The sequence below is a fragment of the Oryctolagus cuniculus genome, chromosome 7 (assembly GCF_964237555.1).
Source record: "Oryctolagus cuniculus chromosome 7, mOryCun1.1, whole genome shotgun sequence".
Lineage (NCBI taxonomy): Eukaryota > Metazoa > Chordata > Mammalia > Lagomorpha > Leporidae > Oryctolagus > Oryctolagus cuniculus.
In genome coordinates, this window is record NC_091438.1 from 33,258,390 (window position 1) to 33,546,747 (window position 288,358).

General features: G+C 46.4%; 1 protein-coding gene across 2 annotated transcripts; it reads left to right on the forward strand.

The window, feature by feature from the left end:
• The first annotated feature begins 26,977 nt into the window (after positions 1-26,977).
• LMX1A (LIM homeobox transcription factor 1 alpha) lies at positions 26,978-192,710 on the forward strand. 2 transcript variants are annotated; one of them, XM_017345718.3, is made up of 9 exons: positions 26,978-27,236; positions 28,003-28,100; positions 30,255-30,441; positions 142,393-142,625; positions 179,599-179,771; positions 183,472-183,549; positions 184,895-184,964; positions 187,873-188,043; positions 190,653-192,710. In XM_017345718.3, the coding sequence occupies exons 2-9, from the start codon at positions 28,025-28,027 to the stop codon at positions 190,811-190,813; spliced, it is 1,149 nt and encodes a 382-aa protein (XP_017201207.1). In that variant the 5' UTR covers positions 26,978-27,236; positions 28,003-28,024; the 3' UTR covers positions 190,814-192,710. The 2 variants fall into 2 exon arrangements, with proteins under 2 accessions (XP_017201207.1, XP_051714385.1); XM_051858425.2 differs by lacking the exon at positions 26,978-27,236 and adding an exon at positions 27,370-27,520.
• Positions 192,711-288,358: the final 95,648 nt, after the last annotated feature.

A 288,358-nucleotide genomic window follows, 5' to 3' on the forward strand; every position in this document is an offset into this window, starting at 1 on the left:
TCCTGCACTGGAATGCCCAAGTTTGATGCCTGGCTCCTGCTCCTGACTCCAGCTTCCTGCTAATGTAGACTCTAAAAATGGTAGTGATGGCTCAAGTAATTGGGCCCCTGCACCTACATGGGAGACCTGGATTGTGTTCTTGGCTGTTGTGTGAACTACAACAGATGGGAGCTCTCTCTATCTCTTTGTCTTTCTGCCTCTCAAATAAGTAAATAAAATTTAAAAATAAAATAACAGGATCTCTGAGAGTGGGTGGATGTTTGCCTTTTTAAAGCTCCCTAGGTGGTGCTAATGTGCATGCAGGGTTGAAATCCAAAATGCTTATTCCACATCTGGGAGCTGGGCCCAGAAAGGTGACTCACCAAGCCCAGTTGAGCCAGGCCTGGAACCCAAGTCTTCCAGGACCCAGTCCAATCTTACATTACCCCGATGAGTGTCAAGCTTCCCGGATGAGACGTGCATCACCTACCCCACAGCTCCCTTGGCTGGGCCTGACCTCCCTTCGGTCACCCAGGCCCTACCAGTCCACAACTTCAGGGTGTGCCTGCTCTCTAACCTGCTTTTTAGGAGAAAAAAAAAGTGTTTATTTATCTCTCTGATTTGCTCATTAAATCATAAGGCCATTTACTGCAGACCACAACAAATCGAATTCCAGAACAAGGGCTGTTGAGTCCCAGAGGGCCTGGAGAAACACAGAAAGTGGGATATCTTCCAGAGCAGAAGACAACACAGAGCAGTGGCAAGGGAATCAGTCTTGGAATCAATCAGTGTTTGAGCTTTGGAGCCTGGCCTTGTTACACTGCAGTCTCCTAGTCTGTAAAACGAGGCTCATGCAGTTACGGTAATCACGTGAGTTCACTGATAGAAAAGCACCTGCTTTGCTGGAGGTGTGATGTTGCCAGGATAGGCTAGGTTTGCTGCTATAAGACACAGCCCCCAAACTCAGTGCACAAAGCAAGCTTCGTTTCTCTCATATACTAAGAGGGGACTCTGTTGATAGTACACACTTTGAGACCCATGAGTCATTCCCCACTACCATCCTGGCATCAGGCTTTGGAGTCACAATGACAGGGAAGGAGAACATGGAGACTCCCACTCCAGCTGTAACAAACATCACTCCATTCACGTCTCAGCAATCAAAGTCAGTCCCAAGGACATGTCTAAATGGGAGGGACATGGGCTTAAGAGAAGAGAATCAGAAAACGTTGTGAGCACTAGTAATGTCCACTCTGTTGGGAAAGACTTACTGCCCAGGTGACAGACAGACATTTCCATGCCAGCAGAGCCCAGCTTCTCATTTCCACACCAGGTGGCCACAAAAGAGCGGCTTTCTCCGATAGGGACCCTCTCCCTTCTGAGTCACTTGCCTCTCTTCTAGTGAAATACTGAAAAGAAGCATTTCTGATGGGTAGCAGAAACAGTTGAGCAAATAGCATGAAATTCCATCATCCAGACTTCCAGTTCAAGGATGGTTCCTTCTTTTAGGGTTCATAACTCCTGTCATATATCTAAGTGGCTTACGCTTGTCAGCAGTAGTACTTCCTCGTAAACAATGGAATGTGAGCTATGACTTCCCAAAGATAGATCACTCTTCAATCCTTGTTTTTGACTTGGGGGTGTAAGTGTCCATCCTGAGAACTCAGGTACCAAGAGCTCCTCTGTCAGCCAGCCTCCTGCAGAAGCATCTGCACCATTCTCACTGGGGGAGCCTGGCCTTAGGGGATGTCTCAGTACTGGAGAAGATGCTCCGATCCACCGAAACTGTGACGCACAAAACCAGAATCAGAGAGACCAGTGGGGTAAAGCAAGATTCAGCCACCGAAGCTTTCCCAGCATAGATAGAATTCTGCATTATCAATCAAAAACAGACTTGGAAGCTCCTTCAGTGACTGATTATTCATACATGTTAGATTTTGTCCCAACTACAAGTTAGGGTCTGCTCTAGTCTTTGGGGTTCAGCAATGAATCTTGCTCTCTTGAAGTTTATAGTCAGAAGGAGGAACAGAAAAACACACAAAGAATTCTCCTTTAGATAGAATGTTTGATGAAGAAAATGGTGTAAGGTAAGGCCTTGGGCTGGGAGGTGGGGAAGACTGCTATTTTAGACAGGGTAGCCAGAAAAGACTTTTCCAAGGAACAGTCAGAGATATGAATGAAGAGAAGGAGACAGTGATGCTAAGAGTTATAGCAGACCCAATTACAAGAAGATGTGTGTGTATGTGTGTGTGTGAATGCCCACAGGTGGGGCAGGTTGTAGCCCCATTGTGCTTTGTGCAGTTTGGTTGGACCATAGCCAGGACGCTAAGTTCAGCATGTGGTAGAGACAGGGCCATGGCACATGTAGAGGCACTGAGGCAGGAGTAGCTCTGTTTGTGAAGTAGCCCAGAAGGCAACAGTGAGCAAGACTGGTCTTGTTGGAGATGGCAGGCAGGCTTAACCTTCAGATGCACCACACTCTAGCCCTTCTCAAAGCCCATGTTGGCTGTCATCACTCATAGCAGCACTGTGCTGTACACAGGAACATGGTGCCTGTAATCACCACAGCTGAAGAAATGCTGTCACCATAGGCCCTGGGGTGGGTGGCGGGAAGGGGTGGGGGGTGGGTGGCGCTGAGGCACTTTAGAGTCCCCTGGAGCTGGCCTGGGAGGAGAAATGATCCTCCTTCCCTCTGCACTCACTTCCACCACCACCCCCACTCCACCACCCATGCCCATAGGTCCAAGTGTTTTTAAACTCATGTCAACTCCTAGGAAGCTTCTGGGACTCCTAAGGAGCCCTGCTAGGACCCTGAAGGATCTGAGGGAAAGACAGGATTGCAGGACACCAAGTTTCCACAAGTGGGCAGCTCTGAGCAGACTCCAGCAGAAGGACCTGTTGGTCCACCCAGAGGTAGACTAGAAGTTCAGAAGCAAACGTTTTGCCCAGCTTGTCTGCGCCCACCATCTGTTCACCGCACTCCTTCACCCTGGTAATTGTTTTTCTTGGCATTCCAGGGTACCAGGTCACGTTAGAGCCTTTTCCTTCAAATAGTCTACTGACATCAAAGTGGAAGGGATGCAAGGTAAAAAGAAATAAATCGGGGAGGATTCCGCATGCTTCGCAACTGCTTTCATGTGCGGGATGTGCAGGAATGCCGAGTGGGTGCTGCTTCTGTTATCTCCCCGGTTCAAGGAAGGGCGGTGGGTGGGAGTGCGGAGTCTGGATGCAGGAATGATCTCCGCTGATAGCAGGGCAGTGGGCTGCTGGAAGGCAAGAGTCAGGGCAAGATTTTTCAAGTTGAGATAGTGTGGAGGATAACACAGGGCTTAGACGGAGCAATAAAACATGCAAACCGGGGGCAGGAGGCCCGATGAGATAGGAGGAACATGGAGAAACAGAAACAAGGCCCCCGAATTTGATGTATGGCCTTGGGGAGAACACTTTCCCTCCCCAAGTCCAGATTTTCTCAACTATATAGTGGCATCTCTCAGTAGGGAAGCTTTTCCATGTCCCGGGTCTTCCTGGATATGTTTGATTAGGGGACAAATTTATTCTATTCTCAAACAGTCAAAACAGAGTCACTAAAGGATCTAAAGCAATTTCATTCTCATGACTTAAGCTCGAACTTCACACTTCTGCCGTCTGGTGAGGGTGCTGCAGTGAGCACCCGCTGCAGAACGTAGAAGTCTCGGCCAGCTCACTAGGCTAATCCTCCGCCTTGCGGCGCCGGCACACCGGGTTCTAGTCCCAGTCGGGGCGCCAGATTCTGTCCCGGTTGCCCCTCTTCCAGGCCAGCTCTCTGCTGTGGCCAGGGAGTGCAGTGGAGGATGGCCCAAGTGCTTGGGCCCTGCACCCCATGGGAGACCAGGAGAAGTACCTGGCCCCTGCCATCGGATCAGCACGGTGCACCGGCCGCAGCACACTGGCTGCGGCAACCATTGGAGGGTGAACCAATGGCAAAGGAAGACCTTTCTCTCTCTCTCTCTCTCTCACTGTCTACTCTGCCTGTCAAAACAAAACAAAACAAAACAAAAAAAACGTGGAAGTCTCAAGTGATGTAACGTGAAGAAGCACCTGATGTGCTCATTAGAAAAAGGTCTTAAAGACAGGTGCCCTGGAGAGGGAGGCACCGGCCCTGGTGGAAAGAGAGCTGGGAAACTGTCACAGGACACAATTAGAGAGTAGGCAAATGTTGTCCATGCCTACCTTACTGACACAGCCATTATAGCACTGGGCACACCAGACTCAACACAAGTTGGATTTTTAATGACTTCTCTCTGTCTCTTCCTTTTAAATAAAATTTATACACTCTTTTTCTAGTACAAGTTGGCAGTACACTTCAGAAACACTTCAAAAGGGTCAAACCCTTGCCCTCCAAAGTTCTATGTCTAGGAATGAATCCTCAGGAAATAACAGGGTTAATGATTGCTGTTAGTTTAACCCCAAGCGCCAGGCATGGCCAAAGCAATTGATGGATATTATTTCATTTTGTTCTCAAAATATTCCTATAAGGAAAATGCTGATATCACTTTATTTATACTTGAGAGAAATGAGACCTAGAAATATTTAGTAAATTTGCCTGAAGTTCTTGCCAGTAAGTGGTAATGCCACGATTTGAAACCAGGTCTCAGGGATTTGAAAATTTCATCTCCAAGCTCTACAGCTTTCTTCCTTTTTATGAATATGTAAAATGATTTATGCATAGGGACTGAGTAAACCAGTGAAGGCTCATGTGTACTGAATATTATGAAGATATGAAAAATGATATTTAGAACACTCTGTGCTATGGAAAATTATTTACAATGTAATTGTTGTGGGAAGATAGGTTATGATTGAATATACAGAAACATGAACCTGATTTTATGAAAAAAAATATGATAGTGGTTAGGTACTAGGGAAGTGCTCATAGGTGTATGTATTAATGTTGGGATTGTGGATTTTTAAAATTTCTTATGAATGCATTGTGTAGATTTTAAATTTTCTTAGAAGAAATGCTATTGTTTGTTTAAGCAGGAAAAAAAAAGATAAGAGATACCATAAAAGAGCTTGCTTGATTTTATAAAAATTAATCCCTGGTCATGAATTTTGGAAATGACCTAAAAAGTAAAAATAAGGAAACAGCTGGGCTGATTTTTCCATCTTTCATCTGTACATGGGCTGTTTACCAGTTTGTTTTAGGTAATTGTGCTTGGGCTTAAATATCAGCTACGTTTTCAGTGGCACATAGAAGAAGCAAGACATTGCCCTCTAATCTTGCGTAGCACTTTCCAGCCTGGCTGTGGAGTCTGCAAGGGAAGGGTCGCTGTTTCTCCTTAGTTGTTGTGTTCGTCGTAGCCCATGGCTCAGGGCCTGGCACGTTATAGAAGCTCAATAAATATTTGTCGAATGACTACGCGGTGGGGACGGAGAGGGAGAGGCGAGAAGTTTGGCACCGTCTGAGCAGAAGTGTTGTCTTGGAAGGGTTTGGAGAGCAGGTCATCGAGGCTGGGCAGGCAAGATGGGGGGCCGTGGGGACGCCCTTCGCGCTCACCGTCAGAAATCCGGATTTGACGGATGGGGCCACTGGGACGCACTCGGGTCTTCCAAGAGGGGATGTTCCATGATCAAAACCACGGAACGGAAACCCGATTCTGGCAGCCGGGCCGTGGGATGGTTGGGTCAGGGAGCGCGGGGGGCGGGGAAGGGGCCGAAGGCAGGAAGCGGGGAGGCTGCCCTAGCTATCTGCCTGCGCTCACGCCCGCCCCGGGGAGGCTGCGAGTGCGCGCATGCAGGGGAAGGGGCCGCGCGCGCCCCAGGGAGCTGGGAGTAAATCCCCCCAAGACAATGGGGCCGGGGGTGGCGCAGGCGCCCGGGACGGCGGGCGAGGAGAGCTGGAGTCGCAGCAGCGCCCCCACCTCCTTCGGCTGCTCGGTTGCCTGGGTGTGCAGAGGAACAAATTTGCGGCGTGGAAGGCGTCCAGGCCGGTCATCTATCATCCGCCGTGAATACGCACCGAGCTCTCATCGCGCGCTCGGCAGCCCTGCCCCTTCCAAGAGAGGGCTGGCCGGGGCCCAGGGGTCTGCCCAGGGCCGCTCGCCAGATTCCCCCTTGAACTTTGCTCTCTTCCATGCTCTACTCCCCGGTTTTCTTTTAATTCAGAAAAAAAGCAACAACAAACAGTGCCCAGCCCCCTCCCTGCTCGGGCCCCGTCCCTCCCTGCGGTTTGGCAAGGGAGAGCGCCTTGGCGGCCCGGAGCAGACCGTCCAACGCCGCGCAGCGAGGCGGGGCACTGGGCGCGCTCGGAGGAGGAGCGCCCGGGGCCCCGCCGCGCCTGCTCTCCGCGGGCGGGGGCTCCTCTCGGCCGCGCCCCCGGCACCCTGCCCGCTGCACGCCGGCCACTGGGGGCTGACCGGAGGCAGCTGCGGCTCAGCCCGCCAGGCTAGATCGCCCATTTAGCCAAGCCTCAGTCTCCTCATCCGTAATACAGTGAGCGATACAACCCATTCTACTTACTGCTTTGCTGTCGACCTCAAAAACAGGAGCATTGGTTGTCAGGGTCTTAAGTGTTGTGTTTGCCGGCACTGAAGGCAGAGGGTTTTCCTGCTATACCACAGCGCTGGCCCCATCTTGGGTCTTAAAATGTTTGATGAGGGTATTTTCCATCAATTATTTGTACAGTATTATGGGCCTACAAAAAATAAAATGCTTAAGCATCAATAACATAGAAAGCATGTGCCCCCCCCACCAAAGCATCACAACAAACAAAAACTCTGAAAATTAGAAACCCTTGCCTAGAAGGCTTATAAAACTTAGTTCAGTTTAGACATAGAGAACACAAGGAAAATCACTGGTGTAATCAGAAAGCGCACCTGGTGAGGCGCTGTGGCTTAGCCATGTTGCCCTGTTGCCACATCATCTGTGTCTACCTGGAGGTACCCATGTGTCTATCCTGAAATGCAGCTTCCTTGACCTGCTTCAGAGCCAGGCTGGAGCTAAGCAACTTTAAGCCCATTTGGAAGCACCATGAGGGACCACAGAAAGAGCAGGGGGACCATTGGATTACTGGATGGGCTGGTGATCCCGGTTGCAGTGGGCACAGTGTGGTGGTCCTCATGGTCCCAGGTGGATGGGCTGGGAGGATGCTTCACCCCTGAGGTCGGCTCTCTTTCCTTCGCTCCCTTCTGCACACAGGTGGGCTTCTACATGAACTGCAACCTCACTTCAGTCCTGCCAACCTGAGGATGCTGCCAGTGCAGCCATCCCAAAAGGAAACAAAGTCGTGATGGTTGTGGGCTTAGTCTTGTGATCCATGGGGGCAGCTTCATTTTGGTAGGTACTTAACCTGTGAGAATCTATAAAACATGTTTTCAGTTTGTCTCCAGTATGGCTGATGGAAGTCCCCCACAGGGGCTCTAGGGAGAGTTTGGGAAAGCTATCAGGTGACTACAACCCAGGGGACCAGTCGTGAAAGACAGAACAGGAAACCTGCTGTCAGTATTTCATGGTAACTGGGAAATCCACTGGGAGTTCACTCCTAGTAGCTGGGTTTTCTCACCTGCAAAAGCAAAGCTACTGTTTCTGGCCTTTGGGCCTCTCTCAGAGGGCGGGGAAGCGGCAAGTGTAACATTCCCCGAAGGGAGCTTTGGCCCTGCTGGGGACTGGTGGCCAGCAAAGAGGGGAGGTGGTGCTGTCCCTCCTGTTCAGGTGAATGAGTGTGAGGTCAGATAGACATGCCATAGACGGGGCCGGCACTGTGGTATAGCAGGTAAAACCGTTTTCTGTGGTGCTGGCATCCCACATGGGCACCAGTTCTAGTCCTGGTCGCTCCACTTCTGATCCTGCTCCCTGGGAATGCATCTGGGATAAGCAGCTTCAGAAGATGTTCCAAGTGCTTGGGCTTCTGCACCCACATGGGAGACCTGGAAGACGCTCCTGGCTGCTGCCTGACCTGGCCCAGCCCTGGCCATTGTGGCCATTTGGAGAATGAAACAGTGAATGGAAGATCTCTTTTTGTGTCTCCCCCCTTCTCTCTTTCTGTAACTCTGCCTTTCAAATAAATAAAATAAATCTTAAAAAAATTAAAAATGCAGAACTCTATATCTTAACTGCAGACCCTGTGTGCCAGAATTATCACCAAACACACACACACACACAAACACACACACACAAAACAAAAAACAAAACAAAAAAACAAAATGCACCGAGCTGACCATGACTCTTCAGAGTAAGTCCAGCAGTTTGCTAAATAGAAGTATCACCTTTTAAATAGCACATACTTGGAATGAACCCTTAAGATGTGTCTAAGCTTTAAAATGCACAGGGAATCAGTTCTTATCAAACCTAAAAATCTGTATTTTTCTTTTTAATGCTAACGCCCGTCCATGAAAACGTTGTGTTCATGGAGAAGCAAATAGTTGGGAAAAGAATTCTGGCCTTTGAGCCTCTCTCAGAGGGAGGGGAAGCGGCGACGTGTAACCGTAAGTTGTACCACGGAAAGTAACCACTGGTAACTTTGTCCGATCTCTGTAATATGCAAAAGTGCAGGAATGAAGGGAAAGTGCGTGACCGCCATTGCCAAACACAGGCTGAGCACGACACTTCATCTGGAGGTGGGGATAATTTGGGCATCCACTGCAGAGGCAGCAGCTCTCCAGAGAGTGAGGTTTTCCTGCCTCTCCTTAGGCCATGGGCCAAGGAAAATCAGGAAAGGGCAGGGACACCTGGATTCTGTCCCTTATGGGAAATGGCACTGCAGCAGGGCACACAAACCTGGGGAGAACCTCAGCTCCCACACGTAGGGGCTTGACCATGACTTTGAACATCCACAGCTGGGATTGAGCTCCCCAGGGGACCAAAACAGTGGGCAGGCGAATGGGGAATCCTGGCCTGTGATTGGCAGGGTTGGGTGGGGTGGGTGGGACTGGTCCTGCACCCTTGGAGACCAGTTCTTGCCACAGAAATGTGTCCTCTGGGACTACATGGATAGGTTTTAGGTGCGGTCTGGTCCAGGGTTGAAGCTCTGCCGAGACTTGTGGGTGTGAGTGAGAGGCTTGGCTTATGTGTGTTGCTGGGGGCCACACTATTAATCAGAGGAAGAACTGAGACCGATTTGTCGATGGAAATAATGACTTGGAGCAGCCTTACAAGTTACTCTGTGAGACCTGGCAGAACAAAAATCAGCCTCAGGCAAGAATGTTCACCATTCCAGGGCCAGATGCAAGAGCTGAGAAGGTTCTTTTAGGGGGTGTTTGGGACATTTCCCTGAAATTGTTGCCAGTACATCCCATCCTGCTCCGTGTGTGCAACTTGGAAAGAACCAGGGCTACCCAGGAGCACTGTTGGGCTTCCATTGCCTGGCCGAGTGCAGGCAGGTTTTCAGCGTCCATGCTCATGGAACAGTAAATGGATGGGAAAAACCCACCCTATGTTATAGCTCTGATGGTTTAGCCAGTGCCAACTTCCTGTGAGGACCTCTTTGAGTAGAGGTGGAAAAGGTCCCCTTGGCTTGTCCAGAACTTTCCAAAAGACCAGCCCTGCCCTGCCACTCCTGAGCCCAGAGCAGTGAAGAAAGTCAGGTTTGCACATGGCTCCTGCTTGCACATGGCCCAGATCTGATGGGTCAGTGCAGAAGCAAGTGTGCACAGGGCCTGCTGCATTCACAACTGCTGATCACAGGAAATGCTCCAACTTTCTTAAGTAGATGAAATATATATTTATATGTACACTTCCTATGGATGGCCTAGGATTTTTTTTTAAGATTTTATTTATTTATTTGAAATGCAGAGTTACACAGAGAGAGAGGTCTTCCATCTGCTGGTTCACTCCTCAACTGGCCGTTCCAGCTGGAGCTGGGCCAAACCGAAGCCAGGAGCCAGGAGCTTCTTCCGGGTCTCCCACACAGGTGCAGGGGCCCAAGCACTTGGGCCATCTGCCACTGCTTTCCCAGGCCTCAAGCAGAGAGCTGGATCAAAGAGAAGCAGCCAGGACATGAATTCAGGCCCATCTGGGTTGCTGGTTCTGCAGGTGGAGGCTTAGCCTACGAAGCCATAGTGCCGGTCCAGAAATCTTTGGATTTGAAATCCACCTTCATAAAAAAAAAAAAAAAAGGAAAGAAAGAAAGAAAGAAAATGCAGGTGAATAGTGAGAACAAAATTTTGAGGTGGGGTGGGGGTGTTGCTAAAAGCACCTGATAAAGGCATTTAGGGCATTTAAAAGTATCCTTTGCATGAAATAAAGGTGCTACTTCTAACAACTGAAAATTTAAAGCCGAGCCTGGTGTTGTGGTGCAGAGAGTTAAGCTGCAGCTCGTGACACCAGTTTGAGTCCTGGCTGCTCTGCTTCTTATCCAGCTTCCTGTCAATACACTTGGGAAAGCAGCTGAAAATGGTCTAAGTTCTTGGGCCTCTGTTGCCCACATGAGAGACTTGGATGGAGTTCCAGGCTCCTGGCTTTGGCCTGGCCCACTTGGGGAATGAACCAGTAGTTGGAAGTTTTTTTTTTTTTTTCACTGTCTCTCTCCTTCTGTCTAACACTCTGCCTTTCAAATCAATAAAATAAATCTCTTAAAAAAAAAAGTTGATTTTGGTGCAGAAAGATTGGAAAGCCATGAATGGATTTTTCATAATATGCATTTTCATGAACTTTTTGGAGATCCCCAAGTGTGCATAAATTTTGCATTTTTTGCATGAAAATAAATTTCTTTTAATTGCATTTTCTGTGAACTTTTGAAGTACCCTCATATAAGGAATACATGTAAAGCAATGGGAGTAGGGCTTACCATGTAGTACGTGTTCAATAAATATCCATTGTTCATGCTGTGGTTACTGTTAGTCATTGTTGTTGTTATATTTATTTCCTGTTGTTGACTTGGATGCTGCAGTTTGATTTTTATAGGCATCGACAGTCGATGAGAAGCGCAGATTTTTTTTTCTGGTTAGCGAAATAACTGGATCTCAGCAAATTTCCTGCTTTTTGCTATTTTCATTGCTGCTGATGGCTGAAGGATTCTTTGATTACTTCTGGGTTTGTGGCTTTTCTTGGCAGAAGAATTGAATTAAATTGCATTTCGATACTGAGTGTCTAAGTGCTGAACAAGGAGGGTGTCCCTGAATTTGAAAGTAATAAAAGCGTATTCCATTAACAAATTTAACAGTCTGTCTCCCTCATCATCCGCCGTGGCCTCATTTCCCATTCATGTGAGAGAGTGTGGAATTGTTATGCGTGTTGAGGGTGCCTGTTTTGTAGGTTTGTAAATGCTGTCTGTCTTTGTTTACATCAGTAAGAAGAATGGGAATGTTTGTATTTGCAGCTGAGTTATTACAATGAGCCCAGTGAGAACTGTGCAGTCACCGGCCATGCCATGTGGGCAGACCTCATTTGGAAGTTGTCCACTTTGCTTCTCGTGTTTGTTGCAGTCACTCCACGCAGAGAGCGGAGTGAGGCAAACGTTTCCCTTTGGTTCATCTGTCCATTCACAGATGTGTTTGTTGGTTGATTGTGTTCATTGTTACTTACAGAGCGTGTCTATCGACAGCCTATGATGAGTACCATGGCAACAGCAACCAGCTATCTTGGACGCTGTCTTCAAGCAGGGCAAACAGACAGTCAGCTCTTCAACGGCTGAATACAGACTTTTTTTTTTTTTTTTTTTTTTTTTTTTTTTTTTTGACAGGCAGAGTGGACAGTGAGAGAGAGACAGAGAGAGAAAGGTCTTCCTTTTTGCCGCTGGTTCACCCTCCAATGGCCGCCGCTGCAGCCGGCGCACCGCGCTGATCCTGGCAGGAGCCAGGAGCCAGGTGCTTTTCCTGGTCTCCCATGGGGTGCAGGGCCCAAGCACCTGGGCCATCCTCCACTGCACTCCCTGGCCATAGCAGAGAGCTGGCCTGGAAGAGGGGCAACCGGGACAGAATCCGGCGCCCCAACCGGGACTAGAACCCGGTGTGCCGGCGCCGCAAGGTGGAGGATTAGCCTAGTGAGCCACGGCGCCGGCTTAAATACAGACTTTTTAAATCATTGTTGTAAAGATGTATTTTTATTTTATTTGAAAGGCAGAGCTACAGAGAGGGAGGGAGAAACTCCCCAATGGCTGGAGCTGGGCCCATCTGAGGCTGGGAGACAGGAGCTTCTTCCAGGTCTCAAATGTGGGTGCAGGGGCCCAAGCACTTGGGCCATCTTCTACTGCTTTCCCAGGCACATTAGCAGGGAGCTGGATTGGAAATGGAGCAGCCGGGACTCCAACTGGTGCCCTTATGGAATGCCAGCCAGTGCTGTGGGCAGAGGCTTAACCTGCAGAGGCTTAACCACAGCACTGGCTCCTGAATATGGAAATGGATGATGATGAATGCCGTGAAGGAAACACTGGGTGAGAAATCACAGAATAAAGATGGAGTTGAGTGTGCATGCGGGTTGATCTACAGAAGTCCAGGAATACCTCCTCTGATGGGACAATAATGGAACAAGACCTAAAGAATTGAGAGCACAAGGCCAGGGGAGGAGTGGGACAGATTGGAAGGGGAAGCCAATGAAAAAGACCCTGGGGGTGGGATCACATACAAGAGAATATTGGAGGGGCTGGCGCTGTGGTGTAGTGGGTAGAGCTGCCGCCTGCAGTGCCAGCATCCCATATGGGCGCCGGTTTGAGTCCCAGCTGCTCCACTTCCAATCCAGCTCTCTGCTATGACCTGGGAAAGCAGTAGAAGATGGCCCATGTCCTTGGGTCTCTGCACCCACATTTGAGACCTGGAAGAAGCTCCGGGCTCCTGGCTTCAGATTGGCGCACTCCAGCCATTGCAGCGAATTGGGGAGTGAACCAGTGATGGAAGACCTCTCTCTCTCTCTTTGTGTGTGTAACTGCTTTTCAAATAAATAAATAAATCTTTTTAAAGAAAGAGCATATTTGGAGAAATGATGAGTGCCACATCTTAAGGGGAGAGGGAAAGGGATTTGAAAGGTTTACCAGACATCAAAGAGCAGATGTGGGGCTCAGATCTGGAATACTGGATGTTCTGGTGGCAATACATCGCATATTTAGGTTTTGAAGATCCTGGTTTCAAACACAGGCCAAGCCCCGTGAGAAGGTGTCGTCTTGTTTGTCTGGTGCAATGGATTTAGAGAGGGTGTTGGATGTGTACTACGGAGCAGGGGTCTGATGTGCATCTCAGCTCACAGCTGCCAGCAGTTAGCTCTGTCTTCCGTGGGAAAGCAGGGCTGGGTTGGCAGGAAGGCCTCGTATTTGCCATCCCGGAAATAGGACAGTCTCAGGGGGAGGCGTTTGTGTGACAGCCAGAGTTCCACGACAACTCCTTGTTCATCGACACCAGAACAAGATCAACACCCACTGTAGGTCCTGCTCTTGAAGCCCAGACAGTCTCCCCTAGACCTTGATCTGGCTTCCCCAGAACCTGTGCCCTGTGCGGGGACAGCCAGAGTGAAGAGGACTGCTTGGGAACTATTACTACTTCATCCTTTCTTGCGAAACAGACAGAAGCAAGGAATTATAACTCTTGCTATTCCTTTGGAAATCAGTGAAAAAGGGGATCAATTCCTGAGTCGGCTAGGGATGGGCTGTGACAACCCATGCACACGCCTGTTCAGAGCCCTGGCCCACAGCTCCCAGAAGAGGGCAGAGTGGCTGAGCAGCCAGCTGTTCTGGCCCAGGGTTTTCACAGTCTGAGGGTGGCTGGAGTGGTTTGCTCAGCGTAGTTTCTGTGCTGGATTCCGGATGCTGTGTTCTCTTCTTCCAGGCCTCTAAAACCAGCGTGTGTGAGTTGAGAGAGAATCCCTTCCCCATCCCCGCCCCTCTACTCCTCCAAGAAATGCAATCAGTCCCCTTAGCGACCCAAGAGCTGTGCCCAGGGCGGCTCAAGGAGCCCAGTTTTGGCAGCCTAAACACCGAAAGGAGACCTACATGGCATCAAGCAAGGTAGAGGCCAACTGGAGAAATAACTGTAGAGGAGAACCAGAAAGAAGAGGGACAGAGAGGTTTGGGAAGGGGAACTTTCGCCTCCCAAGCTGTGGTGCCCACCGAGGCCAGGGAAGATGGCCCTCGTGCCCTTGCAGCCATCTGCCACCAGGGGGCGCTCAAGTTCACAGCAATGTCTCCGGGTTGCTGTTACCCTGGTGGGCAGCATTCTGGGAAAGGAGGGGCAGCGAGTTCAAGAAAAGGAATCCAAAGAATAATTTGTGCTTCCCAGAGATGACAGCTGAGAAGATTCTGCTTTCTGCGTGCTGAACCTGGATGACACCATTTTCAATGGCCCCTGAAGATGGGGTGCTGGCTGCACTGGAGTTGCCCTCTGCAGGGTCCACCTTGGCTTTTAGCAGAGCCCTGCCCTCTCCCCTACCCTCCTTGGTCCCTGCCAGCCTTCTCTTCCAGCTCTTGATCCATGCTGGCCCAGACCTGCCACCAGGTGAAGCTGGGAAGAAGAGAAGTTGCGTGCCCATTTCCCTTGTGCACAACAGGGATGGGGCTGCCTAGAAGGAGCCATGCTTGAGAGGTAGAGACAATTTCAAAAAGATATGTGGGAGTTTGACTCTCTTCTCTCTCTCATCAGGCACTGGGGGGGGCACTGGGTGCTTGTGTCTTCCTGAGTTCTGCTGTGTGGATGATGGGGTTGGGTGGGCTGGGTGAGAACGGGCAAGAGGAACAAGGAAGAACCAGTCTTGGAGAGGAGACACCTGCTGATCTGGGTTCTTCACCACCCCCAGTGAGGCAGCCTGCTGGACTGGGCAGAGGGAGCCAGGGTCAGAGGTCAGAGGGGGAGGGTCCCCAAAGCACAAGACTGGAGAGGATCAGTCATGCCTGCTTCTCAGCTTCCAGCCCAGAGTCTTTCGTGTGCAGATGCCCAGTGGGCGTCTGTGGAGTTCACGGTTCTGGTGGGCTCCAGGGGGATGCGTCCCCCGGTCGCAGTGGAATTTGCACCTCAGAAACGTAGGAAGCAGAAGCTACCCCAGTTACTTGAACAGAGGGAATTTGGTAGGAAGACGAGCTCACGAGGTATTACACAGCTAAACAGGCAGGGAAAAGGCAGGAGGAGAACGCTAGGTTATCACAAATGCAGCAAGTGTGGGAGATCTTATAACCCTGTACCTGAGGGTTGGGGACACAGGGAGAAGGCTGGAATTGCACAGGCTAGCACCTTGGAGGAGAGGCCTGCTGGACCTGAGGCCCAGACTCTCAGGGTGGCACAAGCACAAGTGTGTCTGTGTGGTGGGCACGACAAAGTGAGTGCTGGGGAAGCCGCAGCCTGGACTCGGGGCGGACGGGAGGAATTGCTGCTGCTGGGTGTCACTCAGAGCAGCAGGTGGAAGGAAGGAGGGCGGCTCAGAGAAGCCAGCACCTAGGAAGAGGCCATTCTCTTCTTCCTCCTCCCTCTTGGCACAGCCAGCCAGCGAGTCACCACCAGCCCAGCAGAGTCCCATCCCAGAACTGCGGGGAAGGGTGGGTTTGAGGCTTAAAATCTGGGACACTGTGCTTGCCTGCAATAGTAGGAGGCTCAGGAATGAGTGAGAAATGAGAAAGATTCCATCAGTATATTTTTTCTTTTCCTTTTTTTATTACTGACATTTCAAGAATAACAGATTTGATGATAAGCCATCAAGATGTCAGGCTGGCTGCCTGGAGCCAAAAGGCCTATGTGGGTTCCTGCAGAGAAACATGGCCCCATTCTTGGCCATCAAGCTAGAGAAACCTCTGTGGAAGATAGCAAAGCGGAGACGTCGGCTGGGCCAGCCTCCAAAGCTGGAAAGGCCGCCAGAGCACTGCAAACCGGGGGAGCTTCTGCCCTCTGGTGGACACCTGTGGTTCTGCAGGAGGGCGATGTGACCCACAGCATGCAGGCTGGGTGGACGGCCTGGCCCAATTTCACCTGCGTATCTTGAACATCTTGAACTCCAGAGCTGACCAGCTGAAAAAGGCCAGCTGGACCCTCGATGCCTTTCTTCTAAAGGCATAAAAGTCTCAACACTGAGATCCTAGCTGGAAGGGTATAGATACCTAAAGCTGAAAGAATAATCCATTTCATTTCTTTCTTTTTTATTTATTTTTTTTGACAGGCAGAGTGGACAGTGAGAGAGAGAGAAAGGTCATCCTTTGCCGTTGGCTCACCCTCCAATGGCCGCCATGGCTGGCACGCTGTGGCTGGCGCACCGCGCTGATCCGATGGCAGGAGCCAGCTGCTTCTCCTGGTCTCCCGTGGGGTGCAGGGCCCAAGCACTTGGGCCATCCTCCACTGCACTCCCTGGCCACAGCAGAGAGCTGGCCTGGAAGAGGGGCAACCGGGACAGAATCTGGCACCCCGACTGGGACTAGAACCCAGTGTGCCGGCGCTGCAAGGCGGAGGATTAGCCTATTGAGCCGTGGCGCCGCCCCATTTCATTTCAACATCTGGCTTGGGTCTAGAACACTGATTGGCAAATTTCTTCTGTAAAGGGCCAGATAATAAATATCTTAGACTCGCGGTCATGCAGTTCCAGCGATTCCACAGTGCCCTGATATGAGAGCAGCCATGGGCAGGAACTTACACGGGTAACTGTGTTCCAATAAAGCTTATCACAGACGCTGATGTTGAAGCTTCCTATCAGCTCCATGTGTCATGAAGTATGCTCCTTTTACTTTTTGAAAACCATCTGAGCACCGCATGGGAGACCAGGATAAGCACCTGGCTCCTGCCTTCGGATCAGCGCAGTGCGCCGGCCGCAGTGCACCAGCCGCGGCGGCCATTGGAGGGTGAACCAACGGCAAAAGGAAGACCTTTCTCTCTGTCTCTCTCTCTCTCACTGTCCACTCTGCCTGTAAAAAGAGACAGAGAGAGAGAGAGAGAGAGAGAGAGAGAGAGAGAGAACCATCTACAGCTGTGAAATCCATGGGTTTAGTTTACAGGATGTGCAACAGCAGGCAGTGGGCTGGGCTGCACCCAGGGCTGTACCTGATTAAGTCCTGCTTTCCAGGGTGGCTGGGCTGAAATCACTGATGCTGCTTCTACACTGCATTGCCAGTTCCCAGGTAGATGCATGGGTGCCACAGGATCTGCTTCCAAAGATCCCAAAGGGTGGTATCAGTCAAGGCTATCAGCTCTCTGGTTTTGAGGTTTAAGGAGCTATCTGTGGGAGAAACTCCAGCTCCAGATTTTACCCTCTCTTTACAGAGAGCTTTGTTTCCATTTAACTTTATATCATTGTGATGAGTGTTTGGCCTAGCGGTTAGGTACCCAGTTAGGATGCTTGCATCCATGTCAGAGTGCCTGGGTTCAGGTCCTGGATCTGTTTCTGATTCCAGCTTCTTGCTAATGTGCACGTGATGCCTCATGTGGTTGGGTCCCTGTCACCTACACAGGAGACCTGGATTGAGTTTCTGGCTCTGGGCTTTGGCCCAGCCCAGCCTTGGTTACTGTTCCACTGTGGGCATTTGGGGAGTGAACTAGCTGGTGCGAGCTCTTTGTCTCTGTCTGTCTGTCTGTTTAGGGTATTGTGGATTACACAGTGGGAGGCAAATGGTTTACATTGTGTGTTTTCTTGGATGTGCACACAGGAATTCTGCAAGGCTGCCTGTGGCCCAATACCTGGTTATTATATATGAGGGGAGAGCTGGGCAGGAAGGGGCAGGCAGGAGACTTTGCTGTACCCCTTGGTGCGTTCTGGCTTTTGAAATCTGTCAACATCTGCCTTGTCTCTTCCTCCCCCCCTTCCCTCCTCTGTCACCTGGGCCTGACCCTGTGAGGTGCTGAAGACACAGAACTCCCAAGTCTCTGGTGAAGGGGGCAGGCACTGGAGGAAAGCTGGTGATGCCTCCAGACAAAGGTGGCGCAGCCCTCAAAGGGAGCTTGGGGAAGTGCTCATGCCTGCCTGCGGGCTTCAGGGGTCAGTGAGAGCAGAGGAAAAGGGGAGGGGGAACCTGGCTGGGGACATGACCTGTACACCAGCCAGAGATGATTCTAGAATGTTGGCTGGTGGCATCTCTGTCACCAATGGAGCCCGGAGTTGCGTGTGAGAGGGGAGAATAGAGAAAAGGTGTGGGTGGCGGAGATGAGGTTAGAAAGGTTGCTTGGGGGCAGTTTGTGCAGAGAAACGTAGACTTTCCCTGGGATACAGGGCTCAATCCTGACGCCTCAGAAGGTACTTGTGGAGGATGCGCAAGCTAGCAAAGCAGAGTGTGGGGCAGTGGCAGCTCCAGGCGGGGGCCCTTGCATCTGCGAAGGGAGAGGCTGGGCTGGTGGAGTGCTGGGTCCCATCCAGGAACTGACTTTTCTGACCAGGGCCAGTGTCTCCTCTCTTTATGCAATCGCTGGTAGCATCCAAGAAGGCTCACGCTGAGCTCTCTCACCAAGGCCCTGCTGCACGAGGAGGTGAGAAACGCATCTGCCCAGGGCTCAGGGGAGAAGCTGCAGCCTGGGACGAAACTACTGGCCTGTGCCTGGGAGTGAGTCAGGGGTGAAACCAGAGCCCGCTGCCCAGCGGGAGGAAAGATGAGATGCGGCAGAAGACTCCTCCCCACCCTGCCCAGATGTTCTGGGAGACTCTGGCTGAACTCTGGGGCACACCCAGCCCCGTTCCTGGCAAGCATGGCAGACCGGAGTGTTCTCACTCCCCGGTTTCTAGCTGCTGTTGCTGCAGAAACGGCATGGGGTGGCTGAGCCCCCTTGGAGAGGGCTCAGAGTTGTCTGCAACAGGCCGGGCACCTGCAAGTGGGTGCCCTGGTGCCGGGGTGCAAGATTCCAGGCAGAAGTTTGGCATTGAAACTTGGCGGCTCTGACGGGGCCAGAGCAGCTACAGTTGACGCTGAGGGCGGATCTCAGTCCACTTGCATATGAAATCAGTGAGATAATGAATGTGCAAACATTGGGAAAGTCGCCAAACTTTGCATTGCACCCCGTCCCACTGCTCTTCCACCAGCGTTTCCCACTTCACTTCCTGTCCTACTGTTGCCCCAGCATCCTCTATGCCTTTCCCCCTTGCTCGGTCCTCCGCTCACAGCTCATCAGCCGCTGGACGCTGGACGTGGCTGACAGCATTTCTGAGCTGGTTCCTGAGGCCCTCCCCTTCCACTTCTGCTGCTCTGCTGTAGACCAGGCCCCGCCTCTCTTGCTTACACTTGAGTAAGAGAAATGCATCCACTCCACCTCCCTTTTCTTTTTTCCTTTGAGTTCATCAGTCACATGGGTCATCTAAGACTTAGTCATCTTAGAATATACTCTTGAAGATTTCACTCCTCCAATCCAAAACTTTTACAAACTTTCTACTGCCTGCAGGGTCATAAACTCTAAAGCCTCCTGATGCGAGCTTCCTGGATTACCCCACTTCCTCGTGTTCACCAAGATCCCCCGAGACCTGCCATGGTTTTCTGCCCACTGTGGCTTTGCTCAGGCCATGCCATCTGCCTAGAATGTCTTCCCTGACAAATTGTCCCCCCTTGAATTTCAAAGTTCTTAAAGAGTTGCGGATACGTTATCGATGGCATGGAATCATATTTTAGATGCATCAAAAAGCTTTCCTTTTAGTAATCTCAGATTTGTGCAGCAAATATTTATTTTGTGGGTTGGAAAAGAGTTCACTGTTTACTTACTTGGGTACAGGATCTAGAGGTACCAGGATTAGGGGTAAAAAAAATCCACAATCATAATCCTAATACTGGTGCAAAAGAATATGTCTAGACAGGCTTTTCTCTTTTTGCCCTTTGTACCAGGAAGCTCAGAGGAGATCAGACTCTCAATTGCAGTGTTCATTTGCTCACTCCAGAATTCACTATACCAGGTGCCAAGTATACACTAAGAACTATATTAGGGGCTGGTGGTGTGGTGCAGTGGGTTAAGCTGCTGCCTTCAATGCCAGTATCCCATATGGGCATCAGTTTGGGTCCTGGCTGCTCCACTTCTGATCCAGCTCCTTTCTAATGAGCCTGAGAAAGCAGCAGAAGATAGCCCTAGTGCTTGAACCCCTGGACCTACTTGGAAGACCTGGATGGAGTTCCAGGCTCCTGGCTTTAGCTGTTGAGGCCATTCAGGGAGTGAACCAGCAGATGGAAGATCTCTCTTTCTCTCTGTCCCTCCCTCTTTCTCTGCAACTATGCCTTTCAAATAAAAAATCTTGTTTTTTATAAAAATAATTATGTTAGATCAAACAATGTCACCATAGTTCCTGCCCCAAAGACATAACTATTAACTATTACATTTAGCACTTTTGCATTATCATTTTCTCTGCTCCCAATGTTATAATTTTATTTTAGTAATTAATTTCATGTTCACTAAAATTAAAAAGAGATAAGATGCAGTCAATATATAAAGGTAAAAATATTCAAATACTGCTAATGGGGCCACACATTTGATCTCCACTGTCAAAAATTCTGTATTTGGGGCTGGTGCTGTGGCGTAGTAGGTTAAGCCTCCCTCTGTGGTGCTGGCATCCCATGTGGACATTAATTCCGATACAGCTCCCTGCTGATAGCCTGGGAGGGCAGTGGAGGATGCCCCAAGTGCTAGGGCCCTTGCACCCATGTGGGAGACCCACAGTAGGCTCATGGCTCCTAGCTTCAGATCCACCTAGCTCCAGCTATGGGGAGTGAACCAGCGAAGGGAAGACATCTCTCTGTGTCTCTCCCTCTCTTTCTGTAACTCTGCCTTTCAAATAAATAAATATTAAAAAAAAATAAATTCTAGGGGCCAGCGCTGTGGCGTAGCGAGTAAAGTCACCGCCTGCAGTGCTGGCATCCCATATGGGCACTGGTTCGAGACCCGGCTGCTCCACTTCTGATCCAGCTCTCTGCTATGGCCTGGGAAAGCAGTAGAAGATGGCCCAAGTCCTTGGACCCCTGAACCCGCAAGGGAAGACCCTGAGGAAGCTCATGGCTCCTGGCTTTGGATCAGCGCAGCTCTGGCTGTTGAGGCCAACTGGGGAGTGAACCAGCAGATGGAAGACCTCTCTCTCTCTGCCTCTTCTTCTGTCTCTGTGTAACTCTTTCAAGTAAATAAATAAATATTTTTTAAAAATAAATTCTATATTTTTGTTCTTTCATTATAGGTGCTTTCCTAAAGTCAATGAAATCTATAAATATAACTGATATACAGTTTGATCCAATCAGTGATTTTGTAGGGCTTTTCTTTTTCTGTTTTACCTTGTAAACACAGAATAAGCTTGATATTCTCTCACAACTCAAATATGAGCTACAAGTTACGTTTTGTAAGATGATTTGCTTTCTGTTTCCAGAAAAGAATTATAATTTTTTAAAAGTTCATTTCAATATTGATAGTATTTCTATGTCACTCAAATCCTGCATGGAAACTGGATACGACATGGTAGTGGTTAAATAAGTTAGCACTTGAGTAAGCAAGGCATATCAAGGCATATCAGGGTAGACGTATGTGTGACCAGGGTCCGTTTGAGCATCCCTGTGCATTAATGTCCTCAGTGTGTGGAGTTGCAGGTGGAGGTCCCTTCCTTCCAGGATTACCTATGGGAAGCTGGCGTCCTGCTAGGGAGAGAGTGGAAGTGGTCTTCGCACCTGTTTCAACCTAGAGTTTGTCTTGACCTTTTGCCTCTGCCGAAACACTGCCTGCCTGTGGGGCTTGGACACCCCAGCACTGCAAAAGGTTTCTGTCAGGTTCCCAACCTGCTTCCCTTGGCCTTCAGTCCAGGGGCCTTTGAGTAATCCACCCACATGTTTACTGCATAACAACTGAATTGTCCTGGCATGGAAATTAGGCCCAGGAGCCAACAGACCTCACCTCTTCATAGATCTCTCGTTTGGATTCCTAAAGTGTTCTATCCTTGTGTCTCATCTTCTAATCTCCAAGCCCCCACCCCTAGGGTACCCTGGATAGGTGTCAAAGAGGGCCTGACAGGAGTGCGGGGCTCATGCAGGGGGCCTACAATCTGCAGCCTTGCCAGGAGCTGGTGGGGTTGCACCAAAAGCATTGGCATGTCAGTGGTGGCCAGAACCAAGAGCCAGATGCCCCATGAACTTCACTGACCGCCAAGGACTGTTTTCAATCCACTTTAGTTTAATTTGAATCACATTCTTTGGACACCTATGTCCAATTGCTAGGTAGTAGGGCTGTGGACTTAAATAAAATGCTGCCCTGGAGGAGCTTATTGTTCAATGACGATGAAATTGATAATGATAGCAGCTATGTCATTGATCCCTTGCTACATGCCTATGACTGTGCTTGGTATTTTGTATACACTGTTTTATTTAGCACACAAACACCTCAATAATTCCCTCTATATATCATATTGGGAAACTGAAGCTTGGGGAGCAAGGGCAACATAAGTGGCAGAGTTAAGGATGGATTTTAACTCTGACATCAGGACCCACCATTCTAACTGCAAGGCTCCCCTCCCAGCCATTAGAGCACTGCCTATTCCAGGCATAGAAACACCTCAGTCACACAGTGACAGCTGCTGTCATTCGGCACACAGACATGGTCTGAATGCTGGCATGGATTCTGTTTGCTCATGAAAATGGGGCAAAGTCAAGGTGATTTTCCTTCAACAAGCAATATACACTTGTTCGTGGGGAATTTAGGAAGTGACCTAAAGGATATTGGAATGATAAGTTGATCTGACTGTTGGGTGTTTCACACTCACCCTCTCTAGTAACTGTCACAAAAACTCTGGAGCATTCTCTTATCCTTTCCATATACAGATAAGGAAACAGAAGCATAGGTTGAACAATTTAGGGTCAAGTAGCTTGCAAATGTCAGAGCTGGAGTTTGAATGCAAGTCTTTTGAAAGCCTACACCTGCTCTCTCTAGCACACTGAGTCACGGCATGGAGAAGTCCAGCAGAAGCACTGTGCTGTGCATAGGAGAATCACAGAGGTGTCTGACTTAGATCCTGAGAGAGCTCACAGTCGAGCATGGAGACCAGGATAGTAGGTATGTGGCTATTTCCACTGTAAGGTCCAAAGGCTGCACTGTATGGCTGGGAGTGTGGCACTGTAGAATGGTTGAGAGGATGGCTCCTGGAGTCAGACAGACCTGGGATTCATCCTTGGGTTTAAATGGTATCTGTGCAGGTCTGGCTGAGCTCCATCTTTGCCCAAGGCTGTTCTTACTGTGTTGGTAGGAGCATCTGTCTTACACTTAGGGAGAGATCCACATTTGCACCATGTGACTTCCTTCCTTTTCCAGTAGCTGGCTGGGATGTCCCCTTTCACCCTAGAAAGTGCTGAGGTGCCTGTCCTCCAGCTTTGTTGAGAGATCTGAACGTTAACACAGGACCAGGGGCTCACGGGAAAAGAAATCAGAGCTCAGGGTAGCATGGAGTTCAAGTGTATCCCTTCTCTAGCCAGCCTCTGGATGCCTCTGTTACAGTATTGCTGTCTCTGTCTGGGCAGTACTGTATCTGCTTCTTCTCCTCTTGCTAGAAATGCACTTTGACACTTTGTAACAAATAACACAATTTTCCCTTTGTGTTTCCCTTAATAAAACACAGAAACGAGAGCAAGAAGAGGAAAGTAAAAAAACATGTTCCTGTCATCTCCACTCTACAGCAGGAAGTCTGTCCCCTCCCTCTCCTCTTCCCTCCCACCAAGCATCAGTCTCTGACGCCCTCATCCCCAAGTCTCTCCCCAAATCTCAGCCCAGAGACTTGTGAGTCTAGTGTGTTTCATTTGTCTGTTTTCTTCCACAAAAGGGACAGGTCCACAGCAGGTCTACAGCCCATCTACAAATTGCATTTTGACCTCAGACAGAAGATAAGGCAGAGTGGGATCTGGGGGCCTCCTATGTGAAGAGCTGCCCCTAGGTTCACAATGGGCCCCAAAGATATTCCCCATTCACTGACCCTTGTAACTTCTGCCAATGATGGCAGCTTCCAGACCAACCTGACAAGGCCTCACAATTCCCCCCTCAAAGTAAAGTACTAGGTTTAAGACATGGTTCCCAGATCTCTTGGGATCTGCTTGAAGATGCAAGATTCCCAATGTTCACAACAGAGCCCTATCTCTTGGCAGCAAACAGTGCACGCTGCCACACTCGGCCCATATGCTAACTGTACAAGTGCAATGTGGCAGATATGTGTCTTTATCAGCCCATGTAGAAAAGGACTGAGAAGGTTTTGCTCCTAAGGCATACAGTGTGGGTCAACAGCAGTCACTGGAAATGCTGACCTGAAATCTGGTCGCCTTGATGGGTATTTCATTCCCCCAAGAAAGGAAATGAGACTCTGAACACATCATCACCAGAAAGTTGTAATGGGTCTGGGAGCCATAACTTGGAGACACAGAAAAGCTGTATCAGGTTTAGAGAAGAGTGGACAGAATAGACAGCTATCCCCTCATCTGAAGGTTTTGAAAGCAGAATCTGACTTTGTGAATGGGTGACCTTGAGGAATCAATGAATCAGAGGGTGGGAACTTTCAGAAAATCTATTTTGACCCATTGCAAACTAAATAGTTGGACCAGAGGTGCTTGAAATCACTTCCACCTCTAAAAGCACAATTTGGGGAAGGATCTCTTCTGAATGCCATTCACCTCATTTTCACAAATGCATCTTTCCATTAAAAGAAGGACTCCAGATTATCTGTCATAAAAGACTTCAGGATAGTGACTCTGTGGACACTTCTTTCGTTAGAAGGCAAAATGACAGCATCTGAGATCAAAATGGAGCACAAGGCATGATCAGGACGTTCCATTTGTCTGTCCACCCATCATGTCACTGAAATGGCTAGGACTGAAGCAAATCTGTCCTGGGCAGGAGTGGGATTCATGATCTCCACCTGGCAGAGGTGAAATAAATTGTAAAAAATTAAATTTTTTAAAAAAGAAAGAAACCTCAAATAAATTGTAACAAAGAAAACTCCATCTTTATTGGTTTAGGCACATCAGCCAAGTCCACACCTAGGCACCACTAGGCAGTTGGAGTTGGAGTTAGCACACTCTAAGCTGTCAGGGCTGCTGCCCAGCCTGCTGGCTTTTCAGATCATGTTGCACAGGGTCTTCAAGCCAGATGTCAGGTCCTGATGTCCAGAGAGTCAAACCAATGGCCCAAACTCAGTGGCAGACCTGGGAATGGAAATTGAGGTCCTCACAATCCTGCCCCTCCCCTTCTCTGCAGGGCTTCCTACCTACAGCGAGAGTGCCACTCGTCCCTCAGCCAAGGAAATGGTATTTGCTCAACCCATCTGTGTGCCTGGCTCTACACGAACAACAGCAGCTTCTAATGTGGTCATGAGACCCGGTCCCCATCCCGAAGTGCCCAATGGCCAGCTGGGGAAAGACATTCCTACCCAAAACTTGTGTAATCGACACTAATCAGGCTGTCTTCCAGATGCAAGAACTGTTGGAAAAAGCTGGGTCTCAGAACAAACAAGAATCTATCCACTTTCCAGATAGTTGCTACCACAGGAACATTCTTACTGCTAGATCAATGTATTACATAGATTCAAGACCTTCAGTGGAACCAAAATTCTGTTGGCCATTTGCAAATTTCCCTTATGGTTGTATTTTCTCTACTTCACTTTGTTTTTCTTGGCAAATTTCCCCCTATATTATCCTCAGGATACTTGTGTGTGTATATACATACATACATATACATATACATATATATAAATACACACACACACACACACACACACACACACATATCACACCCTGCCCAGGCTGGGGTGGTTGTAAGGACAAGGTCAGGTGTTAAGAAGCATGCCACAAACCATCTGAGCCATGTCAGAGAAATCTCCCAGCCATGCCAAGCCCCAAAGACTCATCTGAAACAATGGATAAAACTATTTGTTCTACCTTCCTCATAGCTTTGTTGGAGAGATCAAGCAAAATTATGTACCTGAACCTACCCTGAAAAGTACAAAGTCGTCTTCAGCTGTAGGGTATTACAGTCTTCAATCTTTCCCCCTTGTCTCTCTGAAGTCAGCGTTAGCTGGTGCCTGCTGGTGGCACACACGATGGCAAGTGGGGTCACTGCTCCCCTGGGACAAGCTGCTGACTTCACTTTCTCCTTAGAACTGAGGAAGGGCCCAGGCCTTGGAGACAGCCATGGAGAACCCTTGCCACCTGCCATGTCTTCTGGTTCACTTCGTCAAGGTGCCTCCAATTCTAAGTGAGCTCTGTCCAGTTTAGGAACTGTATGGCCCCTGGAGAATCCCACTGAACTTGGGACATGGCTTCCAGGGGGCTCCGTGTTGTTCCCCTCACCTGTACTGTTGGAATAACAATTGCCTCCACTTCACAGTGTTGTAAAGACTGAACGAGTTGACTATGGGACCACGCCTGGCAGGAAACTAAGTGTTCCACTAACATCAGCCAGTGCTACGGTGGATTTGTTGAGAGTGAGAGTCTGCTGCCTCCCCTGGGAGGGGCTGCAGGTCTGACATTGTGAGCTCAGGTAGATGGTTCAGGGAACTGAACGCTTTCTCCCCCCCAGGTACTGAGTTTCCCTAAGGGCGTCCCCTTAGCTGACTCTGCTCAGTGCCTTGGCGAGTTCATCCTCAGAGGGTCAGAGCCCATCTCTCCACAGACCTGGTTCAAGCGTCAGCTGTGGGTCCCATAGCTTCCCAGTGGAAGTTGGGAACTTGCCGGAGCTCCTGGGCGACGGAGAAGGGGTTGCCGGCGCCTGCAAGTCACACGCGGCCAATAGCTCGGGGCACTCCCCGCCGCCGGTGTGGGCCGCCGCGCTGTTACCGCTAGCGGTAAGTGGCTGAAGAGCGGCCGCGGGCCAGGTGGCGCGCAGAGCTCGGCGGAGGCCCTGCCGGGGCGCCCCGAGGTAACAGTTCCACGTGGAGGGGAGGAAACTTTGCGCGCCCGGGAGGTTGTGGCGGCGCAGGGACGCAGTGGGCTGCGGCCGCGAGATCGGCGGCTCAGCCAGGCAGGGAAAGAGAGCCCCGCAGCCCGGCCGCGGGACGCGCTCCCAGCCCCCCGCCCTGCGCACCCCACCCCCTTTCCTCGGCCGCGCACGCAGCGCAGCGGCCCCTGTCAGAAACGGCGGGATCCGCCCGGCGAAGCAGGGCCGACTTGCACCCAGGACCCTGGGCCTCCGCCTTCTCCGCTAAGCCTCGGAGAAGCATCCGGCCCTCCCCTCCCCCTGAAGAGCGACGCGGGCGGGCAGGACGTCCCGGGAAGGCCGGCCGCTCGTGGCCACGTCCTGGCCCGGCCCGGGCGCGCCGAGGAGCAGAGCCAGGGGCCGGCGTTCGCTCCGGCTCCCTCTCCGGCGCGCCGGAGCCGGGGGGTGGCTGCTCGGGCTGCATCGGCGGGGGCAACGCCTTCTCAGACCGGAGCTTCCCGCGGCGCTCCGCAACTCCACTCCGCTCTGGCAGCGGCGAGCTCGCCCGCCCATCAGGTAAGGAAGGCTGCCCGTCCTGGGCTCTGGCTCTGGCGGGCGTGTTTCTGAAAGTGGAATTGAAATGCATCCAAGAGTGAGCCGGGCCAGTCCCGGCTCCTCCCCGAGGCGACTCCTCTGCTCCTCCAGACATTCCCGGCACTGGCCGACCGGCGGGAGGACCTCCCCACGCGCCCCGCAAGCCAGCTCCCGCGCGCCCCCCAGCAGCGCGCCGCGCCAGGAGTCCGGAAGCAAGAGGGACGCTCCGCAAGTCCCTTACCCTGCCCCTTCCCGAGCCCAGGCAGGTGAGGGCCCACCCAGGCGACCGCGGCAAAGGGTTGCACATTCCGTCGTCCCGCGTGCTTGGGCCCGGCCGCGCGAGGGAGGACACCCAATGCTGTGATGCCCATCACACCGCAGCAGCTGGTTTCCCGCAGACATCTCCCTAGGGCCCGCGTTCGTACAGGTTGGGGCGGAGCCGGACTCGGGATGGGAAACCTGAGGCTGGGGACAGGGGAGGAGGGTTGGAGTAGGAGAAACGCAGTTGGGGGGCGGAGGCCTAAATACAAAACGCGTTGACTTCAAGTGAAATCAGATCAGTCTGAGCAGTTCGCTGCGCCTCGTCTCTCTCCTCCCATCCCTCACTGCTCTTGGCTGGACTCTATCCCCCCGGCTCATTCTGGTGGCCCTGGACACTCCCTCGGTCTTTTCCCAGGGGTGTGGCAGCTGCGGGCGCCGAGTCCCGGGGGCACGGACGCCAGACGCCTGGTTTCCTCTCCACTTACAGGTTCTCCCGGCGCGGCCCGAACATGCTGGACGGCCTGAAGATGGAGGAGAACTTCCAGAGCGCCATTGAGACCTCGGCCTCTTTCTCCTCACTGCTGGGTGAGTGTTCAGGCCACGCGCCCCGGGCGCACCTTATTTCCGCCAGGTCCGGAGCTTGGAGCCCAGCTCTCTGGGACCCGCTAGGCGACCGAGGAGCTACAGTCCCTCTTCCCGCACTCAGCTGAGCCCACTCCCTGGCTCCGTCAGTCCTCTGGAGTCGTCCCTCCCCAAATAAAACCCACAAGCCGCCCCAGGTCTCAGGCGCGGGGCACTGAATTCCCTCTAGTCGAGAGGAGCGGAGAGCTAGTTCATAGGCGTCTGAGTGGCAAGTGATTAAAAGTACCCAGGGCTGGGTTTTTTTAATCACGGAGCTGATGGACGTCTCTTAAATGCCATCCTTCCTCGGAGGCCTGTGTCAAGCATCTCAAAGCCGAGGCCGGGAGCGCCCAAGTTCGAAGCAGCTTCTCGCCCCCACCAACCCCAACCCCAATTTCAGTCTTGGGCACGGCCGAGGGGCTTTTCCGGGCCGGTGGGCAGCGCAGCGCGGGGATTAGCCCGCGCGGCGGGGCCCTCGCTTCGGCTTTAATTAACTGGAGCTAGATCTCAGGTCCAGCGGGTCCCTCCACCCCCGCCCCAACCCCTCGGTGACCGCGGAGGAGCAGCGAGTCAATGGCCCCCGAAGGGCGTCAGGCTCGGGGCTCCCAGAGTTGAGGCCAAGGGTTCTCATTACCGGGTTTTACCCCGCCCATGGCGCTTTTCAGGTTTGGGGAGCAGGTGTTTTATGTTTAGGGATTTTTTTTTTAAGCGGGAAGGAGTTTTTCGTTTTGTCGTTTCAATCTCTTGGCTCTTTCCCTCCCTCGGGACCGCCATGGCCATGGTTAAAACGTTTCGGCTGGAGACACTTCATACAGAGAGGCATCCCCAGGCTCCCCACACTCCAGACGAATCAAAATCACGCACCTACACCTAGAGCTCCCTTCTTCCAACGCGCCTTTCCGCAACCTCCGAACCTAGGGGCCCCGGCTCGGCGGGAGCTCCTGGGGATGTCCTCCACAGGCGTCACATTTAGCCCGGAGCCTCCCGCCTGGCCCACGTCGGCTCCCAACGTCCCAGTCGTGGCCGGGGACGCCGAGACCCGGCTGAAAGAAAACAGAAGGTTCGCCTTGAGAACCAGCTCGCTGCTTCTCCTGGCCCTCCTTGCCAACTCCCCAAAGCCACCCGCTCCGCTTCCAACTCCGAAGGAGAAAGCGAGAAGTGTATTGCAGGGAAATGGGCCGGGGTCTGCCTTTTGGCACAGCATGCGCAAGGGCATTGTTACCGTGGGACAGGGCCACCTTGAAATAGCTGTGAAATGTGCCACCCAAGGCGGCCAAGTAGCACCCCGAAGAAGGCACCTCTGCTTCCTCAAGCTCAAGGAACCAAACAAATACTCCAGGGAGCAGGACAGAACGGTTCAAGCCACGCACCGCTACTGCGCGTGCCCGACTGACATAGGGAGTCCGGGCCGGAGGTCTCCAGGCGCGGCTTTTTAACCGTTTGTTTTTTCTTCCCTGTATTTTGACGCTTCTTAATTACGAACAACCCATCTGCAATTTGCACGGCCGCCAAGAGGCAGCAGTTGGGTGTTCGTTGGTTTGAAGAACACTGTGCCTGCCTGGGGGCGACGTGGTATTTTTTTTCCCGTGTACCCACGGGACATTTTAAGAAGATAAAAGAAATTTTAAAGTCTGTTCCAACCCCCCCCCCAAATAAAATTGCGTTTTAACGAAAGAAAAAAGCGGATGGTTCTTACTCATTCTTTGTTTAAAAAAAGTCAAGACAGACAAGCATAGTGAGTGATTTAGATTAATTAAGATGCGATAAACCTGGGAGCGCACATTTATTTTTAACCTAATTTTCCAGGATGCGCTCACGCTCGCGCGCATACCTGGGTACGTTTGACAATTAAGAGCTGCTTATTAATTTCTATCGCCTCCCTAACTAGGAACGAACTTCCCACGAAGTCCTGGTTTGTTAGAAACGCCGCCACTTAGATTGGCTAGATTTTTCCAAGTCCCAGCTTGGTTGATGAGTTGAGCACTCTCCCGGGGATGGGGGCATGCTGGAGCCCGGGGTGGGGGTGGGGGATCCGTGGGCCTGAAGGAATGGAGAGCGGGTCTCCACTGGGTTTTGCGGGGTTGACCGGCTCACCCGCGATCTCTGTTGCGGCTGCAGGCAGAGCGGTAAGCCCCAAGTCTGTCTGCGAGGGCTGTCAGCGGGTCATCTCGGACAGGTTTCTCCTGCGGCTTAACGACAGCTTCTGGCATGAGCAGTGCGTGCAGTGCGCCTCCTGCAAAGAGCCCCTGGAGACCACCTGCTTCTACCGGGACAAGAAGCTCTACTGCAAGTATGACTACGAGAAGTAAGTGGCCGCGCCACCGAAGCGCGCCCTCCGCTTCGCCGTCGGTTGCGTCGCGACTTCGACCTTTCTTTACCCTCTCCTCTTCCGAGAGGGACCCACACTCCAGAGACAACTCCCCTGCACCCGCGCCCTGTGTACAGCCCTGGACAGCGGGGATCAGCACCAGTGAGCGCAGCCTTGGTCCCCGCACCGCAGAAGCGCGCGCTGTGGTCGCTGTCCCGGATCTGCTCACTTAGCTTTCAGTTCTCTTTAGGCCTTATTTCCTTGATTCGACCGTTCCCAGCCGCCACTGCTTTGGGGTCTCTGACCCTTGTGGGCTTGGTCTCCCTGTTTACCTGGTGCCCCTGGGGGTGGGCTGGGGTGGAATGTGGGAATTATCAGTGACGCTTGCCTCTTTGCTGGTTCCCGCTCCATCTAACTCAGGTGTCTGGGTCACCCTCGTGCTGGTGCGGGGCGAGGAGGCTGTCAGGAGCCCCTGGCTTCTGTCCCCTGTGTGCTGTGTCCTGTTCGGTTTTGTCCACTAGAGTCGGGACGCTGCTGCAGCTCCGAGCTAAGCGCATGACCGGTTGCTTTGCCTCTCCCTGTCCCCCTTCGTCCCCTTTTCCCCCTCGGGCGCAGGGGCGGTTAGGACAGAAATTGGGGACCGACAGAAATTGGGGACCGACCTGACGCCCCCTCCTCGATCCTGCGCCTCCACCCTAGCTGCGGTCAGGGTGTGTTTTGCTGCCTGCCAACGCGGCGGGCTCCTGCCAGTGGACCTGCACGTTCTGGTGTGTTCGAGGAGGATTCCGAGCCAGGTGTTTAAGAAAGTGGATTATTTCGAATCTACGTTTCTGTAATGCCTCAAACCTGAAGGAGAACAGGCAGTGGGAGCTAGACAGATTTTCTTGTTCTCGCCGGGCAAGGAACTCAGAGGATAAGAGGAGAGGGAACTAATTTTTCCTTGTGACAATAGCTAATGAGTAGGAGCATTGGCTTTGCAGGGCCGTGGAGGGGTTTGAAGGAGAGAGAAGTGGCTGAAAGGGAGGCCACTGTTTTGATACATTAGGGCTGGGAGCTGTAGGCGCGCGTGTGCACGCGCAGAATTTTGAATAAAAGGATCTGCACTTTATGATGGCAGCCCAGGGAGGGTTGGCGTGCATAGAAAAGCAGTTCCAGGGAAAACACAGTGAAAGCGGGTGTGCGACAGCACCCAGAAAGAGCAGAAAAATGTTCGTTTCTATGTTGTCAGGACTATGAGACTTACCACACAGGATCAGAGGTATTAGACTTACGGACAACACTAAAATTATTTGCACTATGCAGAGTTCTTTTGCCACAAAGCGCTTGAATTTTACCCCTACGTGGAGAGTACCCTAGGCATTTTTTAGTATTGTCTGGGGAAAATAATACGTCTGCATTTTTCAGAACGAAAAAGAATATGTGCCCAATCTTGGATGAGTTGGGATAGTACAGAAAAATGTAAAGAAGTGAGCACTCCACGAAGTAGTTATTATGGTTAGCATTTTTTGAAAGCAGATGTACCCGTGTCTGTTCTTGCTAGTCTGTCTATTGCCACAGCGACTTGAGTGTAAAAGCACACAACCTTTAGGTAATGAAGTGGATTTCACCCACACAGCTCCATGTATCATCTTCGGATAAAGCTGTGGGCTGGATTGCTCGCTTTTCTCTCGCGTTTCTCATCTGAGGGTTTTGTTATTGTGTGGACCCAATCTTTATCTTTCTGCTTACCAATCACTGAAGTGTCCACATCCTTCAGGCACAACAGGAGCAAACTCAGAAGTATCGGAGCTTAGGAAAGGATTTGAGTTGTGAATTTCTATTCTGTTTGTTAAAAAAAAAAAAATCACGAATCAAAGAAGGCTTAAGGGTCAACACAGCTGTCTGGCCGTCAGATCTTCTTTAAGGAAGTCAGGCTGTGTCAAGAGGAGAAGAAACAGTTGTTGGAAAGTACTTAACACAACAATGTCCCTTCCAGCTCAGCCCTTCAGGTTTGGTGGGGTTTGGGCTTATTAGCCCACGAGGGTCAGTTCTCCCCGCACAAAGCTATTTCTGCAAAGGGAAAATTGCAGGGATCAACTTGCCAGCTGTTGGCCAGAACTAAGAAGATTTCATAGAGGGGTGTGACCTACATTGTTCAGAAAGGTGTTGATGTTACAATGGAGGCTTATAATTTTCATGTAAAAATCTAGTTTGAAGCAATCTTGTTGCTGGTACTCTTTTGCTCATGGCACCGTCATTACTGGTCTGTGCCCAGCCTTTCCATTGCTTCTTAGATTCACTTAGATGAATTTGTTCCTTTTTAAAAATTCCCCTTTTCTCCTCTGTTCCACATCCCAATTTCTACTCTTCTTCTAATAAAATAGCATTTTAACTTATTTGATAATCTGAATGGTATTAACCTCTATGATAGTGGCTGAATGAGAGAAAGAAAATTGCTTTTTGTTGTTATTTAGGCAGAGGGCACATTCCTTTATTCAACAAGCTTTTTATTGGGCTTCTATATGCAAAACTTTGGACTAGGTGAGGAGAGAATATTCAGAAGTCAAAAGCCTGCCTTCAGGAGACTTCTAGCCTAGCACTTTTTTCCATCTGTGTTGTTTTAACTGGCACCTATTTCTTGAAAGTCTCCTCTGTAAGAGTGCAGGACTCAGTATTGCCCAGAGGCCATGTGGGATGACCAGGCTTTTATCCCCAAGGGGGACACAACCCAACTCTACACAATAGCCAGGACAGAATCACACCTTTCCTCCCTACTGCATTTATGAAAGTAACTTTGCCTTTTTTGGGGGGTGGAGAGGGGAGGTGGATCTTTTAAAAACTAGAAGCCCAGATAAGATAAATGGAGAGGAAAATGAGATGGAAGTTAAGTGGTAGGGCAATGATGAGATCTTAAATTATGGGGCACTTGAGAAAGAGTGTATGTTCAGGCAGCATCTTCCTCTCCAAAATTAATAACGTCCAAATGTTATTTCTACACATTGAAATGAAAGGCTAATAAATGGTTCGTTTGAAGTCTTCAATGGGCTTATATATTAACAGAGTGGGCTTGTAATTGTCTTAGCCGTTTGTATGTGCATTTCTGGGTGTTGGGCAGTTCTGCATTTGGATTATTGACTGTGTATTCATGGTATCAGGCAGCCAGTTAAAAAGGTGAAAACTGTATTTTAACACTTAGTTGTTATATATTCATAATGTCAAACATCAAGCTTTTCTAATAAAAAAAAACCAACAAGGGCATCTTGGGCACAGGACAGCTCATTGGAAAATTTCAGAATGTCATATTCATGCATTATGACACCCTTTAGAATACATGTATCTTCTGATTATCCAAAGCAAGCATTTAAGGCAAGAGTGGCCAACACTGAGTTGTGAACCCTCAGAGAGTAAAACTGCAGTCCACATCTGCTGTTCAATAAGTCGTGAAAGAAATCTAGCTTGGTTAGGTGGGATGATGGCATTTACAAAGCTGATGAAGATGTGCCATATCGCATCAAGCATCGGGGTGCTATAGGTGTGGATGTTGAGGGGCTGGAGTCAGCTGTCTCCCCGTTCCTGAAAGCTACCAGACAACCCAAATATTTTCCAGCCTGCGGGACTTCTATTTATATGGCTGTTGTTCCCCATTTAACTGAGTCCTCTGCGATCTAGTTAGTTTTGAGTTTTCCCTGAATTTGTTCCAAAGAAATGCTGTAGCTGGACTTAAGTCTGAGACAGAAGAGACTGCTGAATAACAGGAGTGTGGTAATACAATGGATAATTAAGCCTTCTGGAAAGGATCCCACATTTAAATCAAGTTTATATTGTTTCTTTCATGTGCCTGGCAGCTTGGTGGGTCAGGCGGGGCCCTCTCCCCTCACATATGAAGTTTATCATTATCCTCTGGATTGTTCTGGACATCTAAGGAGCAGTGTGGGATAGTATTGCTGTCATCAGGGCTGTTCTCACAGCATCATAACTCCCCACATGTCAGCAAATCACAGGCCTTGGGAAACCTTTCCTCAGAGGGCTGGTCCATGTTTTCTTTTCTTTCTCCTGGAGCAGCCCAATTTTCCAAAGAAAGTGGCTGAAATGGGGGAAAGTGGATATCACATGTAGATCTTTCTCTTTATCCTTTTTTTTTTTTGACCTACTGATTGATTGACAGCCTTGGGGAGAAAACAATTTTAGTAATGATCTCTATTAGGGTCAGTAATGAGTGAATTCTGCATTTTATCAATGTGGTGTAGGCGGAATGTGTGTGAAAGGAGGAGTTAGTTTGATTTTATTACTGTGACATTACTTGGAGATCAGAATTGGGCATGCAGTTACTCATAAAAGAAACCCAAGATAAAATTACAGAGGCAATTGTTAGAGTTTTGCTCTACTTTATCTTTTGTTGGCCCCACTCCTGGCACAATAAAATTTAAGGAACATGAAAATCAAACACAGCTAGGTAATAAATTGATGTCTGCATTGAATTGTAGGAGGCTTACCTCAGAATAAGTGCGGTGCATGGATTGTGGCTGTGTTCGAGCAGGCAGACTTAGCTCTTTTTGTTTTTGGTTTTAATTTTAGAGGGTGATTGGAAGCATTTTCTGCTTGTAGGTGCTTTCTCTTTCTATATGTGTTCGTTCCTGGTTGATACTTTCTCGGAATGTCAGACATAAAATTCTGAAATAAAATTAGATAGCAGGAGTTAATAGTGTTATGGAAATTAGAATTCTAAATATGAACATTGCTTTTGATTGTAGACTTATGCAGTGTTTTGATCCTTAGATAAATGCAACACTTTAAAAAAACAGTTATTTTCCTCTTTGGTGTTACATTCAGATTTCTGACAATTCATTGTCTTGCCTTTTAGTTTCATTTTTCTTATTTACAACTTCTGTATTAACTAAAAGACTGTTACCAACTTAAGGGAAGTGTCTTTGTTGTAGCTTTTCTGGTTTTCAGAAGGTTTTTGGAGCTAATGATTGGGTCCTGTTTTTCTGATGAGAACAATTCATTTATTAATTCATCAGCTAATTTTTTAAGGTCAAAGAAATTATTTGGGTTATGGTGTTTAGAAGTGAGCAAAGAGCCAAGGGTTTAAAATACTCATTACACAACCAGAAGTTTATTTAAAGTTCTTAGACTAAATGCATCTTACAAAATGTTATTGTTGAGTTTTATCAAGTTCATGTTGATTTGATTATCAAGTACACAATTGTGCCACACTGGGAATGAGTGATGGGAAACAAAGTGCCGTCATGTCCATAGTAGACAGATTTAGAAGAAATTTCTGCCTTACCTACAGTGTTAGCTCTACTGGTTTTTCATTTTTTAAAACATGTTGTGGAAGTGATTTTTAAAATGCTCTTTCACATCTCCAGAGAGAGTTTCTTAGGTAAGTTACTTGCAGGGTGAGATAAAGCAGGTTGGGGGCTGGATGGAGTGGGGCTTTCCTTGGGAGAGCCTTGATCTGTTCCCAACAGGCCGGAGACTTCTCCTTAGGAATACCCTGAATGCTTTTCTGGAATTCTCTTAGGGATGTCAGAACAGTGTTGTTGCCAGCAGCTCTTTTAGACTTGGTTTGGGGAGGTAGCGATTTTAGGAACAATTTTTAGAAAAGGTTCCTGAGTGACCGTCAGAGAGAACAGAGGAAAAAAAGACCCTTGTCTATCTCATGTCCCTGGGAGTGGCCTGTTTGCTGGAAAGAGCATCCGACTTCATGTTCCTTAGGATTTGCATTTTCTCCTTAGCCTCTTTGCCTAGCATGATATGGGACATTTTAGTCAACTTATCACAATTAGAATTAGTTATGTTATCATTGACCAGTGTCGACTGCCGCTTTGTGTCTCTTTGTCGTATATTAAACGAAAGCTAGCCAACTGTCTAGCTGAAATGGAGCAAACACCTTCCAAATGTCAAATTGTTATTTTTGTACAGCACAATGATCTGTCTCTATATTTTTAACTAAGATGAAATTAATAAAACTGCCATGGCCCTGGCATTAATTAGCAGGAGGATTAGAGCTATATCGGCTAGAAAGGAGGTGTAAACACCATAATCTGGCTACATGTTTGTTTTCACACTACTGAAAATAAATAAAATGAGACTTAGGATAGGGATTAGGTTTCTTTTGGCATTAGACAGCAGATGCAATTGGAATGCAGTAGAAACAGTGAGGTACTAGGGGAGACATTGTGTAAGGAATGCAACTGTGGCCCTGCATCGGTTTCCTACCCTGTGGGTCCCATCACAAACACCACCCCCCCAATCTGAAGTTTTAAAGAGGATTTTGGGAACCCACCTCTGTGCTGTTCCTTTCAGTGGGGGACGAGGCAACCAAGTCATCTGTAGAGCTTATCACCTGGCTGTCATGCCTGGATTGGCCAGAATTGAATGAAACCATGGCCAGATTCCCTATGATTGCACCATTATGTCATAACAAGTTCAAATATGAAGTAGACTGTGCTTTTCCTGGTCCTGTAACCGAAGCCACATGACCGGAGTTGATCTCTTTCAACCTTTCAAGCTACCAGTTGGGGATCCTATTTTGGGATAATAGCAAATATGTCTGGCTCTTCTGGCACTAGGCTGCAGTGCCTCTCTACCCCATTAGACTTGTGTTTGATCGCTCTCGTCATGTAACGAATGAGCCCTGGTAGGTATCTGGCCACTGTGCATTGGATCACCTTGACTGACTTGTCTATATTAAAAAAAAAATTGAAAGCATCCAGCCTTGCTGGGAATGTAGCACATGCTAAATCTAGACTTCACATCTGGCCCTGCCCCATTCTGCTTGCCCACTCCTATGCTTGCTCTGTGGACCTCTGTTAACTTGACTCTTGCAAGCACCAGAGACTACTTAAATTCCATCTCATCAATAGCCTTATTTCCTTTGTCCCAGGCCATCTTTGTGGACTGTTAGTGCCCCTTTGAATATCTTACTTGCAGGAACTGAAGTAGCCTTTCAGATGCACAAAATAGTGGTTCTGCTATGTGATCACCCAGTTAAGGAATAGTTACTGGATGGAGCTCAGATAAATAGTTGGTGAAGGGTGTTACTCTCATTTTACATGTTCCTCCTTGGTCAACCAAAACCTTCCTGAATGTTCCTGGCACCTAAGTGGATGCTGAGTTGTATTTGGCCACAGGGTGTGTCCTGGGGGCAGGGGAGGGTCCGAGAGGCTGCATCTGGTGCTGTCACCAGTAAGACAGGAGGAGGACTCACTGGGTGAGAATGCTGGTTAGCCTTCTGCCAGGCTTTGTGTCACTCGCTCTCAACTCTGCAGTTTCTTTGAAGATCTCACTTCTCCATCCTGGAAGGAACCCCCGTTGTCTCTGGACCACCTGGTTCTGCTGCTGCAAGAAGTGCTCCAACTGCCTTCCTAATTCCATCCCGCCCCTTCAGTTACACCTCCACCACTCCTGGACTCAGTGCAGTTGCTCCTTCCTTGTGGAGCCTCAGGAGCCTTTAAAAGGATTTTTCCAAACAAAACAAAACAAAACACCCCCTCCCGAACTCCAGATTAGCCTCTTAAGCTCATTAAAGTTCCTTTAAATACCAAAATGTTGGGCTCCTGGGGACTATACCCCCAAACCATATTTTCATTCTTAACATTGTTGTCATTCAGTGTGCAGCAGATTAAGGCCAGCTCCCTCTGGGACCAGCAACAGTGCTCCTTCTCTCCACGGGAGGGTCCGAATATGTCTTTGTTTGAGCACCAGCACAGCCCAGCCTAAGTAGGGACTCATGCCAGTGTGACCTGGGCTCCCTGCTCTGGGCTGGAAGAAGAGTTTGATGTCTCTCCCCAGGATGGGGCACAGGCGAGGGTGTGGACAGACAAGTGGTCTCTGCAGTGGTAGGAGCCTGGCTCTCACTGGGCCCTAACCCAATCGCTGGGGAGAACCAGGAATGGGCAAGTGCTTTGCTGGCTGGGATTGAAGAGCTGTCCGTGTCCTAGAGAAATGGGGGCTCTGGGAGCCCTTTGGCCCAGGCCTCAGCAGCACAGAAACCCAGTTCCCCTGCATTCCGGGTCCATAACCCTCCAGAGGTGGGTTTTCTGGCCACACCTGCCTTTCATCTGCTTCCCCTCCTCTCCTTTCAGCCTCCTCTCCAGAGAGTCCTCCTTAACAGCACCCCACCCCCTCTCTGTCACTTCAGACTTCCTTCCCTAAAGCTGGCTCTTGGGGAGGCTTTCTGGTTTTGACAGTGGAACAAATCCTTTTTAACATAACCATCTAGAGTTCTCCCCCCTGCTGCTGGCTCCCCCCCACCCTTTCTCTCCTTGTCCCTCCTCACATTGTGTCAGGGATTCCTTTTATGCATGTGTTCCCCTGAAATGACAGCCACCATCTTCACAGCAATACAGGCACAGCTCTGCAGAGGCAAACCAGCAGCAGTGCCAGGAGGTGGACTTGTGGAATCCACAGGGGAAGGGCAAACCAGAAAACCCTCCCCTGCCTTCCTTGGTCCTTGTGCCTCTCTTTCCTCTGGAGCTCTGTGCTCCTTAAATCCTTGGGCTCACCCTCCAGTGCAGGTTTTCTGACCCCATTTTCAGGATCGCAAATCGGCTTTGTCTTACGCTCTGAACTCATCTTTGTGACCTTTGAAATTTCGAATGACTCCATGTGCAACTTGGAGCCTGCTGTCACATTGGAGAAGATGACAGGAAGTGATTCACAATGGGATGTATGTGACAACATGGTATTCTTCTGAAGACGCTTTCTAACTGCGAAGATGTTCAGTCAGAGGAGCTGCTATCACAGGGCAGACTTTCAGACTGTAGGATGGGGCCAGTAGTGGAGATGATTTTGGGCAGAATGCAAATTATGGTTTTTAGGAGGCTTCCCTGTTTGTCCATGTGAAAGCCTGGCCATGATTTGGTACCACCCCCTTTCTTGTGGGTTTCATTTTCTTTGTGCTCTGTTGTTGGCAATAGACATAAAAAGTCTTTGGGTATAGAGTAGTATATAAGATTGGGTATCAGTTTTTTTATATATATATGAGTAAAAACCTATACGTATTCTTCAGAATGTGTGCAATGGCCTTCCACAGTATGGTTAAAAACATAGTGCTAGCGGCTGGCATTATGGCTTAGCAGGTTGCGTCCTGGCTGCTCCACTTTTGATCCAGCTCCTTGCTAACGTGCCTAGGAGGACAATGGAAGATGGTACAAGTGAGTGGGTCCCTGCCACCCAGGTGAAAGATTTCTTTCTCTTTTTGTCTCTGCCCATTTTTCTGGAGTGAATCTTAAACACACACACACACACACACACACACAGTGCCATGGTCCCATGTACCTGGGATCAAGTCCTTGCTGCACTCACTGTTCATCACCTGTGTTACGTTGGGCAAAGGTCTTACTTTCTCTGTGTCTGTTTCTTTTCTCTAAGACAGGGAGAATGGTAGCACCATGCTTCTAGGGTCATTTTGGGTTAATACTTACAAAGCACAAAGTCAGTTCTTGGCTCATAGTAAATGCCCTAGAAGGACTCGTTGAGAACAAAAATGATCCTTTTCGGGTTTCAAAGAGGTTTCACGTATGTAATCACTGTTGATCCTCAGGGCAATGTTCCAAGTTAGAAAGTTTCAGTTTTTCCCTCTCACACTTTGTAGCCGAGGAAACTGAGGTTTGCAGAGTTTAGGAAGTGGCCTGAGGTCCCGCTGCTGGTAGAGAGAGAAGCTGGGATGCTCTCCCCAGCCGTGACCCCTGGTCCCATGGCCTTTCCACTAAATCACACCATCTGCTGCTTTATTCTGGTGTTCACACCCCAGTGAGATCACAATTCTCAGTTTGTCCTGTTGAACCAGCTCTTGGAAAACAAGTCCCCACCTGCTAGATACTTGAGCTTTCAGGCAGCCTTCTGTGGTCAGCTGTTTCGAGTATTCTGTGGTTTTAAAGGAAGTTTTCAAGGTTGAGGGGTTGCCCAAGTGTGTGTGTGTGTGTGTGTGTGTGTGTGTGTGTGAGTGAACACTGCTGGGGTGCGCTCATCCTTCCTGTTGGTCAAGCTCTCACACAGGGACAGCCCTACCCTGGCCCACCCTCCCAGCCCTTGCCACCTGCACTGGACTCTGCTGTCCTCTAACGTAACAGTGCTTTCCCACCGGAAGAGGAACACAGACAGCCAGCCGCACTCTTCCTCTCCAGCTCCCAGGGTTTGCTGTTGGTGACTTTTGTTCTGGGAGCCCGTCTGCACATTTGGCAGCAGAACTGTAAAATGTCAGATCCAGAGCCTTCCAGACGCAGCTTCCATTGGGACTAATCAGCAGCTGTCCATCCATTCCTGGGATAACCCCTTTCCAAGTTCTCTTCTGAACTGCATTGTGTTTTCAAACAAGTCCCAGGCTTAGCTCGGAAAGATCCCAGTGTGAGCCTGGTTTCCGGAACTGTTGACAATCCTCTTGTTTGTTACTTGGCCTGGCTGGATTGAAAAGTGATCATGGAATTTGGTTTATAAGGAGCACAGGATTCCTGTATTGCCTTGCTTCTTCCACCACTGCTGACATTTTTTTTAAATCTTCCAACTAACTCCAGTCAGTTTTAGAGAGATGAAATGAAAGTATGTCTGAATTTAATCTTTGTCAACTAATGGTTAATGAAACTGAAGATTTTAGGTAAGACATGAGCAGCCAGAATATATTTGCCCTCATTGTACATGGATTTCCAAAATTTGGAATTAAAGGAAACTCCTTTTTTTTAAGCTTTTTTAATATTTATTTGAAAGGTGGAGTTGCAGAGAGAAGGAGAGACAGATTTTCCATTAGCTGGTTCACTCCCCAGATGGCCACATGACCAAGGCTGTTGACAGGTCGAAGCCAATGTCCAGTTGCTTCCTCTGGGTCTCCCATGTGGGTACAGGGGCCCAGGGACTTGGGCCATCTTCTGCTGGTTTCCTAGGCACTTTAGCAGGGAGCTGGATTGGAAGTAGAGCTACTGAGTCTTGAACTGGCCAGCACCCATATGGGATGCTGACAGCACAGATTGTGACTTAACCCTCTGCGCCACAATGTGGCCCCAAAGAGAATCTTAAAAACAGTTAACTCATTGATTAAATCACTCATTTGTTCATTTAATCATCAGATTTATTCTAAGTTCCTGTATATGAAAACGGATAAAACAACACTGGGGACGGGCACTGTTGCGTACTAGACAAAGTTGCTGCCTGCCGTGCTGGCATTCCATATGGGTGCTGGTCTGAGTCCTGGCTGCTCCACTTCCAATTCAGCTCTCTGCTAATGTGCCTGGGAAAGCAGTGGAAAAGGCCCAAGTGCTTGGGCCCTGGTACCTACGTGGGAGACCTGGAAGAAGCTCCAGGTTCCTGGTTTTGGATGGGCCAAGCTCCAACTCTTGTGGCTATTTGGGGAGTGAACCAATGGATGAAAGACCCTTCTCTCTCTCCTTCTTCCTCTGCATCTCTGTAACTCTGCCTTTCAAGTAAATAAATAAATAAATCTTTAAAAAAAAACAAAACAAAACACTAATATGTTAACAGTCTAGCAGAGGCATAAACAGATGCTTTATAATGAGAGCAAAATTCTTTTTTTTTTTTTTTTGAAGATTTACTTATTTGGAAGGCAGAGAGTCAGAGAGAGAGGAAGGTACACACACACATGCACACACACACACACAGAGAAGTGAGCTCTTCCATTTGCTTGTTCACTCCCCAAATGGCCACAAACCAGGTCTGGGCCAGCCTGAAGCCCAGAGCGCAGAGCTCCACCCTGGTCACTCACATGGGTGGCAGGGGTTCAAGTACTTAGAACATTGTCTGCTACCTTCTTGGGCGCATTAGCAGGAAGCTGACAGAAGCTGAGCAGCTGGCATTTGAACCAGTGCTCTAATATGAGATGTTGATGTTGCAAGCAGTAGCTTAACACGCTATGTCACAGTGCCAGCTCCCCCCATCAAATAAAATTCTTTTAAGAGAGGTATGGTCAGTGAGACAGAGCAGTGAATCTAAATCTCTTTGTTCTGTGTTACTGTTGCTATTCAATATCTTTATAGTGCTTGTCACAATTAAAAAATATAATATACATATACTTTGTATATAGACATATGTATTGTATGTGTATACATTATATGTGTGTATATATAGTTTGTAAAAAATTCATGGAAAATGCACATTATGAAAAAACTATGTATGAATTTCAATTTTTTTTGCACCAAAACAAACTTATCCCTTAATTCTATTTTTCCATGCCTCTTTGAAGTTCCCTTGTTTATGTATTGGTTATTATCTATGTCACTAGATCATGAACTACATAAGGGAAAGCACCTTTCTGTATGGTTTGATTTTTTTTTTTTAATCCTGCTTCCCCAGCATCTTGCACAGTACTTGACAGATAGTAGGCATTTGACAAAGTCTTCCTGCTTGAACAGATAAATTCAACAACCAACTTCTGGGATTGTTGAAAAGGTGTAGAAGAGGTGTTATGTTAATTGTCTCTTGGAGAATGAGTGGGAATGTAGGAAAAAGGGAAAGGGTGGGGGAATTGGATGTGGAGAAAGAAGCAGGAGCAAGTTGATAGCATCCTGAAAAGGAAGCATGTTGGTTCCTGTAATCACTAATCATGGAAATGGTGGTAGTCACAGCATCAAATATATTAGAGAGTGGGCTGGATGTGGACTTCAAATAGTACAAAGCAGTGAGGAGCATTATGTTACATGCAAAGGGCTTCCAACTTCATCCTGTGGCTAGGAGGCAACCAGCAGAGATCTCTAAGCAGAGGGATGGTGTGGGCATACTTATTTTCCAGAAGGTAATTCTTATGGTATATGAGGGCACCAGTAGGAGCCTGGGTAGAGACTGGGCAGAGTGATCCATCAGACAATTGTTGCTGTAGTCTATGGGGGAATCATATGGATATGAATTAAGGTGGAGGCATTGGGGGCTGGTGCTGTGGTATAGTGGTATAGTGGGTAAAGCTGCCAACTTCAATGCCAGTATCCCATTTAGGTGCCTGTTTGTATCCACTGCTCCACTTCCAATCCAGCTTCCTGTTAGTGGCCTGGGAAAGCAGCAGAAGATGGCCCAAGTCCTTGGTCCCCTGCATGCATGTAGGAGACCAGGAAGAAGTTCTGGCTCCTGGCTCTGGCCTGGCTCAGCCCTTGCCATTGTGGCCATTTGTGGAGTGAACCAGTGGATGGAAGATTCCTTTATCTGTCTCTTCCTCTCTCTTTGTAACTGTGAGTTGCAACATAAATAAATAAATCTTTAAAAAAGATGGAGGCATTGGCAATGGAGAGAACAAACATGATAAAAAATATTCCCAACAGAGGATGAATTGAACTTAAGATTTTTAATTGTGGGAAGTAGTGACTGAGAGGGAAGTTTTGAGGATGCTCCAAAAGAGATGAGGTGGATGATCACGTCCATACTTGATACAGGGAATTAAAGAAGTAGAGTAGGCATTTGGGACAGGCAGAGGTGAATAATGAGAATATTATGGATATACAAAGTTACTGCTTAGACATTCAAGTAGAGATGTCCAGGAAGCAATTGTATAAGATTTGCAAGCTAATTTGGACACAAAGCTTTAGATGCATTTTTTTTGACAGGCAGAGTGGACAGTGAGAGAGAGAGACAGAGAGAAAGGTCTTCCTTTTGCCATTGGTTCACCCTCCAATGGCCGCCGCGGCCTGCGTGCTGTGGCTGGCGCACCGCGCTGATCCGAAGGCAGGAGCCAGGTGCTTCTCCTGGTCTCCCATGGGGTGCAGGGCCCAAGCACTTGGGCCATCCTCCACTGCCTTCCCAGGCCACAGCAGAGAGCTGGCCTGGAAGAGGGGCAACCGGGACAGAACCTGGTGCCCCGACCGGGACTAGAACCTGGTGTGCCAGCGCCACTAGGTGGAGGATTAGCCTATTGAGCCGCGGCGCCGACCTAGATGCATTATTATTATTAATAAGAGAAGAGGAGAATACCCAAGGGGATACTTGTGTATAGAATGAGAGGAGGGCCAAGGGTGGAGCTCTGGGGAGCACAGTATTTCAGGGAGACCTCGGAGAGCCTACTGCAGGGAGAACAGTAGGGCAAATGGGGTTCTGGAAGACAAGGCAGTGATGGGGAACTTCAAGAAGTGAGGCCACCTATTTGCCCTTGGAATTGGCAGTTAGTCACTGATAAACTTATAAAGCATAGTCTTGTTAGAGGCATGGGGTACAGGAAGTTTAGCATTTAGTAGGCTGTACAGTAAAAGAAGTTGAAGAAGTAGAGGGTAGACGTGGCCAAGGCTTTGCAGAAGACGGATAGTAAAAGAACAATTGGAGGAAAAAAGATAGTACTTGGGTTGGAGATAGATTGATGGTGACAGAGTATTTTTGAACCTACATGATGGCTCAGGTAAGCTTAGTCAGGAAAGGGAGACTAAAGATTCAGGAGAGGGAGAGGCATCCATTTGGTGTAGGAGAAGCTCAGGGAAGGTCAGAGAGCATCCAGGGCATGGGTCATGCCACTGATTTGCTCTTTCCTAACCATTCTCTTTGCTGTTTTATGCATTTCCCTGTGGATTAGCTAGAACTGATAACCACAGGACAGAGGCTGGCAGTGAAGGGTGTGCTTCCCTTTGCTCCTTTGAGCCTCTCCGGGGGCAGCCACTGTAACTAGCTTCTTTCCCGAGGCCAACCTGGTTCCAGGACCTGGGAAGTGAAGCTCCAGACTATTTCCTTCTTTTTCAGATACCAGCCATCTTTGTGTAAACCTCACTTGTCTGTCTTCTTCCTGTTTCTGTTCTTGATCCATGCAGAGCTCTGTCTGGTGACAGCAGGATCTAAGGTATACCACTTTGGGCCAACTCCCTGGAACAGGTCTACAGGCCTCCCAGGGCTAGCAACCAGTCAGCTGTGCATGGCAAATAGACCTGCTATATGCCTGGCATTTGAAGACCTTTTGCTTTCTGTGACACTTGGGAGGACTCTCAAGAGAAGGGAGTTCAGGATGTGGGCACCGTCCTCCTTGCTGACCACACCTCTGAGCCCCTATCTCCTTACCCAGTCTTGTGCACTTGGGTGACTCAAAGGCTTAGTTCCCTTGCCTGGAGGCCAGCATGATCTAGTGGATAACTGGGTCTTTCAGGATCCTTGAGCCTTAATCTTGTCTTTTCCTCTGCTTTGCTTAGATGGGCCTGAGCAAAACATTTAACCTCTTTGAGACGATCCCATTTACTGCAATTCCTTTACCTGTAACACTCTCAGGTGTGGAGGCTGACAAACAAACTGATATGTGCAGTGGTAGAGGGTTAATTGTCCTGACGGGGAGTGGGTGAGCAGCGGTATGGTTAGATGGGTATTCTTCCTTAGGTCTGTGGCTGTCCTATCCATATGACCCTAGGAAAGAAAAGATGATAGGTTATAAGGAACCAGACCTCTTGCTTCAAGAGGGAATTAAACTGAACTGGTACTGCCAAAGAAGCTAAGTATTTTCCATTGGCTTTGCCTTGGTGGCCAGTAAATTCAGTGGAAAATATATTAGTGATGGGTTATTTGATATCATAGACATCCAACTGATTCATGGAATGAATTTTTCTACTTGTCAACTGGTTGTTAGGGCTTAATTTAGACTGAGCTCAGTAGTGCTAGAAGGGAGACTTGGGTGGAGAACTATAATACAAATGGCAATACTTACTAATATGTGATTTTCTACTTTCCCTGTTGACAGTTAAAGAGCAAGGGCCAAATGGAATGCACTCTTTTAAATGGCAACATGGACACAGTGGGATTGTTGGAAAGCCATTAGTAGCCAAACCTAGTTAATATCAGCTCAGGTAAAGGCTCTCCATCACTGGCCCCTTTCCCTCAACTTAATTATTAAAGGATTAAAGGACTTCCCCAATGAACTCCCTTAAAAATTTAATGATGTGCAGTATTGCAGAGGTCGAACTGTTACGATGAAGTGATTTCAGCTTGCTTTGACATTGCTGGTTAATCAGAGAGGGAAGAAGGTTCCAAGGCTCGTGTTACCTGTAATATGGCGAGACTCACCGTCACAGGCAGTGGGATCAGGGAGCTCACATTCTGAGGTGTGCCAGGTTTTGCTAACTTCTGGGGACAAGACAGAGGGAGAAGATATCCTGCCTGTGGCCCTCCAGTCCATATGGCATCTGTGTAGATGCTACTGGCTCTCTCTTAGAATTGAACAGTACTTTTAGGAGAAGCTCCTGAAAAGAGATGTGTGTAGGGCCTTGATGTGATGTTGTAGTTGTGCATAAGGGGGTCAGTCAGTCCTCAGTAGTCACTTGCAGCCTCATTAAACATGAAGTGTGGGCTTTGAGTTGGCCTTTTCTGATTGTTACAGACACGGACACCAACACCCACACACCCACATGCCACATCCCCCAGTGTACCTGGGGATATACACCTGTGGGATCAGTTGGCAAAGGCAGAGGTGTAACCTGTGGCTGGTGAACTAATTCAAGTCCTCTTGGTTTTTGTGGTAACCCAACCCATTATCCTTAGATTCACCAGCACCAAGGGCTAAGTAACTGGGCTTTATGAGCCACAAGCAAGCTTAACATTCAAGGCCATGGGTATGCCCTGAGTGCTCTGCAAATGCAGGTCTATAATGGAGCATACAGTGAGGAGTGAGGGTATCACAGCACAGCAGTACTGTCCAGCTTGGTGGCTACTGTCTTACTTACCAAGTCTCCATGGCAAGAGGCATTGAGCCTTGCTGACTGTTTTATTGATGAATCGCTCAGCACTTAGGAGTTCTAGACTTCAAGGGTCATTTCTAATTTTAAAACTCTATCTGAGGGCAAGTGTTTAGGTTTATTTTAAAAAAAGATTTATTTTATTTATTTGAATGGCAGTGTTAGAGAGAGAGAGAGAGAGCGAGAGATCTTCTATCTGCTGGTTTACTCCCCAAATGACCACAATGATTGGAGCTGAGCCAGTGCAAAGTCAGGAGCCAGGAGCTTCTTCCAGGTCTCTCACCTGGGTGGCAGGGGCCCAACCACTTGGGCCATCTTTTGCTGCTTTCCCCAGGCTATTAGCAGGAAACTGGATTGGGAATGGAGTAGCTGGGACTTGAACCAGCTTCTATATGGGATGCCAGCATCATAGGCTAGCTTTACCTGCTGTGCCACAATGCTGACCCTAACTTAGCTGTTAAGATGCCTGACTTGCACATTGGAGTAATTGGGCTCAGTATCTGGCTCTAGATCATGACTCCAGCTTCCTACTAATACAGACTTTGGGAGGCAGTGGTGATGGCCCAAGTAATTGGGTTCCTCCCACTCACATGGAGATGTGGATTATGTTCCTGGCTCCTGGCTCGGACCTGACCCTGCCTTGGCTGTTGCCAGCATTTGGGGAGTGAACCAGCAGCTAGCAACAGTCTTTCTCTGTCTCTCTCCTCTCAAATGAATATATTTTTAAATATCTTAAAAAAACTTCAACTCTGGTTGGTACAGCATCTACTGTTTGTTTTGTGAAGCCTATTTCTTGTTTGGTTAAAGTTGGAGTTCATATTATTATAATTTTTCATGTGCCATTACCTTGTAATATTCTATCTTTTTTTTTTAAGATTTATTTTTTATTTATTTGAAAGAGAGGGAGAGAGAGGGAGAGACGGAGAAAGAGATCTTCCATCCACTAGTTCACTCTCCAAATGGCCTCAATGGCAAGGACTGGGCCAGGCCACAACCAGGAGTCTGGAACCCCATCCTGGACTCCCACATGGGTGTAGGGACCCAAGTACTTGGGCAGTCTTCTGCTGCTTTCCCAGGTGTGTTGGTAGGGAGCTGAATCAGAAGTGCAGCAGCCAGGACGTGAACTGGAACTCCAATACGAGGTGCTGGTGTCGCAGGTAGTGGTTTAACTTGCTGTGCCGCAATGCCAGCCCCTCAATCTACCCTTCTGAAGAGTGAACTCGTAGTAACTCAGTTTCTTTCCTCTGTGCTCTGAAATTGCCATTTAATGAAAGATACCATTATTTTTAGGGTAAGATTTAGAATTGTGGTTCTGGCCCTCAGTTTTGATCAGCCTCAAAGATGTGTTTTAACTTATTTATTATTGATTCAATTAATATAGTTTGAGCACCTACTGTATGCTACACATCATTCTAGGTACTCAGGAAGCAGCAGAGAATAACACAAAGAGAATCTCTGACTACACAGAGCTTACATTCTAGAGGGGAAGAAAAGACACAAATAAGTAGAAGACACCTTCCTGAGGCCTGCGTGGTGGCATAGTGGGTTAAGCCATCACCTGTGACTCTGGCATCCTATATGGGTGCTGGGCCGTGTCCTGGCCGCTGTGCTTCCTAACCAACTCCCTGCTAATGGCCTGGGAAAGCAGCGGAAGATGGCCCAAGTGCTTGGGCCCCTGCACTCACATGGGAGACCTGGAAGAAGCTCCTGGTTCCTGGCTTCAGCCTGGCTCAGAACTGGCTGTTGAGGCTGTTTGGGGAGTGAATCAGCAGATGAAAGATTCTCTCTCTCTCTCTCTCTCTCTCTCTCTCTCTCTCTCACACACACACACACACACACACACACACAGCCTCTCAAATAAATAAAAAAAAAATCTTTAAAAAAAGACACCTTCCTGCAGATATCCTCAAGTCTGACTCCCCTGACTCCCCCTCCTCTCCCAGAGCAGTGATCCTCTTTGAGCCTGGGCTGTAATTTCCCTCTTCAGTGGCCAGTGTCTAGCTTGTCCTGCCCATTAGACTGTGAGCTCTGTTGAACACTGGAATGGTTCTTTGTTCACCTGTTTGAGGCCTAGAACATGATTGGCACCTGGTGATTGTTGTGGAAGGCTTGGAGTGATGGAATGAGGTGGTGGAAGAAAGTGCAGGGAGGTGATTCCAAAGTGCTCCACTGGGGCTGAGATGGTGAGGGCACTGGAGGAAGGCTATGGGACAACATGGCTTTTGTTGAATGTGGGTGAGATCATATTCTGCTTTGGAGATGCAGGTTTTTATTACTTAAAGACTTCCCCAGAAGCCAAAAAGGACGGGGAAGTGGAAAGGAGGCAAGTGAGTGAAAAATCCAGCGGCACTGGTATTTAGGAAGTCTGTTTGAATTGGAGGTGTTAAATCTGGATTTCTTTGTAGGATATCTATGAATCCTTCAAATTATTTTTCCAGAAGATAGTGTGTGTGTGTGTGTGTGTGTGTGTGTGCTTCTGGGGAAGAGGGTACATAGATCTGATCAGATCTAGAAGTCGCCTGTGATCACAAATGATTAAGAGTTAGTGATCTGGAAGAAAGGGAAAGTGTTAAGTATTAGGCACCATCCCTCCTGGAGAAAATAACACAGTAAGAATGGAGGGCATGGAATATGTTTCTGGCCTAGAGGTTGGGATGCACACGTTCAATGTTAGAGTGCTCTGGGTTCGAGTCCTAGATCCATTCCTGTGTCCCGCTTCCTCTGGGAGGCAGCAGATGATGGCTCAAGGACTTGGGATTCCTACTACTCATGAGGGAGACCCCAAAAGGAGCTCCTGGCTTCAGCCTGCAGAGTCCCAGCAGTTGCAGGCCTTTGGGAAGTGAACCACCAGATGGAAAGATCCATGTGTGTCTGTGTGACTCTCCATCTCTCTCTTTTGGTGTCCCTGTCTCTCTGCCTCTCAAATTAAAGGAAAAATACTGGAGTGAGAAAGCCTCAGACTACCACCCCTCTGCCACATACACACAGATGGCGACATGCATTCAAATCCTAGCTCTGAAAGGCTCCAAGGAATCTGCCTTCTTATTTCTAAAAGGAAGGAACTATCTATGTTGTAGGGTTGAAAATTATGTGTATTTATAAAGCATATAGTAAATACTCTCAGTAAACAGTAGCTAATTATACTAATAATTTGTATGCTAACGTTTAGCAACACCAGCCAATGGTAGATTATGCCCATATGGGCAATTTTATTCTCATACCAGTGGTTTGTTTCTTTCACTACCTTAAAACCTCAGCATTAGTTTTCTAAGAATTCTCAGTGGAAATACCTAATATTTTAAAAGGATATAAAAGCAGACAGATTGCCTTGTAAAGTAAAAACACACATCAGATTTAAAAAAGAAAAATCAAGAGCAAGAAATACTTGGTCTTGGAACCAGAGCATTGAAACGGATGGAATCTACTTACCATTGTTGATTTATATGAACTGTGATGAACTTCAACTGTGACCATCCAGTATTTATTTGTTACATTCATCCTACACTGAGAGATAGTGAGCAACTTTATTAAGTTTACCCTTCTTTGCTAATTGCAATCATGTGTTGGTAACTGGAGACTGAACCGAGTTCTGACTCGATACGGCTGTCAGGAGGAGCTGATGCACTTGGATTTCACAAACATGTGTGAACTGTCCAAATCTCTTCTTATGTTTAACAGGGCTCCAGTCTTTCTCAGAAGGTGCACATAATGATGAAACTTATCAAGTTATTGTCTATTCTTCATAAACAAGATCCTAAAATGGACCATGGTTAATCAACTTGCTAATACTAATTCAATGAATGAACGCACACTCCAATGTTTAAATACCAAGGATCTTCAAAAAGTTAATGGAAAATATGTATTATGAAAAAATAGTGCATGGATTTTAAAAACATTTTTAAAGAATTACTTTTATTTATTTGAGAGAATTACAGAGAGAGAGAGAGGTCTTCCATCCAATGGTTCACTTCTTAAATGGCCTCCATGACCAGAGCTGGGCTGATTCGAAGCCAGGAGCCAGGAGGTTCTTCTGGGTCTTCCATGTGCATGCAGGGGCCCATGCACTTGCCTATCTTCCACTGCTTTGCCAGGCCATAGCAGAGAGCTGGATCAGAAGGGCGGCTGGGACACGAACCGGTGCCCATGTGGGATGCCAGCACCACAGGTGGAGGCTTAACCCTCTCTATCACAACACCAGCCCTGGATTTCAAAACTTTTGTGCACCAAAATAAACTTTTTTTTTATTTCCATTTTCCATGAATGTTTTAAAGCCCCTTTGTATGAGTATGACATCCATTAATTTATGCATCCACTGTGCATTTTCATAAGGGTGTATTTTCTGTAAGAGTTCAAAGTTTTTGAATTTGTATTTTTTAAAATCACCTACAGTTTCTCTCAACCTTTCTACTAGTCACTTTGAAAGTACTATGCAATGTAAAACTACTAACAGACACAGAGAGCCTAAATGAGTAGAAGGTCATATTTTAAGTAAATGATACAAATCAGTCCCAACTTATAACCATGTCTTCTGTCTTTCTATTTCAGACCCCAAACTAATTTACAAAAAAGATTGCCCTCTAAATTTGAGTAATCCATAAAACCTCTTTGTACAGGGCTGTCATTGTGACTTAGCAGGTTAGGCCACCACCTGCAATGCCTTCACCCCATAAGGATGCTAGTTTGAGGCCTGGCTGCCCCACTTCTGACCCAGATCTCTACTAATGCATCTGAGAAAGTCGTGGAGGATGGCCCAGATGCTTGGGCCCTTGCACCCACATGGGAGACCCAGATGAAGCTCCTGGCTTCAGCTTTTGTCCCAGCCCTGGCAGTTGCCGCCACCTGGAGAGTAAACCAGTGGATAGAAGATGTCACTCGGCCGGCGCCATGGCTCAACAGGCTAATCCTCCGCCTAGCAGCGCCATTACACCGGGTTCTAGTCCCGGGCGGGGCGCCAGATTCTGTCCCGGTTGCCCCTCTTCCAGGCCAGCTCTCTGCTATGGCCCGGGAGTGCAGTGAAGGATGGCCCAAGTGCTTGGGCCCTGCACCCCATGGGAGACCAGGAGAAGCACCTGGCTCCTGCCTCCAGCCGCAGCGGCCATTGGAAGGTAAACCAAAGGCAAAGGAAGACCTTTCTCTCTGTCTCTCTCTCACTGTCCACTCTGCCTGTCAAAAAAAAAAAAAAAAAAAAGATGTCACTCTCTCTTCTCTCCCTCCCTCTGTCTCTAATTCTTCCTTTCAAATAAATAAAATAAATCTAAAGAAAAAAAGGTTAAAAATCATTTTTTCCCAAAGGGGTAGTGTTTCAGTGGCACAATTCAAGGTCAAAATGCTCATTCCCTATGGGAATTCTTACTGCATCAGGGAGGGCTCCAGGATGGGAGCCTCTGGACCACCAGGGACTACTTGAGGTGGACTGTAGCTCTCAGGATGGTGATTTGAGAGTGGCCAGTCCTGGAGGGCTTCCTCCTCTCTTAGTCAGTCAAGAAGTTGACTCTGAGACCCCGAGACCTTATCCCCCAGCTTGTACCACTATCTTTCCAGCTGCTACTTGCTGGGTACAAAGAAGAGGGCACCTACTCTCAACTCCTTTCATAGCCAGGACAACTTCAGCTTAAGAAGAACTTAATGTAAGCACCATTGCACAGTACTTAACATTCCCCATAATGAGTCATATGATTTTGCATGGTAAGTATCAAAAAAATGGCAGAGTGCTTGAGAATCAAACCTGGACTTGAATCCTGGACTTGTTACTTATTAGATGGGTGACCTTAGATGGACTATTTGATGTTTTTGTGTCTTAGTATCTTCACATGTAACATTAGGATAATATATTACCAACCATGTAGGAATGTTATGAGTTTTAAATGAGACATGAATGCTCATAACTTTAAACAGTAAATGTTAACTCTAATCATCATCATTAACATCATTATCATGGAATTGAAGGCAATCGTGACTGAAGTTGCTGGAATTTTCTGCATCTGTCTGTTTTTGCTTATGCCTTTTGAACTGAACTGTGACATGGACAGTTGCTCTATGCAGCAGTGCACTAATTGCTTTGTTTATATGAGTTGTGGGTCAGTCGGCAGTTTTCTGTAAATAATGCATATTAACTCATTCTGGATTTTGTGCATCTTTTCCCAGCTTTGTCTACATGTCGTTTGACTCTTAGTCTGCTTTTCACTTAGCATCCATGGTGGCCACTGTGTTTTACTTTACCTTTCTTGAATGCATGCACCTCTCTGAAGGAGGCAACAATCAATTTATGTCATATATGGCTGCCAAATGAGAATTTTAAGTAAACATGCATCGAAAACTGTAAAAACACACACAGCTGTGAGATCTTGAGTACTGAAAAATCATATGCCTACAAGAAAACCTCTGGGGTATATTAGTAGAAATGAAGTTTGCTTCGTGTCTTTCTGTGTATGCATCTGAGTTTAGACAACAGTCCTTGCCCTCAAGAACTATGAAATGTTGGAGGATGAAGTTGTATAAAAGTGAAATGCATAGAACAAGTGACTATATCGTTTAGAGAAGACTACACAGAAGAGACAGTGAACACAATGGGAGCTTTTTAAAAATTTAGCTTTAAAATGACAATTCATTCAAAAGAGTGAATTTGTTGCTTGGAATTTGAAGGCATGCTGCCATGAGAAAGATGGACCTGAGTGGGGCTTTGAAGAATCAGAAGCAAGTGTAAGGAAGAAGAGCGGGGGCAGTCTGGAAGAGGGGTGAGAACAAAGGCTTTGGGATCTGTGGAAACAGATGCTGTGTCATGTGCTCCTCACCACACTCTCACTTGCTATGAGAAGATTGAGTCTTAAAGAGACTAAGTGATGGCCCCAGTGTCCCATGATTTCTAAGTGGTGAATATGGGAATCCAGCCAGGATTTCAAATGGCGGGTCCAGTGCTCTTTGCTCTGTTCACAGCTGTTTTGTCTGTAAGCAAAGCCCTGGAGATGCCGTCTGCTCTAATCACCAGGCTATGTGGAAAGGTCATGCCAGTCCCTTCTGTAAAAATTTAAATTCAGTTCTGGGACAGTCCTGCTGCTGTGCCAATAGGTTTAAGTCAACTCTCCAAGAATAAGGGAGGCGATGTTTCTGGACATAATTACCCTAAAACTCCATTTGATTACTTGACAGAATAACTATTGATTGGGAACAAAATAAGCAATGATGGATGATTGTACTCAGTAAATTGTCCCTTCCATTATTGCTGCTGGGTTTGGGCATACATAAATTTGGCCATTAATTACTATAACTGCATCCTGCTATATATTAATATACATGTAAATTGTTGGATTTTAGAGATGTAAGATATTTCATAGATCATGTATAGTGTAATAGTTAAAAATAGGAAAAATAGTTCCTGGTTTCTAATCTTTATTTTTCAAGATGAATCTCCTATAGACAGTGTTTAGCTGAGTCTTGCTTTTTAAAATCCATTCTGACCCCTTCCTTTTAATTTGTGTGTCTAATCCATTAACATTTAATATAATCACTCATCTACCTGGATTTAGGCCTATCATTTTGCTATTTGCTTTCTATTTATGCACTCTGAGTTGTTTTTCCTCCCTTCTTCCTTGCAAGCCTTCTTTTGGTTAACATTTTTTAAAGAATTCCATTTTAATTTGCATGTGGACTTTTTAACTGTATGTCTTTACATTTTTAATCAGTTGTTGTAGTGGTTACTCCAGCATTACTATATATATTGTAATTGCTTTGTGTATATATAAATATATACACTATTCCTAATATACTTAGTGTAAATATTGTATCTCTGCACATGGCACATAGGAAACTTGGAAGTATTTATGTCCATTTTCTCTCTTCTGCTGTTCCTTTGGCTCTACTTGTCAGATTTTTCCTTCTCTGTCCTTCTGACTGGATTATTTCTATCACTCTACCTTTACTCCAATCTGATGTTAAGTCTATCTGGTGAATTTTTTATTGTACATTAAAAAATTATTTTAAAAATTAGAGAGGGGAGCACACACATGCACAAGTACACATACAGATAGACACTCAGGGTGATCTCATTTACTGGTTCACTCTCATGCAAGGGCTGGGCCAGGACCAGAACCAGGAGCCACAATGCAGGTCTCCTACAGGAGTGGCAGGAACCCAACTACCTGGTATATCACTGCTGCCTCCCTGGGGTGCACATTAGCAGGAAGCTGGAATCAGAAGTGGAGCCAAAACTTAAATCACTCTTAGAGATAGTCATCTGTCCATCAATAATGGTCATGTTATAATACTATAAATTATTTTATATTTCCATGATTTTTGATTGTTGGGGAAGTGGGTGAGAAGGCAGTCTGACGGGTTTCACTAATTACAGCTTTTGCTGTTCAATGTCACCAGAACTCTTTGTTTCTTCTGTTCTTTATCCTTTATTCACCTGTATCCATGTAAGGCATTTTTGAGGGAAGAATTTTTTGTTTATTTATTTACTTTTTGAGATTTATTTGAAAGGCAGAACCAGAGAGAGAGAGAGAGGGAGGGAGGAATGGAGGGAGGGAGGGAGAGAGAGAGATCTTACATCCACTGGTTGACTCCTCAAATGGAAGCAATGGCCAGAGTTGGGCCAGACTGAAGCCAGGAGCCAGGAGCTCCCTTTGGGTCCCTGATGTGGGTGCAGGACCCAGGTACCTGGACTATCCTTTGCTGCCCTCCCAGGCACACCAGCAGGTTACCATATTGGAAGTAGAGCAGCCAGGACGTGAACAAGTGCCCATATGGGATGCTGGTGCCATAGGCGGCGGCTCAACTGGCTATACCACAGAGTCCAGCTCTATTTATTTATTTATTTTTTGCATATGACCTCTCACTACCTTCACCATAGTGTTCTATTCTCCTTTCCTATTTAGTGGGCATGTTTGGTTTCACTCTCTTTTCTCCATGCATGAGGTGGCCGGCCCAGGTCTTTGTCATGCCTTCACTGAATGGCCTTTGGGGTTGCTGACATGTTTTGGAGACAGAGAGTCCCAGTCTGGCATAGAGACTAAGCCAGCTATTTCAGCTCTTTGCACATCTTCTCTGGAGGGGAGGTGCCTACAGCTTCAGCTCTGGGCTCTTTCCCACCCTGGGGCAGAGTGGCTGCCTTCGTGCCCAGTGACAGCATCAGAAATGTGCCCGTCTTTCTGCGATCTCTCCCATCACACAAGGACTGACCAAAATCTAGATGAGTGAACACTCCAGTTCCAATCACAGAGCAGATGCTTGGCCCTGGGTAACTGACCAGAATACCAGGGTTTCTGTAGGAAATAGCGGGAAACAGCTAAACAACGGCACAGCTTGGTGTTTCTGCTAATGAGTTTTTCTTTATCTCGGTTTGCGGTACACGTGCTCTCCCTTCTCTCTCCTTCCTCTCTGCTTGCTCTTGCCTCCTCCCCCAGTCTCAACCCTAGAGACAGAAAGAAGTCGTGCAGTTTCCCAGTTCTGTGTTGATGGAAGCATTTTTCCATTAAAGTTCTTTGCTGGATTTTTAAAGTAGAGGTAGGTGGTGGCTGTGCAGGCAGCTCTGGTCTCTCCCTACCTTTGAAAATCCCCCAGTAAAGGCCTCTTGGTGAGAAGGATTTACAATTGAGACAATGCTGCTTTCACAGCTTTTAATTACACTTGACTCTTTCTGAGGCCTCCTGCTGGCAGTCACTACCTCTGAAAAGGGGACTGGACTTGGGCTGAGAGCAGTGTGGGAGTCTTTCTCTACCCACCAGCGGCCTGCAAGTGAACAGACCCTGCCTGCGTGGTTGCTCTGGTCCAGTAGGACAGAAGCCAGAGACTGTCCTGGGGAGGTGGTTCCTGAGTGTTCAGAGCAATGAAAGAGCAGGCACCCTTGGTCTAATTTCTGTTTTCATGGGCTTTAGAGCTCAGGTCTCAGTCTCAGGACTCAGCGGTAGTTCTGTCCTTACCTCCTGGTGGTTTTGCCACCAGAGGCTCTCTCTCTCTCTCTGAAGTCGGGTTTGGGATTTTTCTGAGTGTCTGTATCTGTCAGGGTGGCTCCTTGAAGCCTGTAGCTGGTTCTGGGTGTTGTCAGAGGTAGAGTTAGCCCATGGTTCAGGTTGGACTGGGATTCTTCCCCTCCTTGGAATGCTTCTTCCTCCTCCTTTCGGCCCCTCTCCTTATCTCTCTTTTGCCCACTTTCTCCCAACCAGTGGGCTTGCCCACTCCCCTAATGCAGCTGTCATCACTAGGTCATTGACTTTGATCCCGAACCTTCTAAGCCCACCTCCATCCCCATCTACAGAGCCCCATTTTCAGCAGCCCATCAAGGAGATTTGAAGGTGACTTAGTTGCCCAGCCAGTTTAGATGTGGTTGCGTTTCTCATGGTGTCGCCATTTTGGGCCAGGCTGCCCAAAAGGTTAGCAGCATCCTTGACCTCTAACCTTTAGATGCTGGCAGCCACCTCAGTTGTGACAGTCACGAATGCCTGTGGCAATTGCCACATCTCCCCTGGCAGGTAGTCTCCCTGAGTTGGCGTGTACTAGAGACTGTTAATACTAATCACTGGAATAGGAACCACGTGGAGCTGAGCATGCTTTGGGGAAACAGATTTGGTACCCAGAGGTATTAATAGAAGACAGGATGATGGGGGCTTGGGAAGAGCTGGGAAGAAAAGGGTTTGTTCACTTGCAGAAAGAAGTTGTGCTGGGGATCAAAAGGCCAGGGCTTCAGCCCAGGGGCTCCCCTTAACCAGCTGGCCCACGCACTTGGCTATGCTGGGCCTCTGTTTCTTTAACCACATCCAGTTGACTTAGATGAAACCCAAGGCCCTGCCACCCTGTGGGTCCTTTTCCACTTCTTTCTTGTTGTCGCCAGTTCTCCAAGGATGAATGGATGGCTTCATAGGCAAAGAGCAGATAAAGAAGGCACACATTTGCCTGGACTCTGTAATGCAGTTTTGAATAATAGTGCCCTGATTCACAGCTGTTTCTAGCTGGTCCTGAGAAAACCATGCCTCTCCAAGAAGACTCAGAGAAACACTGAGTCCCAAAAGCCATCACATGGAAATTGGACTCTTTGACAGCCCAGGCATGTCCAAACCCAAATATCTTCCCTCCTATCTCATCCGCTTCCCCTCCTCCCTCTCTCCAGCTCCTTTAATCATCGTTTCCATCCAGCCTCCTCCAGCCTATTGGAAAGATCTGGGAGGCCCGTGATGGATTTGACTGAACAGTGTGTAATATAAAAGGGCAGAGCTGAGCCTGAAGGGACTGGGGGCTGCACGAGCTCCAATATTGCTTCCTCCAACAGGGCAGTGCTGGGGAGCCCCTCTGGGATTACTCACACAATATTACTGCCACCGGTGAGGGGGGAGAGGGAGGGGAGGCAGCAGGCGCGGGGGAGGGTCTTAGGCTAGCTGCAGATGAGGCGGAGAATCACAACAACAAGGATAATGGCAATCTTTTAAGAATAGTAAAAGTAGTAATAATTGTGTTTTCTAGGTTTATTAACTTTGGGAAGTCTGTTTTATTAACTCTCCTGGCTTATTAACTTCGAGAAGTCTTTGCTCGTCACGGCATATGCCTGAGGCTTGCTGGTGTGTTTGAGTTCATCAGTCTCAGGCTCTCAAAGAGAAAGAGGGGCACAGGAGAGAGGGGAGGAGGGAGGCGCAGTGATATTTGAAGTAATTAGAGAGACTTTATTGAAATCAAATGCACAGGCAAGAAATGGTAATTAACTGCGAGAAGAGGATGCTCTGTTCTCTCTCATCCAAGGACTGTGGGGCTGTCACGAATAATCCTCATCCTGGGGGCACTGCAGTGTCTGAAGAAATATGTATGTTTTATAAATAGAGATCTAAATTGAACAGTGCAGGAAAGGCAACACACCTATCCACATCTTAGGTACCACTGGTACAAAATACAAAAAAGGGAAAAATTAAAAAGATACACTGGTTGAATTAGAAATTCCATCTCTGTCCCTGATCTTATTTACTAGTACAGACTAAGGAGGATGAAACCTGATTCTACAAGTCTGGGAGGTCAGATAGAGAAATTTTGATGAGAATTATGGTTTGGAGGAGGACGTTGGCATAGATTTTTGTTATTTCTGAAACTGACCTCATAGTATTGGGATTTCAAACATAGAAGGCTGAATTTCCTTGGTTCCAATTTGGGGACTGTGCTTTAAAGATGAAGATGTGGTGGTTATCTGGAGCTAAGGGGTGAGAAGGGGCCCTGTGGAGGAATGCTTAGTTCACTTAAGAAAGACTTTGTGATGCTGCTTTTAAACTCAGAGGGAGCAAGTCTTTTGTTATGAAGTTGATACAGAAGGCATTCAAGAGTCCTTCTTATATTAAGCATTTGTTTACTGTCTACTGTATTTCAATACAAAGAAGAAAACTGGTTCAACAAAGTGACAGTGAGATAAAAATGGCACTGGATTTTGAGGAAAATACGTCTGTTTTTCAGACTTCATCGAGTCTCAGTTTCTTTTGTAAAAATCTCTGACAGGGCTAGTGTAGGATGGCATGGGATAATGGATTTTGTAGACCATAAAGCACAGTCTACCTTTAGGATTAAAAGCAGCGATTGTCTATTAATATTTGCAGTTGTTGTATGATGCCCAGACTCTACAGTTGCATCGTTGCAAACATTTTCTCCCTGTACCTCCTGTGGCTTCGCCATACATCCACTCTCATGGAGCTGGATGATAAAGAGCTGCTCTGTCAACATTGACACAGGGATTGCTCTGTGTCTGGATGTATTCAATCAGTAATTTCACTTGCAGCTTCTTTTGTCGGTGCTTTGAGACTCATGGTCAAAATGCACTGTGGACATGCAAAGGCTCTCCAGTATTAGAGGGATTTACTTTTCATTAGGAGAGTATCAAGTTGAAGACTGGGCCCCTCATCTGAGCAGGGACACTCTTGGGCTTGTGCATGAAGGCTTTGACAACAGCCCTGGTTTGAGCTGTGTGGGCCAGGCCTTGATAAAGCTCAGACATTCATCTTAGTCTTCTCATGCAGCTAGACTGCTCATCACCTTCTGCATGTGGTCTGTCTGAGAAGGCAGGGCCTGCTCTCATCATCCCTTTTATTCAACATCCATTGCACAAAATCTACTGAATTCCTGCTGTGTGCAAGCACTGGTATTATCTTAATCACATCATCTTTCTCACTGATTGGATCTGTATTAGGATATTGAAGTTGCTACATTTAGACTAGGCAATCATGTGGGTGAATTTTGCTGTAACTTTAGAGAAGTAAGATGATAACAAGTTACCAATGACCATTTTGTAGGGACTTTTTTCATTCAGGAGGTGATGTGAAAAAAAAAAAAAGACATTTTATGACCTGGTGCAGGAGTTGAAAGCACAGCTGTGAAAGTGTTGAGAACAGTGAAACCAACATGTGCAAAAGTGATGGACTGTAAATCAAATACATTTCCTTATCATGAGCAAGCAAAGAAGTCTACAAAGGGGGTTGACAAGTAGAACAGGAGAGATTTTCTAGGGGAGATAAGTTTGTATTCAGGTTATTAAGAAGAAAGCTTACAGAGAGCAGTGTTTTCCCGGGTGTATTCCCAGTGGTGGTACAGGAGGGAACTTTAATGGCATCTGGGTGCATATTTCATGTTATGGTATATATATATATATATTAAATATTTGGTAAATATTATGGTATATATTTTATATATATAAAATAGTATCTTTGTAACATGTATAGAAAAATTGTCAAATTTTATTTAATTTATGTGAAAGACAGAGATACAGAGAAATCTACCATCTGCTGGTTCACTTCCCAAATACCCCAAACAGCTCAGGCTGGATCAGGCCAACGTTGAGAATTGGGAACTCAGTCTAGGTCTTCCATGTGAGTGGCAAGGGATCCAGTCATGTGAGCCATCACCTGCTGCCTTCCAAGGTGTGCATTAACAAGAAGTTGGGTTGGAAGAGGAGCTGGGACTCAAGCTCAGATATGTAGGAGTGGTAGCTTAACTGCTACACTAAACAACCATCTGCCCTTTGTATAGAAAAATTATAACATTAAACCAGTGATATCAGGGTAAGGAGATAAAATCTATATTGAAAATAAATCTGTGCAAGTAAAATAGTAGGTTACTGTTGCACAGGTGGTGAGATACGTGGCATATGCCATGTCCATAGCATAGAAATTCCTGAAGCTTAGGAACACTGGCATGGATGATGTTATCTCCTAGACTTAGAGCAATTTATAGTTTACAAAACATTTTGGCATATTTAGTGTATTTTATCTTCGTAATTACTTTGTAGGGTGGAATTTCAGGTGCTAATTCTAGCACAAACTAGAATTTCAGTAGGCATGTTTTTGCTAATTGTATTTTGAGTGCTCATCTTATTATATGGAAATGAGGCCTGGAGAAGTCTACCTACTCAAGGTGAGATATATGGTAAGCAGTGACCTGGCCTAAGATTGCTGTTGCCCCTCTTGATTCTGAGGCAGTTATTCTGTGGTGGACAAGTAAGGGAGTAGGTAAAGGGAATGGCATTTGAAGAAATGGAGTTTGGAATTAACAGATTGTGTTTGGATCTAAGGGGTACACCAGAGACTGGCATCCTGATTTAACCCATAATTGCACTTGAACTGAAAAATTAGGAAAGACAGAAGTGGGGATAATGGAAAAAGTGTTTCAAAGCCTAGGTGTATGGCACCAAGGTGGGTTCCTTTTACTTTTAAATTATTGAGGTCAGTGTCATATAACAGGAAATGAAATTCACCATTCTATCCATTTAAATTCAGTTCAGTGGCTTTTTTTTTTTTTTTTGCATTCACAATGTAGTTCTAGAACATGTCTTTTGACCATTAAACAACACTCACTTTTCTCCTCTTAGCTCAGCCCCTGGCAAACCCTGCACTATACTCCATTTCTATGAATTTAGCTATTCTGAGTTTTACATGTAAATTGACTGATGGAATGTATAACCTTTTAAGTCTGGCATCTTTCACTTAGCATAGTGTTTTCAAGGTTCATACACCCTGTAGTTTGTGTCAGAGTTTCATTAATTTTTATGAAAGAATAATTCTACTCTATGTATAGACCATATTTTGCTTATCACTCACCAGCTGATGGATATATGGATTATTTTGGCAATTATAAATAATGCTACTAAGAAAATTGAAGTACAAGGTTTGTTTCAATATCTATTTTTCAGTTCTCTAAGATCTATACCCTGGAGTGGGATTTCATAGTAAGATGGTAATTCAGTGTTTAAATTTTTGAATAACCATCAAACTACTTTCTACAGCAGATGCACAATTTTTTATTACCACTATTAGTGTTTAAGGGCTGAAAGTTTTCCACCTCCTTACCAATACTTATTATTTTAAATTTTTTGAATTATTGGCATTCTAGTATGAGTGAAGTAATGTCTCATTGTTTTTGATTTGTATCTTTGTAATGACTAATGATGTTAAGTAGCTTTTTTTTTTTTAAGATTTATTTATTTCTTTGAAAGGCAGAGAAACAGAGATGGTAGAGACAGAGAAAGAGAGAGAGAGTGAGAGAGAGAGAGAGAGACAGAGAGAAAGAGAGATATCTTCCGTTTTGGGTTCATTCCCCAAATGCTTGCAACAGCAAAGGCTGGGCCACGCCAAAGCCAGGAGCCAGGAACTCCATCCAGGCCTCCCATTAGGTGGTAGTGGCTCAGGTACGTGGACCATCATTTGCTACCTTCCCAAGAGCATTATGGGGAGTTGGATTGGAAGTGGAATGACTGGGGCTCAAACCAACACTCCAATATGATGTCCCATGGGGTAGCTTAATAAGCTGGACCATAACATCCACCCCTGACACTGAGCATATTTTCATATTCATATAAGCCATTTGTATGTCATCATTGGAGACGTTGCTAGTCAAATACTTTCGTGTTTTTAATTTTTTTTTGTTTCTGTTGAATTGTAAAACCTTGTATTAGAAATTTTGCATACTAGACCATTATCAGTTGTATGACTTGTAAATATTTTCTCCCATTCTGTGGGTTGTCATCTCACTTTTTTAAATTTTATTTTTATTTTTATTTATTTGACAGATAGAGTTAGAGAGAAAGACAGAGAGAAAGGTTTTCCTTCCATTGGTTCACCCCCCAAATGGCCGCTATGGCTGGAGCTACGCCAATCCGAAGCCAGAAGCCAGATGCCTCCTCCTGGTCTCCCATGGGGTGCAGGGCCCAAGCACTTGGGCCATCCTCCACTGCCTCCTGGGCCACAGCAGAGAGCTGGAGTGGAAGAGGAGCAGCTGGGACTGGAACCGGCGCCCATATGGGATGCTGGTGCCGCAGGTGGAGGATTAACCAAATGAGCCACGATGCCGGCCCCCCACGTCTCACTTTTTTAATTATGTTTTTTGATGCACAAAAGTTTTTAGTTCCAGTGAGTTCCAGTCACATATTTTTGTTTTGTTTATTATATTTTTGGTGTCATATCCAAGAATCCATTGCCCTAAGATATAAGGAGTTACTCTCATATTTTCTGAATAAGAATTTTACAATTTTTCTATAATTTTGTCCCTACACTTCAATCTTTGTCTATTTTGAGTTAATATTTTTTATAATATGTGCGGTAAATCTGTAGTGGGCTCTCTCTTTTTGTAGACTTTTTTTTTATTTGAAAGAGTTACAGAGAGAGAGAGAGAGAGAGAGGGAGGGAGGCAGAGAGGGAGAATGAGATCTTCCATCCACTGGTTCACTCTTCTAATGGGTGCAATGGCCAGGGCTGGGGCAGTCCAAAGCTAGGAGCCAAGAACTCCATCCTGATCTCCTATATGGGTAGCTAGGGCCCAAGCACTTGGGCCATCTTCTGCTGCTTTTCCAGGTGCATTAGCAGGGAGCTGGATGGGAAGTGGAGCAGTTGGGACTTGAACAGGTGCTCATATGGGATTCCGGCATTGTAGGTGGCAGCTTAACCCACTGTGCCACAACACCGACCTCTATAGTGGGTTCTTGACTACAGAAATCACATAATGGCAATTTTAGTAGGATTATTCCAGCTGTAATCTTTAGAATGAAATAGAAGTACTGGGAGAAAAACAAGATGCTGTTGAATAGAGAGGAGTCAAAGCATGTGGTTTATTTTATTTTAATTTTTTGACAGGCAGAGTGGACAGTGAGAGAGAGAGACAGAGAGAAAGGTCTTCCTTTGCCATTGGTTCACCCTCCAATGGCCGTGGCGGCCAGCGCGCTGCGGCTGGTGCACCGTGCTGATCCAAAACCCGGAGCCAGGTGCTTCTCCTGGTCTCCCATGGGGTGCAGAGCCCAAGGACTTGGGCCATCCTCCACTGCACTCCCTGGCCACAGCAGAGAGCTGGCCTGGAAGAGGGACAACTGGGACAGAATCCGGCGCCCCAACCGGGACTAGAACCCGTGTGCCGGCGCCGCAAGGCAGAGGATTAGCCTAGTGAGCCACGGCGCCAGCCAACATGTGGTTTATTTTAAAAACTGTTTTATTGAGATACAATTACCATACCATAAAATTCACTCTTTATAAGAATGTAATGATACTTTCCTCCCTCCCTCCACTTTTCTTTCTTTTTTAATTTTTGAGATAAAATATTTTAACTTATTTTATAGCAAAAAGCTTAATGTTCCACTAAATTAAAAGTTCAACATATAAACATATAAAAAGTAAAGACTGTAGTTCAATGGAAACACAGGCAAAGACTACAAACAGTAATCACATGAAAAAATGTCAATTTCACTCACATTCAGTAAATTTAAAAATAATCACAGATTTGAATTGCATCTATGAACTATATTAAATCTGTATTCTTTGTATTAATACAACATTAATGTGAGAATTGATGAGAATTGTGTTGTAGTAATTATCATGCAGTTTCTGGGACTGAGAATCTATTAGTACATTCCTTAAAAATAAAAAATTAGAAAAAATTCACTCTTTTAAGGTGTACAGTTCAGTGGGTTTTTGTGTATTCAGAGTTGTGCAACTGTCACCCCCATTTTCATTTTAGAACATCATCTTTGCCCCCTAAAAGAAACCTTGTACCCATTAACAGGTACTATTCATCCACAAAAGGTCTCATGCACACATAGTCTCTTCCTTTCTCTCATTCTTCTCTTTTTCAGAATATCCTTTAAGATTCCCATCCTTTTGTTTTTATTTAAAGATTTATTTATTTATTTGAAATGCAGAGTTACAGAAAGGCAGAGGCAGAGACAGAGACAGAGAAATCCTCCATCCGCTGGTTCATCCCCAAATAGCCTCAACGGCTGGAGCTGGGCCAATCTGAAGTCAGGAGCCTGGAGCTTCGTCCAGGGCTCCCTTGTGGGTGCAGGGGCCCAAGGACTTAGGCCATCTTCTGCTGCTTTCCTAGGCCATAGCAGAGAACTGGATCAGAAGTGGAGCAGCTGGGACTTGAACCAGCACCCATATAGGATGCTGGCACTGCAGGCGGCAGCTCTACCTGCTACACCAGAGCGCTGGCCCCAAGACTACCACCCTGAACCTTGAGTTTTGGAGGAAAAAAAAAGTGACTTCAATTCCTACACTTAATTTGTTTTCAGTGTCTCAGCTTGCAATCGTGCTCAGTACATCATACCAAGGGCATCAATTTGATTTTCAGGTTATTGTTATGTAGATTATATAGAATAGGCATGTCTCACAGTACTCAATACTGTATTGAGAAGAGTGATCTCACGGTGAGAGATCTGTTGCTGTCTTTTAATTTAATGATCATATATGGAAAACAATATTTCCTTGAGCTTTTTAGTGTTTGTGAAAGAATTTTTTTTTTTTTTTGCTTTTATCCTTCTATTGGGAGAAAGCATGTGAGGGGTTTTCAAACAGTTCATGGAAAATATGTACCATGAATTTGCATGGATTTCAAATTTTTTTGCACCAAAATAAGCATTGTATATTGAATAAAACTTTTTAAAAATTACGTACTTTGGGGGCCCAGTGTTTTGACTGATCAGGTTAAGCAATAGCCTATGATGCTGGCATCTCATATGGGCACCAGTTTGGGTTCTGGCTGCTGCACTTCCAATCCAGATCCCTGCTGATGTGCATGGGAAACAGTGGTTGGCTCAACTGCTTGGGCCCCCGCACCCATGTGGGAGACCTGGAGGAGGCTCCTAGCTCCTGGCTTTGACCTGGCCTGGCCCAGCCCTGGCCTTTGCTGCCATTTGGGGAGTGAACCAGTGGATGGAAGATTTCTATCTCTTTCTGTCTCTCTCTCTCTCTCTAACTCTGACTTTCAAATAAATAAATCTTTAAAAAAAATTACTTACTTTCATTTTATTTGAAAGGCAGTTTGGGAGAAGAGAAAATGGGAGAGATCCTCCACTTGCTGGCTCACTTTGCAAACATTCACAACAGCCTGGGCTGGGCCAGGTCAAAGCCAGCAGCCTGGAACTCAATTCAGATCTCTCACATGGGAGGCAGGAACCCAAATACTTGAACCATCACTTGCTGCCTGCCGGAGTACACATTAGCAGGAAACGAATCGGATACATAGCCAGAACTAAGACCCAGACACTCTGACATAATGTAAGTGTGTCCCAAGTGGCATCTTAAGTGTTGTTCAAAATGCCTAACCAAACATCTTTTAATTTCATTTCCCATGAACTTTTTGAAGTACCCTCATGACCCGAAAAATAAAAAAAGGTGGAGGTATGAATTGTACTCTCCAGTAGCTGTTACACAGAAAACTATAACCTGGCTAAAGTTGGTCCATGTGGTTGTACTGGTTAGGTACACTGAATTCTAAGGTAACCAAGTGTTCACTGGGAAACATTTGGAAAATATCAAAATTAAAAAGAAAATTAAAACCATCTGTGCCCCCACTATTCACAGTTTTTCTCAGTGTTTAGGTGTCTTTCTTTCCAGTCTTTCCTCCCCCTCTATTCATGTGTGTTTCTGTGTGTCTACCTTTTGCCTGTCTGTTCACATTGTGTGCATGTTCTCATAGCCCTCAATTTGCATTTCACACTGGATTGTGAATGTTTTCCTGCATCATTAGTTTCGAAAGTATAGTCTTGCTGGTTATGAAACAGCGTGATTTAGGCATTTGCTATTGTAACTAACACTTAGGTGGTCTGAAAGGTGTTTTGTAAACAGTTTGTTTTGTGTGGGCAAGTTCTTTTGGATAAATACCAAGCAGCAAGCACAATTCCTGGGTTGCATGGTAATGGTATGTTTAATTTTGGAAGAAACTTACAAATTATCCCTCAAGGTACTTCTATTATTTTGCACACCCATCACCAATAACATGCTTTGTATGTAGTTAAAGATACTGATCTTATTATATCTTGGATGATTTCCTTGGATGATTACTAGCAGGAAGATTAAGACATGAAAGATACTAACATTTTCTAAGGTTCGTGGTATCTTTATGTAAGGTATTTTGCAGAAAGTTTCTATTCATCAGTGCATGATGTCAGGCCTTTTTCTTCTTTTCCTTGTTGACTATTAGTGTTTGGAGTGGTATAAATTAATATCAATATTGAGTTGAAGGTATAGAGATTTCCAAAATAGTGCCTTTCCCCACGCATGCATGGATTCCACGATTATCAACATCCCTTACCAAAGTGGTCCATTTATTACAATTAATGAGCCTACACTGGCACTTCCTGATCACCCCAAGTCCATAGTTTATGTCATGGTTCACTCTGGGTATTGTACAGTCTGCAGGTTTGGACAAATGTGTGATGGCTGTAGCCATAGTTGTTTTGCTGCTCTGAAAATTCTCTGTGCTCTGCCTAGTCATTTATCCTTAACAAATGCTGGTCTTTCCACTGTCTCCATAGTTCTGCCTAAAGGCTGTGGCCATTCAAAAGAAATCATTTAGTTTTTTTTTTTTTTTGAAAAGCAGAAAAACAGAAAGAGAATGAGAGAGACCTTTCATCTACCACTTCACTCTCCAAATGCCTACAACTGCAAGGGCTGGACCAGGCTGAAGCTGGGAGCCTGGAACTTAATCCTGGACTTCCTTGATGGTGGCAGGGACTCAAATGCTCAAGCCATAATCTGCTGCCTCCCAAGATGTACATTAACAGAAATGCTTGATTGGAAGTGGAGCTTGGACTTGAACACTGGTGCTCCAATAGGGAATACAGGCACCCTACGTGGCATCTTAATAATTGCACCAAATGCTTGGCCCCAGTATATAGACTTCTCAGTATTTACATATCCTGTGTGCTTTTCCGTGACTTGACAGCCATTCTTTTTATTGTTAGATAATATTCCGTTGTTGAGATGTACCACATTTTATCTATCTATTCACTTACCGAAGGGCATCATGGTTACTTCCAAAGTTAGTGATTATGAATAAAGCTGTTATCAATGGTTTTACCGCCTTACTTAATATGAGTACACAGTCATATCATTTAGAGGGGTGGATAATTAAATGTAAACACATTTTCAAATGTTTATTGGCCATTTGTACTTTTTGCTTTGTGATTTTCCTTTTTTATAGCACAATTTTGTGTTGTCCTTCATTTGTATGCATGAAATAGCCTTTTATCTAGCCAATCCACATTGATTGGCTATGCTTTTTTTAGTTTTTAATTTGCTTTATAATTTTTATTGTAAACATATGTTTTATTTCATAATTCAATGTTCCCTTTCTTTTATTCCATGACATTTATGTTAATTTGCCAACAAATATGTGGGGAAGCCCTGTGTGCCAGGAACTGTGCCAACCACTGGAAAAGAAATAGTGAAAGTGAATAGCAATGAGAGGCAAATGTGTCTTGCCTTCATGGAGCTTGGACTTCTGACACCTTTAGTTTAGATTCATTTTTAAAGTTTCCTTTTTATTTATTTATATATTTGAGAGGCAGAGAGAGAGGGAGAGAATGCTGCCATTTGCTGGTTCACTTCCCAAATGCCCGTAACAGCCTAGGCTGTGCCAGGGCTGAAGCTGGGGTTCAGGTCTCCCAGGTGAATGGCAGGAACTCAATTACTTGAGCCATTACCACTGCCTTCCCAGATCTGCACTGGCAAGAAGCTGGAGTCAGGACTTGAACCCAGACACTCTTGTGTGGGACACAGGCATCAGCCCCTTAGCTCAATGCCTGTTCCCTAAGGTTTCACTTTTTACATGGAATTATTCCACTGCTCTGGAATTATATGATTGTATTCTCACATTAATTGAGGAAACAACTTTATTTTCCTTCAAGATCTGATTTTCCTGTCACCTTTTATAGACTAACATCTCTTCCCTCTCCTTCTTGCCATGTGCCAATCTCTCAGGCCCGTGAGAGGATCTGTCATGGCTACTGCCGTTGTTTCATTTATGCAGTGTCCATCATTTCTGGAGCTGCCAGGGCTAGACTATTTTAACTGTTATTGCTTTGTAATGCATATTCTAATATTGTAGTAGAGCAAGGCCTCGTCACTATAGTGCTTTTTGTTCCCCTTAATCAATGCTTTGTGCTGCACTTTTTATTCATTTTGCCAAATCAGAGAAAATAGTATGATTGGAATAATAGATTTGTCTTTGTGAAAGAAGTGTCTCAGTAAATTTTTCTTTCCTTTGGGAGCATGACCTGCCTCTGTGTTTATTTATTTATTTTAAAGATTTTAATTTATTTATTTGAAAGAGTTACATAGAGAAGGAGAGAGAGAGAGAGAGAGAGAGAGAGAGAGGACTTCCATCAGCTGGTTCACTCTGCAGTTGACCACAACGGCCAGAGCTGTGCAGATTCAAAGCCAGGTCTCCTACGCAGGTGCAGAGGCCCAAGAACTTGGGCCATCTTCTATTGCTTTCCCAGGCCATAGCAGAGAGCTCGATTGGAAGTGGAGCAGCCAGGTCATGAACCAGCACCCATATGGGATGCTGGCACTGCAGGCAGTGGCTTTACCCCAATCTGCATTTATTTAAATCTGCTTTCATGCTATTCATTGGGGTTTTCATACATTTTTTTCATACTTTTTAGGATTATTCCCAGAGGTTGCCTGTTTTATTGCCCCTGTAAATAAAATCGCCTTTTTCTGTATTATGAACAGTTTGTTTTCCCTAGCAACATAAAAGGTAATTAATTTTTACAACTGCCTCCTATCTGTATACTTTACTGTATCAATTAATTTTGAGTCTTTCCTTGGTGTTTTTGGTCCTACTTATTTGCAATGAATGATTGTTGCATATTATTCCTCCCAGCAGTTTTGTCTCTCTGAGTTTGTTTCCTGTTTTTGTTAAGCTAGAACTTCTTGGGTATTTAAATTGAAGAGATAGTGGGGAACATTTTTGTCTTTTCCATGGAATTTAAGAGGAAATGAATATTTTTTGAATTTTTAGAAAATTTATTGCGGCCGGTGCTGTGGCCTAGCAGGTAAAGCTACCACCTGCAGTGCCAGCATCCCATATGGGCACCGGTTTGAGTCCTGGCTGCTCCACTTCTGATCCAGCTCTCTGCTGTGGCCTGGGAAAGCAGTGGAAGATGGCCCTTGGGACCCTGCACCCACGTTGGAGACTTGGAAGAAGCTTCTGGTTCCTGGCTTCAGATAGGCATAGCCCCTGCTGTTGTGGCCAACTGAGGAGTGGACCAGTGGGTGGAAGATCTCTCTCTCTCTCTCTCTCTCTCTGCCTCTCCTTCTCTCTCTGTGTAAATCTTTAAAGAAAAAAGAAAATTTTATTTATTTATTACAAAAGGCAGAGTGTGTGTGTGTGTGAGAGAGAGAGAGAGAGAGAGGGAGAGAGAGAGAAATCCTCCCACCACTGGTTCACTCCTCAAATGCCTACAGTAGTCAGGGCTGAGCCAGGCTGAAACCAGGAGGCAGGAATTCCATCCAGCATAAGTTCTTGAGACATCATCCATTGCCTTCTCAGGTGCATTAGTTGGTAGGTGGAGTGGAAGTGGAGCAGCTGTGACTCAAACCAGTGCTCTGATATGAGTTGCTGGCATTGCAAGCAGTGGCTTAACCTGTTGTGCCACAACATTGGCTTCCCTTTTTAATTTTTAAGTATGATATTGGCTATAGATTTAGAGTTGACATTCTTTATTATGTTAAATGTATTTTCTAAGAGACTGGTGAGTGTTGGTGTGATGTTTGCATATGTCTGAGTGTGTTTGTGTGCGTGTGTGTGTGTGTGTGTGTGAGAGAGAGAGAGAGAGAGAGGGAGAGAGAGAGAGAGGGAGAGAGAATCTTAGCTGAAAAGCTTTCAGCTTCAGGTAACAGAAAAATCAGTTGACCATAGTTTAGCCAGAAAGTGGAGTTTGTTTTTCCCACATTACAGGAAGCCTGGAGCCTGGCAGTGCGAAGGTGGTACAGTGGCTCCTCATTGCCGTCAGCAGTCCAGGGCCTATCTATAGTTCTTTCCACCCATAGCACACATGTCTTTATTCTTATGGTTACAGAGAGATTGTTCAGCTGCAGCCTGTGATCACGTTCCAAGGAGGAAAAAGGGCATGACCAATAGGTAAAGGTTTAAAAGGCCAAGCAAAACAGTGGCTGAGTCTTCCTTTAAAATTTCATTTATTTGGGGCTGGCATTGTGGCATAGCAGGTAAAGCTGCTGCTTGCGATGCCAGCATCCCATGTGGGTTGCCAGTGCATGTCCTGGCTGCTCCACTTTCTATCCAACTCTATGCTAATGGTCTGGGAAAAGCAGCAGAGGATGGTCCACATGCTTAGGCCCTTGCAACCCATGTGAGAGACTTGAATGAAGCTCCAGGCTTTGTCCTGGCCCAGCCCTGGCAGTTGCAGCCATCTGGAAAGTGAACCAACAGATGAAAAATTCTCTCTCTCTCTCTGTAACTCTTTCTAATCAATCAATCAATCAATTAATCAATCTTTTTTGATTTAGTTATTTGAGAAGTAGAGAGACAGAGGGAAGGAGGGAGAAAGGAGAGAGATAGAGAGTTACCATCTGCTGGCTCACTCTCCAAATGCCTGGGGTAGCTTGGATTGGGCTGAGATCAAAGTTGGGAGGCAGGACTGCAATCTGGTCTCTCACATGGGTGTCGGGAACCCAATTACTAGATCCATGACAGCTACCTCCCAGGGTCTGCATTTCAGGAAACTGGAGCCAGAAAACAGAGGAAGATACTGACCCAGCCACCTGATGTGGGACATGGGCATCTTAACCACTAGGCCAAATGCCCACCACTTGTTTCCTTTTATAAAAACAAAAACCTTGTCGTTTTCCTAGATGTTAAGAAGAAATGAATGACTTTTGAATTTTTAAGCATGATGTTGACTATCAATTTAAGATCACCACTGTTTTTTTTAAGATTACTTATTTGAAAGGCAGAGTTGCAGAGAGGCAGAGAGGGGGATAAAGAGAGAGAGAGAGGCCGGAGCCGTGGCTCACTAGGCTAATCCTCTGCCTTGCGGCGCCGGCACACCGGGTTCTAGTCCCGGTTGCCCCTCTTCCAGGCCAGCTCTCTGCTGTGGCCAGGGAGTGCAGTGGAGGATGGCCCAAGTGCTTGGGCCCTGCCCCATGGGAAACCAGGATAAGTACCTGGCTCCTGCCATCAGATCAGCGCGGTGCGCCGGGCGCAGCACGCTGGCCGTGGCGGCCATTGGAGGGTGAACCAATGGCAAAGGAAGACCTTTCTCTCTGTCTCTCTCTCACTGTCCACTCTGCCTGTCAAAAATAAATAAATAAAAATTAAAAAAAAAAACACAGAGAGCGAGATCTTTCATCTATTGGTTTACTCCCCAAATGGCGACAACAGCTGGAGCTGTGCCAATCCAAAGCCAGGAGCCTGGAGCTTCTTCTGGGTCTCCCACATGGGTACAGAGGTCCAAGGATTTGGGCTATGCTCTACGCTTTCCCAGACCATTAGCAGAGAGCTGGATCAGAAGTGGAACAGCAGGGACTTGAACCAGCACCCATATTGGATGCTGGTGCTGCGGGCAGCAGCTTTACCTGCTATACCACAGTGCCAGCCCCAAGATTGCCATTCTTTATCATGTTAAGGGTATAAGACACACAGGGATTCTTCCTTAAATCTCATTGGGTGTATCAGGCAACTTCTAACAGTGGATTTTGGGAGAAAGAATCTGAGGATGCTGGTTGGTCAACAGTATCCACCACAGTTTGCAAGCAAATGGTTTAGAACTCTCACCCCCAGTGCCCTGGGAGGAGAGATACTACAATACCTTTAAAAATCCTCAGAACCTGGAGCCAGCTGACTTTTGAATTCTATTTTTTTTTTTACCTTGGATGCAGAGCCAGTCAACTCTGTGGGGGTGGAGCCTGTCTTGGCTACCTAGGAAGATGCTTGTGAATGCAGTAAAAGTCAAATCCGGAAAGTATTCCTATTTTCATTTCCTTTTTGCATTAGGATAATTTGGCTTGGGTTAATGAGTAAACTGCTCTTTATGATTTTGATAGTGTTGTTATTAAATTACTTTTGCCTGAACAAGATGTCAAAGACAAGATCATGGACAGCTGTTAACAACAGGGGTAATTCTTTGAAAAGCAATAGAATTAAGGTGCCAAGAGCAGGACACAGCGAATGCCTCTCTGCAGCCAGCAGGAGGAAGACAGAACACGTAACAAAATGATTTAGTCCTTCTGCTCCCTTCTCTGCCTTGGAGTAAGAGAAGTGCCTTGCTTCAAATTCTATTGAGAATAGCACCCTGAATCACGTTGCTTTTGTTGCAACTATTAATTGCTTCCTGAATTTATTCAGCATAAATAAAGCAGGTTGCCAGGGAGTGAATTACCCAGTGGATAAATGGTGGGTCATTAATATAGGGTTGACCCTGAACCCAGAAGATGACGTGAGAGCTTGCAAGAAATTTACCAGAACCCATTTCAGCTGGAGGTGATGTGTTTTAAATCCCTCTGTAATGCAATGAGGGGAATCAAATTAGATAATAGTTTGCAGAAATTTGCTGGGCTGAGAGGCTCACTCAGAAGAATTTCATCCGCTGGCATGATCGTGCTTCACATTTGGGGGCTGTCCCTGTCCCCAGTGGTGCCTACAAGATGACATATATGAAATGCCCTAATGTGCAGCAGTGTTCTGTGCCTCTATAGTTTATTTTGTCTGATTAAGAAATACCCACTTGTACCTCATTTTGAAGCCCAAGATTATAACTAATACAAAGGAAAGGGTAGATTCAGAATGCAGAATTCTCTGTTGTGCTGCTTTCTTTGCAACTTTCTCCTGGAAAAATGTTCAGGTGTCATACGCCATGTATGCCATTGGAATGGGGGAGGGTGTGCTTTAATTGTATTGCAGATAGCTGCGCTTCTGTGGGCTCCAAAGAAAATCTAGACTTGAAATGATTTGGGCTTCCATCTCTCTCCACTGGCTCTGATGGTTTGCACAAACTCAGAGCACCTCTGAGAGGGACACAGTTGTTAGTGTTGGTAGAGGGTGCGCTGTGTGTCATATGAGTGTGGGGATACTGGTGGTGGCTTTCTGGAGTCATTTACAAGTATCAGTTCCATTAATAATCCTGTCAGGGCACTTGTTACTGGAATTTTTTTTTTTTGCAAACTCCTTGCTGAACCAAATTCTGATCAGTAGTATATGAATACCAAAACAGAAGGGAATCTCAACCCTGTTAAGGACAGACGCTTTCCAGAGCAGGTGCACCTGGGGACCCATGGGGGAAGGTGTTGATACAGCAGAAGGGTAGCTTCTAGGCTTCCCTTAGACTCTACCTTTTGAGTCCTTCCATTTTCCCCCCAATACTGTGAAGTACAGGTACATATGGCTCTGTGGCTAGCTTCATGTGTGACTCAGATGTCCCCAGCCTCTATGGGTGTATGAATGAGGGCTTATTAACAGAAAGATCTCTGAGGCTGGCTTTGTGCCTCAGTGGGTTAAGCCACCACCTGTGACACCGGCATCCCTTATGGTGTTGGTTCGAGTCCTGGCTGCTCCATTTTCCATCCAGCTCCTTTGTAATGCTTTTAGGAAATCCGTGGAAGATGGCCAAAGTGCTTGGGCTTCTGTACCCACATGGGAGACAAGGATGGAATTCTAGGCTCCTGGCTTTAGCCTGGCCCAGCCCTGGCCATTGTGGGCATTTGGAGGAATGAACCAGTGGGTGGAAGATCTCTTTCTCTCTCTGTCTTTCCTTCTCCTTTGTAACTCTTTCAAATAAATAAATTAATAACTCTTTATATAGCTCCTTCTTCTAGCTCCACCATCTCTTAGACTCCTCTTCCACCTCCCACCCTGTCCTCTGCGTGTGCCTCCATCCCTGCCTGGCAGCCTTAGTCCCCTAGCACATTTCCTGGCTTTTATCTCCTTCCCAGCTCTTTTCTGCAGTTGCCTCTGCTCTTGAGACCACTTGGGGGAGTCACAGGCTCTGTTCCCCAGGTTGCTACTGTAGGGCCCAGTGGGGAGTGGCCCCAGGTCTGCCAGTTCTCAAGGTGACCGTGCTGCTAGCTCCCTGTGAAGCTGAGTGTGTGCCCTGTGTCTGAGCCCTGAAGCAGCAACACAGAGTTCCCAGCCTTTTACTCATTGTCAGTTCTCTGAACACGCTCACTGGGTTCAGGAGGGGACACACACTGTGTGACCTCCTCCATTGCCCAGTGTCTACCTGTTTCTATTTTAGATCTGTGTGCACTCAATCTCTCTCTGTCTTTCTCTCTATCTTTTACACGCACATAAAATCACTGACTAAGCCTCCTCACTAAAAAAGAAAATCTTCCTGCTATCAGAAAGTGAAATGCCCCCATGCCTACCATGTCACACAGATAGACTGTGGGCAATGGGTAGATGTGCTAATGCCTGACTTTACTCTGGTGGTACCCTGCAAGAGACAGACAGTGGGTCCTTACTTGAACAGTGCTCAGCTTTCTCCAGCTTTCTCCAGTGACAGTACATGAAATACCACCACAGAGGAAGCCCATGGGGGCTGTTCAGGCTACCAATTTGCAGAACCCTTGATTTAAAATCAGTACCACTTGCAGGGGTGCTCCTTGAGATATTTCTTCAGTTCCCACCCTGGTGAGAACCAGTGCTTGGCTGCTGGCTCTGTGGGTTCCACGTGCCAGGACCAGATGGGCCTCTGAAGTCTCGTGGTGCCTCTTTGCTGGTTTTGAGCTTTCCCTGCTGTCTGGAGAGCCCTGAGTGCAAGTTTGTGAGTCCAAGTGCAGGATTGTTAAACCCTGCCCCATGCTTCAGACAAAGAAGGAGTCAGGGTGACAAGGATTTAGTTTTACAGTGTTGGATTAGGGACCAAATACAAGGTGACTTGGGTAATTTTCACTTTGCTGGCTCCTTAACTACAAGTAATTTATTCTAACCTTCTTCCATAATGCTAATTACAGCTGTTAGCACATACTTCAAAGCCAGTAACTCAAAGCACAAAGCTACACTTAGGATTTTTGGAGTTCCTGTGCTGATGTCCCTGGGGGGCTTTAAACCAAGGTTGGAGTGGATGGAGATGAAAGGGAGTAGAGTTTTCTTGAGTACTTCTGGTTAGTGTGGATGCTGGGAGAGGGGTTTGGGGAAGGAGTGTGGAGTCGGCCCAAAGAAGGGCATGGCCAGCCAGGAGATCTCCTGGGAGTTGTGGTGTGGTCTGTGCTGACATCTGCTTCATACATGTAGAAGCTGTAACTTAACCAGAATGGTAGTCACTAACTGGGGAGAGATAGAGCAGAATGAAAGGTTGTGATGAGGAAATGGAACAGATCTCATAAGAGCTAGAATTGATAGGATAAGTCTTTCTGGACACATTAAATGACACTGGTAGAGCCTCAGACTGTCCTTTCTTGTATAGGACATTTGGTCAGTCACCTAAGCCTCGTGGAAACCAGGTAGCCAATCCATCAGGAGCCCATGGGTGGTGTTGTCCATGGCTTTTTCCAGGATGAGGCAGGACTTCCTGTAATCACTGTGCTCCTGCCTGTTGTAGCATAGATGCCACCATCCATTACCTGCCAGGTGTGCCCTTAGGCTGTTGGGTCTAATTACTACCAAGGGCTTACTAGGTGTGAAGGTAATGTGCCAAGCTGTGCTAAGAAGGGAAGTGGCTCTGCATAAAGAGCTGGACCCAAGAAGTCTTGCAGGTCTGAAAACAATGGGCATTTCTGTTCTCTGTCTGCTCAGGTATGGAAGAAACAAGAGAAAAGGGTGTGGATCCACAGAATGAGAGATAGAAATGAAAAGTAACGACACTGGAAGAAAAAAAATAAAGGGAGGAAGAAAAGCTAGAAATAGAAGCCAAGACTGAAGGGAAGAAGCAAGTCAATGCAGTGGAGGACCAGTGAGAAAGGGGCCAGTCTAACAGGGGGGCTCCTGCATCCTATTTGCTGTCACAGCTTAAAATCAGGAAAGGGTGACTCAGATTGGAGGCATCCTAGGCTTAGAAGGCAGGCACAGAGGCAAAGTTGCTCAAGTGTGTTTTGAAGCATCTTGGGAATTTGAGTCAAGTTGGGTCTGACAGTACACTCCTATGTCCCTTTGCCACTCTCTCTGCCTTGTTTCGGAGCTCAGAAATCTCACATGTGTTGACTGTCACCCCTCCCTGCACCGGAGGTATCTCCCACCCAAATGGCTGAGACAGCAGCTATTTCTCAAGGAGGTGTCATCTTGGGAGGTATTTGCTGTCTTGCTCAGGGAGTCATGTGGTGGCCTCTCTGTTTGCTGCAAACATGCCTTCTTGTGGCTGTGGGTGAGGTGGGGCCCTGGCATCTCTGGCATGACCATCACAGCCTGCTTCATCTCATATGCCCAGCTCAGCCCTCATTTCTAAAGACAGCTTGGGAAATGGCAGCCAGGGGTTCTTCCTGTGATGCAAGAGGGCTTTACCAGTTTCCTTAGAAATAGGCCTAGCTTTAGAGTGTGCTCCTATGAAATTTGTTTGCAAATGCTGCCCTTGTGTAGGTAGCTTTCCTCTGGTTTTTCTCCCTTTGGCCAATGAGAAGTGCTGATAGCAGTGCCAAGACAGAAAGACTGTAAGATTGAGTGTTTATTCCTGGCTTCTTCTTTTTGAGATTCCCATGTGTTGACTTTGTCCTTTTCACCAGAATCCTTAGCTGCTGTCCTATGTCTCCATCCAGCTCTCTCTCTGGGTTCTGGTAACTCTTCCCTATCCTTGCCTTATCCAGCCTAGGGGTGATCACAGCTCTCTGTGAACCTTCTAAACCTGTTGTTTTCCTTAAACTTTGCCCATGTCTCAAAAAAAAAAAAAAAAAAGAGTATGGTTAGCTAAATATGAAGTTGGCCATCTGTTCTAAGAATGGGTCAGAACATGAGGCAGATTTAGTGCAGCTTCCTTTCAATGAGACTATCAGAATGAATTCAGATAATGAGCAGAGGATATGGGCTCATAGGGTTCAGAATGTATGTGCCTTGGATATAATTTAGCTAAGCCATTAAGCTGGATTGCAGGGTCAGTTTTGTAGTTTAATTTTGTGCTGTCCCCTCTCAAAATTCTTTATAATTTTATATAAGTATGAATTCTAATTCTCAATTTTTTAATGAGGACCCTGCATTTTTTCTTTGCCACTGGGCCCCCTAAATTATGTTGGTCCTGCTGGGATAAATTTGCCAGTGGACTTGATATTGCTTCCAGTTGATATAAATTGAGAACGACTGAGAGCAACCTCATTCCTTCTGCTAGTGATGGTAATAAAAAGCCATTAGACTAAAATCCTAATTCTTCAGGAGACTTTCCCCTGGTGTTCAGCCTCTTTGTGTGAGATCAAGAGCTATACTTGAAAAAGACAAGTCCTCTATATTTAATTCAGTTCCCTTTCCACCTCCCAAAAATCTAAATGTAAATTCCTGCTACTGATTGCCACTTAACAAACCAAACCAAAAGTTAGTGTCCTGAAACAACAATCACCATTTACTTTGCTAATTAGTCTAATTTGGGTAGGGCTCAGCAAGGATGGTTTTTGGTTGTTTAGTGCAACTGGGATGGCTTGAAATAGCTGCCACCATTTATTTTGCTAATTAGATTCTAATTTAGGCAGGGCTCAGCAAGGATGGCTTTTTGTTGTTTACCACAACTGGGATGGCTCATCTTGGGGTGGAAGATCTATTTCCAAGATGACTATACATGCAACTGGTAAGTTGGCCCTGGGTATTACCTAGGAGCTCAGCCAGGATTGTTGGTGGTGGAGGGGATCCTTTTTCTTCATCATGTGAGCCCCTAAGCAGGTTGTTTGGACTTCTTTACAGCATAGGGTTGGATTTCAAGTGTGAATGAAACAACAGAAAGTGAAAGCTGCTAGTTTCTTCAAACCTGTTTGGGGAACTGGTATATCATGACTTTCACTGTCATTGAGCTCATCCAGATTCATGGCAAGGGATCACAGTCCCAACTCTTTATTTAAAAAAAGATTTGTTTATTTATTTGAAAGTCAGAGTTACACAAAGAGAAGGAGAGACAGAGGGAGAGAGAGAGTTCTTCCATCTGCTGGATCACTTCCCAGTTGGCTGCAACAGCAAGAGCTGAACTGATCTGAAGCCAGGAGCCAGAAGTTTCTTCTGGGTCCCCCACTCAGGTGCAGGGACCCAAGTACTTGGGCCATCTTCTACTGTTTTTCCCAGGCCATAGCAGAGAGCTGGATTGGAAGTGGAGCAGCTGGGACTTGAGCTGGCGCCCATATGGGATGCTGATGCTGCATGCCAGGGCTTTAACCCACTGTACCACAGTACCAGCCCCAGACCCAACTCTTGATGGGAAGAGAATCAAAGGACTTAAGACCAGTTATCTTTATTCTACCAAAATAAGTACACCCATTTTATATATGAGAAAATAGAAGACAGTAGTGCAATGAAAGCTTTCTCAGAGCAACAGCAAATATGGGTCAGAGTAGACTTAGTGCTCATAAACTTCTGATTTGTCAGACTTTACTCTGTCTACCAGGCTCTACTGCTGTTTTGCTAATCTAATGAAGAACAATAACTCTTCTCCATCTTTATGACCCTTATTCTCAACCTCAAAGCACACTAGAATAGTAGTAATAAGGGAGATATTCTGGAACTCTTCAAACAGCTAACATAGAATCTAGGCATTTAGAAAATAAAGGAAACATCCATATCATTAAAAACAGAGCCACTTCTCTTTCGTCTGGGCTGATTATGTGACATGAGCATGTAACAGTCCCTGGCAGCCTCTTGTTCTTGGAGAGACAAGAACCTGTTTGGCAATGATGGTACTAGGAGTTCTCTTTTGGGTGACTTGGAAGCTGTAAGTTGAGATGGAAGGCTTCTGAGGAGCTCTTGGCCATCACAAAGGGTACATCACACACCAGTACCCTCTGAGAAGTTCCACATAGAATTGAGCCTTATAGCAGTTGTTGTCCCCATTCTCTTCATTTTGTAGGGGGAGCGTGAAGAGCTCACTTTCCCAGGGACATCTGGGACAAAGCACATCCCTCTCTCTCTCAGTGCAAGATCTACAAATTTGAGTTTGCCAGACCCCAGGGCAATAACCCTTGACCTTCCATGACAATTCTGGGAAGGAGGTTGTTGAGCCTCAAAGTTTGGAGTACACAGCCCTTTGGTTGGTGCTCCTACCTTCAGGCATGTTTGTGCAGTAGCTTCTAGGGCTTGAGGCTAAGAGCCACCCAGCCATCCTCTATCTCTGACAGTGGCAGGACCTGGAGCTCCAAGGGGCACTATACTCCTGTCGTGTCGCCTCCTAGATGGAAATAGACTGGGCACAGGGGCTTCCAGCGGTTTCTGAACTCAGTCGAGTGGAAGTTTCTTGTCAGACAAGCCCATGTGGAGCTGGGAATGTGGTGTGAGAATGACTGGGAAGTCTTTACACATGGGAGATCGTTCTTCATGTCATCATGTCATCATGAATGTATTGATCACTTCAGGCCTTAATGCCCATCACTGTGAAATACACTGATGAGTAGACACAGTTTATCTGACCACTCTGATTCCAGGCAAGCATTCCTAGGGAAGAGTAAGGGGCCTTGGGGACAGAAAATATGTGAATCCTGTTGAGTGAAATGTTTACTTCTTGAGATTCTATTACATCAGTGGGTGAGATTCCAGAGATAAGTATTAAACTCTTTGGATGTTAGAACAAAAAGAAGGGGGGATGTCACAGAAGAAACAGCCTCTTGGATTTGGGAGCCCTATAACAGATGTAGTCATAATGGTAGCTTTTGTACATAAAGTTCTTTCAGTGCCCTGGGGCTGGTCACACCTACCCAGGACTATTCTAGGGGAGCATAGTTGGATGCAGTGTATTTTCCTGTGTCCTTGTCCACATAGTACCCTTTGTACTGCAAGTACTGGAGTGCATGCTGATGAAAGGGGAGCTGAGCTCTTCAAACTCTGCTTCTGGTGTTCAACTGTAATTAATTTCAACAGAGCTTAGGGCCCACACCTCACACACCCCAGGATCTTTTGACAGAAGCACCTGCATAACTCCCCAAATCATTTACTAAAATAAAACATGACCAAAACTACAGGGGCAGGGAGGAGGTAGGTGTGTGGGTGATGTCTGCATTTCTCTCCAGTTGAGGGCGGGACCCTTCTGTGGGTTGTTCATTCCATGCAGGAAGACCAACCTGCTTTGTTTCCACCTTTGTCAGGGAGGAATCATGTCCAGCCATGTATGGTAGCTCACTTCTAGCTCCTGTCCCATCTTGGATCCCTGTGGCTTTTGATTGAAATAACTCCATTTGTAATGCTCCATCCAATGACTTTCTATTAAGAACCTAAAGGTACAGACAAAAAAAAAGAATTTGCTTCATGACAGCTCACCTCACTCCTTTATTTTACAATTCAAAGCATGCAATTCTTCGTATCCATAGCTTGGAAGGAGGATACAGAAAATTAAGAAGATGGAAAGAGATCAAACATGGGTCAAGGAGGACATGTCATTGTCACTCATTACTAACAAAGAATTCGAGTTTATACTGCAAAGAGGTAGGATGAATTTTGGCGGATCGTCAAATGTCCCTATTTTCAAGGAACCACTAAAGTGGACAAGAATTGAGAGCTTGAAACACTGTGAGAGCAGAGCACAATGGCCTTTCATCACAAGACCTGGGTTCAAATTGTGACTTTCACTTATTGGTAGTGGAATTTGGATAGTGTTTTATATCCCTAGGGGTTTGTTCATTAGGTAAATGAGGGGAATATTTGTGCCACAAGATGCCATGCACATCGAATGAGGCAGCTTTGAAGAAATGACTATTCTAGGGTAGTGGGCAAACATTTTTCTCATTTCTGTTTTTCCTCATGAAGACAGTGGGGTGGGATATGTCTTCGCTCTGGGACTTTATAACACCGGGTTTTTGTCGGGATTTTGATGCTGTGGTTTGGCTTGTCCAAGTCCACCTTCCAGCAAGCATCCAATTCTAGACATAAGGAGGTGATGGCTTGCTTGGGTCACAAGGAAGGTGAAAGGATCACTGGCCTACCTGCAATGTCAGGGCCCAGGTGAGCTTTGGATTCCTGCCTGGGGAAACTGCTGGGAGCCATGTGGGGAGTGCACACGGCTCCAGGAATCTTCAGCACAAGCTGGACCTGCTACAAGGATTGGGTGCTGCTTGGCTGGAGGTGGTAGAGGCAGCTTCCTTGAGGAAAAAGGGAAGAAGCCACTCTGCAGACAGTTGCTGCTGCTGTTGGATTGGAGGCAGAAGGTGTGGGGGAAGGTCACAGGGTGCCCTTGCACTGCAGGCAGGAGGTAATAAATGAGCTGACAGTCTGCCCTGCAGCCCCCAACCAGGACTTCCTCGGTTTTGCCACTGGAGGCTCTTGCTAGGCAGAGGTGCCTTCCCTGCCAGGTTTTTGTTATTAAAGTTGATCCCATGTATCAGAAAGTGGAAAGCAGGCCTTGGAAATCGGCATCCAAGTGGGATTCCAGGCTCTCGATAGCAGTGTGTGCCAAGGACTGGGGGTGGGGAGCGTGCAGCAAGCTCTTCGCTCAGCATCCAGGAGCGAGCCCTCAGCATCATTCACTCTGTCAGGGTATCTCGGTGGTAATCACTTCCAAATGGCGGCGGGCTGGGGAGGGGGCTCCCCTCCAATCACCCAAGGAATGTCTTGACTAAGGACGGAAAGGGAGGTTTTCCATAAGCATCTCCTCTTTCCAAGGGGGACCAACAATAGAATATGAGACGCCCATGAGCCTCTCTTAGCATCATCTATAATAATATCCATGTCAACAGAATGGAGGGGGAGGCTGCAATGATGTGGGGTGGTGTCGGGTCCCCTCGGCTGACCTAGGAGAGGCGTTCAGGATGAGCAGCCTGCTCTCCAGAAATGACACATTATCTCCCGAGCGTCTTCTGGGCTAGGGACTCTACGTGTGAGTGTGCAGGCACAGGCTCTCTCTCTCTCTCTCTAATTTGATAGATAGGCACCGTCCATGTCACTTCGGAGACACACACAGGCCTAAGCTGTGGGATAGAAGTGCTAGGGAATAAAACATCACAAGTCCAGGAGGCCAGCTCCAACATTGCCTTTATTATTAGCTTTGCAGTTTTAATTGAGACGTTTCCTCTCTTTGCGCCTTAATGGTCTTACCAGCAAAATGGGGATTGTAACGTCTATTTTATAAATAGACATTGTGGGGGCTGGTGCCATGGCTCACTTGGTTAATCCTCTGCCTGAGGTGCCAGCATCCCATGTGGGCCCCAGGTTCTAGTCCCGGTTGCTCCTCTTCCAGTCCGGCTCTCTGCTGTGGCCCGGGAGGGCAGTGGAGGATGGCCAAAGTCCTTGGGCCCTGCACCCGCATGGGAGATCAGGAGGAAGCACCTGGCTCCTGGCTTTGGATCGGTGTAACTCCAGCTGTAGCAGCCATTTGGGGGGTGAACCAATGGAAGGAAGACCTTTCTCTCTGTCTCTCTCTCTCACTGTCTGTAATTCTATCTATCAAATAAATAAATCAAAAAAAAAAAAAAAAAGCCCTGTTCTGAACACTACGTGATCCAGCTTTCAGAATATGTGAATCACCAAGTGAGTGCTTGCTGTGCCTTTTATAAATTATATTGAGTAGATTCAGGATCTTTCTCATCACTCTACCTCAATGTCTTGTCCTCTTTGGTTGTTCCTAGACACTGTGCAGAATCACACGTTAACCCTGGCTCTGAAATTTGTAGAGAGCCCTGTGGAGCTCAGAACTCTCCCATCTGCTTCCTGCTTTAGCACTTCCTGCTCCCATTTGCAGCTGAGACTAGAAACTAGAGGCCCTGAAACTGGGGATGCCAATGTGCTTGCCAGCATTGCTCAGAGTAGGCTGTCCTGACTCCTAGGTCAGGTGTTCTCAGCTTCCCTCCCCAGATCTGGTTCTCAGAGGGCTGGCTCTGGATGCCTCAGCATCCAGTGAGTATTTGCCAGTGGACCATGAACTGGCCTCCTGGACTGTGGAAGTGTCGAATAAGGCAGCATCAGTGAATCTGTTTCAGGCCTGGATTAATGATTTCCTTAGGAAAATGCTGATTGGTTTTTGTTCATAATGATTTCTTCCACTGGTAATTCCTTTCCTTTCTCCTCCTTCTTCTTTTTTTTCCTCTGACATTGGCAATCAGACTCCAGAATCCATTCTCTGGACACCCGAGCCCTTGAAGTGGTTCTGTGACTCACTTTTTATGGAACCAAGGAGAAAGGAGGCAGTAGCATTTATAGCCAGGGTTAGTGGCCTTCATAGTCTTTGGTTAAAAGTTGAATTTTAAAATGTGTTGTTGCACAGGGACAATTTTCATTTAAATACTGAGTCTAAATATCAGTTCAAATGCAGGTGGTTGGATGAGGTTCATGCTAGTAACCCATTGTACAGCTTCTGGACACATCCTCCTGTGGGCCCAGCTCCAATGGATGGAGCCTGGGGGTGGGTGTAGAGTGCTTGGACCAGCTGACCTGCAGTAGGGTGGCTGCTTGCTTGCAAACCCAGATGGATCTGTTGAAAGGGTATTGGAGCTAATAACATTCTCAAGTTGTACTATGGCCTTGGACTTGCTCCAACTGGCCCTTTTTCTCCCCTGCCAATATGGCACCTTAGCTATACAGAATTCTTGTGGAATGTCAGCCAAGTTTTCTGCATAGCAGATATTTATAAGACTTAAGTCTTTGGAACTGGATGTGGTAAGGCTTGGATGGACCAAGTTATGAAGGCCAATGATGTCATATAGATTGATTTTCCCACAAAAATCAGAGTTCCGCTCTCACTTCATTGTCTCTTGCTCCCTTTTATCTTTCCTCTCGCTTTCCTCTCACTTCCAGAGCTGTGCCCTGGCAATCCTTCCTGTGCTGGTCAGCACAATGAGTTTCCTGCCATTTGTTCCACTGTCGTTTCTGGAACAAGAAGGGAAGTTTGGCCTGCTTTGCCTACACTGCCTGATTCCCTTGCACGAAGCCACAGGGAGTTCTCATTACCACTGCCCATATGCACAGGCACAGCATCTGTCTTCTGCCTGAGAGGACGTAGGGAGAGTCGCTGCCAGCAGCTCAGAGCTGAGCCCTGTCTCCTGCTGTCCACTCCACAATGTGTGCTGCCTGGGCAGTGGGAGGAGAGGGGGATGGCACACACAACTTCTAATAAGGACTGGAGTGGAAATCTTGCTGATGGAGGGAAGTCAACAGAGCCAGCTAAACCACTACCCGTCTCATTCCTGGGAGGTGTTAGGCACCGTATGCTGGAAGCGTGGTGGTGTGAGAGCCACTAACAGGCTTTTGGTGAGATTCAGAGACTGTCCTGTGCAGACTGCTTTTGGGAAAGAAGTGACATTGTGTGGTACAGATAATCAGCTAACAATCAATTTAGTGTCTTTTGAGCATATTGGTTAGCTATCATCACAGGAATGCTGTGTAACAAAGCATCATGAAACACAGGGACTTAGAAAACCAAGCATCTATTCTTCTTGCTTTTGGATCTCTGGCTTGACAACGGAACACTGTTCCAGGTTCAGGGTCACCTGGACTTGGTTCCAGGCATCAGGTTGGGTTTGTCTCTGGTCACCATTCTCTGAATCAGCAGCTCTCAAGGTTGACAGGAGACAAGCCACATGTTCACATTTAGGCACTTTGTACTGACCAAACAAATCATATGATGAAGTCCACTATCACTGGAAGAGACGTTTACTCTGTATCAGAGGGAAATGGTGGACAAGAGTTATCTATTGAGTGATAATGTAAAGTATCACACAAAGTTCTGCATCTACAAATTTCATTAACCTGGGCTCTGAAGATTAAAAGAGTAGGTGGGAGGAAGAAGGAGGAGGGTGAGAGTGGAAGAAGGATGTCTAATGGGTGTGTGTGTTTGTCTGGGGGGTAGGGTTCAGGGACCAGGCAGGAGTTGGGCAGTGAGAATGCTGACCTTTTCTGTAGGCACATCTGGGTCAGATGGCCATGGTAGTTCCTAGGTGCCAGGACTCTTGGTTTGTCAGTCCTTGGTCTGCTTCCCACACCTTACATCTTAGGCCCTAACACTGGAATCCTGGTATTTAGCCTGCTATAGTTTCCAGGGAGCTGTGTTGTGGGCTTTACGCCTGTCAGTGAGACCAATAATAAAGACAAAAGAAGCCAGGTTCAAGTTGGATGCTGCCAGCACTTGGGTCAGAGCCACTGATGGATATGCAATCTGATGTTTCCATTGTGAATGTGTGGCCAAGTTCTTTCCAGGAGCCGCATCAGGAGCAACGTAAGGACTTCTTTGCTTCTCAAAACAGCCCCTGTTTTGCCTCAGGTCTATAGGGAGAGGTTTATTTTAAAATGCAATGTTTGGCCTATGGGGTCCTTTCAAACTAAAGCTTCAAGGTTTTCCTTTTGATGTCTTTCCCCAATCCCACCCTCCACTTCTAGTTTTCTAGAACATTGCAGCCCACTTAGTGTCACAACAGTCCTCCTCTCTTCCTCCCTTCCCCTATGCTAAGAGGAGATTTCTAGTGAGGATGCCCCTTCTCCAGGGCCCTGTCACTGCTAGGTGCAATGTGTGCTGGAGTGGATCAGATCCCATTACTTGAGCAGTGTGCTATTTATCTGAGTCATCCCTACCTGTAGACCAATTCAACTTCACATTTCTCTCCTTCCTCCCTATTTTTCCTCCCAAAGACACCTACTATGTGCTGGGTATCTCAAACATGCACAAGAAAGAAAGACACATTCCTTGCTCTCGGGGCCAGCACTCTGCTGAGCCCCATAGACAAGGAATAGAGGTTATTATAATGCAAAGTGGTATGTGGGTTATATCTACAGCAGGGATAGATGCACCCCAGCCTGCTGGGAGGTATGTGGCAGATGTCTGGAAGGAGGGGATGCAGAATGGGCAGATAAAGAGCGGAGAAGGTTTCCAGCCTGCTGGGTAGTATGAGTAAGAGAAACAGGCAAGGAGGAGTATCTTGTGCAGCAGCTTAGCATTGCGGGGTTTGGAGATTCAGATAGGTATGGGCAGATAATGAGGCAGGGAGGATCAACAGGGGCGAGAACTTGGAAATGCTTGGATGTCTTGTAAGGAGCTTGGATTTAGGGATCTGTTGAAAGGCTTGAAGCAGGGGAGCGGCATGGTAAAATTTACACTGTGTTTATGTAACAGCATTAACCATGTAAATAATTCTTAATTGTCTGGGTTTAAGGAATAGAAATAAGGCACAGACCCAATAATAAATCATTTCCATCTTTCACGGCACACCCAGACCATCCCATCCCTGATGACAGAGTTTACAAGAGGCACAGGAAATGCCTTGTTTGTGCAAACAATTGAGAGAAGACTGAACTCTCATGGTTATTGAGTTCTTTTTTCTTTCTGAGACCAGACTATAATTTTAGCGGATAAGGCTTTTTTTTGGGAAGGAGAGGCTGAAGTCTATGACACTGATCCCTGAGCCTTACACATACTAAGGACTTCCTGATCCTATGAACTGGGTCCATTATTGTTCCCATTTTAGAGATGAGGACATTGAGGCCCAGAGAGTATAAATAAGTTTTCCAGGGAGACCCTTTAGTAAAGAATGGAGACTGTTCTAATCAACTCCAGAACTGACCTTTAAGATAGTTTGTGACACAGTGACCATATATGACTCCTGCACAGGGTCTGAGCACCTGGGATGGAGCATAGGATGATCTTTGTGCTTTAAGAAAACAATGGGGCCAGCACTGTGGCTCAATAGGTTAATCCTCTGCCCGTGGCGCTGGCACACCGGGTTCTAGTCCTGGTTGGGGCGCCGGATTCTGTCCTGGTTGCCCCTCTTCCAGGCCAGCTCTCTGCTGTGGCCTGGGAGTACAGTGGAGGATGGCCCAAGTGCTTGGGCCCTGCACCCGCATGGGAGACCAGGAGAAGCACCTGGCTCCTGGCTTCAGATCAGCGCGATGTGCCGGCCACAGCACGCCGGCTGCGGCGGCCATTGGAGGGTGAACCAATGGCAAAAGGAAGATCTTTCTCTCTGTCTCTCTCTCTCACTGTCCACTCTGCTTGTCAAAAAATAAAAAAAGAAAACAATGGCCTTTGGTCTAGGATATTCTACCCATGGACCAAATATAATGTCCAGTGTGGAAGATGAGGATGTATTATGCAGTCCTGCTTTATCTCAGGCTCTGCAACTAGGAGCAAGACAATGGAGGAAGATGGTGATTAGGGCAGAGGACTCCTAGAAGCCAGTAGGGCACTGAACATGGGGAAACAGCTTCCTTCTTGGTCCTACCTTGGCCTCTTACATTCCTGTCCAGTACCCGCTACTTCCCATCATGCTTTGCCTCCTGGGGACCCAAAGGGCTGGTGGTCTGAGTGAGGAATAGCTAGCTGCAGGCATGGACAGCGTCTGGAGGAACGAGTCATTGGTCTGCCGGAGCCAAGTCCGTGACCAGCGGGCTCCCAGGAGGGCCAGGAGTTTGTGGTTACTTGGCCACTCTTCCAGCTGAAGAATGTGCCTCCCCCTTCTCATCTGTCTTGCACTTTTGTAAACGTTGACGAGGATCCATGAACAACTCAAAGCACCAGTGTGGGTACAAGGTCAGCCAACCACAAAGCATTCCCATCCTCCAACACATTTGGGGTAAGTCCGATGCCTCTTGGGAACCCTAAAGGAGGTGCTCACTTTTGTGGGTCAGTGCAGTAGGGATGCCGCAGGCCACGGAGAGGTAGAGGCTCAGGGAGTGGGTCCCAGATTGACCTTCACATTCGGGAGCATCTTGGAGTTCTCGTCTGTTTTATGTCATAATCTTGGCACAAAAGGAGTGTTCTCACTAGCTCCGCATTCCTGGTTTGGGACCAAGATGCATGAAAATTATACATTATCTTTCTCCTCAAAGCTTGAAAAGTCTTGAGAGTTTCATTATAATACTATACCCTTCCAAAGAAGATTTGAGGCAATTATAATAAAGACAAAGAGGCAATAAAGTGATTGAACAAGAGTGAAAGAATGAGAGCAAAGTAATGGTGGAGGGGGTGGGGTGGGGAGAGGGGATGTGGATCCAGACATGTTCCAGAAAACATAGGCTAAGGACATCATCTCAGCTGAGTGTATGGAGCCTTGTTTGGAGCTTTCCAGGAGCTAGGGAGAAAAGCAGCCACGCTGATCACAAGGAGCTCAACTTCTAGCCATTGGTAGGCTCCCCATGCATCAGGAGAAAGGAACTTTGCCCTGAACTTCTCTCTAAGGAGGAAGACTCATAGGCATGGTTACTAGGGTCACTGGGCAACTCACTGGACAGCAATCTTGTAGAAACAATCTTACCCCAAATTCAGTAATATGAGGGCACTTCAAATGTTTGTGGAAGAGGGAATTTAAAAAAGCTTGTTTTGGCACAAAATAATTGAAGCCCATGCATAATTTTTTCATAGTAGACATTTTTCATGAACTTTTTTGAAAACTCCTCATGTGCATGAATTTCAAAAAACATTTTTGCATCCAAAATAAAATATTTAAACTTACAAACTCTTTTAAAGTATTCTTGCAGTGTTATGTCATTCATTCATCTTCATGAGCCCAAGCGAAGCAAAAAAAGGAAAAAAGAAAGACTGATTGGGTTCAGATAGTTTTGGCGGATGGAAGAGAAAATTGAGGGCAAGGAATGAGTGCCACTGTCAAGGTCAGTCAGTGAGTGAGTGAGGAGCGAGATCTGACCCATCAACACACTCTGCTTTCAAGAGCACAGAAACAGGGAGAGTGGATAACGGAGATTGGAGGACCCAGGTCTTGTATGGTCTCTGCTATCAGAGGGTCTGATATGAACTTGGGAAAATCTCCATGAACTTGGGAAAATCACTTAATTGTGGTTGAGCAAAATGCAGGCCTTTCAGTTTCCTCCCCTCTAAACAGAGAAGGCAAATGACAGCTTGAAGATCCCTTTGTACTCCAGCATTCTGTGATTTGTTATTTCCCCTCAACTGAGAGCCACAGACTTAAGTGGAACCAAGTGAGAGAAGCCCTCTCACTAAGAAATACTTCACCTTGAAAAACTAAGTGGTTTCCAGGGATAAATAACTTGGCAACAGTTGAAAACAAAGAAAGGAGAAGAGAACCAAGTTAAGCTGCCTCTCCCTACCCCCCCACTCCCTCTCCCTTCCCTCCACAAGTCCTTTCTGTATTTACCCACTATCCTATTGTTTTCACTTTGATTTCATTTTCTTTTTAAAGGACATATCGTGGAACCTGGCTATCAGTTTTTACACTGTAGGAGCGCATTTAGCAAAGTACTCTCACTTTTTTTTGAACACTGAATTCCTGCAGGTTTGAAGCTGCTTGACTGTGTAAATGGAGGAGGGCACTTCTCAGAATGAGTGCTGAGTGAGCAGGAACCAATATCTTGCAGGTGATGCAGTGTATTTCTAGCCCCCTCATGTCCTCTGTATGTGTGTATCTGTGTGTTTGAAATGAACTTTAGGTCTTGTACTGGCAGAAGAGTGTGTGTTGAATATTGTCTTGGACGCAGGCTAGTTTTGGGGTAAGCCAAACACTGTGCAGGGGCAGGGGGCTCTGGAGTTGGGCATTCAACCATGCAGGTGCCAGGTGGGATGGTAGGCAGGTGGGTATGACACTCCACAGAACCAGAGTTGTAGAAAGTTCACTTGTTAAAGGGGAAGGGATATTAAAACATACCATCAGGGGTTTCCACAGATGGCACAATGTAGGTGCCTTGCGACTTCTCACCAGGTTTGGGATTGTGTTAAGCCGGCCCCGAGAGTGGGTGGTTTGAAGTCAGCATTGTGCATATTTGCACAGTGGGCAGTGAGAAGGATTTTCCTCTGATTTCATGGAAAAGAAAAGCAGCTATCTGGGCTCTCTTTCATCATAGATTGAACCTACAGCTTGCACCTACTCCTTCCTGCACCTCAGATTCTCTAGTCCTTGGATGCCACCAAGAACTTCTCCAGTTTAGCTCTCTAGGGTGTTAAGTCTCTCTTCATTGTATCTGGGTGTACAGGCAGTCTGAGAGCCTTGGATTCAGTGAGAAGAAGGGAGGGAGAGTTTGCGCATTTCCACAATATTATATGCAAGTGCTCTGCAAATAAAATGCAAATGAAAACCCAGCGCTCTAGCACTGAGCAAAGGTGATGCAAATTTGCTTTTAATTTCTCCTCCGTGCAGTTGCAAGCTCTGCCAAGCCATCCAGGGAACTATCATGGGGAGTGGGGAAGCAGGGGGCCTAGGAGAGAAGCTGACTGCTTTGTGGTTGGTTATGGACTTGACCGATGAGTCTTCCTGCCTGACCTATGCATAAAGTGTGCTTTTCTGAGAGTTGCTGATGAGAACCACTTTCACTCAAGAGTATTCTCAGCACTTAGATACAAGTACAGGGAGAGGAGTGATTTTCTTGGGAGGAAGAAGAGTGGTTAACCTGGGTCAGCTCAAGGTTTTGAGGTGGAAGTGGGATGAGTTAGCCATTTTCTTGCAAGTTGGAGCAGCATTATTGAGGAAGGCCTTGGGAGCTACTCCAGGCCAAGTGACTATTAGTGATGAGAAAGACCTCTCCAGAAAGTGTAGAGGAGAGTTAAGTGGATGGGTCACACGTCAGGCCTTAGCACATTTCAGCTGATAGCAGGCTGTGGTCAGCTCAGAGCTTACATATGATTTGATGAGAGCTCAGGATGTCAGCTGAGAATGGCATGTGATCTGAGGATTGGACCAGTGAGAGTGTGGCCTGGGATGAGCTGCTGGAGTCATGCTCAGGCAGGCTTCTGAAAGGATCAGAATCTTCATGTGAATGACTTCCCAAAGGGGTCCTACGTAAGTCTCCCAACCAATGGCCCTTTTCCTAGGGGAAGTTTTTGGGCAGCCAGCGCTGGGGTCTGAACCAGTGATCATAGTGGTCTCCAGCCAGACCCCCAAAAAGGGCTCAAAGTGTTCCTGCCTAGAGTGGAGACAAAGGGAGAAAAGAAGGGATTTAGGAAATGAAGTCAAGTCAGAAAGACCAACTGCCACCTATGATGGCAGAGTTCTTGGAAGGATGCATTTCTTTTTCTTTTTTGAGTGTGTTTCTTGGTTGCCCTGATATCAGTCATACATGTAGGAGCTCCACGAGAGAAATATGTTTTAACATCCTGAAACTGAATTATTAAATGGGGATTAACTAGATGTTGACTTTTCTTCATGGCTGATTTGCAGTATGAACTGGGTTTAAGGCATCTTTTACTAAACCTTCTGGATTTCAGCAGATCGCATTGGGTGAGCCGTTCATTAAAGATTTCATGCTGATGTTATTTGTTTAGGCTTTGATGCCCTTTTTCTGTTTTCCCACCCCTTTTATTCAATAATGATATCTTTCAGGCAGAAAATACCTTCCGCCTTGTGGTATTAAGGGCTTTCCATGATAGAGCATAGCCTTGTGGCCAGTGTCTAGGTGGGAAATAAGAGAACTGTGGCTCCCTCCTCCCTGATCCCTAACTAGCCTACAGCTAGCACTGGCTGCAAGAATGGAATGGGTACTGGACTCCATGTTTGCCAAATAGTTCCTGAAACCTCAGGTCCATTAGCAGGGGAGCCTGCCTCTCTATTTTCCTTTTAAAAACCCTGGGAGAAGTAAAGGGTTAAATTCACACTGCTTTGTAAATGCCCCTCTCCACAGTCTTGTCAGAGAGCAGATAGTTAAGGAAGAGGGAAGAGGGGATGTCTAAGACACAGCAGGAAAACACTGGCTGTGTTAAAGTCATAGATGAGGAACATTCTACTACCTTTGGACAAAGTATTTAGCCTCCTTGAGTTTATGTGTTTCATTGACAAAATGGGAAAAATAAAAATAGGTCTTGAAGTTATAAGGAGTAAATAAAATTATTCTTGGAAAGAGCTCAGCATATAGTAGATATTCACATTTTTTCCTTCTCCATATACAAACACACTTTATATAGCTGAAATCATAGTGCCAGACTCGTTTTAATACATTAACCCTTTAAAATAAACACTTTCCTGGGCCCAGAAATTAAGATACCAGTTAAAACACCTGTGTCTAATATTGTAATACCCAAGTTTGATTCCTGGCTCTGGACTCTGACTCCAGCTTCCTGCTAATAGAGACCCTGAGAGGCAGAAGTGATGGCTCAAGTAGTTGGATCTCTGCCACTCACTTGGGAGACCTGGGTTTGGAGTTCCTAGCTCCTGGCTTCAGCCCCAGCCATTGCAGGCATCTGGGGAGTGAGCCAGTGGATGGAGCTCTGTCTTTGTCTTTTTTTTTTTTTTAATTTAGAAAAGTAATAAAATAAAGTAGGCACCTTGATTCTGCAGCCTCTCCTTCACTGTTAGTGTCAGCCCCATTATATGTATGGCAATTTGCTAAATTTATAACTGTTGGTCATTTTGATTGTTTCCAGAAGCTGCAATCCTTTCTGTGGATCTCAGAGGCTCTGTCTGAGGGGCAGTTAGACCTCGTGTGGCTTCGTAACACAAAGTGCCACCATGGTTTCTTTTGGAGCACTGTGACAGGGATGATCTTGGATGATGTGGCAGCATTTCCCACAGGCTGGCTGCCTTGGACCTGGGTGGGGGTTGGGGAGGAAGCTGCCAGGGTCCAGAATGGCACATACAATGTCACTGCCAGCATTTCTGGTCCCCCGTTCATAATGTGTTCTTGCATTTACCGTCTGCATCCTGGCCCACAGCACCATGGACATCCTGCTCTCTATTTCAAACCCTGGGCTGACTGTGCAGAATTCCCCCCACTGACTCCGCTGATGGCTGCTTCAGTTTCAGGCTGTGTTTTCTCACTGATTGGGCCACAAGCTGAAAGCTGTGTTTGAAGTCCCTGGAGTCATTTCAGTCTTCAGTTGACAGAGGTCCTCACAGGCAATAAATCAGCTCTCATCTCCCTGACTGGCTGTGTAAAAACCAGTCCTATCAGAGCACAGCACATGGTCCTGAGGCCCAGGCACAGCTGATGAATGGAAAGGAGATCAACTGTGAGCTCGAGATGCCTCTTGGGGACACTTCAGACCTCAACTCTTAGCTCAAGTTAACTCCACTTCTTCCAGGAACACTTCCATTGTCATATGCCCAGAGTTGCTTTCCCAGCTTAGGAAATAGGAGCTGATTAATTAATGAGATAGACACTTGTCATTGCATTGTCACATGGAAGCCTTCTCCCAGCTCCACGCAGTGGGCTGGGTTTTGTTATTCTCATCTTATGATGAATCTGGCTGAGGAATCTGGCTGGGAGTGGGTTGAATGATTGGCCTGAGTTCTCACAAGTAGAAAGCATGGAGGCTGGCTCTACGGCCCAATTCTGCTGACTCAAAGCTTGGAGGTGGCAGAGATGGGTGAGGCTTCTTCCTGGTCTCATCCCTCCATCTCCAGGATGCCCTGGAGACTGTTTGGGGAGGATCTTAGAGAAGGTCATTTAGGTCACAGCCCTGAAGGTCACATTAAGAGCCTGAAGTTGGAACCAGTGTTCAGCTGCTTGTCTATCCTGATCCCTGTCTCCATCCCAAACAGACACAGTGAGACCTTACCTACCTCCTTGCTTTTCGGTGTAGGATTCTGATCCTTACCTGCAAACTGGGGCCACTGGACACTTATAACTGGACACTTAATTTTAGCTAGTTTCAGTCCAGACTTTAGAAAATACTGATTTCCAAATCCTGCCCAGGCCAATGTCTAGGAATGTGGCTAAAGCCATCCCTAGGAGCTAGTGAGCCTCTCCTTTAATCTCTAAAGGGAGAACATTCTGAGCACCTGCATAGACACAGGGCAGAAGTGGGAAGGGCCCACGTGAGCAGAGGAGTTCTACTTGCTCATACCTGCAGGACCTAGTGAGTTCTGAGGTCTACGCTGGATGCCATACTTAGGAATCATTGAAGAAGGCTTCACAGCCTAGGTGTTATTATTTGGAGCTGGTTTCTAAGAGCAGATCCTTCTCCCTAGGCCATACTCCCCTCCGTGTGGCACACTGAACACTTTGCCGGGCTGGCTGGCCCCTCTCCTTTGAGACGATAAACTCTCAAGTGCCCTGTGGGCCCTTCCTAGTCTCCTCTCCTGCCAGTCCCTACTTGCCCAGGCCCTGGCATGTGTGTCTGTGCCTTGAACATACTCTTCCCTGTCTTTTTTTTTTTTTGACAGGCAGAGTGGACAGTGAGAGAGAGAGAGAGAGAGAGAGAGAGAGAAAGGTCTTCCTTCCATTGGTTCACCCCCCCAAAATGGCCACTACGGCTGGCGCTGCATTGATCCAAAGCCAGGAGCCAGGTGCTTTTCCCAGTCTCCCATGTGGGTGCAGGGGCCCAAGCACTTGGGCCATCTTCCACTGCCTTCCCGGGCCACAATAGAGAGCTGGACTGGAAGAGGAGCAACCAGGACTATAACTGGCGCCCATATGGGATGCTGGTGCCGCAGGCAGAGGATTAACCAAGTGAGCCATGGTGCCAGCCCCAAAAGATTTATTTATTTAATTATTTGAAAGGCAGAGTGTGGGGGGGAGACCTTCCATGTGCTGGTTCATTTCCCAAATGATTGTAATGGCTATAGCTGGCCCAGGCTGAAACCAAGAGCCTGGAACTCCATCCAGGTTTCCCACATGGGTGGTGGAGACCTAAAAATTTGGTCCATCTTCTGCTGCTTTCCCAGGCACATTAGCAGAGAGCTGGATTGGAAGTGGAGCAGCTGGGACTGAAACAGGTGCTCCAGTATGGGATGACGGCATCACAGATGGTGACTTAACCCACTGTGACACAATGCAGGCCCTCACTTCATATTTTGAAGAGAACAGCATGTAAGAAATTTGTCAGGGGGAGGAAGAGGAAGTTGGGAAATAACATAGCAAATTCCGTTTATCAGTTTCTGTCATGTATATGTTCTGAGTGGAGACTGCTAACTGATAAACCAGATATTTCATCAATCCTCTAAAGATTACAACTGTAACTAGCCCGTTCTGACTGAAGAGATATTTAGAGCAAGGGAACAGAAAGCGTGCAGCGTGGTTGTTAATTGTGGTGCCCCCAGACCTGATGAATACACTCCAGGTCCATCTGTTCTGTATGTTCCCAACAGTGGCAGGGACAGGGACTTCATGCTTACCCCAGTTGTCCTCCTGCCTGCCCACTTGAACTGGTTTTCCCCTGGGCCTTGGCAGACACTGACACTGGGAGGAGCATCTCCTTGAACAGCTGGGACTCCACCTTTCTGTTTATGCATTTGATATATACTGTCTCTCTCTCTTAAGAGAGAAACATGGCTGTGACTATGCAGGCTGTCCTGAGATCCAGTGACTGTGCATTTAAGGGGGCTTTGACTCAAATGCCCTTCACCTTGAGAAGGCCATGAACTCGCAAAAAAATGGAACTTCAAGCTTGTTAAGGCAATGCCATTAAGTTCTTTCTCTCTGAAAGATAATTGTATATGATTGTAAAAGGACAATGTATTTCTTACAACTAATTTGGATCATATGAAAAAATCACAAAGAAGAAGCAAAGACCATTTATCATTTCACTATCCAGAAATAATCATTATTGTGTTTTGGTGTCTTACCTTCTCTGTTTTTTTTTTTCTTTTCTCCTGCTCATATATATGTGTGGGGATTAGGATGTCATACATCTTATTTTACAAGCTGCTTCTGCCTTTCACAATTTATCATGGACACTTTAGTGTCATTAGAAGTTCTTTCACATTTCCAACATCAGCTTAAACAGCTACATGGCATTGAATTGAAGTAATGTAACTTATACAGGTGTTGGGCATCAGTGATGTTTTTTTCATTAGGGATTTTTAGCTGAAACTCAGAGGTGGCCTTCAGGTTGACATCAATGCATGCTCTGAGATTGCATGCCAAGGTTCAGGGCATTTGACTTTTATGTGAAGAAGAACTAGATACTCAAAGGTTGAACTGCTCAAGAGTCAGACACAGGTAGGAAATGGGCCACAGTTAAACCCCTCAAAGGAAACTTGCCAGGTTTAAATGAGCTGTACATGGTTGAGGCTTTGAGGATCTTGCCAGATTGTCTTCCCAAAAGACCGCTGTGGCAGTTTCCATCACTCCATGGCTACCTTAGCAGTAGTGAAGGGTGCTTGTTTTCAACCCTGGCCAGCTCTGGATGTTACCTTTTGGAATTTATCATCGAGCTGTGCAGGCTCTCAGCTTATAATTTTCTCTCTAGCATGGTAGAGTTAGCACGGCTATCGGAGTCACAGCCACCTGAAAATACTGCAGAGATTTCTGAGATTCAGCTGAAAGTGCCACTTCTTGTGCTGAGCTGACCAGACAGTGGTGGTTAGGAATGCAGTTGCTGGGTTCTGACTTTAGCCGCTTTACTTACTAGCTGTGTTACCTTGCACAAGGTATGTGAACTATGTCTCTGTTCCTTTGTGGAGTAGAGAGATAATGACAGTGCTTAGGTCTTTCATGGGGCTCCAGTGAAAGACTCTTACTTGGCACTTAGCTTAGTGTGCATACTACAAAGGGCCATGGTCTGGATGCTTGTGTCTCACCCACCCCACAGCTAATATGCTTGAATCCTGACCCTCTACATGATAGTATTAGGAGATGAGAGGACTTTGGCATGGAGCCTCATAAATGGGACCCTTTTTAAAAAAAAAAAAAAGAAATTTATTTATTTATTTGAAAGGCAGAGTTACAGAGAGGCAGAAGCTGAAAGAGAGAGAGAGAGGTCTTCCATCTACTGGTTCACTCCCCAAATGGCCACAATGGCTGGAGCTGCACTGATATGAAACCAGAAGCCAGAGCTTCTTCCAGGTCTCTCACATGGATGCAGGGGCCCAAGGACTTGGGCCATCTTCTATTGCTTTCCCAGGCCACTGCAGAGAGCTGGATGGGAAGTGGAGCAGTGGTACTGGAACTGGTGCCCGTATGGGATGCCGGCACTGCAGGCAGTGGCTGAGCCCACTACAGCACAGCACTGGCCCTGGGAACCAGTCATTCTTAACTCCCCTGGAGAGTACGCTGGAGTCTGTTGTCTGCTGTGTTCTCTTCACTTAATACAATTTCTGACTCATAGGAGGCTGCAGGATCCTTCAAATGTGGCAACAAGTAAATGTTACCATACTGAAGATGCGATTACATCAAGGATCTTGCAATGAGGACACCATCCCGGGTGAGCCTTAATGCCATCACAAGTGTCTTTGTAAGAGAGTGGAGGGAGATTACACACACACACACACACAGAGGAGAGAGAGAGAGAGCAAGCTATGCAGTGTGATGGCCATGGCAGGGATTGGAGTGATGTGGCCACAAGCCAAGGGATGTCAGCACTGGCACTGAGAAGCAGAAGCTAGCAGGGGCAGAGAGCAGATTTTCACTTTGAGCCCCCAGAGGAAGTGTGGACCTGCTGAGACTTCCATTTCAGTCTAGAGAAACTGATTCTGGACTTCCGCCCTCTGGAGCTGGGAGAGAATAAATTTTCTGCTTTAAGCCACCAAATTTATGGTCATATGTTGCATTCGGGGAGCATGAATGAAACAAACAGGGGAGCTAGGTGGAGGTGCTTCGGCATCCACTGAACTGACTCACAAACTGAGGGCTTGCTGTGCCTTCTCACCACACCTACTGTGGATGTTTGCTGACAGGGGGCCCACAGCAACCTCGGTTTCTTTGCACTTGCCCAGTGGGTGTCACCTCCAAGTGCACATGAGCACATATAAATAGGAATCCCTAAGGGGGTGGGTGCTAGGCTTTGTTCTTGCTCAAGAAGTCCCTCAGCCGTGGTTGAAAACTACCTAGATCAGGCTGCTTCAGGGAAACCGACCAAAGCTCCTGGTGGCCTCTGAGAGCCAAGTGCAAGCAGCTTCAGTGTCTGCCAGGCATGCCTACCAGATCTAACCCCAGTGCACCCTCTGAGCGAGGAGGCAGGTGAACCTCTTTTCCAGATGGATATGGTGTCCTAGGAAGAATGAGGTGCCCAGGTGACTGGTCCTCTGACTGTGCCTCCAAGTCGCTACCCTCAGCAGTTGTGTGTAATTGTGGGTACCTAATGGTGGGTCACACGGAATCATCGTCAGTCCTGGGACTTGGGACATGGGAAACATGAACTATTTAAAACTTCTGACGGGAGAAGCAGTGAGTGAGACCTGAGGCCGGGAGGCTTGGCAGATATCTCCTAAGGGAGTTTCAAGTTCACCATCAAACCAGTTCCTGGGGCTTTGCCTCTGACCCTTTGCTGGATGTGGGTGACAGTGGCCCCCAACACACACATTCTTTGCTCCTGTCAGCAGAAGGTCTGCTTTGGAGATAATTAGATCCCCAGGGCTGGGTTCCCTGTGAGGATTTCAGGGCAACTAGTTCTTATTTTTTTCTATTTTTTTTTTTTAAGAAATACTTTATTGAAAAGGCAAAGTTATAGGCAGAGAGACACACAGAGAGAGAAAGGTCTTCCATCTGCTGGTTCACTTCCCAAATGGCTGCAATGGCTGGAAGTAGGCTGATTGGAAGGCAGGAACCAGGAGCTTCTTCCAGGTCTCCCACATGAATGTAGAGGCCCAAGGACTTGGGCCATCTTCTACTACTTTCCCAGGCTATAGCAGAGAGCTGGATCAGAAGAGCAGCCAGGACTCAAACCAGCACCCATATGGAATGCCAGTGCCGCAGGTGGAGGCTTAGCTTACTATGCCACAGAACAGAATCCTCTTATTTATTTATTTATTTTTAAGTCAACAATCAGATTAAAGCAGTTGAGCTCACAACTCAGTGACTTCAGCTCAGTGGCTTTTTACAATTTTAATGAGCAATACCCTCCCCCCTCCCAATTCCAGATGGACGCATAACCATAACTTCATAAATGTGACCACAAAAGATTAGAGGAAGGCTCAGAGCAAGCAGGCAGAGTCTGTACTGTGGGTTCTTTTTCAGGACACCCCCAGTGGGGGCCGGAAGACTGTTTGCCGTGTCCGTGAGGCGCAGCTGCTAGCTCCAATGATTTACTCTGCCAATTGGATATTACCTAGTGACTTTTTATGGAGTTGACTCTAAAGGAAATTTGAGGAGGAGATCACTTCCTCTATTTTAATTAGAGTTTTGAGACTGTTGGCCTCAGACGCCAAGTGTGCCCTGCACATCTGTAGCAGGCTGGCTACAGGAACAGCAATAAGGCACTGTGGATTTTAAATATCTGCAGAAGGTTATTTGAAGAGCTGGGTCATGATAACCACTGCTGCCTGAGCGTGTGTGAGCATAGGTGTGTGAGTGTGTGTGTGTGTGTGCATGCGTGCCTCGTACAGATGTTTGAATAGTCCCTGGGGAACACACATTTTCTGTAGTAATAAAGGAAAACACAGTCCTCCGCTGTAACCTAGGAGACATGGGATCCCACCAGAATTGGAATCTTGAACCACATCTTGGCTGCTTGCAGGGCCGGCCCACGAGGCTTCCCGTTGCCTTGAAGTTCCCAGTGGCAGCCCCGGCAGAGGAGACAGCTGCCTGCTGTTCCACTCACACATCAGTCCCCGGGGAGAAATAAGAGCTAAGTGGTTGCTACAGAGGGGCGGTGGGTTTGACTCCCACGGCTGGTCACAGTGACGTTTCTGGTTCTGGCAGACCACACTTTCTCATCCTGAGACACCTTGCTACCCCTAATCTCTGCGCATGTTTTGGAATCACAGGGATGGAAGCGGACTCAGGAGACTGCCTACCCGTTTCCTCACTGCTTGTCAATTCTTCATCCAAGCCAGCCTGGCCCGGGAGAGCTGTCCATCTCCATGACCCCCTGGGATGGGTATAAATACTGTTATCTCCATTCAATAACATGGGGCTTGAGCAAGGGAGAGCAGATTTGTTCCCGGGAAAATGACAGCAGTTTTAAGCCTAGTGACTTGGAGGTGATTTAAACCCCTTCATCTGGATTTGTTTAACACACTTCAGTTTTATTATTGTGTTTTCATACAGGAAGTTAATGAATAACTCAATCTGACTACAGCTACACAACCAAACAAGGGACCCTGGCTGGGATGCTCACCCTCAGGACGGGCGTGCCTCAATTTACACAGTAACGACATTCCTGGGAAATTGTCTGTAAATCGGATTAAAAAAAAAAAAGTCTTGAGAGGAATATAGTATTCTGTAAGTTTGTTGCTGTCTGTTAGTTTTTTGTTTTTCCTTTTGTGAAGTGTTTTTCCTTTTGTGAAGTCAAATCATCTTGAAACATGAGTAATTTCTCCCTAATTGACTTTTTATATATTTGCTAGGCTAGGCTAATTTCTCATTGAGCCTCTGTTTTGAGCCTGGAGGTGGATGGGGTGGAGGCAGGTGTGACTCTTATAGGAGATGTTGCCTGGGAGTTCAATGCAGCAATACTGCTGGGTCCTGGAATGTTTGGGATGGGAGACCTGGCAGGGGGAATCCACCTTCACCCTTCCCTCTGAGTAAGCAGGGAATACTGGGGCTCTGGGACACAAAGGAACAAAGCAGTTCTCAGTTATAACCCACCCGGAGGGCCCAGCTCCAACCAAGTCTTGTTACTTCCTTTTGCTCAGTTGCTTTTGGAATCTGAACTTCTGAGAAGAGTTAGAGTCTCTGCTCCAGTTTGTCTGCTTGGAACACAGTGAGAGGGAGCTGAGTTCTTTGAGTCCCTTAGAGAAATGGACTATCTCGTGTGCAAAGATTTGTAAAGTCACTGCCCACCTTCTGTGCCCAGATCTGGGCTGGCTCAGAGGGACTGTATGGAAGGAAGCCTCCCCTGCCCTACCTGTGGCTGCCCACTAACAGGAGACTCACAGGTCATTCAGTTAGCCCTGTGCACTGTTAAAGCTCCTTTGCTTCCTGTTATTGAGACAGACACTGGAGGACTGTCTTGATTTCTTCATTCTATTAACACATTCTTAATATCAATTGCATCATATTTACCTCCTGGACTTCAACATAGTTGGGTGATGAGAAAGGGCAGAGAGGTGAGGAACTTAAGTTGGATTCACTTTTGACTCTACGGTACTTAAGAATGGTTGGTTCTCTTCTTCGCACCAAATATCCTTTATAACATGATATCATCAGGTACTTTTCTGTAATCGTTTCCAGACCTAATCTCACATATATGCAGAAGGCCTCTGGCAGGTATTCATACATTGGAGAGAGGTTTGTCTTCCAAGCTGAGTAGGCTAGGTTTGGATGCTGGTGCCAAACATGATCTGTGTGGTTTCAAGTAATGTACTGTCCTGAACCTCAGTTTTCTGTAAAATGACTCCATAGCAACAACCCTACAGGATGACTATGAGGGTTCGATGAGAGAAAGCATAGGGAATGGCAAATTGAGTACCGAGCCTGGGATGTGGTGGCCACTGTCCTCTTCACTCTGGATACTCTTGTTTCTTCTTGACTCAGAGGAAACCGAGACACAGAGAGCTAAAACAGCTATGCAAGACAAAGCTGAGTGTGCAAAGCTTGGATTCTGGATGGTGCACCTGTGGTCTTCCATTGTCCCAGTGTGCAGAGCTGGGCTAACGGAGGCCAGGTTAGGGCCCAACCTGATGTGACTCAGGGCCTCCCTGAGCCTTCCCCAGCTGCTGTCTTCCAGGCAGGATTCCTGAAGTTTGGAATTGACATTTATGGAGTGTCCCAATAATGTATGCTTGTACGTATGTTATCTCAGCAGATACAAGAAGCCTTTAAGGTTGGAATTATTGATCCCATTTAACAGATGAGGAAACTAAGGCCCAAGGGTTTTAGGTACTTGGTCTACCCTTGCACAGAGATTGTGGAAGAAGTGGAGGTTCAGTCCAGCCCCTGTACTGTAGACATAGACCTTCATGACAATTCCACTTGTCCACGTACACTGACTACCCAGGGTCTTGCTTCCCCTTGCATTTCAGCCTTGGACCAGGATAAGTCTTGGACTATGTTTCTTTACTGGACAAAGAGAGGGGTTTTCTTCTCTCTAATGAAATATTCTGTACTCTGATCAGCTGCAGGGAGCAGTGCCCTATGGCTGGCATTGATGGGATATCTTATAGCATCTGCTTTTCCCGCTCACTTCCATACCCAGACAATGGAGCCCCCTCAGATGGACCACAGGACCAACAAGGGCATTTGCAAAAGCAGCTTACATGTTTCTTTCGGTAACGGGTTGCTATGTTTAACCATCCATCCTGGCTGAGAAGGCTCCCCTACCTCCAGCCTAAGCTCCCGTCCATCAGGCTGAGCCCATTCCTTTCTGTTTGATCCTCGGTGGAGAGGGTGGACAGCTGGTCCTCACAGGCTCCATGATAATCCTCCACGAGGAAGCCCATATACACACGTTCGCCTTGGAGACGGAACCTTCCCCCATCTTCTGAGAATGTGGACTGACGCAGGTACCCCTGCAACACAGAGCAGCTCTTAGATCAGAACAGGTTCGCAGTGTCTTTGAGTGGTCTCTGATTTCTTTGCAGAAGGGGCCTTGATTGTGTGGGTGTTATGGGAAGCAATGAAAAGAATTAGAGAACCACACAGGGTGGAACTGGAGGCATTGTGCAGTCCGGTGTGATCCAATCATCTTGTTTTATAGTTGAAACTCATTCTTCAAAGTCTAGACTCACCCAGCATGTGTAAGTGGGATCTAGAATTTCTGCAGGACTCTCTTCACCTCAGGGTGCCCTTCCAGGTGTGCGATGGGCCATAACTGTGCAAGTGAGAATTCTTTTATTTCCCACATTTGCATCCAGGCTGGGAGATCCTGATGCCAGTTTCAGATTAATATTTAAATCAGGGAAACACATGTTCTCTTTTTGGGAACAGCACTGTGGGTGTATGGCTAGGGTTTAACTGCCATTCTTTCAAACATCAAGTGCTTGCCCTCTCCCAGAGCTTGCAGTTTCAACCCATTTCACAGATGGAGAGACTGAGGGACTTGGGCTTTCCTAACGGTGAGAGCCGCATATTTTTCCTCTGGCTATGGCTCCTGGGTCTGGTGGCTATTGCAGGACGATCAGAAATGTGAAAAATGCCTGCTGTTTGTTCACAGGGAGAGAGAGCAACACCCAGATGGACGCTGCCTTTCTTCCCAAGACGGTGTTCAGGCGAGTGCCAGGCAGCCACGGCTTTGTAGAGGGAAGGACTTCCGTGTTGGCAAATCTGCTCACGCTCAGCAGACGTGCCTATAAATCTTGCTGAAAACAGATGCTTTAACTAGAGGAGGAAAGTTTAAAAGGCCCTGTGGGCATATTCTAATCACTACTCACTAATATCAGCCAGCCCCGATTCAGAATGTGGCTGTTCCCAGTGGAGGGGCCTGGGTAGCACCTTGTAAAATGCCGCTGGCTGTAATTAACTCTGACCTCCGCAGCCTGCCTGCTCACTCGCTCTTAATATTAGCTCTGACTCCCACAATGAGCCTGCGCTGTTTGTTGTTAGGATATGTTCTTCAAAATTCTTCTTTAGCTGACATTTTTTTTTAGCTCCTATTCCAACCACACACACACACACACACACACACACACACACACACACACAAGCAAGCAAGATAATCACATGGCATCAAATGAAATCAATAATCAGGTAGATTTTTGCAGTCACTGCAAATTCTACTTGTCTCAATCATGCTAATAATCCTTACCATGCGGCTTATGGTTTTTACTGTGCAGAATGCAAAAGTGCTTTCCGACACTTATTTGTTCCTTATTACAACCCAGTCAGGTGGGCAGGCCTGATATTATAATCATCTCACAGATGAGAAGAAAATAGCTCAGAGAGGGGGTGTAGCCTCTTTGGCATCTCACATGTAATCAGTGTCTGAGCCCAGGATTCAGACTTCGTCCTGCTGCCTCCACACAGCTTCTTAAATACCAGTGCCTGAGTGGACGGTCGAGATCGAATTTATGATGAAGGTTAGGGAGAGGAGGAAGGGCTGTGTCTGTTCTTTACTTCCTGCCAATGGAGGTGATGACTTTGCAGCAATTGCTTTCTTCTGCCACCTGTAACAAGGGATGTCTGGTCTAGAGCAAGCAGTGGCCTGTGATCTGTGACGGATTGTGGACCATAAGGAAAATGAGGACAGTCCCGTCTAATGTGTTACAGACTAAATGTTGGTGCTGAGGAGTGTACGTGTATTGTATTAGTGCAAAGAGCCAAACATTGGAAAACTGTTCTGGGAACATGTCACATGCCAGGCTGTCTGTTCCAGCCACTCAGATGTAGGTTTTCTGCTCACGGAGTTACACCGGAATTGGGAGAGTAAAGAAGTGAATAAGAAAATCAATTTTTACTGTGTAGAGTATGTGCTAAAGGGACTGGATGGGTACCTTAGGTTGAGTGCTCAGCTAAGTGCTGGATGCTGGAGTCATCCCTGAGGAGGAGGAGGGTCTAAGAAGGAGGAGGAAGTTCAGATAAGAAGTGTGGCCAGTGAAAGGCCTATATTGGAAAAAAGCTTGACATGTTTGGGGCATGGAAAGAAGTCGGTGTGCTGATGCTGAATGAGAAGGGGGAGTGATATAAAGGGGCTGGGGGCAGTGGAACTTTATGTGAATCAGAGTAGAGATTTTGGCTTTTATTCTAAAGCTGCTGGAGAATCACTGGAGTGCTTTTCCCAAAGTGGTGACTGATACCTGGAGGACGTTTTAAAAAGCTCACTCTGACCGCCGAGAACCAGTTGAGACAGCCAAATGATGGAGGTTGCAGTGTAAACAGAGAGATGGGAAAGAACTGTGGGCATAGTCTGATGCACTCTCTGGGTCTTGAATAGGCCAGGTAGGGGGTGGAGAGGAATCCACAATGGCTGATAGGTAGATGGAGACCCCAGGAGCTGCCGTATGTGTGGGTTAAGGAGTGGATGCAGATCAGGCAGAGAGCTCTGTGTGCCATATGAGTTGAAGACGTGTGCTGGAGAGGGCAAGGAGGCAAATGGTACGTGTTTGGAGGAGTGACTAGATGTAGGGGTTTGGGATTCATCAGGCTGTAGGTGGCATTGAATACACCACGAGGCTGAATGTACTATCTGGGCAGAGTATGGAGAGGGGTAGCAGCAGGGCCATAGGCCCTTGGCTCAGTCTGTGCAGAAGGCAGAAGTGGTGAGGCTGTGTCTGGGGCTGGAATGTGCTGTGGTGCCTCCTTCTATCACTTGCCTGCAGTGTCTGCTCCCCTGACCCCAGTTGCCCACTTCACAGCCGGGGGGCCATGGATCACAGGGGGCTGAATGAAAGGTGGGTTTGCCACTTCTGGGGAAGAGCATCCCAAAGTAAGCAGAATTGTAGACCAGACAAAAACTTACTGAACTTTTACTACCGGTGAGGCAATGTGAATCTGCTAAGCTGTATTCCTTTATTTTCAAAGGACAGCACCCTGCAGTGTCACACACCACACACACACACACACACACACTCACACGCATACACACACGTATGTACATATTGCCTGTGTGTACATCTGGTGGAGGGGTGGTCCTTAGCAAACAGTGCCTGTTTACACATAAATGCCCACATTGATCTCCTGGCAAACTTGCAGCATTGTGTAAATCGTCTTTTCTCTCTCCTCCAAAGCAGGTCACCTGGTCTTCACTTCCAGGGGTCCTGGAATCTCTCCTATCTCTGGGGATGGAGCTGGACTCCCTCTCCAAGCTCTGTGCTTGCCATTCTTCCTAGGCTCTGTGTTTGCAGTGGCCACCTCGAAAACACACCAGACCTGAGTTGCTGAACATTGAGGTTGCAAGTCCAAACAGACCTCATTCCCTGTTCCTGTGGAAGCCCTGATCTGGGCTGGGCTTTGGGGCTGGGTGCACATCCTCCCGGACACTTTCCAGTGGAAGATTCTGGACAGTCACATTCAGGACACTTCAGGAACTAGAGTCCTGGGAATTTTTCAGAGAGTGTAATATGTTGTATTTCTGCAGCTTCTCTCTCAGAAGCACTCAAAGTGCCTTCTATTCCTTTTCCTATTCACCCCTGAATAGGAGTTCCATGAAGTGGGAGGAAGTTGGCATTCTTATTTTATGTAGAAGGAGGTCCCTAGCAGAGAATCCTGCCTAAGGTCCTGTAGTTAGCCAGAGCACTGGTGGGACCCTAGCCCCGAGGGCTAATTCTGCATGTTCTGGAATGGAGCAATCCCCTCTTCTGCAAGAGAAGCATCGATGTTGCAGACAGTACATGCACAAGGACCCTAAAATAGTCTCCAGACCTTATGGTCCTGTCCCTGACGACTGATCCAAAGGGCCCATCCTGTGGAATATCACAAGGGGACAAAAATGAATGAGCATTGCATTTAATAATAATGAAGTCTGGTGATGTGTGTGCTTGGTCCTACCCACATGTAGAAGTCTGCTTCCATGCCTTTTGCCGTTTCTATCTCACCCTATAAATTCTGCAATAGAAAACCAGACTCAACCACAAAACCATGCTTGCCAGTTTGTCAAGTTGGCTTTCCGTGTGGGTGCATGAGTAGTAAAAATATTAATGATAACCATCATTTTAAACCTAACAGTGACAGCAGCAAAGCCCCAAAATACATAAGCTCAAGTTGAGCTTTCAAGATTGTGGTAATAAACAGCCTACTATAGTGCTGAGTGCCTGGGGAGAGGTGTATCTGGGGGCAGAATGAGGAGATACGGAGGTGCATTCCTAAACTGGGCACCCCTTCCTTGGTCTTTAAGAAGTTGGCCCTCAACTCACTGAACAGGACTGGCCTTCCATGATGGTGTTTGGGGATGAGGGCATGCTTTGGGGTGAGGAAGCTGATTTTTAAGAGTTAGGATCACATCTAAAAAAATCACCATTTACCTTGGTTGCTAAGCCCCCTTGAGCCCGAGGTGAGGAATTCTGATTGGCAGAATCTGTAGGAATTTCAAGGAGGGGAACGGCACGGAAAAACGGGAAGCTTCGGCTGGGGACCCTGACTGAGAGCAACTCGGTGCTTCAATAAGCCCGAATCTGCTGAGAATACATTTTACGAACATGCAGCTAAGTTGGCTGCCTTTGTTTAGGGGTTTGTTAAGCATTATCTAAAGAATGCCATGGTTCAGCCTGCTCGGTGTGAAGCCTAATTCTTCCCCTTTCTGGAGCCACGGCCTGGTGTGTTCAATTTTTCTCTCTCTGTAGGGCTGCAGGCTCTCTGGTACTCCAGCCAAAAAAACACTCATATTTTAGCCAGCTTAGTCCCAGTCTGGTTGCCAGGCAGTAAAACGAGCACTTGCCCGCCCCAGGGAGAGGGGGACCGCGAGATGGAAAAGGGTCATGTAAACCCCTTGCTCGAGCCCTCCCCCCAAATCTACGCTCCAAAAGCCTCAGGGCACTTGATATGTTTATTGATGTGGAGGGACACTGCTGCTTAGGCTCAAATAGAGGCCATTGGTCCCAGCTGATGATACAAGTGACTTTTATTATTAGAGGGGTGCTTATAGTGGGATGTTTGCCCTATGCTATTTCTGCAATCTTAGATACACTCATTTGAACAATGTTGTTCTGGATAGATGGCAGGAAACCCATTTAACTGATGGGGAGACTGAGGCCTAAAGAAGCTGAGCTTCATGCATGGTGAGAACAGATGAACTAAGCTCTGGCACCACTCTTCCCCCTTTCAAGGGAGAATGGTGCTGTAGGGAGAGGTGATGCCAGCATCTCCCTCTGGTCTTTTCTCAAGCACCCTTGTGGTTGAAAAGCCTGCAAAAGAGAAAGTATACTCTGGAGTTCTGGAAATGCTGTGACCGTTAGGATGAATAGGGCACTGAGCTGGGCCTTGGGGGCTTCTTCAGAGGCTCAGCTGGAAGAGGAAGCCAAGCCAGGCCACTTGCTGGCCACAGTGGTTTCTGGGGATGAGGCCTCTCCCCACAGGCTGGAGTCCCCACCTACTTATTTCTCACAAGCCGCAGGGCCCTGGTCACAGGGTAACAGACTTCAGCATGTACTGGACATCTTTGGTGAGTTTGCAACCCACAGTCAAAAGGCTCCTCGTTCCATTCTGGAACTCATTGACAAATGAGAATGTATTGATGCCTACAGGATAATGCAGCTGGTGGTGATGGTTTAACTTATGGGCTCCTCAGGCAAAAATTCCAGAAAAGACTCTCACTGCCAGGCAGAAGCCTGTCTTCTCCCAGTCAGGGTGGCTTTCTCCTGACACCTCATGAGCTGAGCTGAGATTCCTCCAGGGTTTGTGTAACAGGGCTCAGCCTCTGGCTGCCATGGGCCCTGCCCTCAGGGACCACAGCTCTGGGTACAAAGGTTAGTGCTCCAGTGCCGCCCTTTTGGCCTCCTTGAGTGGCTGCCTGGCAGGTGAGCTTTCTCGGGGTGAAAACAAGACTTTTGCTCTTTAGTGCTCCAGGCATTGCTGTCCCTGGTAGCCCTGCAGGGAGAAGGCAGGGCCATGCTGAGTTTTATCCAGCCCTGTCCCCTCCCATCCAACTGTCACTCAAATCTGGAGGTGATCTGAATGCGGGTGTTGTGAGCTGCCCCTGGGGTTTATGGAGCAAGTGAGATTCAGAGAGAAAAGGGAGGCTGGGGAAGAGAGCAGACTGAGAGGAGAGTAGATGCAGCAGGCGGGCAGAGGGGAACAAACCTGTGACGACGAAAATCCAGTGTTTCATTAAGGACTTGGTGTCACATGGGTGCCCAGACGTGAGAGAATGGAAAGCAGAGGTTATTCATAAAGAAACAGCAAGCTGCCAAAGACAGCCTGGCTTGCAGTCACCATCCCACTCTTGCATAGGGTAGCCCTGGGTGCCTCCTGTGGGCCAGGTGGAGGTCTGGCTTCTCAGTGTTTGAAGGTGCACAAGGCAGAGCCGTGTGTGTGGTGTTGACAGCAAGATGACGTCAACACGCTTGAGGCCTGCGAGCTCACTAGAATATGGAGCTAAGAGAATACAAAGCAAACAGGGTGGGACTTCAAGGTGAGTTTAGGAGCAGGGACTGAGGAATCTGGTGGCCTAGTATGAACCCTTGCTCCACCACTTACCAACTCTGTGGCCTTGGGGAAGTTATTGGTACTTGCACTTGGAAGTCTTGGTACTTGCACTTCCTCATTTTCAAGTGGAGTCCACACAGTTTGTATCTCCTAGGTAAGGATTGGATAAGCTGGTAGGTGTTGTACCCTTAGGAAAGAGCCTAGCACATTGAAGTTGACAGATGAGCTGTTACAGTTATTCCCAGAACATCCCATAAGCAACTCCACATTGAGAAACAATTTCTGGGGCTTTGTAGAGCCCCTACTGTCCAACCACGGACCTCCTGGATAAGCATCCCATTTTACATCTGCATTTATGTCACCCAGCAAAACAGAATAAGATAGGTTACTCCCTACAGGGCACCAGATTCCCACTACCTCCTTCTCTGCTCTTCTAGCAGGAAGCATTTTAGGTGCTGCAGGGTGCCATGGAGGAGAGGAGGAGAGTGCACCCAGCAGAAGGATTGGACCGCCTATGGCCATCATGGATGGAGCACAGGGTTCCAGGAATTTGAAACCCAGAGAGGGCTGGTAGAACAAAGCAGGACTTGGATTTTCTTGGCAGCCAGGTATTCTGCGGGATTCCTGTGGAGCAGGGACAAACCTGGGATAAAAACGTCTCTGATACTAATATGCATGTGCCCGTGGTGAGAAGGAGTGTGACAGCAGTGAAGACCCAATGAGTGACGCTGTCATGGGGCAGAGTACTCTGATTGTGGCCCCCAACCGGTCTCCCAGACATCTGCATGGCCCTGGAATGCCCCTTCCTGGGGAGGAAGATTTGGCAGAGATGCCTTATTGAAGCTGGCACTCCTGGTAGTGAGCCCTGGTGGAGAGTTGGTGGGGAGGGGGAGGCAGATGCCAAGACAACTTCATTGGGTAGACATGCCACCCACGGAGCCTTTCTGGCCCTCGCCAGTGTCTTCCCCTTCTGGCTCGCCCTGCATTCACAAGTCCATGAGTCCCAGTGAACTGGCACAGCAGCTCCCCACTTGTATCTTTCAATAATGAGCCCATACAGACCCCTTCTTTGGACACTCAGTGTCCCTGTCCTAGTTGGTTAAGTATACATCTCCAAAGCTGTTGTACTGTTGCACCCTGCACACAACTTGTAATGCTCAAGTTGTCAACATTATCACGATTGTGGCATGCTGTGCATTTGGCTGACTTTAGAGCCCAAATCTTGAAACTCTGCCTTTGCTTCAGTATGTGTCTTTATTGTTCAAAGCCCCGTTTCTCTTCCTGTAGGTTGGACTTTTCAACAAGAGCAATATCAAATGATGTGTTTAGAGTTCCTATGCACTTTATAAAGTACATTCATGGGGTCGGCGCTGTGGTGTAGTGGATAAGGCTGCTGCCTGCAGTGCCGGCATCCCATATAGGTGCCTGTTTGATTCCTGGCTGCTCCACTTCCAATCCATCTCTGTGCTACGGCTGGGAAGGCAGTGGAAGATGGCCCAAGTCCTTGGGCCCCTGCACTGGCATGGGAGACCCGGAAGAAGCTCCTGGCTCCTGGCTTTGGATCAGCGAAGCTCTGGTCTTTGTGGCCATCTGGGGAGTAAACCAGCAGATGGAAGACTTTCTCTCTCTCTCTCTCTCTGTGTTTCTCTGTAACTCGGCCTTCAAATAAATAAATAAATAAATCTTTTAAAAAAGAAGTACATTCACATGGAGCATGAATTGCTTTACTAACCTTATCCTCCCTCTTGGCTTGAGGAATGTGTACCTTTTTTCCAATCACTCTCTTAAGAGCTGAGAAATTTATTTCAAGCTGAGAAGATGGCCATCAGTTACATGCAAAACCTTTTTGCATTTCTTTACAAATATTACAAGAGGTAGGTGTAGTACAACATCATCCACGGAGATTTTGGTGGCCAGGGCAATGATAACCTTAACTTCGACTACCATGTTCCTGCTGGGTGAGAGTACAATTGATCAAAGTTGTGGGGCCTCTGGATGTCTATTCTTACAAGACTGGGAAATAGGAATTGCTATCAATGATTGGGGTTGCACATGCTAATTCTTCTCAAAACTTACAGCTGTATGCTTGTGCCTGAGCTTTGCCAAAGACAGAAGGATCAAGGTGGAGGGGAGGCTGTCTCTTGGTAGGAATATGGTTGGAATCTTTTTTTTTTTAAAGATTTATTTAGTTATTTGAAAGTCAGAATTAGAGAGGGAGAGGGAGAGGGAGAGGGAGAGGGAGAGGGAGAGGGAGAGAGAGAGAGAGAGAGAGAGAGAGAGATCTTCCATCTGCTATTTCACTCCCCAGGCTGAAGCCAGGAGCCAGGAGCTTCTTCCAGATTTCCCATGTTGGTAGCAGGGGTCCAAGCAACACATGTACCATCCTCTTGCTTTTCCCAGGGCATTAGCAGGGAGCTGGATTGGAAGTGGAGCAACTGGAACATAGAAAGGATTCCCATGTGAGATGCTGGGATTGCAAACAGTGTCTTTCCTGCTCAGCCACAATGTCGGTCCCTGGAATCTTTTTATGTTAAAGAATTCTTCATCATCACTTCTTGGCCTTTTGGCCAAGATCAAGTGTAGAATTCTTCATCCTCAAGGTCTGTTTTTAAAAACCCAGCATGCTCTTTGTGTCATAAAGAGAGGAGCTTATCTCACTAAGTATCCAAGACCTCTTGATCAATCAATCGATTGATTGGAAAATATAGAGTGGGCCCTTTCCAAAGTATGCTTTTTCAGTTTGGCAAAGAAAATCAGAAAATGCATTCTTGGGGCTGGTACCACGGCTCACTAGGCTAATCCTCCGCCTGTGGCACTAGCACTACGGGTTCTAGTCCTGGTTGGGGTGCTGGTTCTGTCCTGGTTGCTCCTCTTCTAGTCCAGCTCTTTGCTGTAGCCTGGGAAGGCAGTGGAGGATGGCCCAAGTGCTTGGGCCCTGCACCTGCATGGGAGACCAGGAGGAAGTACTTGGCTCCTGGCTTCAGTTTGGCACAGTGCGCCGGCCGTAGCGGCCGTTTCGGGGGTGAACCAACGGAAGGAAGACTTTTCTCTCTGTCTCTCTCTATCTAACTCTGCCTGTCAAAAAAATGCATTCTTGGGACTGTAGTCGGTCACTACAATAAAGTGCACTTTTGATTTTTCCTCTCTCCTTATGACATCTCATAGGCCTCTGCCTCTGCCTCCCACTTCCTCCTCTAGCCTCTCTGGGGAAGACACACACACACACACACACACACACACACACATACACACACTCCACAAATATTCTACAAAGCAGAGGCATGGAGTAGTCTTCCCAGGTGTCTTCCTGGATGCTGTACTTTTCCATCCCTACACTCAGCCTTCCCTTCCTCCTAAACCCTCCCCCCCCCCCCCCACTTCCATGCCCACCTGGTTGATGTAGCTGCCAGCAGAGCAAATCTTGTCTCTCTGGAGAAGGATTCCTGGTTTTTGCTGTCTGGATTTGATATACCGTGGCAGAGAGTGGTTTGCTGGAGAGCCGGACATGCCGCCCTTCAGCATGGTGAGATGGAGGGCACCTGGTGGAGGTACGTGGAGAGGAAAGGATTGTGAGATGACTGGAAATTACCTGGAAGGGAGTGTGACATCCTTTGGTGTGTCATTGTGTTTGTTTACTTTCTCACAAATCTTGATGAGCCATTGCACTGGACTGTCTGACAAAATGTAGGCTGCTGATTATTGGAGTAATCTATTACTGGGGTAAGCTATTCACACTTGCTATGAATAATGGCCATGAGTGGATTAGCCAGCAAAGTCAAACACTTGATAGAGGGACCCAGAAGCAAATTAGTTGCCTGGTAGAGGCCCAGCCCAGCACTCGGGGCTGCTGGGTGCTGTGAAGTTGGGAAAGGGTGGATCCTATAGCTCTTCTGTGGCAATTTTAGATGTCAGTCTGGCTGTGTTTGGGCAAAGGGAAGCCTCATTTACTGCAAACCGTAAGTTTTCTTCTGCCATTCACCCCAAGAGTTCTTACAAATCCTGAATTTAAATTAAAATTCAAAACAACACCAAAAATACTCGCTCTGGAAGAGTGAAAATCGTATGGGAATAGGGATTATTTTCAACCTTTGGAGTCCTACTCTGTGCTGAGTACTATGCTTCATATGTATTCTTTTATTTAATCCTCCCAACTACGTTATGCGTGTTATCATCTCCATTTTACAGATGGGGAAACTGAGGCTCAGAACGGGCCAGGAACTCATGGCTGCCGGTGAAAGGGTTCCCACCAGCATTTCACCTCCAGGGGAATTTCATTTTTTGCCTCCATGGTGCGTTACATCCGTGACCACCATGGCAACAATGCCATAAAGTTTCAAGGGACTTAGCAGCCCTGAGGCTGTGGCTGGAGGCTGCATCCCACAGCTCTTTATGAGGGTGGTGGCCATCCATCAGTCCTGCTGCCACTTCTGAGTTCTGCCATAAATACTCACCCCTGGAGGCCAGGGCTGGGAAGGTGGATTAGCTAAGGGCAGTTTGGTCATTCTTGAGCTCTCAGAAATACACCGTGACTTCTCTGCCCCCAGTCTTAAACCTCAAATCTGTTCAGTTCAATGGAGTTTAATTCAATGTGACTAATGTTTATTAAGTACCCATTACCATACACTAGGTATGACACTATGCACTGTGGATAAAAAAATGAATGTTTTTATTTTAGAAAAACAATATAGTGAGGGTGATAAATACAAATATTGTGACTTTTAACCAAAGTAAATGTCTAAAATATTCCTAGAACATGAAAGCAAAAGTACAAGTATCTGAGTGACAGGTACTCAGGATGGGAATGGGAGGGGGCTGGGTAATGAAGGCCACATTTGGACTCAAAAGATAGATAAGAGGGAAAAATTCATTCCAGGGATCCAGGCAGGTGTATACCCTAGAACCAAGGTCAGATACATTATGGTCAATATAGGATAAGATTATGTGGTCTCTTAAGCCTCTGTGTGTCCAATTCCTTAACCTGTAAAATGAGAATAATAGTGTTTGATTCATGAGATGGCTTTGAAGAACGAATGACTTAGTCTCATTTTAGATGCATCCTTGAGGAGTATCCTGGACATGCGAGGGTTCAGTGAACATGGCTATGACTACAGACTGTATCTCCTCTTGGACCTTCCTTGTGGCAGCTTTCTTTGGTCCTGCATGCTCTCCCAGGGTTGCCTGCTTTATGCCTGGCACTCCATGGAATGTCCTCTTATCCCTTCATCTTGAACTCTTACTCAGCTCTTGCACTGTTAGCTTTTTCATGTATGTACTCTGAACTTCCAAATAGATATTAGATTTCTCTTGGCAGGGGACAGTATAAGTTTTTCTAATATGGTAGGTGCTTTATCAATACGTGTTTCTCATGAGTAAGATAGTGAATAGCTAAGTACTGCAAAGTGTCTGGTCAAAGGCACCACTCACATCACAGGAAACAAAGCAAGAGAGTTGGATCTGTCTGTGCCCAACACATAGGAGCCTAGTTGGGAAGGTGAGGGCCAACTTGGGGGAAAGGTAGCCAACCCCTGATTGTGTGACCTGACTCTCTGGACAGGTCCCCACCCTCTTCCATGTATACTTGACTCTGCTGGGTGAGAGAGCTTCAGAAGGATACAGACTGAGTGGCCGGGGACTTGTTGTTGGGAGGTGCCCATTGAGGGGTGTTGGGTTTCCCGTGAGGCTGGGCATCCAAGCTCCTCGCTGGAGACTGCCCACACTTCTCACCCTTTGGAAAGGCCTGGAGAGTGAGGCCCTAGGCTTGACTGGTCATTTGGTAACACATTCCTCTTCCAATACCTTGTTCACGGAGGGGTTCTCTGCCAGTCAGACCCACATTTGGGCTCACTTACATAGCAAGGGCAAAGAATGGCTCCTGAGACATCCTCAGGATGTCCTGGAACAAGAACACTTAGTGCTGCAGCTCCTCCCAGCTGAGTTCATGCAAATTCCAACCACAAGATGCTTCTCCTAGGATGGGTGGGAGTGTGGGTGCCATGCATAGGCTCCTCCTTCCCTTTCATGCTGCCAGGGATGTGCCTCTCCACAGCTCATAAACAAATGTTCACGGGAGATCTAGGTCCTGCCTTCTTCCCAGCTGTGCAAGCTATTGGGAGATTTCCCCAGGCTGCATCCTAAGCTGAGGCCCTTGTCAGTCCCAGGTTTATCCTCCTGGCCTCTTCATAAACCACATCATCAATAACCATCACTCACACACCCCATGCAGACCCCCAGCAAACCAGCCTGGCTGCTCTGAGACTGCCGGGTTTCTCTGTGTCTCTGATGTCAGCACTCGCTGGACAGCAGAGCACAGCCAGCTGCCTTCCCAGTCCATCTTCATCCTTTACCTTTCCTGCCATCATCTCTCCCACCCCCACGCCCCAGTTCTCCCAGCTCCCCTACAGTGGTCTCTCCCTGTAGGTGAACAGAGTGATTGCACACTCAGGGTTGCACCTGGAGCGTGCACTTGTTTGAGGCCAGTGGAAGTAGGGACAGACTGGAGGGAGGGGAAGGGAGTGTTGTAAAGGGGAGGGAGGAATGAGGAACAGTCCCTCCTATAACTAGATTGCCACCCTCACCTTGGCCCTGCTGCTTCCAATGAGTGAGTGAGGGTAGTTAACGCTTCAGCCACTGGTGTAACCAGATCTCTGTGGGCTCTTGAAGAATGGTGCTCTCTTCAGCAGCAAATGTTTGCAATTAACTTTAACATATGGTGGAATTTGTTTCTGTGTCCATAAAGCATGATTCTCAGTGAGGATCTGGCAGGGAATGCACCCTGCTCGTCATGTCCCAGGGGCTGAGCTGGGGGTGGGGAGGGATTTTTTTTCCACGTGGTTTGGAGCACTGAGATTCTTGGTGGGCTATGTGGTCATAGGTGAGTCAGCTGGGGCCCTGGGCCTTTCTCTGGCTCTGTGCATCCTCTTCCTGGCAGGTGTTTCCACCTGTCTAGCAGCAAAGGCAAAGTGTGGTTCTCTTGCTCTGAGAATGGAGTCAACATCCTCTTGCCTTTATGACTTTTGCTTCTCTGTCCCAGCCACTGCCCACTTCCTGTGTTTTTGGTGCACAGTGCCTCATACTGTAGGGATGTCCAACAGGAGCCATATGCCTCAATAGGCCACAGGATTCAGAGATCAGCCATGTGACCAAATTCTAGGTGATCAATATGTGTTTAGCAGGTATGGGGTTACAGATAATATAAAACGAAATGGACAGAGGCTTAAACCAGTAGGAAGAGCTGCTGTTCTCCCTGAGCCTGCAGTCTGGAGTATGTGTTACTGTGTTGGTTTGGCAGTTCCATACTGTCATCAGTGGTCCAAACTTTCTCCAAACTCCTACTCTCTATCCTTTATTTTGTGTTGGCTCCATTGTGTGGCTTGTCCCCAAAGCCTGCAAGATGGGTCCACAGTGAGAAGGAAAGAACAGGGACCATGATTTTCTTCACTGTTTGCTTCTTAATCATGGAAGAAAATCCTCAAAAGTCCCCAGTAGACTTTCACTTATATCTCCTGGGCCATGACTGGGCCCCACATCTATCCCAACGCCAGTCACTAGCAAAGGGGAGAGATTGGTCTGCCTGGCTCAGTCCATATGACTCATCCCTGGGTTAGAACACCTGCTGCCCAACAGACTCAGGGTCCTCTTAGCAAAGTGCAGCAGTGACTGAGAAATGGCTTTGAGGAGGTAGCCAGCAATATCTGCTCTGGTCTGTGGGGTGCTCACCAGAGAGGCCATGGTCACTGGATGCTCGGAGCTGCTGGAAGGGGAGAAGTACTTCCTGGGAATCAGAAGTAGGTAGGACATGGGATCACAGTGATCTGTACTTCCCTAGGCTCCTTCTCATCTGTCTTGTCTGCTGGCCCTAACCAAGTTTCTTTCCTTTCTCAGTCACTGCCTAGCTCCTGCATTATTGGTGCACTGTGCCTTCTAGTCCAGGGATGTCCCCTAGGAACCACATGCCTTAATAGGCAATAGGATCCATGGATCAGCCCTGTGACTGTTCCAGGTGAGCTACATGAGTTTGGCAGGTACAGGACTGCAAATGTCACAAAACTGAATGGACAGGGGCTTAAACCAGTGGCAATTATTTTTTCAGCTTACCCATCTGCTCAAAAATATGTGAAGATGCACCGTTTCCTGTGAAATAGAGGTGGAAGGCAGCTTAACATTCAAAGCCCTCCTCCTCTTACAACAGCCTCACATCTGGCAGGAAACACAAATTTCCTGTTTTATCTCTTGGTACTCCCCTGTGCAGAACAGGTATCAATCAAGCTGGTCTGTTTTCTTTGTTTATTTGAAAGGCAGAGAGACAGATATAGAGAGACAGACAGAGATCTTCCATCTGGTGATTTACTCCACAAATACCCAAACTAGCTAGGGCTCAGCCAAGCTGAGGCTGGAACTGGAACTCAGTCCAGATCTTCCAAGCAAGTGGCAGGGAGCCAAGTACTTGAGACATTACCTGCTGCCTCCCAAGGTGCACATTAACAGGAAACTGGAATTGGAAGTGGAGCCATGACTCAAACCCAGACACTCCAGTATGGAATGTGGGCATCTTGGGTGTCATCTTAACCACTACACCAAATGCTGACTCCTGTCCGCTCAACATACCTCTGGGCATTTTGTCTTTACACCCTTCGTTACTCTTAAATCTCCTCTTGATGTGTCTGACCCTACAACTCTGCCTATTCAGTTCCTTACTATTTCCGGATCTCATTTATCATTTTCTTGGATAACATTTCCTTGATTGACCCACCAGGAAGTTTCCTCGAGTTTCTTTAAAATTTCTAAAGCCCTCATTATTTTCGTACCCTTGTGAGCCACAAAGAGGTGTTGGGTAGATGATTTTATGTAGGGTACAAGGCTTGAGCTGAATCTTAAGGACTGGGGAGGATTTGGGTTGGTGTAGTGGACACAGCCATGCAGGTAACCAGGGCAGGATGAAACCATATATAGGATAGAGTTTTCACTTTCCTGCTTTCCTTTCCCTTTCATGCATCTCACTACTCTTTCTCCAACAGTGTGTGGACTTGCCTTGTGGCTACCATATTGGGTAGCACAGATAGTAGTCATTTCCATTGCTGCAGAATGTCCTGCTGGATGGTGCTCATGCAAATGTCACTAGAGGAGATATAGGGGAGATATTCATGCCCATGAAATCTGGACATTCAAGGACAGTTCCTACAGTTCCAATCATCTCATTAGGTCGCTGAACTCTCTGAACTGGGGATGCATATTACAAGGATAGAAATGCAGGCCCTCTGCAAGCAGGCGTTCAGGGAGCTGATTCTTGCAGGATGCTCTGGGTAGTGCTGTTGTAGGCACTGGGATGGGCCACACCTCTGGAAGCGGTTTCCAGAGAGAGAGCCTAGATGCATAATCTTCACCCTCTTTTGGCTCAGAGCCTCTAGGAAACTGTAGTCCACTTGGTGAGATGATGCTCATAAGTGACAAATCAGGAGATCCACCTCCAGGTAGCCCTTGCTGAGTCTTTGGAGCCTTCACTGGGGAGGTGGTAATGCGTATAGACCACGTGCCTGCGCTGTTGGGGATCTCCATGTCCTGTTCCTTGGCTTTGAGTTGAGTGCATAGAAAGTACAGCTCTCCTCAGGAATCCAATTTCTTACAATCTTTGCAATGGCTTTCAGAAATTTTCATAAAAATGTGATGCAAAGGGGCCAGTGCTGTGGCGCAGACTGTTAAGGCCCTAGCCTGAAGTGCCGTCATCCCATATGGGTGCTGATTCTAGTCCCGACTGCTCCGCTTCTGATCCTGCTCTCTGCTATGGCCTTGGGAAAGCAGTAGAAAATGGCCCAAGTCTTTGGGCCCCTGCACCTACTTGGAATCCTGGAAGAAGCTCCTGGCTCCTGACTTCGGATCAGCTCAGTTCTGGCTATTGTAGCCATTTGGGGAGTGAACCAGCAGATGGAAGATCTCTCTCTCTCTGTCTCTACCTTTTTCTGTGACTCTGTCTTTCAAATAAATAAAAATAAATCTTTTTAAAAAATGTGATGCTCATAAAGACAGCAAAAGCCTAGTTATCAGAATAACCATCTGCTATTTCACCAACTATATTTAGAGATACCTCCTCATTTGCTGCTAACTACTGGTAGCATGAATATAACTGACCCCATTTTGTAGTTGAAAACATTCAGGCTCAGAGAGGTTAGTTAGCTTCACTGAGGTCACACAGCTAATAACTGATAGAATGGGGACTTGAACCCACTTTTTGGTGCTCTTTCTGCTACACCAGAGTTGCCCCTTACATGATATTTCAAAAAGATATTTGGGAGCATCAGAATGTTTGGATTTAATTCCTAGCTCCAGCTGCAGACTCCAACTTCCTGCTAATATGGCCCTGGGAGGCAGCTGTGATGCCCCAGGTGGTTGGGTGCCTGCCTGCTGTGTGGGAGACCTGGATTGAGTTCCCACTCCTGGCTCCAGCCCTGGTCAGCCCAGAAGTTATGGGTGCTTGGGGGATGCGCCAGTGGATAGGAGTTTTGTCTGTCTCTCTTTCTCTCTCTCTCTCTCTCTCCCTCTCTCTCTCTCTCTTTTTTTTTTAAAAAAGCATTTTAAGGTTCCTCTACCTTGCTTCATATTTGTACATATTGGTAGTGGATGTGGGAATATTTACTGATGATCCTACCAAGGCAGTAGCCACGTCTCTCAGTGCTATTCCTATGGCCTCACTATTGTGCCTGCTGTTTAAGGTAGGGTTTAGTTTATCCCGTCACTGCTCACTCCTGCACCATCTGCTCTAACATCTGTGATTATGGCTTTAATATCGGCCCAAGAACATCATGAGAGGAGAGTACCTCAGGCAAAGCATATCACACAGTCAAATATTGGCCCTTTGGTTTATGCAATATTTCAATGTAAGCTTGGTTCCTTTATTATTAGATCAAATAACCCAGGGTGGCCCAGACTTAGGCTGCTCTCAGTATGAGTTTCCAAGTATTTTACCTGCATATCTGGGAGGCTTTGCTTGCTAGAAATTAAAGTGGATGCTTGCTCTGAGTGTGCTCCCATTCCTCCCCCTCCCATTTACTTGTGGACATCACTGTAGCATTTCTTTATGATGGCTCTCCACATCCTGCAAGTTTGTCTCATCTCAAATCCTTCTTATTGGCAAACATCTAGAATTATTCCAATCTCTGACTCTAAAGCGCCCTCCGTCTATCACTCCATTTCTTGGCATCCACTGGAAAAGTTCTTTAGAAAACATGTTTACTCTTTCGTCTCCATGTCCTTCCACCCCCCTGAGGCTCTACGCTGCTGAGTCCAGTGGTCCACATTCAGTCCTCATCTTACACGACCTGTCAGCAGCATTGGATGGGTTTTATCACTCCCGTCTCCTGGAAACGCTCACTTGGCTTGGCTTCCACTCCATGTTCCTGTCTTCTCCCATCTCCCCGGTTTCTGCTTCTTGTTCTTTGTCAGCTCTTACCTGAAATATTTCAGTAGCTATCTAACTTTTCTCCTTCTGTCCTTGCGTCCCCCCCCCCCCAAGATATCTCAGTGCTGCCATGATAGAGATCCCATTGAAACTTCATCCTAGATATAGATCCAAAGAATTGAACGCAGGGACTCCTGTAAGTGCATGCACACACCTGCTCATAGCAGCGCTCTTCAGAGCGGCCAAAGAGTGGAAACAACCCCAATGCCCACCAGCGGATGAATGGATTAACAGAATGTGCGGTATATAATGCAGTATTATTTATCCAGAAAAGGGAATGGAGTACGGACAGGTGCAATTGAATGCAGTCAACCTAGGAAACATTATGATGCATGAGAGAAGCTAGACACTAAAAGTGACATATTATATGATTGCATGAGATCTCCATTATAGGTGGACCAATAAGGACAGAACACAAGCAAATGGCTTCCCCAGTGCAGAATGGGGGAGAAACTGCCTGTGGGTGAGAGATTTTATTTTGGAATGGTGGAAATATCTGGGAGGTAGAGAGAGTGGAGGTTGGAAACACTGTGAATATACTAAATGCCATTAAATCATTCCCTTTGGAATATGTTATGTGGATGTCACCTCTGTACATTAACAAGGAAAAAGAAGAAGGAAGTTTTATTGAAGATGTCCCTACTATGCAGAGTGCTCTCCTGTGGCTTCTAGAGGAAAAACCGAAGTCCTCCGTGTGACTTCCAAGGCTGTTTCTGGCCTGCCCAGCCTTCCCCCTTTGACTTGACTTTCAGCTCTCACCACTCTTCTCCTTGCCCAATCCACTGAGAGCCACACTGGATTCCATGCTGCTTCAAAAACATGCTGCTTGTCTTTCAACCTCAGGGCCTTTGCACCTGCCTTCCTCTCTTCCAAGGATGCTCTCCCCACAGGTACTGGTAAGGTTCACACCTTTGCAGCTCCCTCAGGTCTTTGCTTAAAGGTCTGCCCTGCTTTGCTTCTTCATTTTCATCTGTGCTCACATGACACTTCTTTGATACCTGTTTGTTTTCAATCCAATGTAGACTCCAAGGGCGGAGACTTTGGATTGCTTTGTTCACTGTTATATTCTTGCACCCAACAATGCCTCAAAATCAGCAACCAGAATGGCAGGCACCCAATAAATATTTTGCAAATATTGATAAATGTTTATGAATAAAAGCCATTTTCTTAAATGATCTGTCTTCTGGGTATTCCAATTTCCCTTCCCAATATTTGCCAATTATGAGGATCTCTGAGTGACTTTGTGAGGAATGCCATGGAATTCTTCATCCCCCTGCAAATGTCATAGGTGAGTTGGTCATGAGATTTTAATTGTTTTCCAGTTGTGAGAATGTGTGTGTTCAGCCAACCTTTTTCTCTCTACTCTTCCCAGTGACTGCAGTTTGGGGGAAGGATATTTTTCTTCAAGGAGATCAGGAAGGAATTGAGCCATGAGTGTAGTTTCCATAGTGGTATGCTTCAGTACCATAACAATGACCCGGTTTATTTGCAGTGTGGCACAGTTGGCACACTGGGATAGAGTGGTTAATACGGCGGGGATAGGAGCTGTTGCTGGTGCAGGCAGCCTCTTCACAGTGGAAGAATGTGCATGACTTAGAGAGATACTCATTTTGGATGACACATCCCCTCTTCCTGGCTGACTTGGCAATGTCTACTTATATTTATTTGAAAGGCAGAATGACAGAGAGGGACACACACACACACACACAGAGATCTTCCATCTACTGGTTTATTCCCCAGATGTCAGCAACTTCTAGGGCTGACCCAGGCTGAAGCCAGGGACTAGGAGCTCCATCTGGGACTCCCATGAGGGCGTCAAGGACCCAAGTACTTGGGCCATCATTTGCTGCCTCCCAGTTGCATTAGAAGGAAGCTGAATCAGAACTGTGAATTGGCTAAGACTTGAAGCAGCATTCCAATATGGTATGCGATCATCCCAAGCTGCTGCTTAACCAGCTACACCACGATGCCCGCTCCTGTCTGCAGCCTTTGAGAGACAGCTCCACAAAGTGCCTCTGCTTCCTCTTCCTCTGGCACCAGGGTAAAGACTCCATGCATTGGTGTATGGTTGTAGGGGAACTGCTGGGCCCTGTGTGATGAAGGCGAACTTTGTCTTGGAACAGTGAGAGGAGCTTCTGGTTTTTGTCCTTACTCAAAGGAACAGATCTGCAGCTTCATAGTTGTTCATCAGATTGCATCTTGGAACTGGAAGGTCTCCAGGAAGCAGGAAATAGTGGACTCCTGGGCCTCTTTTTCCTTTATCAGCACCTTCCTGCTGTTCCCATCTTAAGGATTCTGAGAGCTCACTAAACATATACATCCCTAAACTTGTTCTGTCTTCAAGACTTCCTTTTGTTTGGGGGGTACCCTACCTTCTCATTATTTATGTCTGTGGTGGAGAGGTGTGGTTACAAACATTTCTTCCAAACTTCCGGCTCTAGCACCCAATGAAACCAAACTGGATCCTCAATATAAGAGCGTGTGTGTGTGTGTGTGTGTATCAGTCATATGTTGTGAGCATGTACAAGGCCGTACTCAATGTCTTACACATAACTTGCCACTGTGATTTCAAACTAGGAATCCTGTTTCGCAGAGATTTTTGTGGTTCTTTTGCTCCTCATGCCTGTCCCTTTTTGGTAATCCTCTGAATGGAGCTGAGTATGGGGAGCAGAGCCATATGAAAGGCATCCAAAATGAAAATCATATTTCAGATTTGCACATGAGGGCTGTGGTTGGAGTTGGGTGGGGGTAGGGTGTTGGATGCCACTATACACTTGCCTTCATTCCTGCTGGCTTTTCCATTTGCACCCAGGCCCCACTTGCTTGTTTCAGCACAAACTCCAAGGTTGATGCTCGCTTGGGTTAGACCCAGCCTGGGGCTTTGCTCTCAAAGCCTGGGCTATTTATCAAGAATCAGAGGGCAATCGGGACCTTTTGTTCCTACATAAGATATTTCAGTATTGTTGATGGCCTCATTCAGCTCTGCCTTATCAGAAGGTTGGGTTCAGGTTTCTTTTTTTAATTTAATTTAATTAATTTATTTATTTATTGACAGGCAGAGTGGACAGTGAGAGAGAGATTTACAGAGAGAAAGGTCTTCCTTTGCCGTTGGTTCACCCTCTAATGGCTGCCGTGGCCAGCGCGCTGCGCTGATCTGATGGCAGGAGCCAGGTACTTATCCTGGTCTCCCATGGGGTGCAGGGCCCAGGTACTTGGGCCATCCTCCACTGCACTCCCTGGCCACAGCAGAGAGCTGGCCTGGAAGAGGGGCAACTGGGACAGAATCCGGCGCCCCGACTGGGACTAGAACCCAGTGTGCCGGTGCTGCAAGGCGGAGGATTAGCCTAGTGAGCCGCGGCGCTGGCCAGGTTCAGATTTCTTAGAACTTCCACTTTGCAGAGGGCAGCCCTATCACTGGATGCACAGAACCCTCAGAGCTGAGTGAGGCAGGGATATATTGGTAGGCTTGATTTGAATTCTGTCACCCCCATTTGCTATCTGTGCAAAGTTGAGCCAATTGCTTAAACCTTTTAAGTCCTACTTTTCTGCTTGTATAAAGGGAATGAGTTTGAAGCAGATGGATGACGTGGTCTGATTTAGTTCTTGGTAGGATGGCCCTGGCTGCTGTGTGGAATGTCTGCTTGGCAAGTGGTCAGAGGAAGCAGGTGTTCTCAATAGAGGCTGTTGAGGTAGTCTTGGAAGATAGGAGGAAGCATGGCCTAAAGTGGGCACAGTGAGGTGAGGTGTGCTCAGATTCTGCTTCTATGAGGGTACTTCTGACAGTGCATGGAAATGGGACTAAAAGATGTGTATTTTGGTGCAAGAATTGTTGCAAACCATGCATTTTTTTAAATAATATGTATTTCCACGGACTTTTTGAAGGTCCATCCAATGCATGTATTTCTAATTTTCTTGGCAGCAAAATACATTTGATTTTTAATTCCCTTTCCCATAAACTTTTTAAAGCACTCTTGTTTATAAAACATATTTGCAAAGAGGGAGAATATGTGATATAGCCTTTGAGTCAACATGCAATGCTATTTAAGTCTAGTGCCTAAGGAGGGGGGCTGGCCTTGTAGGTGTGCAAGACCCAGCAGACATCAAATGGCAAGGGGAAGTCCCTTTAGCAAGTCAGCATCTAAGAGCCTGGAGCAGGACTCTGAGTGGCTTCATGTAACTCTCTCCTCAGGACAGTGGGGTAACCACAGAGAGCTTTGCTTTTTCTCATTGAATGGGAGTCCAGAAGTAGGAAGGTTAAGGAAGGTGGGACTGCTCAAGATTGTTTCCGAGGATTCAGGCTTCTCTTTTTGTGCTCTGTATCCTTAATTGGTAGCTTTCATAGTTTTAGTGCCAAGATGGCTGTTTCATCTCTAGGTCCCACATTTTAACTCCAGACACGAAAAGAGTAAATGGCGAAGAGTTAAGCTAAGCTTAGCTAAACCAAGAGCTAAGGCTAATAAAAAGTGTGTCTCCTATTTCAAGACAGCAGTAGCTGTTTAAGAACTTCCCCTTCCTTGTCTCCACCCATGTGCTGTTTCACATGGTCACTTAAGCTGCAGGAGAGGCTTTGTCAGTCAGATTTTCAACTTGGAACGTGATTACCTAAATTTTGATTGCAGAAAGTTACGTATTAAGTGATCATTGTGTCTTCCATAGTTTTAAAAACTTTCTTTTTTGCAACAAAAGTTTTCATAAAACATCCATAAACATTTACCATCACAGCCATTATTAAGTGTACAGTTTGGTGGCATTAAGTTGCACTCTTTCCATGTTTCAAAACTGATAAATTCTCAATGAATTAAACAACTCTCAATTAAACAATACCTCCTTCCAGCCCCCAGGAATGACCATACTACTTTCATCTCTGAATTTGACTACTTCAGGCACCGTATGTAAGTGGACCCACACAATACTTTTCCAGTGGCACGGGCTTATTTTAGTTAGCATAACATATTCATCTTGTAGCAAGTGTCAAATTTCCTTCCTTTTTAAGGCTGAATAATAATATTCCATTGTCTACACCCAATACATGAGTGCTCCTGTGTGTGCACACAATTTTGTTTATTCACACACACACACCACATTTTTTTATTCATCTGTTGATGGGCACTTGAGCAAAATATTTTCACCTGTTTGACTATTGTGAATAACACCCCTCTGAATATGACATACAGTCATGTTTTTGAGTCCCTGCCTTCTTTCTTTTGGGTATATATACAGAAGTGGTTTACTGGATCATATAGTCATTCTATTTTTTATTGAGGAAACTTGCTCTAGGATTCTACAGTGACTGCCCATTTAACATTCCCATGAACTGTGCACAATTTCTCCACATCCTTGTCAACTCTTGTGATCTCCTATCTTGTTCATGGTAGTCATCCTAAAAGATGTAGTGGTTGTTAGTTTTTAATGGGGAGGGAAAGAATTGAAATGGATGAGTAGAGAGAGAGAGAGCTGGAGAATAAAAAGACTTTAAAAAAGCTGAAGGGTAAAGATATGAACAAAAGAAGCAAAAACCATGCCACTTCCACTGGGTCAGACTTCAGGGAAGCCTTCATGGCGCTCCCAGGATACCCAGTGTCTTGCTGGGAAGGAAGGCAATGTAAGAGGTGTGCAGGAGCTTCTGGGCCATGGGCCTCCATGCATAGGCTCTACCGCTGTGGGTCTCAGGGAGTGTGAACGAAGCATAGCAACCTTCTCTGGTATCAATTTTGCCTGTGTGTGATGAGAATCACAGTCAGGTCAAGGATCTGACTGACTTCTCACTTTAGGGATGGGATGTTCTGAGATCCTTGAATGGCAGGCATTCTGGGAATTCACGTGACCCGGAGATACTTCCTAACATCACATAGAGAGCAAAAGTCCCTCAGCAGCTCCCTGCTGCTTTTCTGTCACAGTGGACCTTTCTCTTCCCATGGCAGACCATGGTCCTGGAGCAGAGGCATTGTGTGGAGAGTGAGAGAGACTGTTGCAACCATCAGGGTTTTGAAAAACAAAAAAATTTTTTTGACAGGCAGAGTGAACAGAGAGAGAGAGAGAGAGAGAGAGAGAGAGAGAAAGGTCTTCCTTTTTGCTGTTGGTTTACCCTCCAATGGCCGCCGCGGCTGGCGCGCCGCGGCCGGCACATTGTGCTGATCCGAAGCCAGGAGCCAGGTGCTTCTCCTGGTCTCCCATGAGGGTGCAGGGCCCAAGCACTTGGGCCATCCTCCACTGCACTCCCAGGCCATAGCAGACAGCTGGCCTGGAAGAAGAGCAACCAGGACAGAATCTGGCGCCCCGACCGGGACTAGAACCTGGTGTGCCGGTGCCGCAGGCTGAGGATTAGCCTATTGAGCCGCAGAGCCGGCCAGGGTTTTGAAAATTACCATGTGCGGGGCCAGAGCTGTGGCACAGTAGGTTAATCTTCTGCCTGCGGCACTGGCATCCCATATGGGCACCTGTTCTAATCCTGGCTGCTCCTCTTCCAATCCAGCTCTCTGCTATGGCCTGGGAAAGCAGCAGAAGATGGCCCAAGTGCTTGGGCCCCTGTATCTGCATGTGAAGACCAGGAAGAAGCTCCTGGCTCCTGGCTTCAGATTAGCTCAGCTCCGGCCGTTAAGCCATTTAGGGAGTTAACCAGTGGATAGAAGCCCTCTCTGTCTCTCCCTCTCACTGTAACTCTACCTCTCAAATAAATAAATAACATCTAAAAAAAAAAAAAAAAAGAGAGAGAGACTTCAGAAAGAAAAGAAAATTACCATGTGCTAGGCAGTGTACCAGATAATTTAGAAACCTAATCATTGGCCTTTAAATACATCTAGTCCTTACTGTATTGTGTGCTGTTGGTGTCAGTTGATACTCTGAGGAGTTCTTGAAATCTGACACTATATATGCTGGGTGCATGGCACAATGGTATTGTTGACCAAAGCAAATAGGACCCATGGAGAGCTCAGTGTTGCCCCCTGCTGGAATCTCAGAATCTTTCCCATCAAAACACCATCAACAATGCCCTTGCTCTTCATGCTTTACACACACATACACACACACACCACATCCCAGGAAGCATATATTCTTTGAAGGGAGCATATATTTTTGTATTGGCCACATGCCATCCAACCAAGCCAAAAATTGTGGAACAATAGGAATCTTGTGCCCAGAATATCTACTAAAAATACTTCATTCCCCTGTTCTGTTGTTTGCTGGGTACATTTAAGAGTGTCTCTGGAGGCTAATATGGATGGAGAGAAAGGAAAACTGACATTTTCAAAGGAAACCAAACCTTTCACTGCCTAAAAAGAAAACATACATTTTTCTGAGTGTCTGTTTTATGTTTCTTGCCATTTTTGCATGAATGTTTGACAATATGGAAAGTCCATGAAGTAAGTCATGCCACCTTGGCTTGAGGCATTGGAATCTACACTCAAAGTGCAGTGTTTTGTTCTGTGGCCTGACTTGTAGGTAGTTTACAGGTTTTGACAAAGAAGGAGAGGGAGAGGGAAAAGGAAGCTTCCAAGGAGGACAGGTGCACTGTCCCGTGCTTTGTCTGTTCATCCAGCCTGTCTCTTGTCATCCACTTGTTTAATTGGTCAGAGCACTGTTCAAGAGCCCCCCAGGGGGCCAGTGTTGTGGCATAGTGGGCTAAGCCTCCACCTGTGGTATAGGCATCCCATGTGGGTGCCTATGCATATCATGGCTGCTCCTCTTCCAATCCAGCTCTCTGCTTATGGCCTGGGAAAGCAGTAGAGGATGGCCCAAGTGCTTGGGCCTCTGCTCCTGCATGGGAGACCTGGAGGAAATTCCTGGCTCCCAGTTTTGGGTTGCCCCAGCTCTGGTCATTGGAGCCATTTGGGGAATGAACCAGTGGGTGGAAGACCTTTCTCTGTCTCTGCCTCTCTCTGTCTGTAACTACCTCTCAAATAAATAAATAAATAAATAAATAAAATCTTTTAAAAAAAAAAGCCTCCCAGGGTTGGGGGTGGTGGCATTATGGCACACTGGATTGAGCCATCTCCTGTGATTCCAACATCCCCTATCAGAGCACGGATTTGAGTCCCAGCCTCTCTACTTCCAATCCAGCTCCCTGCTAGTGTGCCTGAGAAAGCAGAGGAATATGGCCCAAATGCTTGGAACCCTGCTGGTATTTGGAGAGCAGTCTCCCAGATGGAAGATCTCTCTCTCTCTCTCTCTCACTCACTCACTCTGCCTTTCATATAAACACATAAATCTTAAGCAAAAGAGCCTGGGGGAACAGATACATTGCCATCCATGGTTGAGCTTCTTTTGTTTCTTGATCATTGAGCTTCTAGCTTCCTGCCAATAATTTTAGCTTTCTGCATGGTGTGAGGGTAGGTCATTGCTCCTTCCTGACCTCAGTTTCTTTCCATTTGTAAGATGAGGGGAGAGGCTGACTGATCTCCTGAAGGGTGAGAGGCACCTCACAGGGAGGGGAGCAAGGTGAGAACATGACGTCTCAGTGCAGGTCCACAGAGTGGTCAGCAGCCTCAGTAAGGAGCAGTCATCTGAGAGCTGATCGAGGGAAAGGGTCTGGCCCAAATATTTGTCTGATAATGTCAGCATTAACCAAATAGCAACTGCTGGTGCTGGTTGGCTAAACATGGAGCTGCCGACTTCCTGAACATATGCTGGGTGTTAGGCAATGAATGCGGGTGTTGGTCAACACTGGGTAGCTATGTCAATATTTACCTTGGGGTAAGGTAGACCATAGCCATGGCCGCCTGGGAGAAATGCACCCCCAGACTGCTCTCAAGTGCTCTGTCTTTGGTCTTTCCTATTTGTTTCTTGGTCTCTTCTCCACTAATGCATGAAAGACTTGTTAAAGGTCGATTTAACTTGTTATAATAATGAAGAATAGAACTTTGATATACATACGAAGTTCTATTTTCAGCTCAATTGATCATCTTGAATTAAATTACCTCATTCAAATATTTACATGGGTAGATATGTTAAATTGATTTCAATAAAGGGAATTAATAGCTACTCTTTATTGAGAGCAACTAGTATATGACAGGTATCACAAATACATGGTGATATTTAATCTCCAAAATATCTCTTAAGATAGTTATGATGTCATTTTATAGATAAAGAAGCTAAGGCTCCAAGGCAGTGTGTGACTTGCTCCCATTTTTAAAAGTGGAACCAAGATTTGAATGCAGGTGCATTCCTCCCACTATGTCTTGCTGACTGTGGAACAGAAGCTTTGTGAGAGCAAGAAAGTACTAAGTCTACCATTTCTAGGTAAAAATGCCCACTGCCTGCAACATTTATGAGAGGTGAAGAACCACGAACATTGCCCTGCTTTTTTTGGGATGCCAGTAGCTCAGAGAGGCCCTGGGACGTGCAGCCATCATCCTTAGCAGTTCTCTCTCCCACTCGTTCATCCCATTGTATGGTCCTCCATACAGCTCCCCAGGAGCTGCAGGGAGACAGACACTCTGATTGGCTCTGCCAGCCCCTTATTGTTTTCCATTTTCTCACCACTGCAGAGTCTTGAGACCGTCTCCTATAGAAGATCTTGCCACTTCTATTGTCCCTGCAGACTTTCCCACCGCCCCAGGACCACGTGCTCAGTGGCTTATTGTGGTGGTGTTGGCTCAGCCTCAAGGACAGAGACCTTGAGCCAGCTGACAAGGTTGCTTGTGTCACTACTTCTAAGGCCACAAGCCATGCTTTTGGTTCCCAGTACTTTTGAATGGTCTTCTTTCACCATCTCTCCTTCAGTTTAGCCACATGGTCTCCCAGACTCCCAGCAGCAGATTTTCCAGCAGACAGTTTTGGCTTATGGCCAATCCTTGTCTCTGCCTGGGTGACCTCAGTTACCAAGTCAACATGGCGCTTAATGAATGCTGCTATGCTGCCCCCTGGTGGAGAGGGTGGAAAGTGAGCAGAATACAGATTCCTGCCTTCTTGGTAAAGAGCTACCCAAGACCTACTCCTTCTTTCTAAACTAAGGAGTTCATATTTCTGATTAGAATTTGTTTTGGTGACTGCAGAGGCAAGGAGGCATGATCTGTAGTACCCTATTGTCCAAGGCTACAAGATGCTCTGATTTCTTATTTTGGTGGGCACAAATGCTACACAACAGTTAGCTCAAATTAGCATCCGTGTGTTTACGTCACCCTACATCCTTCCACTTGGTTGTCTCTGGAGTAGAGGCTTTGAAAAAGCTTGCCTGAAGGTCTGGGAGACTCTGGGTTAAGGTCACCAAAATGTACTCCTTATTCAGGAGGGTTGTAATGGGATTCCCCCTTGATATCCTTGCTTACTCCTCATGGATCATAAAGTTAGTAGCTCTGAGCTTGCACAGGGCTGTGCAGTATTCCTTCATAGGGAAGTTTTGTTGCCAGCCTGGAAGTAGATATGGGGATGGCAAGGCATCAGTGTATGTTGTCTAGTGGAAGATGAAGCATGGATGAAAAGGCAGGCAAGTTGATACTGAGTAGAAAATTATGTTTCAGTTCATCTCTTGGTTTCTACTTTGATATATAGAACAAGAAGACATTTAAAACAACCGTGCCAGAACTGTTAGCTTGGTGTATTTGGATTCTCTGTAGAAATGAAATAGAAAGATTGAGATAGATTCAGATCAATGAGAAGAGATTTATTATGGGAATTGGCTCCTGGGATTATGGAGGCTGAGAGAGCCTGTGGAATACTGTCTATGAGCTGGAAAACTGGGGAAGCCAGTGGTGTAGCTCTCAGTTCAAGGCCAAAGGCCTGAGAACGTGGAGGGCCAATGTGCAAGTCCAAGGGTCTGAAGACTGCAGAACCTATCAGGTGGCGCCTGTCCACAATGGCTGGCGGCAGATCTTCCTTACTCAATCCACTGACTCAAAGGCCAATCTCTTTCAGAAACACTCTCACAGATATACCAGGAAATAATGCTTTACCACCTAGTGGCATAGTCCCTTGCCTGGTCATGTTACTAGCTAAAATTAACCAGCACAGTTAGGTAAATCTAGATAAGTCCTGGTGGGTAGGCTGCACGCAGATACTCTCCTGAGCTCATTGCAGCAGGTGAGAACTCAGACCTGGCAGGTATTCTTGGCTCCATTACACTATCGAGTCTGGCCTCTGAGCCCACAGCCAGCACCACCAAAAAGCTGACCTCTGCCTTTCTTGCCTTGTTCAAGGCCTTGGTCCTGGGGCCCTACTTGCCCCAGTCCTGGCAGTGAGGGCATGTCAAAACATTCTTGTAAGAATTGAATGAAAAGATAAATTAATTTTGGAGAAAAAATGTTTGGAATGCATGCATAGTTTTTTTCATATACTAATCTAGCATGAACTCTTTGAAGACCCTTCAGATTTACTCCTATCCCACAAATTTGGTGAAATAACACATAAATACCCAGTTCCTGGCACTGAGTGGACATTCCATAAAAATTATTTTTCCTTTTCTTGTCTTCAGCAAGCTTCTTTTCCTTTGCAGTAACACAATTTGGGGGCCTTACATATATTCTCATGATGATGACTCCGGTGTGCAGAACAGTGGGTAGTTTTCCTAAGATCATATAACAGACACCAAAACCCAGATGTCCAAAGGTGTCCTGGCGTGTTGTCACCTTGGTGACGTAGTTCCTGCCTGCTGGGCGTGCTCTGCTTCCCCCAGTTCTGGGTTTCTTTGTTGATTGTCATAGGTGTTAGGGCTCACACTGCTGGAGAAAAATAGTCTCTTAGTATGGGGCTTAGGAAACACTTAAGAACCAAGAACCAGCTTTGGGGTAAAAAAAAAAGAAAGATCTACAGGGGTTCAAAGACAGAGGCATGGCCAATAAAAATGACTGAAGATCATACCATACCTTTCTGATCACAAAGTACGCCACACACAGGTTCTTATGGAACCCTCACCAACCCAGGCATGCAGGCATCGATCTTGGAGGCTGCAAGAGAGGAGGAGATGTGTGCTGAGTCAGACTGCTCAGAAGTGAGTCCAGGCTCCCTCACCTGAACTTGCAGGTGTGCAGCTTGCGGCTGTCCCAGGAGAGATGTAAGCAGGCCACTGCATGGTGTTTTGGCCAGGCTTTATCCCTGCCTGACAGAGTGAGTGGAAAAGGAAGCAGGAGAAGGGGTAGAGAGGAGAGAGGGAAGGAAGGCAAGGAAGAGAAAAGAGGAGACCAAAGATGCTCAGTGCTGGCCCAAGCTAAGTGAATGAGTCTCTCCCCAGTGCCATTCCCAGCTATTTTTTAAAATTTAGTTATTTGCTTGAAAGGCAGAGTCACAGAGAGGAAGTGGCAGTGGCAGTGGCAGAGGCAGAGAGAGCAAGAGCGAGAGCGAGAGCGAGAGAGGTCTTCCATCTGCTGGTTCACTCCCTAGATGGCCACAACAGCCAAAGCGGGGTCAGGCTGAAGCCAGGAGCCTGGAACTCCATCTGGGTCTCCCACATGGGTGGCAAGGCTGAAGTACTTTAGGCCATCATCTGCTTCCTTCCTTAGAAGGGAGCTGGATCAGAAACAAAGGAGCTGGGACTGGAACCAGTGTGCCAATATTGGATGCTGGCATCGCAAGCAGTGGCTTAACCCGCTGAACCACAACGGCAGCCCCAGGAAGATTTATAATGATGAGGGAAGTTGAGCACTATTGTGTATGCCTAGATGAGCTAGATGTTTCTGGAAATCTTGCCCAGATTTTGAGGGCACAGCCAGTTGTCCAGGCTCTGAACCCAGAGTGATGTCTCATTAGCATGCAGAGGGAGAAGTGACCGTGAGGGATGCCATGCAAAGCATTGGGAAGAGACAGGCTGTGTTTTAATTATGATCTGGACTTGGGAACAAATCCTTTACTCTGCTTGTCTGAGCCTTAGGGAAAACAACTTGTGGGAAGTGTGCAGTCCTCAGCTGGGTCCACAGTGGTACCCGTACAGCTGTGTACACATCTGGCACACAGGTGGTGGTGGGCCACATGTGCCTTTTCTCCTTGGATTGCTCTGGGGGTCAGTGAGGGTACCAAGAGCCATGGTAGGAAGGCGAGGTTAACCTGGTTGGACCTGGAGCTGGTGGAGAGGATGGAGAGAGCCGAGACTGCCCCCCTCTTCCCGGGTTGTAATCCCCACTGACCATGACCGTTAGTCCAGACAACTCCTACCACTTCCTCCAGCCGCTCCTGAGTCAACATGGCGGGCTGTCTTTGTCAACCTCACTCCAACCCTCCCTTCTCCAACTTCAGGGAAATTTTTGGAGTGGGGGATGAAATTAAGAAGGGAAGCACAGGAGGAGGAGATTAGCAGGGTAGAAGTTAGACAGGCACAGATGCCACCACCTGCTGCTGCAGATTCTCAAGTGCTTGTTGACTCCCGGGGAGCATTTGCCTTGAGTCTGTTTAACAGTCCATTCCAGGGCAAGGGGAGGAGAAGGAGGGCTTGGGGACAAAGGGCCTTTGACCGGCTCCTGGAAAAGTGTTGATTAGTTTGCTCAGGTTGGCAAACAGTGACTGGGGACATGGGGCCCAGGGATAAACTGGGTGGATTTTCTGCCCAATGCACAGCGTCCACATTGTGGGGAGGGAAGGGGAGGGGAAGAGAGTAAAGGCAAATATTCAAGGGGCTGGTGTGCCCAGAGGTGCAGACATGGAGAGGAAAACCATGCTGAGCTGCTGGGGTGAGGGAGGGGTCAGATGAAGGAAGAATTGCTGGTCCCTGGAGTTGTGTTTTGGGGGCTCTTGCATGCCTTGTGAGTGATGAAAGAGCCATGCCTTGGACTAACCCACCCCCAAACACAATCCACACCACTTTCTGAAGTTGAAGGGCAGGGTGTGTTTCCTGAGATGGGTGTTTCGGGGTGCTCCTGATGGCTAAGGGTAGGGCAGGGCAGTGTGGTAGCCGAAGGCCTGTGTTTGTGCAGCACCTGCACTTCCAAGCCCGCAGACTGGAAGCTGGTTCCCCTTTGGACTCATGGGCGCTGTCTTCCTTCACTAAAGAGTGTGAATGGTGTCCCTCTTTTTTTTTTTTTTTTTTTTTTTTTTAAGTCAATCTGTGTGTCATGCCTCCCTGGGAACTTCCCCTTAGCTTCCTCTTTACTCCACCCTAAAAACACTTCCCTTCTCCCAGGACACTTCCAAGATAAATACTCTGTCCTAACTTAGAGTCATAAGCGATTGTTGCTTTAGAGCTGGGAAGTGATCAAATGTTTTAAGCGCTTCTATATCCTACAGCTTTATGTCACTCTATGTTGATTCAATGGGACACTGCTTTGCATTGTTCCTATGTCCTGTTTTCTGAAGATAAATCCCTGGGGGTAGATGTTATTTATCTGGTCGCTTTTGTTTTGTTGTATTTATGATCCTACAAGCACATGTGGTCCACCGGGTCGGGGATTTGTCTTGTGCCTTCCAGTGCCTATGGTAATGCCTGACATAAAACAGGCACTCAACATGGACTTGTTTATGTACGTGGATGCTGTTGGAGTGGTGGGTTTTTTTTCCTACCTTCCCTGTTAGGAGACAGAATGCATGGTGCAGGGTATACCAGAGATGCTTCTGAAGAAAGAAGAGAATTAATGAAAAGAATATTATGTGATCGGCTGAGTGTGAGAATGAGCTTTTGCGATGGGTTGGCCACACTTGGGTTGTCGTGGTAGTTGGCCTGTCTGTAGGAAAATGCTCTTCAGTTGTTCATGTTTCCTTAGCGCCTGCCAAGGTGGGGCTCGCTAGCAGAGCAAGCTGGCATCCGCTCCCTGGACCGGCCCTGAGTCAGCCTGTGTCTGTGCACGAGGAGCGGAGCGCTGCAGAGTTTCATGTGTTCACTCTGGCCGCTCCTGCCCTCCTTGCCATTCTTTCCCTTACACCATCTGGCCTTTCTGTCCACATGCATTGACTCCTCTGGTATGTGGGGACAAACACAGAGAGTTTCTGAGAGCGTTTTTGCCTCCTATTGTGCTGCTACTTTAACAAAGAAAACAACTCTTGAATTGGAAGCAGTATAAAGAATGCTATAAGGAACAAATTCAAGAAATATTTTTAGGGTTCATTTTCCCTGTGTTTAGGTCAGAGCCTTGACAAATGCAATTATGATATCATCAGCCAACTTAAAAAAAGAAAGAAAAAGCAGATTTTTAAATTTTAGGGCTTTTATAAGCTAATCTGTACTGTTATTGATATGGGTGATACGGGAGAGATGAGACATTTATTGGTCTCCTGTTATCTGCTAGCTCCTGTGTTAACAAGGGTAGACATTTGGCTAGTTATGAAGATGCCTGGTAAGATGCCTACACTGCGGCCGGCACTGTGGCTCAATAGGCTAATCCTCTGCCTGTGGCGCTGGCACCCCGGGTTCTAGTCCTGGTCGGGGCGCCAGATTCTGTCCCAGTTGCTCCTCTTCCAGTCCGGCTCTCTGCTGTGGCCCAGGAGGGCAGTGGAGGATGGCTCAAGTGCTTGGGCCCTGCACCCACATGGGAGACCAGGAGAAGCACCTGGCTCCTGGTTTCAGATCAGCACAGTGCACCGGCTATAGCGACCAATTGGGGGGGTGAACCAGTGGAAGGAAGACCTTTCTCTCTGTCTCTCTCTCCCACTGTCTAACTCTGCCTGCCAAAAAAAAAAAAAAATGCCTACACTGCATATCAAAGTGCCTATGATTTTTTTCTCAGCTGTGGCTCCTAATTCTAACTTCTTACCAATGCCGATCCTGAGAGACAACAGGTGATGACTCAAGTCATTGGGTCCCTGCCATCATCTGGGAGATCTGGATTGAATTCCTGGTTCCTGTGTCTGACCTTGGCCCAGCCCCAGCTGTAACAGGCATTTGGGGAATGAAACAGTGGATGAGAACGCTTTCTCTCTCTATGTCTCTGTCTCTGTTTCTTTCTCTCTCTCTATCTCCATCTCTCTCTCTCTCTGTTTCTATCTCTGTCTCTGTCTCTCTTTCTCTCTCTCTCTCTCTGTATCTCAGTTTCCCAAATAAATAAGTAAAAATTTTAAAATTGGCAAAATTGATTTAAAAAAAGAAAGAGGGTGAACAAATTAGATCCACAGATCAAATCAAATCAGATTTTCTTTTGAGTCCCCAATGTGTGTAAGAGGCTGTGGAATATATACATACTCTACAGGGCTTACTGTCTTGAAATTTGAGTTGTTCCCAGCATTGTGGCATAGTGGGGTAAAAGCTACCACCTGTAATGCCAGCATCCCATATGGACACATCTTTGTGTCCCAGCTGCTCCACTTCCCTCCAGCTCTCTGCTAGGGGCCTGGAAGAAGCAATGGAAGATAGTCCAAGTGTTTGGGGCTCTGCTACTTTTGTGGGAGACGGAGATGAAATTCCTGGCTACTGGCTTCTGTCTGGCTCAGTGCTGCCCCATGTGGCCACCTGGAAAGTGGACCAGCAGGTGGAAGATTCTCTCTCTCTCTTACTGTAATTCTGACTTTCAAATAAATAAATACATCTTTTTAAAAAAACTAAAAAAATAAATATAAGTTGTTGACAAAATATGTTATGAACATGAAATATATTAAATGATAAGGCAGGATTAAGATAATACTCTGAGGGGGCTAGTGCTATGGCATAGTGGGCTAAGCCTCCGCCTGCAGTGCCAGCATCCCATATGGGCACTGGTTCTAGTCCTATATGCTTCTCTTTTGATCCAGCTCTCTTGTATGGCCTGGGAAAGCAGTGGGAGATGGCCCAAGTCTTTGGATCCAGGAAGAAGCTCCTGGCTCCTGGCTTTGGAATCAGCCCAGTTCTGGCTGTTGTGGCCATTTGGGGAGTGAACTAACAGATGGAAGACCTTTCTCCTTGTCTCTCCCTCTCTTTGTCTATAACTCTACCTCCCAAATAAATAAGAAAACGTTAAAAACAAAAAGATAATACTTTGAGTTCTCATGAGGAGGCAATAATTATAGGACCCTTGGAGCTGTAAGAGTTGGTCTGGCCTAATGTCTTCAAAACAGCCAAAGAGAAGAAAGTTAAACAAGGAGGAAACCTACTTGAGGGTTTGTGCACATGGTCATCTGCAGAGCTAGCGGCAGAAGCCAAGGCTCCAGACCCTGCTACGTTTTGTATGAAAGTCTTGAGATATCTTCAAATACCTGCCAAGTGGGCCCCATATACAGCTCCTGGTATAGGCATGCTAAACAGAGGGCATTTGCTTCAGGCTGGGGTAGGGAGATGAGGGTAGGATCCAAGGAGAAGGAGCTGCTGTGTCATGGAGGATGGCTTGGGTTTAGATAGATTAGACAGGGACAGGCTTTCCCGAGGGGTGGAATCACATACATAAGGCCAGAAATGGGAAATGAAGAGTGTTATATGTAGGAGCCCTGGCATTATCAGCTCAGAGCCCCTGGGAGCCTCCCTCATGTTCCCTGCCTCCCAGCTGTGGGTTCTGTCCCTGTCTCCCTGGCTTCTCTATTGCTGTGTGAATGATGACTTTTTTTGTAAAATTTTATTTATTTTCATTTTATTTGAAAGGCAGACACACACCCCCCAACACACACACACACAGAAAGAGAGAGAGGGAGAGGGGGAGGAGGAGGGAAGAAAGAGAGGGAGAGGGAGAGGGAGAGGGAGAAGGGAGAGAGAGAGAGAGAGAGAGACTGTTCTTACATTTACTGTTCACTCCCCAAATGGTATGAAAGCCAGTACTAGGTCATATTGAAGGTAGGAGCCTGGAACTCCATCCTGGTCTCCCACATAGATGGCAAAGACCCAAACACTTGGGCCATCATTCCTTGCTGTCTCTCAGGGTACACAGACTCGAACCAGGCACTGCAATATGGGCTGCTGGCATCCCAAGCAAGGAATTCAAGCACCATCTCCAGGAGTGCTGGTTCTAATGGTTTCTCAGCTTCTCTTTCATTTCTCCATCATTTCCATCCCACCTTTCATTCTGCCACGGGTTACTTTCCCAGACCCCCTCTATCACTATCACTCCTCCCAGGCTCCAGTGATCAGTATTCTGTGTTCATGCTGATGTTTCTCTTAGCTTCTACTTATGAGAGAGAACATGTGGTATTTGTCTTTCTGTGTCTGACTTACTTCACTTATCATGATGTCCTCTAGTTCCATCCATTTTGCTGCAAATCATTGCCTTGCAGGATTTCATTTTTAATAGCTGACTAGCATTCCATTGTGTGTGTGTGTGTATGTGTACATGTACACTGCTTTTTAAGTGGCCTGGGAAGGCAGTGGAGGATGGCCCAAGTGCTTGGGCCCTGCACCCGCATGGGAGACCAGGAGGAAGCACCTTGCTCCTGGCTTCGGATTGGCTCAGCGCCGGCCATAGCAGCCATTTGGGGGGTGAACCAACGGAAGGAAGACCTTTCTCTCTGTTTCTCTCTCTCACTGTCTAACTCTGCCTGTCAAAAAAAAAATCCATTCATATGATGATGGACACCTTGGTTGATCCGTATTTTGGCTATTGGAACAGTGCTGCTATAAACATTCTGGTGCAGGAATCTCTCTGATATAATGAGTTCATATATTTTGGATATATACCCAGTAGTGGGATTGTTGAGTCTAGTGGCAGTTCCATTGTGAGTTTTGAAAGAACTCTCCATATGGTTTTTCATAGTGACTGCACTAATTTACATGCCCATCAACAATGTATTGGGGTTCTTCTTTTTCCACATCCTCTGGTGGCATTCCCTACTTTCTGCCTCTTTGATAGCAGCCAGTCTGACAGGGATGGGGTGCTACTCACTGTGTTTGGATTTACATTTCCCTGATGTCTAGTGGTCATGAACATTTTTTCATGCATCTGTTAAACATTTGTATTTCTTCTTTTTAGAACTGTCTATACCGGTCCGTTGTCCATTGCTTAGCTGGATTGGTTGTTTTTTTGTTGTTGTTGAGCTTTCTGAGTCCCTTACATAGTCTAGATATTAATCCTTTGTCAGATAAGTAGCTTGCAAATATTTTCTCCCACTCTATTGTATATGTCCTCAGTCTTTTGAAGTTTTCCTTTGCTATATGGAAGTTTCTGAGTTTGATACAATCCTTTTGTCTAGTTTTGCTTTTGTTGAGGTTTGAGGGTCTTATCCAAAAACTCACTGCCTATATCAATGTCTTGAAACATTTACCCTATATTTTCTTCTAGCAATTTCATCGTTTCAGATCTTATATTTAGGTATTTGATGCATCTTGAGTTGATTTTTGTACATGGTAAGAGATAGGGATGTAATTTCATTCCTCTACATATGTATGGACAGCTTTGCCAGTGCCATTTATTGAAAAAACTCCTTTTTCCAATTTATGTTCTTGGCACCTTTGTCAAAAGTCAGTTGGCTGTGTGTGCATGGATTAATTTCTGGGCTCTCTATTCTGTTCCATTGATTTATGTGTCAGTTTTTATGCCAGTACCATGCTGTTTTAATTACTGTAGCTTTGTAGTATGCTTTGAAATCAGGCAATGTTATGACTCCAGCTTGCCTTGTTCCCCCGTGGGATTGCTTTGGCTGTTCTGGGTCTTTTGAGGTTCCATATGAATTTTAGGATTGTTCTTTCTCATTCTCTAAAGAATGTCATTGGTATTTTGGTAGGCACTGCCATGAATCTGTAGATTGCTTTAAGTAACATGGACATTTAGTTCTTCCAATCCATGAACACAGAGTATCTTTCCATCAACATAATGATGTTATTTCTAAGTATATAAATGTTACATGAAATCTATGTATATGAAAGTTTCTTTTAATTTTATGTTATATTATATGATGTTTATATGGGTGTGTGTGAATTCGCCACCATCAAGATAGAAAGACATTACACTGTGCTATAAACCATATATAAAGATACATAAAATTGTACCAAAGATACATAGGAAAAACAATTATTAATCTCAATATCTTCCATAGTTCCCAAATGTTAAGTTACATTCAGTATTATTCTATGTTATAAGCAAAAGTTGGCCCCCCAGCCAACACTGTCCTTAGGCTGTTATTTTTAAAAATTGTTTGCTTAGGTTTTCAATTTATTTTTAAATTTGGGTGAACATAAAGTACCTGTACATCTTATGATGTGCAGTGCAATATTTCAACAGATAGACACAGCATGAACCAATCATAGCGAAAATTAGCGCTTGCATTTATTTTATTGTAGACTATGCTGACCCCCACTGGAACCCAGAACCCATCACCTTCTCCCAGCTGCAGTTGGTACCTGTTATCTAATCTCTTCACATCCTCTTACCATTCCCATATTGTGAAAGCTGGAGCTACACATCTGGGGGGATTGTTAAACATGAACATTTGGTGGTCCACCCCTTTGCTTGCTGGTAGTAGGAGGGGCCTGCCTACTTTGGGTACTGTGATTGCTGATTTCACCTGTAAGCTCTCTCAGGGATTCTAGGTACTCTGCCTGGACCAATCTGTAGACCAGCCCTTGGTAGCATTGTCATGAGCCACTGGTCTCAGATGGTTCTTCATGTCCCTCACCCTTCTGCTCTTAAGCCTTTGAGAGAGTGACTCACTTAAATGCTGTAGTCCAACTTCCCCAGGGAATAAATAGCCTAGTTGTAAAATGTGTTCCAGGCCAAGCTTCTTCATGCCTGATAATAAGGTCCTTTTCATTGTTATCTTTATTTCTTTATTTTCATTTTATTTGAAAGGCAGAGAAACAGACAGGAGAGATCTTTCACCTGCTTGTTCACGTCCCAAATGCCAGCACTGCCAGGGCTAGGCCAGGGTGAAACCAGGAGCAAAGAACTCAATCCAGGGCTCCCATGTGGTTGTCAGGGATATAAATGCCTGAGCCATCACCTGCTGCCTCCCAGGTACATGTTATCTGGAAGCTTTGAATTGGAAGGAGAGCCAGGACTCAAACCCAGGCACTCCAATAGAGGATGCAGGTCCCCCAACTGTCCCCCATGCCAAATGCCTGCCCTTTGAAGTTCCTTTTGATTCTGACTTCAGAGGAGACCCAGGCCCAGGCCAGACCTTACTCATGGTGCATGCCCTTCTTTTGTGTCCTCCTACCAGGCTGTTTGCTGTCAAATGCGGGGGCTGCTTTGAGGCCATTGCACCCAACGAGTTTGTTATGCGGGCCCAGAAGAGCGTGTACCACCTGAGCTGCTTCTGCTGCTGTGTCTGTGAGCGACAGCTTCAGAAGGGTGATGAGTTTGTCCTGAAGGAGGGCCAGCTACTCTGCAAAGGGGACTACGAGAAGGAGCGGGAGCTGCTCAGCCTGGTGAGCCCGGCAGCCTCAGACTCAGGTGAGTGCCGCTGCAGTGGCGTGGGGGAAAGCCCAAGGGTCTGGCCTTCTGCCCCCGTATGGCTTCCTTCCCAGAGGGACAGCCACGTGGGCAGCCTTGCTCCAAGGCAAGACAATTCTGGGTATTCCAGCAACTTTCTTTGCGAGCTCTGAATCATTTCTTAGCAGCAGCTGTGTAACAAATCCCCCTCCCCCAATTCTCTGGCATACAACCACAAACACTTACACATTCACAAACCTCTGGGTTAACTGGAGTGACTGCTTCAGGCCAAAGGTGTTCCAGCTAGCTGCTGATCTCGGTTGGGCTTAGCTCTGCACTGCAGGCCACGTTCTGGTCTGCTTTATGTGATTCATTTAGGTTTGTGGAGCAGCAGCTGCTGGTGTGATTTCCTGTTGTGATGTAAGTGCAAGAACACATACCCAAACACACAGGCGTTTATCTTGTCTCCTAATATCCTATTGACCAGAGCAAAGTACAGGATCCCACCCAAGGTCACAGGGAGGAGACACACAGTGTAGCACAGAGCCTTGCTAGGCTTCCATGCCTTGTTTTCACACACTGTGTACACCCACACAACACTGTTGCAGGCAGGGAGGAACTGGAGCTGGCATTTCAGTCTACCATAACCACTGAGCTGCTCTAAGACTTTGCCTCCTCATCTGTGACGTGGGAAAGACCGACTCCATCTCAGGCTTGGTGGGTCACATAAAGGAAGGAACCAGAATGTGAGAGGGGACTTCAAGAAGCTCTTGGGGAATCCACATTAGCTTTTAACTCCATCTTTCCACGAACTGCTAGAATCCTTGCAGATGGTTTTCAGGCTCATCACCCACCCAGCTCTCACCTCTGACTGCTGTAGGGGAAGGAGAAATGGAGGAGAGTGGAGGGGTTCAGAGATCTTACAGAGAGCACTTTCACAAGACCAGAGAACTCAGGTGACATGCAGCTGTGTAAATGGGACACGGGCTGCCTTTCCAGGGTGTTGTCCCCACAGCGCAGGGTTTATCTTCCCCCTGAAAATCAGACCTAATGAGGTGATACCTGCAAGAGAGTCAGGTGACCTCCCTAGCTCTTGCCATTGCCAGCTCCAGTTCACTCCCAAACCCCTTGACTGGCATCCAGGCCCTCTCTGAGGCCTCACTCTGGCTACCTCCTCAGCCTCTGGAGAGCCTGTGGTCCCTCCCACTGTCTTCCAGCCTTGCTGGTCTCCAGCACCTGGTATTGTCACTCACTCACTGCCTGGTCTTAAAAAAAGGTCTGTGCCTTCCCTGTCTTTCTTAGTTACTCTTGTCTTGCTAGCACATCCTCTGAGCTTTCCTCTACAGGATACTTCATCAGGCACCCCACCCCACTCCTGAAGCTGGGTGAGCCCACCCTTACCTTCTCCAACTGTGACATTATCCCCACTCTATTGTGCCTGCATGCTTGGTTGCTTGTCATTCCTGCCAGAATACTAAGCTCCATGAGAGACAGTGTGTGTCCCCAGGGCTTAGCACAGGCCTGGAACACTGGAGGCACCAGATAAACTGTTAAAGAATAAATAAACACCTGAAACAAAAGCATCCTGGCATGATGCTTAAGTGAAAGAACCTTGGAGACAGGCAAGTGGGTGTCTTTCCCTGGCCATACCGTTTATAGCTATGTGACTTCGGGAAAATTTCTGAAACTCTGTGAGCCTCAGTTTCCACAACTGTAAGCTGATGATAATCAAGCTGACCAAGTAGGTTTACATAGGGGAATAAAAGAGAGAATGCATACCAAAAAAACCGGTGTTCATTCACTACTAGTGCTTCCCATCTGCTGGCCTGGGGTCAGTGACTTCATAGCAGTTGTTTTTGCTTTACCTCCCGGTTGGCTCTTCTCCCCTGACCCTGCTTGTAAGCCCCAAGTAAGCTGACACCAGGACAATCCTGATTCCTACTGGGCTCCGTGGTTGTAACATTTTCCTGGATTTGTTTTAAGCCGGGGGAAATTTCTCTTGGTCGGAACACTGGCACTAGCATATCGAGTGTCTCCTTCTGAGGGAATTAGGCTCATTCTGCACTGGGCTTCCTGGTCCCTGCTTGGCATAAGGTCAGCTCACCCTGTCATTTCCCTTCAGATGTCTTTCTGAGTCCTCCCACATAGGCCTCCCTCCCAGAATATTGCAAAATCTTTAAATTCCCAAAGGGGCTTAGGTGTGCTATGGTGGTCAGAATGCCAGCATGACCTTAGCAAGATGTGCACACCCAGAGGGACATACTGTTCCTTCTTACAAGGAAATAAATGCCAGGGTCTACTCTTCCTCCGAATACTGTTGTGTAGGATTTGAGTACTAGGTTATCCATTTGGCCCCACGTTAAATATTTACAGATTTTAACTGACCACAATTTTTTTTTGTAAGGAAAAGGGTTTATTGGAGGAAACTCGACAGACTGGAGGGAAGGGGTGTAGAAAGGAAAAGAGGGAGAAGGAGAGCGTAAGAAAGAGAGAGAGACAGAGAGAGGACTGACCACAAATTTGATATGAGGCATTATATTGTCCCCATCATTTGTCAAAAAAATAAAAAATAAAAAACTAGATTCTAGCCACACTGATAAAATTCTAATATTCAGATCAAGGGAACTGGAAGGGGTCTTTTGGGTACTTTTTAGCAATATATTCAGTTCTGAGTATTTCCTCTTTGAGGTTGATATTGGAAAACTGGAGCTCTCCATTCATTCACCCTTGCATTCATTCAGTAGATGTATCAGGAATGCTTATGAATGAAAGAATGGCGCATGAATGGGGAGTTCTTACAGCCATAGCAATGAAGGCATGTAGACGTTTAGGCTACAAAGATAAAGAGTAAATGAGGACACAGTTGTTGTGTTCACGTAGTCAGCTTACACCTATGATTGTGTCACTCCAGAGAGCAGGATTAGAATTCATTCACCCAATTATTTAACAAAATCATTGAGTACTTACACTTTATATAGAAAGGTACAGGAAGCAGTTCTGACTGAAGACAGAGAATGCCGGAATGTTATTCTAGTTGTTAGGTCTAACAAAGAGTTAAGCTACTTTAAAAATCAACCTTGCAGGTTTCAAAACTAACATTGTTGGAATGGGAGGTGAGATCCAGAGGACCTCTGTCCTCCCACTCATCTCTAAAGATCTCTGATTGCTTTTGTAGCCTTAGATGAAGTGACAATAAAGTCTCAACTAGAGTCAAGTTAAATTGTTTCTGTCAGTTCTAGAAAGGTTGTTTAACTTACATCATTAAGTGTTTTGTGTGCCAAAACTTGCTTCACCAGTGAGAGGCCAAACTTCTAGAGAACAGGGCCGTAGTTTTAATTCCTTTGTTCCTTTAAAGCTTAGCATGATGCCAAGAGAAGGTTAAAATGAGTGATAGGTACCTAATGAGTTAACTCTTTAAGGAAGGAAGCCCTGATCATATTACAAAAAACAGAAAAAGTTATGATCAGTCTCAACCATAGACACACATTTGCAAACCTCTGGGTCAACTGGAGTGACTGCTTCAGGCTGAAGGTGTTCCAGTCTCAATACAAGTACAGTTTCTCCTGTGATTTCTGTGTTGAGTGCTTTACAATATTGTTGGTGCTTGATAAATATTTGTTGAGTGAATGAATGACTAACCTGTCCTTGTTAACTTCTTATCAATGACTTGGATGAAGACACAGAAGGCAGGTTTGTTCGATTGGAGATGACACAAACCTGGCAGGGAATGCTGGTGTGGCAGCTGATACTCTTAGTATTCAAAAAGATTTTGACAAGCTAACAGAAGCAGAGCATCAGCAAGATGAAATTTAACTACTGGGTTCCAAAATTCAATTGTAATTGTATGAAATGGAGCCTGTTTTTATGGAATTCCACGTGGGGTTATAGTTGATAAAATCAACAAGATTCTAAAAGACATATGCTTCATTGACAGAACTATAGTGTTTCCAACATGTAATTATAATTCCATTATAATTTTTGCTGACATTGGTCAGAGCACATTTTGAATATTTGGGCTAATTTTAAATGATACATTTCAGGAAATGGCTAACTAGAGAGAGCCTTGATGAGAGTAATTAGTTTGTTAAGTGATAAATAATTAAAGAAGCAGTATATTAGCTTTGTAAAAATAAGGTTGGGGGGCAGGCATTGTGTCCCAGCATGCCTCTTGGGACACACATATTCCCTATCAGAGTGCCAGTTCAAGTTCTAGCTACCCTGCTTCCAATCCAGATTCCTGCTACAGAACCTGGAAAGGTAACTGATGATGGCCCAAGTGTTTGGATCCTTGCTGTCCACATGGGAGACCTGGGTAGAGTTCCATGCTCTTGATAACAGCCTACCCCAGTCCTAGCTGTTATGGGTATTTGAGGAGTGAGCTAGTATTTGGAAGATGTCCAGCTCTCTGATTCTGCCTTTCAAATACTTACATAATATCAATCTTTTAAAAAAAACAATGCTAAGGGATAAATGAGAGTCACATTCAAGGTTACAGATCCATATTCTGGGTGTGAAATGATTTGGGCTCTGAGTAGAACTGCATCCATTAAGGATGCAGACTGGACTGCCTGTATTAGCCTACTTTTTGTTACTTCAAGGAAAATTCTCAAGAGACGCTTCTTGGGGAAACTTGCAGTTTGGAGGTTACAATTCAGGATCAGGCGGCCCCTTAATCTGGTGTCTGGTGGAGGCTGGTCATCTTGGGTACAGAGGAATGATACCATGGTGAGCCAGGAAACAGAGAGGGAGGAGGGAGAAAGGGAGAACCAGGCCAGAACCTGAACTCCAAAGAACCTACTCAAGAGAACCAGCTTCTGAGGGCACATCCCTAGTGACCTAAAGATCTCCCATCAGATACCATAATTAGATCATGTCAGTCCAGCAACTATTAAGACATCAGAGTTTAAACATCTGCATGAGTTTTGGGGAGACAAGTCCTAGTCAATCCATAGCACTGCTTTTGTGTCAATGAACGGACTTTCCATTTTAATTACAGCTGGTAGAGGACCTTGTTAAGGACCTCTAAGGACCAATCTGTTGTGTTAGGATAGTGACTGATCTGACTACACTGTGACACAGTCACAGCTACATGGGATGCCTAACTCAGGGGATGTTCAGCTGCTGGATACTCTTTTCTGGTGTTGTCCAGCCACTTCAGTCCTATCCTCGGCTTGAAGCAGCCTCCCAAGCAGATGAATGGAATTTGTGGCCAGAGCCAGAAGGAATTGTTTGGGTTCACTGGGAAACCTGGATACTCAGTCTTCAGGAGAAACCCTGTAACTTTCATGCTTGATCTCTTCTCTCTCACCACAGAATCCTAGGCTCTGGCAGTTGGTATGCACATTGTGGGGCATCCAGTTCAAACTCCTATAACATACTCCTCAGCCTTTGAGTATCTCCAGCCATGAGAAGCCAAAGGGACACGAGGAATACCACCAAAGATCTTTTCCTGCTCTCTGCACTATACCACTCTGTCATCAGATACCCACACACCAAGCAATTCCCCAGCATACCAGCAGGGTATTCTCATTCAATTAAATTCAAACCAGGACCTAGGTGTCTCAAGTGGCAACTTAACTGTTGCACCAAATAGCTGCTATCAAACTGTGTTTTCCCTAGTTTATTGTGGGCTTCATTTGTTCACCATTTTGAAAGTGTCCTTTCTGAAGGCCAGTATACATTGTGGATGATGCCTAGGATTTATTCCTTGGCTTTTCAGATGTTCTGCTGTTGAGAGATTTTCCCAGGGGAAGCTGGTTGTAAAGGTCTTATCATGAGTGCCCCTTTCTGCAGAGGAAGCTGTATGTTTTGCATTAATGCAGCAATTTCACAGCCTCTCCTGACCAGGGAACCTGGGCTGCACTGGAAGGCACATGCTGTACCTCCCCTTGTGTTCTGCTTTTACCTGGCTCTGGCATGGTCCCTGGCATGCAACAGGTGCTCAGTAAATGTTTGCTTGTTGGAAGGATAAATTAACTTTATCCTGTACATTTTAGCCTCTGAGGTCTTTAGTAAAAAAGCATCAGACTTTAGGAGACCCCTCAGTCATTTGAGCGTTTACAAATCCTTCTTTCTCCTCATTTCCCTGGGATGTGGGTTGTTTTGGTGCTTGGGAAGATCTATATGTCTCCCTTGCTGCTTTCATTGTGTAATATAGCCTTTTCTCCTCTTCTGAGCTACGTTTGTCACTGCTCGTATTCAGCCACTCAATTTCCTTTTACAACCTTGGAGCAGATTTAAATTCATTGCAAAAGTTGTATTTTAATCCATCATGGAACTCTTCTTATTCTCCAATAAATTATACTAGAGAGGCAGTGGTTATCTCAGAAGATCTGGAAATGCCAGACTCTTTTCTGGAATTATTCATGTCAGTTCATAGTCATGAAATTTATAATGCACAACCCCCCCAATGGTAGCAGGAGTTTTGAGGAAGTTTCATTCTCTGAGTTGTAGTGCACAGGATTTGAGGGCTAAGATCTGATTGAACTGACTGTTAGTCTTGCCCTACATTCAGAAGCAGTGCAACCCTGCGTGCCCACTTCCCCTTGTTAGTACAGTATTTCCTAGGCAGTAGGGAGAGGGTTAGACTGCTTCCTCTGTGGGTTCCTACAAGGATGAAAAGAGATAATGTAAACTGAGGGCTTACATTTGGTTGGTGCCCAGTCAATGGCAGTTACCATTATTGTCTCCTTGTATCTTTGGTAGCTCATGGCTCATAAGCTTATCACCAAGATACATAATCTCACAAATACCTTCTATCTTTGCTCTTCTGTTTTGGATACTTTGAGACAGCTGACCTGGGTTTGAACAGCCAGAGCCTGTCTTTTTGGGTTGTTTGTATGGACAAGAGCCGGGCTGATTCACACCATATCCTGTGTGTCTCAGAAGCACACTTACTTCACTTTCTGAGCATTCTAGCTGGTGTTGCATCCTGAGAAACCAAGGCAGAAAACCAGGAGCAAATAGACTTGTCATCACTTCTGGGACTTAATTGGAATCCCAAACAAGGATGGAAATGAATTATCAGACTTAGCTGCTGTCCTGTAGATGAGGAACCTGACACTCACAGCACTATGGCCTGACCTTTGGTGTGTGGCCAAGTGACTTTTATTCCTGAACATGACCTTGGCTTAGTTATCCTTGGAGGAATCTTTGTGCCCCTTGATCTGGGGAGGGTGGTGTCTCCCATTTTTGAATGATTTTCTTTTGGAGTGGATTAGGCTTCTCTTCTGCAACACTAAGTCTTGAAAGGACATTGAATCTGACAGCTACCTGTTAAGTGAATGCATTGTACAGCCAAGGCCAAAGTCATTCTCTTTATTCCTCAATAGGACTATTAGTGTTGCCTCTGACACACCATGATCTATGTATATCCTCCCAGATAGGCGCCTTACTAACTTTTGATTCAACACATTTTCTTATAGACACTTGCATTGTGCCAGGCTTAGTTATAGAAAATGAGGGGCAGAAGACTTGGTGAATATGGAGTAGCACAAGTAATAAAAACATCTCAAAGCCAACATCCTAATTTCGGAGGACAGCAGGCCATCTCTTATACAAAGGGACTGAGAGGTGGAAGAGGGGGACACAGCTTTGCCATTCTTCCCTTTAAGAAGCAAAAGGAGGGGCTGGCACTGTGGCATAGCAGGTAAAGCAGCCTCTTGTGGTGCCAACATCCCATATGGGTGCTGGTTCAAGTCCCAGCTGCTCCACTGATGATCCAACTCTCTGCTGATGTGCCTGGGAGAGCAGCAGGGTACTTGTGGCCCTGCACCCATGTGGGAGACCCAGAAGAAGCTCCTGACTCCTGGCTTCATCTTGGCCCAGCCCCTGTCATGTGGCCATTTGAGGAGTGAACCAGCATATGGAAGATCTCTCTCTGTCTCTTCCTCTTTCTCTGTCACTCTGCCTTTCAAGTAAATAAATCTTAAAAATGAAAGTGGCAAAGGGGAGATTCACTTAAGAAAAAATGAGTAGATATTGAAAATATTCTTTTTTGGCCAGCGCCATGGCTCACTTGGCTAATCCTCTGCCTGTGGCGCCGGCACCCCAGGTTCTAGTCCTGTTTGGGATGCCGGATTCTGTTCTTGTTGCTCCTCTTCCTGTCCAGCTCTCTGCTGTGGCCTGGGAAGGCAGTGGAGGATGGCCCTGCACCTGCATGGGAGACCAGGAGGAAGCATCTGGCTCTTGGCTTCGAATCAGTGCAGCACACTGGCTGTAGTGGCCATTTGTGGGGTGAACCAACAGAAGAAAGACCTTTCTCTCTTTCTCTCTCCCTCACTGCCTAAATCTGCCTGTCAAAAATTAAAAAAAATTTTTAAAAAGAAAATATTCTTTCTTACAGTTTTTAATTTTGATGAGGTACAATTTACCAATTTTTAAAAAGTATATTCTTATATTATTTTTTAAAAAAGGGTTATTTGAAAGGCAGACTACACATAGAGAGAATGTTAGATAGACCTTCTACTGGTTCACTCCTCAAATGGCTGGAGCTGGGCCAGGCCAAAGCCAGGAGCCAAGAGCTGCCAAAGGTCTCCCACGTGGGTGCAGGAGCCCAAGGACATGGGTCATCTTTCACTATCTTACCAGGCTCATTAGCAGAGACCTGGACTGAAAGTAGAGCAGCCGGGGCTTGAACCAGTGCCCCTGTAGTATGCCGGCATTGCAGGCAGTGTCTTAATCTGTTATGCCATGATGCCAGCCCCTTCTGATAAACAATATATTTGTGAAAAAATGTATTTAAATCATTTTTTAAATTTTCCTCTAATGCAACAGTTTTAAGTCTCTCCTCTGGTGCAAACGGTTGAAATCTTTACCTAATATATACTAAATTGATCTTCTGTATATAAAGATAATTGAAAATGAATCTTGATGTGAATGGAATGGGAGAGGGAGCGGGACATGGGAGGGTTGTGGGTGGGAGGGAAGTTATGGGGGGGGAAGTCACTGCAATCCAAAAGCTGTACTTTGGAAATTTATATTTATTAAATAAAAGATAAAAAAAGAACACAATAAAGTGCACCAAAAGGAAAAAAAATAGTCTCTCCTCTGAAGTAACAATTTTTAAAAATTTTAACAGCAGCTCAGTTTAAAAATACATTTTTAATCATAGGCTAATCCAAAAGGTACTTCAAAAAACTTGTGAAAGAAAATATGTTTATTTAGGTGCAAAAAAATTTGCAATCTACGTATCCTTTTTTTCATAATACAGATTCTCATGGACTTTTTGAAGTCTATATTCATATGTGCATGTATAAAGTAGTTTTTAACACTTAGATTGACTCACTGCTTGACCTACATACTGATATTTTCTATTTACATTTAAGCGCTAGTCTTAGCTCACCATATTCCTGAGCTACAGATTATTTACTGCCTGAAGTTTGAAAAATACTGCTTCGAAGCACAATTACTTACAAACTATCCCCACGTCTTGGGATTAGTATACATTCTTTAAATTTCAACCTCATAAATGTTTTAATTGTATGTGCTATGTCAGGTTCTGAGACCAAAACAACAGACACAAAAGAGATCATCTTTGACCCCTGAAGACTTGGTGCAGAGCCTGGCATACAGTAAACATGTGATAATGTTATCCCTTTTTATCATTGTTGTTATTTCAGAGACATGAGACACACATATTTATATCATGAGTAGCACGAAGAGCTGCATGAGCCTTTTCTGATTTATTAATTTGGCTTCTCTGGATGGTAGGCAAGAGGCAGTTATAATTGCCTGAGCCTTTGAGGTTGTTTTCCAAATCAACAATTTTGTCCCTTGTTAGTATCACAGCCACAGAATTAACTACCAGAATTATTTGTTGCCCTCAGTGTTGGGCTCAGCATTTCTTTTCTGTACAGAACCTTTGTCTTGCAGTGTATTTGTTTTGTCTTCATAATATAGATAGAGAAATAAAGACATAGGATACTCGACTTGGGGATAAGCCTGACTAAGAACTTAATTCTACCAATTACCGAGTCAGGACACTTGATACTGAAGCAGAAGGGTTCAGCCCTTGCTATAATTGTCAGCAGGGTAGAGTTTATCTTTGCTGCTTAAAAAGTTACAGGCAATATAACAGATTCAGACAACCTACTATCTCTTTTCCATTGCCCATAAGTTAATTTTGGAAATAGTGTCACACTTAATAATTGTTTACGAAGATTAATAATAAAAATCCCAATTTAAAATTAGCACAGTTGCTTCATAGCATGTTCACCCTGTAACAGTGTACTTTCTATGGGCATTCATTTCTCCCACAGATGCTCTGTAAGAAAAGATTGGCCAAATGAGCAACTGAAGATGGTGATTTCTGTGTGCTGACAATGATAATGATGTTGACAGTTATTGAGCTCTTAGGCTGAACAAAGCATTGCACTTTACCTGAATTAACTAACTTCATCTTCATATCAAGCGGATGAGGAATCAGTCTTATGATGATTCTCATTCTACAAACGAGGGAAATGAACATGGAAGATTTAGTAATTTGCTTGCTGTCCTATAGCTAGTAACTGAAAGGTTCAGAATGGAACCCAGGCAGTCCCTCCCCAGAGTTATTAAGCACTGTGCTGTTAAAAATGTGTGTACACATGATCTCGGGCCTCCTATTTTATGGTCATGTTTCACTGCCAGCTCTCCATGGCCAGCTGTGGCTGAGCTCCAGGTACTCAGTAGGGCTTACTACCTGAGAGACCTCAGCCAGAGAACCTCTCACGTGTAATTAAAGCAATGAGAACAAGGTGATGTGAACTGAGTGTTCACTCCATTCCAAAATCAGTGGCAAGTTCACCTTCTGTTCTAACCTCCCCTTAATCATTAATCACTGTCACTGTCACACCTCCTGGAAAGTCGTAGGAAGTTTTCAAGGCTCCAAAGTCAGCATGGCTCGTGAATGTGGAACTACTTTAATGAAAGTGCATGTGAGGTACTTGTGTTGAGTTTTTTGTTTGTTTTATTTCTACAATTACTCAACACACTTCTGGGTCTTCTGCAGCATATTTGATGATAGCAGGAAAACCTAATTGAACTTTTGGTGCAGATGAGCAATATCAGCTGTGCAAACCACAGCCCTTATTAATTAAGTGAATAAAAGTCTGACAGTGGAGTCAAACAGTACATATCAACATTTCCTTTACTGGGCTTTTTATACAAGCTGACATGTAGTGTCTTACCGTCTGTTAAGATCCTGTGCTCTGCAGAAATGAACCCAGTTTGTTTTTCCAGTGGTAATGATGATTTTGTACCTGTACCTATCCACCTTGACGTTGGACCTCCTTGGGTATAATGGCAAGGCTCACAATATGACTGTTGAATATGCAATCATAGTCTCTGGTCACATACATCCAACCCATGAATTCAAATTTTCAATATCTGAGCTAAACCATCAGGGACTCTCCTGCTTTTGTTTAGTAAGGGTTGGGTGGAGGGGCAGGGAATATGCTGGTTTGTTCCCACCGACATTCCAGCCAATCCCATCAAATTACAGATTTCCAATCAAGAGGTTTAAGATAGAACTGAAGATGCTTTAAAATTTACTGTGCAAGTAGAACAATCACCTCCGATATATCCCTAGCCTTTGGTGTCTAAAACCCAGGAGAAACCCCAAAAGTCTCATTAACCAGGGATTGGTGGCAAAGAGGTTATGACTTCCTCTAAGTAGTTTGGTATTGGGTGCTGTAAAAGCATATGAAAACTGAGTAACTTGAACTGTTTGGATTCTTAGTGGTCCAACTTGAGGTTTGCACATTGGGAGCCACAGGCATACTTAGGATTTTTGGTAATTCTGACCTGAGATTTGAGGATTGTGGATGCATGTGTATGCATGCTAGAGAGGATCAGTGGACCCAAAGGTAAAGGGACCAAGTATTTGTTCTTTTTAAATTTAATTTAATTTGAAAGGCAGAGTTACAGAGAGGCAGAGATACAGAGAGATCTTCCATCACTGGTTTACTCCCCAGATGGCCACAATGGCCGGAGCTGCAACAATCCCAAACCAGGAGCCAGGAGCTTCTTCCAGGTCTCCCACACAAGTGCAGGGCCCAAAGGCTTGGGCCATCTTCTGCTGCTTTTCCCAGGCCATAGCAGAGAGCTGGATCAGAAAGGGAGCAGCCGTGACACAAACCAGCACCCATATGGGATGCCAGTACTGCAGGCAGCGGCTTTACTGCTATGCCACAGCGCCGGTCCCCCACGCCCCAAGTATTTGTTCTTAGCAGTCAGTGAGGATGGGAAAGCAATGGCTAAACCAGCTTACCATCTTCCATCTATAGGAATTTCCTGAACATTTGCGCAGGGCCAGGATTGGGTTTGGGGTGTGCAACATGTCGAAGTCTATGAGCAAGTATACTGGAACCCAAACTACGCAACAGGCTTACTGCAGGGGCTGGGGTGATAGTTCTGCTCTCAGGAAGTTCTTATGCTAGTGGAAGGAGGCTGACAGTAACCCAATATGTAAACAAGAAAATACATGTGCAATACATACCCAATATATAAACAAGATTGTGGGTTACTCTTCGAAGTAGTCATTCTATAAGATTTATTCTACTTATGCATTAAAGATATTTTGGATTCCTGTGGAATGGGCCTTGGGGATTCAATTGGTTTGAGGTGCAGCCTGGGATGTGGGATTTTAAGAGCTCCCTCCTTCCCTGAGTCTGCTGTGCATTCAAGATTGGAAACCCCTGCCCCAGAAGGAGTTGGGTACCTCTGATAGCTCTTCTTTCTATTTGCACAGCTTGGTGCTGAGATGGGGGAGATTCTGGAGCTAGAACAGAAGACAGTATTTTTCTTAGAATGATCAAGTTACTTAGAACTGGGAAATGAAGCAACAAACTTCCAGGGTACCAAGGTTAAATTTGAATTTCTGATAAACAATGAATTGTGAATACACGTGTCACATGCAATATAAAAGTGACAGTCTATTGGAAATTCAAATTTAACAATGTGCCCTGTATATTATCTGGCAGCTCTGGCTCTGGGTTGGGGGTGTGGGGCCAACAGGGTGGCGATCAGTGCTGGAGCCTGCAGGGGTGCATGGATAAATGTTTGATTGATGGGCGGATGACAAGGAGAAAAAAATGTAATTCTATCTCAAGCCACCCGTGTTCCCATTTCCCTTGTGTACGCGGGCTTGGCCCCAACCAAGACAGGCTCCCCTCTCCTGGGCCTTAGAGGCAGGCGGGCGGTGGGAATCTCCGTTCCCTTGGCAACGCCCTCCTGTGGTTTGCGCCCCACCGTGACTTACACCCCCGCCAGGCGGTCACCAGCTCGCTTTCTTTTCTTTCTAGCTCTCATTTTCGCTCCCAGAGCTCTGGCTGCTGGCGGCCTCGGTGCCAGTCTGGTCCGGGCGAGGCGTGTAGGAGCGGCTCGCGCCGCGCTCTCTGCCGCGCCACAGAGCGCAAGGTGCGGGCGCCTCCTACCCCCGCGCGCAACCGGCCCGTTCTTCAAAGACCCTTTAGAAATGTAAGAGGCCGGGCGCAGAAACACACACGGACGGCAGTTTTATGAGAAAATTCAGATAAAGAGCCCGGCGGTAGGGCCATATGTTCCCCATAATCTGCAAAGCCGTCCCTTCAATTAGAGCCTCCCCTGAGTTCTAATGCCCAATCCTGAGTAAACAAGCCTCTCTGAAAGAAGAACTCGGTTTCCAATTAAAAGTGTACTAACATTTCTCCTTCCCTTAATTCCCGCCGAGCAAAGCCCCGCGCGGGCGGAGGCGCGGCCGGGTCGCGGCGAGGTCGTCCCGGGTCCGCGCCGCCCCGCGCCGCCGCGCGTTCCCAGGTGACGTCAGGCGGGCCCGGGATTAGGGCCCACCCTGCGCTCCCCGCGCTGCGCCGCAGAGTTAATTAAAAGTAATGCCACGGTAAATCCGCCGGCTCTGCACCGGCCGCGCCGCGCCTTCAGCGGGCCTGCGACAGGGGGCTTTCCGAAGCAGGTGCTGGGGATTTGTGTGTGCGCCTGTGTGTGCCTGTGCGTGGGTGCGTCTGTGCGCGCGTATGCCTGTGCGTGTGTGTGCCCGCGCGCTCTAAGGGAGGACCATGCCGACGTTTTTGTGACTGTCTTCCCGCTTACTCTGACGCCTGCAAACCTCGCACGCACTTGGAGAAAGATGCGCGGACACACTGGCAACCTGGCCTTGGGTTTTCGGCTCCCAGCCCTAGAGTCCTGGTTAGGTTGTAGCTCCCGGGTTTCCTGCCCGCTGTGTCGCGGGTATCATTTACTGCGTAGTCTGCTCTGGCTGCTCACTGTCCTGTTTGCCCCCAGCTTTGGGAATTCTAAGGGCGCAAATAAATGATGGCCAGATGTGAGGTTATTTAAACATCAGGAAAGCAACTTAACACCCCCGGCATTCATTCTCTAGGAGCTCTCGAGAGCGCTGAGCTTGAACATGGCAGACCCTTCGACCCCTGCATTAGGACATTCGAAAACCTTGGTTTCTATTGATGTTGTCTGTTCAGCAGAGCTGGTTGAAAGTTGCTCAGTTTCAGATGGGAGAGTGATTGATAGATTAACTTTCTGGCCTACTCTCTGTGCCATGAAAGAATCAAAGAATTGAAGCCATTATCTGAAAAATTCCAGAAACATCAATAAGCAGAAAATCCTCACTACATCATTCAAATGCAAATGGTTTTCCCTCTTTCATGAATTATCTACCCAAGTAATTACTTTAGTTTTCAGTTTGGCCTTGGCGGTGAAGACCTCAGAGAATTATTCTCACTGAGGCCATGAGAGTTTATTCCTTACTCTCTGATGCTGACTAAATTAAATTGAGGCCCATTCAGCAAACAATTTGAGGACTCATCTGTCAGACATTGGGTTAAATACTAGTGGTTACAAAAGGAAGGGGAACCACCTGTGTGATTCAGGTACTTGGGTTCCTCAGGGAGAAGAAACTCCTGCAACAAAATAATTACAATAGAGGCAGATATTAGAGGGGTTATGTAACCAGTTGGAAAGCCTGCATCCCCGTACCAAAGTGCCTTGTTGGCGTCCCTGCTCCTGGCTTCCCTCCAAGTTCTCTGATAATGTGCATCCTGGGCGGCCACAGGTGATGGTTCAAGTATTTGGATCCTTTACACCTGTGAAGGAGACCCAGACGGAGTTACAGACTCCTGGCTTCAGCATGCCCCATACTGGCTGCCCTGAGCATTTGGGGAGTGAGTGAGCAAATGGAAGGAAGATATCTCTCTTTCTCTCTCTTTCAAAATATTACAATAAAATGCAAAATACACAAATGCTGTACTAGAGATGCAAAGTGCTATGGGGTAATCAAGATGGGAGTAATGATTTCAGTTAGGGTGTGTGTGTGTGTGTGGTAGGGGCAGAATATGTGAAAGGCAGTGTTAGAAGGATACACACACACACACACACACACACACACACACATCTTCCATACGCTGATTCACTTCCCTGCCTGGGTCAGGCTGAAGTCAGTAGCCAGGAGTCAGCAGCTTCATCTGGGTCTCCCACATGAGTGCAGGAGCCCAAGTACCTGGGCCACTTTCCACTGCTTTCCCATTTGCATTAGCAGGGAGCTGGACCAGAAGTTTAGCAGCCATGACTTGAACCAGCATCCATATGTGATGCTGCCACTAAATTTGGCAGTTTAACCAGGCCACCACAATACCAGTCCCTCAGAGAACTATTTGGGACTTGGTTTCCATGGCTATGACATTGTACTTAGGACTTGACAGCGTAGTTTGATGTGATGGAAGGCAGATGCATTTGTTTTTATAAAGGGAGGGGGTTGTTGCTTAGCTTTTACCAGCTGCAGAGGTAGTGTTGTACTCAGGCATGTGAGGAAGGGCTGGAATGTAAGGTACCCTTGGGGTCCGGGATGGTTGTGTTGGTGGATGGTAGGATTGATGCCAAAACAGGAAGGGTTTCATGTGTCTTCTTTGAATCTGTTCTGATGGTTGTGGGCAGTCAGATCAAAAGTTTTTAAACAGGGTTGCAGTGTTAATCTGTGCTTTCAAAAGAGAAGTAGGGATGGAACCCTACTTGAGTTGGAGTTGGGCTGACGTTTCTGCCAGGAAGGGTAGGCAGGAGGCTATTGCAGCATCCCAGGAAGAGTTGAAAATTTGAATCAAAGCACAGATTAAAGAGGGGCTTCAGAGGGTTCATCCACTTTTCTGTTCCTTCAATATTTAGTGAAATCCTCCTGTGTTCCAGGCATCACTCTAAATGTTGGGGATACAGTGACAGACAAAACAGGCCAAACACCTGCTGTCATGGTGTTTAAATTCCAGAATTTAAAAGAAAGAGAGGTTGAAGTCCAGGGTGATTTTGAGATTGCTAAACTGTATGCATAGTGATGTCACAAGAAGAGACAGAAAGTTTAGAAAAGAGATTGAGATAACGAATTCAGCTAAGTTTGAGGGTTTGTGTGGACCATGTGGATGGGGACATCTGGTAAGCAGTTGAACACATGGCTGCAGTGTTCATGAGAGAGATTAGACATGGATTTGGGAATCACAGAAAAGCAAAACATTTAAAGCCAGGTAGCCTTTCACCAGTGTATTCACACATGCAATTGTGGGAATGAACACACATACACAATAACAGCACTGAGGACAAACATGGAGCACAGTAGTGATTTTCAGTATGTCCTGCATTAGAAATGTCAGCATCCCTTGGGAGCTTGCTAGAAACACATGCTTATAGGTTTCATTCCAGACCCACCATGTCAGACACTGTGGGTGGGGCCAGAAATCTGTGATTTTGTCGCCCTGTGAAGTTTGAGAATTACTCAAGCAGAGCATTTTGTGGTGCGTATCAGATACAAGTCATAATGACTGAAGCCCAAGTATGAGCAATGGGCATCTCCAAGTCTTAATGACCATTGTCTTCAAAGGCTCAGTGGTCTAAGCCCAATCCAGCTGTGGGTTCTTCTGATTCCTCCAAGGAACATGCAGACCTGGCTATTAAGCCCTGCATTGTTAGGTTAGTGTTCCCAATTTGTTTTTCATTCTGGAATAATCCTCTAACACTGGGGGGCTTCCTCCCTGTCCTATCCTCCTCAGATTCCAATTAAGTGTGCAGACTGTATTTAGGCATAAGACTTACACAAAACAGTTTCTGAAACCCCTTTTAGTTGTGAGTGTATGATACAGAGTGCATGTGCACACGAGTATGCATGCACACACACACACCTTCTACAAGTCCCTCTCTTACTACCATCACCTCCAGTGTCATTCATTCAGGCAACACTTGATTCAACCCTCTGTGCCCAGCCCCCTGCCACCCAGAGAGCATGAAGTACATAAAGGACACTGCCTTTGTAATCCTGATGGACTTCAACACTCTTGAAGCAATTGACAAATAGGTGTTTATTATCTGGGAATATACTGGCAATGATTGATGTGCAAGTGTTGAAGTGATTTCAAGAAGAGAGAAACTGGTGAGAACAACAGTAGTCAGTGATGCCATTAGCACCAACACATGATTTGAAAATGAAGGTTTTAAGATTGTGAGTTTCTGGATTTAATTCCGAATTCTTCCAACTAATATCTAGGAAAGCTAGATATTTCAAAAGTGAACTTTCAAAAGTGAACTGCTGTGAGGCTTGCATACGATTTTATATATATATATATATGTGTGTGTGTGTGTGTGTGTGTGTGTGTGTTTAAGGTGTTTGTCCTGGTGCCTGGCACAGAGTAAGCACTCAGTTGGGGGAGCCCATTACTATGCATGTGGGTCTTTCATAGGCTGGCAAAGGGGAGTGAGGAAATCCAAGAAGTGGCAACACTTCAAGGACATCCTTCTGACTCACCAGAGTGCCCTTTTCATGTAGTGGAAAGCCTCATGTAGGATGTTTGACAATGACACAGGGAGCCACAGCTGGCGTTACCTAATCCAACAGCTGGGGTGTGACCAGAGGGATACAATCTGCACTCGTGCCAAGGAGGGGTGTGACATGATTCTAGCACTTTCCTCAAGAATTGGCTTTGATCTGTGTAAATAGTGCACCAGTTTATTTTGAGTTGTGTCTATTTTCTTCTTAGACTGTAACTTGAGGAACTCCTTATCTTTGTGGAGATGTGTGATTCCCTAAAAGCAGACCAGACATTGATGCCAGAAGCAGCCTACTCTGAAAAGCGTCTTGTCACCTTCCTCTGTGCCTTTCTTTGCTGGCTTCCTTGGCTCTCCAGGGTGCTGTAAGCTTACTCTGTATCACATGTAAGGGAGATTCCTGGAAACCTGATTTTCCCTTCCAGAGACTGGTGGACCATGCACTGGCATTTTCTAGTGCTTTTCCAAGAGCTGAGGGAAAGAATGGAAATTGATTCCCTCTCTCTGCTAAACCCTGCTTCTCTGGGCCTGGATGCAGTTACTCCCAATGGGAAGGGCTAGCAGCAGGGGTGCTGCTGTCCCCTGAAGAGGTGAGGCTCTCTAGGGCCTCTTTGCACCCTTTAGCGTAGGATACATCTATGGATGTATGTATCCATGGATACATCTATGGAATTCCCCACTCCATCGGCTTCAGAGGAGCCTCAGTTCATTTTCATTGACCTTAGATGTACCCATGGATCAATGAGAGTAGAAGAGGATTTTTCCTTTTCCTTGTCTGATACAACCTCTTTCAGGAATGCTTTGTCAGAGCTCTAAAGACATACTGGTTTCAATTGCTATGATGAACTTGATGCATTTAGATAGCCTTATAAGCAAATTTCCAATAATAACAGAATTATAGTCATTAAACTTATGGAAACTTGGCAGAAACAATATCAGAATCGCAAAGCATTGAATTGTCAAATTATAAGTTTTAAAATTTAGAATTTTTGGAATATTTACAAATATTTATTACTTTAGAAAGGAGGAAAAAGATTATTGGGAATTAATAACAGTAAGTAATTTTGCATCAAACACAGGTTCATGAGAAACTAACTAACCAGAATTCTCAATTAAATAGAATATATCATTTGAAATCCTCCTTTAGTATAAATAAGAAAATCTCAGAATATAGGCTGGTATCAAATATTTATTTCAAACAACAAACTTGAAGAAATGTTTTCCAGAGTTAATCTCCTCTAGGCCTGACCTGTTATACTTACTGTTTTCTACATGTGTAGTTGTGTAAAACAATTGCTTATATGTAAGACACAGCCCTTCAGGGCTCACTAAAAGATCAAGATCAACCACCAAGAACAATGAGTTATAGCTATGTCTATAAACTCTTGTTTTAACAAACCAGGAAGGTAGAGTAATTTATGTGAGAAAACTTGTATCACTGCATGGTAAGAGTGTTATTGCTCAACTCTTTGGATTGAGTTCATGAAGTTAGCAAGAAGAACCCACTCCCTGGTCAGTGCACACATATGCACCAGTCTGCTGAGTCTGTACCGCCACAGACTCCCTCCTCTTCCCACCTATGACAGACACCTGGTTGGAGCAAGCACACTAGATCTGAGTAAGAAACGTGGGGCCTCGACATGGGGCTACTCAGCAGTGGTGTGATCTTGGACAAGCTCCTTTACCTACCTGGGCCTCAACTCCCTCATCTCTCAGGTGTGAAAGACTGTGAGGCTGTTGGTCTATCTGGGTGTTCTCCACGTTTCTTTCTTCTCTGATGTTGTGCCTTTCCCAGCACTTTCCACCAAGGGCGGCTGGAGGGTAGGTTGTAATTCTACATTCAGGCGATGGTTTGTGAGCAGCCTGACAGGGCAGTGGGAAAACTGAGGGTTCCACTGTCTCAGCCACACAGGGAGCTAGTCCCTCACATGTGGGGCTGGATCTGCCATCAGGAAAAGTGAAACTTGTAAAGTTTAAGGGAGAATGTTAGACTCACATTACCATCTAGACAATTGTCTAAGTGACAGCTCCTGTAGCTATCCACATTAGATCATTACAATAAAATAAAATTTGAAAAGAAATACTTATAGAAACAGATTATAAGCATAGAGATTCACATTCACTGTCGTAAACATATCAGAAGATTCCTCAGTCTGCTCAAGTTGCAATAGCAAAATGCTACAGACTTAGTGGCTAATAGACAAGAGAAATCTATTTCTGTTCTGGAGGCTAGAAATCCAAGATCGGGTACCAGCATGGCTAATTTCAGGTGAGGGCCCTCTTCCATGCAGACTTTCTGTTGAATCCTCACGTGGCAGAGAGAGAGCAAGAGAACTCCCAGGGGTACATTTTATAAGGGTACTAATGCTATTCACAAGGGTGACCCCATCACAAAGGCCCCACATTCCAATACCATCACACTGGGGCTTGGAATTGCCACCTAGGACTCTTGAGGAGAACCCAGACATTCAGTCTGCAACCATCTCAGAATTTCTCAAGAGGAACACTGTTAGCATTCTTGGTGAGACAAGTTACCATTAGGCATTGTATGGCCACCATCCACCAACACCCAAAGAGCTGTCATATGTTTGCAGATGTCAGAACATTCCTGATTGAGAACCCGTGGTCAATTTACTGATCATAATCAGGTAGCAAATCTGTTAATATTTCCCCTTTCATTTACAAACATAGGATATCACTTTGAAAGGAATCTAAGGCAGCCTCCATCTGAACTCTCTCATTTCATATTTGAGGAAATTACGCAAGACCTCATTATTACTGGGGAGGAATGTTAGTAACAGCCTCTTCTACTCCCCACCTGCACTGCAGGGCTCTGTGCTGCCTCCTTTGGTGTTGTATTAATGTGGTCAAAGAGATATTTGGGAACACGTGAAGCAGTTATGACTAATAGTGGAAATGACCAAAGGACCATCTATGACTTCTGCCAATGGGTATCCTCCCCAGGGTCCTGAGCTTTGGGGCTTTCTAGAAAGACCAGTTCTTTAAACAGTTTACCTAGTTTAAGAGGACCTGGGTGACTCCAGTGCCTCCATTTTCTAAGGCACTCTTGGTTGCATTTTAACATATTCAGAATTGGAATATGACTCACAGCTAATGTGATGAGAAAGTATTGTATCTAAGTTTAAGTGACCAATTATTTTTCTTTCTTGGTGATCCATAAAATAATGGCACCTTTTAGGACTAAAGTTGCTTTATATTTGATGAGATATAATAGCTCATTTCCATGGCAGATTGCAGAGATCACGTTAATTTTAACTGTTCCTAGAGGTGGTGAAGTATGGGCAAAACCTGTCTTTGTAATCATTCAGTCTGTGTGTGACTCAGCAGTAAGAATGCTGGAGACAAATTTAAGAGAGACTCTGCAAGCAAAAGTGATAAGCTGTCCACTTTCTCTCTCCAGTGCCTGGAATAAATCTCCTTTCAGGTCCTTTCTGTCCTCTAGTTTTTATTTGTACCCTCTCGGATCTGGCCATGGTGCTGACTGCTTATGAATTTTCGACCTGAAGTCTGCATCCTGGGGTAAATATTTTCCACGTCTTATTACCCAACTGCTACTCTGGTATAAGCCTTACAAAGCGAGTTCCAAGGAAGGTAACAAAGGAAGTGAAGTGAGAATATGATTTTACCTAAGTTAGTTTTCAGTATGACTAGTGGAATGGTGTGTCTGGAAATGGTGACCTGGCAAATGAAGGGACAGTTGTCAAACCTGTGCAGTTCTTTGTCACTCTCAAGAACTCAGTCAACCAGGGGCCAACATGGAGAGGACATGGCTGCCAGCATTTCAAACAGAGAGAGTTTACTACAGAGGCATGATTATATGGCCATGAGGTTGTTGAAATGCAATTGGTTCAGAATAGAGAGACAATTTACAGATTAGCAACAAAGGGCAGCTGCTGCCACCCCTAAGCAGAGGGACCCAGCAAGGAGGTGATATACCTTCTGGGACATCTGGCAGAAGCTGCAGCTGCAGTAGTCCTATTGAGTGTGAGCTGTCACCATGGAAGAGTTGCAGCAGCTGCCAGAGACACCACCTAAGGCAGGAGGAGGCTGAGGAAATACTGTGGTCTCACCCTTTCTTCCAACTGTCTTGAAAATGCCTCCTGTTGGCTGAAGCCAGACATATGCAGCAGCATATGAGGGTCAGCTCTCAGGTGATACGAAAGAGACAAAAGGAAGGTGAGGAATGAATCTGAGTGCCAAAGAATGGCATTTGACTAGTGAAACCCATAGAACAGATGGGGAGAAGATTAGAGGCATCCAAAGGCGTGGAATGAAAACTTGAAAACCTGAACTGGGGAAGTAAGAGACAGGGACTGGGATTCTACTTTGATGTTTCCATTGATTAGTTATGGGCTTCCCATTGTACTTACACTACAAGCAAAGTCCCGGTCATGGCCTGGGTGCCCTACTGTGGTGTGCCGCCTGCCTCTTCACTTTACCTCCTGCTCTTCTCTGCATGGATTATGACCTGAAAGTAACAGCTAAACACATGAATCCTGGGATGGTCCCTCTGCAAGGGACATTCTTCCTTGAGCTCTTTACTTGGCTCAATCTTTGTTGTCACCTTCAGACAACATCTTTTCAGTAGGACCTTGATCCCTGAGAAAGCTGACCACTCCATCTACAATAGTACCCTTGGGAGGGAAGGGGCAGGGAAGGTGGAGAACGTCAGATAATAGACACCAAATACTTAAACAGCAGGAATTAGTTCTGGTGGTCCATATAGTAGGGTAACTAGTCTAAAACAATTTATGTTGTATTTTAAAATAACCAGAAGAATTCAAATTTCCCTAACGCAAAGAAATGATATGTTTGAGGAGATGGAAATGCTAATTACCCTGATTTGATCATAATCTATTTTATATATTTCATTAAATTATACTATAGCCCATAAATATGTATAAATGTCAATTAAAAATATTTTTAAAAATATGATAGTCATTCTTCATCACTGATTTCTCCATCATAGCCACCCATTTTCAATCTCTGCATGTCACTCCACTGTTTAATTCCATAATAGACTAAAATCTTGAGGTTCATTCTTTACTTATAGATTAGTTGCACTAGAGCAAGGGCCTCATCTGTTTCATTCACTATTGTACTGTAGTTATAAAACCTATAACAGCACTGAATGCAACATTATATGGGGTCAGTAAATGTTTGCCTGGGGCATGAATGAAAAAAACCCTTTAAAATATATTTTAGGCATAGGTGTTTGGCTACCATTTAAGACATTGTTTAGGACCCCTGTGTTCCATATCAGAGTTCCTAGGTTCAATTGTTGACTCCAGCTTCCTGATAATGCAGACCCTGGGAGGCAGCAGTGATGGCTCAAGTAGCTGAATTCCTGCCACCACCATGGGAGACCTGGATTGAGTTCTTGTTCCAGGCTTCTGCCTGGCCTAGCCCTGATTGTTGCAGACATTTTGGGAGTGAACCAGTGGGTCAGGAGCTCCATTCCTCACCACCCCCTCCTCTCTGGTTCTTAAATACTTTTTTAAAAAAACATATTTTAATATTGAATAACTGTCTCAGTAGTTTATAAAGGTTTTGCTGCTTTCCTTCCTTCTTTTCTTTTTTAAATAAAAACAAGTGCAAACCTTTTGGTCTGTCCACGTATTGACTCCTGGAGAAAGTATACAATTGTGCTTTGTGATTCTTTCATTGTGACTTAGAGTATAAATAGTTTGGATTTCTTAAATACTTACTATGTGTACAGGACAGGAAGCTGACATTGGGAGACATTTAGTGGTTTATTCCCCAAAGAGCTACTGTTGAACCCAGGTTTCTTTAAGCCTGGAGTGTCTAGCTTGCTCTTCACTGTATCCTTCTGCTGCCTCTGTGTGTTAGAAAATAAAGCACAAGACCCTCATTTGTCAGCTCTGCTTACCCTCCCCCACTGTTCATGCTCTCATTTCTCTCTTATGCCAGAATATTCTTGCTTTCTCCTCCTTTATGTTAAATCACTTTGTTAAACTCATCCTATTCTTTCCTCAAGTCTTCATAAGGAAGGCCACCCTAATTCCCTACGACCACGTTACATGTCCCTCTGTTGTATTCCCCAGTGTCCTATACTTTATCAAAACACTTCTCATCCTGTTTTGTAAAGGCCTGTTCACCTGCCATCTCCTCCACCGGACTGCAATTTCCTTGAGACAGCCACTCTGCCTTGTTCATGGATGTATACGAAACACTTTGCAACATAAATGTTTTTGAATGAATGCATAAATGATAGAAGTATGAGGATCTTCTGTTTATTGAAATATATTTACCCCTGAAGATAAAACTTTTATAAACGTAAGAACTCCTTCCAGGGGAGAATAAAATTCAGCTTGACATAAAGGTTACTCTATATACAACTTCCCAAGCAAGTTGTGTGATTTCAAAAGCAGCTAAATTAACTTAGAACTTGATGGCAAGGTTAAGCTGCAGCTGCTGGTATAGTCCATTAGTGACCTACATTTCCCCAAAGATCAGCTATACACAGCATGGCGAGTTGTCTCTCCCTTGCCAAGCTTCCTGACGAACTCTTTCTCCAGCTCTCACTGACAGCTGTGGAGATAAAACAGGCTGACTGTGAGGGAGGTCTCAGTTAAGACTTGGCCTAGGACACTAAGCTAAATGGACACCTTGGATGACATTCTTGTTTTGTGAGAGATGCTCAGCTTTGAAGTCATCTGGGTCTTGCAAGCAGAAGGGCCGCTCAGCACTTTGCTTCTATCCTGGAAGAGGTGATAATGAAGAGAGGTGGAGGAGAGCAACTTGAGCAGGAGGGTAAAAGAGAGATGAATCATGATGCCTTTCAGGGCTCACTGCACTCTTACCAGCACAGGTAGCCACACCTCTGGAGTTTGTAGCTGTGATGTTGACAGAGAGCAAGGGGAACTGACTTGTGCTTCACAGGGCACTTTAAGACTGTGCGGGCCAAAGGCAAGTCCTGCTCCAGTCTTTTTTTTTTAAGATTTATTTCTTTGAAAGGCATAATTACAGAAAGAAAGAGAGGGAGAGACAGAGACAAGGAGAGAGAGAGATATCTTCCATCCACTAGTTCATTCACCAAATGACCTCAACAGCTGGGGCTGGGCCAGGCTGAAGCCAGGAGCCAGGAGCTTCTTCCAGGTCTCCCACATGGGTGCAGGGACCCAAGCACTTGGGCCATCTTTTACTGCTTTCCCAGGTACATTATCGGGGAGCTGGATCAGAAGTGGAGCAGCTGGGACTCGAACCAGCACCCATATGGGATGCCAGAGTTCTAGGAGGTGACTTAACCTGTTAAACCACAAGGCTGGTTTCACAATGCTGGTTCCCTGCCCTTTGCCCCCAGTCAATCTTAAGTCACCATATGCTCACCCTTACTTCTTCCTCCAGTTATACCTTTGTTTTCAAAGGGTGGAAAGCATGGCATTTTAACTGTAGTTCTATTCTCTCCTAATTACCACCCCTAGGAGGGATCAGTCTGAAGATTTGGTTGAAATAGTTCACAAGTATGAAGTGAGTGAATTTAAAAGGTGGGGTGGTTTATATCTCTTCAGAAGCCCTTACCAGACCTCCTGGGTGAGCCAGCAGCACTGGCGTGGGGAAAGGCAGAGGATCTAGAACATTTGAGGTCAGTCACTCTTTATTTTTTATTTTTTTTATTTTTTGACAGGCAGAGTGGACAGTGAGAGAGAGAGACAGAGAGAAAGGTCTTCCTTTTGCCGTTGGTTCACCCTCCAATGGCCGCCGCGGCTGGCGCACCGCGCTAATCCGATGGCAGGAGCCAGGTACTTATCCTGGTCTTCCATGGGGTACAGGGCCCAAGCACTTGGGCCATCCTGCACTGCACTCCCTGGACACAGCAGAGAGCTGGCCTGGAAGAGGGGCAACCGGGACAGAATCCGGCGCCCCAACTGGGACTAGAACCCGGTGTGCTGGCACCACTAGGTGGAGGATTAGCCTAGTGAGCCGTGGCGCCGGCTAAGGTCAGTCACTCTTGAAGTGTGGTCCCTGGCCCAGCAGTATCAGCATCCCCCAGGAAGCTGTGAGAAACGGAATGTCACAGCTCTCACCCAAGACCCACGGAATCATAGCCTCGCGGGGTGGGCCCAGAGGTCTGCGTTTTGAGCAGCCCCTCAGGTGACTGATCCTGAGGCCTGCTTGGTTTGAACACACTGAAGTACAGTGCTCTTAGAATCAGGGTAATGGCATTTCTCATCTAATTCCTCTTTCCACAATAAACTCTGTACTTTATAAGTGATGACAGGACTGGGAAGAAGAGTTCTTAGGGTTAGAAATTCAAGGCTAACTAATGGTGTGCAGTGTTTGTGATGGTGCTGTCAGTCAGGATCGCATCAACACTGGAATAATCTCATGATGCCTAATTTCATTTCAGGGTAGTAACTGTAAATGCCTCCCAAATGATTGTGATAGAGTTCACTGCACACGGTTCTCCTCCATTTGTAGTTAATTTAGGGAAAGCTCTCCTTGAGAACATTTATGGTCTCCTCACCTAATCTTGAGGAGCTGTGACTGTGGGAATGCATGTTGGAGATCTCTCAGTAATGAAGGAAGCCTGGCCTGGAAGGGCTGAAGTCCTCCTGGCCAAGCTGCCCTCCTTCCCACAAGCTGTGCCTGGATGCGATGTGTTCCAATCTCTTGGGCATGGGTTGGAAGGCCAGTTGTACCATGGTTCCTGCTCTACAAGGCTGTTCTCCCACTCTGCCTCTATTTCTATATTCCTTTCATCAGTCTCCCTCCACCCTCTCTCTGTCCCCAGTTGTCATAATCTTGGACTTCTTCTTTTCATGGCCTGCTCTACCACTTGCTGGGTACTGATGAAATGGGACCATCGGAATCAATATCAATGTGAAGGAGAATCTGAGAAGTTAATTTCACTCTGGCTGAGCCTCAGCAATTACCATAACCAACAGTTCTTCAATAATTTCTACAGGCACAGGAATTTAGTTGGCGTTAGTGAATACATTTGTGAAAAAAATGGAAAAGTGGGACTTTGTAGCATGCTTTTCCATGTAATGCATTGCCAGTGTGACCATTGTTTTGGTTTATTAATTGAACACAAACTATTTAATAGCTAATCATCAATTTCTTGAGTGCTAAGCATGGTGTGTTGTGGAGGATTCAAAGATGATTTCAGCTTGATCTCTGTTGTACAGAAGCTTATTATATGGAAGACACATAAATGATAGTGATGATGGTGATTAGCCAGCATTTGTTGGATTCTTAGCATAAGTTCTGTACCATAAGAACTGTATAAAAATGATCTCATTTCAATCTTGGAAATATTTTATTGGATAGGTGCTTTCAAACCCATTTTAAGGATGATAAAATCAAGGCAATGCAAAGGCAACTTATCCAAGACCAGTAGCTAGTAAATGATGGAGCGAAGCATTAGAGTCCAAAGCACTGTTCTCAACCACTCTGCTACATGGCCTCCAGAATCTTAGCCTAGTACCCTATATTTTAAGCTAAAATACATTTTAAAAAATGTATTTCTTAGAGAGAGGATGCTCCCTGAAATGTCTGCAATGACCAAGGCTGGGTCATGCTGAAGCCAGAAGCTAGGAATTTAATGAGTCTCCCACGTGGGTGATGGGAGTCTAACTACTTGAGCTATCACCATTGCCCTCCAGGGTCTGCATCAGCAGAAAGCTAGAGTCAGGAGCTGGAGCCAGGATTTGACCCCAGGCACTCCAATGTAGAATGCTAGGCCAACTGCCTACCCAGTTGTTTTTCTTTTTTTTTTTTAATTCACATTTTCCACTGAAATGATTGGAGAATAACTAATATAAAATTATCCTTCTAATTTGAAGGTACTGGAATAACTAAAGTGAGATAGACAAGCATGTGCTCTGGGTGTTTGGGAAGGGAAGAAATCAGCAGACAGGAGGCAGAGGAGGCTTCAAGGAGAAGGAGAGTTGGACATTTTCATTGGCAGAGTTATGAGCCCTAAAGAAGCTGTTGCCATTCTCTCCAATCATTCTCCAGCCCATTGCTTTATTATCTTTTCTTCCCAACAGTTAACATTGCCAAAGATGAAATTATGTTCTTTTCTTTAGGCAATCACTGTGAGTCTTTTCCTATGAGAGTAGGAAAGCAAAGACTTTGTTGATCTTGTCTCCCTCCTTATACCACAGCCAAGAATCTGCTGCACACTAGGCTTGCTCAGAAGGAGCTGTTGAATGGGGGAGCTTCCATGTGAGGAGTCTGAGTTTCATAGGTGGGAGGGGGCTGGGGGGGTTCCTACAGAAAGTTTCTGGACAGGTAGAGGCATCATCAAAATATTTTAGATGACTTGCATTTTTATTACTTTTTTTTTTTCCAAAGTGCTTTTACCTGCTCCATCTGTACTGAGTTCATAATAGTCCTATCAGGGTCACTTGACAGGTGATTTTTATCAATTAGAAAGCTATGCTCAGAGAGGTTGGACCATTTGCCTTAGGTCACACAGCTGGTGAGGAATGGTGGTAAGAACAAAGGCTAGGTGTCTGATCCTGTTTTCCACTGCTCTTTCCAACACAGCCTATCAGTGGAATGGACTGGAGTGCAGAGGCACAGATCCAGCTGGAAATTGGCCTCGGCTTACCTTTCCAGACAGGCAAAAGGCCTGGTTGGAGCCAGGGCCTTTTGGTCAAGGGCTCAAGCATTCTGATCAGCTTGGGCATCCAGGCAAGCTCTCTTCATCATGAAATCCAGTGACTGTCCAGGGAGGCCTCACTTCTGTCATGAGAACATTTAGAGTGTTGGTCAACTCTCTCCCGTTCACTCCCCAGGCACCTGGGAAATTGCTGTCTCTTTTTAATTGGTAGGGATCATTAACCCCATGTCTTCTGGCCCAGCCTAGAAACAATGCTCTTTTCTCAGCTAATTTGCCCTCCCGAAGACAAGTAAAACTCAGCTGCTCCAAAGAGAGATGGGTTGTGATGCACTCAAATTACTTCCCGGTTCAGAGTGAACACAGTCAAACCTTATCAATAGAAACCTAAGATGGCATCACACACACCACAGCCTGTGCATGCTGGAGCGCCAGGCAGAAGGACTAACAGACTTCATCTCGTGTGAGCACCCAGCCCAAACCTCTGAATCAACTCGTTTATAAGCCTCACAGCTCCCCCTCTTGGGGGCCGGCCACATCAAAACCGAAGATGTAGTGGCTTTCGTTTAGGGTGTTTGTCCATGCCTGGGTTGCACAGTGACGTTGGTGCAGAGGGATTTTCTGAGAGGCCAGTTTCCATCCTATGACAAATCTGCGCCTGGGTGCAGCCAGCGGACACACCTGTGCTCATCGGTTTGGAGTGCACGTGGCCATGCTTCTGTTGGATAGAAAGGAGGAATATGCAAAAGTTCAGACAGGGAAAGATGCAGTGTGCATGTGTATGCGCATCTGTGTGTGTGTGTGTGTGTGTGTGTGTGTTTAGGGGGCAGGGAGAGAGGCCAGGTAGGAATTAGCGTAAGACTAATTCAAATGTGAAAAGGCCTCAATTAGCAGTGATTCCACCAATCAGTACCAGTGCCGTCCTGTTTCCCTACAAACCTCCCAAGCACATGGTCTGTCTTTATGAGCACCAGCCAGATGAGGAAAGCGAAAACAGAAGCATCCCGGCGGTGGCCGGCTGCCAGCACTCACAGAGTGCAGACACGGCTCCCCTTTGGGGCCTGCCTGCTTGTCTGAGCAGCAGTGCCCTGGCTCTGACCCACCTGGCCCCTCCCCCTGCCTGGCACAGGAACCCCCATCTGCTGTGGACATCTCCGAACAAAGGTGTCTTTCTTGAGATGCTTTACCTCCAGCTAAAGCCTGACTCAGGAGTGCAGCTCAGCTTCCCTCCTCTGCCCTTGCGCTGCTCAGTGCCCTGTGAGTGCAGTGCTCCTCTGAGCTCTCACTGTGTGGGCACTGCAGGGGGCAGGGGGCAATGTGGATTCAAAATAAGCTGTGTCCCTGTTGGAATGGACAAAGGGGCTTTTCCAGCAGGGGCTCATGGTGGATGTTCCACCTCCCCCCTCCCCCAGCAAGCTTCCCTTGGAGCCTTTTCTTTCCTCACTCTTTAATAATAGTACTACTGTCCTCCTGCCCCCCTTTTCCCCGGGTCGGGAAACACCTGCTATTTTGCAAGCACCTTGCATCTTCACAACAGCCCTGTGAGGAGCTCAAGCAGGTAGAGGGGGAGGGGTGAAGAAAAAGCATCCCAGCTGTGTGCCCTTGGGTGAGGGATCACCTTCCCTCTCTCCTGGGCCTCAGTTTACTCATCTATGAAGAATAAAAAAGGGTAGCAGTGCCTTTCCTCTTAGAGGATTGTAGCAGAAACAGTGAAATGATACCACTGTAAATCGATACTATGTAAGTATTAAATAAGCCCTTCTCTCTCTCTTTTTTTTTTTTTTAACAGACAGAGTTAGACAGTGAGAGAGAGAGACAGAGGGAAAGGTCTTCCTTCCATTGGTTCACCCCCCCAAATGGCCGGCGTGCTGCGCCGATCTGAAGCCAGGAGCGCTTCCTCCTGGTCTGCCACGCGGTTGCAGGGCCCAAGAACCTGGGCCATCCTCCACTGCCTTCCCGGGCCACAGCAGAGAGCTGGACTGGAAGAGGAGCAACCGGGACAGAACCGGCACCCCAACAGGGACTAGATCCCGGAGTACTGGTGCCACAGGTGGAGGATTAGCCTAGTGAGCTGCAGCGCCAGCCAAATAAGCCCTTCTCTTGAACACCTGATGCCTACCCTCTGGCTTTCTTTTTTAAAACAAGTTTATTTATTATTTTTGTTTATTCAAAAGGAAGAGGCAGACACAGAAAGAGGGGGATCTTCCATCCACTGGTTTCCGCTCCAAATGCCCCCAGCTCCCAGGGTTGGGCCAGACTGAAAGTAGGAGCCCAGAACTTCATGTGGGTCTCCCATGTGGATGATAGGGATCCAAGGACCTGAGCCATCACCTGCTGCCTCCCAAGGTGCACATTAGCAGGAATTTGGATGGGAAGTGAGCCAGGACTTGAACCCAGGACTCCAACCCAGGACTCCAAAACAGCATCTTAAGCACTGCATCAAACACCCACTCCCCACAATCATGGCTACTCCCTTACCTTTGCGTCTCCTTTCTTCATTAACCCATCTGGCTGATCCAGTCTCCTCTTTTCAATATGCTCATGTCTTCACTTCTGCCCCCTGTCGTGCCTGAAGAGCCTAACCATGCACTATTTCAGGGTCTCAATTGCCTCTTCTTGATGACTCTCTCTCATGCAGTGCTCTGTTCCTTAAGAGCCAGGATTAGTCTCACTTCTTTTCATCCCTCCACAGTACACAGAACAGCAGTGAGGGCATCATGGCATGCCAGGAGGGTTTAGATTTGAGGAGCCTTGCACCCTTCCCTGCCCCCATTCATGTCTCACCTGTGTGCTGTGAAATGTTTTCTCTTTTTTTTTTTTGAAGATTTTTATTTTATTTATTTTGAAAGGCAGAGTTACACAGAAAGAGGGAGATACACACACACACACACAGATCTTCCATCTGCTGGTTCACTCCCCAATTAGCCGTAACAGCTGGGGACTGGGCCAGGCCGGAGCCAGGAGCCAAGAGCTTCTCCCAGGTCTCCCATGTGGGTGCAGGGGCCCAGTCACTTGAGTCATCCTCTGCTGCCTTCCCAGATGCATTAGCAGGGAGCTGGATCAGAACTGGAGCAGCTGGGACTCGAACCAGAGCCCATATAGGACACGGCAAGCAGTGGCTTTACCCACTATGCCACAGCACTGGCCCTGAAACATTGTGTTTTACCTGGCTTCTCTCTCCTTTTCTGCCTGGCAACCTGCATTCACCTTTCATGCCATTCACTTCCAGCATGAGTGACACCTGTGCTGTGTAGCTTTCCCCATGCCCCACCCCTCACTCCTCTGAGCAGAGTTTGCACTGTGTTGGTGCTGGGTCTTTCTTCTCTCCTATTCGAGGTCTCTAGGGAGACAGAGGATGAGTCTTCATCATTCTGTATCTCAGTGTGTCCTGCGCAGAGCCCATGGCAAATGCCTATTGAGTGTGTGATTAAAGAAGCCTGTTGTAAGTCAGATTGAGGTCTGAGTTGAGACTGCCTCGAATGACTATGGCTAAGAAAACTCCCAACAGTAGCTAGATGGACTCTGCTTGCTACAGAACTGCACTGTTGCCTCTTGGGTTTTCAGTGCTGCTCTGAGTTTGTCACATCCTGAGCTGACCACTGTGGTTCTCAGGGTGAATGGAATTCCAGTCCTGTGGTGCAGGGCAGGGACTGAAAGAGCTTCCTCCACACCCTGTCCTCATAAATTCCTCCCTGTTTCTTTCCCTCTCCCCACAGCAAATCCCAGCCCCTTCCTCTCCTCCTGCAGCCCCAGAGACGTTTATGAGGCTCATCACTGGGGAAGCATCCGAGGCCCGTTCCTGCCTCTCCTTCCCCTCCCTCACCCTCGCCTCCTGGGCCAAGCTCAGACATCTCTTGCCGTGTTTATGAGCCTCTGGGAGGTTTCCAACAACGTGGAATGAATCTACAGGGCCCCACAGGTAGTGCAGCTCCGTCTCAGAGCCATAAACCACGGCTGGGGCTTTCATCTGCAATTGCTTATGTCATAAACGAGTGGGAGGGATGGCAATGGGGGAGCAACCGCCCTGAACCACTCCAGGTTTTTTTTTTTTTCCACAAGAAAAGGGGAAGAAAGGCCCTGAGAAACATGTTCCAACTCTGTGCCAAGCCAATTCATGTCACTCTGGTAGGAGACCCAATCTCTGGGCTTCCCCGCTAGCAGTCAGATTTATGCCATGCTTGTGTCCAAATGGCCTCCAGGGATGCAGACATTTGTTGCTGGAGAGCGGCAAGTGGTGCTCCTTTCATCTCTGCTGAGGGGTGTCAGCCTGAATTATGAGGGCTCGCTCGGCTTGCATCTGGGTGTGGGAGTCTCAGGCAGCAGAGAGGGGCCGCCACTCCCTCCGCTCAGCTCCTCCACTGCTTTCAAGCGTCTCTTCATCTTCTGTTCCCCAGCACTCCTGCTGGTTCCGGGAGAAATCTTCTGGCTCCTCTAGAACTTTCCCTTTCCTTGTACAAAGTGACAAGTGTCTATTTCAGGCACTGCACAGTTTTCATGGAGAGGTTGGGAGTTGAGCCAGGCAGGTCTGCCCTGTTGAAAGAGAAGACAGAAGCCCCTGTGGGTATTCCAGAATCACTTTGAAAGTCCTTCCTCTGACCCCCACTCCCCACCAGCAAGTCAAGGTCCGACTGAGTGAGACCCACGATATTGACATGCAATAGACAGAAGCTGGGTGGTAGTTAGTGATGGCCCAAATCTCTGTTGCAGCTGGGTCACAGCCCCTGTCTGTACCTTGCAAGGTACAGGAACCTCTGTCACTCTGACCTGCTGGGACACCTGAAATTCCATGTTGGTGACTGCTTGGATGGAAGGCTTTCCTGCCTGATGTATCTCTGTTGTTGATCATGGGGACAGTCCATCAGACCATGCTAACCACTGGCTCCACAGTGCATCAGATGAGCTGTGCTTCCAGACCCAAAGTCAGAGCCCAAAGAATGGGATGTGGGATGAGCACGTTTTGATAGAGAACAGGAAGTAGGAAGAGTTCTGGGGCAGGGGGCAGGAAACTATGGTGTGCAGCCAAATCTGGCCTGGTGCCTGCTTTTGAAATACAACTCTAGGGGAACATAGCCATGCCAGTGCACGTGGTCAGTGGCTGCATTCATGCTGTGACAGCAGAGTCGAGTAATTGCCACGGAGACCAGGGACCTGCAGACTGAAGCCTTCACCATCTGACACGTTACAGGGAAAGTTTGGAGACTCCTGGCCTAGAGCATGAGTGCTTCTTGGAAGGCAGCAAAGGAGACTTGCAGAGACAGAGGAGAGAGGGAGATACTGAACAACAGGTGGGGAAAATCAGAAGGAGAAAGGGTATTCAAACAGTAGACACCCACTGGAGGAAAGTCACCCATGGTCCTTCCCCTTCCTTCTCCCAAAGACAGATGTGTTTTCCCTCCTGTCGTCATTCAGGGGTGTGGAAGGGGTGTGTGGGCAGCCACCTGCCAGGCTTTCTGTCTTCTCTGGAAGTGAGTACTGATGGCTGGAAGAGAAGATGACATCCCTGGGTTCATGATGGAAATGTTTGCATGCCTTAGGCCAGGCTGAGTGCAGGCACAGCAAACCAAGAAGTCCAGGGCCCTAGCCTTCCTGTCTCTGAACACACTTCAGGAGTTACATCTTCTTCCTTAATCAGCCCCAACTCTCCCCTACCTCTCTCCCTCTCCCTATCACAGCACTTACACACTTGCATTCCACAGCACTGACTCTCTTGTGCTGGCTAGGGTCATATCTGAAAACACAGAGAAATGAATCTTTGCACTGTAAAACCTGAACTTAGTGGGTGGGTGTTTGGCTTAGCAGTTAAGAAGCGGGTTGAGGGGCCGGCGCCACGGCTCACTAAGCTAATCCTCTGCCTGTGGCACTGGCACCCCGGGTTCTAGTCCCAGTTGGGGTGCTGGATTCTGTCCTGGTCTCTCCTCTTCCAGTCCAGCTCTCTGCTGTGGCCTGGGAGGGCAGCGGAGGATGGCCCAAGTGCTTGGGCCCTGCATCCACATGGGAGACCAGAAGGAAGCACCTGGCTCCTGGCTTTGGATTGGGACAGTGCGCCGGCCGTAACGGCCATTTGGGGGGTGAACCAATGGAAGGAAGACCTTTCTCTCTGTCTCTCTGTCTCTCTGTCTCTCTCTCTCTCTCTCTCTCCCTGTCTAAATCTAACTGTCAAAAAAAGAAAAAAAAAAAAAAGAAAAAAAAAGAAGCGGGTTGAGGTCCCATGTCCCATATCGGAGTACCTGGTTTCCATCCCTGGTTCCGGTTCCCCATCCCAGCTTCCTGCCAGTGCAGGCCCCAGAGGCAGCAGGTAATTGGGCTCCTGCCATTCATATTGGAGACCTGGGTTGTGTGGCTTCTGGCTGCAGCAATGGCCCAATCCTGGGTTGTTGCAGGCATTTGGGGGATGAACCAGAAGGTGGGAGCTCTATGTATGTCTCTTCATCTCTTTTTGTCTGTCTCTCTGTCTCTTGAATAAAAAGTAATTAAAAAAATAAAACCTAGACTCAGATTCCTCATTAATATGAGACTACTAACTGAAAACATGTGTCTAGGACCAAGAATACATCTTTATGTTGAAATAATAATATTTACTGAGCACCTAAGTGCTAAACCCTTTGCATATACCATCTCATTTAATTCCAACAACACAGATACTTTTCCCGCTGAGAAACCAGTCTTAAGAATAGATTCAAAATTACACATGATGACTGGCAGGGCCAAGGTGAAGCCCATCTTTGCTGACTCCAAAGCCATGCTTGTAGATATCACTCTGCCACCTGGCTTGCCTGGGTGGGATCAACATGCAAGAACCATTTGCATTATTTCAGGTTTTGCATTTTCATCAGTTACCTTACTGTGAGTTACCAATATACATTTGTGTCACCTTCTGTGATGAATGACTGCAGAAAAATCAGATGACTCCCTGGACATTGCCTTTACCATTTTATTGATGAAGATACAACATTTACGGACATACCATTATTGCATTGTAAAGTATACTGCACAGTCGTTCCCTCTTATTCACAGTGTTGCTTCATGTGATTTGTTCCCCACATTCAACTGTGGTTCAAAATTTTTAAATGAAAATTTCCAGAAATAAGCATTGTTAATGTTTTATTACAGAATATTGTTATAACTGTTCTATTTTATTATGTTATTGTTAATATATTACTATGTCTAATTTAGAAAAAACTTTTAAAAATTAATTTATTTTTAAGAAATACAAATTTCATAAGTACAACCCCTTCTCCTCCCTCCTCTCCCCTTCCCAGTCTCATTCTCCATTAAGATTCATTTTCAATTTAACTTTGTACACAGAAGATCAACTCTATACTAAGTAAAGATTTCAACAATTTGCACAAACACACACGCACACACACACATACACACGGAACTGTTTGAGGACAAGTATCACAGTAAACTCTGATAGTACAACTAATTGAGGACAGAGTGACTCCTGTTGTTAATTTAACAATGAACACTCTTATGTATGATATATAACTGAAACTTTAACATAGGTATTTATGTATAAGAAAGAAACAATATGTAGGATTTGGTACTTTCTGTGGAATATCTTAGAATGTGTTCCCTTTGAATGAGGGGGAACTAGTGTATTTTTGAAACCTTTACATTTATTTGCTTTCATTTTATTTGGAAGTCAGGGAGATAGACAGACACAGAGAGATCTTTTGCCTCTTGGTTCACTCCCCAAATGCCTGCAATATCCAGGAGTAGGCCAGGCCGAAACCATGAGCCAAGAATGACATCCAAGTCTCCCAAGTGGGTGGCAGGGACCCAAGCACTTGAGTCATCATCTGCTGCCTCCCGAGTGCCAGGCCCAAGACAGAAGCCAGGAACTCCATTTGGGTCTCCCAAGTTGGTGGCAGAGGCCCAAAAACTTGGATCATCTGCTGCTGCTTTCCAAGGCTCATTAGTAGGGAGCTGGATTGGAAGCAGAGCAGCCAGGACTTGAACCAGCACTCCAATATAGGAGGCTCGTTTCCCAAGCTGGGGCTTCACTCACTGCACCATAGTGTTGTCACCCTAACTATCATTTGTGTCTTCCATTCTCTACTATAGGTCATTTCATACTAGTCCTCTATGGTATTCTGAACAGTAATATTTTTTACTTCCTGCCAGTAGCTAGAATTTCAGACACAGTGTCTTAGAAATTTTGCATAAGTGCTTCAGGTCTTGTCTTGAGCAATGTCATCTAGGAAATAATATTAACAACAGATACTTACTGAGCAATTCTTGTAGGCCAAGCAGCATTCTGAGTGCCTAACTGGTATCAACTCATTTAATTCTCATGACAACTCCAGTGAAGGCAGTTTTCTTACATGGTTCTGCAGATGAGGAAAGTGAGTAGCAGAGAATTAAGTAATTTGCCTAAGGCCAGTAAATGTGTAAAGCCTGAGGTGCAGAGATGGACTTTCTGGTTCCTATCTGGGATTTTGAAGCCTTTTTCTTAGTCCAAAGCTGGAAATTTTCAAACCAGTATCCCAGAAAGCCATCCTGGAAAGAGACCCAAGTGCCTTGCTGTAGAATCACAAATAGCTCCAGGAAGTGGCTTTTGGGGGCTTACATAATTTTTTCTGCTTCTTTTAGGCAAAAGTGATGATGAAGAAAGTCTTTGCAAATCAGCCCACGGGACAGGGAAAGGAGCCGCTGAGGATGGCAAGGACCACAAGCGCCCCAAACGCCCCAGAACCATCCTGACAACACAGCAGAGGAGAGCATTCAAGGCCTCCTTTGAAGTCTCCTCCAAGCCCTGCAGGAAGGTACAGGAGGGGAGATGAGAAGGAAGGGCTCCAGGCCTCACTTCTCTGTGTGCACCTGGACTGCTGTGGGACATCAGTGGGCATTTGAGGGGGTCAGAGTGGTGGGGAGGGCTGTTCAGACAGAGCCTGCGCAAGTGGACCTGGGCCCTGTTGGGGACTCCAGAGATCACAAAGCTGTGGCAGGGTTGTAACAGACACTCCCTATTCTTTCATGTGTGCATACTGACTCCAAAAGGCCCCTGGTTCACCCCTTTCATTTCATGTAGAGCAATGGAATGATAATCATAGTAGGTGCCAGTGTTGCTGTCCACCGGGATACAAAGAGCTAAAAAACACAGTGGCTGGCAGGGTCTGGTTGGTTCCATTTGGTGTGTTGCTTTGGGGATCTATCCATGTTGGAATTCACTCCTCTTGGTTGTGGAAAGGTCCCACTGCATGGATATGCCCTAGCTTATTTGTCCATACACCTGCTGATGGGCATTTGGGCTGTGTGTGCTGCCCAGGGATGTTACAAGTAGGGCCAGTGTAAACATTCATGCAAAAAAATTACAATGGCTTAATGAGAAAGGAGTTTATTTTTTTCTTATGTTACTGTTCAGAGGTGAACAAACCAAGATTGGTGGCTGTGTGGTCAATAACATGGGTCCTAAGAACTGTTTCACTTGTCACCATTCTTCCAGTCACCAGGATAGAGAAGGAAGAAGTGGAGGGCAAGAGGCTGCCTTGTTAAGGTCAATTCCCTTCTACTTGTGAGTTGGCTGAACCATAGCCCTGTGGCCTTCCTGCAAGGGAAGCTGGGAACATGAGTCTATGTGGGTGGCCACATGCTCTACTAAAACTTAGGGATTCAATTACAGACACAAAGAAGGGGAGAATGGAGCTGGGCACAATTATCAGTCTCTGCTACAGATAACTGTGCCCATTGATTGAATGCTGGCCATTTTTCAACTGCCCACCCTATGCTGGAAGTTATCTTTCATACAATAAAAAGAAAGCTTTCTTTGCTGAAATTCATAAAGGCAATATATTTTAAGCAGCTTAACATTGTTTTCTCTGCCTCCCTTTCCCTGCATGTAAACTAATACCCAACGTCTTAGGGGCCCCTCCAAAATGTTTATTTGCTACTCCTGGGCTGAGCTCAGGTTAGGTTGTCCCACTGTCTCCTGTTGGAAATTCCAGGCTGAAGGGGCAGTGCCTTCTTGGGGCATGTTGTTCACATGCAGATGGCAGAAAGCCAAGAGACCATGTCAAGGTTGTAGCCCCTGGGGAACCCTGCTGACAGGCACACATGCTCCGTGGGCCATAACTGGTGATGTGGTTTAGCTAAATAAGGGTGCAGCAGTGACACCCCCGAACCTCCTCCCCACAAGGACACAGGAGGGAAGGATAGGGACTTGTTGGCCAATAGTACAGTCTGCCACAACTTTGGACCCCTGATGAGCTTCAGCTGCAGAACTCTTCCTTTCCCCACCCTTGCAACCCCATCTACCCCAGGGCAGGTCCTGCCGGCAGGTGAAACACCCCAAAGCAGGCAAATTGCTACCAGCTTCACTGATTCACTTATTCTGAATGTCCTGAAGTCCCAGCCTCTCCATGGTCTGGTGCTGGCTGCTTGTCCCCAGATAGCTTCCAGGTCATGTGTGAGGAGGTGTGTGTACATTGAACTTTAACACTGAGGAAAGAACTCTGAGGACTGTAACAGGGGGTCAGCCAGGAGCCACAGGGCAGGGAGAGGTCATTTGTGTATAGGAAATTAGGCAAACTTTGGTGGAACAGGTGGCTTTGAGCTGAGCCTCAGAGGCATGGATAGGGTTTCAGCCAGTGGAACTGGGGCTACTGTGTCCATCCCTGGGTTAGTCGGCTTATCAGAAGGCTGTGTTTCAAAAATCTAGTGTGATCATCCCACTTCTCCCTCGTTTCCACCCCAGCAGCATAATAAAGGTGAAGTATTTCATGTGCGTTCAATTCAGGTATTTATTCCAGGAGCTTTTGTTTAAGATTTATTTTCATTATTTGAATGGCAGAGCTACAGAGAGGCAGAGGGAGGGAGAGAGAGGTCTTCCATCCACTGGTTCACTCCCCAAATGACTGCAATGGCCGGAGATGTGCTGATCCAACGCCAGGATCCAGGAGCTTCCTCTGGGCCTCCCACCCAGGTGCAGGAGCCCAAGCACTTGGGCCATCCTCTGTTGCTTTCCCAAGCCATAGCAGAGAGCTGGATCAGAAGTGGAGCAGCCAAAATTTGAACTGGCACCCATATAGGATGATGGCACTGTAGGTGGAGGCTTTACCTACTGTGCCACAGCACTGGCCCAGGAACTTTTTAATTGTTTCTCCTGTATCAGACCAAGAGGGTGAAGTGTCCCTTGAGTCCATTCCTTATAGTCTGTGTTTCTTGGCCCCTGCCTGTCTTCCCAGCTTACCATGTGCCTGTCTGCTTGGCAGATGTTTTTGCTTTTTTTTTTTTTAATTTGAAAGGCAGAGACAGAGAGAAAGAGATCTCCCATCTGTCGATTCACTTTCAAATGCTTCAACAGCTGAGGCTGGGCCAGGACAAAGCCAAGGAGCCAGGTACTCCATCCCGATGTCCCACACAAGTGGCAGGGACCCGTGTACTGGAACCTGCTGCCTCCCAGGTGTGCACTAGCAGGAAGCTGGAATTGGGGAGGAGCTGGACTCGAACCCAGGCACTCCACATGCCAAGGAGAGTTGACCTCTATGCCCAACACCCGTCCCTGGGTGACAGATGTTTAAACACAGCTCTTCATGCTCTGGTTCCCCGTCACCCTGTTGCATCAGCCCCAGTGCCTGTGCCTGCTTCAGAGTTGAGTGCCTGGCCTTGCTATATTCCATGTGGTCTCATCTTACTCCCTTTGGGGTAGAATTCACCTGGGGTAGCTGGGAATGTGAGTATTCATAAACACCCACAGTCACTTGAAACTGTGAGGGCTGGGGCTGGCGCCGTGGGTGGCTCACTTGGTTAATCCTCTGCCTGTGGCACCAGCATCCCATATGGGTGCTAGGTTCGAGTCCCAGTTGCTCCTCTTCCAGTTCAGCTCCTGCTGTGGCCTGGGAAGGCAGTGAAGGATGCCCCAAGTGCTTGGGCCCCTGCACCCACGTGGGAGACCCTTAAGAAGCACTGGGCTCCTGGCTTCGGATTGGTGCAGCGCCTGCTGTAGCGGCCATTTGAGGGGTGAACCAACTGAAGGAAGACCTTTCTCTGTCTCTCTCTCTCACTGTCCATAACTCTATCTGTCAAATAAAGAAAAAAAACCAAACTGTGAGGCCAAAACAAAAAAAGTTCAGGTTTGATGAATTTCAGAAAGAGAGTTAGAGAGAGCTATGTCTTTTGGGGGAGTGATTTTCACTCTCAGTTCTCGTTGAGGAGGTGGATGCACATGCTAAGGTCTGAGGACTACTGAGAAGCCTGATTTCCAGGGTGAGCGAAAACCTGAAACACCCTGCGGGAATGCACCTTTAAGTTAATGATTGTTCTTGGTTTTTTTTTTTTTTTTTTCTTTGTAACCTGGTGAAGGACTGTCTATATCCAAAGGGAAGTGGTTTCAGGTGTGTGCTGAGCACCAAATATGAGTCAGCACCTATGAGAGAGGTGGCCTGTTGGTCTCCCCTGCACTACCCACTCAGGCTGTGTCTTGTCACCTGCCCATGTTTCTGTATTTCTATGTTCAATTCTTTCAAGGTGAGAGAAACTCTGGCTGCAGAGACAGGGCTGAGTGTCCGTGTCGTCCAGGTGTGGTTCCAGAACCAGAGAGCTAAGGTAATCTGCTTATTACTTTTGTCTATCTCTGGGTCGCTGCTTTCTTACAGTAGGTTTCTTGCTGTCAGGTTTTCTGACCCGAGCCCTTCTGATAGCATGGTTCCTCTGATCTAATAACCCCATCAGCAACCATTATTTCAGCCACAGCAGCCTTGCAGAAGGGGAGATAAGGCATTTGTTTTAGTGAAGGGGCTTTTATTTTCCTCGTGGCCATGACTGTGAAGCTGTGTGAATAAATGTGTCTCTGTATCTCTTAGTGAGAAGCATATTCTTTAATTTACATCTGTTTAACTCCAGTACCAAAGTTCTTTTGAAATGTCAAGGAAGTGTTACAACTCCGGTAGCACCTGTGATGGGCTAGCACAACCCAGGCATGGGGCACCACCTGCCTCCACTCCCTGTTCCCAGAGCTGGCCCCACCTACATGCTCCCAAAGCATCATGCTGTGCTCCGTATCTTACCAAGGTCTCTATGCGCCCATCACAGTCTTTGCTTTAGACCTTCCATTAGTCCTCTGCCTGCCTCTAATCAGGATGTGTGTATCCTGAGACATGTTCTCTGGGTCCCTGACCTTTAATGAATGATAAATTATGATCTTATTGTTTGATTATGATCATTAAGGTAGTGTTTCCCCACCTGCAACCTCAGAACACAGCTGCTGGTATGGACTGCAGGATTCCCGGTGCAGTGCATTTGAGAGGCCGCTTAGCCTATGAACTCACAAAGCAGAGAAGGGTACTTGCAAAGCTCTGGGAAAGCTTGCAGTAGGGAAACATCTTTAAATGTAGTGCTTTCTCCACCTACACACACAGACACACACAGACACACACACTTTCAAAGTATGTGTGAACATTTCACAGAGCCCTAATGTTCCACAGAGCACTGTTTGAGAACCATCAGGTTCAAATGTTTCCTTAGGAGACAAGAGGCATGGATTGCCCTGTAGTTGTCTCAAACACAAAGGCCGGCAGATTAGAGGAGAGGGAGGGAACCAGGTGCTTGGCCTGCCCCAAATCACATGCTGGTCTCAGCACACAGCCCCACAACTAGGCATGGCCGCCGATCCTGGTCCTGCATTTCCGAGTCAGTCACGACAGTTCACTGTTCATGCAACGGCAAGTTGCACCTTTGCTTCCCGGCCATCTGCAGAGCAGATGAGCCCTCAGCTGTGCTGCCCGTGACTTGAGTTCCTCAAGTGTGGCTCCTTTACTGAGTAGCAGCTGGGAAGCACTCTGCTTTGTGAACAAGCCCTCGCGAAGGCAGGTATCTCTTCCTGCCTCCCCCTTACCATGTGAGCCTGCTGCCTGTCCCTTGACTTCTAATCCTCTGGCCCTCTCCTCCTCAGATGAAGAAGCTGGCCCGGCGGCAGCAGCAACAACAACAGGATCAGCAGAACACGCAGCGGCTGAGTTCTGGTAAGTTGGAGACTCCTCCCAGCTAGTCCTGGCTGGAATCCTGGCCTCACCTACCAGGAGCCTCCAACTCCGTAGTTCCTGTGCTCACTGCCTGAGATGATACCTTCAAGGGAGGATGGAGCCATGAGGACCCTGTGAGAGGGTTGAGGACACTGAGTTTCAGGCTTGGAATTGCCATTTGGAGGTGGCACCTACTTTATCCAAATCCTTCTCTGGCCTGGGTCCTTCCACAGTGTCAGGGCAATGAGTCAGACCTTGCACAGAATCAAAGCTCCCATCTTTTCCAGTTGTGTTGGTTCATTTGCTGTGGTTGTAAATAAATACCTAAGGCTGAGTACTCTCTAAAGAAAAGGGGCTTATTCACGTCACAGTTTTAGAGGCCCATCTGTGTGGCCTTTTATGAGGGCTCTGTTGTTTATGTCACAACACCCAGGAGAAACAGAAAGGGAAACAACCACCTGCAGAAGAAGAGGCCATCCCATGGCGAGAGAGAAAGCCCGAGGTTTCAGGGGTCAGGCTCACTCTTTTATAACAGCTGCTGCTGCTGCTGGTTCTTCTTCTTCCTTCTCCTCCTCCTCCTCCTCCTTCTCCTTTTAAAGATTTATTTTAGTCATTTGAAAGGCAGAGTTATAGAGAGGGAGAGATCAAGATCTTCCATCTGCTTGTTTGCTCCCCAAATGCCTGCAATGGCTAGGGCTGGGCCAGACTGAAGCCAGGAGCTTCCTGTGGGTCTCCCATGTGCAGGGGCCCAAGCACTTGGGCCGTCTTCCGCTGCTTTCCCAGGTGCATTAGCAGAGAGCTAGATCAGAAGTAGAGCAACTGGGACTCAAACCGGTGGCCATCTGGAATGCTGGCATCACAGGTGGCAGCCTAACCTGTTCCACCGCAGCGCCAGCCCTAATAGCCCCTTTTTACAAGAACTAAGTCACTGTGGGAGATCAGCATTAATTCCCTTTGAGGGCCATGCCCCCAGTGACCTAATGACCTTGCACCACTCTTAATATCACTAGGGATGAAGCCTCTAGTACATGAGCCCTTGGAGGAAAAACCACATCCAAGCTATAGCACCAAGTCCTCCTTCCATGCTAATCACTTTAACACAGGACTTCCCCCTTTCCAGAATAGCATAAAATAGTAAAACAGTGATACTAAAAAGATCATCACCTTCTTTATAACACACTTTTAGGAGGGAATCTTAAAAAGAATTCATGGAAAATAGGTATTATGGAAAAATTATGGATTTCAATGTCTTTTTTTAACACCAAGAAAATCTTATCTTTCAATTCATTTTTTTCCACAAACTTTTGGATGCATCCTGTGTTAGAACAATGTAATTCTTAAAGAAAATATACTTCTTCACTCAGCCATCCAGGAACATTTCTTGAATACTCCATACTGTATTTTAAGTGCAAATACATCACCTGGGATCTTGGTAAAGTACAGATTTGGATCCTTAAGTTCTGCATTTTTAACATTCCCCTGGGTGATGCCATTGCTGCTGGCCACGGGACCATACCATGCCAGTTGTACAATGTGACGCTGGTTCTTGGGCCCCTCGACAGAGCCCTTTATTTTCATATGGACCTTGCCTTGTGCTTGACCCCTGAGCTAGGCTCAATCTAGAATTTGAGCCCCATATCCAGGAGTTCTCTTAGCTTCTTACCCCCTAGGCTAAATAGTATTTTAGCACCAAGGTAGCTACAGGGAGAAAAGAATTGAAACTAAGACATGAGTGTTGGGCAGGGTAGAGCAGCTGAGTCAGCAGATCTGGATTCTGCCCTCAGCTCCACTCCCAGTGCTGTTTGATTTGGGACCACCTTTTCCATCTACTTGATGCCTCAGTTTATTTGTCCCTAGGATGGAATAATAATACTTGATAGCCCTATCTTGGAGGGCCCAGATGAAGTCCAAAAAGGGTTAAAGACACGAGAGGGCCTTAGTAAGAACTAGGCACGTTGACTCCATGTAGGCTAACAAGCTCAGACGGAGATGAATGCATCAAGGTGTTACGAGAACACAAACTCAAGGGGCTTGGGCCTGTGTTAAAACTTTCCAAGGGAACTCCTAGTGTAGACTGAAGAAAGCAGAGGCTGGTGGGAAAGTCTCTGAGAGCTAATGGAAAGAAGGCTAGAGAACCACAGCAAGATATGGAGGTAACAATCGAACGCTTCTTTTCTCATAACATTCTGTATACAAGCAGAACAATTATAGTCACAAAGCACATGCACCCCATTTCATGGAATCATCATATTATCCCCCAAGGTCAGCCGGCCAGTGTCACAACTCCCACTTGACTGATGCGTTCATACAGGGTTATTTCTAGGGGGATCTCTATATTCATCCACTCTGGAAGCTTGCACACATGTGTACAGCATCAAAATCCTTTGTTTAAGTGCTATATTTCAAGGGTGCTCTCAGTTCAACTACCCAGCAACCACCATCACCCCTCTTCTCCAAGGTAAAGAAAGGTCTTTGATAGGGTATGGGCTGGGAAGCACTGATGTCACCTCACCCATTTCCATTTTATAAGGGAGGGAACCAGGACCCAGGGAACTGAAATTACCTAGCCTTGATCCCCAACCTGTGGGGGCACTCTGTGGTTCTTGTCACGTGGTACCTGTACTGTTGTGTAGCTGCTTCTGGCACTGAGTAGATCTGGCCTAGAGTGTGACTTTTGAAGGCAGGTCATCAAGGACGTGGTGTCTTCCCTGTGTTCTCTCTCGGCTCACTCGCTCTGGGGGATGCAGGCTGCCAGATTGTGAGAATGCTCAAACAGCCTGTGGAGAGGTGCACACGCTGGGAAAGGGTGAGCACCTGCCAGTGAGGATGCTCAGTGGCCCTCTGTGGTCTCTCAGCATGGGACACTGGACTGCACACCGAGTCACCTGCCTTCTTCTTTGCCCCACAGCTCAGACAAATGGCAGCGGGAGTGCTGGGATGGAAGGGATCATGAACCCCTACACGGCCCTGCCCACCCCACAGCAGCTGCTGGCCATTGAGCAGAGTGTCTACAGCTCCGATCCCTTCCGACAGGGTCTCACTCCACCCCAGATGCCTGGAGACCACATGCACCCCTATGGTAAGAGGTTCTCAAGCCCCATGGGGCCCTCTCACAACTTGCTAGTGTGAGTTTCTCCTCTCCCAAAGACATCTGTGCAGTTCCTAGCTCTACAAAGCAGAATAAGTGTCCTACAAAAAACCGCTAGATTCCCTCCTACATGGGTAACCGATGGACACAAATGGCTTACCAAAGAAAAACCCATGTACATATTTTGTATGCCTCTATTGATTACAGTTTTCTAAGCATTTTTTTGTTAGTTTTAAGTAAGAAGTTGTGCTTTCATTGGGCACCTGAAGCTTGTGGTTGAATTCCACAACTTTCATGCCAGGTACCAATTTACATATTTGCAGGGAACAGTAGTGCTGACACAGGCAGAGGGCCTTAATTAAGCAAACATTTACCTAAAGAAATGAAATACATGAAAGCACAGAAGACAGATTTTCTAATTGGATAGTCCTACTAGTAGGGGCTCTAATTGTATGAAACATAAACTGTCTTGTAAAGTGAAAAATATCTTTCCTGTGTTCACCCCTCTTGAACTGGGTTGATTTAAGTGCTGTGTGTGTACATAGCTGAGCTTCCACCACTTGCCCAAATTGCTATGTAAGCCAACAGACAACAGCTGGGGTCTGGAGAGTCGTGTGGGGTAGGGTGAGCTGGTGAACTCGGGAGTGAAGGCTCAGGTTCAACCTCTGGGCCACAATCTAGACTACTACATTTTTATACAGAGAAAGTCCCTGGTGTATGTAGTGAATGGAACACATTGATCTATACTGTGTCATTTGTGATAATGTACCCTGATAGCTAAAAAATAAAGTTTTATTCAGCAAATCTTCAAGGCATTAGTATCAGAGACATATGCCAAAGCTCACAGATTTTGTCAGATAACTTCTTTTTTCCTTCCTTTTAAGAAAGTTCAATTAAAATCACCCTTCCTTCCCACATCACACATTCAGCAGCCATTTTTTAATGCCTTGGCAGTGTATTTGTTGACCAACCTTATTAATTCAAAGACCTGTAAATACACATGTGTATGGGATGTCTCTGGTGACATCTATCCTGTACACTTCCTTGGAAGACTCAAGTCATGTTTGAATCATTCTTCACTCCATAGCTATAGGAAAATGAGGCAAACAATTTTTTTTTTTTTTGTCAGGCAGAGTGGACAGTGAGAGAGAGAGACAGAGAGAAAGGTCTTCCTTTGCCGTTGGTTCACCCTCCAATGGCTGCCGCGGTCGGCACGCTGCGGCCGGCTCGCTGCGCTGATCCGATGGCAGGAGCCAGGAGCCAGGTGCTTTTCCTGGTCTCCCATGGGGTGCAGGGCCCAAGCACCTGGGCCATCCTCCACTGCACTCCCTGGCTACAGCAGAGAGCTGGCCTGGAAGAGGGGCAACCGGGACAGAATCCGGCGCCCCAACCGGGACTAGAACCTGGTGTGCCGGCGCCGCTAGGCGGAGGATTAGCCTAGTGAGCTGTGGCGCCGGCCAGAGGCAAACAATTTTTTGCAAAGTCTGAAAGTGTGGGAGTCTCAAGGATTCTGTTACATACAAAAGCCCTGTGATGAGTCCTTTAGCAAGATGATTTTTTTTTTTGACAGGCAAAGTGGACAGTGAGAGAGACAAAGAGAAAGGTCTTCCTTTTCCATTGGTTCACCTCCCAGTGGCCACTGCAGCCGGCGTGCTGCGGCCGGCACACCGCACTGATCCAAAGCCAGGAGCCAGGTGCTTCTCCTGGTCTCCCATGCAGGTGCAGGTCCCAAGCACTTGGGCCATCCTCCACTGCCTTCCCGGGCCACAGCAGAGAGCATGACTGGAAGAGGAACAACTGGGACAGAATCCAGAGCCCTGACCGAGACTAGAACCCAGGGTGCCAGCACCACAGGCGGAGGATTAGCCTATTGAGCCGTGGCAACGGCCAGCAAGAAAGGCCCATGACAAGTTTTATGAGCTCTGGTTTTCCCCTGCCCTGTTTACTTGAAGTGGAGAGGTAAAACGCACTGCTCCAAGTCCTGGTTGCAGTGGTCCCTCAGCTATTTCACAGAAGGCCCCGCTGGCTTCTCCACAAGGATGTAAATTAACTGAGTGCAGGATCCTGACCTTCCTCTGCTCTGCAATACAAGTCTGGGAAGTAGCCGGCATCAGGGTACATCAGCTATTTGAAAGGATAAATGTTATCATGGGAGGTTTCCTTAGCCTCACTCAAACTGATGTTAGTTTTCTTACCATCCTCCTTGAAGAACCATTTTTGAGGCCCAAGTCCTGGATGAGCTCTCTCCTGTGGCTCCATCTCTAGTGAAAGTCCTGCCTGCACCCACTGCTCACTGTCTGGACATCGAACATTTGCTTATGCTGCCCTCAATTTAGCACCGTGTCGCATTTCAGTTTGTGTTATTTTCACTTGTTGCACTTTGGACACAAGTACTACAAAGAGGCTACAGAGCCCAGGATGATGACCCACTCCTGGTTTTCTGCGTAGTTCTCTTGCATACCCCTACCTGTTCCCCAGCACCCAATCGACAGTTTCACCTGGGGGATGGACCGCTGTTGAATTCAGCTGTATTTCCTAAATCTAACATGAATCACTTCTTCCAGACGTCTCCTCATGCCAGTGTTTTATTTCCATTTCAGGTGCTGAACCCCTTTTCCATGACCTGGATAGTGACGACACCTCCCTCAGTAACCTGGGTGACTGTTTTCTAGCAACCTCGGAAGCCGGGCCCCTGCAGTCCAGAGTGGGAAACCCCATTGACCACCTGTATTCCATGCAGAATTCTTACTTCACCTCTTGAGTCTTTTCCTAGAGTTCCATGGCTAGGCTCCCATGTGGAACAACAACCACAGTTTGGAAGGGGTTGCTGGCTTGTGGACAGGAGGCTAGGAAAGAGGTGGGCTGGGGAGGGAGTTTTGTTGGAGATGCTGTTGTATAATGATATGGGGTAGCTCAGCATTTCCAAAGACTGAATACATTATGGATTGCATAGTTTAATGTTTCTATTAAGAGTCTTAGCATTAGAAATGAAGATGTGTTTATCATTAAGGACAGGGACTTTTAATATAGATCTTCTCATGCAAACTAGATACCTAGGGACTCCTAACAACTTCCCGCCATTTTGGGGAAGCTCTTGTCAAGAGGTGCATATGTCTATCCACCTACACGCCATAGGCAGACAGATAGATAGATGTGTGAGTGTGTGACCTTTCATACTTTATCATCAAAGTTTATTCCTAATTATAACAGACACCAACTGTACAGCAAAAGTAACTTTATTTTCAGTGTGAACTATATTTAAGGAAATGCTTGATGCACTTAAGTTATAAAATGAGATAATTTACTTTTATAAACTTTATTTTTAGTTTGAAGAGACTTGTCGGCAGGGCAGAGGGGGCCGCTCCACCCAGCCCCGTAGCTTTGAGTGCTTGAGTTTATTCTGTCTTTAGAGTGTCATTGAGGTCTGGAAGGCAACTGTAGGTGGCTGATAGTGTTCTCTTGTGGATTTTTGCTCACTTGGGGGTTGAATTACTGGGCTGGGGTGGGATGGAGCAACCCCCTATCATGTTCTTGGAAAATGGGAAGCCCAGACTCTTGGGCTTGCTTGTCAGTTCTGACACATGGTTGTCAGGCAATGTTGGGAAGGTTGGTTCTGCCCTTGAGTTTCAGCATCTGCAAGTGAGGATGAGGCTAACAGTACACACCTACCTCACGGGGGACCCCAGAGTTAGTTCACCCCCAGGACACATGGGCAGAGCTGAGACTGATACTTGATGTTGGCTTCAAATGCACCCACACCATTCAGCAGGCAGAGCAGGAAGGCAGCACTGCCTTCCAGTTCCCTCTGTACTGCCTGGGCTGGCAGGAACAGCAGCTGGGGCAACTTGGGGGATGCCTCATCCTTCAAAAGGAGAAGGGGCTAGGCTGAGGGCATGGAGAGGGCGTGGTAGTGATAAATTATGGCCTCAGGGCCTGATTTTTATTTTTAAGGGATTATTATTAAAAAAATAAGGAAAATCTGATGATTGTATGTGGCCCAGATAGCCTGAGAGATTTGCCATCTCAGTAGAAACATATGGTTGAGGACCCATATTGTAGAGAGTCCTGTTTTTCAACAACCTCATAGAGCTCATGGAGACAGGGAAGCCCACAGAGAAACCCAGAACTCTTCCTCTGGGCTCACTTGTCTGACCTGGAGCACAGATTACCCAGCAGCCATTGTACAGGCAGCCAGTTCTATACGCTGATCTCCCATTGTGGTGCTAGGAGGGGACCTTCTGTGTTGGGAGTCCTCTTGGGAAGCCAGAGTGTGTAGGTGGAGAAACAGAGGGTCAGCTTGGACTTGTCTCAGAGGGGCTGTGACAGGCTTGGTCTCACCCCTGGGGACGTCATCAGAGTCTTGAACTCAGCGACACATCCCCTCTACTCTCTGCAAGGCTAGAGGGATCATGTCCCTTATGGTAGAGTCTGTGTTGTGTGATTTTTGTGCTCTTGTTTATAATTTATGCAAACCACCAAGAAACGCAAATCAGTGTGATGTGTGGAAATTATGCAGCTGCTGTGTGGCTCCGCAGGTTACTGTGGTAAAGATCAGTTGGAGAATGTAGCAGATCCTATGTGAGTGAAAATGAATAGAGATCCTTATTCCACTCCTTAATGGCAAACCGAAATGAAATTAAAAACCTCTTACAAATGAACTGTTGTTTATTCAGGGCTGGGATGATGGGCAGACAACCAGGGGCACATGATGGGTTTTGTCTTCAAGCTTTCAATGAATGGAGAGAATGGTGGCAGCAAGGCATACAGAGAAAGGGGTCCTCCACCTTCAGCCAGATGAATGGAGATCCCAGTCTTCACCACACCCCCACAGAAGCGGGCACTGAGATCATTTCATCATCACCATGGATGGCATTTGTGGCAGGGTGTTTTGTACCATGCATTGCATGAACATGTGCTTGGAAGTCAGAGCAGAGTCATGGGGCAGAAGAAAAAGTCCCCATTCAGGGCTAAAGGCAGGTGCCCAGCCAGGTTAGGAGAGCAGAGCTGCAGATGGTGGCTCCATGATAGATTCTTCCAAAATTCTCAATGATTTAAAATTTTTATATTGTTTGAGAGATTGAGTGAAACAGATACATAGAAACACACACACACACACACACACACAGAACACTCTCATACACTGTCTACTGGTTTCCAAGGGCTTAGAATGGGCAAGGCTGAACCAAGTCAAAGGCAAGAACCAAGCACATAATCCTGGTCTCCCACGTGGGTGACAGGAACCCAATTACTTGAGCCATCTCCATTGCCTCCCAGAGTCTGCAGTAACAAGAAGTTGGGATCTGAAGCTGAGAGTGGATATCCAACCCAGCTTTAGGATGTGGGACACTGATGTCCCAATTGGCAGCTTAACTGCTGGGCCAAATACACTTCCCTTAACAATTTTAAATGTGATGTTGTTTGAGCATCCCTAATCTTGAAAATCCAAAATATAATCTGAAACTCTGAATGCTGACATGATGCAAGAAGTGGAAAATTTCACACCTGACCTCATGTGGCAGATTGCAGTCAAATCATAGGTGCAGTAAAAACATGACTATTGTATACAGTTGCCTTCAGGCTGTCATATATAGTGATTATGAAACAAATAAGTTTTGCTTCGACTTGGGTCTCATCTCCAAAGTATTGTGTTTATGTAAATATTCAAAAAAATCTGGCATCAGAAGCATTTCTTGTCCTAAGCATTTTCCATAAGGGCTATTCAGCCTGCTTATGGATGGGCAATTTTATGGCTGTAGAGAAAAGAAATGAGGGAACAGTATTAATGTAAGAGCAGGAGACATACTAAAATGGTGGAATCATTCTATGTATGTTTTCTCATCTGCAGTTGTTCAAGTCCTGTTGTCCCTGACACGAGGAGCCTGTCTGTTTCTCAGCCTGTCCGCTACTGGGCAGGCCTGAGTTCCCTGCTCCAGTCTCTGCACCTGCCTTTGTCCCTCCTGGTTACCAACAACCAGCTACTTGTCCTTCAGTGTCCTTGGCCTTCTCAAGGAGCCTGAATGGCTGGTTTGTGCCTGTGTAGAGAATTGGGCTCATGCTACTCAGTGCAACAAATAAATCTCCAAATGCTGTAGTAGTTCAATCATGATAGAAGCATACAGTTTTACTCAGGCAGAAGACCCAGGAGGGAGCTGGGCAAGAAAGCTGCCTCTCCTCCATGCAGAATGAAGGTTTTGTCCATGGCTTCCAAACCTGTTGGGGATTGGTTGTTGTCAGTTTTCATTTCTCTTCTCCCCTTGCAACTGAAGTGGTTGTGTCCTGATCCAAATCCCAGCTCCTCCACTTACTGGCTGTGTGGTTGTGGGCAAGATACTTCTCTCTGCTATGCTGGTTGCTTGTGGTAAAAAGATCATACTTTTTTGCTGCCTCAAAGGGGTTGTGAAGACAGGGGAGAAAAGTCATGCACAGCACTTAGCCCTGCACTTGGCACATGGTAAGTAGTAGATGCATTTGCTGCTAACCATGAGCCAGACCCGCCTTGGGGTTTGACCATTGATTAAAGGCTTTTGGGGTCTCAGACCACATTTGAGGAAAACAAAGAATACACCTTGGTTCACTGAGTCCCCTCATCTCTTCTCACCATAACTTTCTTAAATCTCAGTGAGTGTCTTACACAGCTTAAGCCAGAATTGTGGGGGAGTGGCTTGTTTTTTGTTGGGTCTCAAAGCATGTGGGTAAAATCCAATTGTGAAGACACGTTAAGCACTCTGATCCCTTGGGAGAAGTGGTCAGGTCACAAGAGATTTCTCCAGCCATCGGTGCAACCTTTGCACAACCTGCATCAGAGAGGAAGATATTAGGGCTGGGAGCAGAGCGGAGAGCTTGGATCCAGAGACGGAATCTCTACTGCCTGGGAGAAATTTGTGTTGCCCTAACAGGAATCAAAATTCAGAAGAAAATACAGTTAATTCATCAGACCAAACCCAAAGACAAAATAAAATTTTAACCAAATTGCAAGTGAAATCAAAATCAGTTTCTGTCTTTTTTTTTTCTCTCTAACTCAATTCAACCTGGGATGAAAAGCAATATCATTTAACAATAATGAAACTTACCATCAGGGTCACAACAGAGTCAGAACCAAATTAATGTAAATTCCTTGTCTGTGATGTAGTAACATTATGTTCTACATGGCGAGAGCCATTGTTAGGGCTCAACAAAAGGACCTGAACTCTCTAACGGTGAAATATAGTCCTTCTGTGAGTGAATGGCTTGGAGAATTGAAGATGACCTGATATATGTTGTATGTGGAGTTCCCTAGATGTGTATCTTTAAGCAAAGCTCAGAGCCTTCATTTCTTCATCTATAAAATGAGGCCAATAACATTTGCCTAACTTATGGTTTGATTGTTGTGAACATCAAATAATTACAAAAGAGCATTGCAGACTGTGAAGTTTTATACAAATTTGAGAGTGTCTTAGCATTTTGTCTCAAGAGGCACCTGTGGATGGGGCCTCTTGGGGGACATGATATGCATGCAAACAGTGTTCCAGCTTGCAGGCTGCCCCTGCAAGGAGGGGCTATCCCTGATCAGAGTGCGAGTAATGTCTTTCCTCTTCCAGGCCCCGAAATCACAGTTGCCACTGCCTGATGAACCTTCTACCCCCACCCCTGACCTGGGGGAGGGGGGAATTCTAGAAAAGGAGCCACATGTGGCTCAGCCCCCAGTGGGTGGTGCATTAGCTAACCTATCACTATTTTTTACCTCCTTTCTGTCACTCCCTGTGCTTAGGAATGGAAGGTGTTGTTTGTCCCTATTTTGTAGAGGAAACGACTAGGCTAGTTAGTTATGCAGCTGACCAATTTCCTTGGCCCTTTTAGCATATTATCGATTCATTTATTCACTCATTTGCTCCATCTAGTAAGTATTAAACATCTGGAATATGGAAGGCTCTGGGATATGTACTAGAAATAAGACACGTGCAAAAAGAAGCATTGGCCATGCCTCATGGAGATTATAGCTTATGGGGAAAAAATAGCCATTGACCAAAAATTCCAGTAAATTTTACATGTGCTGTGTTGTGAGTCACAAAGAAGGCTTAGAGCTGTAAGAATAGAATGCAGGGAGGCAAATAGGAAAGGATTTCTCAGAGCCAGTGACAATAGAGCTGAGATTTTAGTCACCTCTCCCGCTGTCAAGTAGTGATTCTGCTTCTCCTTCTTAAGGTCTTGTTCTAATTACCCTGGGTAGAAGGAACCTGTTTAATGGGTGCTGTCCAAGGTGTTCACTGATAAGGTCTAGAGAAGCAGTGTAGAGTATCTTAGAGTGCAGAATGTCTTCAGAATCAAGGAATGGGCCACTGTCACTCACTCATCACCTGTTCATTAAGCCTGCAGTAGAGGACATTTGCATCCACTCACCCTCCTTCTGATAGCATCACTCTGATTTCCTTGGGGAACTTGACCTTCCTCATCGTGGGCAGTCTTTGTAGGACTGTCAGTCAAGGTGACCTGGGCTTCTATACCCCAGGAGCAGAGAAAGCTCCCCTTCCACATCCTCCTGGTACTTGAATCTGACAGAGTGGTCTCGAAGTTGGAGAGGTTTGGAGCTCGTTCACCTCTGGCGATGTGCCTGATGAGAGGGGCGGACGGTTCCTGCCGCCTGGCCCCTGGAGCTGCCCTGCAGCCATCTGTGTCCAAGACTGGGCTCTGAATACCCTTTGATTCCATGAGCTGTCTGCTCTGCTAGTCTGATAGGGACACATTGCTGCCCCAGTTAGTCAGACCTGGTGGCCTCTGTTACTTGCAGAAGAAAATACTCATGGAAGCTATATTCCTTCATGTTTTTGCAGTGTTTGATACCGTACAAAGGTGTGTGTGTGTGTGTGTGTGTGTGTGTGTGTGTGGTTCCTTATTACAGCCCTCTGGGTTAGTTAGGCAGGTACTTCTTCATTTTGTAGGGGAGAAACCTGACGCTCAGAGAAGTGTTTTGCCCAAGACCACAGAGATAATTAGGGTCCGAGCTTAGTTTCTGACTCATTTCTCCTGGTTCCTGGTCCTCTGCTTGTCTCCCAAGCTCTGACTTCCAAGTGACAAGGTGTGTAGGAGCATCTGTCAGGCCAGGCACTGTGAGGGGCACAGGGAAGTCAGACTATCTTTCCTGCCTACAAGGAGCTTACAGTCTAGGTAAAGGGGAAAGACAGTCACATGGATTTAACACATTTGTTTACCTATGCACGTGTGAGATTGCTGGTGTAGATAACATGTTCTATGGGAGTTCCGCAAAGAGGGATGTTCCTGGAACAAAGAAAAGGAAAAAGAGTGTTCTCCAAGAACGCGGAGCTTACACTGAACCATCAAAGAATTCAGATAGGGTGAGAGGAAAAAGGCTGCTGTTCTAATCAAAAGGATCAGAGCAGGTAAAAATGCAGAGGGAAGAGGTCAGCCATGGTCACATGTGAAGGCACAGAGACCTTCTGGTGGAATAAGAGGCGCTGGCCGAGGCTGATGGTGAAGGTGTTGGTGATGGGGCTATTGCCAGGATTTCTCCAGTACAGATCAAAGGTGCTCTATTTCTTATGTGACTGAGGCTGGTAGTCATTCCTATGACCTCTTTAAAATGATACCTGACATTTTCCACTGGCAGAAAGTGACTTGGACTAAAGCCTACATCTCTCAGAGTGCAAAGTGTGTCCTGGCCAGTGAAATAACAGAAGTGTCACATGGTACCTTCCTCAGAAATACAACTGCCACAAGCCCTTTTCCTCTTCTATTTTGCTACTTTCTGGTCGGCTAGGCTGCAAATGTGATGGCTGGAGCCGCAGCAACTGCAGTAGGCCATGGGATGAACCTGTGAATGGAGACCACACATGGTGAAACAACAAAGCAGAAGACACCTAGATTCCATCGGACTCCAGGGAACCAAGCTGCCATCCAACTCTGAACTATGTCTTGACTTAAAATTTGATAAATAAACTCCTCTTTTTTAAAGTTACTGGTTTTTTGTGCTTTTTGACTCACAGCCAAACCCAATCCTAAGCAATACACGAAGCCAAATGTAGTTAGGAAAAAAAATCTAAGCATATCAGTATATGCCAATGAGATAAAAATCAAGACAATATAATCTCAGGTAGTGGGAGTCATCAAGGCAAGGTAGACAGAAGATGGAATGATTATCCATGACTTTCAAATGTACAGGTGATCTGCAAGGCACAGGATTTCCAGCTGGGTTCTCTTGTCTTCTAAAGGCAATCGAGACAGTTTCCTGCTCATGCCATCCCAACACATTTTGCTAAATGCTGTAATACATGTTTGGGCATCCACCACCAATACTGAATTTCATCAGCTTACCCAGCCTCCTGGAAGAGAATGAGCAAGCAATTCTACATCCTATTTCCTGCTTACTCCAGTTTCAGTGTAACTTTGTTAATAAAATGCATGTCTGTGGATACAGACATGTTTGCATACATACATGTGCATATACACACAGTCTTACAAGGAGGTTTGGCCACACATCACAGTCCCATGGCTGGCCAGTTGTTCTCCCTTAATGCCAGCCCCCTACATTATAATGTAGACAAAGCCCAAGGCAGGTTGTACGTGTGTGTGTGTGTGTCAGAAATCCAGGAGAGACAGGCATGAAAGAGAATCAAATTGTTCTTTTCATCTTCTGTGGTGTGAAGACAGCCTCTCTCAGCCATCAGCTGTGATTTGGGGCTTAGTACAGAAAAGAGGAGAAAGTTTGCTCCCATTCTGAAGTGGGAACAAGGACTTCAAGACACCAAGATCCTCACCTCATTCTACCTCGAACAGACAGCCTGAGTAGAGGACCCACCTAACAGCACTGGGAGAGGATTAAGGCAGTTGGGAGGCCCCATGGAGCTAAATGCATCACAAATTGTATGTCAGGTCAAAAAGCAGGTATTTGTTGATTTTAGAGAGGGGCTTTCATTCATCTGGTCTCAGGTTTCTGTGTGGAGAATTCCTAGAGAAACACTCCCGGCTGCTCTCATCACTAACTGGCTTTTCCCCGTGGGAAGAGGATAAAGCACGTGCTGGATGGTTTAGGTAGAGGAGCTCAGTGTGCTTGTCTTAGCACTGCTGGATCTATGCTCACCACTGTCTCCCTGTGGCCTGCACCTTGGGGTTCTTGGTTCATCTGTGTTAGTAAGGCAGAAATGAAGTTTGAAGGAGAGTTGCATTCAAGGGGATTGCATAGGGATCCTGACTCTGCCTCAGTTTGACCAATTTAAAAAAAAACTCAATTTGGCCAATTCCTTTATGTTTTCTAGTTAGTTGCAATCTTGGGAAGCAAAGACAATTATGTTATTAATTATTCTCCTTAAACTCCAATAATAGAGTAATCACCAGGCACACCACAAAAGGCTCGATTGTGTGGTGAATCCATTTTCATTCATCCACTTAACACTCACTGTGCTAGTCACTAGGCTAGGGTAGTGAGTATGAATTTCAGTTTAAAAACACAGCTTTGTATAATTTATAACTCTTTAAAAAATTAATATTATTTGAAAGGCAGAGAGAGACAAAGACAGATGGAAAGAGATCTGCCCGTTGGTTCACTCTTGAAATACTCACAATAGCCAGGGCTGGATCAGGCCAAAACTAGGAGACAGGACCTCCATCTGGGTCTCCCATGTGGGTGGCAGGTACCCGAGTATTTGAGCCATGACTTGCTGCCTTCCAGAGTATGAATTTACAGTCAGCTGGATTGAAAGTGGAGTATCCTAGACTGGAACCGGGCATTCCAACATGGGATGGGGCCATGTCAAGCATCAACATAACCACTGGACCACATGTCTGCCCACCCTACACTTTTTAAAGATTCACTTTATTTGAAAGAGTTACAGAGTGGGGGGAGAAAGAGGTAGAGATAGAGATACAGATAGAGAGGGAGATAGAGGGAGGGAGGGAGGAGGAGGGGGAGAGAGATGAGAGAGAGAGAGAGGCATATCTTCCATCCATTGGTTCACTCCTTAGATGTCTGATGTGGCCAGGGCTGAAATGGTCTGAAGTCAGGAGCCAGGAGCTTCATCAGGTCTCCCGCATTGGGTGACAGGGGCCCTGACACTTGGTCCACATTCTGCTGCTTTTCCCAGACCATTAGCAGGGAGCTGGATTAGAAGTACAGCAGCCAGGGCACAATCTGGCTCCCACATGGGATGCCGGTGTTGCAGGCAACATCTTTATCCACTACACCACGACACCAGTCCCACCTGGCTGTTTCTGTTTTCAGGATGATAATCTAGGTTCAGCCCCCTTTCCCACTACCCTGGATTTCTTAACCCAACTCCCTGACCCTTTTACATCCACGATTAAGAAAGGCTAAGACAACATAGGAATAAGAGGAAGGGGCCTTCTGTCATCACTGGGAAATACCCATCATGGTAATTAATGCCATCAACACCTTTCTCCAAAGCCATCATGATCTATCGCCGTGCTCTGGGCACATTTTGATGTAATTTCTCTAAGGTCTCCCAAAACTTTTACTAAGAAGATTTTGTGGTCTCCTATCCCCAGGACTTCCATTTTAATCTGAGGAAATATTTTCCTCCATCATATTTCTGACTAAGATGTTATGTCTGTATCCTGCATACACTTTCCTTCATACACTTTTGCTTAGTATTGCTAAGATAGAATAAATTCATGTTGGGGGGGGTTGTATGATTTCCTAATGCACTGGGTTCTGGAAATAATCTTCCTTGCAGAGAATACTTTCATCTGGTAAGAAAAGATTTTTGAACATCATGAGGAGAGAATTGAGCCCTTCACTATGATGCATGCAGAGTTCCAAAGGCAAAGTCAATAAAGATGGTTAGGAATGGCATCACAATGGAGGTGCTATTTAATCTAGGCCTTGAAATGTGAGGAGAATGCCAGGAATACAGGGTGGAGAAGGATAGTCCAGAAAGAGAAAATATTTAGGGCATGAGCAACATTTACTGTTTATGTTAAAGATGGCTGCAACGTTGGAAGCATGAAGAAGTGTAGTTGAGAAGTGGGGCCCACAGTGCTGTGAAATTAGGGTCATGGTAGTTTGGGAAGGACCTCGGATGTCTCCTTGACAGATTGAGCTTCAGCTACCAGGCATCAACAGGTCTTTGCAGAGCACCTACTAGAAATTGACAGTTCCATGACATGCAGTAAGTCAAGGATAGAGCTTTCAAAGCTTAAAAGTCAGGGGTAAGGGGCCAGTGCTGTGGCGCAGCAGGTTAACACCATGTCCTAAAGTGCAGGCATCCCATATGGACACTGGTTCTAGTCCTGGCTGCTTTTCTTTTGATCCAGCTCTCTGCTATGGCCTGGGATAGCAGTGGAAGATAGTCCAAGTCTGTGGGCCCCTGCACCAGTGTGGGAAACCCGGAAGAAGCACCTGGCTCCTGGCTTCGGATCGATGAGGCTCAGGCCGTTGTGGCCCTCTGGGGAGTGAACCAGCAGATGGAAGACCTCTCTCTCTGTCTCTACCTCTCTTTGTAACTCTGTCTTTCAAATAAATAAAAATAAATCTTTAAAGAAAAGTTAGGGGATAAGGCATATTATTATCTATTTATAGTACATTTAAAAATATAGGACAGTTTATTTAACAACAAGTGTAAGGTGAATACATATAAAACAAAACAAAGTCAGCCACATCACCACGACCTGAGTATAAATCTCAGCAAGCCAGACCTCCAGTCGCTGTCAGTTCACTGTCACATAACCTGACAGCCAGATGCCCGAAACAACTGATGGTAGGGATTAGCTTATTCACCTTTCACTCGGATATGGACCAGCGGATAAATGGACACAGTTTAGACAGAAGAGGTTTTAGCTGTTCCCTTTTTCCATTACACTGAGATAGGGAAACCGGTGTGGAATGAGCACAAGCTTTGGAATCAGACAGACTCAGGCTATAAATCCGCCATTTAATACCATAACTCTATCCCTCTCAAATCCCCGTTCGTTATCAGCAGATGGGGATAAAGATGCCTGCTTTCCAGATAGGTATAAGGAACAGAAGTGCAAGACAAGTGACTGCCAGGAATGCATGCAATTATTATAGTCCCAATGGTGACTTTATGTAAGACCGTGGGAATGGAGAGAAAGGATTCCTGATTCCGGAGTCAGTTGGTGGCGAAAGTCACTGGACTTGATCACCTGTCAGACAAGCAAGAGTTAAAGACATCTTGAACTTTAGTGACTGGGAACCTAAGAGTACTCTTTTTTTTTTTTATTTGACAGGTAGAGTTAGTGAAAGAGAGAGACAGAGAGAAAGGTCTTCCTTCCATTGGTTCACCCCTCCAAATGGCCGCTACGGCCGGCGTGCTGCTCTGATCCGAAGCCAGGAACCAGGCACCTCCTCCTGGTCTTCCATGCGGGTGCAGGGGCCCAAGTTCCCAGGCCATCCTCCACTGCACTCCCGGGCCACAGCAGAGAGCTGGACTGGAAGAGGAGCAACCGGGACCAGAACCTGTCGCCCATATGGGATGCTGGCGCTGCAGGTGGAGGATTAACCAAGTGAGCCACGGCACCGGCCCCTGAGAGTACTCTTAAAAACAGGAACACTAGGGTAGCTGTTGGGCACAGCAGTTAAAATACCACTTGTGATACCTGTATCCCACGTAAGAGTGCCTGGGTTTACGTCCTGGCTCCACTCCTGATTCCAGCTTCCTGCTAAGGTGCACCCTGGCAGCAGATGATGCCTGCAATGCTTAGGTCTCTGCCACCCATGTGAAAGACCCAGACTGAGTTCCTGGCTTCTGGGCTTGGTCTGGCCCAGACCCAGCTGTAGAGGACATTTGGGGAGTGAATCAGCAGGTGGGAGAGCTCTCTCTGTGTCTTTCTGTTTCTCTTTCACTGTCTCTTTGCCCTCCAAATAAAATAACTACATAATTTTATATAAAAAATAGGAAGCACTGAGAAAATCCTACAACACTGTGTTCCTCTTTGGTTTAGAAAGATAGCCTTTGGCAAATATATTCAGAACAGAGAGGTGGATTTGAATCAGCCCTTTGTGGGATGTCAGGCAGGTGTCTAGGATTCAACCTGGCCAGGTGAACTCTATAGAGGGTGTTTGTGAGAAGGCTTCTCCCTGCCACCCCAGGGCTGCTACTAAGATCTGTGGCACATGGCGAAGCCTGGGAGGTTCAGAGATGGGAGGTCACTTTCAGGGGGAGCTCTACAGGTGCAGGAGGAGAGGAGAGAGGATGGATTGGGATTGACCTTCCTGTAAAGATTGGAACATTCCATCAACAGTTCTTCCTTTGTCCTCACATCTTGCCTGCTGGCCGGCCTGAGATCTGCTGGGAGATTGCCTTTCACGTGGGGAGTTCCCATGATGTTATCAGGGGAGGGAAAGAGCTGGCTCTGAGTGATCCCCTGTTAATTACCTCGCTTTGCAAAGGCAGGCAGGGCCCTGGCTTAGAGTTAAATGGAGAGATTTTCTAGCCAGTGTAGAGAAACAGGGTGGGGCGGAAGGATGACTCACACCAGGTCTTCTGCTAACCTGATTGTCAGATGGTGAGCTGAAGCTGTGGTCTAGATCTGCGCCAGCCAGTAAAAGTATACAGGCAGCCACCTGCGTAATAGACATCTTTCAGCAGCTGTGTACAAAAGATGAAAAGAAAGGATACTGTTAATAATACATTTTGCCGGCGCCGCGGCTCACTAGGCTAATCCTCTGCCTTGCGGCGCCGGCACACCGGGTTCTAGTCCTGGTCGGGGCGCCGGATTCTGTCCCGGTTGCCCCTCTTCCAGGCCAGCTCTCTGCTGTAGTCCCGGAGTGCAGTGGAGGATGGCCCAAGTGCTTGGGCCCTGCACCCCATGGGAGACCAGGAGAAGTACCTGGCTCCTGCCATCGGATCAGCGCGGTGCGCCGGCTGCGGCGGCCATTGGAGGGTGAACTAACGGCAAAAGGAAGACCTTTCTGTCTCTCTCACTGTCCACTCTGCCTGTCAAAAAATAATAATACATTTTATTACAATCAATATATTCCAAATATTATGCAGAAAATTTACAGGATGAGCCTGGAGCATCTTGTGACACCAGAAAGTAAGGAGGTGTTCAAAACTCATAGCACACGTGTACACTCAAACTCACAGTGATCAGCATGTCACGGCAAAAGGAAGCACAACTTACACAACGGAATTAGCAAGTGGTATTGGGACTGGTGTTGTGGCACTGCTTGCAATGCTGGCATCTCATATTGGAGTACCAGTTTCAGTCCCAGCTACTCCATTTCATAGCCAGCAACCTGCTAATACACTTAGGAAAGTAACAGATGGTGCACCTAAGAAAGCAGGCTCCTGGCTTAGGCTTGGCCCAGTCCCAGCCATTTGGGCCATTTGAGGACTGAACCAGCAAATGGAAGATCTTTCTGTCTCTCTCTCTCACACACACGCACACATTTCTTCTCTCTCTCTCCATCTGTCCCTCTTTCTCTCTGACAGTCTGCCTTTAAGTAAATAAATAAATCTTTTCAAAAAAATAGTATTGAATGATACTCTAAGAATCCAATAAATACCCATAAATCTGTATTGATATAAATGCATGATTGAATAAATAAATAAATGAATTCCCTATAATTGCTATGTATTCTGTACCCTTAGGTAGGTGGAGTTTAACTCCCTTAACTTCACACATTCTTTAAGTGTGAATGGTTGACAGTGACTCCCTTCCAAAGAATAGTACAAAAGGGAGAAAAAGATAACAGTGGAGAGGCTTAGAAACCACAAGCTCTGAGCTCTGGCAGGTTCCTGAGGTCACATCAGCATTCATAAATCAGGCTGATGGTACAGTAACTTGCAAACAATGAGGTAAGAATGGTAATGTTCCTCTGTGGTCTTCATCTCACAAACCAGACCCCAGTCTAATCACGAGAAAAACACCAGGACAGTCTGCAAAGTACCCGGTCAGTATTCCTCGAACTTGTCAAGGTCATCAAAACAAGGAGAGTCTGAAGAGTCATCAGATCAACAGGAGTGCAAGGAGACACGGAGATGGCAGGTTAGGTGGTGTCCTGCAAGATACCCCCAAACACCAAACAGGAGAAGAGAATTAGGGAGAATCCAAGAAACCACAGTAAAAAATACTTAGTTAATAATAGTGCATCGACACTGCTCATCACCTCTCACAAATGGAACACATCAATATGAGACCTTTTTTTTGGCCAGGCAGAGTTAGACAGTGAGAGAGACAGAAAGTTATAGACAGTGAGAGAGACAGAGAGAAAGGTCTTCCTTCCATTGGTTCATCCCCCAAATGGCCGCTACAGCTGGTGCCCTACGCCGATCCAAAGCCAGGAGCCAGGTGCTTCCTCCTGGTCTCCCATGCGGGTACAGGGCCCAAGCACTTGGGCCATCCTCCACTGCCTTCCCGGTCCGCAACAGAGAGCTGGACTGGAAGAGGAACAACCGGGACAGAATCCGGCGCCCCGACCAGGACTGGAACCCAGGGTGCTGGTGCCGCAGGTGGAGGATTAGCCTAGTGAACCGTGGTGCCAGCTAAAATCTTAGTAATAGGAGAAACTGATGGTGTGTTAAATGGGAACTCGTTGTACTATCTTTATCATTTTTCTCTAAATTTAAACCTGTTCTAAAAAATAAAAATTTATTTAAAAAAATCCACTCACTACTCTGCTATCATAATTTTTATCTATTTACTTTTTACTTCAATTGAAAGGCAGAGAGGCACCCAGAGAGAGACATAGAGAGATCTTCCATCAGCTGGTTCCCTCCCCAGATGCCTGCAATAGCCATGGTTGGGCCCAGCTAAAGCCAGGAGCCCAGAACTCAATCTAGATCTCCCACATAGGTGACAAGGACCCCAGTATTTGAGCAATTTCCCTTGCCTCCCAGGGTGCACATTAGTAGGGAACCAGATTGGAAACATAGTAGCTTCTAGGATTCAAACCAGGCACCCCCATATGCCATGCAGGCAACCCAACTTGGGTTTTAACCGCTGCAGCCCATATCCGCCCTCACTGATCAATATTGGACTTTGAATATGTCTCTTAGTCCAGGCTTAATTTTGCAATGTTATTCATTGGTCTTTTGGAAAATGTTGTTCACTGTTATGTAGATATCCCCAATGTTGACACATTTTATTACACCATATTTTAAAAAATCACATTGGTTAATATCATCATCGATTGGGAGCTGTTCCACTAGCAGCTAAGTCAACTCAATTTCAGCAATCACACACGTGTTTTATGCTTCCTGGGTTTATCATCATCCTGAATATTAAAAAGATGTGTACTCAAGGCTTGAGATTTAATGAAAGGAATAATTTTTATTGGTACATATATTATAGTCATAAGTGAAAATGACCTTTTAAATTTATTTATTTGAGAGGTGGAGAGACAAGAAGAGACATGTAGACAGAAAGAGAGACAAAGTTCCCAGCTGCTGGTTCACTCCCAAATGGCCACAAGAATGAGGGCTGAGCTGGACCACAACTAGGAACCCAATCCAGGTCTCCCATGTGGGTGACAGGGAGCCAACCTCCTGAGCTATCACCCACTGCCTCCCAAGGTCTGCATTACCAATGAGCCAGAGCCAGGATTCACAGCTAGGCAGTTGCAAGGTGTCAGGCGTGTAACAAATCTTCCCAGCCAAATGAATCAGTTTCTAGGCTTTTATTGGGATTCCGCTCCCGGGTGAGGTTCACCAGTCCCAACAGAGCTGGGGAAGTCGCATGTCAGAGGTTGGGAGGGCTCCTTTTGTAGACAGAGGGCGTGGGGGTTAAAAGTTGAGGCATGTCTGATCCTCATTGGTTGACTTTTAGGCGCCTGTGGGGACCTTGGCTAGGGCTTTTCATTCCTGGATTATGGGTAGGGACTCTCCATTCCCGTAAGTGTGGGCTTTCTCTCCTGTGGATCCCGAAGCTACCAGTAGTGAACCCAGATAATTGAATATAGGACGCCAGCATCTTAGCTGGTGTCTTAAATGCTAAGTTAAACACCCCCTCTTTAAAGCAATGAGCGTATCCAGAAGGGAGGACAAGGAATGAGCACAGCTGGATGCTACAGCCTGGGTTCATGCTTAGGCTCCAGAAGTTCACAGCTATTTCTTGGAAGAATGTTAAGCAGAAAAGTGAAATGATGAGATATGGTTCATCCATATCCCACTGGCAGCAGACGTAAGGATCATTTGGAGAAGAAGGGGCTGGAAGTAGTGGGTGAGTAGGTCACCATGCTCCCCAGAATAGATGGTGAACAGTAACAGCCGGCAGACACTTTTTCCCAGCTCCTCTGGGCTTGCTTTCTGGCCAGGTCAGACCTGGTAGCCTAAGCGTGGTACCTGCCTTTGTACCTCTGTGGATACCTCTGGGAACAGGCCTAGGGGCAGAGCATGGCAAGAGTGGGTTTTTTTGTTTGTTTGTTTGTTTGTTTTTTTGGCAGGCAGAGTGGACAGTGAGAGAGAGAGGAGAAAGGTCTTCCTTTGCCGTTGGTTCACCCTCCAATGGCTGCCACGGCCGGCGCGCTGCGGCTGGCGCACCGCGCTGATCCAAAGCCAGGAGCCAGGTGCTTCTCCTGGTCTCCCATGGGGTGCAGGGCCCAAGTACTTGGGCCATCCTCCACTACACTCCCTGGCCACAGCAGAGAGCTGGCCTGGAAGAGGGGCAACCGGGACAGAATCCGGCGCCCCGACTGGGACTAGAACCCGGTGTGCCGGCGCCACAAGGCGGAGGATTAGCCTAGTGAGCCACGGCGCCGGCCAAAGAGTGGGTTCTTGACCCCAAATGCCTGCTCTGTGGTTCCTCAGATGGCTGTTTCTGGGGCCATGGGGAGCAGAAGGAGGCTCTACTGGTCTTCTAAGGATCCTTCTCCATACCTTCTCTGAAGCCTGGGCACAGTAACTGTCATTCCTTCCTTGTCCACCACCAGGACCAGGGTTGAGTAATAACCCTCTTTTCCCATTATGCCCTGAAGCCAGAGTCAATTTTTTTTTATTTTTTTGACAGGCAGAGTGGACAGTGAGAGAGAGACAGAGAGAAAGGTCTTCCTTTGCCGTTGGTTCACCCTCCAATGGCCGCCGCGGCTGGCACGCTGCAACCGGCGCACCGCGCTGATCCGAAGGCAGGAGCCAGGTACTTCTCCTGGTCTCCCATGGGGCAGAGTCAATTTTTTGAAGGCAAATGTGGTTCTGTCACTGCCAGCTTCACACATCAAGCCCTTTCTTTCCACATTTCCCCCACCTCCCAGCCATGCCCTGCACTGGGTCTTTGCATGATTGCTCACCCTAAACCTCCTTCCCTCGCCTGGCTAAGTAGCTCAGCCTTCAAGTTGCAGATTAGGTATTGCTTCTCTGAGGGCTCTGCTGGCCCCTCCTCCATGGAGTCTCAGGCTGGGCTGTGTTACAGGCTGTGTGAGGGTAAGGCTGCCTCACGATTTCATGTTCTGGCTCCCAGCCAGTGCTAGGCACTTCCAAACACTGATGTCTGTCAACAGGAGGGGGCTTGGCCTGTCTATTCTGGCACTGCCTTATTCCTGGCTTCATAAGAGTGGTCTCAGGCCAGAAAACCAACCTCAGGAGCTGGTGGTGTGGTGCAGTGGGTTAAAGTCACCACCAGCAATGCCAGCATCCCAAATGAGCAGTGATTCGACTGCTGGCTGCTCTGCTTCCAACCCACCTCCCTGCTAATGCACCTGGGAAAGCATCAGATGCTGCTTGGGCTCCTGCCACCCAGGTGGGAGACAAGTATAGAATTCCAGGCTCTCGGATTTGGAAAGGCCCAGGCTCAGCCACTGTGGCCATTTGGAGAGTGAACAAGCAGATGGAAAATTCTCTCTCTTTCTCTCTCTCTGGAACTCTGACTTTCAAATAAATAAATAAATCTTCTTTTTTTTTTTTTTTTTTTCTCAGAGAAAGAAGATGGGGGCCGGGGCTATGGTATAGCGGGTAAAGCTGCCACCTACAATGCTGGCATTCCACAGGGACACCAGTTTGAAACATGGCTGCTCCATTTCTGATCCAGCTCTCTGCTATGGCCTGGGATATGGCCTGGGAAAGCAGTTGGGAAAGCCCAAGTCCTTGAGACCCTGCACCCGCGTGGGAGACCTGGCAGAAGCTTCTGGCTCCTGGCTTCATATCGGTGCAGCCCTAGCCGGTGAGGCCATCTGGAGAGTGAACCAGCAGGTGAAAGATCTCTCTCTCTCTCTCTCTCTCTCTCTCTCTCCCCCCCTCAGCCTCTCTGTAACTGTGCCTCTCAAACAAATAAATAAATCTTTAAAAAAAGAATATAAAAGAAAATTAACCACAGAACAGACTGCTGCTCTCAACGGGGAGAAGAGCAGAGTTAGGGGAGGGGGTTCTGGAGTCAGACGCCCTGATTCACAAGACAGACAGCACCTTCCTATCCTGAGGAACCTGAACAACTCCCTGTGCTGCAGCACAGTGGGTGGCTCAAGTGGCCATGCTACCACCTGCCCTGCAGCCCGAGTCCCACTGACCTGAGAAGGCTCTTCAGCAGTCCCAACACCTGGCCCTTGGGGTGTGGAGTATATGTGCTCTCCTGGGACAGGGGCTGGCTGGCAGAGTCTCTGCTCAGCTCTCAGGCAGCCCTCCTCTGGGACATGCCGGCTTCTTCTGATGGGAAAGCTTGAGCCATAGGATGGTTCTACCCTCCCTGTATCCTTGAGGCCCTCCTGTCTGGGACTGCAACTAGGCTCAGATTGGGTGACATTCCTAAGCCTCCAGTCTTTCAGACTGCAGGGGCAGGGGGTATGTGAGTGGTACAGGTGAAGGCCTTTCTCCTAAGGTGAAGAAAGGGTTTGAATTCCAGCCCTCAACCTGGCCCCCGGGGTCTTCTCAGTTTCTTGACCTGAGTCCATTCCCGACCTGGCTGTGCCCCCTGCGGGAAGCAGGTCCCTAGAGTCTGATGAAGCTTATTGTCAACACCCTTTCTGTCTCCTTATCTCTGCTTGCAGGAGGAAGACTTTGTCTGCCATTCAAGGGGTTTCAGGCTGGGGCCAAGGAGGGGGTGGGGCTTAAACCCCTTGGGGCCTCTGGAGACCAATGATCCAGAAACTTGTTTACAGGGAGGTCTAAGACCTTGGGGCTGAAGCCTTGAGGGAACAACTAACATTGGCATCCAGCTGATCACCACCTTCCAAGCCTTGCTGCACTTGACCCTCTCCAACACACAGCTATAGGGTCTGTGCCCTCTTTAAACCCAGAAAACAGGTTCCCAGCGTTTAATTCTCTTCCTGAGGTTATAAACCTTGGAGCCTAAACTCAGTCTCAGAACTGCAGCTCTCCAGATTACCGAATAGTAATTTTTTTTTTTTTTGACAGGCAGAGTGGACAATGAGAGAGAGAGACAGAGAGAAAGGTCTTCCTTTGCCGTTGGTTCACCCTCCAATGGCCGTCGCGGCCGGCCCGCTGTGGCTGGCGCACCACGCTGATCCGAAGGCAGGAGCCAGGTACTTCTCTTGGTCTCCCATGGAGTGCAGGACCCAAGCACTTGGGCCATCCTCCACAGCACTCCCTGGCCACAGCAGAGAGCTGGCCTGGAAGAGGGGCAACCGGGACAGAATCCGGCTCCCCGACCGGGACTAGAACCCGGGGTGCTGGCGCTGTAGGTGGAGGATTAGCCTATTGAGCCGCGGCGCTGGCCCTGAATAGTAATTTAAAGACCCCAGGAATGCAAAGTGCAAAGCCTGGGATGGAACCTGTGCTCCCTCAGTCCTCCCTTCCTCCCTCCCTCCCTCCCTCTCTCCCTCCCTCCCTCCCTTTCCTTCCTTCCTTCCTTCCTTCCTTCCTTCCTTCCTTCCTTCCTTCCTTCTTCTTCCTCCAGTCCTGTCTTACTTCCTGCCTTCTCACCTTCCTTCCTGCCTCCTTTCTTTCATCCATCAAATATTTAATGAGTACAGAAAGTCTTCAATTGACAACAGTTTGATTTATTTTTACTCTATAATGGTAACTCATATTTTCATTCTATTTTCCATGGCCTCATGGAAGCACCCTTGTATTTCTTCTGTGAAATGTCTGGACTATGTCTTGATGTACTTTTTGGTTATTTTGCATGGATAAGAGTTCTCTATTCCAGATATAACCCTTTGTCTATTTGTACATGTTACAGATGTCTTCTTCCAGCTTATGGTTTTCGTTTTACACTCTTAATTCTGTTGGTGAATACACATTGATAATTTTTATTTAAATTTACTGTATTTTTGATGGTTGACACTTTGGGGGATTTTTTTTTTTACTCCTGTGAATTCTATTTAGGTTCATTATTTCCATCAGCATCTTCTTGAGTTCTCAGGCTTTGTATGCTGAAACTTTATTACTCATATTTTATATTCTCATATGATAGTTCTAATTTTTAATGTACTTGCAGATTTTATCTTGCCATATGCAGAATTTGCTCATGGTGTGTGATTCCACAGTAACGTAATCACTTGTTGTTAAAGATTTATTTATTTATTTGAAAGGCAGAGTTAGAGAGAGGCAGAGACAGAGGGATGGAGATCTTCCATTCCCAAATGGCCACAACAGCCAGAGCTGGGCCAATCTGAAGCCAGGAGCTTCTTCTGGATCTCCCACAAGGATACAGGGGCCCAAGCACTTGGGCCATCTTCCACTACTTTTCCAGGACATAATAGAGAGCTTGGATCAGAAGTGGAGCAGCTGGGAATTGAACCAGCATCCGTATGGGATGCTAACACTGCAGGCTGACAGGCTAACACTGTCAGAGTGCTGGCCCCACATAATCGTTTTTGATGGAGAGCTTTCGTTCTTCTTTGACATTTTAGCTTTGAAAAGCCATTGCCTGGGGTGGAGGTGGGTTTCTATGAGGTAGATTTGCATTTGCTTCTGTCACTCTGGGACAGGTTGTACTGTGGTTGAGGATCCTTTGAACCATCTAGGTGGAATGAGAACCTGCTTGAGCACTGGCATTTAGTGGAGATAATTACCTGACTTCCATTCCGTCGCAGACTTTGATACAACTGATTTTATGCTGAGCCTGTGGCTCTCTGGGTTCCCTCCCATTCTTTGTAGGTGAACTGATAGTAGACTACTTAAGTTGCAACTCTCTCAGTTCTAGAAGAGTGGAGAAAAATGATGTTCAAATTCACACAACTGGCTTGATCGCCTCCACTTAGATGTTGACCTGACAATTCCTTACATTTTTACTAGCTCATGGATGCATTTAGCAGGATAGAAAAAAATCAGCATTTTTAGTGGTATTTAAGGAGAAGATTAGTTCAAGTATATAATCCACCATGCTGTTGGCAACAAAAGCCATTTAAAAAATCCATTTTTTATTCTAGAAACCCAATTTACTTTTTCTTTCTTTTTTTTTTTTTTTAAAAATGATGGAGCCTGCACTGTGGCCTAGTGGGTGCCTGCAACATTGGCACCCCATCTGGGCACTGGTTTGAGCCCCTGCTGCTCTACTTTGGATCCAACTCTTTGATAATGTGCCTGGGAAAGCAGCAGAAGATGTCCCAAGTACTTGGCCCTTGTACCCATGTGGAAGACCGGAAAGAAGCTCCTGGCTCCTGGTGCTGGCTTGGTCCAGCCCTGGCTGTTGCTGTCATTTGGGGAGTGAACCAGTGAATAGAAGATCTCTCATCCTCTCCCTCTCTGCAACTCTGCTTTTCAAATAAATAAATAAGTCAATTTATTTATTTGAAAAGCAGTTTGTGTGTGTGAGAGAGAGATCTTCCATCCACTGGTTCACTCCTGAAATGGCTGCAATAGTCAGGGCTGGGCCAGTCTGAAGCCAGGAGCCAGGAACTCCATCTGGGTCTCCCACATGGGTGGCAGGGACCCAAGTACTTGGATTGGCATCTGCTGCTTTCCCAGGCACATTATTTGGGAGCTGGATTTGAAGTGGAACAGCCAGGACTCAAACCAGCACTCTGATGTTGGATGTTGGTGTCACAGGTGGCTTAATCCACTGTGTCATGAGGCACATCCCCCAACCCCTACTTAGTCTTTTTGAGTCTGTATGGTGGTGTTGATAGTCTTACTCCTGGCTCAGATTTTCAATTCTTATGTTTTGTTCTTTTACCAAGTTGGCATATTTATTTTACGGTGTGTGACTAATGGTTCGGCAGCTGAAGTCTTGGCAGGTCTGATTGATCCTTTGTTTCTACTGGTTCTCACAGTGTCTTGTTTTCTTGTGGAATTTTGAGCTTTTATAATTTTTTTTTTTATTCTGAGGTCTTTGCTTGGCACATATCTGTGGGAATTCTTTGAGACCTGAACTGAAGATGGGCACCTTCAGACAGAAAGTAGCAGGTGCCAGTGAAGTAGGCAGTCATATAGGCTAAAGTTGATTGCATTTGTGAACTGGAAGACCACACCTTTGCCACGCCCCTGTGTGACCTCATTCCCCTAGCTGGCCACACCTGAGTGCCAACCAGCCAATCAGGTTAATTAACCACTCCCCTTTGGAAGTGGGTTAAAAGCCTGGGACACGGTGTGTCCGTGCTCTCTTCTTTCATGGACCCTTGCCAGGAGGGGGCTTGCTGTATCCCTGCCCTTCCAGGGTGCATGGCCTTCAGGCCATGTGCTCTAGGCTTTCTGGCCTAGATGCTCATCCATGTGGCTGGTTCCTGGTGCTCGGTATGAACCCCTATTCACCTCTCTCTCTTAAATAAAGCTCTCACTCTCCTATGCATCTTTCTCACTAATAAACAATGCTGCCTTGTTTATCTCTGCCGATATTTAGAATTCTTCTCTAAATATTAGGCAAGAACCCTCTCAGGCTTATTAATATTGAGGATTTATTAATAAGCTCATGGCAAAATCGTATGGCACCCCAAATTCTGGTAGCTCATGTGGTGCCCCAGATAGCACTTCTGGGAAACTTTAAATGGCCACATTTTTGTGCAGATTCTAGGGGCTCATGTCCGATTTCACCAGGACTACCAACCCGGGGCTTGCTCCATGACTGCATTTTTAGAGCTTCACAGACAACCCAAGTCATCCGAATCTGGAGTTTAAACTCCCATGAGGGTTGGATGAATTTTTAGGGAAGAATTTTTGCTTGCTTCATCTCCCAGATTTGTGACCATTAATTTTCCTTCCTTTTCCTAGGTGGGATGGAGGGAGACTTCTGCTTCTTTTTCTACTGAGGCTGCAAACTTCTGAGCTCCAGCTTTATTTGTGATATCCTACTAGTGTCCACAACTTGTGCATTCCCTGGTCTGTCTGTGATTCTGCTTGTCCTGCGAGGTATAACATTTAAAGTCATAGATCCTGGGTGAGGCATATGATTTCAGACAAAGTATTAGCTTTGGAACTCTGCTTCTCTCTCTCTTCCCTTAGGTTTTGACTTTTGAGGCATCCTTATTTTGCTGTATATTCTTGAAATGTGTCTCAAGATACTAAAGAAATCATCCAGTCTGTGGGTTACATAGGTCCACCACTGTGTTGGAGATGGAACACCCTGCCCTGTCTCAGCAGTGAGTAGATCCAGGGATCCCTGTATAGGAGGAGCTACACAGACTTCATGAGGGAATCTGAGACACAAGGAATGCACGCGATCCTTGCTGTTACAGCACCCGATGTTTGCGGGATTCTCTTCCTTATCTGAATGAAGGAGATGTCAGTTTCTTAGATCCTCTGGCTACCGGAAGCACTTTCTCCTCCACCACAGTAGTTGGAACTATACAGTGGAGTGGTTAGACACTGTGAAGCTTGCTCTTATGTCACTCATTTCCAGTATGTCCCTATTCTTTCGGGAAAAAAATGCCACTCATTTAGAGAAAATAAGAACCATTTCTTAGTTTCACAATCGGAATGTTATAGAAATGTCTTTAATTGGATGTTACAGCCCTATAAGCATAGGGAAGTCCCACTGGCAATACACTGCCTTGATGCTCTCTGACACACTCATGTTGGGCACAGTTATACACACACCCTTTGAAGGAAATCAATTACATTAGGGTCGGTCAAGGGGAGGCTTGACCAAGTTCATGAATACATCGAACAGTGTAACACCCACATACGCAGCCACGCAACAAGGGGTCTAGAAGTTAGGCACTCGGACTCCCAGTTCCAGACTGTACATTTAATTTAATGGGTAATGAGTACACACTGTGTGGGAGTTGCACATGGTGCTGGTGAGCGCAGACAGAAGGAGTCCAAATAATCAACTTCAGATTTTCTCAGAGGAGAACTATACTTAATAGAGGTAAAGAAAGATGACAGTGCGAAGATACATACCTTAAGGAGACTGCCTCCCTGAGAGGCACTTTGCCAGGGCTTTTATAGCAAGGGTTAGGGGAGTGTTCAGGATGTAAAAATGGGGGAGCAGGAGGGCCCTTCCTGCTCTTCCTATTTGCAACATACATGGTCATACATTGGATGTTGAAAACTCGGACTCAGACGAGTTTCTGGCAGCTTTCCTTGGCTAACTGGTGTTCTGGCCCTCTCTGAGTACCATGTTCCAAGATTAGCTTTCTTAGAACTAATTGATTGAAACACAATCTCAAGAGAGTAAAAGGTTTGGGAGTCTCTGCCCCTGTTCCTATGCACCCTTTCTGTCTAAATCATATATACCTAGTTACACTTTGAGAGTACAAAAATAATTGCCCTTTGGTCTTTTTATTTTTTTTTTTCCCCCACAGGCAGAGTTAGACAGTGAGAGAGACAGAGAGAAAGGTCTTCCTTCCATTGGTTCACTCCCCAAATGGCCGCTATAGCCGGCGCTGCGCCGATCCGAATCTAGGAGCCAGGTGCTTCCTCCTGGTCTCCCATGTGGGTGCAGGAGCCCAAACACTTGAGCCATCCTCCACTGCCCTCCAGACCCATAGCAGAGAGCTGGACTGGAAGAGGAGCAGCCGGGACTAGAACCCGGCGCTCATATGGGATGCTGGCACCGCAGGTTGAGGATTAACCAAGTGAGCCACGGCTCCGGCCCTGACTCCTCACTTCTAAGATAAACCTAACAATACTTCACCTACAGTACTGTTGTGGGTACTCACAGAGAAGCTCACATAGCAAGCAAGATAATGCAAAAGTGAAAACGTCATCTACCATTCTAACCCAACTCTTAAGAAGAGGAAAAAACCTGACCCAGAAAGGTTGTGACTTTCCCCAATCCATATGACAAATTAGAAGCCAGACTTTTTGGCACTACATTTTACTGTTGACTCACAAATGCACACTGGTTTCTTCCTTAGGAAAGCTGTGCACCCTTTTGTTGACTTGCAGTGACTGTCACACATACATCAGCTGCTCAGACATGAGCAGTTGACCAACAGATGGATGATTGGTTGCTTGTTTGACACCAATGTATTACAGGCAGCATTTTAGGGTTTTCTTCAACTGTCTTCTGCCTTTACTCCTTTTGTGAATTTGGGAGAATCTGTACTATGTATGTGAATTTGGGAAAAATTTGGATTCCTGTATGTCCCATTAGTGTTAGGCAAAATGATGATGTTATCTAGAAAAACGGTGCCATATCCAAAAAGAAGGTTTATTTGGAAGCATGATTTGAGGCCCTGTTTGGAAAGGCATGAGAATGGGGTATACTCTTTGGGTACCAGACAGGACAGTGACAATAGGAGCAGTTCACATGATCATAAACACTCAGATGAGTTTCCTACAACTGCTGTAACAAAACAGCTACAAACCTAGTGCCTGTTCTCTTACAGTTAAGAAGCCAGAGGTCTTAACTGAGTCTCATGGGTCAGTCAAGGTTTACATCCACAGAGATAATTTCTTTTGGAGGCTCTGGGAGAGAATTTACTCCTTACCTCCTGTCACCTTCTGGAGGTGGCCAACATTCCTTGTCTCCTCACATCGCTGCAGCCCCTTGTTTCCCCCTCATATCTCCCTCTTCTATAGTAAGAGTTCTCTGCTCCCTCTTTATAAGGGCATTCATGGTTACATTTAGGATCCATCTGCTTAACCCTAGCCAACCGCCTCCTCCCCAAATCCTTAATTTAATCAAGACCTTGGCATGTAAGGTAACATTCACAGGTTCTAAGTTTTAGAACATGGACATCTCTGGGAGCCATTATTCAGCCTCCTATCATAGTATGCCATCCTTTGCTAGTCTTGGGAGGTCACCATGAAATCTCCCCCTGTCACTATACCATCTCATTACATCTCCATCAACCCCGTGTCACTCTATCCACCAGGAGAAGAAATACCCAGAGACAGGATTAGAAGTTTGTTCATTGTATCTCAGTTAAGTAACAAATCTTGTAGCTGAGTCCAAAACCCACCTTGCTAGTGAGCAAACAGATCTAACAACCAGGACCCCTTTTCCCTGGTTAGAGCCATTATATGACAGGCCACTGCCTGCAGCACCAGCATTCCATATGGGCACTGGTTTGAGTTCTGGCTGCTCCACTTCTGATCCAGCTCCCTGCTAATGCACCTGGGAAAGCAGTGGAAGATAGCCCAAGTCCTTAGGCCCCTGATCCCATGTGGGAGACTCGGATGAAGTTCTTTGCTATCAACTTTGGCATGGCCCAGCCCTGGCCAAGCCCTGGCCAAGCCCTGGCTGTGGCAGCCATCTGGGGAGTGCACCAGTGGGTGGAAGATCTCTCTCTCTCTCTCTCTCTTTCTCTCTCTCTTTCTCTCTTTGCCTCTCCTCTGTAACTCAGGAACCTGACTTTCAAATAAATAAATAAATCCTAAAAAAAAGAAAACAAAAGCCCTCATCGGCACTGCGGCTCACTAGGCTAATCCTCAGCCTGTGGCGCCAGCACACCAGGTTCTAGTCCCGGTCGGGGCACCGGATTCTATCCCGATTGCTCCTTTTCCAGTGCAGCTCTCTGCTGTGGCCAGGGAGTGCAGTGGAGGATGGCCCAAATCCTTGGGCCCTGCACCCGCATGGGAGACCAGGAGAAGTACCTGGCTCCTGGCTTTGGATCAGCGTCGTGCACCGGCCACAGCGGTCATTGAGGGGTGAACCAACGGACAAGGAAGACCTTTCTCTCTGTCTCTCTCTCTCTCTCTCACTGTCCACTCTGCCTGTCAAAAAAAAAAAAAAAAAAAAAACCCTCCACGGAGGTTAATTGTTAAACTTTGAATGTGTATATTTTCAAAGCAATGAGGAAAATAGGTGACCCAAAGAATATATTCCAAAATAAACATAATTCTTAGACTCATTAAGCCAGAGATTTATAGCAATATAACTATTTCCTTTTGTCCAATGGTATGCGTGATTCTGCTCTGAGCACATGATTACAAATACAACCAAACAAGATACTCCTTGTATTCCCTAAACTATGAAGCACTATCTCTTCCAAACTGGTGAGCATGCTGCGTGTTATCTGAACTTTATGGGATAGGTCTAAGTTTGGGGAACTGAAATATCGAAGAATCATAAACATTTAGCTTTCCACTTGGAAAGCTTTTAATGATTGTCCCATCATGGCAATCTCTCTTCCTGGTAGGTTGGTTGGTCATTAAAGCCTTTGTCCATATTCATGTCTACATGATCACAACACATCCAGTTGAGATATGTCTTACCATGGCTTCCCCAGAAAGCAGAATTGAGTCTGACTTAACAGGGGAGTAAAGCTACAGGGAGTAGCACAAGAATAACAAAGCATGAGAGGAGTGAGCTGGCCATTAACAGGGGTGACTGATTGCTTGATCCCACTGGATGGTGTGAGAAGCCTATGGCATACATCTGAAGACCACTCATGGGGGGAGCAAAGGGAAAGGACTTAGCCTCTGGCTCCTGTCTCCTACTGGTCAGAGTATTAATACCCTTGCATGCTGGGTTGTGCTGGTGAGGGTTTCACTTGGGTTTCTGAAGTGTCTTAAGGCACAGTGAAGAACTCCAGAGAACTTCACAAGAAGTGAAGGTCTCATGTGAGGAATATCAATTATTCCTTTGTGGAGTTTGATGCAGCAGCTGGCTAAAATGACCTAAAGAAGTGTAAAGGGGTGTCCATTAGAGTACATTAAAAAACACACCCAAAGATGTTTTTATTGTATTTAGCCATAACACACCTAGGTAAGATTGAAATGTACTCTTTTCAACAAATTATTTTCATCTTGCACAGTAAGGCTCTGATAAATGGTGTGCAATTAAATGTTGAAAAATTTTTATTTTTTCCATTATTGGAAAAATTAAGACTGAAATTAAACCATTGTCCAGTTAGTGCATCTGTTACATCAAGTAGCTACACCCAGGCCAGTACCAGCTGATATGAGCTTGGTTTCAAGCTGGGTTCATATTAACACTCTTCTTTTGTGATGGGGCCCTGATCTCCACCTTCCCATTCCAGTATACCATGCCCTGGGCCTCTGGGTCTCGCATGATGGACAGTCATGAACGCCCCACCTCCTGCCCCATCTGGTATGTTGCTGGGATCCATCCAAGCCCCTCCCATGCAGAACACTCTCTGCTCTCATGACGCAGTGCTGTGCCAGCATCTCATGATGGAGAATGATGTGCCCAGCACGACACTGTGCTCCAGGTGCTCACACATGTGACATTCCTTCCCACCTCTGTGCCACTGTACAAATGTGTCACCCCTGCCTTTGAAATGCACTTCCCACATTCACTGTTGTATTCCAGAACCAGCTAGGCTCTTATCTTTCATGAGAACATTCACTAGACCTATCACACAATAATCCTTTCTTTCCTCAGATTCTGCACAACACTTACCTATGATATGTCTTCATGTGTTATATGTGAAGAATCATTCATCTGAGTGGTGGGCTGGTCAACCTGCTCTCCCACTGAACAAGCAAGAAACCTAATTTGGAGTAATCACCAATTTTCATGAGGTCAATACTTCTGCCATAACCTATTTCAAGCTGCCAACCATTGAATGACCAGTTTGCAAAACACCTAAATATTTAACAATGGATTCTGCTGAAGACGTGATTGATGTATTTCCCTGATAGAGTTGATAACTACAGATTTTTATAGCCACCAACTTCAGTTATTGTACTTAGTTAGCTGTAATGTGGGTATTTGATTATAGTCTAGTTCTCTGCTAGGAAGTAGAGCATAAGAACACAGACTCTGGAACAAGACACATGGGTTCATAATTCTGGCTTGGCTTTTCCTGGTGATATGATCTTGCTCAAGCGGCTTACCCTTTTCTGCCTGTTTTCTGATCATAAAATGGGTATATCTGATTTTTGTGTTCTGTTTTGGTTGTGCTATGGTTTCTCCTTTCCGAAACTCATGCTGAAATTTGATCAACGCTGTGGCCCTGTTGAGATGCAGGGTCTTTAAGAGGTGATTGGATTGTTAAGAGGGATTTCAATGCTTTTCTCATGGGATAGGTTTTGTTACTGCAAGAGTGGTTTGTTATGAAATGAGGTCTCCCCTTGTGTTTTGTTTCTCCGCAGGAGCCCGTTTGCCCTCCCACCATTCTGCTTATGTTGTTGTGCACCACTAGACCCTCACAAAATGCAGTGTTACCTGATCTTGGACTTCTAGCCTCCTGCACCATAAACTAAATAAACTGCTTCCCATTAGAAAGAGCTCAGTCTCAGGCCTTCTGCTATAGCAACAGAAAACAGATGAAAAAGACACTGTGCAGCAAATCACCATCAACACAGCTGCTAGAACAGAACCCATTTATTAGTCCATAGGTTTGTTGGCCAGAAGTCTGGGCATAGAGGCTGGCATTGTGGCACAGTAGGTTAAATCTCCATTTGCAATGCCAGCGTCCAATATTGGAGTTCTGGTTCAAGTCCTGGCTTCCCATGCAGCTCCCTGTTAATGCACCTGGGGAGGCAGTGGATGATGACTCAAGTGCTTGGGTCCTGCCACCCACGTGGGAGAACCAGATGGCGTTTCAGGTTTTAACCTGGCCAGTCCAAGCTGTTGTGACCAATTGGGTAGTAAACCAGTGGATGGAAGATCTCTTTGTGTGTCTCTCTCCCTTCCTTTATCTCTTTGCCTTTCAAATAAATTCATCTAAAAAAAAAAAAAAAAAAAAAAAAAAGGAAGGGGCCGACCCTGGGGCACAGTGGGTTAAAGTCCTGGCCTGCAGCACCGACATCCCATATGTGAGCTTGTTTGAGTGCTGGCTGCTCCACTTCTGATCCATCTCCCTGCTAATGCACCTGGGAAAGCAGCAGCTGATGGCTTAAGTCCTCAGGCCCCTTCACCCACTTGGGAAACCTGGAAGAAGCTCTTGGCTCCTGGCTTCAGATTGCTGAGCTGCAGCCACTGTGACCATTTAGGGAGTGAACCAGTGGATCAAAGACCTCTCTCTCTTTCTTTCTGTGTCATCTCTCTCTCTCTCTAACTCCATCTTTCAAATAAATTAATTTAAAAAAAAAAAAAGAAAAAAGGAAGCCCGGGCACAGGTCCTTGCCTCAGGGGCCTGGCAGGTAGAAAGCAAGGTGTCCCCCAGACTGTACTCTCATCTAGAGGATTTGATTAGGGAAGAATCTGCTTGCAAACTTGCTCAAGTGCAGTTCCTTGCAGCTGCAGGGCTGAGGTCCCTGCCTTTCTGCTGGCTATTGGTCAGAGTCCTGGTTGCTGTTTTCCATCTTTCACTGGGTGGTCCTCTCCATTGTCCAAGCCAGCAGTGGCCAATCTCTCTCATGAACTCCCTCTCATCCTTGCATTTCTTTGGGAAGATCGCAGTCTCTTTTTAGATTCCATCTGATTGGGTTACGCTCACTTGAGATAATCACCCTTTCCTGAGGTTGGCTAGAGACATTGGTGACACCTGCACACAGCCACAGATGTGACATATCAGTACACCTTTTTTTTAAAAGATTTATTTTATTTATTTGAAAGACAGAGTTATAGGGAGAGGTAAAGCCAGAGAGAGAGAGTTCTTCCATCCGCTGATTCACTCTACAAATGACTGTTATGGCCAGAGCTGAACTGATCTGAAGCCGGAGCCAGGAACTTCTTCTGGGTCTCCCACATGGGTGCAGGGGCCCAAGGAGTTGGGCCATCTTCTACTGCTTTCCCAGGCCAAAGCAGAGAGCTGGATCAGAAGTGGAGCAGCTGGGACTCGAACCACTGCCCTTATGGGATGCCGGGGCTGCAGGCCACAGCTTTAACCCGCTGTGGTACAGCGCCAGCCCCGCCCCATCAGCACACCTTCAACAGAGGCATGCTACAAAGATGGGGGTCATTGGGGATCTTAGAATCCTGCCTCCCACAATACAGCTCACAACTGTGTTTAACTCAAAATTTTCTGAATTACGCATGAAAAGCATTCAGAATGGTGTTTGGCATTTAGTCACTGCTTAGTGAATGTTATCCAATGGCATTACTAAATGAGAGTGGCTTTTATTTTATCAGAGAAGGATTCTTGAGTTATTTATTTTGGCTCTAGAGCCAAGTACCACTGGGAACCCAATAGATGCTTGTGAAGGAATCAACTCACATACAATTATATAGTTATAACATTTTAGCAGTATAAGTGACTGAGGAGGTCACCTAGTCCAACACCTTTATCTTAAGTGCATCAGCATGGAGGTTCATTTGGGTTGGGGTTGCAGAAATGATGCTAGATGATAGGCCCTATAATTTATTCCCTAATATCTTTCACTGTATCCCCCTGCACTGCAGACATTGGCCTAGAATTATCTTCTCAGCGATTTCATCCAGCAGAACTCTCTGCTGCCTGGCGTGGGCGCAATGGTTTCTCTCTCTTGCATAGCATGTCTCCTAACAGCATCTTGCTTAGTGCTAGGGTCAGTGGACTGAATGACACTGCTGTGTGATGCTGTGGGAATAACCTGCCAAAGACAAGTTCTTCGTCTCCCTACTCACCAGTAACATGCCTGGTGTGGTAATTCATGGGGAAGTAGATGGTTTGGGAAGGAGAAAGGCCCTGGGATATATTTGAGTACAGAGATTTCCCAGGTCATATTTTTGCATGTCAAATCCAGAGATATTAGCAATAATTATTCTTTTAAAAATCTTTTTCTTTAATTGAAATGCAGACATAGATACAGAATAAAGGGAAACAGAGAGGGAGGGAGGGAGTGAGGGAAGGAGGGGGAGAGAGAGAGAGAAGGAGAGAGAGAGAATCTTCCACTCACAGTTCCTGTCCCCAAATGCCTGTACAGCTGAGGCTGGGCCAGGCCAACGCCAGGAGCCAGAAACTTCATCTAGGTCTCCTAAACTGGTGGCAGGGACCCAAGCACTTGAGCCATCACTGTCTGCCTCCTAGGGTGTACATTAGTAGGAAGCTAGAATCAGGAGCGGAGCCAGTACTGGAACCCGAACCCTCTGATATGGGACCCAGGCATCTCAGGCAGCATCTTAACTGCTTCTCCAAATGCCTGCCCTGAGAATCATCTTAACCAATATTATTATCATTTAAGTATTTATTTATTTATTTGAAAGTCAGAGTTATTCAGAGAGAGGAGAGGCAGAGAGAGAGATTTCTTCCATCTGCTGGTTCACTCCCCAGTTTACTGCAATGGCCGGAGCTGTGCTGATCCGAAGCCAGGAGCCAGGAGCCAGGAGCTTCCTCCAGGTATCCCATGTGGGTGCAGGGGCCCAAGGACTTGGGCCATCTTCTACTGCTTTCCCAGACCATAGCAGAGAGCTGGATCAGAAGAGGAGCAGCTGGGACTTGAACTGGCACCCATATGGGATGCCGGTGCTTCAGGCCAGGGCGTTAACACGCAGTGCCACAGTGCCGGCCCAAAGAATATTATTATTCACTCACCCTCCTTTCTAACTCAGTACTCTTCCCTAATTCATTGTATTCCACAAGCCTCACCACTTCCTAATATGCTGTATGATTTAATTTTCATTTTTGCTTGTGACAAGTGTCTTCCACTAGGATGCAAGTTCCCCGCAGGAAGGAATTTCTGGGTGTTATGTTCCCTGCTGAATCTGCAGCTCCTGGAGGAGTGTCTGGTATAAAGCAGGTGCTCAACAAATACTTCCTGAATAGGAGAGTGAACTGAACATGAGAGAAGGTAAACTGGGTTCTTCCCTTCAGAACCTCTGAGAGCTCTTATGTGTCCAGACTGGGATGCCATGTTTCTCAGGAGTGAACATGTCAGCCAACATGTTTGCAGTTAGAGATGCACTCAGCTTTTCTGTCTCATTTTTCCAGTGGGGAAACCTAGGCCTGCTGAGGCTAAGTGACTTACTCCAGAGCTCTAGAGCTCATTCCTTGGGCTGGAATATAAGATCTGCTAGTGTTCAGATCACCGCTCTTTCAAGCACACTCTTCCTAAGGCTTCATTAAATTAATTTCTCTGTCAGATAATGGCTAATATTTTAAATGATTACCTTGGTCCAAAAATCTTTTATCAGGTGGAAGCATGAAACTTGATAGAACAGTTCCTAACTATAAGGAAGCACATAAGATACCTAAATGGACAGGCAGATCGGATCTATAAGAAATAATGCCATGAGTAATCTAAATTCCTCCCCTGTAATGGAATGTAATTATGATTATACTCACCTGACGTTGCAATTTAAGGAACTTAAAAAGAACATATCAGGCATCTACCCTCTACGGGGGATTTGAAATTCAGAGAAAATGTAATGACCACAGGAAGGAAAAGGAGATATGTCTGTCTCTGCCTGTATCTCTGTGTGTCTGTCTCTCTTTTATACACACACACACACACACGCACACACACACACACTTGTTTTAGTCCTTTGTCTACGGATTCTATGCCTCTTGTGAGTTCCTTGTAAGGTGCCAAGAACTCTTTGGAGGGGAAGATTGAGAGCAGGAAGAGGGTGAGACAGCACAGTACTGTGGAAAGACAGCTGCACCTGGAAGTACAGCACCTGGGTTTTCTTCTACCACTAACCAGCTACGGGCATTCAGGCAAGTCATTGCCTTTGGTCTCACTGGCCATGGGAAAAGGGTCATCTCACTGCTAGGAATGATCAGTGGGGCTGAGGAATGCTTTCTTATCCTTGAAAAGTCAGTTTAGATCCTAGGTTTACCCTGTTGGGAAATAGAGGCCAAGCTTCAGAGTGCATCAGCATCACTTGGATTCCAGGCTGTGTACTCAGAGATCCCCATTTGGAGCGTGGGATAGGGCCCACAAGTCTGCAGCTTTGCATACGCGCCTAGAGATTCTGATGCAGCTGAATCTAATTCTATCGAATTCTACACTTTCAGATGCCATTGTTCTGAAAGGGTTTCTATTCCAATTTGGCCAGTTGATCAGAAGAGGCAACTTTATTTTCAAGATCAGACTAACATGTTGCAGAGTGATTGAAGTCTCATTGAGAAAACTACTATTAGGGTGAGGGTGAGTTTAAAATCAGGGAAAATGAAAAAAAAAATAAGAATGGCCCATGGGAGCAATGATCTTCTGTCGACATCACTGAGCAATGCTCATGGGGCTCACTGGGTGCTCCTATCAGGCCCAGATGGAGATAGGGAGAAAAAGAGAAGGCATTTGATGGGACACAGACAGGTTGGTTGTATTACATTTAATCCTCACAGACTCCTGCTGGGTTGGTACAATTTATTGATCATTTTCCAAATGAGGAAAATAAGACTATTGACTCACCCTAGATCATATAACTAGCAAACCATGAAACTGAGGTTTAAAGGCAGATTTTCTGGCTTCAAAGCTTTTATGCTGTTTATCATACCTCCCACTGCCCCTATGTTAAAGAGTGTCCATGGAGGGCTGGCGCTGTGTCTCACTTGGCTAATCCTCCGCCTGCAGCACCAGCATCCCATATGGGCCGTGGTTCGAGTCCCGGCTACTCCTCTTCCAGTCCAGCTCTCTGCTGTGGCCTAGGAGGGCAGTGGAGGATGGCCCAAGTGCTTGGGTGCCTGCACCCTCATGGGAGACCAGGAGGAAGTACCTGGCTCCTGGCTTTGGATCAGTGTAGTTCCAGCTGTAACAGCCATTTGTGGGGTGAACCAACGGAAGGAAGACCTTTACCTCTGTCTCTCTCTCTCTCACTGTCTAACTCTACCTGTCAAATAAATAAACAAAAAAAAAGAGTGTCCATGGATACACACATTGTCTTCAAAACGTTCATGGAAGATGGATAAATGAAAAAAACTATGTATAGACCTAAGAATTATTTTGTACTCCAGTAAACTTAATTATATTTCCCCCTGAACTTTTTGAAGTACCCTTGTATATGCATGCTCCTGTAGGCTTGTTGTTGATGGTAGAAAGAGAAACACAGAAGAAATTCAATAAAAAAATGAAACAATGGAGAAGGTAGAAAGTGCAGAGAAAGAAAAAGATTAAGTAGCCATATGAAAAAAGTATCATTGAATTTCTGGTATCTAACATGGATTCCACATGAGGTATGGTGAAAAACATTTAGAAAAATTGATAAGGTGGGACATTGATTTTGATAGTTGAAATCTTCTTCAGTGTATTCCCAAATCTCTTGACTCAGGCTGCAAATCCCAAGGCTAGGAGTACATGATTCCAAGTGACATAAAGTGTAAATGACTGATACGACTCCAGGCACAGACCGCCAGGAATGTTTGCATTTTATCAGGGGAGAAAACATGACACGAAAGGAATACGTGTGCTCTTGTGGAATTTCTGGCCACAGTGGACAATCAGGAATGGGTCAAGAGGCCTCCACGTTGCATCTTTAAGAAACAGTCTCACGATGTAAGGAGCTTTCTGCTTCATTGTGCACTGCCTTAGCCAAGCACAGGTGAGCTCTTTTCCAGAGGACAAGTTGATTTGTGGACCACATCCTGAAACTTAGAGATGTACCCTGAGGTTGAAAGAAGGCTGACCTCAGGCCTTTGTCTTCTGATTAATGACCCTTGTCTTTCTTTCACTTCCATCCCCTTGCTCCCACAGCAGGCAGAGCCCTTCTTCCTGTTCAGAGTAGCCCCAGGGCTGGCCACTGAGTGAATGCCACACCTCTTACAACCACCTGAGGCTCCTTTGTGTGACTGGTCACCCAGCCATCAGAGAGAACTGTGTTATCAGGGAAGCATCCCTGACCTGTACAAGGTTCCTTCATTCAGTTCTACAACCTCTGCAAGCCCTTTGAGGTTTGGGGTCAATGACTTAAGCAAATGGTGTCCTTGAAGAGGGGCCCTCAGGGAGTGGGCCTTTCGCCCTCTGTCATCTGATCAGAGAAAGTTTGCTTTGGTTTTGAGCCAGCAGGCCAATTGCCAACCATGAATCCCAGAGGATCCTCACCCTTATGCTGCCACTTCTGATACTGCCAAGGGGTTGGAGAGTTGACTTTCACCCTGTCTTTACTTGTGTGCCCATTGACAAATAGTTATGGGACACTGGTGCTTGTCAATCACTATTCAAGTACTGTTAGCCCTCAATGAGCACATAGGCTAATGGGAGACAGATCAACAAAGAGGCGATTATATCCCAGGGAAGGGCAGGTTGCTGTCCGGACACATGGGGCTGTGGTGGCAGGACACCTTCTCCAGGCCAGGGCATCAGGAACAACTTCCTGGAGAAATTATCAGCTAAGTCACATCATAGGTAGAGTGTGTGTGTGTGTCTCTTCTCTTGTGTGTGTGTAAAATGGTAACTACATGAGAGAATTGATCAGAGTTCCTTATTCCTATGATTTGAGGGACAACTCAGTAGCTATAATATAAAATGAAGGGCAAGTACTTGGCCTTAAGGTGTCTGTGCCCCTTGTTGGAGTACCTGCTTCTGATACTTGGCTGCAACTCCTGACTCCAACTTCCTGCTAATGCAGGCGATGGTGATGTCTCAAGTTGTTAGTTCCCTGCCACATATGTGGGAGGCCTAGGTTGAGTTCCTGTCTTCCAGGGCAGTTTTTTATTTTTTATTTTTGACAGGCAGAGTGGACAGTGAGCGAGAAAGAGACAGAAAGGTCTTCCTTTTTGCCGTTGGTTCACCCTCCCATGGCCTTCGTGGCCGGTGCGCTGCGGCCGGTGCATCGCGCTGATCTGAAGCCAGGAGCCAGGTGCCTCTCCTGGTCTCCCATGGGGTGCAGGGCCCAAGGACCTGGGCCATCCTCCACTGCACTCCCGGGCCATAGCAGAGAGCTGGCCTGGAAGAGGGGCAACCGGGACAGAATCCGGCGCCCCGACCGGGACTAGAACCTGGTGTGCCGGCGCCACAAGGTGGAGGATTAGCCTATTGAGCCATGGTGCCGGCCAGGGCAGTTCTAATCCTGGATATTATGGGCATGTAGGGAGCCAACTAGTAGATGAAAATGCTTTCCTTTATCTCTCTTTCTGTGTGTGTCTTTCAAAAAAATAATAAAAATGTAAAAAATTAAATATATAAAATGAAGTAAATCAATGCACTTATACTTTTAATGCATCTTAGCTACCAATATTTAAAATTTTTAACTTAACAAACCTAAAATACAGATTAAACTAGTTTTCAATTCTTTTTTTTAGAAAGTATTAGAATAGGGGCCAGCATTGTGGCAAAGCGGATAAAGCTGCTGCCTGTGATGCCAGCATTCTATATGGGTGCTTGCCTGAGTCCTGACTACTACACTTCTGACCCAAGTCCCCTAATGTGCTTGAGAAAGCGGTGGAAGACAGTCTAAGTGATTGGGTCCCTGAAAACACATTTGATACCCAGAGGATGTTCCTGGCTCCTGGCTTCAGCCTGGCCCAGGTTGTTGTGGCTATTTGAGAAGTAAACTAGCAGATGGAAGATCTCTCTCTCTCTTTCTCTCTCTCTCTGTCTCTCTCTCTCTCTCTCTCTCTCTCTCTCCATCTGCCTCTCTGTAACTTTGCCTTTCAAATAAATAAATAAATCTTTAAAAAAGAAAGTATTATAATGTTAGGCATGAATACAAAATAGTATATACATATAAACACATGCAAAATAGTATGCAGCTAAAAATGTATGGGAAACTATAAAAATATATTAGATAGTTAATTCATAAAAAATGTATTGTTTTCCTGACTTTGTGATGTTTATTGTACTTTCCAGTTTCTAAATTTTTATTTATTTATTTATTTATTTTTATTTTTTGACAGGCAGAGTGGACAGTGAGAGAGAGAGACAGAGAGAAAGGTCTTCCTTTTGCTGTTGTTCACCCTCCAATGGCTGCCGTGGCTGGCACGCTGTGGCCGGCACACCACGCTGATCCGATGGCAGGAGCCAGGTACTTATCCTGGTCTCCCATGGGGTGCAGGGCCCAAGCACTTGGGCCATCCTCCACTGCACTCCCTGGCCACAGCAGAGAGCTGGCCTGGAAGAGGGGCAACCGGGACAGAACCCGGTGCCCCAACTGGGACTAGAACCCGGTGTGCTGGCGCCACAAGGCAGAGGATTAGCCTAGTGAGCCGCGGCGCTGGCCTCAGTTTCTAAATTTTTATATTTCTTTCTTTGCTGTCAATAAATATTTACTTTCCTATCAAAATTGAACAATAATTTTATGTACTTTGTTTTTTAAAAGTCCTCCTTTTCACCTCCTATAAATTGAATAAGCTTTAATCTCAGACAATCTGGATACACTGTGAGCACACCTGTTGCATAAGCCCTGGGTTTTTCCTGGTGGGGCTGAGAAGGTGTGATTTGACCTGGCCTTTAAGGAAGAATGAAATTCTCTGTGAAGTGTGCTAGCCAGCCAGGTGTCAGAGAGCTGTGGTACTAAGAACATTTCATAGAATCCTCAATTGAACCTATACAGCAAGAAGGGAATCCTACATAGCCAAAAGGGCCCAACACAGCCTTAGGCAGACAGCAGAAGGGTCTTCTACCCATGAGTGATGGGATGAGTGATGGGCCTTTGCTGCTGGTCTCACAAGAGCAGCCTGCCCATCATCTCCAGCAGCAGGAAGGTCTGTTCTACAAATGGGGAAGGAAGCCGACAGGCTCATTTGAAAGGAAATCAAGTCTGAACCACCCCTTAGGCTCATCTCCCCTGACCACAGGCTCTGCCGGGAGACAGCTCAACAACCCCCTTCTCTGGGAAGCCTTGCCCAAGCCATCCCAACTCCCCAGACAGAACAGTTAATGTCCTTTTTCTCGTCCAGTATCCTTGTTTCACCAAACCACTTTTATTATCTACTCATTGTGTTATTTATTTATTATTTATTTATTTTTTTGACAGGCAGAATGGACAGTGAGAGAGAGAGACAGAGAGAAAGGTCTTCCTTTGCTGTTGATTCACTCTCTAATGGCTGCGCTAATCCGACGCCAGGAGCCAGGTGCTTCTCCTGGTCTCCCATGGGGTGCAGGGCCCAAGCACTTGGGCCATCCTCCACTGCACTCCCAGGCCACAGCAGAGAGCTGGACTGGAAGAGGGGCAACTGGGACAGAATCCGGCGCCCCGACTGGGACTAGAACCCCGGGGTGCCGGCGTAGCTAGGTGGAGGATTAGCATATTGAGCTGCGGTGCCAGCCCTACTCATTGTGTGTGTGTTTTTTTTTTTTTTTTTTACAGGCAGAGTGGACAGTGAGAGAGAGAGAGAGAGAGAGAGAGGTCTTCCTTTGCCATTGGTTCACCCTCCAATGGCCGCCGCGGCCGGCGCACTGCGGCCGGCGCACCGCGCTGATCCAATGGCAGGAGCCAGGAGCCAGTGCTTTTCCTGGTCTCCCCTGGGGTGCAGGGCCCAAGCACCTGGGCCATCCTCCACTGCACTCCCTGGCCACAGCAGAGGGCTGGCCTGGAAGAGGGGCGACCGGGACAGAATCCGTCGCCCCGACCGGGACTAGAACCCGGTGTGCCGGCGCCGCTAGGCGGAGGATTAGCCTAGTGAGCCGCGGCACTGGCCTCTCATTGTGTTTTAATTGAAATATTTTAAAAACTTACTTGCTTTTTTCAGCCGTTTTCTCTAGAAAATGATCTTAAAGGCTAGAGCTGGATCTTTTTCAGTTTTTCTGCCCATTGCTCAATGTAGAAACTGTAGATAGCAGGTGTTAAATAGATGCCATTGATGGAAGCAAAGGAGGGAACTGAAACTCCTGGACAGCTACTCACATCAAAATTATCCGTAATGTAGTTGGGCATCCCTGATCTGAAAGTCCAAAGTATGAAACTGTCTGAGAACCAGCATGAAGCCACAAGTGAAAATTCTACATTTGAACTCATGGGACACATCACAGTCAAAACACAGGTGCAGTAAAAATATTGTATAAAATTACTTTCAGTCTAAGAGTATAAGGTATATATGAAGTAATAAATTTTGTGTTGAGATTTGGGTCCCATCTCCAAGATATTTTATTATATCTAGTATATACAACTATTCCCACATTGGGGGAAAAAAGCTGAAATCAGAAGCATTTCTGGTCCCAAGCATTTCAGGTAAGGGATACTCAGCCTGTACTGAAAAATTAGAAATACCAAGTTGGCCAACAGTAGAGAAAAAGGTTAATGACCCTTCCACTAAGAGGAATATTTCACACAAGTGAAAATAGTTATAAAGCTTATAAAGAGACATGCAAAAAATAAAAATATAGAAAAATTCTCTGACGGAGTGAAATAAAATGATATCTGCCCCAGGTTTTTGAATGCATAAAAATGTTGAGCATACAGCAAGATTAGAAGAGAACATGCATACACAGTTGTGGATGGTTTCTCTAGGCCCCCATTTATTTCTTACTATGTTATTTCTTCAAGGACAAGAACGGTGAAGACAAAGGAAGTTGTGGTTTGTTAAATGCCCCGCTGACCTCTCCCAGAGTTCCTCTAGTTCCTGTTCCGACCAGGTGGCCTCCAGGCTCGACAAAGTTCATCTGCCCTGGGCATGGCTGGGAGAACTCTACTCCTCAGAGTGCACCCTGGAGAGTATAAGAAAACTCAACACAGTTTGAGAAGTGATTCTCCATCCTTGCCATGTGAAAAATGCCCTGTGAAGCATTTACAAAACACTTCAACTTGAGCCCAGACCCAGGGGTTCTGATTCAGTAAATGAGAGGGGAGTCTGATAATCTGAGTTTCCAAAAACACTCTGCAGGTAATTCTGATGCACACCAGATATTGGCAACCACTGGTTTAGTGGACGATGTATAGAGCAGGAGAAGAAAGCCCATGGATTTTGATATCAGATGATTTTTGGTTTTGAATTTTTTAAAAAATATTTATTTACTTATCTACCTATTTACTTATTTGAAAGGCAGAGTCATAAACAAGGAGAGAGAGAGAGAGAGAGAGAGAGAGAGAGAGAGAGATTCCATGTGCTGGTTCACACCCCAAATGGCTATCTATCTATATCTATCTACCTATCTCTATCTATCTATCTATCTATCTATCTATCTATCTATCTATCTTCCCTATCACTTGCCTGAATATAGCAGGCAATAAATAATACTACCCCCTTCCCATTTCCCATTCTCCACTGAGTCAAGTTTTAGGCTGGCCTCATTTTCTTCTCCAAAATGTACAGAAGAATGTTGGTTTGGGTGGCATTCTGCCTCCTACCTACAAGAAGTCCCACAAACATCGCTTTCCTCCAATTGTGTCCTGTATTGCCTTTCTCTTCTTCCCAGCCTAAGATTTCCACCAAAAAGTCATTAAATCAGCAAATAGTGAGCACCATGCACGGGGATGTCTGTAGGCTCACAATTACTCATGAGATAGGAACTTCTGCTATTGCCCTTGTATGATGAGTACTCTGAGATTCAAGAGGTGATTTGACATGACCCAAGTCACATAGCTAGCAAGTGTGGCAAAGACTCGGGGCTCTCTTATTTTTTCAGGCTGAGCTTTGTACCACTTTGCTATCATTTTACGTTACTTCAAGTGGAGGTCCCTGATGGCTGTGTCATTAGGTTCCCCCTGACTAACCCCTGTATATGGAGGTGTGGTCATGTGGGCATCAGCTCTTGCAGGTGGGAGACTGGGAAGATGAAGCCGAATTTCTTCCTTTTATGCAGCATGACCTTTCTCATAAAACCCATTGTAATTAAAGGGTGATGCAATCACACTAGAGGCTTTTCATATACTTGCTGGTTTAGTTGCAGATTGTCTCCTAATTTGTGCCAAATTCCACACTGTACATAAGACCTTATGATGAGTACCCATGAGTGTAACAGAGCTTTGGAGAACTAGCAGTTCATGGAAGGAAGACCTGGAGCACTCACTTAATACTACAGCTACTGTTTCTTTGAGCATCCATCATCATGTGCCAAATTGTCGCCACTGTCTACCCAGAGATACTGCTGTCTGCATTTTAGAGGTGAGGATGCTGAGGCTTGACCAAATCTACATAGCTGATTTATGGGAGGGTGCAAATATATATACAGGGTCATATGGTTCTAAAACCTGCAGTCTCACTGATAAAAGACTTGATTTTCCTCTGTGATGACCACATGATTTTCTACTTGAGTTTCCAATCACGTTTTATGGTTTGGCCACCAGGTTTGTTCCTCATCAAACCTTATAATCATACTCAGTATTCTGATGGGCCCCCCAGACTGGAGCCAAAGAGAGTCACGTCTTCCATTCCATCCAATGTCAATTCCAGGGTGGATCCACCGCCTACAGAAACCTATAGAGTTATAGAGCTAAAAGTCGGGAAAGAAAATGCTCTGATGACTGCAATGTTAATAAGGACCGAGCCTAAATATGATTTGCTCCTCACAGAGGCCACTCTGTCCTCGGTCGGCAGCATGGGGAGTCCTGTTTCAGCTCCAAGCCCGGCCACCCTGGCTCAGCCGCTGTCTTACCGCGTGGAGCAGGCCAGGCCTACCTGATAACATCGCTCGGGCATAGTGGTGCTTTGTGCACATTCAGAGCTCAGGTTACCTGGCACAGGCAGCATGCAGGCTCCGGGGCTGGAGGCCAGGAGGGAGGCAATGACTAAGTAAAAACAAGCTCGAAAGGGGAGTGTTTTGGAAACCCCAAAGGAAGCTTTCTTCTCCCCTGTATCCTCAAGGTGCTTCTCAAGGAGGCTGCTTGATCACTGCCCGCAAATTCAGCAAAGAAAAGGAATTCAGGCAGGCTGATTCAGCCGTCCGGGGCCCTGGACTGGTGACCGTGTTCCTACTCACAGCTGGACACACGCCAGAGTGCTACTTCCAGCACTGCTGCCTCGTCCCCGGAGAGTGCTCTGTGTGACAATCACAGACGAGCTGTCTTCCAGATCGGGGTTGGGCTGCCTGAGACTTCTTCCTCGGAAGCCAACAGCTGTGAACTTGCCTTGCAGCACAAGTCAGCTGGCTCTTCAAGTCTGCACATTGGAGAAATGCAGGCCGCAGAGGCTGTGAATCAATCATTTTGCTCAGTTCAGAGCCTGTTTGGAAGAGGCTGGATTGGATCTGCTGCTCCTCTGGGGAGACCCGAAGTCCTTTCTGGGAATGAGTCCAATTCCCAGAGCCTTGGGCTGGAAGCTGCAGTGACATGAAACTGTGGGAACATCCAGGCCAGTGTATACAGGAGTGTGGTTGGTTGAGTTTACCCTCCTAGTGCCCTGTCGGGGGTCCTCCCTACTGCGCCTTGTTTGCACTCAGCCCCAGACGCCCTGGTTCTCCTGTTCCTCAGGGCATTCTGGTGTGGCCCTTCTTCCACTTTCTGTGCTCTGCCCGGGTCCACTCTTCACTCCTTCTTTCTGCAGCACTCCCTGCTGCTCCTTTTCCCTTCCCTATAAAACCAGCAGGTACCCGGGCCCCAGAGCTACAAGGGCCAGGGAAGCAGCAGAAGCTATTATAGCAAAGAAACACTAAGGTATTGTATCGTTCCTGTGGTGATAAATTACTACAAACTCAGAGGCTTAAAGCAATAGAAATTTATTCTCTTGCAGGCCTTGGTGGAAATGTCCAAAGTCAGGCTGCTGGCAGGGCCAACTCTACAGAGACTTCAGGGCAGGAGTGTATCTTGCCTCTTCCAGCTTCTGGGGGCTCCAGGCATTCCTCAGTCTGTGGCTGCATAATCCCAATCTCTGCCCCTATCTTCACATGGCCTTATCCTGTGTGTGTTCCAGGATTAGGATGTGGACATATCTCTTGGGGCGGGGGTGGTCACTCAATTTGTTACAAGCATTGAAGCAGACACTCTAACTTGTTTCTAACACTGCATGTTGGCATGTTTATTAATGCAATTTCAGCAGCTGGAGCTGTGGCATAGCCGGTTAGGCTGCTGTCTATGTTGTTGCCATCCCACATGGGCACCACTTCAGGTCCTGGATGCTCCAGTTCCCATCCAGCACTCGGTTAATGTGCCTGGGGAAAACACTGGAAGATGACCAAGTGCTTGTGTTCTTGCCACCCACCTGGGAGACTTGGAAGAAGCTCCTGGCTCCTGGCTTTGGCCTGGCTCAGCCCTGGCCATGGCAGCCATCTGGGGGGTAAACCAGTGGATGGAACATCTCTCTCTGTCCCTCTCTCTTTTTCACTGTAACTCTGACTTTCAGATAAATAAATCAATCTTCAAAATACAAAAGCAATTACCTTTTTTTTTTTTTTTGACAGGCAGAGTTAGACAGTGAGAGAGAGAGAGACAGAGAGAAAGGTCTTCCTTCCGTTGGTTCACCCCTGAAATGGTCGCCACGGCCGGTGTGCTGCGCTGATCCGAAACCAGGAGCCAGGTGCTTCCTCCTGATCTCCCATGCGGGTGCAGGGCCCAGGACCTGGGCCATCCTCCACTGCCTTCCCGGGCCACAGCAGAGAGCTGGACTGGAAGAGGAGCAACCGGGACAGAACCAGAGCCCCAACAGGGACTAGAACCCAGAGTGCCGGTGCCGCAGGCAGAGGATTAGCCTAGTGAGCCGTGGCACCGGCCAAAAGCAATTACTTTAAAAAAAAAAAAAAACAGTTTCAGTGTTCTGATTCAAAAGATGAGAACACAGGGGAGATTTGGGGCATGCTGGCAGGCAGGTCTATGAGGCGTTCTGGAGCTTTGCTTGCCCGTTTGCTTACTAGCTTATTTCCTTCCAGTCAGAGTGCTTGGCCTTGCAAGCTCCACACAGGCAGACAAACCACAGGTTTGCCTGACATCAAGAGAATGTGGTCCCTGATCCCAGATGGGAGCAGCCAGAGGGAAGTTTTCTTCTCTAAGTAGTTAGTGACTCTCTGAGGAGCTGGAGAGGGAGCTGTTCCCAGAGTTCTCTGCATGAGAAACTGGTGGGAACAAACAGGGCTCATCTGAAGCCAGGCTCTGGGAAAATCTCTGCCCGCAGACAAGCAGCTGCAATCCAGCAGGGTCTTGGAAGGAACAAGGAAGAAAGGGAGGTGTTTCTTACCCTTAATTCCCAATGTGTGACCTTTGCTCCGCAGAGGAGTCCAGGAGCTCACGCTTCCAGAATTTCTGAAGGAAGCAGATTTGGGGGAGACCTCTTGTCCCTTTGGAAATGATATCCTCCCTAAACCTAGGGAATGGACTTGTTCCTTCTGCACCCAGGCATTTGTCTCCTTGGAGGAGAGGAGGTGAGTGTGAGACTATGCCAACAGAGCTGAACAAACCTTCCCTCTGATAAAAAATAAAAAGAGAGATTTACCATGTCCAACTTTGGTGTCACCTTAGTCACTCCCCTAACCCTGGAGCACTGAACAGAGCTCCCTGAGAAAACCCAGTACACACCTCTGGTATTCACGGAAAGAGTGGACACTACTAAGCCACAGAGGCGTAGTTCAAAGATAAAAGCCATCAGAGAGGAAAAATAAGCTAAGAAGTATCACCACAAATGCTTAATAATAAATGCAGCAATTCAAGAAACAAGAATAAGGAAGACAACATGACACCCCCAAAAGAATACAATACTTCAATACTAGAATGCTAAGATGAAGAAATTGATAAAATGCCAGAAATGGAATTCAAAAAACTGATTGTAGGATTACTTAGAGGTAATAAAAATCAAATTCATGAACTAAAGAAATCTGTACATGACATGAATGAAATTTTTTTCCCATGACATTGAGATTTTAAAGAAAAATCAAAATGAAATATTGAAAATGAAAAATTCAATAGGACAAATAAAAAAATACAGTGGGAAGCCTTAAGAACAGACTCAATGAGGCAGAAGAAAGAATATCTGAGTTAGAAGACAAATCTCTGGATATTTTACATCCAGACCCCTCCCCCCCCAAATAAGAAAGCTAAAAAACAGTGTCAGACATTTGTGGGATACTATCAAAGGACCCAACATATGGGTCTTGGAAGTTCCTGAAGGAGTGGAAGGAGAGAATGGATTAGAATGCTTTTTTAGTGAAATAATTACACAAAACTTCCCTGATTTGGAGAAAGACAGGGACATCCAAGTACAAGAAGAACATAGAACTCCTAATGATGTGACCAGAAAGGATCTTCACCATGACACACTAAGGTCAGAATCTCTACAATAAAGCATAAAGAAGATTCTAAAATGTACATGAGAGAAACCCAGATTATTTAGAGAGGTCTCCAATTAGATTCACATCTGACTTCTCATCAAAAACCCTACAGGCTAGGAGAGAATGCTGAGATATAGTCCAAGTCTAAAGATAAAAAACTGTCAACCCAGAATACTGTGCCATGCAAAGCTCTCATTTATGAATGAAGGTGAAATAAAGACCTTCCATAACAAACAGAAATTGAAAGAATTTGTCACCACTTGTCCAGCCTTACAAAAGATGCTTAAGGACGTGCTACACACAGAAACACAGAAACATGGTCAACACTATGAATGAAAGCAAAGGGAGAAAATCTCCCAGTAAAAGTACAAAGGAAATCCAAAGTAAACAATAGAAATATATATAGAAAAATGGCAGGGCCAAGTTGTTACTTATCAATAGTCACCTTTGGTGTAAATGGCCTCAACTCTCCAGTTAAAAGATACAGATTGGCCAAATGGATTCAAAATATAACCCATCTATTTGCTGCCTAAAAGAAACAGATCTTTCCTACAAAGATACATTCAGAGTGAAAGTAAAAGGACGTAAAAAGATATTTCATACTACAGAAACTGATACAGCCACTGGTAAAACGGTATAGCCCTGTGGAAGACAGTATGGAGATGCCTCAGAAATCTGAATATAGCCCTACCATATGACCAAGCCACCCCACTCCTGGGAATTTATCCAAGGGAAATGAAACCAGCATATGAAAGAGTTATCTCTACCCCCATGTTTACTGGAGCTCCATTCACAGTAGCTAAGACATGGAATCAACCAAAATGTCCATCAACTGAAGACTGAATAAAGAAACTATGGAATATGTACATCATAGAATACTACACAGCAGTGAAAAAAAAAGAAATCCTGTTGTTTGCAATAAAATGGATGAAACTGGAAAACATCATACTTAGTGAAATAAGCCAGTCCCAAAAGGACAAATACCATATGTTCTCCCTGATCTGTGAAAACCAATAGAGCACCTAAAGGATAATCTGTAGAAGTGGAATTAACACTTCAAAATGCAATGACTTTGAATAGCCCTTATCTTGACTGTTGAAGAACAAATTTTTTCATAGAATTTGTTGAACTCTTTACTTGATATAGAGTTAAGAACATGTGTATAAAGTTAATTGAAAATATATCTTAATGGGGCCAGTGCTGTGGTGTAGCGGGTTAACACCCTGGCCTGAAGTGCCAGCATCCCATATGGGTGCTGGTTTGAGACTTGGCTGCTTCATTTTCTTTTCTTTTTTTTTTTAATTTTTTTTGACAGGCAGAGTGGACAGTGAGAGAGAGAGACAGAGAGAAAGGTCTTCCTTTGCCGTTGGTTCACCCTCCAATGGAAGCCACAGCCGGCGCGCTGCGGCCAGTGCACCGCGCTGATCTGATGGCAGGAGCCAGGTACTTATCCTGGTCTCCCATGGGGTGCAGGGCCCAAGCACTTGGGCCATCCTCCACTGCACTCCCTGGCCACAGCAGAGAGCTGGCCTGGAAGAGGGGCAACCGGGACAGAATCCGGCGCCCTGACCGGGACTAGAACCCTGTGTGCCGGCACTGGGCTGCTCCACTTTCAATCCAGCTCTCTGCTATGGCCTGGGAGAGCAGTGGAAGATGGCCCAAGTCCTTGGGCCCCTGCACCTGTGTGGGAGACCCGGAAGAAGCTCCTGGCTCCTGGCTTCAGATTGGTGCAGCTCCAGCCGTTGTGGCCAATTGGGGAGTGAACCATCAGATGGAAGACCTCTCTCTCCCTCTGCCTCTCCTCTCTCTGTGTAACTCTGCCTTTCAAATAAATAAATAAATCTTAAAAAAATAGGATCTTAGTAAAAAATAAGGATGGGAATAGGATTGGGAGGAGGAAGAAGGGTGGGAGTGGGAGGGCAGGTACGGTGGGAAGAATCACTATGTTCCTTAAATTCTATTTATGAAACACATGAAGTTTGTATTCCTTAAATTAAGGGTTTCTGGGGGAAAAGAGAAAATACTGTTGACTAAATAGATGAATTTCAGAACTGGAAGGGATTCATGGTAGGCAAGATTGTGTTATCACCTTTGTTTCACAATAGAGGCAGGTGAGGACTTGGAAGGGGAACTATTGCTTGAGGTCCCAACATTTTATGAAGTGAGGATATAAAGATTGAAGTTCATGATTTCTGGTTCAAGACATTTCTGTTAACTGTTGAACAGTTTTATTAAGTTCTCTTTGGTTTAGTTCAACGGGACTCTCTACCTTCAGTATCAGGTTTTCCACAGGGAGTGAGATAAAGAAAGCTGATGGAGTGGTGTGGAATGTGTGCAGAGGTGTTCTTTAGACCAGAGTGCCTGTCCAGTGAAGCTCAACATAGAAAGCCGATTAGAATACCTTGAATTGGGACGTGCTATGATGATGACAATGATAGCAGCACGTTGTATATACATGTGTGTGTGTGTGTGTGTGTGTGTGAGAGAGAGAGAGAGAGAGAGAACGAGAGAGAGCACATGAATGTGCATGAATGCATGCTGGCAGGTGGGAATGAGAATGGAAAACAGAGCAGTCAAAAGTTTTCATTTAAAGCTACTTGTTTTATTGACCCTTCTCTGTCCATCTTATCTTCGCAAGGATCACATTTTTTCTAAGAATCTTTATTCCCTGGGCTCTTTGAAAATTAATATTTCATTTTTCTCTTACTCCCCTGACTGTCCCAGCCCTTTTTACCAGTGATCCTTTCAAGGCCAGATGATCTACAGGGGAGGCAGCTCTCGAGCCTGTCTCTCTTCCCTCATCACAGCTGTCCCCTAGCAGATGCATTCTTATTTATTTCGTGATTCAAGAATCACTCTTTATGAAACTGCTCCTTAGTTGGGTTTCAGAGACTAAAGACGAGAAAAAAAAAAATGGAAACAATAGAGGCCTGTGGAAATGAGTCAAGGCTTACAAGAAAACAGGAAGGACCTGTGCTCTTGGCCCTGGGGAAATGTGGCTGAGAGGAGGAGGTCCCACAAGGCAGCACAGGCACCTGCAGAAGTGCGTGAAGGGACCTTGGCTCAATGGCTCAGATGGTAGCAACACCTGCTGTAGGCCTGGTCCCAGGCAGGCAATGTTAGCAAAGTCAATGAATCCCAATATCTTGATTTCCTCACTCTCAATGTCTCCAAACACTCTTAGCACTCTCTCTCTATGACTCTAGATACCCACTTCATCTCTCTTAAAAATAACAGCAGAGAAGAACCCCGGTTCTGTGGTGGAGCAAGTAAGGTCGCCACCAGTGGCACCTGCATCCCATATGGGTGCCAGTTCGAATCCTGGATGCTCCATTTCTGACCCAGCTCCCTGTAAATGATTCTGGGAAATCAGTGGAATATGGCCCAGGTAGTTGGACCCCTGCACCCATGTGGGAGAACTGGCAGAAGCTACTGGCTCCTGGCTTCGGGCTGGCCCAGCTCTGGCCATTGTAACTATTTGGAGGGTGAATCAATGGATGGAAGACCTCTCTCTCTTCTCTCTCCCTCTCTCTCTCTCTCTTTGTAATTCTGCCTTTCAAATAAATAAACAAATCTTAAAGAAAAAGTAAATGCAGGGAATAAGTGCTCTGATTTTTGCTGATTCTTTTGTGTCCATAGAAAAAACCACAGCTTTTGGGATGTTTGTGCAGATTTGGGTTGAAGTATGGTGCATTGCTGTGAGCCTGGGTTCTTATATCAGGCAGACTGAGGTGAAAATCTTGGATTTAACCTTTACTGGGACAAGAAAGCACTTAGTCTTGTCTTCCTCACCTGAGAATTGGCTTAATGGCTCCTTCCTGTTAAGCTTATTGGGAGGGTTTAATGAGATAAGTAATAAAGCCAGCATTTACGATACTAACTTAGATCCCAGACAAAGTGTTTTACTTGAGCTTCTCACTTAACTTCGATTTACAGAGCTTCAGATTTTTTTTTTACCTTTTTAAAAATTTTTACACATTTATTTATTTACATTTTGTTTGAAGGCAGAAAGACAAGAGAGACTGACGAGGGAGTAATGAACCAGCGGAAAAGGAAGATCTTTTCTCTCTGTCTCTCTATCTCACTGTCCACTCCGCCTGTCGAAAAAAAAAAAAAAGAATAAGAAGTGGTAGAATCAGAAGTTATGCAACAATCTGGATCCAAACCCCAAATTCATAACAATGATGCTACAGCACCCTCACGAACCTCATTCCCATCAGGAATTAGTTGTAAGCATGCATCATATTTCTTTGTTAATCTGTGTAGTTTCCTGGATGATATTTTAATTTTTATTTTTTTACATAAGAGAAAAAACAAAGGCATTCATTTCTCTCACTACAAAAGCCATCCACACACAAGATTCATGTTCTTTGAAAGCAAATCCAAAGGCCAAAAGAAGAGCACAGATAATATGTAAGGAGCCCATTACCCAGAGAAAGCCATAGTAAACTCCATGCTAAATGTTCTGCTACAACATGACATAGTCTGTTGCATATACACTATTCCCCTCCTCCCTCTACAACATCATTTTACCTTTGTGGTTTTTTAATTGGCTTTTCCCCTAGCTATTACAGCAGTTAATTTTGGATGTCAACTTGACTGGATTGAGGGATGCCTAGACAAACAGTAAAATGCTACTTTTAGGTGTGTCTGGAAGGTATTTCCAGAGAAGATTGGCATGTGGGTCAGGGATTTGAGTGGGGAATATTCTCCCTCAATGTTGGTGAGCACCATCTACTTGGCCAGAACCCAGATGGACTAGGAAAGCAGAAGAAGGAGGAGACTCTGCCTCTAGCTCTTCCTTTAGGAGAGAGATGTGTTTTTCTTCTTGCTGCCCTTGGACATCAGACTTCAGCTTCTTCAGCCTTTGCACTCTGTGACTATGATCAACAGGTCTTTGGAAGCCCTCAGGCCTTCAGCCTTAGGCTGGAGGTGGCACCACTGGCCTTCTTACTTTTGAGGCTCTCATGCCCATGGAATGAGCCATGCCACCAACCTCTCTGGTTCTTCAGCTTGCAAATAGCCTATTACGAAACTTTCAGGTTTGAGAATCATGTTGGCCAATCCCCTAATAAATCCATATACACACATGCTACTGCTTCTGTTTCTTTGGAGAATCTCAATAAAATACATGATATGTCATAGATAGCTTTTAATAGTAATTTTCAATCAACAAATTTTATTAAGTGTCTATAATGTGGCACCACAATAAATCATAGCTCCTATGTTAAGATCCACTTGCTGTGGAGTTCATATTGTGCTGTGCCAGACATCAATGAGCATAATGAAGAACAAATCACATGGCATCTAGGAAGGTGACATGTTCCAACCAAAGAAGAAGAAAAAGAATAAAATAAAGGAAGAAAGCAAACAAACAGGGTAAGAACTGGGGATTGGAATGTGTTTTTATTCAAACTGGTACAGGTAGACTTACTATGAAGATGGCTTCTGAGTTAAAATTTGACGGAGGTGAGGAATTGAACCCAGTGGTTACCTGAGCATTCTAAACACTAGCAGTGAAGGAAGTAACAAGACAACTGGTTTCTAGATAAATTTGGAGAGAAAATCCACCAAATTTCCTGTTAGATTAGGTGGGAAAGTGGGAGAGAAAAAGAGAAGCTGTGGAAGGCTCCAGGGTGTTGACTTGGACAACTAGAAGGATAAAGAAGGTGTCATCAAATATGGGCGAAAGTGGAGAGTGGAGTAGGTTTTTGAAGAAAGACTGGTTGGTTGGTTTTGGATGTATTGGACTTGAGGTGTCCATTAGGTGTTCATCAGCTGTTAAGTGGCCAACAAAAGACATGCATCTATTGGATAAGAGAGAGGCTTGGATGGTATATGTATATTTGGGAGTTGTCAATGTGTAGATGTTTAAATCAATGAGCCATAGGAGATCATGAGAGAAGAGCATGTGAGAAGAGAAGAGAACCAAGGACAAAATCCTGGAGGATCCAATGTTGAGTATGAGGAGAGGAGAAAGAAGCAGGGACAAGACTGAGAAGTAGGAGCAAGTAAGTAGTTGGAAGGAAAGCCAGAATAATTTCATCCTGCAAAGTTAGCAAGAAATATTTAAAGAGGGAGGGAGGGACCATCTGTGTTGACTAGTTTGATCAATCAAGTAATATGAGGACTGAGAACATGTGACGAGTGTTGAATGTAATGTGCCTCCAATGATTATTTTATTTATTGGGCTATAACCCATTATTATAATTGATGATTTTAATGCTCTACTTGTCCCTGTTTAGCCATTAAGAACCCCTTACATCTGGGCCCTGTGTAGTTTTCATGAGGCAAGGTTATTCTTAGAGCACTTACTTATTTTGTGATGTACGTTATAACATTTTCTCTAAGTATCCCACTGAAAATCCTTGGAAAGGCAGTTTCGTATCTCAGTTGCTTTCTCAACTTGCTCTTATTTTATATATTTTTATAATTATCATATTGTTTTCATATTTTTCCTTTTATGTTTTTATTGATATTGTCTATTTCATTCTATGATAATGAGATTTGTATATTCTTTCCCAAAACACAAGTGACTTCAGTGTTATTCTGTGGTTAACATACTTACTGAAAATATAACAGATATTATGAGAAAAAAGAATTTGAGGGGCCGGCACTGTGACGCAGTGGGTTAAAGCCCTGGCCTGAAGCACCAGCATCCCATATGGGCACCAGTTCTAGTCCTGGCTGCTCCTCCTCTGATCCAGCTATCTGCTGTGGTCTGGGAAAGCAGTAGAAGATGGCCCAAGTGCTTGGGCCCCTGCACCCACATGGGAGACCTGGAGGGAGCCCTTGGGACCTGGCTCCTGGCTTCAGATCAGCGCAGCTCTGGCCATTGGGACCGTCTAGGGAGTGAACCTGAGGATGGAAGATCCTTCTCTCTGTCTCTACCTCTCCTTGTAACTCTGTCTTTCAAACAAATAAAATAAATCTTTAAAAAAAAGAATTTGAAAAGTTACTTAAAAACTCATCAGACTAAAATAATACACTAAGAACTTCATGATGCACGCTGTACAATATTAATTTCTCTCTGCACACCTTGTGTGTATGTGTGCATATGTATGCCTAAATGAATTCATAATCCTAGCAGCAGATATCCTGTAATCTGTGTCCCACTCAACAACGTTTAATATGTGTTAAAACAGAATATAACCTTCTTCCTAAGCAGAAATACAGTGACAGTGGATTCTCAACATGGGTGCTAGCTTCCCTCATTTTACGTATCTGGTAAATGTTTGTTGAGTCCCTACTTTGTACTAGGCTCTTGGATGCCTCCTCTCCAGTTTTAGATGGGTAGCTATTTTTGCTATTTATTAGTGTTTGGGCTCCCTCCTTGCAGACACATTGTAGGATTACACTTACCCTTGGAGTTTGGGTGTGGACATGGGCTTGCTTTGACTAATGACAAGAAGATGTGTCACTTCCAGCCCAGACCCTTGGGACTAGTGCAAGACTTGCCACATTATTTTCTCCATGCTCCTGTACTCTGGAAACACACGTTGCTATGGAGCTTCTACCACTCCAGCTCCCTGGGTGACTACGCACAACTGAGTCCTCTGCTACATCCATTGAGTGAGAAGTATTTCACTACATTTGCTTCTGGAATTTTGTGGTTGTTTGTGACCACAGCATACCCTCTCCTATCCTGACTGATAATATCTAGCCAATTATTATTAAACTCACTGTCTCCCAGGAGACTGCCTCCCTTGACTTAATTGGTACCAGATTTAACATACCACAATTTGCCCCTAATCTGCTGGGCTAATAACATTATGGATGTGAAATGGAAAGTTACATAATACAGAGCATGATGGGAAAGAAGGTTGTGGCATAGTCCCTGCTTATCAAAATGTGGTATGAAGAACATCCACACCAGAATCATCTGGGTGCTTATTCAATGCAAGTTTCTGGTCCTACCAGCACAACAGAATCAATAGATTTATGTTATACATGTCTAGAAAGTTCTCCATGGTGCTAGCACTGCGGTGTAGTGGAGGCTGGTTAGAGTACTGGGTGCTTCTCTCCCAATCCAGCTCTCTGCTAATGGCCTGGGAAAGCAGTAGAAGATGACCAAAGTGCTTGGGCCTCTGCACCTATGTGGGAGACCTGGAAGAAGCTCCTGGTTCCTGACTTTGGATCAGCTCTGGTGTGGCTGTTATGGACATTTGTGGAGTGAACCAGCAGATGAAAGACCTTCCTCTCTGTCTCTCCCTCTCTCTGTCTGTAACTTAACCTCTCAAATAAATAAATAAAATCTTTTTTTCAAAAAAAGAAAGTTCTCTACCAGATTAATCTCATCTATATACCAAGCCCGTGGTGTGAGCAGTGTGAAAACATTTTGAGAGCTGTTACAAATTGTTCCTCAGTGCTGACTGTTTCCTACATGCCAGAGATTATACTTGGTCCTGTTAATACAAAGACAAAATAAAATTCCTACCCTGAAGAAGCTCATAGGCTATTCGTATGGGAAAATGTTTGTATAAATAATTGATTTCAATCCATGGTAGGATAGAAGATTACAAAACGCAGAGTGGGTTCCAAAGCACAGGTGGTATCTTGGACTTCAGAAAGGCATTCAGATCTTTTATGCTGACTTGACAGGCATGTTTTGAAAGCTGATATAACCAACAAGAGCCTGGTAGGATGTCTGATAAGAACATCCTTTTAGTGGAATCTGAAAAAGAACTTAGATGATTAAGGAGTGGCTGGAGAGAACTTTCAGTTGTGAAGAGAGAGTGACTAAAATCAGGTCTACAGAGCTGGCGCCGTGGCTCACTAGGCTAATCCTCCGCCTTGCGGCACAGGCACACTGGGTTCTAGTCCCGGTTGGGGTGCCGGATTCTGTCCCGGTTGCCCCTCTTCCAGGCCAGCTCTCTGCTATGGCCCAGGAGTGCAGTGGAGAATGGCCCAAGTGCTTGAGCCCTGCACCCCATGGGAGACCAGGAGAAGCACCTGGCTCCTGCCATCGGATCAGCATAGTGCACCGGCCGCATCGCGCCGGCAGCGGCGGCCATTGGAGGGTGAACCAACGGCAAAGGAAGACCTTTCTCTCTGTCTGTCTCTCTCACTGTCCACTCTGCCTGTCAAAAAAAAAATCAGGTTTACAGATTTGTCTCTGGAGATGGTAGGGAAAAGAAGCTTCACGGGTGCCTTTGGGTGGGTGTGAAGACAGGGGTTGGTTTTGTACAATAAAGTCTGGTCTGGCCATCTCCCTGCTTTCTGCATCATTTGACTTTCTCACCACACCTCTCCTTTGCACTCTAGGTATTGAAGAGAGAGATCCAGTCAGCTAAAACACATGGATATATTCCTATCTCAGCAGCACTTTGCAGAGATGTCTCTTGTTGAAAGAGAACTAAACCTGTATTAGATCATAGGCCCAGACAAAACTAGAAGTAAATGTTGTTGATCGACCTACAAATAAAAGGCTGAGCCTGAAAATGTCACAGGCTCTCAGGATGGACTACACGGCTCTTTGCTCTCAGGTTTAATGCTTCATTCACTAGGATGCTGCATAGGACCTTCCCTTGAAATTGGCTTGAAGGAAAGTCCGGAGAAGTACTGAAGCACAGTAGCCCAAACAAGGGAAAGCTTTCGCCTTTTCCCTAAGCATTTGTGTCTGTCCTCTCAGAGAATGAACAGCCATCACATACTATCCCAGCAGGCATTGCATCCCAAGGGCTCAAAGTAAACCTGAGCAGTTCTGAGTAGCTCTGCACTCGCTAGGCTTCTCCAAGAGAAACCCATCCCTAGCAGGATGACTGCAGAGTTGAGGTGCTAAAGCCATGTAGGTAGATGAACTTGGAAGGCAATGGCGAGGGTTAGCTTGCCCAGGAGAGGATTATGGGAACCAAGCAAATGACAACTATCGGAAGAATGGCTAAAGGAAGAATAGCTGGACTTCATGTAAAACTGTTAAAATGAGGGTTTGGATGAATTCTGGTGTCCTTTTATCCCTTTGTCCAAGGACAGAATAAGGACTACTGTATGGAAATTGCAGGAAAGGAGATGGAGGCAAAAATGTACGGATGGATTTTCTAATGATTATAGCTGTTTAAGTATAGCATGAGCTGTCTTCAGAGAATGCACTCATCTACATACTCAGTGATCATTACTGGAACATCATCTAAGTGTCAGGTGTTGTGGTGACAGGTGATGATACAAGAGGGATCCTATGTAGCTCTCTCCCTAGAAATGCTCAGAGACCAGTAGGAGAGACAGATATGGAAGTAAGCAGACAAATTCCAGTACAAAGTGCTCTGAGAGAGTGAAGGCAAAGTGCTGAGGGATCGCAAAACTATGCAGTAATTGATCTGCCGGGGTGAGTGAGTGGGGAGTTTTGCAGAGCAGCCGACATTTGATCGGGGTCTTGAAGGATGGGTAGGAGTCTGTTATTCAGTGGTGTGGAGTTCCTTATTATTGGAAATGTCCAGACAGAGACTGAATGGCCACCTGTCAAAGGTGTTTTGGAAGGATTGCTGGGGAGCTTGGAGACTGGTCACTCAGGTGACCTCTAAGGCCCTTCCCAACCCAAGATTCTATAAAAGAGCCATAGTAGTGGGGCATTATTGTCCCAGCATATACGTTACCATCCGTCAACACATTACTCCCCGTTCTCTGCTTGTGGGGCAAAGGGGGACTGCTGTCAACCTGTAGAGTTTAAGGTGGGATCAGGAAGAGGGAGAACCTGTGTGTTCTTTGCCCTAAGGGCGAGTATCCCTTTACACTTCTCAACTGAGTATACTGACATGGGGAAGAAAGGTGAAAGGAAAACATTGAGGGCTGGGAATGGGAGAAAAGCTTTGCTTCTCTGAGCACTTGGAGGAGTTGTGGGGCATCGGGGTGTGTGTGTGTGTGTGTGTGTGTGTGTGTGCATATGTATGTGTAGCAGGAACGAGGAGCAGTGTGTTTTGGCCCAGGTGTGCTCAGGTTGTTCCTGGATGCACAGAACAGCTGAAGCTGCTGGCCTGAGCCAAGGCAGCCATCTGAGGCTCCCTGTCTGCCACCCAGCGTGAATTGCACCCCACTGCCAAGAAATCAGCAGAGACAAAGGAGAAAACCCCACCGAGAAAAGTGCATCCAGCGTCTCTCAGTCATCGCAGCTGACTTTCGCGGCTGGAGAATACTTGAATTGTTCACATTCTTGACTCTGCCCAGGTGAGCACAGGTGCACTCAGGTGGAGCCTCCGTCCTTTTTCTTCACCTGCAGGGCAGAGAGGCCCCACTGACGGGCAGGCAGACAGACCTGCTATTGTCACCCTGCAAGCGCTGGTGTATCAAGTGCATCTTAAGAAGGGCTTGTGGCTTGAGGCCCATGGGTCTCCTAAGCACAGACTTACAGGAAAGAAATGAAGAAGCCTTTAAGATGCAGCCTTTTCCTCGGGAGGAAAACTGAGTGTGTAGGCAAGACAGTGCAGCCACTTTCTTGGTCACTCTTATGGTCAGTGGATGGCAGAAGTAAAGCACTTTACTTCCCGCCTCCAAAACACCAACCTTGGCTTTCACACTCGTTAAACTCTGGAACTAGTTAGCACATCAAGCTTCTTCTGGGATGTCTGTCAGGAAGGATTAGCAGCCAGTTGATGGATGTGGGTTCAGGCTGCAGTGAACTTGTAATATCCACTGCGCTCAGGAGAGCTGGCTCAGTGTTGCCGGCTGACCCCTGCAGGCTTCTCCGACTCAGTAAGAAAAGCAACCTGATCTCACTGGCTGCGTGGTGTATACAGATGGTGCCTTTTCTGTAAGCCAGGAGAAATTCCAACATGAACTACAGCAAGGAAGTACACATGTATCTCCTAATTTTTTCCCAAAAGAAACACGAGAAGGATAAACCAAAAGTTTGTATAACTGATTACCTACAGGGGATATTGTGAATGGGGTGCATGGAACTGGGGGAAGTGAGTGACACCACTTTCCAAACATCTCTTTGCACGGTTTTAACTTCTGGAGCCACGTGAATGCTTTCATACTCAGAAAAGTGAAATCAGTGTGAATGAGTGGAAAACAGGAACAGTTGGATCTGTTTGCATTTCCTGTGACAACACACATGCACACTGAAGGAGGAAATAAAACTCATTCAAATCACTTCTGAACACAGGATTTTCACCATACACCCTCAGCCTGAAGAGGAAAGGAATGATAAAGCAATACTGAATTCCACTTAGTATCTTATTTTCACAGTGCACAGGGGTGCAACTCTGAAACTGCTGTGTAGCTGCTCCAGCATTGGGCAAATTAATGAACACAGCATCGGCAGGAGAGTCAGGATTCTAACTGTCAGAGAAAGGAAATATGTAAAGGGGAACAGCTAGAACAGATTGGTTAGGACTGGTCTAAATGGAAGCACAGTACAAACTTTTGTTTATCTGTGTATTCTATTTAATATGTGTCATTAACAAAATATGTATATATCATGTTTAAATACGGATGAGCCATCATAGGACAATGAGCTTATCTATATATCCATCAATTGTTATTGGAACGCCTTTGAAAGTGATATGTGGGGGCTAGTGCTGTGGCGTAGCAGGTAAAGCCACCGCCTGCAGTGCTGGCATTCCATATGGGTGTCGGTTCAGGACCCGGCTGCTCCACTTCCGATCCAGCTCTCTGGCATGGCCTGGGAAAGCAGTGGAAGATGGCCCAAGTCCTTAGGCCCTTGCACCTGTGTGGGAGATCTGGAAGAAGCTCCTGGCTCCTGGCTTCGGATTGGTGCAGCTCCAGCCATTGCGGCCAGTTGGGGAGTGAACCAGCAGATGGAAGACCTCTCTCTTTCTCTATCTTGCTTTCTCTCTCTGTGTAACTCTTCCTTTCAAATAAATAAATTAATCTTTTTTTTTTTTTAAAAAAAAAGAGAGTGATATATGTTCGCTAAGAGGTTGTGGAGAGTCATGTTCCTATGGAGCTAAAGAGATGATGTGTGCAATGGGAAGGAGATGAGGAGGGAAAGGAGAGGGGGCAGGGAATGAGTGAGTGGGAGCGAGAGGAAGGAAGATTAAGTAAATGGGACACATTGTTACCAATTGATGCATTTGGTGAATCTGGATAAAGAACCTACAGTCTTTCTTTGTACTTTTGTATAAATGTCCTGTAGGCTGAAGTTATAGCAAATTAAAATGTTATCAGATAAAAGGAAAAAAAAACTATTATGATGATGATGATTCTTGCACCATCCTGCACTGGTTGGGGAGAATTAAATGACAATTAAAGAACTTCCATTTGTATACAGAATGCGCTACAGGCTTTCACATTCATTCTCTCATTTGAATCTCACAACAGCATTTTGAAGTCAGCAAGGCAGGTATCTTATTCCACAGGACACTTAAAAGTCATAGAACTACAAAATGATAAGGTTAGGAATTGAACCCAGCCTTCTAATGTTTTGCAAGCTTCCCCTACTGAGGAAGGTCATGCCTTTGACGCCTGTGCCATGTGAGCTCCCTACTCACCAGATGCTGAAGACATGGATCAGAGTGTAGTGTTCTCTGGAGGGCCTGCAGCTGCAGCTCTCTCATGCACCTGTCGTGGATTATGCCCTCCCATAATGCCACTGTCTCCTGGCCAAGTGCTGTAGATGTTGTGGTATTTAATATTTGTTGCATGGTAGATGGCCCTACCAGAGTCAGTGCCCAACATTACTATAACACATAACAGGATGCAGTTCCCTTTCCACTCATCCATACTCTATGAGCTAAATATTTATGTTCCCTAAGATGTATATGTTGAAATCCTAACTCCCAAGGTGAGGTCTTTGGGGGGTCATGAGTTCTCCACCCTCGTGAATGAGATTGGTGCCCTCATCAAAGTGGCCCAGAGAGCCTCCTTGTTTCTTCCAGCAAGTAAAGGTACAATGAGAAAGCACTGCGTTCATAAGAAGACACCAGATGTGCAGGCATCTCAATCTTGGTCTTTCCAGCCTCCAGAACTGTGAGAGGTACATTTCTGTTGTCACCCATTATCTGGTTGTTTATGGTATTGTGTTCCTGAGGCACAGGCTCACAACTTTGTCAGTGCTTGTCAGGTGAAAGACCAACAGCCTGGGATATATGCACTATCTTAGGTTCCTTAGCTCCTTTCTTTGAAATTATTCAGTCCCAGGTAATAAAACTCCACCATCAAGGAAGAGTCATAGTCAAGTGAAAAGGTGCTTTGGGATAGACAGGAGATGAGACAAAGGACCAACTGCAGACCATGGGGATTCGTCTACTGTGTAGGTCTTGGGAGTGTTAACACCACTTTTACAGATTCTTTGACTTAGAAGAGTCAAAGTCTAAATTTCAGGTGACTTCTCCCAGTCAATGTAAATGTATTTATCTGAAAGGTAGAGTTACAGAGAGAGAGGGATAGGTAGGGGTGGGGAGGGGGGAAATCATTCATCCTCTGGCTCACTCCCCATATGGCCACAGTGGTCAGGGCTGGGCCAGGCCAAAACCAGGAGCCTGGAACCCCACCTGGGTCTCCCATGTAAGTACTTGGGCCATCTTCCACTGTTTTCCTTTGCCATTAGCAGAGAGCTGGATCAGAAGCAGAGTAGCTGGGACTAAAACTGACACTATAAGGGATGCTGGTATTGCCGGTGGCAGCTTAACCCGCTGTGCCACAATGCCGGCCCCCTGCCATGAGACTTGGAGCCCAAAGCTCCTCAGGTCAACTCCAGGCCCAACGCAAACACTGTGCTTTCTATGGTGTTTTTCCTCACTTGAATCCTTAACTCTCTTTGACAATTTGTGCTTTGGTTCACATTTTGCCCTATGTGCAGTTGTCTAGGGGGTTGCACACAACATCACACATTCCTGGAATTAGGCTTCCACTGGCTGAAACTGCTCTCCAGCAGGGTGCCATCTCCCGCTGTTGGTCTTCATCCTCCTCCGTTTACCTAGAATGCAGACTTGCCCATGCATACCTGTTAGCTGCAATCTCAATTATTCCTTCACCTGAATCCTCTTTGTTAGCATTAGGACAAGCATTTGTTTGTTTTTGGCTTCTTAACTGCCTTACTTGATGAGGCATGGAGTTCGAATGCTTGGCTTCAGGCAGCAGCAAGAGGCACCAAATACTTTGTGTCACTTGTGTAGCAGCTGGAAGGCCTCTCACTTCTCCCTTTCCCTGATCGATCTTGGTTTTTAAGAGACCCCAGCTTAGCTAGAATCCCATCCCATTAGACTTCTCTGAAATGTGCTGTATGAAGTGGGTTTGCTTGAGAAAGATGAGCAGATAAAAGGTGGGGACAGGGGCTGTCTGCCGTTGCGGTGCAGCAGGTTAAACCACTGCTTGTGACGGTGGCATCCCATATCGGAGCTCCAATTTTCCTGGCAGCTCTGCTTCCAATTCAGCTTTCTGTTAATGTGCCTGGAAACACCAAAGAAGATGGTCCAAGTACTTAGATCCTGACACCCATTTGGGAGACCAAGATGGCATTCCTGGCTTCTGGCTTCAGCCTGAGCCCCTGGCTGTTGTGGCCATTTTGGGGAGTGAATCAGTGGGTGGAAGATTTCTCTCTCTCTCTCTCTCTCTCTCTCTCTCTCTCTCTCTCTCTCTCTCCCCCTCTGTGTGTGTGTGTGTGTGTGGTGTTCTGTGTTTCAAATGAATAAATATTAAAAAAAAATAGGGTAGGAACAGAACATCTAATTCCTGACTCAACTTCCACCTGCAGATTTTTATCCAACGATTCTCAATCTCGCCTCAAACACTTGGATCATTTTCCTATGTGATTCCAAACATCAACATTGGCTGCCAAGGTTTACAAATTGATCAAATGTTCTGATACAGGGCAGACATACCTTTAAAACCACACTGTGAGCTTCTAAAATGCTTTCTGCTTCATAGGGATGTTTGGAGATGGATTACTCCACATCTGGGAGTGAACTCTGAGCTTCTTGGGAGAAATTATTACCCAACACTCTTTTGCAAATCTTTTCCAGAATTGCCAGGTGGCCGAAATTGCATTCATCCCACAGAATTGACTTTAGCCCTGCCCACGTTTGCAATGTCACATCTTAATCACCAGGTTGTCTCCTCTGGTTTCTCTCTCCACTTCACGCGGATGAGCGAGAACTCCGGGCTCCTGCCCACTCCAGGTCCAGGGCATTTGCCACTATGACTGGTTGAGCTGTCGCAGTTGTTGAGCCGTACAGTGTAGAGCAGTAACAGCAGGGACACGAGACAGCCCTGCCTTGAGGAATAGACGACATGATTTGGGCATGAGGCAAATCTAATTTTGTATGTCAGCCTTTCCTACAGTAAGTTCCTTGCTGATTTGGTTTCCCAGAAATCTGACAGGTGTTACAAGGGAGAAAAAAACTCACCCACAAGTGCTTGGTGGGACAACCCAGCTATTCGTCATCCATGATGAAGTACTTTTAGGGTATGCAGGCACACAATAGAAACTCAGTGAGTTTGTTGGGTGAATACACAAATAAGTGAAACCCTGAGTTACACAAACCTTAATGAGCTTATTTGCAGCGGGGTGGGGCAAGTTCCCTAGAAGTTGCCCCTGATCTGAGGAATTATGGGCCGGTGATTTATGTAGAGAGTGCTTCCTGCACAGCCAGAAAGGGAGGAAGGCAGTGGGTCAGGGAAGGGGGAAAACAAGGCAGGGAGTAATTCCAGGTAGCTCTCAGTTCCAGGGAGCTCTGGGGCTCTCAGGACTTCCCTGAAATCACCCAGCCTCAAGGCAAGGGGCGGGGCTTCCAAACTCCCACCCATCTGTGTTGCCATTGGCCGAGCTTCCAGCAGAAGTGAACTCTGAAGTAGTTCAGGCTTTCTGCACACTCCCTGGTTCCCTGAAGAAAGCTGTGAGGCACTCAGAAGCCAGGGTAGGGTACGGATTGTAAGAGATCTCCAGGGGTGAGGGTACAGCACTGACAACTGCTCCACCTGGCTTCTCAAAGCTGCTGCTCTTTTGATAGAAATAGTGCTTGGCCAAGAGAAAAATGGAGCACATTTCTGAATGTGTTTGCCTGCTGAGTACATTTTCCCCCAAATACAGGCTGGTTTTTCTTTTTTAAATATGTATTTGAAAAAGTCAGAGTTACAGAGAGATTGAGATCTTCCATCACTAGTTCACTCTCCAAATGCCCACAAAAGCCTCCAGAAACTTCATCTAGGGCTCCCAGGTGGGTGGCAGGTGCCCAAACCATTTTCTGTTGCTTTCCCAGGTGCATTAGCAAAGAGCTGGATTGGAAGTGGTGCAGCCGGGACTGCAACTGGTGGCCATATGGGATGTCAGTGTCACAGGTGGTGGTTGACTCTGGCCCCTAAGTGGCTGTTTAGTCCCAGCCAGCTCCCCATACACGCAGCAGCAGCATGTGGGCTCAGAGAATGAAAACCCACCTTAGTAGCCGCCTTCAGACACATGGAATCAGGAGGGTGCGCCTGCCGCTATGACGTCATCGGGTGTTGTGCACATCAGAGCCACAGGGAAAGGCGTTCGGGTGATGACAGGCTCCAGTGACGTGGGTCCCTGAGAGCTGGCCACGTTTTCCAAGCCTGGAGCACCTTAGCCTTGGGTGCGCGGACAGCTGCCTCCTGTCGCCTGGAGGGAAGTTGGCTGGACGACCTCCCCTCTCCATGGAGCCCTGAGCAGCGGGGACAGGTTGTTTGTCTTTCCCTGACTTTGTGTCCTCCTTGGTAGTGGAGAGACTACTCCAGGATTGTCATGATAGTCCATGAAAAATTTTTTAAAGATTTTTTATTTATTTATTTGAGAGGTATAGTTACAGACAGAGAGAAGGAGAGACAGTGAGAAATATCTTTCATCCACTGCTTCACTCCCCAAATGGCCGCAATGGCCCGAGCTGCACTGATCCAAAGCCAGGAGCCAGGAGCTTCCTCCAGGTCTCCCACGTGGGTGCAGGGTCCCAAGCACTTGGGCCATCCTCCACTGCTTTCCCAGGCCATAACAGGGAGCCGGATCAGAAGAGGAGCAGCCAGGACTTGAACCAGGGCCCATATGGGATGCTGACACTGAAGGCAAATGCTTAGCTTACTATGCCACAGTGCCCGCCCCGGTCCATGAAATTAAACAAAGAAATGGCTGCATTCCATCACAGTGCACCAGACCTGACCTCTCTAACCATTGCAAGAGCAGCAACACACAAACATGGAGTGAAGGGCTTACATCTCACATCCTTGAGCCTGGGAGAGCTACGGAGGAGGCATTCACAGTGAAGGCTTATCTGTAATTATGCCAACTTGTCTCTGCGTTCTTGCTGGGGAGTGCATTGGCAGCCTGATCCCCATTCTGAAGAAGGTTAGGCAGAGGCCTAGGCTGGAAAACGTGGTCAGCTCGCTACAGCCTCTGCACAGGGCCTAGCTAAGGACACTCAGTAGCTAGACTGGCGTAAATGTTCCCAGAACATTCACCCCTGGACCATGTCAGGGCATCCCAGAAAGGTCATGGAAAATGAAATTCTAAGATCAGTTTATTTTGGTGCAAAAACATTTTAAAATTCTATGCCTATGAGGGTTCTTCAAAACATTCATGGAGTGGCCAATTTGTGGTGCAGTGGGTAAAGCCACCACCTATGACACTGGCATTCAATGTGCATGCCCATTTGATTCATGGCTGCTCCACTTCTGATCCAGTTCCCTGCTAATGTGACTAGGAAAGCAGTGGGGGATGGCCCAAATGCATGGGTCCCTGACACCCTCATGGGAGACCCAGATAGAGTTCCAGGCTCCTGGCTTCAGCCTGGCCCAGCCCTTGCAATTGTGGCCATTTGAAGAGTGAACCAGTGGATGAAAAATTCTCTCTCTCTCTCTTTCTAACTCTTCCTTTCAAATAAATAAATAAATCTTTAAAAAAATTTCATGGAAAATGCATATGATGAAAATAACTATGCATGGATTTCAATTTTTTTTTCACACAAATAAACCCTGGAGAAGTGGGGACTAACCAGCGCTCATATGGGATGCCGGCACTGCAGGCAGAGGCTTTACCCACTATACAATGCCAGCCCCAGGAATTTCCTTTCTTGTAACATCTGGCAGTTACTAACCCAAGGATAACTCTGGCTATGTCCCGCTTTTTTCCAGAGAGCTGAGAATTAGGAAACAACATCCCAAACTTAGTAAATCAGTTGCAGATATAGGGGGAGAGAGAGTAGGAAGGAAGGAGGAAAAGAGACAGGGTAGGGAGGGAGGAATCCCATCATTTATGTCTAGCGGACCAACCACCAACCACTCTACCGGCTGAGTTTATGCTCCTGCCCTGAAGCCCTTGCAGGAGCAGCTCTTGCAGATCACAAGGCTATAAGTTTATATTTTTAACCCCAAAACACTTCCAGATTCAGGAAAGAGGAAAAATATTTTAGTTCTTCAAGTGTCAAAGGGTAGAGGCAGCAGTTGGGTTTTGGGTGGTGAAAGTCTGCAAGTGTGAAACCGACAGATTGGCTTTTCACATTCAGATGTACAATGCCAGAGCCAAACTACAAAGCGAAGCTGGTGGTCCTTCTGACCCTAACAGCTTGGTGGGGTGGTTCACACTAACACTCGGATAAGGAAACCTAAGCACACACACTGGCTGAAGTCCAAAAGAGACAGTGGTTTTCAAATGTTTCCATTGTGTTTTTGATCTAGTTCCTACCCCAGGAATAGATAATTTTTTATTTCAGTAAAGGCTGCTGCCTTAATTAGAGGGTTGCTACTATGAAATGGTTGTGAGGGACAGAGCTTCAGTCTACCAGGGACATTGAGTGGTGGCAGGCACAAACTATCGGTGTCAGGCCAGCAATACCTTTCCAGAAAATGTGTGAACTGGTCTGGAGGCCACGCATGGACAACTTTCAGGCTGTCGGACTTCAGCCTTAGCTTTACATTTGCATGGATATCTATACATACACAATACTCTGCTTTCTGTGTGTGTGTTGGGGGTATACTGTACTCACTTATGTTTTCTGTAAAAACTATGCTGGGTTTGTGTGGTGCAGCAGTTAAGATGTCACTAGGGATCTCCACATCCCATATGAGTACCTAGTTCAAGCCCTGGCTACCCCACTTCCAACTCAACTTCTTATTAATGTACAACCTTGGAGGCAGCAGATAATGGCTCAAGTACTCCCTTGCCACCCACATGGGAGACCTAGATGGAGTTCCAGGTTCCTGGCTTTAGCCTGCTCCAGCCCTAGTTTTTGCAGTTATTTGGGGAATGAAAAAGAGGATGGAATATCTCTTTATATCTCTGTATCTCAGACATTCAAAATTATATGCATTTATTTTCTCTTACCAACATAAAATGTATTGTACTACTTTAGTTCAAACTTGTTATACATATTCATCAAATCCTCACTGGACTGAGATCCATGTAACCCAAAAGGAACATTTCCTCAAATGATGAAGAATTTCACAAGTGGGAATGGGAGAGTTCATATGGAACTTGTCTATTAATGCTCACTTTCTACTCATTTCTAGTGCAACCCTGGACATTATGAATGTATTGAATCTTTGCATTGACTCTACTCAGTTTTCTGTTTCCTGGGGTGTGAGGGTGCCCTCTGGTGGGCACTTGGTTGGAAATGTAGTGAGGTTGCTTCTTGCTTGGCAAGGGAGAATGAGCCATACAATGGTGTGCATGGAACCTCTGCCAAGAGCAGAGACCAAAGTCAACTGGAACCAACATTCCCCATTCCTCTTCCACATGGAACACCACTACGGTAATCAAAGAGCATGCACTGTCTAAATCAGCCTTGTTCCTTAGAACTTTCTAAGTGATGGCAGCATTGTACAATGGGGCTGCCCAACATGTCAGCCACTAGCTACCAAACACTGAAATGTGGCTAGTGATGTTGAAGAAATGAATTATTTTAGAGAGGTGAAATTCAACAACACAACATGAACCACATAAAATTGTACAATGGCGCAATGGTATGGTGTTGCTGGGCATTTATATTGCCGTGCCACCAGCATCCTTATCAAGTTCCAAATTATTTTCATCACTCAAAAGAAACTCTCAGATGTACTGAGTAGTCACTTCCCATTTCCATGCTCCTCTCAGCCCTGGAAACCACCAGTATAATTTCTGTCTCTATGGACTACCTATTCTGGGAATCCAGATATATGAAATCATACATTACTACGTGTCTGGCTTCTGTCATTTGGCATGATGTCTTTGGGATTCATCCACATTGCAACATTCATTTTTTTTTTGACAGGCAGAGTTAGACAGTGAGAGAGAGAGACAGAGAGAAAGGTCTTCCTTCCGTTGGTTCACCCCCCAAGTGGCTGCTACAGCCAGCGTGCTACGCCGATCCGAAGCCAGGAGCCAGGTGCTTTCTCCTGGTCTCCCATGCGGGTGCAGGGCCCAAGGAATTGGGCCACAGCAGAGAGCTGGACTGGGAGAGGAGAAACTGGGACAGAATCCAGCGCCCCAAGCAGCATTCATTTTTAAGGCTAATACTTCATTTAATGGTTGTGCCACTTTTTTTTTTTTTTTTGACAGGCAGAGTGGACAGTGAGAGAGAGAGACAGAGAGAAAGGTCTTCCTTTTGCCGTTGGTTCACCCTCCAATGGCCGCCGCGGCCGGCGCGCTGCGGCCGGCGCACCGCGCTGATCCGATGGCAGGAGCCAGGAGCCAGGTGCTTTTCCTGGTCTCCCATGGGGTGCAGGGCCCAAGCACCTGGGCCATCCTCCACTACACTCCCTGGCCACAGCAGAGGGCTGGCCTGGAAGAGGGGCAACCGGGACAGAATCCGGTGCCCCGACCGGGACTAGAACCCGGTGTGCCGGCGCCGCTAGGCGGAGGATTAGCCTAGTGAGCCGCGGCGCCGGCCGGTTGTGCCACATTTTGTTTATCCGTGTGTCTGTTGATGGACCCTTGGACTGTGCTAACTTTGGGCTTGTGTGAGCAGGGCTACTACGAGCATTCAGGCACCAGGGTCTGTTTGGGCATCTGTTTTCAGTCCTTTTGGATGGAATTCCTAGGTCATATGATAAGCTTGCATTCAAGCTTGAGTAACCACGTAACGATTTTCCAAGGCACTGAATTTTTAATGTGCCGTTCTAATTAGCAGAATCCCAACTTCACAATAAGACAGAATGATTCTAGAGCATCTTGATTCCTTCTGAGTGTTAGAACAGGTTGCTCAAGAACGGTCAAGGCAATATGTAAAAAATACAGCCCTAAAAAAAAAACCTGATGTCCATAATCGTACCTTCCTCTTCCCTTTATATTGCAGGGAATAAATTGCATATTGCAGAAAATAAGAATTACAAATGATCTTAGAGGATAATCATCCTAGCTTTAGCATTTCATAGTTGAAACTAAGGCTTAAAGAGATGATGTCTTTCTAAGCATTTGGTAGACACACCACTAAGGGCATGGGCTGCGACAATCCAGGGACAGCACACGGTGCTAGGTGGCAGCAGAGAGCACAGGGCTAGTAACAAAAAAGGAGGTTTAAGGAAGCTGCTACAGTGAAACCTAATGTATAGTGTGTTGACTAGGGGCTGGGTTTGGCTACTGCTTTCCTGCCTTGGTTTAAGTCTAAATTTCATTGTGTCCTAAGTCAAATCCTATTGGCCCTGCCTTCAAATAGCACCTGAGTTCATTCCATTTTCACTACCACTGTCTTCAGTGCTCTGGCCCAAGCCTAGACTGCTGCATGGAACCATCAGTCTCCCCTTCACCCCCTATTCCCACCAACAGCTTCCCCCATGGTCCATTTACAGTCCACTCTTCCCAAGTACCTGCCACACCCTCATTGTACTTAAAATCCAAGATCCTTGCCATGGTTTAGAAACCCTTCTACCTCTGTGCTCTGGCTGCTTCTGCAGCCCCATCTCCTGCCATTTTGCCTCCTCTTCTTCACTCTGGGAATAGCAGCTTCCTTGATCTTCCTCAAACTTTCAGGCACATTTTACACTTGTTGCTCTCTCTGTTTAGGCTGCTCCTTCCAAAGATAGCTGAAAGGTTCCATCATGCCATTCATCCAGGTCTCTGCTTAAATGTCACCTTATCAGAAAGGACTTCCCTGAGCACCTGCATTAAATAGCATCCATTTTATCACCACTATTAGTCTCTGTCTCTGTCACTGTTCTCTCCAGGGCCCTTCATTACCCAAATTCAGCTATCCACACTGCACACAATATAGAGAGAATTGTTTAATTCCCCCATCAGAATTCGAGCTCCACAGGGCTGGGGACTTTGTCTTTTTGTTCTCTTTCTGGCTCATAACATGACTGATGAGTTAAGGTCTCCCAAGGCTCAGCTGTTTCACCTATCTGAAAGATGGGATTAAGAAGGTGTTTAGACCAGTGCTGAATACATGGCAGATGCTCAGTAATTGCAACTTCTTGCTACAACTTTCTTTTTGGAGGCTGTACCCTCAATGGCCTGTACTTTGTGAGTGATCCCTGCAACAACCCGGGAGATTCTTTGGTGACTCTCACTCTTTCTACTTTGTTCCCATCTAGTTTGACCTATTAGACCTGCCTTTCATATCACTTCAAGCAACAATGAGCTGTTGCAACTGGTGTCATATTTAGGATATACCACATACATACATACATACATACACACACACACACACACACCACACTTACTTCTCAGCTTTGTAGTATCCTTTAGAACCATTGAGTCTCTGACTGATGTGACAAGATCACTTCACTTTCCTAAATCTGAGACTCCAGTTAGAATGGAGGTGGATGGTCCGTACTAGGCAGTGACAAAGCCCCAAAATATACAAGATTAGCTGAGATGTCTAGTACGTCTCTGTAGGCCAAAGTTCCTGGGCTGGTGTCTCTCACTGAATATTAATAGGGCTGTTGGCCTGTTCCTCTGCAAGCCATTGGGCCCTGGATGATCATGTTTCTTAAGTTGGACAACTAGTCCTCTGGGGCTCACAAGGGGGGGTTCTGAAATGAACATAGTAAACTTTCCTAGAGCATCAATTTCAGAGACAAGTAATTAAAATCGCTGTTTGCAGCATGGATATATTAAAGAGTAGACTGTAATGTCTTCATAAACACTTAAGATAAAATATTAATCTTCAAGGAAATGCGCTTGTGGAGGGCTGGTTCAGTCTTCATTCCCAGGCCCCTTACATTCTTCATATCCCCCTGACATGTGGGTTCCCACCACTCTCTCTTGCTTTTTGGTGTACTTTGATGGAGCAATCTAAAGTGCATAAGGAGATAATATTTAGTGGTGCAGAAACTTGCATGCTTTTTCTTGCATGTTCTCAATTAGTGGAGAACAACTTTTGGCCAACAATCTATCTGGTTATTGTGGCTTATATGAAACAGGGCCTAGCCATCCTTAAATTCATACTCACTCCTGTCGCCAGAGAGCATAATCAAGTTAATCAGGCTGGGGCTGATGCCGGTTTCTGGGAGAAGAGGCTTTAACTGGTTTCCTAGAATCAATATTAGGGGGAAATGTTGCACTCAATACATCTCCATTGTTTTTAGGTGGGATCTGGATGTACTTACTCTTTAAGGTTCTAGCAATGGGTAGTCAACTTTCTGTAGGTTCCTATTAATGTTTTTTTTTTTTTGGCATTTGAAGCAGTCACCTTGATCCAAGATCACCCAGGGTTCATAACCCTCAACAGGTGAGATGGCTAGGCATAAAAAATACACCTTGTAAAGAAAACTTGATAATACCTACAGTAGCCAGCTCAGGTCCTCTGTAGGGACCTCATAGGGCCTGGGGCTAGTAATTATACTTAATAATAAGGTTAGTTTAGGGATTGTAGAGTCAAAACTGCAGACTAGAGAGTTCAAAAATTCATCTTGTAGCTGCCTCTCTGTCCTTCATTCCTGGACCAGCTTTCTCAAGTTACTCTCCTTTTGACCAAAGAAAGTCATAATCACAGGGAAAGGACTTCAACCGAACATCTGCTAGGAAAACAAGTAGAGCTATTCACCTGTATAATCAAAGAGTCTCCTAAATTACACAGGGCACAGTGGTGACCTGGAATCCACCCACAGCAGCAGCCATGCTGGAGGTCCTTCTTGTAATAAGATGAAACTGATTGACAGGGAAGATTGCTCCTGGTGGGCACTAAGGCCCAAGCTGACTTACAAAGTCCCAGGCCAGTGCAGCTCTTCTCTTAGGGTGGAAGTTCCCATGGGGTTGGGGGAGGAGTAGGGGGTAAGAGCCGGAGCAATGATACTTGATGAGATACAACAATGGCAGAAGAAGGCTGAAATCCACTGCTGAACTGGAGCCTTTCTTAGATACAATTGGTTGAACTTTCTGGCAGTTGAAAGGTTTCTTGTTATGGAAGTGAGCTATGTGTGGTGGGCACGGAGATGCTAGTTGCTGAAAAACATCCGTCTTGCCTTTTATTCATTTGTAGAGTGGTCCCAGGCTGGCTCTCACAGCAGGATAATTTTTTCTTATGGGGTTCACTTTTTAAAGCTCCTTTACTTTTCCTTTGTAGAAGCTGGAGAGAGGGCAGACAGCACTTCTGAGCTCTATGGCCCTCTGGGACCAGTGATTTCAGCTTGTTCCCTCACCCCTGAGTGATGCCGACCATGTGACTGTGAAGTCGGGAGCATGGGACAGCACAGACAGGGAAACGTTTTGTGCCTTTCGACTGGACCAAGGACTCATCACCAATCTTTCTGTCTGGGAGACATTTGTTTTGAAGCAGAGAGAGAAGCAGGCAGGTACTCACCCATACCCAGTGTGCTGGGAAAGAGCAGGAAAATCGCCCTTTCCTGGAAGTGGGTCTTTCTGCCATTACCAGCTCCCTGCAGTGTGGGTTGCGCCCTGCATGGTCTCACTCTAAAGCTGCCGTGTGCACAATATGATGTTCTGCAGAGCTCTCAGACACCTTCTCCGAATGTTCTGAACGTACTGTCCCTTCCCTCGTCCTTGGATCCTCTGTCTGCCTTCTCTCCCTTCCCCTCCCTCTCTTCCTTCCCCTTCTTTCCTTCCTTTCTTCCTTACCCTTCCTTTGTTCCTTCCATTATGTTTCCATTCATTCATGACACACGATTGATAGGAGAGAAAGAAGTGGGAGGCAGCCTTTTACAACCACAGGGAGCAGCCGCAAGACTTCACTTGGGCTATGTACCGGCTTCAAGCCTCAGCTCGAGAATCTCAGCTTTGTGAAGTTTTTTATAAGTACCCTAGAACATCTACCTTCCTCAGGTCTCCACTTCTGTTGTTCAAGCATTCATCACAGTATTTGCTGCTTTGCATTATTATCTGATTACATGGATAGTACAAGTTGGAAGAAAAAAGAACTAATCTTACTGACTTCTGCGCCAGCAGTGGAAGCCTGTTCTTGATCCAGAGTATCTGCCTTTAAGTGTGGATTGAGTAAGTGAATGTGTAAAACACATGGCTGATTTACTGTAACCTGGAGAAGACAGACAGCCTTCAATTCTTCACACTCTGTTCTCACCTTGCTCCAACCTCTGATCCATCCATGATAAGCTCAGTATTGCTTCCTTGAGATCCTGCATATATCCTCACCTTCTTCTCTCTGTGCAGTGGTCCCTTCTCCTGTCCAACAGCATGATAGTTAATCATTTTTCACAGTGAGCTTCCCTCTCATCCCTCTGTGGAGGCCACCCCAATTCTCTGCATCCCTGCTTTCCTTCTCTGAAATATCCCCAGGGCACTTAATCATTTATACCTTGTAGCAGCTCTTACAGTGATTTTGAAATTGCTCATTGACTTCTGAAGAGTATCTTTCTTGTCTCTTGTAAGCTTCCTGAAGGCAGGCATGACGTCATGTGTCTCTGTCTAAACTCAGTATGACACTTAGTAGGGAACACAGGAGCTCTCTCCAATTCACTAACCAGCGTTAGTGAATGAATGAAAGGGTGGAGGCGAGATCAGAAAAGGAAGAATTGGAGCACCCAAGTCATTGATAGTTTGGCAGTGGATTTTCTTCTGCTGCTGTAACTGCTCTGGATGTCTGCAAAAAGCCATAGGGCTGTGCAGAGAACTTAAGGCAAAATGAGAGAAGGTGAAATACTGACTTCAAGAAGTCTGCGAAAAGCAGAATTAACGAATAATCTTTTTGTGATACTAAACAATTTTGAAATCTATGCACATGTGGAATCTTCATGAAGTACATGAAAAAGTGCCTAATTTGAAAAAAAAAAAAAAAAACAACTACACATAGATTTCAAAGTTCTTTGTGCCAGAATAAGTTCATCTTTTAATTCCATTTTCCAGGAGCTTTTTGAGTTATCCTCACGGGGTCAAAGAAGACGGCTTGAGAACCTCCAGGGATGCCCGTTCTCCGTGTGGGGCTCAGTGGACAACAGACTCGGAACCACTTTGCTTCCTTCACCTGCCTGAGCAGCTGACAGTGACTCCACCGCTTTCCTCGCCCCTCTGTCTCCATCTGCACCTCCTCAGCCTCAGTCTCAAGGCTTCCCATGCAGCAGAATAGCTTCTAGAAATTCGGAGATTTTTCTGCCTTTGTCCACGGGATGCTGCTGCTGTTGTTTTAAGTAAACGACCTATCTGCAAATTTCCTTTCTAAGTTGCGTATTCCACCATTTCTTGATGAGCTTTTCACTAAGGTTAGAAATCCACAAAAATATGCTTGTTTCCCAAATGCTCTGTGGGGAGGAAGATTCAATGTAGGGGTTCATTTGACATCAGCAGGCTCTATTTGGTCCCATTTTGTTCAAGAGACAGCTAGCAGTGTGTCGAGCTGCTCATCTGCAATCTGTTACCCAGCTTTTACCCCCGGCTCCCACACAGCCCCTGATTCCTGTTGCTCTTTACTGAAACTCAAGTGCATCCCATTTACAACAGTGGGGGTGAATGTAAGCGAGATATTTACCTTAAAGACCACCTCAGAGTGTGGGCCCTGGATCATCATCTACCACAGCATCACCTGGGAGATGGTTAGAAATGCACATTTACTGAATCAGGCACACAGGTGGGGCCCAGCATGACTTGGGACATTATTAGAGGAGCACAGTCAGACATGCAGGAGTGGCCCAGTGGTCTGTGTTTGCACAGGTTCTCTGGGTGTTTCTGATGCACACTGGTTTGAGAACTCTTTTTTTAAAAAAATACTTGATTTATTTTATTTTAGAGGTAGAGTTACAGACAGTGAGAGAAAGAGAGAGACAGAGAGAAAGGTCTCCTATCCGCTGGTTTACTCCCCAGATGGCCGGAGCTGCGCTGATTTGAATCCAGGAGCCAGGAGCTTCTTCCCAGTCTCCCATGCGGATGCAGGGGCCCAAGCACCTGGGCCATCCTCCACTGCTTTCCCAGGCCATAGCAGAGAGCTGGATTGGAAGTGAAGCAGCCGGGACTTGAACTGGCACCCATATGGGATGCCAGCGCCCAGGTGGAGGATTAACCTACTGCGCCATGGTGCTATCCCCTTGATAACTCCTAATGGGCTATCCTTAGCAGTTGAACTCAGTATTTAGGTGCTGTGTATTAAGGAATGCAAGAACCTAATAAGCCAGGTCTGTTCAGATCGCTCTTGACATAATACAGTCCTGGGACATTGGATTTAGTAGTCAGGGAGCACAGTGGCCCTGCAGTTTGTTTTCAATCTCTGATGTCCTTTCAACAGGAGAGAGAGAGGGCTGCCTGTCTGTCACCACTCACGCCCTGGTCTTTCTTTGCTGCCCTCAGTTTGCACTTAGCAGCCCCGTGCCAGAATCCAAGGACTAAGAAAAGAAATAAAGACAGTGCTTCATGCAAGCAAGCCCTCCTCTGGCCCCCTGTGCTATGCATGGCATTCCCGCAGCCTGGCCAAGCCACCCAAGCCCCTGTTCTGCTGGGATTCACCTGCGCCAGGTAGACAGTGAGGGATTGTTCAGAGCAAAACAGTGTGCAATCAATTGGAGATAACACAGGCACAGAGGTCAGGCGGGCTGCCCAGAGCATCTTTCATCTTTGACTTATATTGGTAGGGTGTAAAGTGCAGCATCAGTGCGGCCGGCCCGGCAGTCAATGGCCGCCTTGTTCTGCCCCCCGTTTATCTGCCATCTCTCTGATGTCACAGGCTTCATTTGGGTAGCTGACTTCAAAGGTGCTTTTCAAATTTTTTTAATTTTTCTATTTCAGGGATAATAGCCCAGCTTTTCAAAAGCATTTTGCTCTGCAATCAAATCAAATATTCTTAAATGGACGAGGCCAAGTTATCCCAGTCCAGGCGCACAGGCTCCCGAAAGTGCGCCAAGAACCTGGGGCCAATTCTGACAGGTGCACAAAGGGAAGCTGTTTTCTGTCCTCCTCCACTGTGTTCCCTGCCTCTCGAGCCCATCCCTGTGCCCAGATCTGAAAAACAACAATCGTCCCTTTTGCATTCCCTACCCTCTGTGCAAACGGACTCAAGTGGGGGTGTTTTCCAGCAGGCTTTGCAACGTGCTACCCAGGAGTAAAGTGACTGGCTCACTGGGCTTTCCTGATGGCTCTGCCTTTGTCCCATGGAAAAGCCAGAATGTGCCCTGGCCCTCATGTATTAGAGACTCAGACCTCACGGGAGGGTAAAATAGACCACTGAATCTACCACTCTGTGATCTGTTCCTTCGTTTTCTTCTATTGTCACCTAGATGGCTGAGTGCTCCATCCTGGGTTGCCTGGACCATGTGGTGGTTTGACAAGACTTTTAGTAGACACAGTCTTGGTCTTTACACTGATGGGACAGATTCCCAGTGAATGTTAATGGCTCATGTTAGTTGCCATTTGTTAGTTTCAAGACATGAGCTAAGTGCTTTACAGGCATCATCTTATATAATTCTCATTCAGTCCTCAAAATATTACTCTGTGGCAGGTTTTGCTATTGCTACATTTTACAGATGAGAAAATTTAGGGCTCAAAGAGACTGCTATGATGGTGTTTATCCTAATGATTCAGATGCCCATGTCCCATATCAGAGTACCTGGGTTTGATGCCTGGCTCTGGCTCCTGAGTCTAGCCTCCTGCTGATGCAGACCCTAGAAGCAGTAGCAATGGCTCAGGTGATTGAGTTCCTGTCTATCAGAGGTAGGATTTCTCCACAGGCCGGCTTTTTGCCCCATGTTTAGCTGGTTCTCAGTGCCTGCTACAGGTGGCATCTGAAAAAGGGAGTGAAGAGAAGGGAACCATGGCTTTGAAAAATCTCTCCTGTGCTTCCATGCCATTTTAAGGAGGACTGTAGGACTCGGAAGGTCAACACCAGCACAGGTAGGAGGGAATTTAGGCCCTGGAGAAGGGGAGAGCAATGAGGGAGGGACTTGGTGTCCCATCTGCCTGCGAGTCTCCCAGGAGGAACAGTCTGCATTCAAGGGGGCGAGAATTTGCATTCACATTGTCTGCAAAGACCTTCAGTGGCTGGCCCCACGGCTCAATAGGCTAATCCTCCACCTAGCGGCGCCGGCACACTGGGTTCTAGTCCCGGTCGGGGCGCCGGATTCCGTCCCGGTTGCCCCTCTTCCAGGCCAGCTCTCTGCTATGGCCCGGGAGTGCAGTGGAGGATGGCCCAAGTGCTTGGGCCCTGCACCCGCATGGGAGACCAGGATAAGCACCTGGATCCTGCCATCGGATCAGCGTGGTGCGCCAGCTGTGGCGGCCATTGGAAGGTGAACCAACAGCAAAGGAAGACCTTTCTCTCTGTCTCTCTCTCTCACTATCCACTCTGCCTGTCAAAAAAAAAAAAAAAAAAAAAAAAAAAAAAAAAAAAAAAGACCCTCAGTGACTTTTGAGGATTCCTGAGACCAATGATCATTAAAAAGTAGGCTTGTGAGCACTGGGCAAGGAGGCAGTGGTCTCTCAGGTCCAGCATGAGTATATTAGGGGCAAGTGATGCCAAAATAGGCATCATAAGTATTTAATGAAACATTTAACAAACTCATATGCTTTGAAGCCGAGGCTTCTAAATGAAATGCTGGATAAGAGAATTAGAAATCCCAAAGGTTTGGTGGACTGGACCAATAAAGCAAAGCTCACAAGAAAAAAAAGCACCATAAAATCAACAAGAACTCTGGTACAGAATAGGATAAAATACCCCTGGAAGTCTTCAGGGCTTTTAGGTACACAAAAAATGTGACAGGAGTGTCAGATGTAGCACCATTGTCTAAAGAGTTAGTTCAAACTTTACCCATGTGGATGGACATGCAATGCTCAGACTGGAAAGAAAAGGAAACTCACATCTTTGAATGCCTTCTTTCTGCAAAATATTTTCAACTCCATCATCTCGCTGTTTTTCCACAATCTATAAACCTCACATTTTACAGATGAGTTCAGAGTTCATGACACAGAAAGGCTAATGAATTTTCTCGATATCGTGTAGCCGGGAAGTGGAAATGGCAGAGTTCAAACGCAGGTCAGTGTGATCACCAAGCCCTTCTCTGTGCACCGCCCCACAATAGGGCTTTTAGAGTCGTGTGTGGGGCTCCGTTTACACCACAGCACTGGGTTGGGCTTGGCGGTGGGAGCTGCACCACACTGAGGCGTCAGTAACCGACAGTGTTTGCAGAGGCACAGTCCCCGCCTGCTGCTTTGGAGCTGGTTCAGGGCACCAAGTTTATTTGAGTGATGGTGAGGACAAAAACAGAATGTAGTTGCAATGACAAGACATCCAAAACCAGTCGTGCATGGAAGCACTGACAATATTTAGCTAGTAAACTAAAGCAGTGGGAGAGATTTGAAATATGATTTCATATACTTGAATGTGTGCCAGGAGGAAGAAGGAAGCAGAGGGGTATTGCTTACTCTGGAGGAGGATCTGGAGCCAATGGGGAAAGTTACAGGAGTGTTGGTTTCTACTCTGTGTCGGTGTCCTGCTGCTGCTAGTACAAATTACCCTAGCCTTAGCGCTTCAAACAACACTAGTGTACAATTCGAGTTCTGCAGGTCAGAAGACTGACATGGGTCTCATTGGACTCAAATCAAGGTGGTCACAGGGCCACTTTCCTTCTGGTGGTACCAGCAGGCCATTTCTTTTCCTTTTCCAGCTCCCAGAGGCACCCATTTTCTCAGCTCGTGGCTCCCTTCCTGCACCTACAAAGCCAGCAACATTGCCTCCCTCCAGCTGCTTGTCTGCAGCCACATCTCCCTCTCACACAGCAGGAAAAGCCAGGCTGATTCGACTGAATAATCAAGGAGAATCTTCTTATAGCAAGATCCTTCAGCTCTTTAAAATTGAAGATTTATTGACCTATTTATTTGAAAGGCAGAGAGAGAGGGGGGAGAGAGAAAGAGAGAAAGAGAGAGAGAGAGAGGGATCCTCTGTGCACTGGTTCACTCAGCAAATGGTCACAATAGCCAATGCTGGGCCAGGCTGAAGCCAGTATCTTGGAACTCCATCCTGGTCTCCCACATGGGGGCAAGGCCCAGGTACTTGGGCCATCATTTGCAGCCTTTCCAAGTGCATTTGCAGGAAGATGGATCAAAAGCAGAGCAGCCAGAACTTTGGCATTCCCATATAGCATGCTGGTGTCACAAGTGGTGGCTTAACCTACTGTGTCACACTGGCCCCAAGAATGTAAACTTTGCATCATATCTGTCAAGCTCCTTTGGCCATGCAAGGTAACATACTCACATACATGACATACCGTCCTCCAAGTACAAGGACATGGACGTCTTTGGAAGGCCATTATTCTGCCTACCACACATTCAACATAGGCTGGATTCCCAATAGAGCTGCAGGGCAGTGGAGTGGGCTGCTTTGACACCCTGCTCCTGCAGATAACCCCACGGAGACTGGACTGACATTTTTTTTTTGACAGGCAGAGTGGACAGTGAGAGAGAGAGACAGAGAGAAAGGTCTTCTTTGCCGTTGGTTCACCCTCCAATGGCCGCCGCGGCCGGCGTGCTGCGGCCGGCACACCACACTGATCTGATGGCAGGAGCCAGGTACTTATCCTGGTCTCCCATGTGGGTGCAGGGCCCAAGTACTTGGGCCATCCTCCACTGCACTCCCTGGCCACAGCAGAGGGCTGGCCTGGAAGAGGGGCAACCGGGACAGAACCCGGCACCCCGACCAGGACTAGAACCCGGTGTGCCGGCGCCACAAGGCAGAGGATTAGCCTAGTGAGCCGCGGCGCTGGCCCTGGACTGACATTTGATGGTGACATTGGAAAAAGGATTCAAATACCTATGAGAAGATGACCAGATGTCTTTGCACGGTTGCTCCAAGTCTGAGACGAGGATTCTGTCACAGATAGTGGAACCTCAGAATGTGACCTTACTTGAAGAATAGGGTCTTTACAAGCGTGACTAGTGAAGGTGATGTCATCCTGGAGAATGGGCCTTAAATATAGTGACAAGTGTCCTTATGAGGAGAGGAGAGGACACGCAGAGACACAGAGTGAAGAAGGTTCTGTGGAGACGGGAGCATGCCAAGGGTTGTTAGGCGCCACCAGAAGGGAAGAAGAGAAAGATGGTTTCTTCATGTGACTCCCAGCTTCTGGGCTCCAACCCCTAAGAATGAACCCTGGTTCATTACCAGCCTGTAGTCCTGGAGACCAACAGACATGGGAGGAGTCACAGACTAGCCAGCTCTCTCCCTGGCTTTCTAGTGCTAGTCCCTTTCAGCATTGCACACATTTCCCACCTTCACCAGCTCCATCACGATGGTGAAGGGAACTGGCCGTGGAGTCTAACAGCTCAGAGCTCAGCACTCAACTTCTCTAAGAGCCCCTTCTTTTGTTTGTTAACCAGAGGTAATAACATTATTTCCAGGGTCAGCAATGTGTCATAGCAGGGAAAGCCAGCATCCCATATGGGCTTCCAGTTCAGTCCTGGCTGCTCTACTTCCTATCCAGCTCCCTGGTAATGGCCTGGGAAAAGCAGTGGAAGATGGTCCATATGCTTGGGCTCCTGCACCCATGTGAGAGACACAGAGAAGCTCCTAGCTTTGGCCACCTGAGGAGTGAACCAGCTTCAGCCTGGCCCAGTCCTGGTCATTGTGGCCATTTGGGGAACGAGCTGGCAGATGGAAGATGTTTCCATTTCTCTCTCTCTCTCTCCTCTTTCAAATAAATATATAAATCTTTTTTAAAAATGTAAGATCTCGAGGAACAGAAAATTCCTCATTCATTCATCATAAATAACTACAAGAAAATTTTGCTACCCACAACTCTAAAATTGCTCTATTCCCTTTATTTCTTACTTAGTATTTTTAAGATCTAATCCCAATCCATTTTCTTCCATCCCAGCACCTGCTCTGGACCTGATGAGGGCTTTCTCGTTTCAAAGCCTCAGAGAAAGAATGAGCTCATGATCCCTTCAGAGGCTTGAACCTGTTTGTAATCTCAAATACCAGTGAAAACCAGAAGAATCGACCAGCTGCCTAAAGTTCGCACTTCATCTGGAGCCTAAGCAGGCAGGCTTTTCTGCCTGGAATCTTGCTTTCAAGTCAGACCCCGGGTGCACTCAGCCTGAACATGACTAAGGCGCCCAGCCTGAACCTGGTTGTGTATCAGGATCACCCATGGGACTTTTGTAAACCACAGATCCCAGAGGCACACCCCTGCCCACTGAAGCAGAAACCAGCAGGCCCAGGACTCTGCGTCATCTTAAGTCTCATTGTTGATATTGACACAGATGGTCCTGGATTTGGTCCACGCTACTTCCCTCTAATAAGATGGGGCTTGCACAGCCTGAGGTACTGCTTCTATTTCTCCTAGTTTTAAAGCCATCCCAAAGAGAAATTGTGCAAACTCCCTGGGCGATTCATTCAATTTTATCATAAAAATAAACAGCTGCATTTTTAAGGCATTTGCAAATTTTCTTTTAGGACAGATGAGATTGGCCATGCTCATTATTTATTCATTTTCCTAATATTTATTAAGCTGAGCAATTTGCTAGCTGTTACACATATAACCATTGATAAGACACAATCCTGACCCTCTTAGAATTGTAGAGGAGAGACAGACACATAGTCAGTGCCTTGTGGGAGACAGACAAATAAGCATTGTCCTTGTAGGGGGAGATTAGTAGGCAGATCCCCATACAGATGTATCAAAGGACACGCAAGTGTATTGCATGCATGAGGGTGGGGGTGTGCACAGATCCATGTAATTAGCTCAAGATCCTTTGTGTTTGCATCATCCTCAGCTTTCAAGTTGGAAGGAGACTGCCTGATTGCTTGTTTTTTTCCTTTAAAAGAATTCCTCAGATACTTTTTGAATACCTCTCTTTGCAAACCTCACTGCTGGCAGTGAGCACATGGGGTTGTATGAATGTAGACAAGCACCACAGCAGGCAGAACTGGCGTCACAAACAAGAACTTGACGTGTTTCACCCCAGTTCATCAACTGTGGGTCCAGGACACTTGTGTAGTCTGGGAACTCTTAGCACTGCACTCACTGCTAAGTCAGGAGAAACTTCTATAGCTTCATTGGGTATACACCCCCCACCCCCCACGCCCCACCATTCACACATGGTAAATGGGTTACCTTCTGTGTCCTCTGTGTTACACGTATCAAGGTCCTGCTAATGGCTCTGCACTTTCTTGCATTTATTTCGAGGGATTGTAGGGACTCTCCCCAGGGCAGAAGGGCCGGTGGAGGTTCCCATCAGGGCTGCTGTAGCAGCCTTAGTAATGAAACTAATAACAGTGCTTTGGCTCTGTGTGTGTGTGCCTGCACATGTGCGCATGCCCACACGTGACTATACATGCACACGGACAGGTATCTGCACGTACACACTAAGCCTTTACTACTGGTGGGATGCTGACATTTCATGCCATCCTTAAATCCTGTGAAGGAGGAGGCAGGTGATCTCATACCCATTTAAAAAAAGGGGGGGACGGGGGAGGAGGAAAAAAAAAAACAAAATAAGAAGAAAAAAAAAGGATCCCAGGGTTTGGGTCTTCTCAAGTTTTGGAGCTCGTGACCGGAGAGGCCTAAATGGGAACCAGCGTTTCTGCCTCCAGTCCCAGGCTCAGTACTGTGTGCTGCGCAGGCTTCTTGGTGCGTTCTTTGGCGAATCATACCCCACAGCCCTCCTGACGAGTGGGTTGTTGCTTCTATGAACTCTCTCAGTTTCTTCTTAGTTTGGTGTCCAAATTGAAGATGCTGCCCTGCTGTTTTCTCCCCTACTGCTTCCTTGGGCAGAGACAGCCACCTGCCCACTCACTCCCATCTTCAAGTGCCCTTGCACAAGTGCCACCAGTAATACCGATCATGCCCGGGGCACTGCTATCCATTTTTGCTTTTCATGCTTACATGCTGCAAGGTCTCCCTTTAACATTAATCTTCCAGTAACAAAAGGGACAGCGTGTTTCACAGGAAAGAAATGTGTTTTGTTTGGGACAAGTCCAGGAGGGGTAAGGCGCAGATTCTCAGCCCCCGTGGCTCTGTCCGTGCTGGCTGTTGTCATTTACAGTAATGATTTACATGGATTAAAGTCTCACGGCTTCCAAGGTACAGGGTCGGGATAATGCTGCCTTTATGAGATGTCACCCTGAGGTCAGGAAATAAATGTCACGGGCACCTAGAAAAGCAAGTTGAAGAGGTGAGGGGCATGGAGTCGCGCCTCCAGGGTGACTGCGGCTGCTCCCACACACCCTGACACGGGCCGCTCCGTTTGTCCTTGTCTGTGGGGGAGCAATCCCCCGGAGCCTCTGATTATTAATGGGACACCAGCTGCTCCGTCTTTATTGCTGTCAGTCACGGAGTCTGCCTCTGCCAGGCTGCCGAGACGTGGCGCGAGGGGGTGGGGGTGGGGGGGGCGCGTCCGTGTTTGCTTTCCCCCTGCCCTTTCCTCCCTTCGCTCCAGAGAGGCCTGACTTGGGTTACCAGTTGCCTTGATTTCCTGAGCTGTTTGTGGCGCAACGGATATTAGATAGCGCCACCTGCTGGGTTGAGGAGTGACTTTTTTGTTTCGTTTTTTAAGATTTATTTTATTTTTTGAAAGACAAGAGTAACAGAGAGAGGTCTTCCATCTGATGGTTCACTCCCCAGTTGGCTGCAAGAGCCGGAGCTGCGCTGATCTGAAGCCAGGAGCCAGGAGCTTCTTCCGGGTCTCCCACGCGGGTTCAGGGGCACAAGGACTTGGGCCATCATCTACTGCCATCCCAGGCCGTAGCAGAGAGCTGGATCGGAAGAGGAGCAGCCAGGACTAGAACTGGTGGCCAAATGGGATGCCGGCGCTTCAGGCCAGGGCGTTAACCCGCTGTGCCACAGCGCCGGCCCTGAGGAGTGACCTTTATATCAGACTGTGGAGAGTGTGGATGCGGAGCTAGCCTGCCGTCCCACTCCGCCTAAGAATATAGTTTGAGATACAGACAGAGCAGAATGCTGGTTTCGAGGGTGAAGGGAAGGGAAGAACAGGGAGGTATTGTTTAATGGGAGATTCAGCTTTGCCAGATGAAAAGAGATCTGGAGATAGAAGGTGGCAGTGGTCACTCAAGAATACGAATGACTGGGGCTGGTGCTGTGGCATAGCTCTGGCCGTTGCGGCCATCTGGGGAGTGAACCAGCAGATGGAAGACTTCTCTCTCTCTCTCTCTCTCTCTCTGCCTCTCCTCTCTGTGTAACTCCGACTTTCAAATAAATAAATAAATAATTTTTTTAAAAAAGCAATATGAATGACCAACAGCCACTGAAAAGTGGTCATGATGGTACATTTTATTCCGTAGAACTACATGAAGAAATATAGTTTTTAATAAAGGAAATAGTAGATCATAAAAGTAAAATAAATATCTAGAGAAAGCAAGTGAAACAACTAAATAAACCCAATTTAGGGAGAATTCAGTCTTTTGCCTCTGCAAACTCTTTCTTCACATCTCATTGATCTTGGAGAACCCATACTGAAATTGGAAATGGCTCCATGCAGGGTCCCCAACTCTGCAGCCAGCAATGCTAAGAATCTAACCTTTCTGAGATGATTACTGATTAAAATAAAAGGGGGGGAAATCGAGTATTCCTTGTGAAGGTAACAATTTGACTTCAGTTCTGCAGGTGATGGAGGTGATGGACAGAGACTACCTTCCTTCTTAGGTGGAGGCTTTGTTTAAGGAGGGCATGGATGGGAAGGGCACATTAAAAGGAAGAGGCAGGACCTACTCCTTAGCCTGGGTTCTATTCCCGGCTCTGGTTCCTGATTCCAGCTTCCAACCTATACAGATCCTGGAGGTAGTGATGGCTCAAGTAGTTGGGTTCCTGACACCCACATAGGAAACCTGGATTGAGTTTCCAGTTCCTGGTTCTGGTGCTGGCTGATGTAGTATCTGAGGTGTGAACTAGTGGATGAAGTTCTCCATGTCTCTCTGTCTCCCTGCCTCTCAAATAATAATAATAAAAAATTAAGCAAAAAAGTTTGAATGAAAGGAATGAGACAACACAGAGTAGGTGGGACAACTTCCTGACTGTTCTAATTCATTAGTGGGTTATAAAAACAGTTGGCTTTCAATTAGCATTTTATTTAAAACATATACAGCATCTGCCTGCATTGCATGGGCTTGCAGTGGTAGGTGTTATTTGGTGATTCTTGTGTTTCAGTTATCCGAGTGTCTGTTCTCGGGTTCTAGTTTATGAGTCCTGGTAGGATAAAGCAGGTGAGAAATTCCATAGAGAGCTGGACAGCTCGCACCTCTGCCCTCCGAGGACCCAGATGCCAAGCCACATTCTTTGGCTGGTGGCTGTCCGTCATGTCAGCTTCTGACATATCATGTTTAACCTGGTAGTGTAGTTTTTCGTGAGTCAAATATACAAGTAATGCTGCTGGGCCTACGTGGGAGGAAGTAAATGGTCAAACTATTGCTGTTACATTTTGCAGGCCTTGCAGAATATTCCTATGGAACCTGTCCATCCACTGATGATCTCATTGGCTGTCTTTTCCAGCATTCCACTCAGCAACTGGGCAATTTCCTAGGAGAGACTTTTGCAAATAAATGTGCAAAAACGTTTGCCAAAATGCAGTGGATTTAAGGCTGCTCTCATTCCTGGGTGAGAAGTTGTTGTGTCCAGATTTTAAGACCCCCCAGAGGGAGGTTTTCAAAAACTCCCAGCATTTTCTTCTAAAGTTACATGACAATGGAATAAGATCATAATAGTGGGACCAGTTGACTGTAATAAATGAGAAATTTATAATCCTCATGCCTGTGTATTTAATATTAGTCAAGGATGATTAAATGCTGTAGCAAAACTAGCCTGGAACTCAGAAGCTTGACAAAATAAATACAATTTTTCCTTGTTCACCCAGAAATTCAATGCAGCCTACCTAGTTGGCTGGTTCTTCTGGGAGCCTCTCCTGTGAGTGGTGACTTAAGGATTCAGGCTCCTTTCATCTCGTGATGCCATCATCTTCAACAGTGTCTTCAAGGATGCTGTAGGGCAGAGAATGTGGGGAAAGTGCACTGGATATTGACAACCTTGGCTTAGCAATGACATCACATTGCACACACCAGGACTGGCCACTCACATGCACAAGGGCCTGGGTATGCAGTCCTGGCTGGGGAGCAACAAGTGTACATCAAGGAAAGGGACCCCACACTTGTTGTAGTCAGAGGCCTTCAACACCTGCTGAATTTATGGAGGGATTAATGAGTGTTATGATTATTTTATTATTTAGTGGCTATAGCATCATAATATATTTTAAATCATTTTAAAGAATAACACAAGGCAAAACTCATATTCATTTAATCCTTTTTGCTGCCTTCCCTGGCAGGTCTTTCAAAATTACTTTATACCATGTCTCAACATGGCTTAAGTGAAGTTTTCCATAGGAATGATTTTTTTAAAAAAAGATTTATTTATGCATTTGAAAGAGTTACAGAGAGAAAGAGGGAGAGACAGAGTGAGATCTTCTACCTACTGTTTCACTGCTCAAGTGGCTGCACTGGATCCAGGTCTCCCACGTGGGTGGCAGGGGCCCAAGCAGTTGGGCCATCTGCCTCTGCTTTTCCAAGGCCATTAGCAGGGAGATGGATGAGAAACAGAACAGCCAGGACACAAACTGGAGCCCATATGGGATGTCTGCATTACAGGCAACAGCTTTACCCACTACACCACAATGCTTCCCCCATAGGAATTAATTCAGGGATCTGATAAACAAGCATCAAATCCCTTCTGACCGGGCCAGCACCGTGGTGTAGTGGGTAAAGCTGCCGACTGCCAGTGCTGGCATCCCACACAGGCGTCAGTTCAAGTACAGGCTGCTCCACTTCTGATCCAGCTCCCTGCTAATGTTCCTGGGAAAGTAGTAGAAGATGGTCCAAGTCTTTGGGCCCCTGCACCTGCGTGGGAGACCCAGAAGAAGCTTCTGGTTCCTGGCTTCGGATCAGCTGTTTCAGGCATTTGTAGAGTGAACCAGTGGATAGAAGAGCTCTCTCAGTCTCTCTCTCTGCCTCTGCCTGTCTGTAACTCTGCTTTTCAAATAAATAAATAAATAAATAAATAAATCTTTTTAAAAATATATCCCTTCTGACTTGTAAGCTATACAGAATCCATGTTGGTCTTGATCATAACCAAGCAAGTGGTTGGTGCCATGTTATGTTGCAGTAAATTCAGTTCAATTAATTGTGAGATGTGGCTAATGATTCACTCCCCAGATGCCCTTGACAACCTGGGCTGGGCTGGACCAAAGCTGGGAGCCAGGATCTCAATTCAGGTCTCCCATATGGGTGACAGGGACTCACCTGCTGCCTCCCAGGACGTGCATCAGCAGGAAGTGGGAATTGTGAGCAGGGCTGAGATTTGAACCCTGGTACTCTAATACAGGAGGCAAGCATCCTAACAGGTGTCTCAACTGCTAGGCCCCAATGCTCACGACGCTCAGCACTTTTTAATACCATAAGAAAGTATATAAAATGATATGTTCAGTGATTCTAAGAACGATGGTTACAAGAGAAATGCATGTTAGTGTGGGACAGAGACATTAACTTGAATGCAGTATCTTGGAAAGCAATTTAACTTGTATTGCTTTAAAACTCTGCTCATAGAATGTGATTACTGTTAATTGATTACCACTGAATCCGTGCACCAAGTTGACCAACACACTCCATTCCTTCCATAAAACTTGCAGACTGATGCCCATAGCATCTTCCATGGAATGGAAGTCTGGAGGCAGGCAGTCCAGGCTCACTTTGACAGTTCCATCAGGTTGCTAGGGATCCAGGCTGCCTTTGGCACCTGCTTCCTCATCTCTAAAAAGTAGCCATCATCTTCATGGTCCGACGTGGCTTCAGAGCACTAAGCATATAGTAACAGAGTGGCAAGCCCATTTCCTACTTTTTAAGAGACTTCTCAGAAGTATTCTGTGTTAAAGATTTATTTATTTATTTGAAAAAAGTTACACACACTCACAGAGAGAATTATTCCATCAGCTGGTTCACTCCCCAAGTGGCCTCAGCCGCTAGGACTGGGTCACTGAAGCCAGGAGCCAGGAGCTTCATCTGGGTCTCCCACATGGGTGGCAGAGGCCTAAGTATTTGGGCCATCTCTGCTGCTTTCCCAGACCATTAGTAAGGAGCTGGATTAGAAGTGGAGCACCTGGGACATGAACTGGCACCCATATGGGGTGCTAGCATCTAGGGTGACAGCTTTACCTGCTGTACCCCAACACTGGCCCTTGTGTCATTTTTTAGTGATTCTCCACTGTAACAACTCCCTAGATTAATAACCAACTGATAATCCTAATACTACCTGACAAAAGAGCTTCTAATTTAGTTTCTCATGATTTTGTAAACCAAATAGGACAAGGATGTTTTATAAAATTAATTAACTGGCTGGCATTGTGGCTCAATAGACTAATCCTCCGCCTGTGGCACCAGCACACTGGGTTCTAGTTCCAGTCGGGGCACCGGATTCTGTCCCAGCTGCCCCTCGTCCAGTCCAGCTCTCTGCTGTGGCCCGGGAGTGCAGTGGAGGATGGCCCAAGTGCTTGGGCCCTGCACCCACATGGGAGACCAGGAGAAGCACCTGGCTCCTCGCTTTGGATCAGCGCTGTATGCAGGCTGCAGCACACCGACCGAAGCAGCCATTGGAGGGTGAACCAATGGAAAAAGGAAGACCTTTCTCTCTGTCTCTCTCTCTCACTGTCCACTCTGCCTGTCAAAAAAAAAAAAATAAAGTAAAAAAAAAATAAAATGAATTAACCATTTTTTGGGATATGTAGACAGTGGGAATGACAAACTGACACTTAGTTTCCTCATGAGTCCTATGCACACATGGTAGTCTAATTATATTATGGCCTAAGTTGCTATGACACAGAGATCCAAAAATGCAATGGCTTAAATTAGGTAGAAACTAGTTTTTCTTTCATGTAATAGTCTAGTGATAATTAGGTGATTCAGGGATGATGGAACAGCTCTGTATTCTTTTTATTAAAGATTTATTTATTTATTTGAAAGGCAGAGTTACAGAGAGAAGGAGAGAGAGAGAGAGAGAATCTTCCATATATTGGTTCACTCTCCAAATGGTCACAATGGCCAGGGCCAGGCCAAGCCAAAGCCAGAAGCCAGGAGCTTTATCCAGGTCTCCCACATGAGTGCAGGGGTCCAAGGACTCGAGCCATCTTCTGTTGCTTTTCCTAGGCCATTAGCAGGGAGCTGGATTGGAAGTGCAGCAGCCAGGACACAAACCAGCACCTATATGGGAGCATTGCAGGTGGCGGCTTTACCCACTATGCCACAACGCCAGCCCCAACCACTCTGTTACTCTTAAAAGAATTAGGCATATGCTCCCCTGGCCCTTTTAAAAAATGTTCTTGCCACTGGGGAAAACACCTTTTCCCACAAAATTATAACAACTTTTAAGAACGCAGAGCTGGGCTGGTGTTATGCCATAGCAGGTTAAACTGCTGTCTGCAGTGCCAATATCCCATATGGGCTCTGGTTCAAGTCCCAGATGGTTCACTTCCTATCCAAATCCCTGCTAATGCACCTGTGAAATCAGCAAAAGATTGTCCAAGGGAGTGAACCAGAGGATAGAAGATCTCTCTCTCTCTCTCTCTCTCTCTCTCTCTCTCTCTGCCTTTCCTGCTCTCTCGGTAACTCTGACTTTCAAATAAATAAATCAATCTTTAAAAAATAGATTGCCCAGAGAGGCACCTGTGCTTTCTACTCACATTCCAGCAGCCACAGCTGTATCATTTGGCCATACTGAGCTGCCAGGTAGGCAGCTAAGCCTTGATTTCTGAGAACAGATGTTCTGTAGCAATTGCTCCCTTACAGCAATTTGTTGCTATTAATTCTAATCAACTATATACCATCTGATGACATCTAGCTTCTCACAAATAAGTTTATGAATAAATCTTGGTCTAGGGGGAACTCAGAACTCCACAGATGATGAGTTGGTAGTGGGACAATGGAGAGTAAATAAAACCACTGGTCTTGCTTAGTAAGAGGTGCCACAATTACCTTCTCACCATGAGGTGTGTGCACCACGCAAGGGCATATCCCTGCAGGATTGCCCTTCCCCATCTGTGTGGGACCATGCAGAGGAAGACTTTGGGGCCACGAGGACCTAACATTTCAATGGTTCTATTTAACTGCCTTTTTTAAATCTGTAATTATAATGACATTCACATATTGCTAGAAGAAAGTTTTGAATTTAAAGGAAGACAAAATCTTCATCATTCTGATCATAACCATCGTCAAATCAATTTCCAACAATTAACATTTTTGGGAGACAAGGAACTGGTTCAGACCTCGAGAAATGGGCACATGAGAAAAAAAATTCCTTCCCCTCCCTCCCTCCTTCCTTTCTTCCCTCCCTCCTTCCTCCCTCCTTCCTTCCTTCTTCCTTCCTTTCTTTTCTTTTCCTCTTTCCCTCTGTTCTTCTCTTCCTTTACTTATTTATTTTTTAAACCAGCAGCTTTATTGAGATATAACTGACATAGCATAAAATTCAACTACTTAAATTGTACAATTCTCTTGCATTTACTACATTCATGGGGTTGTGCAAGCACTATTATAATCAATTGTAGAATTTTTTCATCCTCCTCTCCAAAATAATCTCATCCCATAACTAGTCACTCCTTAATTCCATCCTCCTCTCATCCCCTGGAAACCATTACTTCATTTTCTGTCTCTATTGCTTTGCCTATTTGGACATTTCATATAAACAGACTCATCCAATATGTGCTTTTTTTTTTTTTGGCAGGAAGAGTGGATAGTGAGAAAGAGAGGCAGAGAGAAAGATCTTCCTTTTGCCATTGGTTCACCCTCCGATGGCCACCATGGCTGGCACTCTGCGGCCGGCGCACCACGCTAATCCGATGGCAGGAGCCAGGTGCTTCCTCCTGGTCTCCCATGTGGGTGCAGGGCCCAAGCACTTGGGCCATCCTCCACTACACTCCCTGGCCACAGCAGAGAGCTGGCCTGGAAGAGGGGCAACCGAGACAGAATCTGGCGCCCCGACCGGGACTAGAACCCGGTGTGCCAGCGCCGCTAGGTGGAGGGTTAGCCTAGCGAGCCGCGGCGCCGGCCAATATGTGCTTTATTTTGACAGCATTCTCTCACTTAACACCATGTTTCACAAGGGTTATCTTTGCTGTAGCCTGTGTCAGAGCTTTGTTCCTGCTTATAGCCAGATAACATTCCCTCTGAGGCCACACCTCCTTTTGTTTATCCCTTCATCAATTGATGGACATGGGGATGTTCCCACTTCAGGCTGCTGTGGAATGTTCACAGTAAGGCTTTGTGTGGAACTGCTGGACCACAAGGTAACTCCTTAACCTTTTGAGGAGCTGTCAGGTTGTTACCCAAGTGCCTGTACCATTTCATGACCCCACCAGCTATGCCTTAGGGTTCTATTTCCTCCACAAACATGCCAACACTTGTTACCTTCTTATTCTAGCTGTTCATGTGCTTATGAGGTGGCATCACTGCAGGTTTTTAAAGCTTATTTATATCTAGGTTGATTTATTTGGAAGAGGGCAAGATAGATATATAGAGATTTTCCATCTAACGGTTCACTCCCCACATGCCCACAACAGCCCAGCGGGACTGAAGCCAGGGCTCAGGCACTCCACTGGCGTCTCCCATGTGAGTGGAGAGGACTCAAGCACAGGAACCGACATCTTCTGCCTCCCAGGATGTGCATCAGCAAGGAGCTGGACTGAAAGTGGAGTAACTGGGCCTCCAACCAGGCATTCCAATGTGGGAGGCAGGCATCCCAAGAAGTGAGACAACTGCTGTGCCAAGTGTCCTATTTTTTTGCTCATTTTAAAATTGAGTTATATGTCTTTTTATTCTTGAGTTAGGCACCTTTTATATCTTCTAGTCACAGTCCCTTATCAGATAGGAGGCAAGTCTTCAGAAAATTATGAAAATGTATATTGTGAAAATGTATGCATAGATTTCAAAACTTTTGCACCAAGATAAACCCATCTTTTAATTCCATGTTCCAGCAACTTTCTGAAGTACCACTGTATATAATCTGCAGGTGTTTTTCCCAAATTCTGTGAGTTATCCTTTTGCTTTCTTGAGGATGTTAATAACAAGTTTCTCACCTCCAAGTACAGTGCAAGGGAGAATTTGATTTCCATGAACTAATTAAAGCAAACCATTCCAAGTGGAAAATTTTCCTTTTGGCCCATCACTTTAATCAAAATAGAAGTCAGTTTAGTAAAATGACCTATTTGGCTGCTTTTCTTTTTCAATGTACTGATAGAGTAACTGAATCAACAGGTCATTTGGAAATTTAAAAATTGTCGAAGGACCTCATTGTTCTTCATTCCCCTTATGATTGCCTTTTCTATTCTACTTGGTTAGAACAGATTTACAGCTGGCTTGGAACAACGAGATCCCCTGAGTTTGTGGATGAAGCCAAGGGACTGGTCTTGGGTTTCATGCTGCCTGGTAGAGCTGAGGACTGAAGCTCTCTCCCTAAGTTCCTGGCTATTTCTTTCCCCTGTACGGCTCCATTCCTGCCCCACTGCCTGCTCCTTCCAGTTGCCTGTTGAACTTGCTTTCCTGAAAAAGCAGGACTGGGAAGTGAGAGTTGCTATGCAGTGTTTTTCGATCTCAGCTGAAGCAGGCGGGGCAGAGAGTGCCTGGGCACGGAGATGGGGTTTGTGTGTCCTCTTGTTGAGCAGGCACAACCCTCCCTGGTTGCAAAGGGCTTTGCGCACGGAATCTGTCAGCAAGGCCTTCTGGCTGAGGTCGCCCGTGCGCAGGAACAGATGACAGGACGGCAGGCAGTCTGTCCCCTTCTAGGGAATAAGGCAAGGATTCCTTTAACACAATGTGACAACTAAGCTCTCTATAGCATCTGACTGAGAGGTTTTAATTACTCCTGTGCTACACACACGTGATTTCGCACACACACAAACAGCCGGGGCTTCTGTGATCTGTGATTTTGCAGAAGGCATATTAGCACCGGGTAGGTTGGTCTCGCACCCTCCTTTATTCCTCCTTGTCTCTGCCTCTGCCCTTTTCCTTTGTTGTCTTCCCTTCACTTTCATTTCTCCTTAGTTTGTGAGAAAGGACTCATTGGTTTTGTGCTAGGAACATAAGGCTGGGTCCTTCGGCTCTCCTTCCCCTCCTGGCTGTGGGAGCAACCCAGCGGTCACACGGAGTGGAGGTGTTTTTCACAGTCTTGTGGGCATTCAGATGAAATTCAGAGGAAGATCTCTTTAGGAGGGTGTGAGGGCTGGTGTGCAGGGAGAGCAGAAACCCCAAAAACCAAGCGGGAGGGAGCACCTGGATCAGAGTGTCTTCCAGCTAAAGACTTAAGCTGTGAACCAGATCTGAGGCTGTCTCATCGTAAGACCAGCTATCGGTATCATTTACCATGTAGGAATACATAAACATCTCATCCCTACAATGGAAGGTGTCTGGATATTTGGAAACCTCAGGATATTTGACTGATTACTAGTATCCAAATATGAGATGACTGAAATGAGCACTTTGAAAGAGTATTTGAAACATCCGTGTATATATCTCTCTGTAGGTAAAAGAAGTTAAGAGAAATTTTATTAGAATGAAAATATTGGTGGGGGCCGGCGCCGTGGCTCACTTGGTTAATTCTCCACCTGCAGCGCCGGCATCCCATATGGGCACCGGGTTCTGATCCTGGCTGCTCCTCTTCCAGTCCAGCTCTCTGTTGTGGCCTGGGAGGGCAGTGGAGGATGGCCCAAGTGCTTGGGTCCCTGCACCTGCATGGGAGACCAGGAAGAAGCACCTGGCTCCTGGCTTCAAATCAGCACAGCGCCAACTGTGGCAGTCATTTGGGGAGTGAACCAATAGAAGGAATACCTTTCTCTCTGTCCCTCTCTCTCACTGTCTATAACTCTACCTGTCAAAATAAATAAATAAATAAAAGAAATATTGGTTAGATATGGTTTGAGCACCAAGGTATTTTAAAACTTCTATGATGACAGATTTCCCAGAATTTAAACATACACATGGTGACACCTGTTTGATTTAAACAGAAAGAAATAAATGAAAGAGTAGAAATCTGAGACCACAGCAATGCCGCTGTGAGCAGAATGAAGCCAATACTTGGTGTTCTTTTGCATACCCTGGTAATTCCAGGCTTGTTGGGGGTGGTTCTTTCCTTAAAGTTCATGTTATCTCCAGAGTTAGGGGAGCACTGAGGGTTCCTCGCAATTTCAGTTCTTTTTTTAGAAAAATTTTATTTAATAAATATAAATTTTGAAAATACAACTTTTGGATTATAACAGTCCCCCCCCCCCCATAACCTCCCTCTAGCCTGCAAACCATCCCATCTCCTACTCCCTCTCCCATTCCATTCTTCTCACAAAGCACAAGATGACAGCCACTTTGGAGAGGTGAGTTGATGACACCTAACCTGCTACCAGGAATTTTGATGGAAAGGAAACTTCATCACTCCCGCCTCCCACTCCAGACACAGACTCGAGGTTAATGTAGCTCACTGTCTAGATGGGTCTCTTTCTGTGTACCTGGTAAATTTCCTCCCATTTATCTCGTAAATCTCTACATCTTATCCTGCACCCCCAACCCCATTCCCTGCCAGGCTGCCCTCAGCCTTCTCCAGATGTCTTGCTTTGGGCTGGATAACTTAACAAAAATCACAACTCCTACATACAGGTTAGACCATGGTACGCTAACCTGATCTAGCCCTTGGTCTGACTCTTTGGGCTGTCCAAAGTCTTGGCTCTACCGATTCTTCAGTAAGTCCCCTGTCAATTCCTTTATCAAGCATGTTGCTATGAATTGGACTGCTTTCCTCTAAATCTATACTCACCCTCTATCTTCCCATTTCTAAACCCCCATCTGCTATTCTATCTCTTGGGGTGCCCAATATTCCAAAACCCTACACATTTGTAAAGACTGAATCTAAATGCTTCATTTTTCAAGAGCCTCTCCTCTGAACTGCCTCAGAAATTTAAAATTTATTTATTTAAGAGACATGGGAAAGAGAGAGAGAGAGAGAGAGAGAGAGAGAGAGAATGCCTGAGATATCTGGCTTTGGCTTTGGGCTGTGGCTAAAACTGGAAGCCAGGAAAACAATCTGGATCTCCCACATGGGTGGCAGGAACCTGATGATTTCAGCCATCACCATTGTTTCTCAAGGGCTGCACATCAGGAAACTGGAATTAGGAGCCAGGAATTGAACCCAGGTATTCTGATGTGGGACATGAGCATCTTAACCTAGGTACACATGTGGACATCTTAACCACTAGGGCAAATACCTGCTGTCGCTCCCCCTCTTCATGGAGGAACGACACTAAACCCTGCCTAGGTTTCCTATCCGAGTCACGGCACCATTATGTCGCTCCCCTTCTTCGTGGAGGAACGACACAGGACCCTGCGCTGTTCTTTTGTCTGCTCGGCCCTTCCCGGGTTTGCTGCTGGTTCTTCCCGGGTTGGCTACCGTCCCTTCCACCTCCGTGGAAGGGCGGTTCCCCCTGCCACTTTCCCCACTTCCGTGGGGGAGCGGCACACCGCCGGCCGGCTCTCTCGGGGGCTGCTCAGATGTTCCTCAGGTGTTCTCCTTAGATGTTCCTGGTGCATGTTGTCTCTCTCCTCCTTTATAGTCCTCTTCCACCAATCCCAACTCTGCTACCCACACGCCGAGTACGCTGCTCTCCTCCAATCAGGAGCAGGTCCTACAGTTTATTGGTTGAACTGGAGGCAGCTGTGTAGAAGCTGTTTCCTCCTCTCCCAGCGCCATATTGTGGGAGAGCAGATGCATAGAATAAGTCTTAATTTCAGTAACAGTCTAGTCCGAGTTGCTCCCCACACCTGCTTCTCCCTCCATAGCACATTTCCAAAAAAGATTTATTTACTTATTTGAAATGCAGAGTGACAGAGTGAGAGGGAAAGAGAGCAAGTTCTTCCCTCTGGTCATTCACTTCCCAAGTGGCTGCAACAGCCAGGCGTGCACCAGCTCAAAGCCAGGAGCTAGGAACTCCATCTGCATCACACACACAGGTGACACGGGCCCACGTACTTGGGCCATCTTCCATTGCCTTCCCAGGTGCATCAGCAGGAAGCTGGATTGGAAGAGGAGAAACCAAGATTTGAACCGACATTCAGATATGGGATGCCGGTGGCACAGTGGTGGTTTTACCTGCTGCACAACACTGGCTCTGTAGTGCTTTTGCTGTAGCACTTTGGTACTCTGTTCACAATCTCTGTGGAGCAGTAGGAATAAAGCAAATGGGTGTCATGAGGATGATGCACCAGCTTCACTTTGTTACCAGAAAAATAGTGTGGCCTTAACTGTGTCTCTCAGTCTCCTGGAACCTCTCTTTCCTTATGTGTCAATAGGATGGCTCTGGGTTGCATGGCCTCTGGAGGGCTTCTGCTTTAAGCACAGTGATTCTGTGATCATAATTTCAGAGCCTACATCTTCACTCTCCTACAAACCTGTGACTACTTTAGGGCAACATCGATACCTTATTCACCTGAACTCTCTCTCTTTCCTCTTGTGCAAGGTGCCTGGAGTAGGTAGCCATAACTACTTGTTAAATGGAAGAATGACTGAGACATCATCTCTTGCTGCATTAGCTCTCACTTCTTTGTTTTCAGACAAAATATAGATAACAGCTGGAGTTCACTGTTCAGTTAATAACTGTTTGCGACCTCATTGTGTTCATATACTGTGTTTGCTTTGCCAAAACACTTATGTGCTGAAGAGCAAATGTGGATTTAAAGAAAAGTGTCTATCCCATCTTTCTGTCTTTTTCTGTGAACATATGGACTTTTTTTGTTTTCCTAAATAAATTGTGGGAGAGAAATAGTAATTTATTTGAGTGGGTCTGTTTTTCAATGTTCTGCCTTCTGTCACAAAGAGGCATGCTTTTGATTCTTGTGGAGGATTCTGGTGCCTCTAACTAACCCTTTGGTTACTGCATCTCTCGGTACTGGTTGGCTGCATGGAGTAGGTGATCACTCGGGAGAGGTGATTTCCACTCTACCAGTGGGGCAACCATCTTCCTACCCATTGACTACCATGAATCATTCCTTTGCTTCCAGAAGGTTCTACATCTTCACAGGTAGCCTAGTAAAAGGGTATACCTCCAACTATCCCTTTAGGCCACCAACATGTACCCTAGCTGCACTCTACAGAACTCACGCTCAATGAGGTGCTCGTAGTTGCATAAAAAGGGGGCTTCTGTAGTGAGAGAAATGTTTCAGACACGATAAGTAAAACTAAGCTGATTTTCCTAGCTGCAGGACTGCCCAGAACCTTGAAGAGGCTGGTGTGCAAAGTGAGTCCCCATGATGAGAATTAAGCAAGCCACCTAAAACTTCCATGGCTACAGAATCAGAATCCTGTAAACTGTTTGGTTTTGTTACATATTTTCTTAAAGTAAGTGCTCCATGGTCTAGACTTCCTCTGAACATACCTGGGATAGCTGCCAGACGAGGCAACAGAAGCTAGCCAAATATCAAGTTCCAAGAGGTGAGAAGACTGAAGCAAAGGAAAAGCAGCATCCAAGACAGCCCACAGCTCAGCAAAGCTCTGTGCGGCAGGTGGAGGAGCTGAACAGGTGGTGGAGATCCCAATCCTGCCTGAGCCTCAGCTACCGCCTTTTCTCTCACAAGGATGCACCTGACTCAGGTTTGACTTGCCATCTTCTCACTTCCACTGGGTGACCTTGAGGGATCGGAGAAAGCAGTGTTTGTTCACCAGCCCCTTTGCTGAACACTGGGCTCTGTACCTGGTAGAACAGAAGCAAGACGTGAGGATTCCCACTCAAGGACTTAAGAGGCTATGCCTGGCACTTGCCAAAACTACCACTGGGTTCGTTCAGTCAGCATTTTAGTCAGCTCTGGGAGTTGCTGTCAATGGCAGGTGTAGGCCATTGGAAATCCGTAAAGTCCGTTTCATAACAATGCAGACTTAAAAGCATACCTCAGCCTTCCCAACACTTCTCAGATTTTTCATTATGCAAAGTCCCCCCAGAAAAACTTATGAACTTTAAAAGAAAGAGTTGGGTGGTCACTGATGCACAGCATGTTAAGTTGCCACTCAGGATA

Excerpts from the sequence above, each read along its gene's own strand:
- LMX1A (XM_017345718.3), top strand. The coding sequence starts at position 28,025 with ATGCTGGACGGCCTGAAGATGGAGGAGAACTTCCAGAGCGCCATTGAG. Across the intron at positions 30,442-142,392 it reads TGCAAGTATGACTACGAGAA|GCTGTTTGCTGTCAAATGCG; the intron begins GTAAGTGGCCGC and ends TCCTCCTACCAG. Across the intron at positions 184,965-187,872 it reads CACGCAGCGGCTGAGTTCTG|CTCAGACAAATGGCAGCGGG; the intron begins GTAAGTTGGAGA and ends TTTGCCCCACAG.